The sequence below is a fragment of the Panthera tigris genome, chromosome B3 (genome assembly GCF_018350195.1).
Source record: "Panthera tigris isolate Pti1 chromosome B3, P.tigris_Pti1_mat1.1, whole genome shotgun sequence".
Taxonomy (NCBI): Eukaryota; Metazoa; Chordata; class Mammalia; order Carnivora; family Felidae; genus Panthera; species Panthera tigris.
This window is the reverse complement of record NC_056665.1, coordinates 15459856-15748213: the sequence shown is the minus strand read 5'-3', so window position 1 is coordinate 15748213 and position 288358 is coordinate 15459856. Positions and strand designations below refer to the sequence as shown.

At 41.4% G+C, this 288358-nt stretch overlaps 1 long non-coding RNA gene across 1 annotated transcript; it reads right to left on the bottom strand.

The window, feature by feature from the left end:
* Nucleotides 1-179566: 179566 nt before the first annotated feature.
* LOC122239191 lies at nucleotides 179567-190838 on the bottom strand. Its single transcript, XR_006218145.1, has 4 exons — nucleotides 190715-190838; nucleotides 188351-188434; nucleotides 185069-185135; nucleotides 179567-179764 (listed from the first exon to the last, which is right to left on the bottom strand). It is a non-coding gene; the product is annotated as an uncharacterized LOC122239191 (long non-coding RNA).
* Between the last annotated feature and the right edge of the window lie 97520 nt (nucleotides 190839-288358).

Below are 288358 nucleotides of genomic sequence, written 5' to 3'. Positions count from 1 at the left end.
AGTCGAATTGCTTGACACTCCATAGGTGAAAGGACAGTTTGGATCCCGGGTTGGGTTCTCCTGGGGGCATCCGAAGGTTGACTGAAGGACAGGCTTTGAGGGTTAGAGGGACAAGCAGGTAATGCAATACCTTGTTTTCATGCTTTTGCAACGTCTGCTTTGAATTTATTAAAATGTGTCTTGTGTCCAATCACTTAGAAACAATGTCTAAGGCAACAGTAAAAAAGTCACTCGGGGGCGGGGGGGGGGGGCACCAGGGTGGCTCAGTCGGTTAAGTGGCCAAATTCGGCTCACGTCATGATCTCGCGGTCTGTGAGTTCGAGCCCCGCGTCCGGCTCTGTGCTGACCGCTCAGAGCCTGGAGCCTGTTTCAGATTCTGTGTCTCCCTCTCTCTGACCCTCCCCCGTTCATGCTCTGTCTCTCTCTGTCTCAAAAATAAATAAACGTTAAAAAAAATTAAAAAAAAAAAAAGTAACTCAGGGACACCTGGCTGGCTCAGTTCCTTGAGCATCCAACTCCTGATGTCGCCTCAGGTCATGATCTCACAGTTTGTGACACTGAGCCCAACATCAGACTCTAAGCTGACAGCGCAGAACCTGCTTGGGATTCTCTCTCCCCTCTCTCTGCTCCTCCCCTGATTGCACAGGAGCACACACACTTTTTCTCTCTCACTCTCTCTCAAAATAAATAATAAATAAACACTTACAAAATAGGTAACTCTGGTTAAACTATCTCAGGGAATATTAAGTCCCTTGTCAAGTCAGCATAGTCCTTTCTCACGAGTCTACGTCCAATATGTAAATTTGATGAAGTTCTTTTTATACAACCAGTGTCCAAAAAGCAAAGATAAATTTGCCTCCCCACCATGACCACAATGATTCCCAACTATTTTTATCGATTTAAGAAGCAAACCATATTTCTTGTTTCTTAGTTGAATAAATAAATCTCCCCCAAAGGTGTGTATGGGAGCAATTGGAAAGCTCTTTTTTATTATTTCTTTTAAGGAGGACCAAAAGAAAAGAATCAAAAGAGATTAGTAAAAAGTTCCTTTACTTATGCCAAAGAAAGGAAAGGAAGGAAAGAATGGAGGCAGAGAACAAGAAATAGAGGGAGGAAGAATGGAAGAAAATGAGAGAGAAGGGAAGGATGGAGAATGAGTAACAGGGTTGGAGGGACGACGTTCCATAATACTCAGAGATACCACTAACACAAAGCCAAATATTCCTCACTGAACAAGCTGTGTTCTTCTAGAAAATGTTTTATTAGCCAGCCATGAATATCGTGAGTCTCCAGATATGTTCAAAATTCGTTCTTACTGCTACAAATAAATTCCCTTCCAGATTTAGTTATGTAATTCATTTTAATCGGTAAAATATGCTTAGCAGAGCGGGACTATGGGATTGATTAATAAATTACCTTCAACTGTCAGTATTCTAGGATTCCCTACTAGTAATATGTGAAACAGAATTGACCGTAATCAAATAATCATTTCAAACATCCAATAACAATTTAATATATCCAACAGAGTGGATCGCTTATGTAACATCAAAAATCCTATTCTTACAGTGTTACGTTGATTGATAGATGAACGAAGATGACAATTATAGACAATTTTCTTTTAAAGAAACTAGATTAAGATGGTTCTTTTTATTGTAAAACTATTAAAGATAGCCTTTTTTTTAACAAATGGAAAACTCTGCTGTCAATTTGACTTTCTGAAGCCAATAGTAACAATCACCTCCAAACTCAAATGGTTTGCATTTGGAAAATTGGCAACAAATATATTTTGGGGCATGCAAAATAAATGAAAGTCTCATAAATATGAAGACTTATATTTTTCACGTTGTAATCCATCTTACAACTGAGGAGGTGACTTAACTTAAAGGAGAGAAGATTTCTTTATTACGTGTATGTAAAATACCTATGCACGTTAAAATAGATGAGTCTAGATTTAATAAAATATGCTATGTTTGACATTATTTCTAATTTCGGAAAGTCACTTTAGATGTTTGCCTTAGATTGACTATCTTAATACTTAGATAAATTCTGACAACTTGAAACATTAATAATTTATGAGGATAAAAGAAACACAGTAAAACCTTGGATTACAAGTAACTTGTTCTGCGAGTGTTCCACAAGATGAGCAAACATTTCTAATAAATTTTAACTTGATAAATGAGCGATGTTTTGCAATACGAGTAGTACGTGACACTGAATGTCACATGATCACAACTGAGCCAATGGTTCTTCTCTCTCTCTCTCTCCTTCTCTCTCTCCTCTCTCTCTCTCTCTCTCTCTCTCTGCAGGATTGTGGGTGAACGTCTCCCATGCTTGGATGCTCAGTCTCAGGCTGAGGTGTTTGGCAGAATCAGTGATTTTTCAGAACCTTGGAAGGTGCCCACAACTGGCACTAGGGTATTTTCTGTCACTTCAAAGCCTGTATGGACAGTCCTTTGCTTTTCCATCCAAGAGTGAGCTTAAGAATGCTTTGCTTCGTTCTAGGTCAGGCTGCCTGCAGATATAGACCCTTTCCTCTACCACCTTATTACCAGTTATGTTAAATACAGTATATGACAAGAGTTTATTGATACTGTACTGTAGTCAACATCCATACGAGCATGTACAGTGGCCCCCATGCAGAAAAGGTTGAAAAGAAAGGCAGGAAGAAGAAGGGGATGATTACAGTGGAAGTTAAAAAGGAAATCATTGAGAAGTGCAAATGAGGTATGCAAGTGGCCAAAACTGCGGGATTGTATAAGAAGTCTGCATCTCGTCTGCAGTGGAAAAGGAGAAAAAGGCAGAGGAACCCCTCACTTCAGATGAGATTAGGGAGATGTGTAAAATGTCGGAGACAGTGCAAAGTTTTGTAGAAAAGCACCACCCGAATAAGGCTGTAGCAGTGCGAGGGATGAATCTGTTTAGCGACAACCAAAGTCACATTTCCGCCAAATCTTCAAAAGGAGGCAAAAGCAAGTGTCATCGGATAGGTTCCTGGTTAAAATTGCAGGAAAAGAAAAAGATTCCATTGAGCCAATAGATAGCAGCGATTCCGTTAGTGATAGTGAAAGTCTCCCTACACAATGACTCTCCTCTGTCTTGTCTCCCTCACACCAGCCACGAAGGTTTTCAAAGGTAAGGGCAGGGTAACTTATTTTCCTTCACATTCTGTATTTTCTTTATCATATTGTATTATATTGCAGGATTGTAATCATTTTTATATGACTGTTTTTGGGTTGTGGCACAAATCGTCTGAGTTTCCATTATTTCTCATGGGACAATTTGCTTTGATACACGAGTGCTTTGGATTACAGGCATGTTTCTGGAACGAATCGTGCTTGCAAACCAAGGTTTTACTGTGTGTCCGCTAACATATTCTATAGCTTCAACATTGCCACACACACTGAATTTCAGAATTTGTAAGGCAAAAGAGCAACTTCTCAGCTTAGAGTGAAGTAGCCATGTTATTTGGATCCACGTAAGTGATGTCATGAAATACGTATTAATATGCCATTCTATTTGATTACTGAATTCTATGTACCACATTTGGTTTACCCATTTACAAGATGATGGACAGGTGAATTATTTCCAGTTTGGAGCTATTGTATAGTTGTATGATGCTGCTATGAGCCTTCATGTACAAATCTTTGGGCAACTATATATTTTCTAAATTTTTTCCTGAGGAGAAATCTGTGAGTGGTATTGCTGATACACTGTCAATATTTACTTTTATAGGGAAATGATTAAACTGGGTTTCACCGTATCTGTACCATTTCACATTCCCAGTAGCAATATGTGAGGGTTTTGGTTTCTCTACATCCTCATCAGTATTTGGTATTGGCAGGCTATTTGATTGTAGCCATTATAGCAGAGGCGTAGAAGGATCAAATTGTAGTTTTAATTTTCATTTCTCTAGTTACTTATGACATTAGGCATGTTTTCATATGTTAACAAGCCATTTGTGTGTCTCCTTTGATGAAATACTTCTTTGGTGAAATACTTTACCTTTTCCTCTGAGGCTTTGTTTTTGTTAATTACTGAGTTGTAAAAGTGTCTTATATAGCATGGGGGAAAGTCTTTATCAAATATATAATTGGCAAATATTTGTCCTCACTCTGGCCTATTTTATTAATTTTTTAAAAATTATGTTTTTGAAGAGTGGCACTCTTATTCCCTGATGTTTGATTCATTCATATTTTTTTTCTTTTCAAGATTGCGCTTGGTTGCCATAGTTAAGAAAATTTGCCTAATATAAGGCCAAGATCCTATTCCCCTTTGTGCTAAAAGTGATTTATGAGGTTTGACACGTGGGTCTATGATCCATTTTGAATTAAAATTTGTATGTTATATGAGATACCAACCCTAGTTTTGTATTTTGTTTCTGGGGAGTTTTTTTGGTCAATTTTTCCCAGAACCATTAGTTAAAAAGACTATATCCTTTTCCCCAAGGAATCATCTTAGCAACGTTGTCAAAAATCAATCGACTGGGGCGCCTGAGTGGCTCAGTCGGTTAAGCGTCCGACTTCGGCTCAGGTCATGATCTCACACTCCGTGAGTTCGAGCCCCGCGTCGGGCTCTGTGCCGACAGCTCAGAGCCTGGAGCCTGTTTCAGATTCTGTGTCTCCCTCTCTCTGACCCTCCCCTGTTCATCCTCTGTCTCTCTCTGTCTCAAAAATAAATAAATGTTAAAAAAAAAATCAATCGACTATTCCAGGATTTATGTCTGTAATCTCAGTTCTGTTCCATTGATGTACATGTTTATCTCCTTATTGGTTTCACACCATCGTAAGTATTGTAGTTTAAGGCTGAAATCAGTTAGTGTACGATCAGTAAGTGTAAGATTTTTCTTTTTCATAATTACTTTAGTTACTTTGAGTCCTTTGAATTTTTATAAAATATTGGGTTCAGGTTGTCCATTTCTACAAAAAAGTCCTTTACGGGCTTTGATAGGAATAGCCATGGTGTCTATAGAATATGCTGGGGAGAAGCACCATATTAAAAATATTTTCAAAAACAGCTTTATTGTGGGGCACTTGGGTGGCTCAGTCAGTTGAGAGTCTGACTCTTGGCTGATCCCAGAGTAATGAGATTTTTTAAAAAATTTTTTTTAACGTTTTATTTATTTTTGAGACAGAGAGAGACAGAGCATGAACAGGGGAGGGTGAGAGAGAGAGGGAGACACAGAATCTGAAACAGGCTCCAGGCTCTGAGCCGTCAGCACAGAGCCCGACGCGGGGCTCGAACTCATGGACCGCGAGATCATGACCTGAGCTGAAGTCAGACGTTTAACCAACTGAGCCACCCAGGCGCCCCCAGAGTAATGAGATCTTGCCCCGCGTTGGACTCCATGCTGAGTGTGGAGTCTGCTTGGAATTCTCTCTCTCCCTCTGACCCTTTCCCCCGTTCATGCTCTCTCTCAAATATTACAATTAAAATAATTTAAAAAAACAGCTTTATTAAGATTTGAATGATATACCATAGGGCTCACCAATTTAAAGCGTACCATGAAATTAATTTTAGTATATAAACAGAGTTGTGCACCTTTCACAACAGTCTAACATTGGAACAGTTTCATCACCCAAAAGGAAACTCTTTGACCAACAGCAGCCACTCCTCTTTTCCCCCACTTCCCTCCCCTCACTTCCAGACAATTACTAACCTACTTTCTGTGTACAGATTTGCCGATTCAGGCCATTTCATGGTAGTAGCTGCAAACGATATACAGTCTTTTGTGGCTGGCTTCGTGAATGAACATAAAGTTTTCAAGATTCATTCATGTTATAGCCTGTATCACCACTGCATTCACTTTATTGCCTGCTAACATTCCACTGTATAAATAACAACTTATTCATCCTTTCACATTGAGAGATACGTAGGTTGTTCCATATTTGTTGCTATTATGAATAATAGTGCTATCAGCATTCATGTGCAATTTTCTGCGTGTGTGGACATATGCTTTCATTTTGCTTGGGTGTATAGCTAGAAGTGGAATTGCTGAGTCATAAAACAACAGTATGTTTAACGTTTTGAGGAACTTAGGAGCTGCCAAACTCTTTCCAAAGGGGACTGTATCATTTTATGTCCCTGCCAACGCTGTATGAAGCAGCCAAACAAACTCTTAATAGAAATATGGTATTGGGGCACTTGGGTGGCTCAGCCAGTTGAGCATTCGTCTCTTGATATCAGCTCAGGTCATGACCCCAGGATCATGGGGTCGAGCCCTGCGTCAGGCTCCATGCTCAGTGGAGATCCTTAAGATTCTCTTTCTCCCTCTGGCTATCCCCACCTCTCTTGCAAAAGAAAAGTAAAGAAAAAAACAAAGAACTACAGTACGAATGACTCTGCTAGTGAGGGCTGAACGGAAATAAGGACATGGTAGGGAAAGCCTATATCTCTTGAAAATGCCTAATTGTCTAAAAAGACTGTTGGTGGAAATATCAACATTAAAGGTGCTGCTGGTGGGGGAAATGGAAAGACATGGGGAACACGTTATTTGAAACCCGAGGGAAAGGAGCGCCAGAAAGCTTCGCTGAGTTGTGTTCTAGAGTTATGTGGAAAGCAGAGCTTGCAGGTGATGAACTTGGATATTTACCTGAGGAGATTCTCCAACAAAGTGTAGAAGGAACCTGATATAGTCCGGTTTCATTTCCTTTCTTCTTATCCTTGTACTTTTGGTGTCTTCGCTGAGAAACTAGTACCAAACCCGCCGAAATTTGTTCCTGTGCTTTCTTCTGAGAGTTGTGTAGTTTTGGCTTTGACGTTGATGTCTACGATCGATTTTGAGCTAGTTTTTGTGTATGGTGAGAGCAAGGTGTCCTTCTCATCCTTTTGTATGTGAATATCTGGTAGTTCTACCACCATTTTTTGAAAACAACTCTTCTTTCTTCATTTCATTGTCTCAGCACCTTTGTCAAAAAGTTGACCTTCAAGAGTAAGAGTTTATTTCTGCACTCTTTGGTTATTTGTTCGTTTGTTTTCATGAAGACTTCACTTTTCCAGAGAAGTTTTAGGTTCACAATAAGATTGAGGGGGAGGTAGAGAGCCTTCCCATGTATCCCCTGTCCTCATACATACATAATTTCGCCCGTTATCAACATCACTTACAAGAACGGTGTACTGTTTTACCAAGGATGACCCTATTTGGACACATTATAGACACTCTATAGTTTCCATTAGGATTCATTCTTGCTGTTGTACATTTTATGGGTTTGGACACATGTGTAATGACAGGTACCTATCATTATGGTAACAGACAGAGTATCTTCCCTGCCCTAAAATTCCCCTGTCTTCCACCTATTCCCATTTCTGCTCCTTCAGGTTTTCTGGCAGCCACTGATCTTTTTATTGTATCCATGGTTTGCCTTTTCTGGAGTGTCATGTGATTGGAATCATGCAGCATGTAGCTTTTTCATATTGGCTTCTTTCACTTAGTAATGCCCATTTAAAGTTTCTCTGTGTGTTTTCATGGCTTGACAGCCACCCCCCCTTTTTTAGTGTTAAATAATATTCCATTTTCTGGATGAAACACTCTTTGCTTATCTATTCACCTACGGAAGGACATCGTATTTGCTTCCAGGTTTGGGCAATTATGAATAAGGCTGAGATAAACATCCATGTACAGGTTTTTGTGTGAACAGAAGTTTTCAACTCCTCTGGGTAAATACCAAGGAGTGCGACTGCCGCCATATGGGAAGAGCGTGTTTTTGTAAGAAACCCCCAAACTGTCTTCCAGAGTGGCTGTACCATTTTACATTCCCACCAGCAATGAATGAGAACCGCTGCTGTTTTACGTCCTCAGTAGTACTTGCTGTTGTCAGTGTTCCAGATAAGGGTGATTCTAATAGGTCTGTCGTAGCATCCCATCGTTTTGATCTGTATTTTCCTAATGACATATGATGTGGAGCATCTTTTTCATTTACTTGTTTGTTATCTGTATATTTTAAGAAGGTATGTTAAGGTCCTTGGCTCGTTTTTTTGAGTCAGTTTTTCTTTTATCGGAGAGCGTTAAGAATTCTTTATGTATTTTAGAAAACGATAATCAGATGTGTCTTTTGCAAATATTTTCTCTTAGCCTGTGGTTTATCTTCTCATTTTCTTGACATTTTGTCTCTTCCAGAGCAGGAGTTTTTTTTATTTTAATGAATTCTAGCTTATCAACTCTTTCTTTCAGAGATCACACCTTTGTTGTATCTAAAAAGTCATTGCTATACCCAAGGTCATGTAGCTTTTCTCCTGTGTGATCTTTAAGGAGTCTTAGAGATTTGCCTTTTATAGTTAGGTCCCTGATTTCTTTTAAGTTAATATCTGTGAAGAATGTAAGGTCTGTGTCTAGACTCATTTTTTTTTTCGAATAGTGGATGTCCAGATGTTCCCACACTATTTGTTGAAGACTATTTTTGCTTGATTGTTTTGCCTTTGCTCCTCTGTTAAAGATCCATTGGCGTAATTTTGGGTGTCGATTTCTGAGCCATTTTGTTCCATTGTTGTATTTTTCCATTCTTTCACCAATATCACGCTGTCTCGATTAACGTAGCTTTATAGTAAGTCTTAAAATCGGGTAGTGTCAGTATTCCAGCTTTGTTCTTCTGTAATATTGTGTTGGCTTTTCTGGGCCTTTTCCCTCTCCATTTAAACTTCAGAATCAATTTGTCAAGTTATTCACAGAATAACTTGCCGGGATTTTGATTGGTATTGCATCTATGCATCAGGTTGACAATATTGACGCTTCCTATCATAAACATGGAATATCTCTTTATTTTATTTTATTTTTTTAGTTTTCTCTGATTTCCTTTGTCTGATTTGGTAATTTTCCTCATATAGATCTTGTAACTGTTTTATGACATGTATGTCTACATATATCATTTGGGAGGGGAGATGCTCACATAGATGTTATTGTGTTTTTAATTTCAAGTTTCACTTGTTGATTGCTGGTATATGGGAAAGCAACTGACTTTTGTGTATTAACCTTGTGTCCTGTAAATTTGCCATAATCACTTGGTAGTTCCAGGATTTTTTTGTCAATTCTTTTGTGTTTCTACATACACAATTATATCATCTGGAACAAAGATGGCTTTAGTTCCTCCTTCCCAATATGGATGACTTTTATTTCCTTTTCTTATCTTACAGAATTGGCTAGAACTTGTAATACGATGTTGAAAGGAGTGGTGAGAGAAGATACACTTGTCTTGTATCTGATCTTTTTTTTTTTTAATATGTAATTTATTGTCAAATTTGTTTCCATACAACACCCGGTGCTCATCCCAAAAGGTGCCCTCCTCAATACCCATCACCCACCCTCCCCTCCCTTCCACCCCACATCAACCCTCGGTTTGTTCTCAGTTTGTAAGAGTCTCTTATGCTTTGGCTTTCTCCCTCTCTAACCTCTTTTTTTTTTTCTTCCCCTCCCCCGTGGACTTCTGTCTGATCTTAGTAGGAAAGCTTTCAATTTCTCACCATTAAGCTCTAGGGTTTTGTTTTGTTTTCTTGTAGGTATTCTTTATCAAGTAGAGGAAATTTCCCTCTATTCCTAGTTTGCCGAAAGTTTTTAATCATGAAATGAATGTTGGCTTTTGTCAAATGATTTTTCTGCATCTTTTTTTTAAAATGTTTCATTTATTTTTGAGAAAGAGAGAGAGACAGAGAGACAGAGAATGAGCTGAGGAGGAGCAGAAAAAAGAGGGAGACACAGAATCTGAAGCAGGCTTCAGGCTCTGAGCTGTCAGCACAGAGCCTGACATGGGGCTTGTACCCACAGACGGCAAGATCATGACCTGAGCCGAAGTCAGATGCTCAAGAGACGCAGCCACCCAGGAGCCCTTTTCTGCATCCATTGCTGTGTTCATGTGATGTTTCTTTTTTAGTCTGTTTTGATGTGATAGACTTCATTAACTGATTTTCAAATGTTGAATCAGCTTTGCCTACCTGGAATAAATCCCACTTAGTCATGGTATATAATTATTTTTATAACATTGTTGGAATAAATTTTGCTAATAATATGTTGAAGAATTTTGCATCTATCTTCATGGTATTGCTCTGTAGTTTTCTTATCTCGTAGGGTGTGTGTCTGGTTTTGGTATTAAAGTAATGCTGGTCTCTTAACTCGGCTTTATTTATCAGTATGTTTATACCTACATCAGAATCATCCTTTACTGATTAATCTACCTTTGTAGTAAGTTTTAAAATCATAAGTGTGAGCTCACAACTTTATTTCATTTTTGAAAATTTTTCAAAATTTTTACTCTGCTAGGATTTCCATTGAATTTTCATATCAGCTTGTCAATTTCTGGAAAAAAGATAGTTGGGATTTTTATAAAGACTCCTTTGAATTTATAAATCAATGTGAGGAGTATTACCATTTAACAATGTGAGGATTTCTGATACATGAACATCCGATGCCTTCCGTTTATTTAGGTATTCTTTAATTTCTTTGAACAATGTTTTACAGCTAAAACGGCACACAAATCTTGCATTCTTCTGTTAAATATATTCTTAATGATTTTCTTCCTTTTGATATTGTTTTAAATGACATTGGTTCATTACAATTTTGGCATGTTGATTCCCAGAGTGTGGAATTAAAGTTGAATTTTGCATATCGATTTTGCATTTCACAATCTTGTTTTTTGTCAATTCCTAATATTTTCCACATACATGATCGTGCCATCTGCCAATGGAGATAATTTACTTCTTCCTGTCTTATCTGAATATCATTTTTTTTTCTTGCCCCATTGCCTTGGTTAGAACCTCCTCAATGATGTTGAATAAAAGTGTTTAGCATGGGCCTCCACATCTTTATGATCTTAAAGGAAAAGCTCTCAGTCTCTCATTATTAAGTCTGACCCTGACTGTATTTTTCACAGACGACTTTTTAGGGCGAGGACATTCTCTTCAATTCCCAGTTCATTCAGTGTTCTCACCATGCACGAATTGTTAGGTTTCGTCAAATGCTTTTCCTGCACCCATTGAAATGATCATGTGGCTTTTCACCTTTATTAATATGATGCGTTACATGGATTAACTTGATAAATTAATTTGATAAAAAAATTTGATAGTAAACTAATCATGAATTCCTGAGACAAATGCTACTTGCTCTTGGTTTTAATCTTTTTTCTTTTTGGTGTTTAGATTTGCTACATTTTCCACTAGTATTTTGTTCACGATTTCTACGTTGTTATTCATAGAAGGTATTGGTAGTAATTTTCTTTTCCTGCCATGTCTTCATCTGGCTGGGTACCAGAGTAATACTGTTCTCTCAGAATGACTTAGGAAATAATCCCCCTTCCTCTATTTTTTGAAACAATTTGTGAAGCATTGGTGTTAGTGCTTAAATGTTTGGAAGAATTTACTGGTGAATCCGTCTTTTGCTTGGCTTTTATTTGTGGGAAATCCTTAAGTGATCCATACCAACCCTTTTCTTGTTGTTTGTCTATTCATGTTATGTATTTCCTTTTGAGTAATTTTAGGTGGTTTGTGTATTGTGTATTTAATCTAATTCATTGGGCTTGTTGGCACATAATTTTCATAGTATTCCCTCTTAATACATATACATAGTATTCCCTTATAATACCTTACAGAAAATATTCTGTAAGGTCAGTAGGGATATCCCGTCTTTAATTACTGCTTTAGTACTTTGAATCTTCTCTGCTTTTCTTGCATAGTCTAGCTATAGGTTAGTCAATTGTCTTAATCTTTTAAAAGATTTCTTTTTTTTTTTTGATTTTTGGTTTTATTGATTTTTCTTTATTGATTTTCTATTCTCCATTTTATTAATTTGATTTTCATTCTAATCTTTATTATTTCCTTCTTTCTGCTTATTTTCCATAGACTTCACTAGCCTTTATTTATTTGTTTTATTATTTGTTTATTTATTTTGAGAGAAAAAGGTAGAAAGCACGTGGGGAAGGGGCAGAGAGAAGGGAAGACAGAGAATCCCAAGCAGGTTCCATTCTGCCAGTGCAGAGCCCGATGTGGGGCTTGAACTCATAAACTTCGAGATCATGACCTGAGCTGAAACCAAGAGTCAGCCGCTTAACCGACTGAGCCACCCAGGGGCCCCAAACTTACTAGCCTTTAAAAGCATGGCTATTGATAATGCGTAATCATTTCCAGTGGCTGCTATAACAAATTGGCAAATTTAACATCTTGAATAATACAAATTCATTATTTTACAGTACTGTAGTTTTAAGTCAAGCATATATCTAACCGAATTCAAATTAGGGTCTTAGCAGGGCTTCTGGAAGTTTTATGGGAGAATCCATTCCCTTGCCATGTCCAGCTTTCAGAGGCTGCCTGCATCCCTTTGCTTCTGGTCTCTCTCCATCTTCAAAACCAGTAGCAAAGAATCTTTGAATCTTTCTCTGACTCTCGAGTTCCCCTTTCTGGTTATCTCTTCCACTTTTAAAGATATGTGTGTTTACATTGGGTCAACCTGATAATCTAGAATCATCTCCCTCCACTAAGGTTGGCTAATGAGTAAATCCCATGATTCCATCTGCACATTTAATTCCCTCTTGCTACATAAGAGGTAATACACTTGTAGGTGTATATGGTTGTTGTATAAGAGGTAATACACTTAAAGGTGTGTGTGGACGTCTTTGGGGAGGGTCATTATTTTGCCTAGCACTCTGAAATCTTTTCTTTTTTTATTTTTAGACTATTTTCTTAAAGATGAATTTTTCAAGTTTTTTTAATTTATTTTGAGAGAGAGAGAGAGAGAGGCAAGGAGAAAGGAAGAGAGAGAGAATCCCAAGTACGTTTTGCACCATCAGGACAGAGCCTGACATGGGGCTTGAATTTGCAAATCATGAGATGGTGACCTGAGCTGAAATCAAGAGTCAGATACTTAACTGACTGAGCCACCCAGGCACCCATTAAACTATTTGTTTTTCAATTTATTTATTTAGGAAGAGAGAGAGCATGAGTGAGCGAGCAGGGGAGGGGTACAGAGAGAGAGGGAGAAAGAGAATCCCAAGCAGGCTCTGCACCGTCCGCGCAGAGCCCGACGTGGGGCTTGATTCCACAAAACGAGAGATCATGACCTAAGCCAAGATCAAGAGCTGCTTAACCAACCGGGACACTTAACAAGCCACCCAGGTGGCTCTCTTTTTTCTTTTTTTTTTTTTAAATTTTTTTTTTTTTAACGTTTATTTATTTTTGAGACAGAGAGAGACAGAGCACGAACGGGGGAGGGGCAGAGAGAGATGGAGACACAGAATCGGAAGCAGGCTCCAGGTTCTGAGCCATCAGCCCAGAGCCCGACGCGGGGCTCGAACTCATGGACTCACAGACCGTGAGATCGTGACCTGAGCTGAAGTCGGCCGCTTAACCGACTGAGCCACCCAGGCGCCCCAGCCTCTTTTTTCTTTTTAAATAAAGGTATTTACAAGCTTTATATTTTCCTGTAAGCGCTGGTCTGGGTACATCCCATAAATTTTGGTACGTTGTGTTTCTCTTTCTCTTTTTAAGATATTTTAGGCTTTCTCTCCTTGGACCCATTGGTATTTTAGAACTGTAATTTAGTTTCCGCGTCCTTGCAAATCTCTCGAAATTCCTTCTCACTGATTTCTAAAGGTATTCCCTTTTTGTTAACGAACACACTTGGTATGATTTTCATCCTTTCGCATTTTTTGATGTTCATTTTAGCGTCTCGGTTTTGGTCTATCCTAGTGAATGCTCCAAGTGCCCTAAATGTATGTTCTGCTATTGTAGGATGCGATGCTTTAAATAAAGATTTATGTTATGTCTAGGTGGTTTACAATGTCAAGTCTTCTAGCTCCATATGGATATTTTTTCTTGTTATTCCTTAAATAGGTAAACGTAAGTCTCCAACTGGGATTATTGTTGCATTTTCTATTTTCCCTTCAATTTTTAGAGTTTTTTTTTTTTTTCATCATGCATTTTGGAACTCTGTTGCTAAGTGGTCGCATGGTTGTCGTTCTTATATCTTTCTGACCCTAAAAATGTTCCCACATTATCTCTAGTGATGCTTTATGTTTTCTTCTTCATTTCAAGTCCATGCTTGTCCAGTATTGGTATACTTATTCCAACATGTTATGATTACTATTTTCGTGCTATGTCTTTCTGCATCCTTTGCTTTTAATCTATGTTGAATTGAATATGTGACTTCTGTAGATAGCACATAGTTGAGTTTTCTTGAATTGTTAGTATGGTTTCACTTATCTCCTGTTTTCTGATCGCCTGGGTACTAATCGCCTCATTTTTGTTGTCCTTCTTTGTCTCCTTTTGTACCAGATGGTTATTTTCTGCTGCATCGTTTTTAATTCACATAATGCTTTTTTCAAGTTTCAAGTTATTTTCTTAGTGGTTGCTATACCGCTTGCCATATACGTCTTAATATAGAATATAATTCAGATGTGTATTAATTTCCAGTGAGATACAGAAACTTCATCCCTAAACACCTCTAGTCTTGCCTTCCTCTTTTATTTTGCAATTATTTTTATATATGTTATTTCTATATTTGTGATTAACCCAACAGTATATAATTATCACCATCACTTTGTATAATTTTATGTTTTTTAAAGAAGCTAAGACAAGAAAGGAGAAGTATGTATTTGTAAGATTTGTCATAGAACTTCCTTATCTTTCCTTTCTGATTCTCTTCATTTATTTCTGCAAATTCACCTTACTATCTGGTTTTATTTCTTTTCTCCAATACAGGTTTACTCTCATTCAACTCCTTTGTGCTTTTATTGTCAAATATATTTATATATGTAATAGGTCTCCAAATATAATTATATGCATATTATTTATTAATTTGCCTTTTTAAAAGTTTATTTATTTATTTTAAGAGAGAGGGCGTGAGCAAGGGACAAGCAGAGAGAGAGAGGGAGAGAGAGAATCCCAAGTAGGCTCCGTGCGAGCCCGACATGGGGCTTGATCCCATGAACACTGAGATCATGACCCGAGCTGAGATCAAGAGTTGGGCTCTTAACCCATGGAGTCAACCCAGGTGCCCCTTCATTTCCTTTTCTAAGCCACTTATGAGAAAAAAGGAAAGGAAATTATGTTATTACACAGTCTTTTAAAAATGCTTACATAGTTATTGTTTCTAGTGTTCCTTTTTTAACATGGATTTAAATTACTCTCTGGTGTCACTTACTTTCAGTCTGCAAATTTCCTTTAATATACCTTATAAGTCAGGTATGTTATAAATTAATTCTCTCAGTTTTATTCAACTATGGATGTTTATTTCTGAAGGATAATTTGATAAAAAAATTATTTTTGGCCTTTTTTTGTTTCTACGCTTTGAATATGTCATCTTATTGCCTTCTGACTTGTATTATTTCTGAAAATGAATAACTTGCTAAACTTATAAGGGATCCTTTGTATGTGAGATATCATTTTTCTTTGCTGCTTTAAAATCACCACGCCTTTTCCCCCCTCTTTTGACATTTTGACTATGATGTCTTAGGGTTATGGATCTTTTTACATTTCCTCACTGAGGGTTTGTTAAACTTCTTGGATGAGTAAATTAATATTTGCCATCAGATTTGCAAAGTTTTCAGGCATTATTTCTTTGAAAAATCTTCTGTTCCTTCTTCTCTTTCCCCTCTCTCTGGTATTCCCATTTTGTACGTATTAGTGCATTTAATGGTGTCTTTGATGAGTTTTTGTTGATTTTCCACTTCCTTTCTCTGCTTTTCAGATTGAATAATCTCTATCAGTATGTTATTAAGTTTGCTGATTCCTTCCGTAGTACTATACAAATATACAAGCGTCAACATTGACCAGGACACTTGAACTTCCAGAAAACATGAAGTGGCAGGTAACAAATATCTAACTTTGTAGAGATTGACAGTCCTTAAAAAGATAAACATACATTTACCATATGATCTAGCCATTCCATCTCTAGATGTTTACCATAGACAAATGAAAGCATGAATCCTTGAAAAGACTTGTACACAAATATTCACAGTAGCTTAATTGGTTGATGTCAAAACTGAGAACGACCCATATGTCCTTCAACATTTGACTCAATAAGCAAACAATGTTATATGTCTAATACTTAGTAATGAAAATGAATGAATGAATTTTTATATATGACATATTCTATAGTAACATCAAGATAATCATGCTGAGCAAAACAGATAAAAATTAATACACTCTGCATTACTCTGTGTAAAATTCTGGAAAATATAAACCACCCTTCAGTGAAAGAAAGCAGATCAGTAATTATTAGGGCACGGGGTGGGGGAACACACGAGGAGAAGGAGGGATTATTGCATTGCAAAAGGGAACTTTTGGGATAATAGACATGCTCAATATCTCGATGGTCATGATGGTTTCCTAAGTATATATATATGACAAGCTTAAAAAATTGTACAGTTTAAATATGCATGTTTTACTATATGGTGATTATACCTCAATAAAACTGTTACAAAATGAAATAGAAGGGAGTCTAGAAATAGAATCATAGTTACATGAGCAATTGAGTTTACATGTCAGTACCAAAACAATACACTTGGGACAGAATATTGTTTTCAAAAAGATATCCTGAAACAACACACCTCATATTAAAAAAGGAAACATAACTGAAATTTTCTCACACTGTATAAGATTATTAATCTGCGATGGGTCCTAGACGTAAACATAAAAGTTAAAATGAGAACGTTTCTGGAAGAAAACATGGGAGAGCATTTCCCAACTTTAGGATAATCAACGATTTTCTAGAAATCTTTGGAAGGTCTTAAAGGAGTTGGTAATCACTAACCATGTATTATTGGTAATCAATAAAAAAAGTGACAAGGGGAATTTCATTCAAATTAAAAACAATTAATGAGACTACAGGCTACTTATATTTCACAAAAGATTTGTATCCATAAAGTATATAGACTTCTACAACTCAAAAATTAAAACTCATCTAACCCAATTAAAAAAAAAATAACACTTTAGAAACTTGAATGCACTACACAGAGTTACTTCAGATTTATTTATTCCACTCTATGCAACTTAAACCTTGATTTAAAAAAAAAAAAAGATACATCAGGGCACCTGGGTGGCTCAGTAAGTTGAGCGTCAGACTTCAGCTCAGGTCATGCTCTCATGATCTGTGAGTTCGAGCCCCACATCGCGCTCTGTGCTGACAGCTTGCTCAGAGCCTGAAGCCTGTTTTGGATTCTGTGTCTCCTTCTTTCTCTGCCCCTCCCCTGCCCTTGCTCTGTCTCTCTCTGTATCTCAAAAATAAATAAATGCTAAAAAAATTTTTTTTAAAGACACATCAATACCATGCTTATTCCCTGTAAAATCTCATGAAATATAATCACAACTTAGACTTAGAAAAACCAAAATAACTCAATATTATTATTTTATGTCCTATGCAATTCATGTTAAATCCATCATTTAACCCCGGATAAAATAACCCTGATGAACTGTTGGAGCTTGCCAATCTTGCTTGATAAAGCCACAAACATCTCTCAACAACAGAGAAAAATCTTATTATGTAGGATCAGTGTACATTATTCCATAAATTCCAAACCATTTTACTGTTTCCCATCTCCATTCATGTCCAATTGAACTAAAATTCCTCAGGAAATATATACTATTGGAGTGTGAACACTAAAGGAATTAATTATGATTGATTTTGTTAATTATCTCTAACATCTTTAGAGTAATGGGATATTTAAAACACTAAGTCAGTAGTGATTACTTCAATATAGCCCACAATTCATTGTTTCTTCTTCAAGAACAAAATGAGTATTTAATGCCATTCACATTTTTGAACTAAATATTTTGTTTTGAGATCATTACAGATTCACGTCGAGTTCTCAGAAATAAGACAAAGAAACCCTATGTACCCTTTAACCAGTTTTCCCCAATGGCACCATGTTATAAAACTCTATGACAATAGTACAACCAGGACGTTAACGTTGATACTATGAGGATATAGATCATTCCATTACCACAAAATCCCCAAGGTTCCCCATTTATAGGCACACCAGCTCTTGTCCCGCTTGTAACCCCTGCTTCACTCCCTGGTATCCACTTACGCCTCGGGTATAATTGTGTCATTTCAAAAATGTCATATAACGTGGAATCAAGCTGTTTGTACCCTTCAGGGATTGACAATTTTTTTCACTCAGCATACTTCCCTGGAGATTCATCCAGGTTGTCACGATTTAAATGTCAAATATAAAATAATTTGATCAATAATCTCTAAGTAGTATTTCCTGCTATAAATGTACCGAACTTTTTTTTTTTTTCATCATTCACCCATTAAACAAATCTGGGTTGTTTCTAGTTCATGGCAATTATGAAGTAAAGCTGTTGTTGTACAGGTTTTTAGTGAACATAGGTTTTTACGACTCTGGTGTAAATGCCCGGGAGTGCAATTGCTGGGCTGTATCATAGTTGCACCCTTAGTCTCATTGGAAAGTGCTGATGGGAAATAACTCCACAATTTTACGTTTCTCCCAGCAATACATGAGCAGTTCTCCTTGACTACATCCTTGCCAGCATTTGATGTTTGCATTATTTTTTATTTTAACCATTCTGACAAGTACATAGGAATATCTTCTGTGCTTTTAATGTGTATTGCCCTAACGGCGAATCGTGCCGGATATCTTTTCATGTGCTTAGTTTGCTATCTGTGTATACGCTTCCGTGAAATATCTCTTCATGTCTTTTGTCCGTTTTCAAATTAACCTGTCTTGTTTTACTCTCGAATTTTGACAATTCTTTATATACCCTACATGCTAGTTCTTTGCCAGATTTTTGGTTAGTATACATGTGCCTCGGACTCTACATTGTCTTCACATCCTATCAACAGAGTTTTTCATAGAGTGAAAGTGTTTCATTTTCAACACTTTTCAACATTTTCAACAAGGAAAAGTGTCCACTTTTCCTTTAATAGAGTATTCTTTTGGTGTGAAGTTTCGTAAGGAGTTATCGAGCCCAAGAACTCAAAGATTTGTCTATTTTTTCCTAATACTTTCAAATGTCTACATTTTATATTTAAGTCCATGATCCCTTTGGAGTTGATCCAGTTGAGTTAATTTTGTATAAAGTGTAAGTCCTGGATTAAAGTTCTTTTTGTTTGTTTGTTTGTTTTTTGTGTTTTTGTGTTTTTGTGTTTTTTGTTTGTTTTTGTTTGTTTGTTTAGTTTACAAAAGTATAATGACTCTGGCACCATTTGTCCCAGTGTCTTTTTCTTTTTCCTAATTGTTTTAGCTATTTTTTTTTTTTTGCCTTACCATAATATTGTTAAATAGTTTTCTCTGCATCTATAAAAAATCCTACTGGGATTTCAGTAGGAATTTCACAAAAAAACTGTGCGTCAATTCGAGAATAATTGAGATCTGTTCCATGTTGAGTTTTCAAAGAATGAACACGGTATGACTTTCTCTTCATTTTGATCTTTGATTTTTTTCATTACCATTGTATAGTTTTCAGCGTATAAATCTTATACATAGTTTGTTATATTCAAAGTAATTCGTATTTAATAACAAAAAATTTTGCAATAGTAAATAATACTTTTATTTTATTTTTTTAAGTTTATTGATTTAGAAATAGAGAGAGGGGCACCTGGGTGGCTCAGTCGGTTGTGCATCCGACTTCGGCTCGGGTCATGATCCCATGGTTACAGTGAGTTCGAGCCCCGTGTTGCGCTCTGTGCTGCTAGCTGGGAGCCTGGGGCCTGCTTCAGATTCTGTGTCTCCCTCTCTCTCTGCCCCTCCCCCGCTTGTGCTCTGTCTCTCTCTGTCTCTCAAAAATGAATAAATGTAAAAAAAATTAAAAAAGAAAAAAAGAAATAGAGAGCAGGGGAGGGGCAGGGAGAGAGGGAGAGAAGAATCCCAAGCACGCTCTGTTGCTGTCAGCACAGAGCCCGATGCAGAGCTCAGTCTCACAAAGCATGAGATCCTTACCTGAACCAAAATCTAGAGTCTGTGGCTGAACCAACGGACTAAGCCACCCAGGTGCCCCAACAGTATTGTTATTTAAAATTTTGGTATCCACATAGTCATTGACCATCTATCAGAATATCATTGCTTTTTGTGCGTTCATCTTATATTTTACAAACTTACTGAACTCGCGTATTCGTTCTAGGACTATTTCTTTGGTATAGTATTTAGGATTCTCTATAGACAATCGTAGGCAGCTTTACGATCAGTATGCATTGCGTTTCTTTTCCTTGTTTTATTACAATGGCCAAAATTTCCAGTAGTAGGTTGAATAAGAGTGGTGAGAGCAGACATCCTTGCCTTGTTACTTATATTAGAAGAGTAGCATTCAATCTTCCACTTTTTTTTTTTGAGAGAGAAGAGAATTTGGGGGGGTGCAGAGGGAGAGGGAGAAAGAGAATCTTTTTTTAATGTTTATTTATTGAGCGAAAGAGAGCGTGCGATTGCGGAGAGGGGCAGACGGAGGGGTAGGGAAAATCTTAAGCAGACTCCATGCTCAGTGCAGAGGCAGATGTGGGGCTTGATCCACAACCGTGAGATCATGACCTGAGCCCAAATCAAAAGTCGGTCACTTAACCATTTCAACCACCCATGCACCCCTCAATCTTAGACTATCAAATATAATGTTGCCTGTAGATATTTTGCAGATGCTCCTTATAAATTTGAGAAAATTCCCTCTTCTCTTCCTATTTTTCGGAGAGTTTTACCATGACTGAGTACCAAAGTGCCTTTTCTGAATTACTTAATAGCGTCGTGTGATTTTCTTCTTTTACTGTGTCAATATCGTGGTTTACAGCAATTGGTAACCAAATATTACATCAGCTTTGCATGCCAAGAATAGCTTCATGTGGTGTTTATACATTGCTCAATTCTTTGCAGCATTTTCTTAAGGATTTTTATGAGTGAATTCATGAAAAATGTTTGTCGTTTTTTGTTTGTTTTTGCTTGTTTGTTTGTTTTTTAATCAGGCTCCACACTCACCATGGAGCCCAAGGCGGGGCTTGAACTCACAACCCTGAGAACAAGACCTGAGCTGAGATTAAGACTTACTCACTTAACCGACTGAGCCACACTGGTGCCCTTGAAGTTTCCTTTTTCTAAGTTTTTTTTTTTTTCTTCTGTTTTGTCTGATTTTGGAATTAGGGTAATACTAACTTCATAAAATGAATCAGGAAGTATAACTTCTATTCTCTGGAAGAGATTTCTAGAATTAGGGTTAATTCTTTAAAGTTTATTAAATTTCTCCACTGAAACCATTGGGGCCAGAAAATAACCTTTGGGAGTTTTTAAATTATGAATTTAATTTCCTTAGTAATCATAAGAAAATTCAGATTATCTGTTTCATATTGTACATGTAGTTTGTTTTTTGAGGAATGGCTTCATTTCACCTAAACTGTCAAATTATGTGTAGAATTATTTGTAATATCCCCTTACTATATTTTATGTCTGCAGGGCCTGCATTGATAGCCCCTGTTATATTCTTGGTAATTTGTAAATTTGTATCTTTTCATATTTTTGTTTTTCAGTCCTTACTAGAGTTTTGTCGATTTTAAAAAAATACATTCTCTGTTCTATTGCCTTTTCTCTACTTTTTTTCTGTTTAATATTTTATTTGTGTTTTCTATTATCTTTATTATTTCTTTTTTTCCTGTTTGGGGGGTTATTTTGTTCTTTTTACACTAAATTATTGAGATGAGTACTGAGGCTATTTACCTTCTAATGCATTCATTTAATGCTTTAAATTTCCCTCTCAACACTGCTTGAGTCGTACCCCCCCCCCAAATTTAACATGTGTTATTTTCTTTTTTTTTTTTTTTTAATTTTTTTTAACATTTATTCATTTTTGAGAGTGAGAGAGACAGAGCATGAGCAGGGGAGGGGCAGAGAGAGAAGGAGACACAGAATCTGAAGCAGGCTCCAGGCTCTGAGCTGTCAGCACAGAGCCCGACGCGGGGCTCGAACTCACGGACCGTGAGATCGTGACCTGAGCTGAAGTCGGACGCCCAACCAACCGAGCCACCAGGCGCCCCAACATGTGTTATTTTCATCCTAAATTCAATGTGTCTTTTTTTCATTTCTGTGGAGACATCTTCTTTGACCTATGGATAATTCGAAATATGTTTTTGGTTTTTTTTTTAGTTTCAGTGTATTTGAAGAATGTCTTATTACCTTTCTTCTATTAATTTAGTTTGATTATATGAATTTAGGAATCGTATTCTGTGGAATGGCAATTCTTGAGTTTGTTTTTGCTTCGTTTTATTTGCCCAGAAAATGATATAACTTTAAACAGATTGTCCTTGATAATTTGAGCAAACGTAATCCAATTATATGAAAGACCTTAAAAGCAGAAGTGAAGAAGAAGAAATTCTACCTGGAAACTACAGCATCAGCCCTGGATGAGAGTTTCTGGAATGCCCTTCTCAATGGCCTGCCTGATGGATTTTGGAACTTGAGCACCAGATCCCATTTTGTAGTTATTTCTGTATTTCCAGAATACGTAACAGGCGTACTCTGAAACTTGCAGGATCCCCATAGGGGTTTCTTGACCCATGGAGGGAATACTATTATGGTAGCAAAGGCCACATGAAAGACATTAAAACTGCCTCTATTTAGAAAAGTAGCAAACTAAGATCAATACTGCGTTCGTGGATTACAGACATGAGTGCTTTCATCGCCGATTTAAAAGGTGCAGTGTGGTAATTCCCACCACATCCCCATTCAAACTCACCTATTTGGCTTATGCAGAAAACAAATGGATCTTGGAGAACGACGGTGGATTATTGTGAAAGTAACCAGGTAGTAAGTACATTTACAGCTGCTGTTTCTAGAGGCAATTTCGTTGTTTTAGCAAACGCATCCTTTGGTGCCTGGTATTCGGGGATTCATCTGGCAAATGCTTTTCTTCTCTCTACCTCTTGGAAAAGACCGCCAGGAGCAATTTTTTGTCAACTGGCAAGATCAACAATATACCTTCTCTTTCTTGTATTTCTCTACCCCTTCTCTCTCAGTGGTATATCAACCCTCCAGTCCTGTAACTTACTGTGCTCACCTTTCCCTCCTCTAACGCATCACACTGATCCATTACATTGATGAAATTATGCTAATTGGACATAGTGAGCCAGAAGCAACCACTGCTGTGGCTATATTGCTAGGACATTTGTGTATCAGGGATGGCAAATGGACCTCATAAAAATGCAGGGACCTTTTAACCTCACTGAAATCTCTAAGGCGTCTGTGGCCTGGACTATGTCAAGATACCGCTTCTAAAGTGAAAGCTGTTGAAGATGGTCCTTCCTACAACTGGAAAAGAAGCACCATATTTAGTGGGTAGTTTTGGATCTTGGAGGCAACGCGTGTTTCATTTGGGTATGTGTTCATTTGGGTATGCATTTTTCATTGGGTGTATCCTCCGGCCCATATACCAGCCGATTTCCAAATCTGTTAGTTTTGAGAGGGGCTTAGAACAAGAAAAGGCTCTGCAACTGGTCCAGGGTGTTGTCCATGCTACTCTGACACACGGGACCATGGGACCCAGCAGATCCGAAATGGCAGTGGCACAGAGAAATGCTGTTTGGAACTTTCATATGTTCTAGTAGGTGAATTGCAGGAAGTCCCTTAGGATTTGGATCAGAGCCCTGCCCGCCACTAAAGATAACTAATCTTCTTCTGCGAAACACCTTTTGACTCGCTACTGGTCCTTAGTATTAACTAAAAATTTAGCCACGGGCCACCAAATTACCATGTGATTTCCGCTGTTCCTCATGAACTGGTTGTTGTCTGATCCATCAGGCCATAAAATTTGGCATGCTCAATAGCACTCTGTTATGAATTGGAAGCAGTGTATATGAATTTGGACTCAACTAGCCCCTAAAGGCACAAGTAGGTTTCATGAGAAATTGGTCCACATAGCCAAGGAACCTACTTCTGCTATATTATCTTCTCTCCCCGACTCCATGAATGACTTTATGAGTCATTCCTTATGATCAGTGGGAGAGGAAGAGGAAAAGAAATTTGGGGCCTGGTTCACTGATAGTTCTGCACTAGAAATGAAGGAAGTTTCCCCGAAATTGGAAGCTATGGTGCTATCGCACTTTTCTGGGACATCGTTGAAGGACCGTAGTGAAGGACAATCCACCTTATTGTACCTGGTTGTTACATTTTGCTTGGAAAAAAAAGAAACGGCCAGAGGTATGAGCCTACACCGATTCATGATCTGATCAGTGGGTTGGCTGGATGGTCGGAGATTTTTAAAAAAGAACATGATTGTGAATGTTCACCAGAGAATGAGCTCCGTTGAACAATCAAGTATCTAAGGCCACCTACTCTGTGGATTTTAGTCAGCCTCTTTCCTCAGCCACTCTTAACGCTGTCCAGTGGGCTCAGGAACAAAATGGTTGGGGTGGCAAGGATAGAGGTTGTTCAAGGGATCGGCCACACGGACTTTATCTTGCCAAGTCCAACCTGGCTATGGTTACACTGAGCGCCCAATCTGCCAGCAGAGAAGCCAGTCCTGAGTACCTGATACGGCACCACTCCCTGGGATGTCCCACTAGCTACCTAGTAGCAGGTTGATTACATTGGAAAGGGCAGCATTTTGTTCTTCCCGGAATAGACACATACTCTGGATGCAGATTTCGTTTCCCTGCGTGCAGTGCTTCTGCCAAAACTACCATCTGTGGATTACAAAATGGCTTATTCCTCACGGCATTGCTTGATTGTGGGACTTGCTTCACAGCAAATAATATGCAACAGTAGGCCCGTGCTCATGGATTTCACTGGTCTTTCCGTATTTCCTCATCAGCCTGAAGCAGCCAGCTTGATGAAAGGGTGGAATGGCCTTTGGACAACTCAGTTATTGTTCCAGGTAAGTGGCACTACCTTTCAGGGCTGGAGAAACGTCTTCCATCGGGGTCTATTTACTTTAACTCATTGTTCAATGTATGGTGTTATTTCTCTCATAGCCAGGGTTCATGGCTTTAAGAATCAAGAGGAAACCCCCCTCCCCGCCCCCCGGTGGCTCGGTTAGTTAAGCATCCAATTTTTGGTTTGGGCTCAGAACATGATCTCAGTGTTCGTGAGTTTGACTCCCACGTTGGGCTCTGCACTAATGGTGCAGAACCTGCTTGCAATTCTCCCCTGCTCATACTCTCTCTCTCTCTCTCTCTCTCTCTCTCTCTCTCAAAATAAATAAATAAACTTTAAAAAGTAATCAAGGGGTAGAATATAGGAATGGAATCATTAGTAATCCACGGGAAAAAAATTTGCTTCTTGTCTCCATCACTTACACTCTGTTGGTCCAGTGACCCTTGTCCCAAAGGGGGAAATTCGTCTACCAGGAGCCATAATAATGTTTCCTTAAAGTGAAATTTAAGACTACCACTCGGAAACTTTGGGCTCCTCATACCTCTGAATCAACAGACAAAGAAGAGAGTGACTGTGCTAGCTGGGGTGATTTATTGTCATCATCTTGGGGACACTGGGCTTTCACTACACCATGGAGGTATGGTGGGGCATATATCTGAAATGCAGCAGATTTCTTACAACATCTACAGTGATTAAAATCAATGGAAAACTTTAACAACTCAATTCAGACAGCAATTCTACAGAATTCAGACAGAAATGGAGATTCGGATAACTCCACCAGGAAAAGCAAAAACAAAACCAAAAAAAAAAAACAAAACCCAAGGTACTTGCTGAGAGCAAAGGAAATATGGAATGAGTAGTGGAAGAACATAGTTATAAATACCAGTTACAACCGTGTGTTAAGTTACAGAAATGAAAACAGTAATGGTCTGAGGTTTTCTTCCTATTTAGTTATGAATACGTTTGTGTATGTATGTGTGTGTATAGTAAATCTTTCTTTTCTTCTTATCCTATTGTTACCTGACATAGGATGGCTTCATAGTAGTTAACTTTACATCGCGGTAATTAAGCTACACGATATCAAAGAGAAAAGTAAGCATCACCCAAGGATGCTGCCTCTTCTTCTGAGGAAGGCGTTAGTGCCTTTTCAGTTGTGCTCAGGATAGTCATGTCATGTTAGCTGGACGTATGACTTTGTTATGATCTCTATTTGTAGATTAAGAATGGTTTCAGGAGATGTGTATTTGTGCCAAATGAACAAGTCATGGACTGTGATGTTCAATTTTCTATGTCAACTTGGCTAGGCTCTAGTCCCTAGTTATTCAGACATGAATTTGGTTGTTGCTGTGAAGCTATCGTTGTAGATTTTATGAATGTCTCCAGTCAGTTGACTTTAAGGAAAGGGAGGTTATCCCTAATCATATGGGTGGGCCTTATCCAATTAGTTGAAAGGACTGAAGAATAGAATTGAGGTATTCCTTTTTTTTTTAATTTTTAAAATTATTTTTATTTTTGAGAGAGAGAGAGAGAGAGAGAGAGAGAGAGTACGAGCAGGGGAGAGGCAGAGAGAGGGAGACAGAATCCACGAAGCAGGCTCCAGGCTCTGAGCCATCAGCACAGAGCCCAACGCGGGGCTGGAACCCATGAACCAAGAGATCATGACCTGAGCCCAAGTCGGATGCTTAATCAACTGGGCAGCCAGGCACCCCGAATTTTCCTAAAGAAAAAGAAATTTTACCTGTGGACAGCAAGGTCAGCTCCTGCCTGAGAGTTTCCTGCCTTATGGATTTCAGACTAGCCTGGCCACCCTTCAAAACAGTGTAATCCAATTCCTAGAGATAGATCTATTGTATATATCCTACAGGTTCTATTTTCTTTGGTGGAAACCTGATACACTGATGTTCCAAGATTCTTTGAGGGTTTTATTTTTGTTTTTGTTTTTGTTTTTCTGTGTAACAAACTCTCTTTTGCCAATTCTTTTAGGGTAGGTCTGCTGACAACAATTTTTCTTAGTTTTCCTTCATCTGAGAATGTCTTGATTTCCCTTTCATTACTGAAGGATATTTTCTCTGGGCAGAGAATTATGAATGGACTGTTACTCACTTTCACCCCTTAAAAAATATTATGGCACTTCTTATTGTCTCCTGGTTTCTGATGAGAAGCTAAGTATTACCTGAATTATTTTTCCCCATAGAGAAGGGTTTGTTTCCTTATTCCCTCTTTTGAAATTTCTTCTTTGTCTTTAGTTTCCACAAATTTGACTCCTATCTGTTGTGTATTTCTTCACGTTTATTTTGTTTGACAATGCACTCAGCTTTTTCTTTCTTTTTTTTAAATAACAACATTATTGACACGTAATTCACACACCATAACATTCACCCATTTAAAGTAGTTTAGGGGGCGCCAAGGTGGCTCAGTCAGTAAACGTCTGACTCTTGGTTTCAGCTCGGCTCATGATCTCATGGTTCATGGGTTTGAGCCCCACGTTGGGCTCTGCACTGACAGCACGGAGACTGCTTGGGATTCTCTCTCTCCCTCTCTCTCTCTCTCTGCTCTTCCCTGCCTTGTTCTGTTTGTCTCTGTCTCTGTCTCTCTCTTTCAAAAAATAAATAAATAAAAACATAACAAAATTCAAACTAATTTAAGGATATTCACAGAGTTTTGCAACCACTATCTAACCATCACTATCTGATTTTAGAATACTTTTAGTCACCCCAATGAAAAGCTCCTTGCTTGGGAACCACCAAAGCCACCATAGGCTACCTACTCACCGGCAAATACTAACTTTTTAAAACATCTACATATGCAGGGGCATATGTTTTTAATTCTCTAGTTTATATACTCAGGAGTGGATTGCTAAAATTTGTGGTGACTCAATGTCAAACATTTTGAAGCACTGTCATATTGTTTTTAAGAGTGAATCCACATTTTTACGATCACACGAGCAACATGAGAGAGGTCTAGTTTCTCCCCATCCATGCCAACACTTGTCATTATATCTCTTAATGATAGCTATCTTAAAGGGTGTACAATATTATCTCGTTGCGGTTTTGATTAACATTCCCCTGGTCACACTGACGGTTAGCATTTTTTCATGCACTTGACCATTCGTATCACTTACTTGGAGAAATATTTGTTCAAACTCTTTGCCCACTTTTAAAGGTTCTTATTGGTCTTTTTATTGATGATTTGTAAGTTCTTTTTATTTTTAAAGTATAATTCCCTTATCAGATACATAATTTTCAAATATTTCTCCCATGACATTCATCATCTATTCACTTTCTTGATGTCTTTGAAGCACAGAGGTCTTTAACGTTGATGAGGTCAAATTATCTAATTTTGTTGTTCTTTTAAGGTCTTATCTATGAAACTGTTGCCCAGCCAGTGTTGCAAAGACTTACTCGTATGCTTTATTCTAAGAGTTTTACCATTTTAGGTCTCACATTTAGGTCTACAACCCATTTTGTATTAATTTTATATATGGTGTGAGATAGAAAGCCAACTTCATTTACGTGGATATCGAGCTGGAACGACATTGTCAATTGCAAACTATTCGCTTCTCCATTTAACTGTTATGGCACCTGTGTCTAAAATTAATCCACTATAAATGTTTATTTACTTCTCATTTCTATTCCATCCTTCTGCATGTCTACCTTTATTTTAGTACATTACTTTGATTACTGTAGCTCTGTAGTAAGTTTGTTTATTTATTTTGAGAAAGAGAAAGAGAGAGTGAGACAGCAGAGGAGGGGCAGAGAGAGAGAGAGAGAGAGTGAAAATCCCAAGCAGGCTCTGTGCTGTCAGCCCAGAACCCGATGTGCAGCTTGAGCTCATGAACTGTGAACTTGTAAATAGAGAAGCATAAGTCTTCCAACTTTGTCCTTATTAAAAAAAAAAAAAAAGGCAAAATGGGCCCCTGCAGTCTTAAGATCAGGTTGTCAATTTCTGCAAAACAGGCAGCTGAGATTTTGATAGGGATTGCTTATACTGAATTTGCAGAAATGTTTGTGGAGTATGGCCAACTCGACAATATGAAATATTCTGATTCATAGACATGAGATGTTTGTACACTTACAGTGGTTTTCTTTCATTTCTTTCAACAGTGTTTATCGTATTCAATAGGCAAGCCTTGCACTTTCTTTGTTAAATTGATTTCTAATTATTTTATTCTCTTTGATGTTAACAAATGGAATCGTTTTCAAAATCTAGTTTTTGCATTGTTCATTGTTAGCAAATCGATATGCAATTGACTTTTGCATACTGATTTGTATCATGCAAACTTTTGAACTCCTTGTTGATTCTAACTGTATTTTTGTGGGTGCCTTAGCAATTTCTGTATAAAAGATGACTTCTTCTGGAAGTGGAGACAATTTTACTTCTTTTCCAAACTGAAAGTCTTTTCTTTTTGGTTTGTTTCCTCATTCCCCTGGATAGAATCTCTAAGACAACATTGAATACATGTAATAAAATAGGCATCTTTGTCTTCTGTGTGAATTTAAGATGAAATTGTTCAAGGAACACCTGAGTGGTTCCGTTGGTTAAGCGTTTGTCTCTTGGTTTCAGCTCACGTCATGATCTCATGGTTCATGGGTCCGAGCCCCACATCAGGCTCTGCACTGACAGCGTGGAGCCTGCTTAAGATTCTCTCTCTCCTTCTCTCTCTCTCTCAGCCCCTCCCCTGCTTGTGCTCTTTCTCTTTCAAAATAAATAAACTTAAAAAGAAATGACGAGGGGCGCCTGGGTGGCTCAGTCGGTTAAATGTCCAACTCTCGACTTGGGCTCAGGTCATGATCTCATGGGTCATGAGTTTGAGCCCCACATCGGGCTCTGTGCTGATGGCACAGAGCCTGCTTGGGATTCTGTCTCCCCCCACCCCCGGCCCCTCCCCTGCTTGCCCTCCACCTCTCTCTCTCAACGTAAATAAATAAATATTTCAAAAAATAATAAAAAAATTTTTTAAAAAGATGAAATTGTTCAGCCTCCTAGCCTGCAGATGATGTTAGTTGTGAATTTTTCATGGACACACTTTCTCAAGTTGAGACAGTTCTCTCCCAATCCTAATTTGTTGAGTATTTTTGTCATGACAGGGTATTGGATTTTGTCCATTTTTTTTCCTGTATCTATTGAGATGATCATGTTGCTCTCGCTAGTTATTCTGTTATGACAGAAACCAGCTCTAAGTTTTATGGAAGATCCCCTGCACATGATGGGTCATTTTTCTTTTGCAGCTTTCAAGAGTCTCTCTTCAATATTTTCTCTATGGCCTGTCTGGGATCGGGATCCGACTAGGAATTTTATGAACTTCTTAGAGGTGTAGGCAAAGATATTTCACCAGATTTTGGAAGTTTTCAGCCCTTACTTTTTGCACACTTTTCTGCCTTCTTCTACTCCCCTCTTTTTCTGGGGCTCCCACGATGCTCAGGTTGATACGCTTCATGGTTTCTTACACTTCTCTGAGGCTCTGCTCATTTCTTGTCTGTTCTTTTGTCTCCCTGAGTTTTAAGTTGCATAATCTCTATTGGAGCCATGCTTACGTTTGCTGATTCTTTCTTATGCCAGTTCAGATTTCCACTGGAGCCCTTCCAGTGATGTTTTTAAAAATTACTTCAGTTACTGTGCTTTTCAGCTGCAGAATTTCTACTTGGTTCTCTTTATGGCTTTTATCCATTGGTATTCTCTACTTGGTAAAATGTTGCTCCCCTACTATCCTTTAATTATTCAGACTTGGTTTCCGTTAGTTCATTGAGCATATTTATAAGAGCTTATTTAAATTTTATGCCTAATGTAAATCTAACATCTGGACTCCCTCAGAGACAGCTTGTACTGACTTGCTTTCTTCTTATTTATGGGCCATACTTTCTTGATTTTTTTTTGTATGTCTCCTAATTATATGTTTAAAAGTTCACATTTTAAATAATAAAATGTGGCACTTACAAAATAAGTTTCTTGTTATTTTATTCCGTTCTTCTTATTTCTTCAATGACTCTTCTGAACAAGATTTCCTGTTTTTCTAGCACCCACCCTGAGATACAGGAGACAACAAAACAAACAAAACAACCCCCTCCCCCCCAAAAAAGACAAAAAAAAACAAACAAGGCATTCACCACCAAGTTGTTCTCTGGGTCCTGAGGCCCATTGCTATTCTGCACTTTCTTCTTTCCACCTTTCAGAGTTTTTGTTTTTGTTTTGTTTTGTTTTGTTTTGTTTTAAGTAGGTTCCACACTCAGTTGGAGCCCAGTGCAGGGCTTGCCCTCATGAGCCTGAGATCAAGACCGGAACTGAGATCGAGAGTCTGACGCTCATCCAACAGAGCTACACAGACGCCCCTCTGCCTTTCAGAGTCTTCATGCTTTGTTCTGTAGATAATATCAATGGATTTTTGCTGGTGTTGTTGTATTTAGGGAAGGAATAGAGAAATGTATTTTAGGTGTACTCTACCCGGAAATTGAAATCTCAGTGTCATCGACTTTTAACTATTTTGTATACGGGGAATATACTGAACATTCAGTGATGATTTCTAAGAAAAATGCAAGTTTACAAGTATCATTTGATTCCAAGGAAGAAAAGACTTCTCTCATGTGTTTTGTCGACCTTTGAAATACCTATTGAAAAACTGTCTTACCTGAGGAGACCTCATCACCAATACACTGGTGATTCCAACACCTTTACCCATTACTGGTTAACCAACAGTTTTGCAGTGTCTCAAAAAGAAGAGAAAATATAATTTTTAAAAATTTTTTATGTTTATTATTTTTGAGAGAGAGAGAGAGACATAGTGTGAGTAGGGGAGGAGCAGACGGAGAGGGAGACAAAGAATCTGAAGCAGGCTCCAGGCTCCGAGCTGTCAGCACAGAGCCCGACATGGTGCTTGAACTCCGGAACTGCAAGATGGCCACCTGAGCCGAAGTCAGACGCTCAACCCACTGGCCACCCAGGTGCCCCAAGAAAATATAATTTTTATAGAATTTTTTAAGTGTGTAAGGATTTCAAGATTCTTCTTGTATTAGCTACTTGAGCTTCCATAATATAATACTACAGACTCGGTGGATTAAGCGATAGAAATTCATTTTCTCATATTCTGGAGACTGGGAAGTTCAAGGTCTAGGTTTCTGTTGAGAGTTCTTTTCCTGGACTGTGGATGGGCCACCTTTTCACTAGATTCTCACATGGCTTTTTGCCAATGCATACACAGGGAAAGAAGAGAGAGAGAGTGAGAGTGAGAGAGAGAGTGAGAGTGAGAGTGAGAGAGAGAGAGAGAGAGAGAGAGAGGTTAACATTCCACCCTTATGATCCATTTTAACCGTAATAGCCTCCTAAAAACCATATATCCAAAAACAGTCACACTGGGGGTTTAGAGTTTCAAGATACGAATTTTGTGGGACACAAATCAGTTCACATCACTCTTCAATTTATTTTTATCCTGGGGTTAAACAGGGCCTGGCATACAATATTTACAATAAAATGTCCTTATTGGGTGAAAGTGTGTATATATGGACATACACATGAAAGAATGAATGAATACAACCAAATGCATCAATGACTAGAAGGATTATTTCGAATCTTCCCGAAAGGTCCTCACAATAATAGTCCTAAACATAATAATACTCTGTGCCAGGAAACATGCTGATTCTCTTACACTAAGTATCCTAACGAATCACATCAACTCCGCCAAGATATGTTACCCTCTTCTTATAGGTAAGAAATCTAAAGCTTAGAGAGGTTACACGGCTTACTCAAGGTCACACATATATCAGGTGTAGAACACCATGATTTAAATACAAATCTGAGTCTAAACCCCACGAAACCATTCTTATATGTTGGTTCCGAAGTCAACGCCTATGAGAGCTACAGCTGTGTCCCATATCAACGCAGAAACTAACTCATAAATATAAAGGTATAGGGAACTCTAATGCTAACACTTGGAGAAGCCTCCCGACTTACTTTCTTGACACAAATCTATAGCATGTGCGGTAATTTCAAGCTGGCATTTATTTTGTTTGGTTCAGAAGCTAACCATTAAATTCCAACCAACCAGTAGTTTAGGCCCCAGTGGATGATGGCACTTGATTTGTGAAGAAGCCTCCATGGAATTTTGGGAGCGTGAAGGATGAAGGGCAGAAAGTTAGGTCAGAAGGTGAAGGCACTGGGGAAAATGCCAAAGGGAATAAGTAAGGCAGGATATTGACTGCTTTCTTTTCAGAACTTTTTAAAAGCATTCAGGGATGGAAACATAAGCCCTGACTTGGACTTTATTCCCCAGCCTCAAGAAGACACTATCTCTTGCTGATTAACTTATCTCAGTTTAAGCGCATTAGAGACAAGATGTGTTATAACTTATTATTAATCTGGAAATTAACCATATCCCATGCAATCAATCAGTAACGGCTTTTCATGCCTACTATATAATGTTTAAAATTCACTACAGTTACTTTTTCCTTGCAGGTTGAATTTTCTAATTAGGAACTTTTTTTTTTAAGGGTAAGGGTATGCTCCAGATTAGTGTAGGAGGTGAGATGACACTCCAGTGTGGGTGGAGGAAGAGATGAGAAATCAACTGTGTTTTACTCGCAAGTGAGAGAGTCCACACACTTAGAAAAATACATACCGGGGGAAAAGGAAGTGTCCAGAATAGGGGTTCTTGTGGACCCTTGAGATCACATTGGGGCAACTCTTAGAAGACACACGCTTGCATGTTGAAAAGTCTTTCCCCGGGCGCCTGGGCGGCTCAGTCGTTCAGCCTCCAACTCTTGATTTCGGCTCAAGTTATGATCTCACTGCTTGTGAGTTCGAGCCCTGCATGGAGCTTCATGCTGACAGTGTGGAACCTGCCTGTGATTCTCTGTCTCTCCCTCTCTCCCCTTCTCCCACTCGTTTTCTCTCCATCTCTTCTCTCTCTCAATCAATAAATAAACTTAAAAAAATTTTTTTAGTCTTTCTAGCTGATGATAAGATAATACAGGAAAACAAAACAAAATACATGCTGTCTTCTGGGAACACAATGTCCAGCAGATACTGGTCTGAAGAATGGTTCCCAGCAGTATTTTAGGAAGAATGCATCTGAACCAAGATGGCCTCCCTGGACCTGCGACCTTTTATCATGTATGGCGGGGCTGGCTTCCCCAGGTACAGGACCAGTCACTCACTGCATCCAACAACCAGGGAAAGTTGAGATGAGCATCTGAAAGCGAAGAATGATTTTTTTCTGGTCCTGGGCTGGCTGCAAACTTATCCACTTTGGGCCAATTTTTAAAAATTGAGTACTTTCATTTCCTTCTACCTCTTCTCCAAGAAGAGGCTACAAATTGTAACCAGGACAGGTCAAATTATACCAACTAAAAATAAAGGTTTTTATACCAATAATCTGATGTGTAGAGCAACAGCTTCTTTATGCATCCTAGCAATGATCTGTTGGTGACTCCAATGGCTCTTCCCATGGAATTTCACAGGGTTGAACTCGACTTTCTTCCGGGGAACTGCCAACTCTATACCCAGGGGAAAAAAAAGAAACTTTTTTTTTTAAACTCTGTATAGCTTGTTTTATTTCCTGTGCATCCCATTACACTCCAGGGGTATGAATATGCCTTCTTCCTTCTATCCCATGGGGAGGGGAAATGAACACCACACACGCCAGCAGGATTTGACCACCCCTGTGAAGCAGGCAACTCGGTGCACAGGTTGATGTGAACCTGACCATGAGGAAAGGCAATACAGAAATAACAAAGTTCCTTGCTATTTTGTCGGCATTTTTTTTCTTAAATCACCTTTTCTAAACCTTAGCCTCAACAGTTACTCTCAATCGTTGCCTTTATCTTGTTTATCTAAAACCAATACTGAGCCCTGCTCACATCAATCAATGCTACTCCCAGAATGATGACAAAGGACTCCCAATTCTCTTGTTTAACAGCTTATTCAACACCTATTGCCTTCCGAGACCTTTCAAGATCTCCACTTCCTGACTTCATGGCTACCAATCTGCTAAGGTGAAAAAAGAGACAGTTTAGTTGAAAAATAGAGCTCGAGTTCCCCACTTTTTATAAATGGTAAGAGTAATGTTTATGGCAAGCAAGGCCACATTCATGAAGGAAATGGGGAGACATGGAAACAGAGATTCAAGATTTAAATCCTCCAATTATTGGACTAAAATCCCACAAAGTCTTAAGTAATTCGTACCTTGCTAATCTAGAATTTATAATAAATAAGACTGAGGTGGGGCTCAAGCAAGTCTTTGCATAAAATAATTTGCTGGACAAATTATCAATGTACACAAAATAGTAGGCAAGAATATTTATCTAGGGAGAAATTTCAAACACTTGAGAGACATGTATTTGCATATAATAATGGAATTATTTGTATATGCAAACTGAAAATCATGAAAGCTGCCCTCTTTCCAGAGAAGGCACTGTGCATGTCAGAAAATAGCACTCTCTTGCTTTTAAAATAAATTTTGTAACCCTGTTGTAATTATTAAAGTAGATAGGCTTTTCTTCCTAATTCATCCGAAATGGTCTAGTTTTACAATATTTTTGTATTGGTTATATAGTATTCCCTAAGCAAAACAATAGCATAAATCATTACACACACACACACACACACACACACACTCACAGTACACTTCCAGGACCAAATGCTTCCACTATAACCTGTTTTGTTAATGCCATCAATAAATCATCTTTTACAATACTGTGCCACACTGCAATGAAAACATAATCATGTGTTCTCAAATACGGAGAGGCAAGACCAACATAAGGTCAAATACTGATGCCTGTGAGTCTTTCCAGGGGCCTACAAACTCACTCAAACTTACTCATCAGTTTGCATAACACAACATATGCATAGACTCTTTTTAATAGATTACAAAATCCCAGTACTATATGCATGTTATGTAAACAATAGAACCAAGAGAGGACGACGAAGTAAAAAAAAAGCATTAGCCAAAGGATTTATTTTGTTTATTAACAGTCATAATAACTTTTTGCATTGACTAAAATTACTAATATGATATCTAAAACAGAAATAGTCTTCCTCTTTCAAAATCTGCGCGAATCTGAAGGTCTGTTTCTAAGTTCGGTTTATTCCAATTAACCAGTTACAATGGTTGTCAGAGTTGAAAAAAAAATAAAACCTCTCGGAAGTTTGCCACATTCTGTCGACAGCATCCACCAATTGCACAAAACTTGTTATCGGAATCCAACAAATGTAATCTCTGTTTTGTCTATCAGTTCATCGCACAAAATAATCAAAAGGTGTTACCTTTCTACGTGCTCAATAAATGGTGCTAAAACCCACGGAGGCTGTAAGTTGAATGTTTTAAAACAATTAGAAAAATGATGTCTCCAAGATTTTGTGTCTGTCTGTGAGGTGTGCACATGCAGAAATTTATACATGAGCACATATCATTTGATAAATATTTGACATACAATACATAACAGCGAAAACTTCTCTGAACGTTCCTTTTCAAAATACCATCTCATTCTGGGGCAACTGGGAGGCTCAATTGGTTAAGCGTCCGAGTCTTGATTTTGGCTCAGGTCATGATCTCAAGGTTTGTGTGTTTGAACCCCGCCTCGGGCTCTGTGCTGACAGTGTAGAGCCTGCTTGGGATTTTCTCTCTCCCTCTCCCTCTGCCTCTCCTCCACTCGCGTGTGCACATGTGCACACACTCTCTCTCTTTCAAAATAAAGAAATAAACATTAAAAAAAGAATGCATGAATTGCAGTATCTCATGATATACTAAAAATGAATACTAAGCCAGATTTCATCTTAGAGACCTACCTCACCTGGTGAGTGAATATCTGATATATTGATAAATGTAAGAACCCTCGTGCTAAGCCACATATAGAACAGTAGTAATGATTATTATTTTTTTTATTTTATTGAATTAAAAAGATCACACATGTTATTGTATTTCTCCCACATGTGAATAGACCTTCTTCGCACCCCTGATGCATTTGCACCCCTCTTTAAAGAACACGGATTTAAATAAATGTTCATGGTCAGCTCACATAGAAGAGTTTGCTTTGGGGGCACCTGGGTGGTTCAGTCGGTAAAGTGTCCAACTTCGGCTCAGGTCATGATCTTGCCATGCGTGAGTTCAAGTCCCGCATCAGGCTCTGTGCTGACAGTTCAGAGCCTGGAGCCTGCTTCCGATTGTCTCCCTCTCTCTCTGCCCCTCCCCTGCTCATGCTGTGTCTCTGTCTGTCTCTTAAAAATAAATAAACATTTATTTAATAAGAGTTTTATAAAATAATACTATTTTATAATATTATTATATTGTTTTTTCCATCCTAACTTCATGTAAAACAATACTTCAATATAGGTAAATAATGCAGATTTCCTAGAGGAATATAAAAATGTGAAGAATTAAAATAATAAAGTATGGAGAATTAAAAAAATAATAATATGTGGCAGTAATTAAGCAAAGCATGATTTCTCTACTTGTCCAAATGCATGTTTATTGCTGACATTTTTCTCCGGGCTTTGACAAATATCAAACATAGAATAAAAGCCTGAATGCAAACAAGATCACTGATTTTGCAGATACTTTTAAGAAGGTCTTTTCTTCCTCTTTAAAACATGTCCATTCTTTCTACTAGTCTCCAAAAACAACTAGGAATCCACGTTTAGAGACCTAACAACATGATTCGTTCTAAACAATTGATTTCTTCACTTTATTGGTAATATTTTCAACATGTTCAAAAAATCACATTGGAATGAAACACTTCCGTGTCCGTGTATTTTTTAGCACAGATAAGAATTTAAATAATGAAGACAATAATGTACGTTCCCAAAATGGTTTTAAGCTGGGTGATGGCTCTATTTGTCTTCTCTATCCCTGAATGCCGCCATCAATGAAACCGTTGTCTTATGAATAGTTTAACTCTTTTGCTTCCATTTCAATATAACTTTCTCCCAAGTCTCAGAAGTAAAAAGTTGCCATCCTCAGTCATAAGGTTGCCAATTATACCGAAATTATTATGATACTAGAAGAGATCAGAGCCCTGGTCAGATGTTAGCTACAATGTTTTTGCAAGTCAAGTCAAAACATGGTAAATTCTTCCCGTGACAGAATTTCAAGGCAGTGGAATTTCATCTCCTTTGGAGTTCCCAGCATGTGCAACAAAAGGGAAACAGAACAAATCTGTTCTCCGTCAACACAAGGTTAATCTTTTTTCTAATTGGTAGGGAAAAAAATCTCATTTGACTGCCCCCTGTTTCATTTCAAATTAAAGCATAACAGCCCAGCATCATCACTTCTGGCAAGCGATCTTTTATTGGGCATGCAATGAATAGGATTTCTCTTCCTAGTTATGTTTTCTTTACTTGCTTTTTTTTTTTAATTTTTTTTTTAATGTTTCTTTATTTTTGAGAGAGAGAGACAGAGTGTGAGCAGGGGAGGGGGGGAGAGAGCGGGAGACACAGAATCGGAAGCAGGCTCCAGGCTCCGAGCTGTCAGCGCGGAGCCCGACGCGGGGCTCGAACTCACAGACTGTGAGGTCATGACCTGAGCTGAAGTCGGACGCTTAACCGACTGAGCCACCCAGGCACCCCGAAGTTTTTACTTTCTTAATCACAGATACAAACACACATTTGAAGAAATGACATACAGTGTTGGCTTATGAATGAATGGACTGAGTTTCCAAAGCTTTTCATAGCTGTGTGTCCTCACCTGAGCATACATATTGATTTAAGTCAGAGAAAGATTGATTTCGTAGAAAACATACTATGAAACATGCATCGTGGGTGTCCGTGTTTACATTTAGAGTGATCGGTGACCACTGGAGTAAAAGAACATGCACGCAATAATCTGCTATGATAAGAAGTGTGTGCTATTCAGAGTTAAGTAGCCTGTGCTTAGGGTACTTTGCTAATTAGTAAATTTTGTAAAACCCAAACCAAACAGACAGCTAGCAGAGAAAAAAGGACATGATAGTAATGACATTTCCTTCATTGGGCTGTAGTGTGGATTATGCATACAGAAGTCTACACCTTACTCATTTATTCAATGGACTTATTATTATTATTTTACTTTTCAACATTTTTTTACAATGTAAATTCAGTGAACCTTTATTGATCACCTGCTATGCCCTAGATTTTCTGCTGGGTACAAGGGTAAACATTTGAACCTTATATAGTCCCTGCCGTTCAGGGACCGCTCGTCCATTTTTATCCCTAGAGTTGTAAATGGGGTGGTCATGGCAGTAGCCACCGTCAAGCAAGGAGAAGATGACACGGACTCCAGCAAAGACGGTGAGATAAGCATGTATTTGTTCATCAACGCATCCTGCTCCAACGGCTCCCGGATGACCGAGGCATAAAGATGATGTCACGGCTGCCGTCAAAGAGTTTGGTAGGGCAGAATGGCAGGTAGGAGAGTGGCCGTACCCTTAAATAATGGCTAAGGAGGTGCCACATCTTACGGAGCATTAAAGAACAGCACAGTAAATCTTGCCCGAGGCGGAGAGGCCTGGAACAGTCAGAAGCTTACCTGACTGAGCCACCCAGGCGCCCCACAGCTCCGTTTTCAGAGAGCTCCAAGTTTCCCCTGGTTCTTTCCATTCCTCAGACATCAAGACTCTCCCGGAGCTTTCTGAAGCGCAGAGAAGAGTAGGAGAGAGCTCTCACAGTGAGCCTACCCCCAGTAGGCTCTACACCTCAGGTTGTGCAATAAATGCTTAGGGAACGCTTTTCGCACGGCGGCGTCAGGGTAGGAAGTTAAAGCAGTGCTTCTCCAAGTATCCTTCTTGTGGAGGAGTCCTCTGCCATCTCGTGAAATGTGGTCTCTGATCCAGTAGGCTTGAGACACAGCCCAAGATTCTGTACTGACAAGTTCACAGCTGATGCTGAGCCTGCCAATCCAGGGACCACACTTCCAGAAGTTAAAACAGAAAAACAAAAAACAAAAAACAAAAAACGAAAAGAGTTTAACAGAAAAATGTATGGTCTTTGCCATTGTGGAGCTGATCACCTAAATGGTGCCAGAGATAATAATTACATTCGCAATGCATTGTGGGAGGTGTTATCATGCTGGGGGGCACAAATACCGTGTGAATGACACCAACAGTTGCCTACATGTAGCTGTCAGGAGACGCACTCCTATTTACGCTGTTTTTCTTTTTTTTAACTAGTGATGGTAGTGTGTGCGCTTCAAGGCTTGAAAGAAGAAAGAATATTCTCCTTCAGTTGAATTTCTGTAAGGATCGAAAAACAATTTGCAACATGAAACTTGATTAGAAGAAACACAATATGGTCCTGGGGTAAAAGACAGAAGCAAAGAAAAAAAGACTCTGAGAGTCAGAGTCAGAAAATAGGACTATATTTTTTTTCCTCTCCTTTCGCTGTGCATTTCTCCCTCCTCCGCCTTCTCCCAGCCCCCATTCACATTGATTTCTGCTGTAGGCGGATTTGGCTAACAACTTTTGAACCGAGAACTGTGGTTTATTACTTATGAGTCTTATTAGCAAAAAAAGAAACTCAAACTCCCTAGTCGCCTTCTCACAGACTAACCTATTTTGGGAAATCTGTAGGGTCAGGGCTATGAAAACTCTCCACCACACTATGGAAGGGGAGGATTTCTAATTGGGAGCTCTATTTTCTATTCAGAATGTGTTTGAGACAAAGCTATTCTATATTCTATCAGGAAGAGGGTCCCAAAGATAACTTTTCAAGAAAAATGTTTTTATAATAAACATCATTCTCTTTTCTCCAACAAGTAAAGTGTGTCTTTTTCTATATTCGTATATAAAGTAAGTATATAATGCCCGGAATCTGCTTCTGAGACAGTGTTTGAGACATACTTGGATATCAGTCTGGCTAGTTTCTGGTACCACTTTTTTTTTTTTGCCACAAAGCCCTATTAGCTGGTATATTAATTTTCTGGGGCTGCTGTAACAGAGTAGCACCAACTGAGTGACTTAAGTGATGAAGACTTACTGTTTCACAGTTCCGGAGGATAGACGTCCGAGGTCAAGGTGTTGGAAGGGTCGGCGGCTTCTGGGGGCTGTGAGGGAGAATCTGTTCCAAGTCTCTCCCCAACTGCTGATGGTTTGCGGGCCATCTTTGGTTCTGCTGACCTCTTGAAGCATCGCCCTAACCTCTGCCTTCATCCCGACATGGCATTCTCCCTGTGTGTTAGTCTATGTCCAAATTTCCTCTTTGTGTGAGACACAAGTCATATAGGGCTAGGGCCCCACCCCACTTCGGTATGACTTCATCCCAACTAAATTACATCAGCCATGACCCTATTTCCATATAAGGTCACTATTGGGATTACTGAAGGTTAAGACTTCAACGTGTGAATTCAGAGAGGTGAGGGGCACAATTCAACCCACAGCAGCTGGTGTGATCTCCAGCCATCTCCATCAAACTTGGTTACCAGTAACTTTTGGCCCTTTAAACACTGAAAGATCATGGGCGCTGGAACCGTCTAAAAACTGGATCCAAATCCCTGTTTAACAAGTGCCTATTGGTACAACTTTGGATAAGGAGATGAGACCATGTATCTGCATTTGTGGAGATCTTAAAATTTACCACACAGAGAAAATCAAAGGAGGTCATGCCATAAGGTCTCTAGCATCATTGGAATTTAGCAACTATTCCTTAAAGCATGAAGGCCATTGAACTCCGTGTTTAGTTGCATGTATCCCTATATCTGAAGACACTTAAGATTAATGTTTTCAAGTTTTAAGTATCAGAATTATATTCACAGGGGCTCTCCTCAACCTATGTCATCAATTTATAAGGAGGTAGAGAAAACGGAAGCCTCATTACACCCGGAACAAACCTAACTGATTAGCAGCCCTTGGAGCGATCAATCTCTAGTCATTACTTTTCATGGGATTACTCTTTCCTATGAACCAAAAGCAGCAAAGCACGGGCCACTGAATAAAGTTTTTTTTCTTTTCTTTTAAACCTTAATCACAAGGGACATTTTTTTTCTCACTGAATATTCCTCCCGACTGTACTTCTTGTTCTCACAGATACTGGAATAATTTGTCTGACATCTAGGTACCAATGACGCGTTGGAATAATTTTCTCACTTTTACTTATACCTCTCTTTGTTCTTTCTTCTTCCTTTGAGTGAAATGAGTACCAGCCAAACTAATATCTATCTTACACACTCATATGAGTGTTGGAAAGGGAGTATTTCACTCAGATTACAGAATTCAATTTAAATAATGATAAAGAGGCCAGTGCATAGTCCCAAGAATGGCAACCGAATGCCTTATTATTGCAAGGTATGGGCAAAGCTTAAACTTAGTCCCATATAGGAAAACTTGCTTAAATTTAACTCAAGGTCAGTCAGGCTGAGGATTTTGAGTACTAAACTGTAAAGAGCCATGAAGATAAAATGCACTGTTCCCAAACAGGTAAGATTTAGAAGTAACACAGCTATTATCTGCCCTTAGGTTTTGATTTCCTTTCTTTTCTTTTCTTTTTTCTTTTCTTTTCTTTTTTTCTTTTCCTTTCCTTTCCTTTCTTTTTTCTTTTTCTTTCTTTCTTTCTTTCTTTCTTTCTTTCTTTCTTTTCTTCCTTCCTTCCTTCCTTCCTTCCTTTCTTTCTTCCTTTCTTTCTCTTCCTTTCTTCCTTCCTTCCTCCCTTTCTTTCTTTCTTTCTTTCTCCCTTTCTTGCTTCCTCCCTTTCTTACTTTCTTTCCCTTTCTTTTTTTCTTTTTTTCCTTTCTCCTTTCTTCCTCCCCCTCTTTCTTTCTTTTTCTTTCTTTCTTTCCTTTTTTTTCATTTTTTCATTTGTTCCTTCCTTTCTTAATTTATAATAACAAATTTTTTTCAGAGTCACTCTGTCCATATGCCAAGGAAAGGATTCTAGGACCATGAGGACTGACTAGAGTTAGGGAGAGAAATAGTTCATAAAAATTTTCAGGTGAAAGTTAAGATCCATTGGAAGAAAGAAGCCATGCCACTGATAACCGTGGAGTGATGGCAAGGTCAAGGGAATCCACTGACTATCCCAAACATGAATTCTATGGTAGGTGAAGACGAATAGTATAGTTTCACTAACAGGCACTGCTCAAGGTGCTGGTGACACACACATGAATAGGACAGTCTTGCCTCTGGAGCCCATCACCCAGTGGACAAGCACAGCTACGTCAGACAGGACTAAGCTTACAAGACTGGTGGATGGATACCAGAAGGACATGCAGGGGTCAACATGGTTAGGTTTGCCCAGTAACAACTGGAGAGTCTTCCCAGGGGGGGACTGTAACTGCGATGGACTTTGAAAAAAGGAGGAAAGTTCGAACAATCAGAGAAGGGGAAACGGGACATTTCAGAAAGAGGGAGTAGCATGAACAGACTTCCAATTAGAAAATAGATAAGTCAGAGGGGTGAAAAGTATAGCATAGGGAATAGTCCATATAGAAAGAGGGAACAGAGTGAGCAAAGATTCAGAGGTACAAACTTCCAGTTGTAAAATAAAGGAGTCAGGGTGATGAAAAGTACAGCACAGGGAATATAGTCAGTAAAATAATAATGTTGCATGTTGACAGATGCTAGTAACTCCGTTTATCACCGTGAGCACTGGGTAACATACAGAAGTGTCAAGTCACTATAACTGATACGCAGGTAGCTGAGATCAGGGTGGAATGATAGGGCTTGGGGACAGATTGTGGTGATAGCAAGACAGTAGCTAAAAAGTGGTAAAGTGGGAGAATGGCAGTTTTTGTTGCTATTGTTGTTCTTTAATTTGAGTGAGAAAGAACATGAATGGGGGGGAGAGAGGCAGAGGGAGATAAAGACAGAAAGAGAGAGCGAGAGAGAGAAAGAGATCTTAAGCAGGCTACATGCTCAGCATTGAATCCGTTGCAGGGCTCAATCCCACGACCCGAGGATCATGACCTGAACCGAAATCGTGAGTTGGACGCTGATCCAACTGAGCCATGCAGGCACCGTGAGAATTGCAGTTTTAAGTGAATATTGGGACGAATATCTAATGATGGTGTTTACTTCTGGAAAGTTACACCATATAGTTTGACGTCATGACACATAACGTATATAGCTACTACTACTAAAAAGCTAAGGGACGATAATTTTCCTTGCAAATATGCATTTTATTTGATGCTATGACTACCAACAAACGATGCCCTGCCTCACCAGGGAGGAAAGGACAAGGAGCGAACGCTATTGAACACTTACTATGCGGAAGGTACGGGACATATATCACTGCCTATTCAGATGAATGAGACACAGTGCTTTTCTCCAAACAACTCCGAGTAGTGTAAAAACAGGCGAGAAGTAACCATCATGGAGTGTAATGAGCGCCCCAAAAGGGACACGTGCAGAGGGTGGAAGGAGCTCAGAGGAAGAACTGATAACCTGTTGGGAAGGGAAGAGGTAAACATCATGAAGGAGGTGCATGTGACATGAAGGACAGCGGGGCAGCCCCTGAGAATGTAAAGACGGCATGAGAAGGGTGGTGAGAGGAAACTGGGGTTGAGAAACTCCTTGGCATAATCTCTGTCGCAAGAGTAATGGGTGCATTGGGGGTGCTGGGGAGCAGGAAATATAAAGCTCGATAAGATCAGCAGAAGTCCAGGAAGGTCGGGCTGTGGACACTGGACTTTGTTCTGCAAGAGGCAAGTCTTTGCCGCAGAGTGTTAAGGGGACAGACTAAGCGCACTGGCTTTCATTCCTGTCATATGGCAGATGAGGGTGAAAACAGAGATTAAACTGAAAGGCTGCTGCTGGAGACCCAATGAACGGTGATTGCACTTGGACAGGGGTGTGGTGGAAATGGGGAGAGGTAAGTATTTTAGGAATAGGTTTTAGAATTTGAGCAACAACAAAAAGGACTTTCTGATGGACCAAAGATGAGAGACAGAGAAAAAAATATATGACTTCTGGAATTTGGACTTGAGCGATGGTGTAGATGTTGGTGACATTTACCGACGTGGGAGAGACCAGGAGATGTCAGCAAGTGAGTGGAGTATGAGATGAAAAGTTCCATGTTCACTGGTGAGTTTGGAAAGAACAGTTGGGTGAAATGGTGAAGGAAGCCGAGTTCAAATAGATTGAAGGTAGAATGCAGCGTGAGAAAGATTCTTCAAGGTCACATAAACAAGAACTCGTCTTTTGTCACAGGGCTAGTGTTGCATGTATGGAGCATGAATGTTGAAATATTTAGAAATTCACATAAATATATTTTTTACTGCTGTATCCCATTTTGGTGAAACAAACGCTAATTGATATTAATGTGTATGTCTTATTTGGCAAGTATTTATTCAATACCTCTTATGATTGAGCTACGATATTATAATTGAAGAGATATGCCCTCTCTCCTCTAAAAGCATAGGATGGAGAAAATTTTAATAATGTACTTCCTCATGCTTGAGTCTTTCTTCCAGACTGTAGTAAAATAATCACATAAATGGGGAACACATCAAAGGTTTCTCATGAGGGTGTGTCTTAGAATAAATAAACTCAAGGATGAAGGAATTACTTGGACAAAATGAAAGTGAATTTATGCTCATTGGTTCAACACAAATCTCGTGAAAACTTATCCATATGCAGCATGCTTCAGGTGGGGAAGTTGAGGCAAAGAACATTCTCCCGAATTCTTGGCAGTCTGGAGTCATGGAGTCATGGATACATGAAACACAGTGACAACTGCGAAAAGCAATATTTGGTGATTACTAAGTTATTAATAACTTAATAGGGTGAGTAAAAGCAAAAACATCAGAATGTAAGGGGAAGGAAAAATTACATTTAGCACTAATCAAATTTAGACTTAACCAAAGCTGAGGGCAGATCACCTATGGATTGGGTGACAATCAGTATCCCAAAAAGTAGTAATGAGCTAATTAGTAGGACAAAACGGTGTTGTTTGGATAACTTAGTTTGCAAAACTAAGAAAAAAAAATCATAGCGATTAATAGCTGATATTTATTGAATAATTTCTATGTGACAGGGAATATTCAAATGTTTATTCATTTTAACTGATTTGTTTCCAAATCATCCCGATGAAATGAGTATCATTATTATCTGTTATCATTGAGGAAACCTAGGACATATGTGACAATAAAAGTAAAGGCAGGATTAAAACCTAGGCATTCGGGCCTGAAAGCTTTACACGTGTGAAACACACATGACCATACTGTAATAGTCCTACTATGCTTCTATAGTATCCCACACCGTTGTTATTCTTTCAGAAACTTCTAGAATGGTGCCTTCAAATTCATTCATTCATTCATTCATTCATTAACACATCATGCCACATTCCAAAAAGGATATTTTAATATAATATTCAAAGCAAAAAAAAAAAGTTGGATGGATTTAGACAGTCTAGATCTTGTACGGAGAAATGAGACCCAGAGAGCCTTGATCATATTGTGTGTAAACTTGGGCTGTTACAATAAAAAAAAATACAGAAAACTGTTTGGTTTATAAGCAAAAACACTTACATCTCACATTTCTGGAGGCTGGGAAGTTCAAGATTATGGCACCGGCAGATTTCGTGTCTGGTGAGATCTGCTTCCTCATAGACTACCATATTCTTGCCCTGTCCTCCATGGCAGAAGGGGAGAGGAAGCTCTCTGGGGTCTCTTTTACGAGGACACTAATTCCACCCATGAGGGCTTTATCCTCAAAAGCTCAACTCCTAAGACCATCACCCTGGAAGTTAAGTTTCAGCATAAGAATATTGAGGGGACACAAACATTCAGACCATAGCAACTTTAAAGCCAAGAAAACATTTGTCATGGAGGAGAGAAGACTTTAGTGGTGTGGTATTTCCTTTAGAATGACAAAATAACTACTATTTCAGTAAACTCCGGGGTCCCCAGGTGAGAGATTCCAGTTCAATATAGTGCTTAAGTGACACCTAGGGTTCTTAGCTCTTAGCAAAGCACAGAGAACAGAAGTCAGGGGTGTTTTTGCAGAGAATGGTGAACGGATATGGAGCCTGGGAATATAGATATTCACTGGGAATTCCTGAAGCGGAAAGAAGGCACCGGATAGTTCTGGAAGGAGAAAGAATACTTCCTGGACGTTTCATAAACATGATGCCCAATCTGTTCACTCCATAAACCTTAATGTCTGGCTCCGGAGAAACCAAATTCTGCCATATAAGTTGGGCTCATTTTCTGTGCCCAGCCCTGGCGGACCCATTGCCTTTCCTCTCCTCTCACGTTACTGCAAAAACACTAGAAGGCAGAACTGTCTCCTTTCCCATGCTCTGATCTCCTTTCTTCTAGCGAAGCAATATCCAATGAACTAAAATAGCTGTCAACTTGCTAATAAATAAGAAGTATTAAACACAACTCACACTAAGGGAGCTGTGCAGGGGTGACGAGGTATTCAGAGCCAGTCAAGCGACCCAGCAGCTCGCTCCTGAGGGCATCGCTTCATAAACAGAGGCACTGATGGGTGTCCTGGAGTGCGGGGCTTCCCAATTCCCACATGCCATCAACAAGTGACAATGGATATTAATGGGAACAGTGCTTCATATCACTCTAGGAGTTAAACTCGTCATTAGCGTCGTGGGAGAGATTGTACAGTGTCTGGGCTATAAAAAACTCTGTTCCCTGCCGGGGTGTGTGTGTGTGTGTGTGTGTGTGCATGACTATAACACTCCATGAGGTTGTTTTAATTTTTGTTTAATCAGCTTGTGCACACAAGTCAAATGTCTGACAAAAGAGTGAGAAACAGTGTTTGGAATAAGTAAAATGATTCATTTACACATACCCCACCCCACCCCCCCGGATCCCTGCGAATATATCCTCCGGAAATATCTGAAGTATGGAAATCTAGAATGCCCACGTCATCTGGGGTGGTTGATATAACACACTAGTTCTGATCAACGTCACTCAAAGCACTCCAGAGGAAAGGCAGTGTTGGCCACTGGCCACTGAAGCTTCTTCTGCTAATACACGAAGGGCACAGAGATAGGAAGGCACCATGGGCTTGGTAATTTGCAACACCTAGTGCAAAATGCAAACGTCGGACCTCTTGTTAAAATAAGTAAGAATTTCAAAGGGCACCTGGGTGGTTCAGTCAGTTGAGCATCCAACTTGGGCTCAGGTCATGATCTCACAGTTTGTGGGCTCGAGCCTGGCGTTGGGTTCTGTGCTGACAGCTCAGAGCCTGGAGGCCCCTTTGGATTCTGTGTCTGCCTATCTCTCTGCCCCTCCCCTGCTCGCCCTCTGTCTCTCAAAAATGAATAAATGTTAAAAAAATATTTTTTAATTAAAAAAAGCAAACAATTTCAAGACGAGTACTGCAAAACACTGAAAAAACACGGTCCCCTTCCAAGGGACTACATAGGCCACACGCCTATGAAGCTGGCCCTGTAGAAAGGATTCAAGCACTGGAACTCCTATAAAGCAGCTGTATATGTTCTTATTTATTTGTTTGTTTATTTGTTTGTTTACTTTTGCATGATTTAGCACATCTGCACACATTATTTTACGTCCCACTGGGTACTCAATTCTTAAAAATTAGCCTCCCTTTCCAAAATGGCGTCTTGTGCAAATCAGGGGCCGCTCAGAAGGGTTTCACAAGTGGGCAAGATCCCTCTGAAGTCCGGGGAGCCTCCCCCACATCCCCCGGCCCTCCTCCCAATTCCTAACCTTTTGTAAGTCCCAGGTCGCCTGGGAAGAGCATTCTGGAAAGGCCTACGTGCATCTGTCCTTTACCAAATCCGTGTGTATTTCTCCTCCAGTTATCTTCCCTGTGAAACAGCACAAGTGTTTCACACTGAATCCTCTTTCAGATATTTCTTTTTCTGCCCTCAGCCTCAGGGAATGGCAAATGCTTAGCCAAAATGGCAACCCATGCCTAAAACCTCCTGATTGCTCACTGTGATCTGGACGGAGGCTGCCGCATCGGATTTCCATTGTCAGTCCTCCTGGACACCCAAAAGGCTCGTTGTAGATGCTGCTGCTCTAAAAATCATACATATGTGTTGGGGGGGGGGGGGAATAACCAAATTATACAAGGAACTGGTTAGCGGTAGCAATGTAAAACAGGAAAAAAAAATGTGTTTCTGTCATTTCCCTGGAAGGGTAGAGTTTGTCCTTGCTGGAGCAAGGTTATAAAGGTTTCAAAGAAAACAAAACTTTGGGCATTTGTCTCTGTGAATCAAAGATCATAGAAAAAAACAGCAACTCTCGTAATAAGATACCTGGACACCAAAGTCTATTTGGTGTCAAATGTTTACAACGAATAAGGCCACACCGTTAACTACCTCTTGCCTCATAAAGCGAGCCAAGCTTCAAATTGTAGTCAAATCTGCATTTTCTTTTTTTTTAAGTTTATTTATTTATTTTGAAAGAGATAGTGGGGGGGGGGCAGAAAGAGAGGGAGGGAGAGGGAGAATCCCAAGTAGGCTCCATACTGTCAGCGCAGAGCCCGATGCGGGGCTCAAACCCACGAACCGGGAGATCGTGACCTGAGCCAAAGTCAATGCCTAACCGACTGAGCACCCCCGCTAGGCGCCCCAAATCTGTATTTCCTTATGAATCCATTTTTTTCCATCAACATTAAGTAGGAAGAGATAGCATGAGAGCATCTGTGAGAAATTAAAAACGATATGCGTGACAAATAAAAGACACGTTTATAATTTTGGCCTTTTTCACTTTTTCTCCTAACCCGTCTACCCAGGACCTTGTCTCACTGTGTGGGTACAGCTGTCTGGCTTTTCAGCAATTTATTTCAAAAACTGGTTCTTGCCCAGCCCAGGGAATTGGAGCTAGGTGGGCAGGCCTGGCAAGAATTGAATGATTAATCATATCATTCGGGCATCTGTAATTAAACAAACCACCACCAACAAAAAATCCATTATCTAGAACTGTCCATTTAAAAATCTGTTTGATTTCTGAGGCGGGTAAAGTGCAGGGGTAAAGAAACCGGGGGCATAACACTTTTTTGCAGCAATCAGCAAGGAACACAGATGTATCTATAGGGTTAAGGCAGTTAAATAGAAAGATATATGTTTTAACGGAGTTGTGCTTTAAAATTACTTCTAATTTATCCACTTACCAGACATGTATTGAGGTAAAATGATCAGCAGTAATGTGCAGTAGAAAGATATATACTTTTTTAATTGTAGCCAAGAGGAAAAAAGCAGCATGGAATAACTTAATCGTTGCTAATTATAATATCACTGAGGTAATTACAATAGATTTTGATTGTCTCATTTTCACACCAGAGGAGGGCACAATGCTGGCGTTTCTCTTAATACATATTTGTTTTTAGAGAAGAGCTGACAATTACACTAATTGTAGTCACAGCATGAAACTTTGTTTTTCAAGAAAAACTCGTCTACATGTCACATGGAATAAATGCACCCTTTTCTGTTTGGTTAGGTGCAAATTAAAGGCACATTAATTGCTTTGTTTATTGTGGGAAAAGATCTCTGCATTGTTGCAAGCGTTACCAAGTTGACAGGGGCGAAATCCGGTTGAAAGTCCTCAATATCTCAAGAAAGTGTCCCGCTGCGGCTCTGGGTCACTTTTATGAAGGCTTGGGAAGGTAGTAGCCCCTTCGCTTTACCTGGAAAGCAGCTCATTCCTCAACTTTGCATCCTGCATTCAGGAAGGTGAGGGAAAATCCTGATAAGAAAATGCCAATGAAAGCAGGATTTCTAGGTGCCTCTTCTGTTGTCAAAACCCCTTTCGAGTACTGGCTATATCTGTGTGGACAGGGTGTGCAGGCAAGGAGCTGGCCACCAACTTCCCAAAGACGTGGGTGGCGGAAAGCCTGACCATCAGCAGAGGGGAGGAGGGGAAACGAAAGCGTCCAGATTTGCAGGTGTAATCAGAGTCGGCTTCCGATGGGTTGGCTCTTCTCCTTACCCCGACCTCCGTTGTCATCCTTTCCTGGGTAATAAGAAAGCAGACTCATCATGGTGCTTTTTCCTCTCTACTGTATGAGATGCCTGGACATACGCTCCTCCACTGACTTCTCCAAAAAAGCTGTGACTGGACGGCTGGCCATTTCTATTTCCCGGCTTTTATACGCATCTTGCCAGAATTAAAGGGCGAGGAGGGGCAGCTGGCCAGCTGCGACATGCAAGAAAGAAAAGAGCAGAACGTGGCCAGTTGCCAGGACTTCTAGAATGCAGTCGGTATTGCTGGGCTTGAGGCCACTTGATTGAGTCAAAACTATATATAAGGAATCCACACCCAACATCTTTTGAGTGACTCTTTTGAGTCAGAGGTAAACTAACCCAGGCAAAATGCTCCTATCTCCTTGGGCTTCAATGGAGCACACCAAGCAGATGGTCCAAATGGTGGTCCCATAAACAACCACAGCATCTGTGCTATACAAGTAGGGCAAAATTATACATTAGAGAGAGAAGGACACCCTAATCCATTACACAAGTAAACACTATATAACCTGGTGGATTTTGTTGTGGGCTTTTGTTATTGTTTAATTGAAATATACTCGATGTATCATACTGTTTACATTATTACTGCTTCGTAGTATAGTTTGAAGTCAGGCAAGGTGATGCCTCTGACTTTGATCTTTCTCACGATAGCTTTGGCTAGTTGGATCGTTTGTGGTTCCAGACAAGTTTTAAGAATCGCCTTTTCTAGGTCTGTGAAAGATGCCATTGGAATTTTGACACAGACTGCATTAAATCTATAGATGGCTTTGGGGAGATTGGACATGTTAACAATATTAATTCTTCTGATCCATGAAACCAGTATGTCTCTCCATTTGGTTGTGTCTTGTTTGTTTGTTTGTTTGTTTTCAACAAAACCTTGTAGTTTTCATTGTACAGATCTTTCTCTTCCTTGGCTACATTTATTTCTAGGTATTTTGTTGTTTTTGATGCTTGTGGATGGGACGGTTTTCTTTATTCCTTTTTCAGATGTCTCATTGTTAGAGTATGGAAATGCAACCAATTTTTGTATGTTGACTTTATATCCTGTAAATTTACTGAATTTGTTGATTAGTCCCAACAATTTCTTTGGGTAAGTCTGTGAGATTTTTCTACATATAACATCCTGTCATCTGCCAATAATGTCAATTTTTCTTTTTCCTTCCCAATTTGGATGTCGTTTATTTCTTTGTCTTCTCTAAAACTCTGGCTAGGACTCCTAGTACTGTAGTGAATAAGAGTGAAGAGCTGGGAATTCTTGCCTTCCTCCTGATCTTAGAGAAAAAGCTTTCAACTTTCCACCATTGAGTTAGCTGTGGGTTTATCATATATAGTTTTTATTATGTTAAGGTATGTTCCTTTTATATGCAACCTGTTGAGGTATAAAACACTGTTATAATATCTTGAGTTTTTTACTTGTTTTACTTCCTAAGCAATCATTGCACGTGAACGTTGTAGAAAATTGTTCTTTAATTGTGTTTACTAAGCCTAGCAAAGTGGACATTATAGACATTGACAGTTCACACAAGAGTGTTCAGGCCAGTGACCCTTCTGGACCCTTCTTAACGTGGCAAGTGCCATTACCAAACATCCCCAACCCTCTGCCCAGGCTCTAGGTCACTTTTACTACTTTATGGCACCCCAGACAGTCAAGCCCTCCAACTTCTCCACTGGCTTCATGCATCCGATTCCCTTATCTCTATTCCTGCTGTCACTATTCCAACTTTAAGCCTTGAGATTTCTCCATCGACCATGTAACACATTCTAATGGACCTTCTTATTTTCCATTATACCAACACCGATCTGCTAACGTACACATAGGCAGGTAATCCATGTTCATAACATTTCTCTGCTCAAGAACTTTTAGTGGCTACCCAATGCCTAATAAATAAAGCTTCCATTCCTGAGCATGGCCTACAAAGCCCTCTACTGTTCTTCCCCCAGGTGAGATTCCCAATGAAACCATGTTGTCTAGGCATCCTTTGCTTTATCCAGACAAGCTGGATGACTTGAAGAAGGACAGTAGTATCCAAGAGCAAGAAACATTGACACTAGGAAGATCTCAGTTTGAATCTCAACTTTCTTATCTATGTGTTTGCTTTCTAACTCTTGGTTTTATTATGTGAATAAATGATGAGAAAAATAATACCGACCAGGAATGATGTGAGACTGGAATCAGATATTGATATCTACTTACTCCCAGTGCCTGTGCATACAGCACATGTCTGGTTCTCCGTGCTGAGCACATGGCAACTGTTCAGTAAATAAGAGTCGTTATCACTTCACCACCACCACCACCACCATTATCGTCATCATCATCCATGAACATTTCTCTTATGTCCCATTTCCGTATGTTTTCTCTCTCAACTTAAAATGTCATGTCCTTATCCCCAAAAGATCCCCACCCTGCTAAAACATGGCTACTTCCAGAAAGTAAGCACCACTCCTCTGCATCATCCTTCCCTGTACTTTTCTAGAATGTTCACCAAATGCTGCCTTTTATTGCATCCTGCAGATCAGCAGGCCTTAAGCCACCCTCTACATAATCCAAAGCTAGTGAGCTCGAGTCCTTTATGCATTTGAAAAGCCAGAACTCTCGCTGAACTTGGACGAGAAACTAGAGAGCTCTCTCTCCCTTGAGTCCCAGATCCAGACCCCACTGGGTCTTGTTGAACTTCCCTCTAGATGTGCCATTTTATCCTGCCACCCCTCCAGCCCTGGGCCACCTTCTCAAATTAGGTCCTACAGCAATAAAACAAGAAAGTATGGCTACAGTCAACACATACTAAGAAATCTAGGAGACATAAAATATGCCCCCACCCCCAAATTCATTGGATAAGTTTTATAAAAATAGACTTGACTACATGCTGGCTTGGAGATCTGCAAAGTAATAAATAAAGTTCCTATTACCGTGAAAAGAAATGAAAATATTAACAAGAATATAAAATAGAGGCCCTACCCATCTGTTCCCATCACCATGTAACAGGGCTCTCAGAGCAAAAGATAAGCAACGAAGAAATAATAGAACAAAATACTCAGAGGACAGGAAAAAATATCCACTCCTCGATCAATAATCTACTTGGGGACATGGGTAAAATACATTAAAAGAATGACGAATAATTTAAGGCAGCATTTGACGAGCAATAAAAGCAAAAGGTGCAAGTTTACTGATATGGTGGACAAGGCCTTCCTAAGCATGTGGTAAACATCAAAAATCACAAAAAAAGACAGCTGATACCTTTGACCACTTCAAATGAACACCAAACAAGACTTCTCCAGAGCAAAATAAAATAAAACAGAAAGCGAAACACAAGCCACAAAATCAGAATGATGTGTACAATCAATAACAATAGGGGGAAAAAGAAAGGTCCAGAAGGAAGATGGGTAAAGAGGTTATCTTTGAATGAAGAGATACAAATGGCTGGTAAGCATGTAGTAGCAGTTGTCAAATTCATTGATATTCAAACCACACGACACTATTTTCTTTAATAATAGAGACAAAGATTTAGAGCATTAATAAAATTCCTTGTTTCGTAGGCGTGGAAACATGTATTCTCACTTGAAGTGTAGAGCACATCAATAGGACAATCTTTCTAGAGGGCAGTTTTACCACATTCATCCAATATCGTGTGCATGGATGCCCTGACCCTTCTATACCACCATAATATTTCAATTAAGATATAATCATACAAGCTGGAAAAGATGACTGTACGAGATTCATTAGGATGTTATTCAGAAGAAAAGATGGATGCTCTTCTATGAAGCATTTAGTCAAACATGGTTACATGCACAAATGCGGATCATACAGCAGTGCCGTGCAGCCATATTTGTTGGCATGGAGGGAATTCAGTTAAATATTGTTGAATGAAACGCCAAATTACCACACAACATGTAGAGTGTGATCTTCCTTATAGAAAGGACGTATGTGCCCATGGGTAGACACACTTAGAGAAATGTTTGAAAGGCTGTTCATCAAAGTGTTAATAATGCATTTATCATTATCATTACAAACATATCAATAATGTTTGTATCATTTTACCTTGTACAATTAGTATTAATCTGCCAAAAGAACCAAGTTAGTTTCAAAAGGAAGTAAAAAACAAACAAACATATTCTTGGTATTTGGTTCCTGAAAAGCCAGGTTTTCTGGGGTTGCTGGGGTTTGCCCCTGACCTTGGGAAACTATTGCCTTCTTCATTTTTACTGGCTAAGGCAAGCACTTGAAAAGATTGTGGTCATAGAATGATATCGTCACCACCACCATCATCACTATATATTCAGGCCTCCAAGTTGAATATCAGTTTCAAAATAATTGGAAAAGCGAAGCAACACTGTCTTACCCAGAGCGGGGTCAGAATGAACCTGAGTGCATTTGTGCAAGGTCAAGCCAGAGGCAGCCAGTGGCAGAAGAAAGAGTTTGGGTCCTTCCTGAAAACAAAGCTCCTGGTGGGACCCCAGGGTAGAGAGATGGACTCCAGGAGAGCCGGTCCCAGCCATCTTGTCCACGTTGAAGGGAAACGACCATGGAGAGGACACTCTGAAATAGGCTGCCTTAGCCTCCCAGATTAAGTGGAAATTAATTTATCTGAGTAACAAATGGACTGATTAACCAGCAGAATTACTGGACTCCTGGGGGGTTGTAGAGTTAACAGGAGGGTAAGGACCTCCGTGGGTTTCATACAGCGATTGCAGTATGCAGGGACATATTCGAAGCCATACGTGGAACTAAGAATCTATTCTGGTTCTTCATCTACAAAACCTGATGCTGGCTGTTCTTTAGTGCTCCTAAATGAAAATCAGAGGCAAGTATAAACATACTTTCTATTTAGAAAAGCTTCTATATAGCTATAGGTCTATTATTTGGAGACACTGGGCTGAAAACAATTGCATAATTTTCTTTAATAGTAATCCATGAAAAACAATGCTCTTGCTTGTTTCCGATATGGTGTGTAAGGAAAAATGTGGCTCTAAATCCTTAAAGATACTAATTCACCGGATTTAATGAATTCACTGTTTTCTGATCTCCTCCCAGTGAGTGCCCTGAAGTACAAGACGCCTGAGTGACCTTGAGGTTGTAGGATTCAAATATTTGAGCACATTGAAGTGATCGCATTTATTATGATCTTTTCCATGGCAGTCCATCTGTTCCCTAGATGGGTGCTGATTACAAACATAGGTCCAGTGTGTGAAAATTTGGCCATTTGTTCAATTAGAGTATGAGATTTTCCATATTTGTATATTTTCATATTTAAAAGGCAATGTGATGGGGCACCTGGTGGCTCAGTTGGTTGAGCTTCCCACTTTGGTTCAGGTCATGGTCTCTGGTTCGCGAGTTCCAGCCACATGTCAGTCTGGCTGCTGTCAGCACAGAGCCGGCTTCAGATCCTCTGCCCCCCTCTCTCTGTGCCCCTTCCCCACTTATGTTTTTTCTCAAAAATAAATAAACATTTTTTTTAAAAAAAAGGAAATGTGAGGGACGCCTGGGTGGCTTGGTCGGTTGGGCATCCGACTTCGGCTCAGGTCATGATCTCACGGTCCGTGAGTTCGAGCCCCGCGTCGGGCTCTGGGCTGACAGCTCAGAGCCTGGAGCCTGCTTCCTATTCTGTGTCTTCCTCTCTCTCTGCTCCTCCCCCGTTCATGCTCTGTCTCTCTCTGTCTCAAAAATAAATAAACGTTAAAAAAAATTTAAAAAAAAATAAAAAGGAAATGTGAGGGACGCCTGGGTGGCTCAGTCAGTTGGGCATCCGACTTCAGCTCAGGTCATGATCTTATGGTTCATTGGTTGGAGCCCCGCCTCTGGTTCTGTGCTGACAGATCAGAGCCTGGAGCCTGTTTTGGATTCTGTGTTTCCCTCTCTCTCTGCCCCTCCCTCACCCATACGTGTGTGCTCTCTCTCTCTCTGTCTCTCTTTCTCTCTTTCTCAAAAATAAACATTAAAAATTTTTTTAAATAAATAAAAAAGGAAATGCGAATTACTTGGGAATTTAAAAGAAATAATATATTATTACCTATAACCATAAATATAGCCTTTGACCTTTACAAAGATAATATATTTTCAAAACCAGAAAATGCTCAAAAGATGGATTGCATAAACCTCTAGAAAGAGGTTTCAAAAAGCTCCTGTGTTTTTCAACAAGCCAAAAGCCTTCTTAATATGCTTTAGAGACTCTAGATCAAGTTCTGGAAAAACCAAACTGTGAATAACAAAGCAAAGTACAAAAAAAGGTAACTAGAGTAAATATATGTATATATAGAAAGAGAGGAAATAAGAGTCCACCTATTTTCATTGTTTAGGAAAAAGTTATTTGTTTTTCTAAATGATTTTCAGTGCAGGAAAGGAGTATTTGTTTTCTATCTTAAAATGATTGAGTTAGAACAAGCCTATGCAAAAAAATAAAGTTGTCTGGTACCACATTATCCTTAAATGTGTTAAAGTATCTTTAAATTTATTAAGTATAATTCTACTTCCTAAGGTTATTAGTTTATGAATAGGAGGGTAGGGGGAAATAAGAAATATTTTTCGAAACCTTGAGACATTTGAACTGAGAATTAGGTGTATATTTACTTCTGTTTGGTCATTATCTTTTGATCTGGTTTAGTGTCTACAATTTGGTACTTCTCCATTTTCCAGTCCATTGTATTGATTTTTTTTTTTCTTCCAAGTCTGTGAAGTTTGGAAATTATATCTCCTTATGAAGATCTGTGAAACCTTTTATGGGAAAAAATAATCAAGTTCTGTCAACTGAATCGCTCCTGTCTGTTCCTGAAAGACGCACGGAATAAATTATGGCTGGCCAAATATGACCTTTTAAAAACCACAGTGGCTCTTTAAGGTCTGAGCATTATGTCCCCCCTCCTGCCAACAGGAATGGTTATATGAGGAGAGCTCAAGTCCTACTGTCAATGTTGTATGTAATATTTATGCAAGATAATCCCCTTAGCATGTAAATAATTCAGGATTTAAAAGTACTCAGTGAACGAACAAATGGTAAAAATTCAAAATGTTGCCACCCTCCCCCCCGAGTGGTGACTTATCCAATCTTGGTTATATTCCCTGGTCAAGGGAAGGCAAATCAATCAAAAAGTGAAAAAAAAATAATCTATTTGTAGTAATATACATTCTGGGAAGAGCTGGTTGCGTGCAAAAGAACAATTTTTTCTTGGCACAGTGCAATGCGTTACTGCAAGGAAAAGTATAATCTCAGAGAGATTATATTTGCTTCACTCAGATAATATCTATGGGATTTGAGCCGAGTCTCAAAGAGGTTTAAGAAAAACAAAACAAAAACAAAACAAAACAAAACAAAAAAAAAAAAACAAAAAAAAACAAAAGAAAGGGAAGTCCATCTGAATTGGGGACATCGTGGGGTAGAGAAATGAAACAGAAGATAAATGATAAATTAGCTTGACTGAAGCCAAGTCTTCTGGTCCAGGGGATGCTGGTGCTAGGCTAGGAGAGGGTCCTCATGATAAGTACCGCTATGGCATATTTTATTTGATCTTGGGGTAATAGAAGTTGCTATAAACGGAATGTGTTGGTATTAGGAGGCAGGGCCTCAGGAATGGGATTCCCCGACTTAGAAAAGAGACGTTGGGGGTGCTCTCTTACCCCATCCACCATGCAATGATGCAGTCAGAAGACACCCTTCTATGAACCAGGAAGCCTGCCCTCATCAGACCCTGAACCTTGAACCTTTCAGCCCCCAGAACTCTGAGGAATAAATATGTGCTGTTTAAGCCACCCGGTCCATGGAGGGTTTTTTTTTGTTTTGTTTTGTTTTCGTAACCCAGACAGACTAAGACAGACAGACATTAAAGAGGGATGAGGAAAAATTAGTAAAGGATGTCTTGAGAAACGATTTTGAGGGAATAAGCTTTTTAAGCCACCATCATCTTTATTAATTTTCATTTTGCCTCTCAGTTTGGGAGCATGTGATTGGTAAGCATCTCAGGAGGCCACCTGTTCTGTTCTCCACTCCAAGTAATACTGAGAAATTCTCGGCAGGTAGACATTTGTTGTAGTTTTAAATGATTCCGTGGAGGAGGGACCCCGACCTCGCAAGGTGATCCATTAGAGAGCACCTGCACCGTAAAGAAATTCATAGCTCAGGTACACTCTTCAATCGACATGGCATCTTTTCGCTGAAATCAGGATGAGTGGGGGCCAGTGTTTGCCCAACCACGGTACTGAAACTGTGCTCCCACATTACAACTCCTTAAAAATCGATAGCTGCTTTACCCTGAAGCACTTCTCTATCTAAATGACTAAAATAATGAAGACGACTGTACTTATATGATTTTAGAGCTGATATATACTTTTTTAAGATTTATTTATTTTGAGAGGGGAGGGAGAGAGAGAGAGAGATCACGAGCATGGGAGGGGCAGAGAGAAAAGAAGAGAGAGAATCCTAAGCAAGCTCTCCAATGGCAGTTCAGAGCCCAGTGAGGGTCTCGATCCCACAAACCATGAGCTCACGACCGGAGCCAAAACCAAGAGTCGGATGCTTAACCAATGAGCCACCCAGGCACCCCTGGAGCTGATCTACTTTGGATCAAACAACAATCTAGAATATTTTTGCATTGCTTTCTCATCTTCCCAGAAACACTTCCCTTGTGTTTTTTTGACAAAATCCAATGCAACTTTCAGGAGTCAATTCAGATGTCCACATTTCTTTCTACAATAAAGCCGTTCCTTACGTATCTCCTATAAATCCTTAAACCAACACCTGCCATAACATGAGCCACATTGCTGTCATGGTGTATTTGTTCTATCTGATTTTCTGGACTTTGAGCCCTGGTGCATTCCGTGTCTACCATGTAATAGATTTTAATAAAAGATCACTGTGTGGATGAGTGAGGTTAACCAATCCCCGCTTTACAGATGGGGAAACTGAGACTTTGTTAGAATTGCAAACAAATGTTTTGAGTCCTTGGTTCTTTCAACTGTTTCTTACTCCTTCCTCACTAATCCTAAGCAGGATTTATAAAACAAACGAATGAAAACCTTTAAAAATATAAAGGAAAAATATAATACGCAAAAGATGTGGTGGGTGGGTGCGTGAAATTCGTTATTAGAATTAAGGTATACAGTACAGAACAGCACATTTATGTTTTAATAAATCAGAACCCCTTAAATTGCCATGCAGAAAACTAGCGTAAATGGAATTTTCACTGTGGGCTGTGGATAAGCCCATGCTGGGGTAAAAATGCAAAGCGTTATTATTTTTAATTTCCTGATGCCTTGCAAACTTTAAAAAAAATATTAACTTATTTCAAAGAGAGAGAGAGAGAGAGAGCACAAGGAGGGGAGGGGCAGAGAGAGGGGGGGAGAGAGAGAACCCCAAGCAGGCTCTGAACTGTTAGTGTGCGAGTCTGATTCAGGACTCGAACTCACGAACCCCAAGATCATGACCCGAACCAAAATCGAGAGTCCGTTGCTTAACTAACTGAGCCACCCAGGCGCCCCACCTCCCAAACTTTCTTACCCAGCATCTGAAAAGTTCTGGAAACGAAAAATAGTAACTTTTGTCAAGAAGAATAAACAACTTCTTTCTAATTAATTTGGAAATTAATTCAGAACACTGTTCGGAATATCCTAAATATCACGGAGCTGACTGTTTTCATCTAACCTCTAAAAGAGGTCAAGAACCTGCACGTGTTTTCTCTCAGAAGGTGTCAGGATGATTCTTTCTCTCCAGGGCCCATCTCGGTGTCCAGACTACCATTTTTACTGTGGTTATCCGCAAGGTTCTCTCTCAAACTGTGCCTTTTCTGCCTGGGTCTCTTCAGACCCCATCCCCTACTTGGTTCCTTAGCATAACCCAAGGTTTACGTCTCTGTAAAACCTTCCAAATCCACTCCAGGCAACAGTGATCTCACTTTCCTGTGGACTTCCAGCATCATCATCTGAGACATCTTCTTAGTAACTAATCATTCTTTCTTTACCTTTCCCACTGTTGCTTTACGTGGTTATTTCAATAGCTTCAGCACACATGCCCAACCTCCACTGAGCAGCACTAAGGTCCTTAGGGAACCTCAAAGCATAGGGTGACCATGGAATTAATCCAATATTCTTGAAGGAGAGCTCTGAGTGCCAGGAAAATGCTAAAAACCATATATATTATACATTTGAATATTCGTGTGTTGGCAAAGATTGGCTTCACCATATTGATGGCTCTATAATACAGTCTTATTCAAAAACTATTTGAGGGGCCCCTGGGCGACTCAGTTGGTTAAGTGCCCAACTCTTGGTTTTGTGTCAGGCCATACTGTCAGGGTCCTGAGATCGAGCCCCAGGTGGAGCCCCACACTGCACTCAGTGCTGGGCAGGGAGCCTTCTTAAGATTCTCTCTGTCCCTTTCTCTCTGCCCCTTCCCTGCTCCCTCTCTGTCTAAAATAGAAGTTTTTGAAAAAATCTGTCTGAAATATGAAAACATCAAGTTGTATATTTTCTACAAATGTATTATGTTGGTTATACACACATTACAATAATAAACAATAATTATTCTTGTTACACAGGCAGTTTTTTTTTATTTTTTTAAGTTTTTTTTAAGTTTATTTATTTTTGAGAGAGAGAGAAAGACCGAGTGAAAGTGGGGGAGGGACAGAAAGAGAGGGAGACGCAGAATCCAAGGAGACACGGGAAGCAGGCTGGGAGCTGTCTGCACAGAGCCCAATGTGGGGCTTGAACTCACAAACTGCAAGAACATGACTTGAGCGGAAGTCGGAGGCTTGACCGGCTTAGCCACCCAGGTGCCCCTACACAGGTAGGTTTTTAGTCTTTTGTAAGCTGGCTCTAATATCATGCCACTGGCGTTTTATATATTATTTTATTATATCTAACTTTTTCAAAAAATTGCCTCCCGTCTTCTACAGAAATGAACTGTGCGTTAATAATTTTAATTGTTGACATGTTCTATCATTGGTACCGTGTAGAACATGTCATTTTTAATTAAGAAATATTTTATATTTTCTTACAGGTGCAGATGTACCTGGTAAAGTAAAAGCAAATTTTGTTAAAGGAAGGAAATTTTCATTTCTAATTTGTTTTGTATGAAAATATGTAAATCGTTAGGCTAAAATATTTTTACAGACGCTGTCATTTTGCTTCCCTTCTCAGTGTTAGAGCAACTATTTTTCAAAGACAACTCTCATCAAATAAATTGTCTCCATTTATGAGTCTTTTGAATGTTTTACCAAATTTAGATACGGCAAAATGATAGGCCTTTTCAATTCCATTCCATTCCGGCACAGAATAGAAATGGATTCAGTTGAATATAAGAACTGAATTTAAAACACTTTCCCCAAATGAAGATATTCCCAAGTACAGTTAGAGCTTTCAAAATTAAACCACGTACCTTTTCAGCTCTCACTGCTTTATTTTGCTCAGTTTCGCCCTTGATTTTGTGGGTAAATGTCATTTTCCTGCTTTCGCTTTGTTTTCAAAAAAGCTTTTGGAGGCCTATTTGTTGAAGTTTTTAAAGTTTATTTATTTATTTTGAAAGACACAGAGACAGTGTGAGAAGGGGAGAGGCAGAGAGAGAGAGAGAGAGAGAGAGAGACGGAGAGAGAATCCCAAGCAGATTCTGCACTGTCAGTGCAAAGCCTGACACGGGGCTCAAACTCACAAAACCGTGAGATGGTGACTTGAGCTGAAACCAAGAGTTTGGATGCTCAACCAGCTGAACCACCCAGGTGCCCCTATTTGTTGAATATTTTGATTACCATTTTCAACTGAGAGTAAACAAAATGCAACCGAGGCTTTTCCAAAAATGTTATCTTTGGTCATCACTTATATTTATTTACAACTAAATTGCTCTGAATCTCAAGCATGTTAAAATCCAAGTTATGGGGGCAGCAAGGAGAAAAGGCAAATACTACCATGCAAGGTGGAGTTTTTTTTTAATTCAGCACCAATTTCGACCCATACACAGAAATTGAAGTTAAGCTACTTTGTGTGTGTGTGTGTGTGTGTGTGTGTGTGTGTATGTATATATATTTGTTAGTTCTTTTTTATTTTTTTTACTTTTTAAATGTTTTTAATGTTTTTATTTATTTTTGAGAGAGACAGAGACAGAGACAGAGCACAAGCAGGGGGAGGGGCAGAGACAGATGAAAACACAGAATCGGAAGCAGGCTCCAGGCTCTGAGCTGTCAGCACAGAGCCCGATGCAGGGCTCAGTCCCACAGACCGCAAGGTCATGACCAGAGCCAAAGTCGGACACTGAACCGACTGAGCCACCTAGGCACCCCAAAATATTTGTTAATTCTAACAATAACTGCTTCTTTTTTTGGTACATTATGAGAGTGTGTTTTGATGAATCATGAACATTACAGGTTTCCTAAATAATTTGGTAAGTGTATTCCCTCACATACATGTATTTCATTAGTAAAACATTGCTTTACCCTATCATGTTGCCCCAAATTTTATTCATGTTTTCACCCCAAAACTAACAGAAAGTTTATCTCCTATATAGAATTTTTGGCCGAATTAGCTATAACCTTCATATTAATGTCACATGTTCCATCTGTGACCGAATCTATTTTAAAAGCTTCGTTTTGAGTCTAAACACTGGTTCAAAAAATAAACTACTATTGGAAGTAACTAAGTTCTACGTAAGGCATCTGATGACACTTACGTAAAACCGGTGTCTTCTCATTAATGGCAGTTTTTCTCTTTGGCTAATGGAGCTGACATATTAGCAGCTCTCTCTCGACTTTTTGTGAGTATACGAGTATCTTGGTTACACAGCTTGCAGTTGAAAATGAGCAAATGCAGGGGAGTGTAGTTACTTGATTCCAATGAAAGTCATATGCCACAGAATGATCTGTAAACCTATCTTCTGCAGATGCGTTTGTTAAACCATCCTCTTTGGCACCGTCTTCTTAACATCACTGCAAACTCTTCACGTTGATGCTTCGTGGGAGATTTGTGTCTTCCGGTTTTCACGTGGTCTGTCATATCTGTATGGCTCCCGTGGTGGATGACAATGTGGATATATTGTCAAATGAATCATTCATCAACGTACCACGGTTTCCAGTAGAAATTCAGAACCTGAGGGGTGCCTGGGTGGCTCACTTGGTTAAGAGTCCAACTTCAATTCAGGTCATGATCGCGTGGTTTGTGAGTTCAAGCCCTGCATCGGGCTCTGTGCTGTCGGCACAGAGCCTATCAGAGCCTCTGTTTCTCTAGCTCTGCCTCCCTCTGTCTTTCTCAAAAACAAATGAACGTTAAAAAAATTGATTAAAGGGGCGCCTGGGTGGCTCAGTCGGTTAAGCGGCCGACTTTGGCTCAGGTCTTTGATCTCACGGTCAGTGAGTTCGAGCCCCGTGTCGGGCTCTGTGCTGACAGCTCGGAGCCTGGAGCCTGCTTCGGATTCTGTGTCTCCCTCTCTCTCTGCCCCTTTCCCCGTTCGTGCTCTGTCTCTCTCTGCCTTTCAAAAATGAATAAATGTTAAAAAAAAATTTTTTTTAAATTATTAAAATAAAGAACTTGAACCTGATTTTTTAATCCAATATAGACTTCTTGGTTTTTTTTTTTTTAATTTTTTTAATGTTTATTTGTTTTTGAGAGAGAGAGAGACAAAGCGCAAGCAGGGGAGGGGCAGAGAGAGAGGGAGACACAGAATCCGAAGCAGGCTCCAGGCCCTGAGCTGTCAGCACAGAGCCCAACGTGGGGCTTGAACCCTCGACCTGCCAGATCATGATGGGAGCCAAAGTTGAATGCTTAACCTGCTTAGCCACCCAGGCACCCCTACACTTCCTGTTTTTAAATCCATTGGCTCTTGAAAGCGTTTATTGCCCCAAAAGAGGACAATATCAGTAATACAAAAGAGAAATAGTTATAAATGTACACCATATAATACATGACAAAACCACAATGTGAAGCGTTCAGATTACTCTCATTCTACACTTTATTACAATACTTCTTAGCCTCTCTTTCACACACATATTTCATATATAACTAATGCATAATTTTTCAAGTTTTCCAAAAAGCCTAACCACTAGAATTTTTGAGGCTACATGTATTGTCAAGGGCTGGCAGGGCCGGTAGTGTTGGATGCTTCTCCTTCCAGAACTTCAGGTTCCAAGGCCTCCGCTGTCCCCAGCCGCACATGCCCAGTGCACTTTGTTTTGTCCGGAAGCCTTCTGTATATTGTCCCTGAAAAGCAGGTGTTAGTGGTCAGTGTCGGAAGAGGGTTATCAAGCGTCTTTCACGTTTGACCAAGCATGAGAGCAAGAACTTCATTCAATGCAAGTGTATTTCACACAGCCCTGGGTAAGACCATGGCACCGCAGTTAAAAATAATACTTTAAAAATGAAAAGTCAGGGATGGACAAGTGCCAAACCGATTGGATGCTGGGACAAGGGGCCTAAAACTAGTGCTTAGCCCGGTACATCAGTTGTCATGGGTAAATGGAGATGTATGAACTGTCTTCCTCATGCTCTCCTTATTTAAAAAAAAAAATTTAAGTGTTTATTTTTGAGAGAGAGAGCAAGAAAATGAGTGCGAGTGGAGGAGGGGAAGAGAGTGAGGGGGACGGAGGGTCCAAGCAGGCTCTGTGCTGATAGCAGAGAGCCCGATGTGGGGCTCGAACTCACAAACCATGAGATCATGGCCCGAACTGAAGTCCATGCTCAACTGACTGAGCCAAACAGGTGCCCCCTTGCAACTTCATCTTGGGTTTGCTTAGTTCGTTTGTTTTTGCCTCTCATTCAGGAGATTGGGGGGGGGGGTCATGTAGCAAATAAAAGGAAGAAACCCTTCTGGGAGGGTCCCAGGTGATCTCAATGTGGAGGTAAATTCAGAAGATAGTGAGAAGACCCAAACCCTCAATTGTTCATTCTCTGGCTCTACAGATCACATCCTTATAGCAATAAATTTCACCGGAGAATTGTACCCATGTTCCCTACACTCTGCTCATGGGAACACAACCATAAATGACGCCATTATGCCTCACCCATTCTCCGTCCAGCCCATTTCTCTGACCAGCACCCTGTTAAGGATATTTCCCTTAGCCAAAATCCTCTAATGGGAGGCGAGAGGTCACAGGGTTTTGGCGGTACATACACATGACATACGGGAGATCAGGGCCCTGGGAAGGTAAGGCTGAAAAAAAATTAAACATTTTATGTAAAAGAAAAATCGGCGACAAAACCAAATAGTTTTAGAATTAGATCCTCAGATATAAACTTCCTAACTTTCTATGGTAGAAGATTTGGAAGATCAGAAAATAAGAATTTTTTTTAAGTTTATTTAATTTTGAGGGAGACAGAGAGAGAGAGACGAGAGAATGAGTGGGGGAGGGGCAGAGAGAGAGGAAGACACAGAATCCGAAGCAGGCTCCGGGCTCTGAGCTGTCAGCACAGACCCCGACACGGGGCTCGAACTCACAAACCGAGAGATCATGACCTGAGCCAAAGTCGGACACTTAACTGACTGAGCCACCCAGGTGCTCCAAAAAGAAGAAAATTTTAATCACCCAGAAATAATTATCGTTAAAGTGTTTTTTTCTATAGCCTTTATTTATGTAGATACATGTATTCTTTATAACTTGCTCTGTTTTGTTTTTAATCCTCATTTTTAAAGTATCTATTGTAATTATCAAACAATAATTTGATAAATTATTTTGAAACCTGGAACCTGCTTTGGATTCTTTGTCTCCCTCTCTCTCTCTGCCCCTCCTTCATGCTCACGCTCTCTCTCTCTCATTCTCAAAAATAAAAAGCCATTAAAATTTTTAAAAATAGAACAACGAAAGAGTGTAAAGGCATCACCTCTTACTCATGTCCAGTTTGTTTCAGTTAGTCTTTTTCTCTTTGTCATCATCTGGGTGTTTGTTTTCACTCTTTCTTATTGAATTTCCCAAGAATTATCTTCCCCCCCCCCCACCAAAGAGCGAGCTTTTGTACTAATACATTTTATTTCTTCCACTTTTGGATCCCTTGTCTTCTGCTTTAATATTTATTATGCCATGCCTCATATATCCTTAGGGCATATTTTAAATAATTATTTAAATTAAAAAAAGTAGTTCCATTTATTTCCTCACAGCATCCATGCTTCTTTCCAGAAGTACTCATCACCCCAAACTTTGTGTTAATCTTTTCTTACCTTATTTATCACATATGAATTATGCTTGAAAAATGTATTGATTTATTGGTTTTGATTGTTTATGGGATTTACTATAAAGGTATCATACTCTATGAAGTCTTCTGAGTGTTGCTATTGTCATTCAGTATTATATTTCCAGAGTTGTATTTCCAGAATTTGCCCATGTCGTAGTTATAGTTTATTCAATATTACTACTGAAGATGTATCGTTGTGTTTACTATCCCACAATTTATTTATTCAGTCTCCAATGGACGGATATTTGGTTTGTGTCCAGTATTTTATTCTTATGAGCCATGGCACTATGAAGATTCATGCACACATCTCCTGGGGCACATGTGCTGACTCTTAGGATATGTGAAGAGAATTCTACATTGTTTTCAAAGCAGTTGTACTAATTAGCTCTCCTGCCAGAAACATGTAAGTGTTTTATTTAGACTTCTTTGATTGTTGCCAATATAGTGGCATAAAATGATATCTCTTTGTGGTCTTGATTAACATTTACATGATTACTTATAGAGCGAAGAAGAATGTTTCACATGTTTAATACCAATATGCACTTTCTCTGCTCTAAAAGTCCTATTTGTATATTTTGTCTATTTATTAATTAGGTATATTCATCTTTTCCTTTTATTTATAGGGGTTCTTTTCATATTCTGAATTCTCATGCTTTCCTTTTATATGGGCCGTAAATGTCTTTTTCTAGGTTCTGGCTTATCCCTTTAATTTTTTAAGTGGTTCTTTAAGGGAGGAAATTTTGTAATTTTGTAATTTTTTTATTTTGGAGAGACAGAACGCGAGTGTGCGTGCACAAGCAGGGCTTGTGGGGCTCTATCCCACGATCCTGCGATCGTGACCAGAGCAGAAACCAAGAGTCAGCTGCTCAACTGACTGAGCCACCCTGGCACCTCATAATTTTCAAGATCAAATGTCTGAGGACTCATCAGTGGTACCTCATAATGGAGGGCTCCCTGTATCTCTAAATGCATTTTTGTTCCAACAATGTACACCTTACCCTTGACCCTGGTCTAGGCAGTCCTCACTTAACACCTTAACCCCTGCCCAAACACCTGTATGGCAGCCCTTGTCATAAAGTAATATAACAGCCTTACCTCTACTTGACTATGAACTCTAAGAATGAAAGTTTGCAAATTCCTCATCTGTAATCTTGGAATAAAAATAATTCCTCCCTCACTAGTTTGCCTTGAGGATCAAATGTGTAATTGGCTGTAAAGATATTGTGTCGGTTTGTTTTATAAAGTTGTATTAACGTGTTTTACCACATTTAGAATATAATATGGTAACAATTCCAGATTGGTCCAATCAGGACACAGGTACACAGAGACTATGGAATCTGTCCCTTGGCCGCTATCGTTATGGTTCAAACCACCTAAGAGTGTCTTCATAACTCTACTCCAGGCATAGCCTATATTTAGTTTCTGCCTAAGTAAGCCAAGTCTTTTTCTTCTACCCCCTGCTATGATATGCCCTTTCCATAAAAATCGGAGAAAAACGGGGCACCTGGGTGGCTCAGTTGGTTGAGTGTCCGACTTCGTCAAGTCATGATCTCACGGTTCATGAGTTCAAGCCCCATATCGGAGTCCGTGTGGACGGACGGCTCAGAGCCTGGAGCCTGCTTCCGATTCTGTGTCTCCCTCTCTCTCTGTCCCTCTGCTGCTTGCGCTCTGTCTCTCTTTCTCAAAAATAAATAACCATTTAAAAAAGTTTTTTAATTGGAAGAAAGCAAGAAATTTGATGGAAGAAAGAGAGTGCTGGGGTGCCAATAAAGCTGGGCGTTAGCGTGCAGGGCAGGCATTTCTGCACACATTCTCCCTTAGGGCCGTGATATCTTTATCCTGAGAGAATCACACGACTACTGATTCTCCCTGTGCTCTGAGGCCTGACAGGTGGGAATGGGGCAGGTTTATGAACTTAGGCCAGAGCCACACTAACAGTCCCCTCTGGTAACGGAAATCACAGGCTTCACCCCACTGCCCCAGACTCCAATCACCTGAGTGCCAGAATTGTTGCCTCTGGCATAAGGAACAAGGATATCAAGGATGAGCATATTCCCCATATATCAAGCAATGGGCAGCGTCGGCTTTTTCGGAAAGCCCTTGCACGACTAGGCACTGTGGCATGATATTCCCAACTGGAAATGGAGATTCAGAAAGCCTTTCCAGGTTGACTTTCTCTTGTCGTTTATTTCATTTCCTTTAGGTTTGATGAAATATCCCACTCTGTTACCCGAACAAAATTAATGATTCAAGTGTACAAGCAACCAAATTAATCTCTCTTGACCTTTCGAATATGAAGTATAATCTTTTGTGGCCGTAAAAAAGAGAACTTTGTATAAACTGAGGTGAAGCATGATTAAAGAATTCCTGTGTAACATGAGACTATCCCGCACACTATTTTCCTGGTTAAAGGTTTTTATAACTTCAGGAAACACTACCACAGACATTTGTTTTCATTCCACTGTAAAGGTGATTTTGGAACCATTAGGGTTTGGAAGAGAGAGAATTAACACACACACACACACACACACACACACACGGAAAAATGGAAGTTGCCCCGTTATTTTAGTTCCTTGTCATGTTTAAATTTTCACCCCAGGAGATATACTGTGAGCCATAGCAGCTACAGGTTTTACATACTTGGTTAATTAGCAATTCTTACCAAACCAAGTGTATCATTTCTCTTTAGAATCCTACATGGCCTCGATTAGACATATTTACGGGAAAAGTCAATGGGTAAGACATTAGAGGCCAACCTCAAAGTCAGAAGAGAGCAACCGTAGACCTTAGAGAAGTGCTTTATTAGCCAAGAATTGGTTGGTTATTGATCCTGGTCTGTGTCTCTGGTCACAGTAGCACTTACCCTAATTTTTCTAGTGTAAATATAAGTAAATGTGAATGGGTGTTGCTGAAAACAAATCTGTAAATCTACATTTTGTGGTTTGGGTTGTGATTGTAGTTACTGGAAGGTTCAATATCTGGGGCATGTCGAGGAGACAAGGCTGTGGCCTGGCACCCTGCTCTCTGCAAATACCTCCTGAAACACTTTCTCAAGGGCTATTAGCGTAGCTCTGCCTCTCTCTGCTCAGAAGAACAGAAACCACATGGGCACTCGGCCGAAAGGCAACTGGGGGCAGGGAATGAACATTGTCAGAAGAAATGTTGTGCATTTAACTTGGACTTCTCTCTCTCTCTCTCTCTCTCTCTCTCTCTCTCTCTCTCTCTTTCCCCTCCCTGGGGTCAACCAAGCAATTAAGGAAAAAAAGATAGTTTTCCTGTTTTCCTGAAGGGAAACCGTGATAGATTCACATCTGTTGCAGCGTTTTCATTGCCGTTGCCTTTTATGCGTCCTTTCCTTTCTCCATGCCTCCCCCATCTTAGATTTGTTACGATAGACTTTCCAACAAACACTGCGTCCTCAGCACTACCGAAAGCCTTGTCATCGTACTGGGAAACACCGCCCCTTAAAAGGAGATGCTGCTGGGTTAATGAGGGTTAATGGGTATTGTATTTCACCTGGATATTGCCAAGAAATTTTGAGTTGAAAGGGAGTGGGGTAGGGTGGGAAATGGCTTCACTGAGGATGAACCCAGCGGAAATTCTGCAGCAAAGAAATCCCCCCATTGGTATACTGTGTTGGAGGTATGAAGTTTGTGAGCTGACTCGGGTCCTAGTGCTATGGTGTCATCATGTTCATTCCTTCCTGAGAATTTCGTACCTTTAACTTCATGGAGAGGTTATAGAGAATTCTTTTTACAAAGGGAGAAAATAAACATGTGAAAAAGGAAGTGAATTGGAATGTGTGACCAACACCTGCGCGCGCACACACACACACACACACACACACACTACATTATGACAGAAATCTTCAGAAGAGTTAGAACTTGGTGGAGATGGGTCTTATAGATCCAAAATGGCAGCCAGTGATCTTCTTTCTGGTTGAAGAGTTGTTATCCACTTGGGTTAAGTAAGTTATTTGTGCTTACGGGGAGGGACAATCTATTTAACAGCAAGCAGTATTCTCTTCTAACTCACTTCTGTTTGAGGACTGTTCTCTCTAGCTTCAATTCCTCTCCGTTGTTCAGCTGCAGGCAGAGTGATTTCCTTAGAGGTTGCAGAACTTCCATTTCCTGTTCATGCCACAGTGCCTTCCCAGATGCTGTTTCTCCAACCTAGCACACCATTCCCTCTTCCTTCTCTACCTGGAAATTCTTTGTACTCTGGAGACTCTGACCAAATGTTGCTTCCTCTGGAAAGTACTTTGTGAACACCACCACCCCATTCTCTCCTCATTTTGGAACATGTGCTGAAAGGCAACTGAATAATAGCATCTCAATTAGTTCGCCTAAACTGGGAGCTTTCTGGAAACAGGGAGTGTGTGTTATTTCTTTGTCTTTAGAATGCAACTGTCATAGTGTGTGGCATGCAATCACTGTATTCAATGAGTAATGTTAGATGAACGAATGAGTGTGCAAAAGTGTCCTAGTAGGCAAATCTACCTGACTAGAGAAGAATTTGGAATTCATATACATATGTAAGCCCTGGGTGAATGACCTAAATCAGTAGCATTTAGACTCAGAAGTAGCATTTATCTTGCCAAAGCAAGATAACATATACAGGATATCATAAATGGGAACATATATCCGGTGTTCCTGGGCCTTCTACTTTTCAAGATAAACCAGAAATTTGTATTTTTATTTGCAATCAACCATTTTTGTGAAATGTTGGCAATTTATACTAATTTATGGGCCCGCATTCCCCCAGACTAAAAAAAAAAAACGAAAAAACAAAAAATAAAAAACCTTCACAAGAAAACCCCATAGTATGAAACACACCTATCTGTGTTCCTCTGTCAAAGTACAATCTTAAGGCCATCAGTAGACAATGATGCAGGCAAGACCCGGTGCCTTCAGGACCTGAGAACTAAATGCTCTTATAGAGTTGGTCAATTTCCCCTGCGTGGAGCCAGCCACTTGGCCTGGGAATTCATTTTTCCTAAGAGATAGTCCCTGGCATCAGGAAAGTATAATGCCCCATGTTCAGACAGCTTCTGTCAGCAGTCAGCATCTGGGAATCATTCTCGGTGACATCACAGTGCAGCAAAAAGAGATAGAAAGATCTGGGTCCAAAGCACAGACACCATTAGAAATTTGTGTCGGTGAGAGAGATTTATTTGAAGACTATGTTATTGTTTCTATGGAATCTACCAGAAACCTGCTAGAACTAATAAGCGCATCTGACAAAGGCACAACATGGAATCTTAATACATAAAAATCAGTTGTATGTCTACATACGAGCAACCCAAATTTGAAAATTGATATAAAAAATGTAATTTATAATCTCGTCAAGATATGAAGTACTTGGGAAGAAATCTGGGGAAAAAAAAGATATGTAAGACCTGAAAATCATAATACATCGCTAAGAGAAACTAAAGAAAACCTAAATAAAAGAAAATATACACAAAGTCCATGGACCAAAGACTCAAGATTGTTAAGATGTCAGTTCTCCTCAAATTGATCCTTCCAACAGAGTGTTTTATTGAGATATAATTCATGTGCATGCAATATTTGTGCAATTAAATATTATACAGTTAAATAGTTCTAGTATATTTATAGGGTTATGCCACCATCATCAGAATCGAATTTTAAAATCGCTCACTCCACCAAAAGAAACCCTATGCTCATTTCCAATTACTCCTTTTCTCCCTCCAATCACTCAGCCCTGAACAATCACTTTCTATGTCTATAGACTTGCTTATTCTGGACACTCCATATCCATCGAAGCCTTTCGAATGGCTTCTCGCATTTAGAATGTGTTCAAGGCTTACCCCCTTTATAGCATGACATAGTGCTTCATTCCCTTTTATAGCTAAATGATATTCCATTGTGTGAATACCCCACATTGTACTTATCTCCCTATACTATCTTGGTTTCCACACAATCTAAATGAAAATGCTTTTTTTTTTTTTGGTAGAAATTGACAAGCTGATGCTAAAATACACGTGTAGTTCAAAGGGCCTATACCAGCCAAGACTTTAAAAAAGAAGAAAGTTGAAAGACTATAGCTACCTGATTTCAAGACATTTTTTACAAAGGCCTAATTATCAAGACACTGTAATGTTGATGTCAAGATCGATAAATAGATCAGTGGAAAAGAATAGAGAGTCCAGATAAAGATCCACACATATATGAGCAACTAATTTTCGACTAACGTGCAAAGGCAATTCATTGGTGAAAAGATAATATTTTTTAAAACAAATTTCTTTTTTTAAAAAAGTTTTAATGTTTATTTATTTTTGAGAGAGAGAGAAAGAGAGACAGAGAGAGAGAGAGAGAGAGAGAGCACAAGTTGGGGAGGGGTGGAGAGAGAGAGAGGGAGACACAGAATTTGAAGCAGTCTCCAAAAATTCAACACATACCTGGCATATGATCCAGCCATTCTACTAGTTATTTGCCCAAGAGAAACAATGACTTATGTTCATACAAAGACTCATTCATGAATGCTCATAGCAAGTTTGGGTCATAGCCAAAGACTGTAAACAATACAAAATATCTCATGGACAGGTGAGTACATAAAGATATTGTGGTGCACAGCACAATGGAATACTGCTTTGCAATAAAAAGTATAGCTTATTGGCAGATGCAATGATAGGCACGAATCTCAAAATAATTATGTTGTGTAAGAGAAGGGTGGCCCAAAAAAAAGTACATGGTGTAGGATGCCATTTATAGAAGATTCTAGGAAAGGACAATGAATGCATAGTGACAGAAAGTAGATCAGTGGTTGCCTGAGGCAGGAGAGAGGGACTAGCGGGGATAAGAGGTAACTTTTGCAGGTAATGGATAGGTTGATTTTCTTCATTGTTGTAATAGTTTCATGATTGTGTGCATATGTTAAAATGTGTCAAATTTCACATTTAAAATACATGCAGTCTATTGTGTGTTAATTATACCTCAGTAAAGCTACTGAACAAAATAGGGAGAAGACTCCATCTGCTCGGTTGGCCCCTTAGGCTGAAAATGAGCAGAGCAGGTCAGCCCTGGTTCCAGAAGAGCTGGCTGTCCAGGAAGCTTCACACTGGAAGGACTTACTTAGGCCTGGGGAGAAGATGGGTGCATCCAAGCACCCACAGATCTGGGTAGAGGAGAGGGCAGGCAATCTCTTTGTTGCTAGAAGTAAGACACAAGGTCACATGCCCGAATGCTGGACTCCTGAATCAGGGCTTCCAGCGTTTCTCGTAAGGACAGGATTGTTCTCACAGCTAAGGGGAGATTTAATCCTGAGAAGATAGAGGGTCCCAGTCATGTGGGGGAGAAGCCTTGAGGAGACAGAGCACCAACTTTCTAGTCTAGTCTTCCGTTCACTACATTGGAACTCTAAATTGAATGTTTCCTCCTTCCAAAGAGGTGAGAGGAGGTTTCCCAGAAGGAAAGACATGGCAGCTGAGCCATGTATATATCCAAGCCACTCTACCCCCTCCATGATTGCTCCTCTCACTTCCACCCTAAGCCCCTGCTCATCTGGGTCAGGTGTCTCACGTCTTGTGTCTCCATCCCAGTAAGTTCACACTTGGCCCCACCCACACTGACCTTGATCGGTTACTCATCAGTCACCTGGACCTTCCACTCCACAGACATGCACATACACTCCTACTCATCGCGTCTGCACTGTGTGGTTCAAAATCAGTTTGTAAAAATCACTCACTGCCTGCACATGTTATAGTTGAGCTAGAAGATTCTTTACTGGCAGAAGCCATACCTTCTAATCTTACTTGTCCCTGAAGAGCTCTGTTCCCATAAATGATATCATCTGGAGGGGGGGCGGACCTAACGAAGCCACTCTGGTTTGAGAAACAGTCAGGGTTAAATAGAGCCCGTGTCCTCCAGAATTAACATTTCACCTCTTATACTACATTCCTGTCATTGAACCAGGGACCCCAAAACTTAAGCAGCTCCCTGTAAAAATATTGATTCTATGGAAGTAATCAGATTTACAAATACGTCAGCATAAAGTTGATAATCATATGGTTCCGAGCATCAAAAATTACTACAGTGGCTTAAATGTTCATCAACAGGAGAATGGTTAAAATCAATTATGCTATATCCATCCACTGGCATACCATTCAGACATTAAAACAATATGATCTTGATTTAATTTATTGGCAGAGAACAATCCCTGTAACACAAAGACAAGTACTTATACATAAGGATTGATTTTACTCTTGAACACACCTGGTGTATGTGTAATATACACACATTTGATTTTGGTATCTCTGGACGGTGGGATTATAGGTGATTTTTATTTTCTTTTATATACATGTTGTATTCTTTCTGAGTTGCTTGCAGAAAGCAGGCATTGCTTTTTATAATCAGAAATTATTCTTTCCACATGGGCAAAAATACACCATTCACATCTTAACATTGACTTTGGCTATAGGCCAGGAAGTCCGTTCTCAGGATGTGGGGAAAGGGAACGGATCTTCCCTGTGTAGCTGATGATTATGACCTCTGACCCCCTCTTTGATTAACAGTGAGAGCAGCTGATGAATTTCGCATGCGCCATTTCATGCACACGCCTAGAGCAGCCTTTAAAGTAATTCTAAAAGATGTTCAGATGTACCAAAATACTATTTAATGTCTCGAATGTGCCTTTGCCCCTATTTATTACCCACTTGTTTTTCAGAACTCACACTGAGTAAAAGGAAATTCATATTTAAAAACGCATAATGCAAATCAGTTAGGTGGTATGTTAGTTAGGTTGTATAATATGGGCAGACATTTTAAACCATAGCTGTCTTAGCTTCTTCCTACAGCCACCATAATAAATTCAAACAGACTAGATAGCTAAAAAAAAAAAAACACGAAATGTATCGTCTCACAATTCTCAGGCAAGTCTGAGATCAGGGTGTCGGTGGGTTGGTTCTTTCTGAGGGCTCTGTTCCATTCCTCACTCCAATTCTGGGCCTTCCTTGGCTTGGAAACGCATCAATCCAACCTCTCCTCAATCTTCACATACCTTTCCTATGTCTTTGGGTCTTCATATGGCTGTAATTAACCTTAGTAGACAGGAAGGAAAAGAAGAAAAAGGGATCTGAGAAACCACGAGGGTGATAATACATTATGATCAGACTCTTCCATTCACATTTGGTTCAGTAATGTTTTTTTTTTAATTTTTTTTAACATTTTATTTATTTTTGAGACAGGGAGAGACAGAGCATGAACAGGGGAGGGTCAGAGAGAGAGGGAGACACAGACTGAAACAGGCTCCAGGCTCTGAGCTGTCAGCACAGAGCCCGACGCGGGGCTCGAACTCACAGACTGTGAGATCATGACCTGAGCCGAAGTCGGACGCTCAACCGACTGAGCCACCCAGGCGCCCCGGTTCAGTAATGTTTTATATACAAATATGACTACCGTGTGTAACTTCTAGATAGTTTTACATCCCGTCAATATAGGGTAAGGGGGATCTGAAATCACACCATATGAATTTGTATCATGCCTTCGCCATTGCTAGTTTTATGTCCAAAGCAAGTTCTTTAAAATCTTAAGTAGCCCTTCCTTTTTTCTTAAAAAATATTAGAAATAATTATAATAGTGTCTTTTCCATAGGATAGTGTGACCATTAAATGGCACGTATACGGTGTGCCATGTACCCAACGCAATGACCACCAGAGCGTTTTCTCTCAGTAAGTGGAGAGAGAGAGAGAGAGAGACATAGATAAAGGGAGAGAGAAGTACGAAATTTCAAATTCAAAGAAATCTGCAAATAGGAGATTGTCTCAAAACATTATTAATACATCTATTGGCATACTAACATATGGTGCCAAATGGAATCAGATAAGAAAAATCCTACAGTTTTGAGTGAACTATATTGAAAAAGAAACTAACAACCCACCAAACTGGATTACAGGAAATTGTAGTAAAATGTAACACAATAGAGTTTTTAGGAGGAAACATGGCAAAAAATCTTCGGGATGAGTGCTGAGACTTCATATCAAAGCACCAGCCATAAAAGGGAAAACTGAAATTGGGCCTCATCACAATTAAACACTATTCCTCTGCAAAAGATTATTAAAAGAATTTGCCAGAACTGCAGCATCTTTCAATGAAATCTTGTTGCATGCACCTTTCCCAATAAAGCTAACGATCATTGTTACTATTATTGTCGCCTATGTTATACTTGTCTTCAGTCCCCGCCTCAAACGCCATCATCATCATAGCAAAGCATTTCATTTCCTACTAAACTTATCATTTGCCATTCTTTCCCCCTCTTCATGAAATTGATGCCCTCTCCCCTTGTCTGACGTTTTCTCACTTATCTCTGATGAACTGCCTGCTCAAGAGGCCTCCTTAGCAAAGACCTCCTGATTCCTCCCGGTCCATATCCCTCCCTTCTTTCTGATAGTTCCCAAATGCATATATACATATATACACACACACACATACATATACATATATATATATATATATACACATATATATATACACACATATATATATATACTAGTATATTATTATATAGTAAATAAAGTATACTATAAAGAATACTATATACTATATAGTATATAAAATATAGTATATTATTTTATATAACTATTATTTATATTTATATAAATTTATATATTTCTATAAAACATTGTATTATAATCGATGTTATATATTTTATATACATAAAATAGAATGTTAATTAGTATATAATTAAGTAGAGAGGCACCTGGGTGGCTCAGTCGGTTAAGCGTCGGACTCTTGATTTCAGCTCGGGACGTGATCTCAGGGTTTGTGAGATAGAGCCCCATGTGGGACTCCCTTCCTCCTCCCTCTGCCCCTGCCCCCTTCTCAAAATAAATAAATAAACATTTAAAGAAGAATATAATTAAGTGGAAGAATAGATAATAGAATGAAACATATATGTTTAAAATAAATATATATAAATATGCATTGCAAATATAAATATATAATATACACAATGTAATATATTTGCACATGGTTCTATATGAAATTTGAATTTAATATATATTAATTATGAATATATACATATTTCTATATAACGGTTGTATTCCGGCCTCCTTTTCTAAAAGAGGCTATCCCTTTTTAATATTTGCACTTGCAAATAATCATTAACCATTTGTCGAATGAGCTGACACATAGCTCCTCCTGGAATGATAGGACTCAGGTCTGCTTCTGGGTTATCTCCCAAAGTAGATAGCAGAATGCCTGGAAAATACCTGCCATGGGGAAAATATCTACTACACAAATAAATGAAAGGATTGCAGAACACCAGCGTCAGCCTAAATAAGATTAGAGGTCCATACTAAACCCCATAAAATACAAGAAAAATTATAACGATGGAAGAAAAGCTCACCAAACCTCCCCTTTTGAATACCCCATAATTCCCACCATATCTTTCAATGATATGAAATATATGATTTGGGGGAAATAAAATTCATGGTTTGGTTCAGTGTGAAGATGGTTCATGTTACTTTGTCTTCTTTTATACCAGTCACCGAAGTCCTTTCTAATTAACAGCTCTACCCAAATACTTGGGTTTCGGGTTCATATACATGCTTGATTTCAATGTGTGTGTGGGTGTGTGCGTGGGTGTGCAAGCATGTATGCTTTTGTGGATTTGTGGTTTTAAAAAAACCCTGTAACTTTAAAGAACTGGGGTTTAATATCCTCTGAGATTTCTCTAATTAGGTTCTACTCCTCTTCTTAGATGAGTTTAGTACCCAAGTAAATGAACTAATTAGTAGTCTGTTGTTGAATGAGGCTACAAGGTTTTATGAAATCCCCGGTCATCCTCGAGAGTTCCTGCACATGACTGCAATGAAATAGCTCACAAAAAAATAAAACCTGTTTTCTATCTCCTCACCTTATTCCATAACTACAGGACTGTTTGCAGGTGCTGTGCTCAGTTCCTGAACCGGTGTGGGGGCAAGGGCAACGTGGATGTTGTGGATGGTGAGGGCGGTTGGGGACAGCACACAACCCAAACCTGGGTAACAAAAGCCGATGCAGAGCTGCAAACATTAAGGAGATTCCCATAAGACCAGGGCTCTTTTGAATGACCCGAGTAGTCTCTGCAAGCCTTTGAATTTCACCTTGATGTTTAAATGAAGGCACAGAGGGAAAGTGGGGTCTAATTCTATTGATTAGTGTGACTCAGAAATCTAGCATAAAAGTAACATACTGATATAGAGAGGATGGGACATAAAAACAAATCTAGCCCCGCCCGACTAAATCATGCCCTGACCTTCTTACGTCCCCATGGATACTTGTAACACATTAAGCTAGAGTTTTGTTGGGGATTCATTTATTAATAAGCGAATATACCAAACCTTACATTAATTATATTTAGCCTCTTCTGAAAACATTTAGATGAGTGAAAATGAATTAATGACTCATTGTTTTGTACTGGTTTTGTGGACGAGATTTTGAGAACGAATCCTTAAAGTGTAAATTATATTTCACTGCTGTCATGGTTCTCTGCTACTCAAACCGCCACCCCCCACCAAGTAATTCTCAGTTCTCTCCTACGGGGGCGTATTGTTTTGGAGTTGCATGCAACTGCCGGTGGGAAGTCTGTCCCTAAGCCCTTCTGTGCCTCAGAGCGAGTACCCAATACCCAGGGCTGTGCAGGGAATGGAGAACATTAAACGCGTAATGCATATAAAGTCAGAGACCAGAAGCACAAGCACAAAAGAGCTCCACAAACTGGAGGTTTCTTCTTCTCAGTGTAGCCCTTCAGCCTGATGCTCAAGGCACTTCTCCTGCTCAATATATCCCTGACCAGCCTCGGACCCAGCCTCGCCTCCCTGTACTCGGAGTCCTGTCTCACTATAGCACCTTTTCTTCTCAGGCGTCACCCCTTACAGTGAGGATCCATTCCCAGCCTCTTTTATTTTTTTAAGTTTATTGATTGATTTTGAGAGGAAAAAAAACGAGAGAGCATAAGCAGGGTAGAGGCAGAGAGAGAGGGAGACCGAGAATCCCAAGCAGCCTCCTTGCTGCCAATGTAGAGCCCAATGCTGGGCTAAAACACGCAAACCATGAGATCATGAAGCCGAAATCAAGAGTTGGATGCCTAACTGATGGAGCCATGTAGGCACCCCAATCCCCAGCCTCTTTATTCTTGGCAATCCACTGAACACCAAAGCATCCCTCCTCCATTGGCATTTTCTTCAAGGCGGAGGAAGGGAGAACCCTGATCTCAGTGGCTGTAGGTATCACAGGGTGAGCGTGGGCCATCAGGGGGACACTGTTCTCATTGCTCAGGAAGAGGAAGCAGAGCTGGGTCTCTCTCACCTGACTTCCTGTTTCCTTTTCTAATGTAGCTAAAATAAATCTCTATTCCAATACAGATTTAGATCTCCATCTGTTCTGAGAAAGTAACATCTCTTCCATTCACTTAAGTGTGACTTTGTTGATGGAAAATAACACCCCGAGTTACTTAACAAGGCATCTTAGAGTATAATGGAGCGAGAGAGGGACCAGGCTAGCTCTCACTTTCCTCATCCCTGGGAGGAGGGAAATTTTTTTATCCCACTGCATTAGATCATAATAACTTACGGAGTCAAATTTTAATTAAAATAGGGATACCTGGTAGAGGTTTTATGTGTCTTCAAAGATATTGCACCCAGATCCAATATTAAAAGAAAAAGTAACTTGTCTACAGACAACTGTCTGTCAAAAGTAGGACAGCGCACCAGAAACCAACATTTGCCAAGTTGAGAGAGGCTGGTGGAAAGACTGAATTTTCCCGAAAGCGTTATTTCTGCCAAAAGAGCCCAACCAACCTTGATACAAAGCCAACAAACTTCCGAAGACATAGGTTAAGAGAGAAAATGAAACGGATTATTTACAAAATAGAGACCATTTAGATGAAATCCAGGTGTTTGCGATTTGCTAAAATATTACACTATCCAACTTAAAAACTTTTGTTCAAATAGCCAGAAGCATGAACACAGATCTTGAAACGCGGGAGGTCACCACAGGTCTTAGAGGACAAAGACATCATGGGGCACTCATTTAATGGTAGTGGAACAAAGGAATGAATGAAGGTCTACAAACTGCCACACACCCCAAATGCTTTGGGATGATAAACGATATGCCCCATGTGCTTCTGAAGATGCAGATATGATCCGATTTGCTGTTGATCAATTTGCTCAACTCTTCTGATTCTTACCTATCAAGCTTCGGAGAGAGATCCCATCATAATCCCCTTCCTACAGAAAGTTTAGGGGACTTGCCCACAACCAAACAGATCATGAGGCGAAAACACATTCTACCATGCATAATATCTTAGTTAGGTTCAAGGGAATGACATGAATAGGTCTTGCCAGCCAACACAGTTTTCTTATAAGGAACACCCTAAAACCAGTTTGGATGGATCCAGTCGATTGTCAAGGCTCAAGGGGAAAAGGCAGTCTTCACTAGTGTGTTTCCTATGGCCAGAAAGTCTCTCTGAGCCTCAATTTTCACAACTACAAACGGAAATGATAAAACTTAAACTTTGTGACTTTTCTGTAAGGATTGGCATGATATGTCTAAAGCACCCAGGAGAGTGCCTGGCCAATGGGAGGGTTCCTCAATGAGCATGAGGCATTTTTGCTATTAACTGCTATCCCAAATGTCTACCCTGTTCCCAAGCCTAACGATACAGTCTGAGGGATGCATTTCAGACTTCACCAGCCTTCGGGATGGCCCATACTCTGAGTCTGCGGTCAAAGCATTTAGAGTTGGTTTTAATGAGCTACCACCCATCTATTCACCCTTACAGATTCTTTTAATAATCCTGTTGGGTGAAGGTCTCCAGAGTACAGTGCCTGCCTCTTTGGTCTGGCAGCCTTACAGTAAGCGGTCTCTGGCATAATACCTACAGTTACACACAACTTCCCATCAAGCGGGCCCTTTAATAGCTCTAGTGAACAAAGCACCTCGTAAATAAGGTAGTGTTGGCATTTTCATGTTGGTTTCCATTAAGTAAGAGTCTATGATTGGCGTTAAGATGGTTTCAGAAAGGTTTCAAGTTAAGCTCAGCATTCCAACATCCCACTTAAGGACCACTGCTTTCTACCTTTCTCCACGCATTCTCCCATTCAGGAAATCTTTATTTAGCTCCTTTGATGTGCTAGGCACTGTGCTGGCCATGAGACGTGGAGGTGATGAAAGCAGGATTCTCACCCTCACATGGTCTCTAGGCCAAGGGGATCATGATCGTTCTATAGGCAGTGACAAAGAGTTGTGCTGGGCAAGGTACAGAGAAGGGGAGGGGCTGGGCGGGAGACCCACGCTCGTCTGGAATGGCCTTCTGAGCAGTGGATTTGTAAGCTGCAATATGAAGAATGGTAAGGCCTTAGTCAGGTGACATGGCGCACCTGGGAACCAGTATGGGCCCTGTGAAAAGCCTGAATGAAGATCCAGAAGAAAGGATGAACAGAGTACTTTCCAGGGAGTCTAAGGTGGGACACAGGAGCACTCTGTCTGGAGTATACGGGGTGTGGTTTAGAGTGTTGGGATCCGGAGCCAATGGCCAAAAAAAGAATTTGTGAGATGTCTTTGGTGCAAAAAGTTGCTCTTATGAAGTCATGGGGACAGGACCTAGGAGCAGAAAGAGCTGCACTGGGGTTGTGAAGGGTGACTGATTACAGAAGATCTTCCATCCTTTGGAAGGAAGGGTGGCACCAGGATCCCAGGAAATTGAATCTCTAGGTTTCTAGAAGTTTGGCTTATTGATAAAATCGCTTTTGTCCTTGCAAATCACGATGCCAGCTGGAAACGAATAGAGATTCCCGTCCTGCATGACGATCTCTATCAGTTAACCACCTATTTTCCCTCTAGCGAGGCATTAGCATTAAGACAATTGGAGGAAGCTCACTCTGCCGTCTCAGGGACTTGCCAATGGGCTGTGGGTTATAAGGAAATGTAGTTTTCCATTTGTCTTTGTTTCCCACATCATACATGACAAGGATCAAGGGGCATGTGAGAAAGCTTAAAGGTGGGCAGCGCTGAATTTAGAGGACCTTCTCATTCATGTGCAGCCTAGGAGGACAGCAACATCAACAACAACAGGTCAAGCATGCGTTTTCTTCCTTTGATTCACGTGAGCTCTGCTGAATACACCTAGGTTGCAATTAAAGCAAAATGACTTATGCTTAGATTTGTGTAATAAAGAGCTAAGTTATGGCTATGGCCCAGCTTAAAACCCACCTCCGTTATCAATCCACCCTTGATCAGCATAAAGTGATTTCACCGTGTTCAGATCTCCCAGTATTTATGGCTTTCATCACTTAATTATACTGGCTTGTTAAATTATCTTCTCATACACCCGTGGCTTAACTCTCTTACTAGACAGAAGGCTTCTAAAGAGATCAAATCCCCTTTGAAACTCCTCTGTATCCCCCACAGTACCTCACATCCACATGATTATCCACTTGACCACCAAATGTGATTCCATGCAGAAGAGGTACAGCAGGGAAGAAGCAGATACAGCAGAGAAGGACCCTGGTCTTGTGGGTCTTACGTTTTAATCAGAGAGACAGATGAAGAGATAATTTTAAAAATTTGCTATCCATGTGCACCTAATTTTGGATTTATACTTTCCAATAATGCTAAGAACAATGGTTAAAATAAAGGGAGATGTGTTAGGATTTGACTGGTTTAGAGGCACACTACTTTGTATTGTATGGAGAAATCCATACAAAATCCAAAAAGTTAGTATTTAAGTCAGGGCATAAATGATAAGAAGGAACAAGCCATGCGAAAATCTGGAGTGGTCCAGATAGATAAGAACTGAATGTAAACATCTACGATGGGAAATGAGCTATGTCAATTGTCACCAGCAGTAGCAGAAATGATAATTACGTAATGCAATGGAGATGTTAGCTAATGCTACAGTGGCCATTGGATTGCAATATAAATGTGTCATATCAACGACACATATCAATCATATCAACATATCAGTATGTTGTACACCTTAAACTTACATAAGGTTATATATCAATTCTATCTCAATTAAAAAACAAAGAAACAAAAATTAAACACCCCACCAGAGGAACAGAGTAGGAAAAGCAAGAGAGATGGTGTATATGATAAATTAAAGCAAAAAACAGAAAGTGTCAGATCTTGCAGAATCACCTAGAATATCAATCAAGTTTGGGTTTTATCCTAGGTATAATTAGAAATCTTTCAAAGGTTTTAAGTGCTTAGAAGATATTGGGGTCTTATTTTTTGTAAGTTTATTTATTTTGAGAGAGAGAGAGAGAGACAGAGTGCATGCATGCATGCTACAGCAGAGGAGGGGCAGAGAGAGAATCCCAAGCAGACTCCACGCTGATAGCACAGAGTCCAATGCAGGGCTTGATTCACAAACTGTGAAATCATGACCTGAGCTACAATCCGGAGTTGGACACTTAAAGGACGAGCCACCCAGGCACCCTGATATTGGAGTTTTACACTTATTGATTGCTTAGATGTTTGTGTGCATTAAACCTCAGAAAGACAGGTTTAAGAGAAGAAAGCTTACCAACAATTATGTACTTATTTGAGTTAAAGCCTCATGAGTAAGGCCCTAACATTGTGGAAAATTCCAGCAAAACCATGGAATTGGTTTAACGACACTTTTCAGAATTGTCCCTTACAGCAGATGTCACCGTCAATAGCACCTTCTCTCTACAGCTATGTCTTTCATGGAAACAATATCCACAAGTTTGCATGATGGGATGGACATAAAAGGCTGCTGGAAACCATTGGCAATTCTTGTGTCCATGCTTGAGTGAATGTCACAAAAAATAAACTTCATGACTTCAAGTCTGTAAAGAGAGGGTCGGTTAATCAGACGAACGGCAACCGAGCCAGGAAATACTCTTAAAGGCAAATCTTGTGTGTGTAAGCACCTATTTTGCAAATGAAGCATGTGAAGTCTTGTACAAAGAAGGTGGTCATTAAACATCTCGGGGGCAAAAGCAGTCCTGAGTCACCTCCATTTCCGTGTTAACGATTGCTTCAATTTGCATTTTGAGCATCAAATAACTGTGAGTAAAATAGCCTAAAAAGTCAATAACCAAAAAAAAAAAAATCAACAACAGTAATAATAACAGCTAACATTTATGGTGCTATTACTTGGTGCCAATTATTGTAAACATTCCGTAGATATTTGCTCATTTAATCACGACAGAAGTCCAAGTACCATCATCACGAATAAAACCCATTTCAATGGATGAGGAAAGCCAGACTCGGAGATGAAGCAACCTTCCAGGGTCACAGAGTGGATGATCTTCCAAGCCAGAGTTCCGGCTTCTCATTTTTAACCATTTCGTTGTCTCCCTCTGAGAGACCTGGTCAAAGCATCTTGCTTGCGGCTAAAACAGACTGTATCTATAAATGCTTGTTAAATATCGCCTGCTTCAGTTTGATGGCCAAGTGGTGCTATGTAAACACTTAACCTCAGCAAGGCACCCATTGACTCATTCAGAGAGAACACTTTTTTCAAAAAAAATTAAGTGTATATATTTGGAGGGAGGAGAGAGAAAGCACGTGTGAGAGGGGCAGAGAGAGACAGAGAATCCCAAGTAGGCTCCCACGTGGGGCTCGACGTGGGGCTCGAATTCACCAACCAAGTGATGATGACCTGATCTGAAGTCGGACCCTTAACTGGCTGAGCCACCCAGGCGCTCCCCAAAGAAAACCCTTCTTGAGTGTAACTAACGTCACAGGCAACAGGGCTACAACCAGGAACAAAAGGACTCAGTTTCTGACCTCCTTGGAGTCCTCCATTTCAATTGATTTTAGTTGGAAGGATAGGAGGGATAGATAGATAGATAGATAGATAGATAGATAGATAGATATGCTAGATAGATAGATGATAGACAGACAGATAGATAGAAATACCAGATAGATAGATAGATAGATAGATAATAGATAGATAGATAGATAGATAGATAGATAGACAGATATAAATACCAGATAGATAGATAGATAATAGATAGATAGATGATAGATAGAAATGCTAGATAGATAGATTATAGACAGATATATATATAAATACTAGATAGATAGATAGATAGATATAGATGATAAATAGATATAGATACTAGATAGATAATAGGTAGATAGACAGATGATAGATATATAGATACTAGATAGATAGATGACAGATAATAGGTAAATTAGAATTTCATACATAGATGGATATGAAAGAGAGGCATTTGTAAATGCATTAGGGCATTGTGGTGAACAATTAGGGTAGGAATCCTTAGATCTAGAATCTGAGTTTTCAGGTCTGCAGATTGGAAAGCAAGAGATATTTCACAGTACCTTCAATCCCTTCACTTTGCACATTGATTCCTCGTGGGGTTTCTTTGTATATTAAGCTCCCTTATTTGGATGCTAAGTCATTTATGGGCAGTCATTTCCCCAGAAGTCTTCGTGGGTACTATACCTCACATAGCATGGGTAGTAGGTTCGCGCTATATGTTTACAACACGATGTTGACATCAGCACTGGGAGGTGTCATCATTCCAGATGACCACCAGTCCACTCTCTCATTCTCTAGAATATAGGAGCAAAACAAGCATGCAAATATAAATATAAGATTGCAAAATCCAAAAAAACCCACCTCATTTTATTTAAAAGAATTGCTAACCGTCCTCTACCAAAGCTAGTTTGCTATTGTAATTTATTAAAGGTGCCTATTTCAAAATCAATAGTAAATGACTATGGGCTAAGTTTTGATTGATAAATCCCTCATTAAAATTAATGTCAACCTAAGCTTCCAAACTGTACCTATTAATAAAACTCTAATTGATATATGCAGCCAATGCCTTTCTATGGGTATAATCAATTTGGTACAGATTCTGCACTTTATTGACTTCTGGCTACCCAAGGGGGTTTTTCCCTCCTCCTTCTGGGAGGGCCCATCTCTGCGCAGAGAGCCAAAAGCAGACCTAAGACATGAGGGCACTTGCCATTTAATTTAGACTTCCTGTGACATTCCTAATACATACAGCACCAGCGTCAGGCAATGCTGTTAGTGGACAGGTCCCAAGGGTCGCCAGCTATGAAAAGGCAATTGCTGCACTTAAAAGCTAGACTGTCAGAAAGCTTGGTATTCTAGACACCCTGGCACCAGTTCCATCTACAAAACTTTAAGTGCCACTTGCTGCAAGTATGGAAAAACCATATCCTGTCTTTACCCATACAGAGCATCATTATGTGTTTTACAATATCACACCAGCCAAACAACAGGAACCAGGCAAGGAGCTAGTGTTCAACATTCAAATATTCTACGCCTTCGAAGAAAAGCATTTTACTGGAGTCCTAAAGAAAAGCAGCTCTCGTGGAAGAGGGACACACGATTATGGACTCATTTGAATCGAAAGGAGGACCTCACCTCCTAACTGATTCTCGAAAAACACCCCTAAGGTTCATTGACATGCCGCTGCTTTACCCTTAACATTTCTGAGTGTGTGCATTCACTCAGAAGAGCTCAGTGCACAGGAAAATAAATAAATAAATCAATGTCTACTGGGGAGCTAAAAGCCCAAAAGAAAATTCAATATCTGTATTTTGCGATTTTCAAACAAAATATGAAATGAAATTTACTCTAGCTATAAAACTCGAAACTAATCAAAGAGCAGCCCAATGGCTAAAGAGAAGAGTGGAGGCCTCTGACCCCTCCGCAGGGATAGGTGGTGGGGAACCCTTCGATTGAATCCAGTGCCGACAAATATCTCAAAGACCAGATTTGTATTTGAGCTTGAAGCAGCCCTTGAGTCTTCAGAGGGGCTCAGAAAATGTCAGGAGACAAGATTCTCCTTCAAGGCTACCAGCACTCTTGCCTCGTTTCTATTAAGCTTAGAAGCCAAGAGCTTTATGTTCTCTATGCAATTCCCAGCTAAGCTATAAAACTCACGTCAGTGAAGAACACTTAAGGAGAATTGTTTTATGCCCACCGTCTGTATCGGAGGTAACTTTGTGAATGAGCTTTGAGAGAATGATTCTAGAATGGAAGGGAGTGTATCCTACTTCACTTAACCTGAAAACAATGAAATCATTCCCTCTCTCTCTCTCTCTCTCCTCTTTCTCTCGCTGTCTCTCCTCTCCCCACTGCCGTGCATGTGTGTGTGTGTGTGTGTGTGTGTGTGTCCTCTCTCTCTCTCTCTCTTCACTCTGTCCCTGTCTCTCTTCTCTCTCTTTCTTTCTCTCTCTCTCTCTGTGTCTCTCCTCTCTCTGTCTCTCCTCTGTCCTCTCTCTCCTCTCTCTCTCTCCCTGGATTTCTTTTAGCTTTGGATGCCTACTTCTATTCCATTTTAAATCATGTGATTAGACCCGTTTTTGTCAAGGCTTGGGTAAAGATTGAGAAGTTTCCAAAGAAACTTGGCAAAATGCAGGCCCTGCTTTCAGTCCGGGTTTTTCCCCAGCCTGAACAGGACAACTCTGTCCCAGCACGCTGACTCTGTGATATAGTGCACTGGGTGTTTACCTAGACCCTCAAATCTAAGCCGGTAAAGATAAAATTTCTCTATTGGGAAAAAGTTCATTTAGTATAGACTATTCTTATTTTTTTTAGTTTATTTATTTATTTTGAGAGGGAGGGGAGGGACGGAGAGAGGGAGAGAGAATCCCAAGCAGGCTCCTTGCTGTCCGCACAGAGCCCGACTAAGGGCTTGAATTCATGAACTGTGAGAACATGACCTGAGCCAAAATCAAGAGTCCGACACTTAACCGACTGGGTCACCCAGGCGCCTCTTGAAGACTTTTTTTTTTAATGTTCATTTATTTTTGAGAGAGAGAGAGAGAGAGAGACAGAGCACAAGTGGGGGAGGGGTAGAGAGAGAAGGAGACACAGAATCCGAAGCAGGCTCCAGGCTCTGAGCCGTTCAGAGCCCGACGCAGGGCTCGAACCCACGAACCGTGGGATCGTGACCTGAGCTGAAGTCGGACGCTTAACCGACTGAGCCACCCAGGCGCCCCAAAGAATTTTTTAAGAGTAGTTTTAGGCTCACAGAAAAAATCGGGGGAAAGGTACTGAGATTTCTCATATACCCACCCCTGCTCTCACACATGCGTTCCCCTCCATGATCACCCTCCTCCACTAGAGTGGTGCATTTGTTACAATTGATAGGCCCACATTGACACATTATTAATATTTATTTTTATTGTCACCCAAAGTCCACAGTTTATATTAGGGTTCACTCTTGGTGTCATACAGTCTGTGGGTTTTGATGATGGTATGTATTCATCATTAGGGTATCATACAGAGTATTTTCACTGCCCTAAAAATCCTCTCTCCTAGGAATATTTATCCCTCTCCCTCTCTTAACCCTTAGCAACCACTGATCTTTTTATTGTCCCTGTAGTTTTGTCTTTTTCATGTAATGTAAACATAATGAGTCAGACAATATGTATCGTTTCCAGATGGGCTTCTCTCATTTAGTAACATACATTTAAGTTTCCTCTGTGTCTTTCCATGGCTTAATCACTCATTTCTTTTTAGTACTAAATAATATTCCATTGCCTGGATGGGCCACGGTTTATCCATTCAGTTACTGAAGTTTCTCTTGGTTACTTCCAGGTTTGGGTAAATATGTATAAAGCTGCTGTAAACATCTGGGTGCAGGTTTTTTTTTGTTTTTTGTGTTTTTTTTTTTTTTTTTGCGTGGACGTAAGTTTTTAACTTCCTTGGGGAAATGCCAAGGAGTGCGTTTCCCAGACCACGTGGTAGGGATAAGTCTGGTTTTGCAAGAAACTAGGAACCTGTCTTCCAAAGTGGCTGTGCCGTTTTGCAGCCCGCCAGCCACGAATGAACATTCCTGTCACTTCATATCTTTGCCAGCATTTGGGGCTGTCAGGGTTCCAAGTTTTGACCATTTCTAATAGGTGTGTTAGTCGTGTGTCGCTGTCGTTTTGCACTGAATTTCTCTGACGATGCGTGACACGGAGCATTTTTTCCTATGCTTACTTGCCATCTGTGTATCTTCTCTGGAGAGGTGTCTGTTAAGATCGTCAGATTATTTGTTTTCTCGTTGTTGAGAAAACAATGAGGATTGTTTGTATATTTTATTGTATTGTATTTATTTTAGTTTAGAGATAGAGAGTGCGCAAGGAGGGGAGAGGGGCAGAGAGATAGAGAGTTTCTTAAGCAGGCTCCACACTCAGAACGGAACCTGACATGGGGTTCCATCCCATGACCCTGGGATCATGACCTGAGCTGAAATCAAGATTTGGCTGCTCAACTGACTGAGCCACCCAGGCGCCCCTTGTTTGGGTTTTTTTTTTTTAATTTTTTTTAACGTTTATTTATTTTTGAGACAGAGAGAGACAGAGCATGAACGGGGGAGGGGCAGAGAGAGAGGGAGACACAGAATCCGAAGCAGGCTCCAGGCTCTGAGCCATCAGCCCAGAGCCTGACGAGGGGCTCGAAATCACGGATCGCGAGATCGATCGTGACCTGAGCTGAAGTCGGACGCTTAACCGACTGAGCCACCCAGGCGCCCCTTGGGTATTTTAAACAATAGTTTGTGATCAGACGTGTCTTTTGCAAATATTTTCTCCCAGTCTGTAACTTGTCTTCTCATTCTCTTGACATTGTCTTTGGAAGAGCAGAAGGGTTTTTTTTGTTTTGTTTTGTTTTGTGTTTTTCCACACTCTGTCACTACATCTCCTTCCTGCCTGCCGTGACCATCAGCTTCATGCTGCCCATTGCCTCTTCCACCTAATTCATAGAATCCCCCCAGCTCCTGACAGCTAGAAGCAGTAAGGCATCCCCAGCGCCCAGCACTGGGCCCAGGTAGAAGGCTTTATGCCACTGCTGGAGGAGTGGACAAGTGAACTGAGAATCAGCAAATAGACTCTGGGTCTAGAGGTAGGCAATTCACGTGAGAAGGATGCTGTCGGTGGCCCTCTGGCAGTTACAACTTAAACCAAACCTTATCACAAGTATTTAAAAGTAGAATACCATATGGGGCATCTGGGTGGCTCAGCTGATTCAGTGTCTGACTCCGGCTCAGGTCAGGATCTCACGGTTCGTGGGTTTGAACCCTGTGTTGAGCTCTGTGCAGACACTGTGGAGCCTAGGACCCGCTTCGGATTCTGTGTCTTCTTAGCTCTCTGCCCCTCCCCTACTCGCACTCTGTCTCTCTCTCAAACATAAACATTAAAAAAAATGGAGAATAGGGGCGCCTGGGTGGCTCAGTCAACTGAGCTTCTGACTTCGTGATCTCAGGTCGTGATCTCGCGGTTGGTGAGTTCAAGCCCCGCGTCGGGCTCTGTGCTGACAGCTTGGAGCCTGGAGCCTGCTTGGGGTTCTGTGTGTCCCTCTCTCTCTTCCCCTTCCTTGCTCAAACTCTGTGTCTCTCTGTCTCAAAATATAAATAAACATTATTTAAAAAAAAAAAAAAACAGATGTGATATACAGATACACAGGTTGACAGTTTACATTTAGGTCTACAATCTATTTTGAGTTATTTTATGTGAAGGATCACAATTATTACTTTACCCAATAGCTCCCTAAGGCAAAATTGATACAATAAAACTAAGAGATTTGGGACTCTATAGAATGATGATAGATAGATAGACACACACATACACAAATGGAGTATTACTCAGCCATAAAAAAGAATGAAGTCCTGATGTTTGCAACAACATGGATGAATCTGGAGCCTATAGTGCTAAGTGAAATAAGTCAGTCCATGAAAGACGATTTCCATATGATTTCACCCATATGTGGAATTCAAGAAACAAAACAAACAAATGAAGAAAAAAGAGGCAATGAAAAACAGACTCCTAAATATTGAGAACAAACTGGTGATTGCCAGAGGGGAGGGAGGTGGGGGGGGATGGGTGAAACAGGTGAAGACGATTAAGAGCACGCTTACCGTGATGAGCACTGCATAATGTATGGCTTGAATGACGAATCCCTACATGGTACACCTGGAGTTAATACAACACGGTATGTTAATTATACTGGAATTAAAAAAAAAAAGTTGTGGTAAGACATACATAACATAAAATTCAGCATTTCAATCATTTTGAAGGGTGCAGTTCAGTGCCTTTAACTAGATTGACATTGTGCATCAACACTACCCATCTCCGGATTTTCTTCCACGTTCGAAAACTGAAACTCCGCATCCACTAAACACTGACTCCTTATTCCCTCCTCCCACCTGTCCTTGGCCACCACCATCCTACTTTCCGACTCTGTGAATCTGATTAGTCTAAGTACCTCAGATGAATTGAATCGTACAGTGTTTGTCCTTGCGTGTCCAGCTTATTTGATCAAGCATAGCGTCTTCAAGGTTAATCTGTCGTAGCAGGTGTCAGGGAGGTAGCCAGTTTTTCATTTTAATTTTAATGCTTTCCCATTTTAAGGGAACTAACAAGAGGGGCAAGATAGATGGATCCGTCTTCCAAAATAATGGTTTCACGCCCTCTGACTTGTGCAATAATTTCAAAGTACTGGAGGAAAAGGTTGACTGGTGGGTCAGATACGCATAGGACTTATCTCCTCATCCCCAATGCTTGAGAGACTTCAGTAGGTGCTGGGTGAACCACACACGTATAGCCGATATTGTTGTTGGCGGAAACATCCGGGCTCACAGTAAGTAAAGCTGGGAGCCATAAGTAAGAAAAAGTAGAAACTGAAAAGTCATTGAGGGAGGGTAATTACCATGAGCAAAACCTGTGTCTAACACTGTGTCTGACACATCGTCATCCCATTTTCTCCTTACAACTACACTATGAAATCCATAGCGGCATTCCTGAGTCAAGGTTGAGAAACATGGGCTCAGAGATGCTACATAACCGGCTCCAGGTCATGCTGTGACTTGCCTCATACTGAAGTAGGTGCTATTTTTATCTCATGACCGCAACGGAAGGAGCACTGACCTTGCTCTCTAGATGCTCTCTAGATTGCTCTAATTAGAGGATTGTCCGAAAAACATGAACAAACTTTCAGATTGCACCATGGATCCATATACGATGACAAGCATTTCGAAGCAGCTTTTTCCTCATATTAAAACAAAACAAAAAGCTAAATACATCAGGAATTTTCTCTTTACTATGAATAGCATCCTTAATATTTTTGAGTTTATATATATATATATTATATATTTTTATATATAAACTAATCTATAATGCATATTATGTTTTATAGTATATTAGTTAATATACTACATAATATATTGTAATTAATATTAGCACTACATATTATAATAACTATATTATGTATAGATATAATATTAATTAGGATATATAAACTAATATATATTACATATAATATTATATTTTTACTATATATACCATGTACACTATGTAGTCAAAGTATATACATATATGTCTATAAAATGTATACTACATAGCCAAAAATGTGTGTGTGTGTGTGTGTGTGTATATATATATATATACACATATATATGTATACACACTTTTCCCACTGCCTACATTACAGCTCTGTACATGGCAAAACAACAAAGACCATGTGGTACTTGCTCCTATGAATTTCTTTTGACTACAACCTATTTATCTTCTTCAGAGTGCCATCTGCCAAATAATAGATTGTAGATTCTCTGACAGCTTGCCTCATACATATAGTTATCTATTAAAACTCCCAGTTAATGGAAGGGGATAGAGAAAGTTTTAAAATTGAGTTATAGACCAAAATAGTTAAACAACACAAAATGATGTTCAACATCACTAGCCATTGGGGAAATTCAAATTAAAGTCACCGTGAAATACCACCACAGCTCTATCAGAAGGACTAAAATTAAAAATAGTGACAACGCCCAAAGCTGGTGAGGATGTGGCAAAACCAGATCATTCGTATATTTCTGGTAAACCTGCAGAGCCACTCTGGAAAACATTTGGCATTTTCTTATAAAACTACGCATGCAATTATCGCATGGCTCAGTAATTGTACTCCTGGTATTCACCCTCGAGAAGTAAAAACACACGTTGATATTAAACCAACATATACATGTTCATAGCAGTTTAGTTCATATTAGCTAAAAACTGGAAACAATCAGGTGTCCTTCTGTGGGTGAATGGTTAAACAAACGTGGTCCATCCACAGCATAAAATACTACTCAGCAGTGAAAAAGAAGATATCATAAATACATTCAACAACTAGATGAATCCCACAAGAAGGAGGCTGCATGAACAGAGCCCATCTGAAAAGGTTACATGGGATGTGTCTCCCTTTATATAACACTCTTGAAATGGCAAAATTATAGCCATGGAAACCAGGTTCGAGGTTTCAAAGGGTTGAGGAAGGGTTAACAAGCAGGAGAAAAGTGGGGATGGTTGTAAAAAGGCAACAGGAGGGATCTCTGTGGGGATGGAGAACACTCTGTATCATGACTCTGATGTTGGTACATGACCTATACATGATATATGATATGATATGATATGATATGATATGATATGATATATGATACAATACAAATGGCTATGAATTAAATGCACAAGGCACACAAACATACACACTGTGAAACAGAGACACAGACTGGGTTGGGGGGACAGATGAAATAAAAAAACATGGAAAGCTGAAAAATCGGGATAACGATTGGTGGATTGTATCAGTATAAATTCTCTGGTTGTGACATGGTACTCAATTTTTGCAAGAGGTGACCATGGGATGTGGTGCGCAGGGTGCGGGGGGGGGGGGGGAGACTAGCCAATGAGTATACATGATCACATTGTAAGTTTGATTCCTTATGACTACGGGTGAACCTACCTATAATTATCTCAACATTTAAAGTTTCGTTGAAAAAAGAAAATTGAACAACCGAGTTGAACTCTTGTTTGTCTGGTTCTTGCAAATTTGCTACTCTTTCATTCTGCTCTTCCTGGGTGTGAAGGGTAATCACAGGCGATTGTGGCTAATGAAATGAGACGATGCTTAGCTCAGTGGCTTAGCACATAGTATATGTTCAATAAATGTCATTGATGATCGTTAAGAGAAACGTATTAATTCACAAACCTACGCTGCATCCCCAGAGCGGATGTGGTCTTTCGTCGTTTGGTTACTTAGTTCTGTTACTCAACGTAGGGCCTTCTGGATTGCCTGCAATTTGGAAATGGCTCCTTAGCTTGATTTCTATTGTGTTTTTGACACATGGCGGGAGATAGGGCGCAAACAAACCGACCTACCACACCAACTCAACACGGTGTTGTGGAGATTCTGTCTCAGCTAACTCTCCTCCTCTGAAGATGCTATTTGACATTTTTTTGGTAAGCAGGCAAGGTGCGGGGGGAGACACACGAGAAGGATGGAAACTCAGATTTCTCGGTATTGTATGCCTTATTTATGCTAAATTTCACTCTTCCAGTGGCCTTGATTCATTTTTCAAAGCTACCTCCCCTGCTGAGACACGTCCGTGGCCAAGGAGAGGGAGAGGACCCTGGGCCAGAGGGGAGAGAACGCCCCACTCAGACAGCATGCTCCTCAGTGTTTGTGACTCAACGCTACTGATACGCGAAGCCCACGCGTCCCTCTGTATCCAAATTCTGCTTGTGTGCTTTTTGAAAGCACAAAATTAGAGTCATCTCCCTCCTTTTGAGACGGCCCACTTCCCGAGAAGAATGAGAGAGGGGAAGCGAATAGAAAAATCTTAATGAAGCAGGAGCGGAGCCAGACACAAGGTGCAAGCTTGCCATTGTGGCGAAAATCTCCTGCGCGCGCCCACGGAAAGGCCTCGCTGGCTGCCAAGTCTTCTTTCTCTCCGAGCAGACCTCGTTGGAGCGCAGGGCAGGAAACATTGGCACCAGGAAGGGTCTGCTTCCGCTTCCTCCTGCTCTCCTGGGGAACATTTTCCCCAAGGTTTGGGGACCAGGGCTACGTGCCATGTTGAAATGAAAGGCACCAGGCTGAGCTGACGTTTTTATCAACCCAAATTCCTACATGAATTCTTTGGGAAGATAAGAGCCAAATAAAGCGTCCAGTCACCTTCGAAATGACACTCTCCATTACGCTGCTGGGGAACCAGTTGCGGAAAGCGGGTCCCGGATTTGCCAAGAAAGGGAAGATTGTTTTGGTATTTGCCCTGATCAAAAAAAAAAAAAAAAAAAAAAAAGTGTGTGGGGGGGTGTTAGTGTGTGGAAAGCACACTCCCAACGTGGTCCTCCACCTTTATTCATCCGGCAACCACCTTGTGGGTGCTTTTTCTCCTCTGTTGGGCACCTTGCTAGAAGCAGAAGGTACGTGGGTGCCAGACTCAGCTCCCGTCCTCAAAAGGACCAGAACTCCTTGGAACTTAGGTAGAAGGTCCTAAAAACTGATGTATGCTAGGTCTGGGGACACCTAAATCCTTCCAAGTCAAGGAGGACGTCCCAGAGGAGCTGCCTTCTCAGTTTAGACCTGAAAGACGAGAAGTATGAAGCTAGAAAAGGTGGTGTAATCTAGAAAGATGGAGACGAGGGGGAAGAGAGGAGGAATATGCCAAGCCAAGCCCAAAGAGGAAATATCCTGGAGCCGTGCTTCTCAACCCAGGACCGGTTTACTCCGCAGAGGACATCTGGTGATCTCTGGGGACACGTTTGGTGCTCTCAGTGGGAGTGGGGGGTGAGGCTTAGAAGGCAGAGGTGTTGCTGACTCCCCCACAGTGCACAGAACAGCCCTGTGATACGAATCACCCAGCACAAATGTTAGGAGTGCCCAGGCTGAGAAACTCTGGCCAATGAGTCAGGCTTTGGACAGGGTCTGTTCTCAGAACTCTGTTCTCAGTACCCATTTATTCTTGGGTTCTGAGAGCAATGGAGTCCCCTATGCCATTTCTGGGTATTGGGTTATTATTCTCACTCAGTCTTCAAAAGTTTTTTTTTTTTAAGTGGTTGAAAAGGAAGTAAAATGGAGAAGGGGGTACAACACACATATTGTACTGAAAATTTTGATTTTCTTTTAATGTTTATTTATTTTTGAGAGACAGAGACAGAGAACAAGTAGGAGTAGGGCAGAAGAGAGAGAGAGGGAGACACAGAATCGGAAGCAGGCTCGAGGCTCTGAGCGGTCCCCACAGAGCCCGATGTGGGGCTTGAACCCCCGAACCGTGAGATCATGACCTGAGCCTGTCAGAGGCTTAACCGACTGAGTCACCCAGGCGCCCCTGTACTGAACATTTTAAACGCCTTTGTTACAGCGATGTCTCCTCTCCATTGTTCTGCCCCAATATCTCCCGTGTCTTAAGCCAAGTGCTTTGCTTTCCATTTCTTCTACTCCAAGAAACATCAGCAAGGAAGACTGGACATACCATCCACATCTATCAACGGACATGTCACAGATTACCGAAGTAGATAAAAATAGGATTATCCAATAAGACAAGCAGGCCGAAAGCTCCTAAAATTTTGTTTGAATATTGAGATTATTTGGGTTATATCGTCTGCATTAAGACACTAATAAATAGTTCCTGGCTTATACCTCGGCTCTCATCAGCATTAACGTTAAGGATAAAAGTGTGTCATAGGATTCCAAGTCCACTAAGAAGGTTTCAACCAGCAGTGGAAAGTGGTGACATATCTGGTTTGGGCACTAAGATGTGACATAAAATCCCCCTTTCTCATTTCCTATCTTGACAATCCATACAACCCTTAAACAAAGGAGGTGAAATCACTTTTGGAAAATCTCCTTACAGAGTGTGAATATCTAATATCCCAGGCACATGGTCAGTTAATGTATTCTGGCGTACATGAAGGAATTTGCCGAACACTGACAGCACTGGGTAACACTTAATTTAACTGTTGCATATTTATGAAATTAATGATATAACACTCACCATCCCTCCTAACTTTAACTCTGGATGATGGCATTTGATCCTGCGGGAACACACCAGTCATTAAGCCAGGAATGAAAGGCAAGAGTGATCTGAAATTTTGAGGGGGGTGACAAAGAGACCTGACTATGAGAGACCAAGTTGTGTATTAAATACAGGAGCTTAATGAGAACCAAGTAAAACAAGCATGTTGGTATTTCTCCCCCGTCGTGCCAGCCGAGGCTTCATTGTTTTACAACAGTGACCCAGGCCCACTGTTATGACTGAGGGGTTATCAAATCCCAAATTCTGTAACTCTGAGTATGTGCTCCATTTCCAGATCTGTATATCTACCGTAGAATTCATGCATCACCATCAATATCAGAGATACAAAATGCAGGTATGAAAGAAAGAAAGAAAGAAAGAAAGAAAGAAAGAAAGAAAGAAAGAGGGAAGGAAGGGAGGGAGGGAGGAGGGAGGGGAGGAAGGGAGGGAGGAGGGAAGGGAAGAAGGGAGGGAGGAAGGAGGGAAGGGAGGGAGGGAGGGAGGAAGGAGGGAAGGGAGGGAGGAGGGAAGGAAAAAAGACGGGGGGGGGGGGGGGAGGGGGAGGGAGAAGGGAGGAAGGAAGGAAGACTCCTTTATAGCCTATCTGCAGTTTGTTAGCTAGAAAGGATTTTATTATACTATTATTAAAAATATTATAATTGGTTATGGATCACAGTTGTTCACTGTGGATATTTGTAACCGTGTCATTAACAACTGTAGATAGGAAGTGACTGTGGCAGCTGATTAGAAATGGTAATGCCTTTTTCTCATTTTCGAAGTCCAAATCCGGTTTTCAGGGCAAGCCTGCTTCTTGACGCTGGGAATGATCGGAAGGGTCTCCGCAGCGCCTGGCTGGCTCAGTCCATAGAGCATGAAACTCTTCAAGGGTCTCTACATGCCACAAACGAGGTTCTGAATATTCTCCAGGCGGAACGCCAAAGAGAATCACACATCTGTCCAAAATCTTTTGGGCTTGGAGCACACATAAAATCAATCTTCCTGGCGCACCCCGGGGGCTCAGCCGGTTAAGTGTCCGACTATTGCTTTTGCCCCAGGACCTGATCTCACGATTCATGAGTTTGAGCCCCACGTCGGGCTCCTCGCTGACAGTACAGAGCCTGATTGGGATTCGATCTCTCTCCCCTCTCTCTGCCCCTTCCCCATTTTCTCTCTCCCCCCCTCCCTCTCTCTCTCTCTCTCCCTCAAAATAAATAAATAAAACTTAAAAAAAAGTTTAAAAAATCAATCTTCTTTTTATAGAGGCCATTGAATAAAAACTTCCTAAATATTTAAGAACTAATGGTAAGGGACATATTTAGCAGTTCCAATCACAAAATATGCTTGTTAACCTGGATCAGCGGGAGCAAATCAAATTCATCTGATGGATAGGCCCTGAGCTCCCGGGAGGTGGGTTGGAGAGGCTATGGAGATCCAAGGAAACCAGAACAGGAAATGCAAAGGTATGAATGTCACATAATCACCATCTCAGCTCTGAATCATTTCTAGTGACTGAACGGCCAAGTTCTGGAAAGGTTAGCTGAATTACAGTACCTGTGAATTTATCTACCCGTTTCCAGGCATAATGCATGAAATGCATAGATCTTATATAATACGTTGTATAAGATCTGCTATTCGTTTGCTTCATTTAGTTACATTTAATGTAAAAAGAACTTATTCTTTTAATGTATTTATTTATTTTTGAGAGAGAGAGAGAGAGAGAGAGAGAGAGAAGGAAAGCGAGGGGCAGGGAATGAATCCCAAGCAGACTCCACACTGTCAGCACAGAGCCCGACACGGGGCTCGAACTCACCAACGGTGCGATCACGACCTGAGCCAAAATCAAGAGTCGGGATGCTTAACTGACTGAGCCACCCAGGCACCCCAAAAGAACTTATTTTGAATTTTAATGCAAAGCCCACATTGTGTTTTCCCAAACACGCCTCTCCAGTTGGGAATTTATGTGCTACCATGAGGCAAGATTTTAAGGGGACACTTCAGTTTTCATAGGCGGAGTATTACAGCAGATAATGAATACCAAAGAAACTTGCCTGGACCCTTCAAGATGTGACTAAAGCATACTCGTAACAACTGTGGCTGCGGGAAAGAAAGGCAGCGCGGCGCTGACCCTTTGGAAATGCAGGCTTGAAGGTCTAAGTGCAGATTTCGGAAGAACACAGTAAAAGGAATGCACAGTGAGTGAGTATTTAGCTCCACGGAGCAGTCTTTGATCAAAAGGGACTTGGCAGAACAGTTTTCCTCCAACAAAATTTCCACTGAAGCCGGTGCCTCTGGCTTTCATTGTAGCTAACTGTGTCTGCCTTAGGAGAGCCGAATGAAGCAAGAGGGAGAAGGAGCCAGAAGGCAGGAAGAAGCAATTGTACGGCCCCATGTAATTCTGCCAACAAGAGCAATCTTTACCTTGACACCCATTACAATCCCGAGCCTCTCTCTGTGGCTTATTTTGGAAATTACATGTTACACTGTATAGACATAAACACTCATCTATCCATATGCATATCTTGCGTAACACTTCCATGTAAAATGTATTTTACCCTGATGGTGAAAGTGTCTGAATCTCAATTATTTGGTAAACTTAAAACTGTTTTTGTTTTGTTTTGTTTTGTTTTGTTTTTTTAAGGCTTGGACACACACACACACACACACACACACACACACACAAAGTAGCACAGCTTGTAATTCCGCGGCCAAATTAACAGCGGTGTTTAATATTTACATTGTTCATTAAGTTGTAAAAAATAACAACAAGGATTACTAAGGATTCTGTAAAAACATGTTAAGTCATGTTAGCTTATGCCACTAGTAAAGGTCACCTGGGAGGGTGTGATGACCTTTCAGAACGTCTCTACCTGTATTTGTTGTTGTTGTTAAAGTTTTGCCTTTTAATTCCAGTGTAGGTAACAGTGATATATTAGTTCCAGGGGGACAATATAGTGATGCCACAGTTGTACACATTACTCAGTGCTGGTCACCCTAAGTGTACTCTCTATCCATCCGTGTGTGTGTGTGTATATATATATATTTTTTATTTATATATTTATATATATTTATATATTTATATATGCTTATATATGTTTATATATGCTTATATATATATTTATATATGCTTATATATTTATATAGATTTATATAGAGATTTATATAGAGATTTATAGAGATTTATATATTTATATAGAGATATATAGATTTATATAGAGATTTATAGAGATTTATATAGAGATATATAGATTTATATATATATTTATATATATTTATATATATGTATATTTATACATATTTATACATATTTATACATATATAGATTTATATATAGATTTATATAGATTCATATATAGATTTATATAGATTTATATATAGATTTATATATAGATTTATATATAGATTTTTATATATTTTATATATTTTTATATAGTTATATATATTTATATATTTATACATATTTATACATATATATTTATATATATTTATATATTTATATATATTTATACATATATAGATTTATATAGATTTATATAGATTTTTATGTATATTTATATATATACATATTTATACATATATAGATTTTTATATATTTATAAATATTTTATATATATTTATATATTTATATTTATATATATTTTTATATATATTTTAATATATTTATAATATTTATACATATATAGATTTATATATATTTATAAGTATATATATTTATATATATAAGCATATCTACTTATTTATATTTTATACTTATATATATACTTATAAGTGCATCTATATATTTATATATATATATATATATAAATGTTAGCTTTTAAAAGCTAACCCTTTTCCTTTAACTACCAATCCAGGTATGAACGGGACCCAGCCATCCTCGGCCTGGTGCAAGAACAATGTGGCAAATGATCGAGGTGGTGCCCGGCAGGCTGATGACTTTATACGCCGCGTCCCGGCTCGGTGACCCACAAATCTCCTTTGATATGCCAGGCAGCAGAGAGAGCTCGAAAGGATCAGGAGGCGAGGGCGGCCCCCCGCCCCCCTCGATGAAGCCATCATGTGACAAGCATCCTGAGCCGGCGGCGGGGCGCGCGGGGCTGATAGAGACGTCGGTCCGAGGCGCCCGAGCGACCCGCGCGGGGCCCAGCGGCCCGGGCGCCGCGACCGCAGAGGACGCGGCCGGCGCGCGCCGGGCGAGCCGGCAAGCAATCTTCGATAAATTAAAGAAATCTCCATGGAAATTAGCATGAAACATTTTCTAATCTGCCTCTTTTCACTGCCGACAAGGGTCACTGGTTGAGCGTCCCTCTTATTTTATTATTCCCCAGCCGCCGCCACCTCCCGGCTCCTTTCCACCCCTCCATTCCGCTCTGGGTTTTCAGCCCGTCCCTATTGTCGCCGTCCTCGGATTCTTAACCCTTTTGGACCATCTTCCCTGCGACAGGGTGTGATCCCTGCTGCTGCTCCCGCTGTTGTGACCGTCGCTGCCCGCGCGGCTGCTGAGGCCCCCACGACTGTTCTCCTGCTAATCTTACCCCCAGCAGCACCAGGGCAGGGGGCAACCCCACCCCTGTCCCCTCTCCCCCAAGCAGTCACCACCTTGCACCAGCTTTATTCACAAATGGGGCGGCCAGGGGGACAGAGGCCGCAGCTGCCTGCCCCTCCCCCTCCCCCAAACCGTGTCCGGAGAGTGTCCGGCTCTGGGTCGCTGTGCCTCTGGGTTGCTGTGACCCTCACCCCGGACGGCACCAGAGTGCGGGTGCAGGATGGTGGGGTGTGTGAGCGCGTTCCCTTGGCAAGGTCGCTGGACCTGTCTTGCAGGATGGGGCTGTTCCACCCTCCTCCCCTGTGGAGAGCACTCTGGGATCTAAGGGGAATGACACTGGGCCACAGGAGAGGCCCAGAAAACAAGTGGTGCCCTCCAACAGTTTAAAAAAAAAAAAAAAAAAAGGATGTAAAATTTTAAGATGTGAAAATTACTCATTCAGCTCTCTTATTCGTCGAACCTCTTGAAATCCCTTGAGGATCAAGACTCAACTTTCAGAAAATAAACTTAGAAAAAGGGGCCAAAAAGCGCCCCACGTGATGCGTTCACATGTGTTAGATGCCTTCACACACTATCTTATTTAATCTCTACGACAACTGGGTTTTGGAGAGTTGTTGGCCGTCAGAGGTTCTGCTGTTTATCCATCTGTGCATTGTTTGTTCTTCGAGTACTTCCTGGCGCCGGGTAGAGGCCGCTTGTTACCATCAAATGCCTCTGGGCTCCGTGTCCCTCTGGGTTCCACTGCACTACGAACCGTAAGCATCTCATTTAATCCTCTCGGAAACTCTGCAAGGTACACATCGCTCCCATTTTGTGGATGGGAAAACAACTGAGGAAGTAAAGTCACACCTTGATCGACGGTGGTCGTGAAACTTGCGGGGCCTGTCTGATCCCAGGGCATGTTCCGTCACCAAATATGTCCACCATGGGAAAGAGAAAAGGGAGGGCCACAGAGGAGAAGTGGTTTTTTCCAAAGACATCCGGGTAATACATGGCGGCCAAGATCGTGCCAGGTGGGTAAACCTCTGGGGCCTGGGCTGTCTCCACTGCAGAGCAGGGAGGCAACCAAGCTGTTGTTTGAAAGGTTGTCTTCCATGGGGCACCTGGGTGGCTCAGTCATCGAAGTGTCTGACTTTTGACTTCAACTAAGGTCCTGCTCTCAAGGTTGGTGGGATCCCACCAGGAGTCAGGCTCTGCCACGGGTGCGGTTGTGGAGTCTGCTTAAGATTCTCCCTCCCTGGGGCGCCTGGGTGGCTCAGTGGGTTAATCATCATCAGGCTCTTGATTTCAGCTGAGGTCATGATCTCAGGGTCATGAGATGGACCCCTGGGTCGGGCTGTGCACTGAGCATGGAGCCTGCTTGGGATTCTCTCTCTTCCTCTCTCTCTGCCCCTCCCCCCCCCCAAGATAAATAAATAAACTTTAAAAAATTGTCCTCATCCAATTTCACCCTTCAGTTCGACACCCTAGAGGAGCATCTCCAGCCTTACTCATCTTCACTGTTAGGTGACAAGGTCATATCTAGTCTTTGCCATTTTCGGGTATGTAGAAATTTAGAGATCTCTTTGAACCTTTTATAAAGTGATACCTCAAGATCATATTCCCAGACAGAGCAGGATGTGTTGAAACAATATCTCAAAAATATATCCTGTTGTGTTTTTTTTTCCTACAATATTGAGATAGTCAATGTTTGAATGATAACGGTTTCTAGAATAATTATTATGTTTGCTTTCAGCTTGTGGAAATTTGATTTTTTTTTTTTTTTTGGTGCGGAGCATTAATTCAATGAGCTCTTATTTTGCATATAAATAAAACTTTGTGAATAAAAGTATATTTCAGATGTATAAGGAAGTTCATTATTTAAAATGTGAATTATTTTGTACCAAATGGGTATTGTGAATTGAAATGATTATGTCTTTTAATCTCATTTTGGTATCCCCAATTTCGTGTGTGTGCACATACACTTATCTGTGATAAGGGGAGCTTGATAGCATAACCGACCGTGATAAGCAGGTAACAGGATAACAAGATATAGTAGAGGAAAGTCAGGGAGTTTGGAAGATATTTCCTGTCTATTGCAAATAAGGAATGAAATCGGATACTTCGCACTGTTGCTGATTGAGCCACGGTGTGGTTAAGGAATATCTACATGTTTTAGCTGCGGTCCAGAGTAAGGCTTCCCGCACTAATGATATTAAAGAGTCTGTGGCACATTGATATTTGTTCCACGGCTAAGAAGCTGTTCGAAAGTCCTAAAGCACATTTTGGGAACACTAATTCCTATTGATGCAAATGCCAACATTCTGAGTTTACCAGGGTGGTTCAATCTATATCCAAACATTCCTTTATCTGTGGCTGTTGCCAGCCTCGGCCAGGTAACTTTATTCCCAAACATCCCCTATGAACATTGGTCTCAGCTATTCCAAGGCAATGTATGGTGTGTGAAGGCAGGAGTTGTGCTAAGTATTCAATGCAATGGGACAACATAAAGAAAGCAAAGGCCAGAATGAAATGCATATGTATACATGACCAAAGCTAGCCTATAACTTGAAAAGTTATTTTATTTCATCTAAAGATTTAATGCAAGAATTTAAGTATACCTCTGTAGGTTTTAAAGCACATACTCAAAGGTATGTCTAGATTTTAAACAACTCTTAGTCAGAGATGCTTAATTGCAGGTGACAATTGAAGGCACAATTCTCAATAGGTAAGAAATAGACAAAAATATCCTAGTGGATAAAACATGAGTATGAGGTGGGCTATTACGAATAAGATTATTGAATGGATGTTGCATCCATATCTCCTAAAGGACGCTGAGGACTGCTTGAAGTGCTCATTGTTCATTATCCCAATTCTACTATGTAACGCCTCTTGAGTTTTAGTCAAATCCCAGCCCACACTTTTGCCTTAGAGAAGCTGAGTTTCACCTTCAAGAATAAGCTGCTTGCTCTGAGGATAATTTTTATTTCATTTCCAGATTGCTTAAAGATTGCACATTTGATCCAATTCTGGTTAATGAGAGGCTGGAAGTTGGGGACACATTCTTTCCTGTTCTTAAGAAGGAACGAGTTCCCAGAGGCAAGGGAAGCAAAAGCAAAAATGAACTATTGGGACCTTATCAAAATAAAAAGCTTCTGCACAGTGAAGGAAACAATCAGCAAAACTAAAAGGTAACTGACAGAATGGAAGAAGGTATTTGCAAATGACATATCAGATAAAGGGTAAGTGTCCAAAATCTATAAAGAACTGATCAAACTCAACTCCCAAAAAACAAATAACCCAGTGAAGAAATGGGCAAAAGACATGAATAGACACTTCTCCAAAGAAGACATCCAGATGGCTACTGACACATGAGAAAATGCTCAACATCACTCATCATCAGGGAAATACAAATCAAAACCACAATGAGATACCACCCCACACCTGTCAGAATGGCTAAAATTAACAACTTAGGTAACAACAGATATTGGCGAGGATGTGGAGAAAGAGGATCTCTTTTGCACCTTTGGTGGGAATGCAAACTGGTGTGGCCACTCTGGAAAATGGTACGGAGGTTCCTCAAAAAATTAAAAATAGAACTACCCTACCACCAAGCAATTGTGTTACTAGGTATTTATCCAAAGGATACAAAATTGTTGATTCGAAGGGCCACATGCACCCCTATGTTTATAGCAGCACTATCGACAATAGCCAAAGTATGGAAAAAGCCCAAGTGTCCATTGACTGACAAATGGATAAATAAGATGTGATATATATGTGTGTGTGTGTGTGTGTGTGTGTGTGTGTGTGTGTGTATACACATATATATAATGGAAGGGAACATGAGGGGAACATGAGGGGAACCTCTGGTGTATTAATGTGGTGTATTAAAGAAACTTCATTGTTTGATCTTGGATGGTGGCTGCATGGATGAAAATCCCTAGGTAGATACATAGATAGATAGATAGATAGATAGATAGATAAAGGAATAGTACTCAGCGATCAAAAAGACTGAAATCTTGCCATTTGCAACAACATGGATGGAACTAGGGAGTATTAGGCTAAGTGAAATAAATCAGTCAGAGAAAGACAAACATATGATTTCACTCACTGTGGAATTTAAGAAACAAAACAGATGAACATAGGGGAAGGGAAGGAAAAATAAAATAAGAACAGAAAGGGAGACAAACCATAAAAGACTCTTAAATGCAGAGAACAAACTGAGGGTTACTGGCAGGGGTTACTGGCAGGGTGTTGGATGGGGTGATGGGCTAAATGGGTAATGGGCTTTAGGGAGGGCACTTATTGGGATGAGCACTGAGTAATATGTCAGAATGTAAGTGAAGAGTCAGTAAATTCACTTACATTATATGTAAGTGAAGAGTCAGTAAATTCTATTCCTGAAATCACTATTACACTGTATGTTAACTAACTTGGATTTAAATTAAAAATATGTATAACCATTAAGGGAAAAAAAAAAAAAAGAAGAAGGAGTCCCTTCATTTCTCGCCATCACTAGACGCACACAAAAAATCATGAAACCTGCTAACTCCCGTTGCAAGCCACCACAGTATCTAGATTCGGGGTGAAATTAAACTCAGGGTAGAACAAAGCAGAGAGAAGAGATGCGTCTGGCTCTAGCTAACCCTAAGTCTCTTCACCATGAACCACCTCTTAGGGGAGCTTCAACTTAGGTGAGTTTCAACCAATGTAAGTTGTCTTTCTGTTATGTGTAACTAAAAGCATCATAATTGATGCATGTTGAACTTTTCTAGGAAAAAATAACATTATGCTTTTATCATTCAGGAAACTGACGCACTCCTCTAGGACAGTATCCCTGTATTTTTTTTGGGGGGGGGGGCATTCATATCTCTTTGTGACTTTTCATGTGCCAACACCTTTGTCAAACAATTTTCTGTTGAGATGATAGAAGGTTAATTTGTCTTTCTTCCTTTTTTAATTTTTTTAAAATTTATTTATTTTGAGAGAGAACGAGGAAGCATGAGCAGGGGAGGGACAGAAAGAGAGAGAGGCAGAGACAGAATCCCAAGCAGACTCCACACTGTCAGTGTAGAGCCTGACACGGGGCTTGAACCCACGACTGCAAGATCATGATCTGAGCCAAACCAAGAGTTGGATCCTCAACAGACTGAGCCACCCAAGCTCCCCTGTCTTTCTTCTGACATGGTTGATAGAAGTTTTCTTTTTGTTTCTTTTTTGTACTTACTGACAGTTTGGACAAGTATCTTTCAGCTTTATAACTTGCTATCATGTAATTTTTTTTTTAATTTTTTAACGTTTATTTATTTTTGAGACAGAGAGAGATAGAGCATGAACAGGGGAGGGGCAGAGAGAGAGGGAGACACAGAATCGGAAGCAGGCTCCAGGCTCTGAGCCATCAGCCCAGAGCCCGACGCGGGGCTCGAACTCACGGACTCACAGACCGTGAGATCGTGACCTGAGCTGAAGTCGGATGCTCAACCGACTGAGCCACCCAGGCGCCCCGCTATCATGTAATTTTTAAGTAAATCTTTTTATTGAAGAGCAGGCTACATAAAAGTAAGCAAATCATAGGATGCAATTCAATGGCTTTTCACAAACGAAGGGCACCCATGCAGCCACCATCCAGATCAAAAAACGAAGCTTCATTGATAAACCAGAGGTTCCCCTCATGTTCCCAGCCAGTTACTAACATACTCCCCCCCACCCAGTTGAAGATAACCAATATCCTAATGACTAACACCAGATTCATACTGCTGAGCTTTAAATTTTATATAAATGGAATTGTACTCAACGCACTCTTTTGCATACTATAAAATATATATTCTGATTTGTTTGGCTCCCATTAATTCAGTATTATGTTGGTGGTATTTTCTATAATAATTAATTTATTTCTAATGCTGTATAATATTCCATAGCATGAATATAGCACGACTACTATTTTTTTAAGTTTTTTTTTTTTAATTTGAGAGAGAGAGAGAGAGAGAGAGAGAGAGAGAGAGAGAGAGAGGAAGAAGCAGACAGAGAGGGAGACACAGAATCCAAAGCAGGCTCCAGGCTCTGAGCTGTCAGCACAGAGCCCAATGCGGGGCTCGAACTCACCAACTGCGAACCGAAGTCTGATGCTTAACCGACTGAGCTCCCCCAGGCGTCCCAGCCATGACTACTATTAATTTATTTTTTCTTACACTGTTTTGGTATCATGATTATGCTGGTCTTGTAAAATGAAAATTATTCCTCTTCTTGACTTTCTGTTCTTTGGAGGGGTTTGTGTTCAATGTTATTTCTTCCTTTAATGTTTGAAAAAATGAACACTGAAACCATCTGGTTCTAGAGTATTCTTTGGAGAAGAGCTTTCAATAATATATTTGATGTGTTCAATAAATATAGAAATAATCATTGCTTGCAACTCTTATATCAGAGTTGCAATGCGATGTTTTACTAGAAATTGGTCCATTTAATATAACTTTTCAAAATCTTTCGCATAAAGCTATTCATAATATCCTGTTATCACACTAGCATTGTTTCTCTTTTCTCTCCCCACATGCCTGATGTTAGTAATTTGTGCTTACTTTTTATTCTAGCAGTCTTTTGAAAAGTGAGCTTTTAACTTTGCTATTCTCTCTTTGGTGTATTTTTTAAATTTTGTGAATATAAACCTGCTGTTACTCATTGCCCTCGTTTTACTTTTTTGAAAGTTTAATTTGCACTTCTGTTTCTAAATTCTTCAGAAGACACTTAGGTCATTGATTTTTCAGCCATTTTCCTTTTCTAATATATATTTTCAAGACTATCACTTCCCTCTACACACTGCTTATGTTGCATCCCATGTGTCATGAAAAGTTGCATTTTCATTGTCACTCAGCAGACAATATTTTCTAATATCCATTATGAGTTCTTTAGAAATGTATTGATAAATTGCAAGTATCAGAGCTTTTCTGTTTTCTGTTTCCATTGATCGTTACTGTAATTACACTGTGTTAGAGAATATACTTTCTGTGATTTCAATCCTTAGAAATTTGTCACAACCATATGGCTCAGCATATGGTCTTAAGTTATTGAGTGCAGATTTCTATGTATGTAAATAAGGTCAAGTTTGATAATCATGTGATTGAAACCATCTATACTCTTACTACATTTTGTCTATTTCTTCTTTCAGGTGCTAAGCAGGGGGATTAAAATCACACACTAATGGTAAATTATCTGTTTCTCTTTTTGGTCTTATCAATCTCTCTTTCTCTTTCTATTAAGGCTATAGTTTTACGTGCATATACATTTAGAATTTTTATATCATCCTCTTAGATTGAACCACTCATCTTTATAAAACATTTTTGCCTTAAAGTCTACATTGTCTGCTATTCTAATTGCTATATTTGTATTCTTGTGTTTAGTTTTTATACAGCTTCGGTTTTCCATTTTAATTTCCTAAACTTTCTAATATATATATATATATATTACATCTTCTAAATATATGACATATAGCCATATACATCATCTATACTTTTATATCTATATGTATATATGTATATCTAATTTCCTACTTGTTTTATACAGTCTAATAATCTGCCAGAAATTCAACCAGCCTTTTAAGATTTATCCAGTCTTTTCATTAGAGCATCTAATCTGCTTATATTTAACGTAGTTCTTTACTATTGACATATTTGAATTTAAATTTCTTTTCTTATATATTTTTTAAGTTTATTTATTCTGAGAGAGAAAGAGGAAGAGAGGGGGAGGGTCAGAGAGAGAGGGAGAGAGAGAATCTCAAGCAGGCTCTGTGCTGACAGCAAGTGCAGGGCTCAAACCCACGAACCATGAGATCATGACCTGAGCTGAAATCAAGAGTCAGATGCTTAACCGACTGAGCCACCCAGGTGCCCCTATAATCTTGTTTTTTTCTTTCAACTTATTTTGTTTCTTTCTGTCTTTATTTGGATGGAGCAAACATTTTTATCATTCTATTATTCTTCTCTATTGGTTTGTTACATATTCTTCTCCTTTCATTTTTTACCATAGAGATAACTACATCCATCCTTGATTTTACTGTCTAATATAAGTTAATCCTCATCACTTCCTGGAGAGTTCAAGATCCTTGTCTACTTTAAAGAATGCATTGGGGCACCTGGGTGCCTCAGTCAGTTGGGCATCTGACTTTGGCTCAGGTCATGATCTCACGGTTCATGAGTTTGAGTCCCACGTAGGGCTCTGTGCTGACAGCTCGGAGCCTGGAGCCCGCTTCGGATTCTGTGTCTCCCTCTCTCTCTGCCCCTCCCCTGCTCATGCTCTGTCTCTGGCTCTGTCTCTCTCTCCCTCTCAAGAATAAATCAACATTAAAACATTTTTAAAGAATACATTATGATGATGATGATGATGTATTCAAGGTATATTTAAGGATATGTAGATATTTGTACTATTAATATCTTTTTTATTGCTCTTTATTCCTTTCTTCATTTTCTTGTCTTAATCTATTTTTTTAATGTAAATTACTCCCTTTAGTATTTTTTTCAGTGTGTGCGGCTGGAAATAAATTCTCTCTGGTGGGTGTGCGTGACAAGATATCTGTCACCTTCATTTATGAAGACTATTTTTGGTGGATGGAGTTCTAGGTTAATATTTTAAACCCTTTAAATATGCCATTCCATTTTCTTCTCTCTCCCATAATTTCTGTTGTAAAATCAATTGTCAACCTTACTGCTCGTATTCTGAAGTACTATGTCCCTGTTCTTCAGCTGCTTTTGAGACTTTCCTCCAAGTTTTTGACTGTTAGTATTTTACCTGTGAAGTGCTTACATGCAGCTTTGTTTTCATTTATCCTGATCTATGTATATAAATCTTAAAATCTGGAGCTTGATACTTCTCACCATTTCTAGAAAATTCTTGTTGGGATCAGCACTGGGAGTTGTATGAAGCAAATTTGACAATAAATTATATTTTAAAAAAAGAAGAAGAAAAAAAAAAAGAAAATTCTTGTCAATACCAGGTCAACTATCACACCTGGACATTCTCTGTCTCTTCTCTTTAACATATTTAAATTGTGTGAATTTCCTAACTTTTCATTTCATTACGAAGATGCTTATGTTCTTTCACATATTTTGCACTTTTTCTGTCTCTGCTTTAGTATGGATCTCTTCTAGGAAGTTTTCTGTCAGTTAACTGTTTTTATCTTTTTCTGCACTGGATATGCTCCTAAGCCCATTTATTCATTTCTTAATTTTGGTTATTTTATTTTCAAAGCTCTGCTTTCCCTTTGATATTTTCATTGTAGGTTGCTGGATGAAATTACCCATTTTGGCCCGTATTTTCCTGAACATAGTAATCAAATTTATTTTAAAGTATTAGAAAGAAAATAAAGTCTATGTCTGATAATGTCAATATCTGAACCCCCTATGTGTCTACATTTATTGTTGGTTTTTTTTTCATTTTCTGTTGCTTTGTAATTATTTAGTCTTACCTTCTAGTAGGCCTGATACTTGTTGATTGAGTGTCAAATTAAAAAATATATATATATATAAAACAGTTATCAAAGATCTTGGCTGTAGTCATCTCTCTCCAGAGAATATTTTCTTTTGTTTTCTGGTAGGCATCGAGTGAGGGTGGAGATTATCTTAAATCTGCCTGGCAGTAATTAAACTGAAACGTGACTTTCAGTAATGCGATATTTAACCTTCTTCTTTTTTGTAATCAGGTTACAATATTTGGTGTGTATTTTACATTTATAGTAGATCTGTATTTGGACTGGTTCACTTTACACGCCCCATCGTCACATTGCGGCTTGTGGTTACTGTAGTAGACAGTGACCCTCTTACTCCTAAGCTGCAGCCCTCTCGTGTTCCTAAGCAGAACTCTGGGGTATCTATCATGGCCCCTTTTCCCAAAGATTCCTAACTTGCCATTGTATCTTTTCCACTTAATGACACTTCCTTCATCTCTGTTTGGATTCCTAGACTGTTAACAGCTCCTTTTTACTGGACTTGTCCCTAGTTCGGCAAAATGCCTTCATGGGAAACGTGGAACAGAAGAAAACGCTCACCTAGCGGTACGTAGTTCTTTCCGCCATCTTGGTGTCTCGAGTCCTGGCCGCCTGGGTAGCACGGCACTTCAAGGTTCTCCCTCCCCTATCTTACACGACTACCAAATCTTCTCTCAGATCCCTTGCTGCTTCTTGCCACGGGCCACTTCATTTTGTAGTTTCTTGGACTACATTCTGAATCTTGTGCCACTTACCAGGTGTCATATGACCTAAGCGGAAAAGCAGGTTAAATTTTTGGTTGTATTTTGTTCGACTCTTCCAGTTACATTTGGTATCAGGTTTGGTGTGTATGAAGGTAAACCTCCACCACGTCCCGATTTTTTTCATCTATGCTGCTGAGTTGTTAAATGGTCACGGTTAGTAAAGCAAAAATTTTACACTGTGTTTTGGAAAGTCACAGGTACTGCTTACATCAGTTTTTACAGCTTGAAAAATTGTCATGCTCCTCATTTTTCTTTGAAAAACATGGATGCCTTGGTGGTAAAATATACCGATATCAGAGTACACGCCACAGAACCGTAATTTATCAACACACACCCTTACATTTAAGACAAAGATACCTCACTCAATAAATCAGCAGCCAAATGAAAATAAGAGAATTGAAAGGTTTGAATCATAGATGCTTTATATTAAGAATATAAATGCTAATATCCAGAACTCCTAAAGAAAATCTCAAGAAAAAAATAAAAATCCAAAATAATCTCTAAAATAAAAATACATTGTGTGTAGGAAATACCTCTAAATAAGAAAAGAATATTGGAGCCGTATTAAGACTTGATAGCTGAATGCTATAAAATGTGAAAAATTATCTTTGATCCATAAAAAAGTCAACACTTTTTTTTAATGTTTATTTATTTTTTGAGAAAGAGAGACAGAGAGACAGAGCATGAGTAGGGGAGGGGCAGAGAGAGAGGGAGACAGAATCTGAAGCAGGCTCCAGGCTCTGAGCTGTCAGCACAGAGCCCGACGTGGAGCTCGAACTCATGAACCTCGAGATCATGACCTGAGCCGAAGTAGGTCGTACAACCGGCTGAGCCACCCAGGCGCCCTAACACATTATTTTAATAAATAGGTCTATATTCAAATTCAATGAGGGCTCATCTGGCATAAAAATAAGTCAACATGATTAGTATAAGAAGGCATTTGAATGTTCTTATTGATGGTACTGATTCCAATCCCTAAGCCAAGCAATGGCTGCTTAGTATGGGTGTGAGTAGTTATTTAGACATTTTAATGGTCTTCAAGTGTGTTAAAAGCCTATACATTAGTATATTGCTCCCTTCTCAGATCAACTTTGCTTGTTCCATCTGGTCGTCTAGTCATTACCACGCGAAAAGCAGATGATGGGCACTCAATTGCCCAGAAAATATTTATCTAGACTATTCCTTTTCATTCCACTTTGATTTCTCCTGCCAAAATGGTGAACCTCATATGTAATGCCACCTAACACTGAAAGTGAAGGTCTTGAGAGTGCAGATTTCACAGAGATAGACAGGGTTATGTCCCAGACAGTAGTTGAATCATGGTTGGAGTAGAGCAGAAAGCAGGCAAGTCTGGAAAAATGAAAGCATGGATCCCCCCAACTTTGCCTTTTACACCCCAAATGACAATGACTACTGTCTTTGTGATGAAGTTACACAATCTTTAACAGTGTTCTAAGACTGGGTGCCTGCCTTCTTACCCAGCTTCACATTACACATCTCTCCCCACGGCCCCAACTCCATGGGGATCCCTTCTGTTTCTCAAATGTATTCAGCTTTCACTCTGCGTTGTACATTCTCCCATGCTGTTCCTGTCTCTAAATCCTCGGACCCCTCAAATGCATAAATCTTCCATATCCCCAGCTTCACATTCACCTCTCTGGGCATATATTCTCAGACTCCCTGGATTACAATGAATATTCATATTTGTAATTATTTTTAATGATTCTCTTCCATTGATCATTAAGGGCACGGATCACATCTAGTGTTTGATTACCAGTGCCTGTGCAGTGCCTGTGTCAAAGTACGTAACTTTTCATCTCCTAGAAAGGAAAATAAATCAGTGGGGAAAAAAGAAAAAAAAACCCAAAAAACCTCAGCCTTCCAAGGAACACTTTTATAAATTACTTCTTACGAGAAACATAATCTGATGTTCAAATAAATAAACATAGATAAACATTTAGAACTGGAAGGGATGTTTTAAGAAACGAAATTATATAATCACTTCACCTTGCTGATAAGAAAACTGAGGTCCAGGGAGCACCGGTGATTCTTACTAGAGCTTCTATTAATGACGATGATAATAATAATGACAATATCCAACCCATCTCCGTCCATGGCAGACTATACCACGACATGCAATTTCCCTTATCCATTCCAGCATGTTCTCCGTGATTCTCAGCAACGCTGTAACCACACACCAATAATAAAGTACTCAAGCTCGTGGAAGATTTGCTGTCCTAATAGAATCTAATCAATGCTATCCTTATAACCGTGTCACTCTAACTTGCATATACTCGAATAACAATTTTAGTCTTCTTCTGATAATAAAGGTATTTATTAAATCCGTTAGGATTCATTACTGGCAAGCAGAGACAACCTAACAGAAAGTGGTCTACACGATGATGACTTTCAAATGTCACATGATAATAAGCCCAAGGGTAGGGCAGTTGGAGCGATAATTCACTGGCTCAATAACGTAATCCATGAGCCAGGGTCTTTTTGTCTCCCTGCTTTGCAAACCTAGACACTGGCTTTTGAGACCCTCATGGCTTATTTTTGTTGGTTGTAAAAGGGTTGTAGCAGTTCCAGGCGCTGTGTTCTCACACAGATGCTTCCAAAGGTGGTAAAGGGGAGCGATTTCTTCCTATTTTAATGGCAAGAGAAACTTTCTTAGAATCTCTGCTTGAGTCTCACTGGCCGGAGCCGTGTCACAAGCTCATCTCTGAACTCATTGCTGACAGACAAAAGGGTCATTGGATCACCACGGGGAACCTAGGCTGATCAGCATTTTCTTCTTTGCTTTGGAGAAGGGTCCGGCTTCTTCCGAAGTAGATGGCTACTGGGAGGAAAGGCAAGTGTGAAGAAGTTAACGTCTGTGGGCAATGAAGCGGGTTTGCCACATTTACTTTAGGTATTTTTTTTTTTTTTTAGAAACATCAGGTAATTGCCTAACTGGCATTTGACAGACATAATATTAATTATTTTTTACTTTTTCAAATTTCAAATCCACTTTACAGAATTCAAATCCACAAAACTGGAGTGGTAATATTTCAACTTCCTTTGGAAGACTTAAATTGCTGGTACAATACATTCAATTGCTAAACATTTTCTAATACCCACCCAAACCATATCTGTTAAACAATGTGGGAATAAATGGAGTTTTTTGTCATCACTCGCCCAACAGCTATTTCTAGGATCACGTCTTAAAAGGAACAAAGACCAACTATTTCTATGAAACTGATCAATACAAAGACACATCCGGAGGATCTGACTGTATTGTGTCAGATAAAATTAGTATGCCAGGAGCTCAAATGTCATAAGAACAGGAGACTCAACTTCATGAGGGACTTATTAGCAGTCAGACATAGCACATTGTCCTGCACAGACATAGGCTGTCTATGCCAAGCATCCATGATGCTATCTTAATGAATAGAGGAAGAACTCATTTTGAATCTGGAAAGTTTACCACCAAGTTGAATAATTACACTGACTATTGGGCGGGGGGGGGGGGGGGCGTCCTCAAATTTTTCATGTTTCTTTCTCATATAAAAACATTATTTCTCTTCCAAAGCTTCCTCCTGACACCCAACCATTGTACTCCATATCAAAGAAATAGATAAAAATATTAATTTCCCCCATGTCTGTCCTGGTCTATGAATGTTCATGTTTATTTATAATCACACTGGTTCTCTTGGGCTGCGAGCTGCCTTGGGAAGGAGGTGCCCATGGCTGTCCATTCATTCTACATCGTACTTAACATGGTGTCACGTGTGGAAAGGTGCTTTGCGATCAGTATCAGGAATCTAATTGTAAAAGGTAAAATTAAAATGAGTTCTATACTCGTTTAAGTGAAATAAACAGCAGCTCCTCGTTCAGGGGAAGAATACTGTTACAGGACAAATATCTTTTTCCATTATCTTCTCATGAATATCAATAGTGGATGCCATGTTAACGAATGGAAAGAAAGATGAAAAAATATTATGCTGACTTAGCAATAACTTGATATTTTGTTATGTATATTATATATGTATGTACATATAACTATACATATATGTAACTACACATACACACAAACGCACACACACACATATAAAACTATACAAGTGCGGCACGTGGCTCATTCAGTAGAGCATGTGACCCTTGATCTCAGGGTGGTAGGTTCAAACCCCACGTTGAGTGTAGAAAATACTTCAAAGTAAAACCTTAAAGAAAACAGAAGAGAAACAAAAAATAAATAAATAAAATAAAGCCAAGCAAGTATTGACGAAATATAGGTAGCATTGTATTAGCTGGAGTCGGAAGTCACACACACCAATTCTATTGACTTGACCGCAAAGGACATCAGAGAGCTCGGGGTCTTGGTGTCATGCGAGGGCTGCTGGCAAGTGGGAACCATAAGCAAGGACCAGGCACAGGAAGGCTCTGAACAGGAACCCAAGCTAGCGCCACTGCCCCTCTCCGCTCTGACAGCTCAGCTTCTGGAGCTGCAACATCCCCGCCACGAGTCTCTACAGCTCGAAAGCCAAATTACATTATTTCTACAATACCCCTGTATCTTGGCATCCCTCCTTCGACTCAAAGTCCCAATGAGCTGAGCCTAGGACAGAAAATCTCATTCCAGCTCCTACGAAGGGAGAAGAGAGGAGGCATAGTCTTTCTCATTTCTGAAATGGAGTCCCACCAAAGCAACACAGCGGGGCCCTTGCCGAAACTACAAAAGGCATACAGATTCTGACAAGGCAAGACTACGGGAAAAGACCACCTCTGTTTGTCATCTGTGTAAATACTTCTTCCTCTGCTCACACCTCCAGAGGGGAAACAGGAAAGGGGCACTCATCACATCAGACAGCCATGCCACAATAAATACGTTTACTGTTTCCCCAGAGCGGGGTAACTAGAAGTCTTGTCAATGAATTGGAGCCTGTGCAAAGTCCAGAATTACTGGGTGATACTCATCCCTCATATACAGACACCATCCCATGTTGAAGTTCAGCTTTCCTGAAGAAAATGTTAAGTCGCACACCCCAAATACAATGCGGAAGGAAAAGGAAAATAAATCGGGAATTGAAGTGTATAAATGTTGTCATCACACAACAAAGACAGACATGCATGGGGGTTATTATTTCACTTGGACACCTGTGCATGAAAGCCGAGCTGCCATTTATGACTTTTCTCATTCATTGCTAATTCGGCATCTGCCTTCAACCAGCACCCCCGCTGACCAAGGAGGTTGTTGCTGTTTTGAACCTAACAGACCAACCTTGATTGTTGTTGGAGCCGTGCCCTTCACAGTCTTTTCAGCGTGTGGTTTTATTTTTTTCATCAAATTCTACTGTTATAAATAGTAAGATAAAAGGTGCCCCAAGAAACCACGTGGGTCCACCCATAATCTTCCTTCTCCGTTGTGAAGTGATGATCTTATTTTTCCTTTCCAGTCAGGATCAACCACACCAGCCAATGCTAAAATGTCTATTATTTCCGTTTGTCCCTAGAGTCCTAAGATGCTGAAAATGGCCGGGTGGCATTCTTAGCTTCCAATACAATGGAAACATTGTTGTATGTCCTGTTAGAACTATTCTTCCCTGACGGACAAATATCTCTAAACAACAGACCCCAAACTTACGGACACAAGAAGCCAAAGTTTTTTTTTTAAAGTAGCACTGTAACTGAGACTTCAGTAGACCATTCAAAGGTCTCATCATAACAGATCCTTCTGGGTTATGGCAAATATGGTCAGGCTAGTGAATCAAAACATCACAATCCTTTGCCTTTCTTACTTCCTCTCAAGTTTTTTTTCCCCCATTAGAAGTGATGTTATGTGGAAATCTATAACAATGTTAGAGCTATAAGCAAGTCCCTTTAAAATCCAAATTCGTATTAAATATGTATTCCAGTGAGGAACAGTGGCAACCTGTCTTGGAAAGTTTTGGTTTCAATGTTATTATCTTGTTAGAAAACATCTGGCTAATCCTTCTAAGATGTAATATATATCTGTATTTTACTGTCACTTACATGGATGACAAATTGGACTTCAATTAGTGACAGTAGCCTAAATGGTCTTGGTCTAGGAGAAGACACGCGGAGCATTTAACCTTGTCCATGGCCACTTGAAATCTGTAACTAGCACAAAGGAAAGATGCTTCAGGAAAATCATTACTGATTATTAAGAGCCTCACCCACAGTGGGCGTGATCCTTTGGTAAGCGTCCCTCGATAACCTCACAGTCTGTGGGTTTTTGGAAAGACACAGGCCTCCTCTGTAAATCTCTTTGTTACTGTTTTCCAAACTTGCCCCTCCAATCTCCCGACCACATGAACAAACAAATTACCAAATCAGTGGATCCCAATAAAATTCGCGGAGGTGGTAAGACCTTGTATTTTTATCGGTATTACCTCCCAGTCAAGGGCCTGCATGTGTCCTGCTAAGGCATTTAAGTGCCTGTTAATTCTTTTTAAAAATTTTTTTAATGTTTAATTTATTTTTGAGAGGAAGAGAGAGAGTTGGGGAGGGGCAGAGAAAGAGAGGGAGACACAGAATCCAAAACAGACTCCAGGCTCTGAGTTGTCAGAGCCTGATGTGGGGCTTGAACTCGGGAACAGGGAGATCATGACCTAGGCTGAAGTCGGGGGCTCAACCAACTGAGCCACAGAGGTGTCCCAAATGCCTGTTCATTCTTTCTCTCCTTGCACCATCAATATGGTATGATCCATGTAGCAGAGAAGCAAAATGTCTTTTGGAATGATGAGGGTCCTGGAAACGAATATGGATATGGCTGAAGCCATGAGACAAGACAGAGAGGGCATGTTGCTGTTCTTGTTTATTCAGGCAAACTTATGCTGATATTTTCTATTTATTAGGAGAGAGAGGAAAAACATCCCCAAATCTACATGCAGTCCAAGTGCCAGTGAGTGTGCTGAGTTTCGCTAGCAGAGAAATCACATCTCTCCCTCTGTCTCTCTGCCCCTCCCCTGCTCACACTCTGTCTCTGTCTCAAAAATAAATAAACATTAAAAAAATTTTTTTTAAATGAATCATCCTTTCTGTCTGTCTCAAGTCTTTGATGGCAGCAGCGATCCCTTTCTGGAGGAAAATATTCCCTTAGGGTTGGGATATTCCTTTAATTCACTATTTCATTTAGAGGAAGAAATTCCGAGTACATAACCATAATAACCTTTATTTATGGGTCACAAAAATTTGTGAGAGTTTTCTGTGTGTGTGTGTGTGTGTGTGTGTATGTGTGTGATATATTTCGAATATAGAATTTTTAGTGTCAAATATATGCTATATAACTAGGAAAGGGACACACAATGACTTTGGAGTCCTAAGCCAAATTTCTGCTTATCATCTGATATCCATAAGCACCACTCTAATGGAGCACAGTGGTATTTTAGGGTTTTGTGAGCAATAGTTCTAGCATTGACTTAGTATCCATAAAAAGTGTAGATATCTACCCCTTTCTTAGTGGTAAATAGCTCCACACCCTTTGAGAAAGACTTGGAGAAAGAATCGTGATACATACTTTGATATCATTACAAGGTCCAGTCGTAATGCTGTCTGCCTCCATTTCATTTGAGGGTAACTGGGTCTAGGTTGGGATTAGGTTTAGGATGGCATATTTATATCATGATTTCTCAGAACTGGCCTAAGTTTACCAGACATGAAGCTTTATCCTCTTCCAACATATACAACCTATTGTTATATTTAGAAATTTGGAAAACTTCTAATAACTCTGAGTCTGCTTTGTCTTAGAGGATCTCATAAATTTTTTAAAGTTTATTTTTATCTATTTTGAGAGAGAGAGAGCAAGAAGGGGAGGGCCAGAGAGAGAGGGAGAGAGACAGAATCCCAAGCACGCTCCACGCTGTCATTGCAGACCCCAATGTGGGGCTCAAACTCATGAACCATGAGATCATGACCCGAGCTGAAATCAAGAGTAGGACGTTTAACCAACTAAGCCCCCTGGGCATCCCTGGGATCTCATAATATTAACCATGGTCAAAGACTCTGGAAAGTCTGTCTCCCATGCTGGCCTTTCTGTTCTGGAGATTAAACGCAACCATATGGCTTCTGTTCCTCTACTATCCTCCTACTCACCAACACCAGAAACCTATTTCAAGTACAGTCTTTATAAGCATCTTGAATCTTAAGCAAATAACTAATAAGTATATTTCATAGATGTTGGTGTTCTTGTGACACAATATTTTTCTCAAAGTCTTAGAAAGAGAGTGTCTCGGGGCAACTTGGTGGCTCAGTCAGTTTAGTGTCCGACTTTGGCTCAGGTCATGATCTCACAGCTCGCGAGTTTGAGCCCCGCACCGGGCTCTGTGTTGACACTCACAGCCTAGAGCCTGCTTCAGATTCTGTATCTCCCTCTTTCTCTGCCCCTCTCTCACTCATGTTCTGTCTCTCTCTCAAAATAAATAAAACATTAAAAACATTTAAAAAAGGGAAGAAAGAGAGTGCCTTTTGGTATTTCTTGAGGAATAAAGCTAAGAAATGATCTGGAGTAACACACAACAAATGCATTGCAATATTCCTATCCCAAAGTCTTAGGGGCTTCCTCTATGTATTATGACAAGGCTTTTCTGCTTTTTCATCGCCTTTGATTGTCAGATTTCAGATTTTAGGCATCCATCCAAGAAAACAATTAAAATCACTTTCAGAGAATCTGACGAGCATACTAGAATCATATCAATTAATTTGATCAAATCAAAAGTAATGATCTCTCATTTGAAAAGCAAGCTCAGATCCATTCTTATACACATTTCCCGGATTTTGGTCAACATGAATTAGTAAAGGCATATATATTTTTTAATACAAAAGCACTCTTGTGAAGGTTTGATTTTTTAATTTTCTCCAGAAGTATTCTGGAATATAGTGCTTATTACACTTGGGGAGGTAATCAGGGTTTAGGAATGCTCAGAATAGATGGTCAAGAATGATCTGATTTTAGAGAAAATAGCTCAAGAAAGAATGTTACTTAAAACACTTTCATGCAACAGTGAGAGAGTCTTATCAACAAGGAAAGAGGGTCACTCTAGCTTCCAAGGGAATGATAAGACCTCTGAATTTCCCCTATACATCCTTCTTCAAACTCTATGGTTTCCTAATCATTGTCCTATTGATCTAAGATATGGTGAAGCTCTGAATTTAACTGATACTACCATTTGGTGGGCGTTCTTCCTACCCCCAAGAGAAGTTTAAGATCTCTGAATCTTCCAATATATCCTCAATCTAATTGTTAAGGTTCTAATGTTTCCCAATTACTTTTTATAACTTTGACATAAAAGATAGGGAGAAGTTTCGAATTCAATGGCTATCGTAATTTAAGTCAAACATTAAGCTCAGACTTTGGCTGCTTCCACTTCATTGAAACATAAACTGAGATCAAGAAAGTATTGGACTTTAATTAGTGCCTTGAACAATACTTCAGGATTTGAGGTTGTCCTTCTGTTTCAGCAACCTTCTTGATTTCCTCCTGTCTTTCATTCAGCAAAATGGTCGTTCAAAAACTTGCTTCAGAAAACACCTCATTCTAGGTAACTATAGGCGATCACTAGAGGTATTCCATTATATGCCATGGATTCCCATACACCCAACCTAAAAGACTATATTAATTCCTAAGATAAACCATTCCAAATACCTGTATTAACACTGAGTTCCATTGCTTACATGCCATTCACTATTTTCAATGTCTATACACTTCCAGTTTCTTGATCGCAAGCAACAGAAACCAACTCTGTCCAACTTAAGCAGAATAGGAATTTCTAGGACTGAGATTGTGGTAAAACTAGTAGTAGAAAGTGGCTAGAGACCAAAGCAGATTATGGAGCAGGAATACATACAGAGTTAAAGCACAAGAGTGATCTCTGTAACGAACCACTCCTGGATACTACTGCATCAGGGCATGTGATCCCATTACCACTTTCTTTTTTTTTTTTTTAAAGTTTATTTATTTTTGAGACAGAGAGAGACAGAGCATGGACGGGGGAGGGGCAGAGAGAGAGGGAGATACAGAATCGGAAGCAGGCTCCAGGCTCTGAGCCATCAGCCCAGAGCCCGACGCGGGGCTCGAACTCACGGACCGCGAGATCGTGACCTGAGCTGAAGTCCGACGCCCAACCAACTGAGCCACCCAGGCGCCCCTATTACCACTTACAATACCATTGCCTCTTGCCATGAATATTTTCTAAATGAGGTCTATGGTTTACGTTGTTTTTTTGTATTGGTTTTCTCTTGCTGTCGTAATAAATGATCACAAGCTCAGAAGTTTCAAACAACACAGATTAATTATGTCACAATCGGTAGGTCAGAAATCCAGGCACAGCATGGCTGAGCTGTGCTCTGGGTTTCACAAGATGGATTTCAAGATGTTGGTAGGGCCGAATTCATTTCTGGAGGTTTTATGGATGGATCTGCTTACAGGTTCATTCAGGTTGTTGGCAGAATTCAGTTCCATTTAATTATAGAACTAAAGTTCCCATTTTCGTGTTGGCCAGTGACATGGCTCATTCTCACTTTCTTAGAGACCACCCCCATTATCTAGTTCATGGCCCTCTTTTTCCATAGTTCAAGTCAATGATGGCAAGTAGAGCCCTTATGCTTAGAATCTCTCAGGATCTCACCTTCTATCTCACCTTTCCTCTGTCTCTTTTTTGAACCTCACCTCTCTAACTTTGCAGCCTTCTTCTGTTTTAAGGATTCATGTGATTACATGGATTTAATCTATAATCCAGGATAATCTCTGTCCTTCAAGGTCAGCTGACTAGTAACCTTAATTTCATCTGTGACATCTCTCACAGTAGTATCTAGATTGGTGTTTGATTAAATAATCATGGGATAGGAATCTTGAAGAACATCTTTGGAGCCCTGCCAACCACACTTCCGTTAAGGTACAAAACCCTCATCAGAGCATTGAACCTGGTAAAACAACACCTCACATGCCTTATTTAACATTATCTTCCACGATATGAACAGAAACAGAATCTAGCAGTGTGAAACTCTGTAGTCAGAGGTGAGGCCTTCTCTTTTATTTACTCTGATACAATCAATTTGTCAATCAAAGAAACAAGTGGGCTCAATACTGAGTGTCCCTTCCACCAATGAAATAATGCCCATCACTGAAAGCAAATTCCTTTTACTGTTTGAATTGTTATTTTAACATTTATTATTTTAACCGCATTATTGAAATTAAGCCATTACATTTATATCAAATATACTTCTATTAATGTTAACCAACTAATTAAGAAACAATCTGCAAAACTTTTCCTAATTAGCATATAGCCCCCCAAATATCCATTCACAATAAATAATTCATCACTTAAATGTATCCTAAAGAAAAATAAATGCCTGAAACAAACATTTAATGGTCCTTCTACATTTACTATTGACTTAACACTGCATAAACACATGATGAAATTGTAATGCTCTCTAGAAAATAATTATTAGAACACATTGTAATTTCTCTGGCAGAAAATTCTCATCAAGTGCACTGACTTAAACAGCTACTCGTAAGTTATTCAAAGTACAACAAATATAAAAACACTGTTTATTAGGGTAATTATACTTGGTTAATAAAAATCATATAGTTGATGTCTGTCTTTCCAGTGGAAAACAGAGACAGTTTGGAGGGCTTCTAAGCTTACTTCTGTGTGTTGTAGATTCCCTTTTTCTGTCAGGAACAGGCCTTGCCTACTTTATTCACTCCATGCCACTGGATCTTGTCAAATGTCTGATGCAAGCCTTTCTTATTTAAAAAATAACCCTGAAACAATTCTTTCACTCAGGCATTTTTTTTTTAAAACAGCCAAAAATTAACAAAGCATTCATTGAGATATCAGCAAAAAACAAAAACAAAAACAAAAAAACAGTTGAACAAGGAAGTGTAAAAGTGTATACCCCCACGAAAGCAACAAATAACCTGGTAACAACTGTCAGAATCCATTGGGGAGGGGAGGGCTTTGGAATCCAATCAAAAGCATAAAACAACCAAGGAAATATTTCATCAAGAGAAAGAAAGAAAGAAGGAAAGAAAGAAAGAAAGAAAGAAAGAAAGAAGAAAGAAAATCAGTCAAGTCTTGTTCTTAGAGCTTTTTGACATCTTCCTTTACCTCAGTACCAGCCTCCAGTACACAGTTCAGTGTCAGCATTGAAGACAATAATACACATGTTTAAAAATCTATTTATTTATTTTTGAGCGAGAGAAAGAGGAGCAGGGGTTAGGGGTGGGGGAGAGAATCCCAACTATGCTCCATGTTGTCAGCACAGAGCCCAATGTGGGGCTTAAACTCATGAACTGTGAGATCATGACCTGAGCTGAAGTCAAGAGGTAGACATTTAACCTACTGAGCCATGCCTCAATGGCATTGAGTATGCCTCAATTCAGAATTTCTTGATAGAGATTCCTAGTACGTGAGAAAGCAGTATTGATCTTATTCTCAAAGAATTGTGGCTGTTTTGACCTGTCTGTTTGCTCCCTGAAGAACCAGGTCAAAGGGCTTCCCTCTATTATGCCTACCTCAGAACTCTCTCAGAGCTAGGGCAATTATCCATGGATCATATGTTGAAGAAAAACTGAAGGCAAATACATTAACCACTACCACCTGGAAGAGGGACAACAGTTGGGCAAACAGTGGACAAACCAAAGGGATTGGGAAGGAAAACTAGGGAATGAGATGCTTTGGAGAATAATGACTTTGAAAAGCCTTCACATATTCCTAGCAATTCAAGTGGTTTTGTGCATACTTGAGGCTGTGTGCAGGTTCTGAAAAGATGTCAGGGGGCTCTAAACTCTCATTTCTGGCTGACCTTTGGACTTTCCGTGAGTAGGAAGTGAAGGCTGAGGTACACTCCCGGGCCGAGCACTGAAGGATACTCTAACACACACACAGATGAACTGCAGAGACTGAGAGCTTTTGTCTGTTTAGTTTTACTTGTAAGATTTTTTTAATTCCAGATGTTAACGAAATCTCTCAAATTACTAGCTTACCACTGAACAGAGGTATCAGTGGCACAAGAAGAAATATAGACTTCACAAAATTTTTTCAAAAAAATCACTAAACAAATAACAGCTAAACAAACAGCAACAACCAACCCTGGGAGGAGGAGAAAATCTACTTTCCAGAGTTGCCACAGTATAACTTTCCAAATGTCTAATTTTTTTTTAAGATTTATTTATTTATCTATTTATTTATTTATTTATGGCATGTGCAGGGCAGGGACAGAGAGAGAGGGAGAAAGAGAATCCCAATCAGTCTCTGCACGGCAAGCTCAGAGCCCAATGCAGGGCTCAAACTCACGAACCATGAGATTATGACCTGAGCCAAAACCAAGAGTTGGATACTTACCTGACTGAGTCACTCAGGAGCCCCTCCAAGTGTCTAATTTTCAACAACAAAAAATGATGAGGCACGGAAAGAAAGAGGAAAATATGGTTCATCCACATCAAGGAGAAAAGCAATTCCCATCCCTAAGAAAGCCCAGTCATTGGATTTACTGGACAAAGACTTCAACTCAACAATTTACAACATACTCAAAGTGCCAAAATAAATCATAAGTGAAGAATTAAAGGAAACCATGGGAATGAGGTTCTATCAAAATGGTGGAAGTAAGTTTTTCCTTATCTGTTTATTAAATGAAAGTGGATAAAACTTTTCAATTAAACAGCAGAGATTAGCAGAATAGAATTTTGGAACATAGTCTAACTATGTGTTGTCTTTAAGAAACTCACTTTGGATTCAACACCACAAAGACAAAAAGGCAGATGGACAGCAAAAGAGTAAAACAAGATATTCTGTACAAACAGATGAAAGAGAACTAGAGCAGCTGTACTAATATCAGAAAAATAATCTTCAAGATAAACACTGTTACAAGAGAAAAAGAAGGTCGTTACATAAAAGGATCAATCCATCAAGAATATACAACAATTACAAGTTTACGTGCACATAACAATAAAGTCCCAAATATATCAAGCAAAAAGTCATAATTGAAGGGAGATACAATTCAACAATAATGGCTGACGATTTTATTTACTGGTTTTCAATAATGGGTACAGCAACCCAATAGCAAATCAACAAGGCAATAGAAGAATTGGACAATCCTATAAACCAAGAAGACCTAACAGACATATACAGACATGTACAGAACAATCCACCCAATAACAACAGTATATAGATTCTTCTTAAGTGTGCATGGAATGATCTCCAAGATAGCCATATTTAGGCCACAAAATAAGTCCTGATTAACTTAAAATGATCGAAATAATACAAAGTATCTTCTCCAGCCATGATGGGATAAAGTTAGAAATCAATAACAAGAGGAAAACGAAAAACAAAAATTCACAAATGTGTGGACGTTAAATAACACACTCTTAAACAGGCAATGGGTCAGAAATAAATCACAAAGGAAATGAGAAAATACTTTGAGGTGAATAAAAAAGAAAGACAGCATATCAAAACTTAGAAGATGCCATGAAATCAGTGTTCAGAGGAAATTTTATACCTGTAAACACAGTAAAGAAAGCAAGTTATCATATCAATAACTAACCTTGCTTAAGAAATGAGCAAAATAATAGCAAATTAAATACAAATCAAGTTGAAGGAAGGAAATAATAAATATTAGAATGGAGAAAAATGAAGTAGAGAATCGAAAGATAATAGAGAGAATCAGTGAAACCAAAAACTGGTTCTTTGAAAAGATCAACAAATTGACAAATCTTTAGCTAGATTAACTGATAAAGGTAGAAGAGATTCAAATTATTAAAATAAGGAGTAAAAGTGGAGACATGACTAACAACCTTACAGAAATAGAAAGTATTGAAAGAAAGCACTATCAACAAATATACACCAAAAAAACTATATAAAATTTCCAAGTTCCTAAATATAATCTACCAAAACTGACTTTAAAGAAATAGAAAATCAGAATGGAATTACAAGCAAAAGCATTGAGCCAAAATCAAAATAACCAACAAAGAAAAGTCCAAAACCATATGTTTCCACTAGTGAATTCTACCATATATCTTAAAAATAATTTACATATTTACTCCCCAAACTCTTCTAAAACATACAAGAGAAGGAAATATTTCATAACTCATCCTATGAGGCGAATATTACTCTGATAATGAAGCCAAGAATATATACTGTAAGAAAAGAAATGGCATACCAACATCTCTTATCAATATAGATGCAAAAATTGTCAATTAAATACCAGCAAAATGTTATCTGTGAAAAACTGACAGCTAACATTATACTTTATGGAGACACAATGAAACATTTCCATCTAAAGTTTGGATCAAGACAAGAATGTCTGCTTTCACCACTTCTATTCAACATTGCACTGTAAGTTTTCCCTGAACAACTAGATGAGAAAAAAAAAATGTAAATGCCCATATTGGAAAGAAACTAAAACTGCCTTTATTTGCAGATGACATGATATTATATATAGATTATCTCAAAAAATACACAAACTTGAACAGATAAGTGAATTGAGCAATGTCTCAGGGTGCAAGATCAACACACAAAAATCAGTTGTGTTTCAATATAATGACAATGAATCACCTGAGAGGAATTAAAAAAATAATTTATAATAATATCAAGAAAATAAAATACTTGGGAATAAATTGAGCCGAGGGTATGGAAGCCTTTTACCTTAGAAACCTCAAAACATTTCTGAAAGAAGTAAAAGAAGGCCTAAATAAAAGAAAAGACATTCCATGTTCATAGGTTGAAAGACACAATATTGTTAAGGTAAGAGTACTCCCCAAAGTGATCTATAGATTCAAGGCAATTTCTACCAAATTTCCAAATGCCTTTCTAAAAAAATAAGTCTGTTGTTCCTAAACTTGATCTAGAATTTCACAGGACTCTAAAATACCTGACACCCTCTTGAAAAAGAGAAAAGTGGAGGACTCACACTTTCCAATTTCAAAAATTAGCATGAAGGCCACAGTAGTCAAGACAGTATAGTACTGATATAAGGATAAACATATTGATCCATAAAATAGAATTGAGAGTCCACAAATAAACTCCTACATCTGTTGTTAACTCATTTCCAACAAGGGTGTCTAAACTATTAAAACTGAATGGAGAAAAAAAAGCTTTTCACCAAATGGAGCTTAGATGTTAGACATCCTCATGCAAAAGAATGAAGTTGGTTCCTTACCTCACACCATATACAAAAATTAACTCAAAAGGAAAATAACAAGTGGTGGCGAGAATGTGGAAAAGTTGGAATCCTTGAATACTGTTAATGTGAATGTAAAAATGATGCAGCTGCCATAGTAAATAATTTGTCAGTGTCTCAAAGAGTCAAACGTGAAATCACCATATGGATCAGAAATTCTATTCCCAATCAATGACCAAAAAAGAATTGAAAACAGGTGTTCCTACAAAACATTTGCACATTGAAGCAACGTCATTCGTAATGGCCAAAGAGCAAGAACCCAAATGCTGACCAACAGATGAAGGGTTAAACAAAATGTAGTCTATCAATACAATGGAAAATTCTTCAGCCCTAAAAGGGAATGATGTACTGATACATGCTACAACATGGATGAATCTTGAAAACATTATATGAAGTGAAAGGAGGCACAGAAGGCCAAATAATGCCTGATTATATTTGTATGCATTTATACAAAATGACCGTAATAGGTAAATTCATAAAGACAGAAAAAAATGGACTAGTGATTGATGAGGGTTGGGGAGGAGGGGAAAAAGAGAAATGGCTGTTGAGCGGTACAGAATTTCTCTCCGAGTTGATGCAGATGTTGAGATTAGATAGTAACATGCTATTTGGAAATGTACTAAAAGCCACTGAACTGTTCACTTTAATGCGGTGGATTTCACGTATGTGAATTCTGTCTACTCTAATTTTAAAAACAAAGATTGTTGAGAGCAGCTTAACTATGGTTCCAACGCAACATAGTTCATCGTAATAATAGTAATGAATTTAAACAAAAATATACAAAAAGCCCCAGTGTAACTCCGGTGTGCATCTCCAGCCCCTCGTAGGCAGAGCATTCTTGGCCAGAATACTATAGCAGATAATAATTGTTAGGGACCCATTTTGTGCCAGATACCCCTCTTGCCACTTCACATAGATGCGTTCTCTTAAAGTTTATAACCAACTTATTATTGTCCTCATTATATTGACAAAACAGGGTCTTAGGTTAAATGAATTGACTGGTACATGCAATTGTCTGATAGTACATCATTCAACTCCAAGTCCAGATACACAAAATCCATTCCCGCCCTTTCAGCCATGTTTCTCTCTCTCCAACTAGTATGTGACCATGTAAACTAACTCTGCCAGCTCTCTTTTCCTTTTATCTCCAAATGTAGACTTTCTTATGTCACTTGACATTTTACCCAGCTCTAAGCGTCTACACAACCTGCAGATGAATTCTCTTTCGATGACAACTATTGAAATTTTAGACTTTCCAGTTCATCTGAGGAATGCATTGTACCGTACTGTTTAATTTTGACAATTCTGAGACCTAATGAAACAGTTTCTTCTTCTTAACTAAACTCTTTAAAATCTTTTCCTCCTCAAAAGACCAAAGGGAATCTTCCAGGTTGGGTACTACTCCTATTACTTTTGGGAAAAAAAATAAAACAAACAAACAAACAAACAAAAACACAGACTTCTGTTTTCATAAGGAATGGTATCAGTAGAAATGCAGATATAAATCACTCCTTACTTAAAAAAATCTATTACAGGCTTAATAAAATATTTTAAACTTAAAAAAAAAAATGATTGGATGTACCTAAAAGAAAGTATGGGAAATCTGAGGTCATGAGTGAAAAAGGAAGATAAGGCAAGGAAAAAAAAACTAGTAATAAAGCAGCTTGTTAACCAGAGGATATACAGAGATGTTGGAACACCAGTGGTAAGGGGTAACTGTAGATAATATCCTGAAATTACTGATTGAAAGATTCTACATAAAGGTGGAATTTCCAGCTAGGTCTCACCCTCAGAAAAGGATTAAAGCAGAGAAAACAACCATTTAGAACCATCCACAAAGCAATGTGTCTTGCCTCTGGTTGGAATATTAAAAAAACAGCAACATCAGCAACATGACTTGCCTTCATGTAGGATTGGAGACTGGGTTTACAATTTTTTTTCATGGCTTTAAAATTGCAAACAACGAGCTATAATTTAAAATGAACCACGTCTCCAGTGCCCTTGCATACATGGCAGAAATAAATATAAATCTTCCCTGGAAGAACTCATCTTCAAAGCAGGGGTCAAAAAATTTAGAGTGGGTTCAACTGAACACCAACTCATAATAAAATCCCAATATACAAAAGACTATAAGCTACAATTAGTGGGAGTCAGCAGAAACCACTAAGAACAAAATGAGATCTGTAATGACTTCAATTGTTGGAATTATCAGATCTAACACATTTGAAAAGCAAGGGGGAAAAATAAACTATACCGAAACATGAGTTTGGAGCAGATAACTATCAAAGCATGACCACGCAGGAAGAAAGGAAGAAAATTTCCAGAAGTGACAAATATAATTTTTGAAATTAGAAAATCAATGATTGGTTTGTGTTATTAGTTTAGATACAATAAAGGAGAGAATAAAGACTGAAAGGTTGATCTGAAGAAATTACCAGTAATGCTTCTCAAAGAGACAGAAAATATTAAAGTGATGCTAAAGGGCGATATTGGATAGAGTCCAAGCAAGTATGTGTCTAATATAGTTCTAGAAGGAGAAAGTATAGAGAACGAGCAGAGGAAATAATTGAAGATATTATGGATGTGGGTTTTCCACAACAGATTAAACATATGAATCCTCAGATTGTTGAATCTTGGTGAGTCCCACGCAAGATAAATAAAACTCCACACCCAGAGACATTGTACTGCAGAAGCCCTCAGAAAAAGGAGTGAATTAAATATCTGTCAGAGATTTAAAAAAAAAAAAAAAGGATTACTTTTAAGAGTGACATTTTTGCTGGCAACTTTCCAGCAGTAAAAATGAAGGACTGGAGAATGTAGAATTACATGTTAGAGAGTTGAGAGTAAATAATGGTAATTTGGAATTGTTCAATCTAGTGAAATAATCCTCCAAAAAGACAAAAAAACAAACAAAACCAGGAAGTGTTTGCCACCAAAGATGTGATTCCCGTACGCCCCAAAGGACATTCCGAGATGTAGAAGGGAGCAGCATAGCAAGTAAAATAAGATTACTTAACATGTGTGAATTTAAAAAATTGGTATTTAACTAATAATGGTAGTAATTCCCAACGTGTGTATTAAAAGAAACAACAAAACTTATGAATGGATATTATAAGAAGAGAGGTTTATTGAATTTAAAATATTCCCAGGCGTTTGTCAAGGAGGCTGATGATACTTACTTGGCCTTGTTAATGATATCTGCAGGTTAAAAATTAAAGTAGGACCAGTAAAAAAAAAAAAAAAAAAAAAAAAGCATTTATAGTATCTAAACCAGTGGAAGGAGGGATACAATAAGAGAATGTGTATTGATTCAGAAAATCATAAAAAGAAGAAAAAAGTGGAACTCTGAAAAGGTGAGACAAATATAAAGCATAAAATAAATGTAAATAATCAGCAACCATAGTAAATGTAAATTGTATCAATTTACAAATGCATCGTGTCAATGCCACTGGAGTTTGGGTCAGGTCCAGTAACTTTCCAATACCTCTCCTGATAACTGCACAGTTCATTATTCCAAATTCTTCACCACAAAGGAAGAAAAATCGTAAACTTGAACATAAAATATCACTTTAAGAAATGATGTTGATCAAGCCCTCCAACTGAGTAAGGGGTCTCGAATGATGCAACAAACGTGCATTGAGGACCTATTATCTGTCCCAGCTACTGGGAGAATACAAAGCTGAGTAGGAAACTAATTTCTCTCACAGCATTTACCTTGCAATGAGGGCACCACCAGCCAATAACTCAAACAGGAGGCAAAATAAAATTTGTCTCCAAAGAGATCACACGTCTCAACAGTGGAAGCAGAGTAAGGATTGTAACCCCAGCAGGAAGAAGGCTATAAACCAGAGAGACATTTGCATATGGGAATTCTATGAACACCGCGAGGACAGGCACGGAGTCATGAGTGTGCATGCTATTGAGTGGAAATAGAGTTAAGTGGTGCGCTTTGATAAAATTTGGTGGGAGATGCGGCCACGGAAGCCTGGGACTAGATTGCAGACGGGCTCAAATGTCATTTTAAAGCATTTCAACCTTATTCTTCAGGCGGCCAGCCCCTGTAGACTGTGATGAACAGGAGAAAGGTCAACTTACTTAGGTTTTAGAAAGATAACTAGGGCAGCCATGTGAATGACAGATTTGAAGATCTGGTTAATGAGGAATAGTTAATAAGATACTTAAGGAATCCAGGTTTATTCATGCGATCGATCGGATAAGGAGCTCCTCCTAGGAAGCTTTTAAATTGTTTTTTCTCATTTCATTTCACCAAGTTTTGCTCAGAAACCTATTCAAATTCAAACATCCATAGAGTTTTCTTCAGAAGTATAATGACATTTTCAGATACATAAAGACAACATTTCAACAAGAACTCTGAGGAAGATATTAAACTGATATAATCTGGTTTCCTAATATTGGATTTCGAGGGACTTAAAAATATGCTCCTTGTGATAAAAATTTACATTGTAATAAGTATTTGATTTTTTTTTATTGGGGTATAATTGACATAGAACATTATATTAGTTTGGGGGACACAACATAATGATTTGATATTTGTATACATGCAAGGTGATCTCTGCAATGAAGTCTAGTTTCCGACTATCACCATAGAAAGTTACAAATATTTTTTTGTTCTTCTACTGAGAACTTCTAGAATTTATTCTCCTGGCAAGTTTCAAGTATGTACTAGAATATTACTGATTATAGTCACCACGCTCTACGTTATGTTTCATAATTTATTTATTTTATGAATGGAAGTTTGCTTGCCGACCCCCTTCACCCATTTGTCCACACACACACCCCCAATCTTCCCCTGTCCTAGCAATCACTGTTCTCTGTACCTATGGTTTTTGAAGAGGGGAGAGGTGGTTACGGAGAGTGCGGACTGCAAGGAGGGGGTGAAAAATACCAAACAACAACAACACAAGACAAAGAGACACTTAAGGGGTTTAAGTAACGTGTGTATTGTTGATATTAGGCTTTGTCATTTTTACAATGTATTTAAGAGATTGGAAAGATCTAAAGAAATTGCCTGCATTTGAGTATAAGAAGTCATCACAAAGCCTTTTTATACCCAGAACCAGTGTTAATTAGATGTGACTTTGAGAAGTCTTTTAAAGTGCGTGCAGGTGAGCTGGGGTTCAGTGCCAGGACAGAAACCAGCCAGTCAGGAACAACCTATTGAGCACATCAGTAGGAAAAGTCTTTCCCCAGAGACTCGTTATTTGATGATTGAAAAAGAATGTCTAGACATCAAATGGGTTTTGGACAGTTTAAGGTACTAAAGTATTTTCCTGGGGAAAAAATTGATATTAGAGACAGATCATAGAGCTAGACAATGGTGGGACAGAATGAAAGATGAGCACTACCCTGCTCGTAAGATATTATTTGTCCCTGTAGCAATGTCTATTTGCATTTTCCCCCAATAGTCTTGTTAATGAAATATGGTGCTGTGTTTGTTAAAGATGTTTTCCAGGGAGTGGAATTATTCAGTGGGATTGACTCTTCTCACTTACCCATGCAGGGTAAGATTTTCTGCAATCCAATCCTTTTTCTTTTCTCTTTTCTTTTCTTTTCTTTTCTTTTCTTTTCTTTTCCTTTCTTTTCTTTTCCTTTTCCTTTTCCTTTTCTTTCCTTTTCCTTTTCTTTCATTTTTTAAAGTTTAAATCCACATCAGTTGGCATAGAGTGTAATAATGGTTTCGGGAATAGAATTTAGTGATTTGTCACCTACATATGCCACCCAGTGCTCATCCCAACAAGTGCCCTCCTGAATGCCCATCACCCGTTTAGCCCATCCCCCTTCCCAGCCCCCCCCCCAACAACCCTCAGTTTGTTCTCTGTGTTTAAGGGTCTTTTATGGTTTACCTCCCTCTCTGTTTTTATCTTATTTTTCCTTGCCTTCCCTTATGATCATTTGTTTGGTTTCTTAAATTCCACGAACGAGTGAAATCATATGATATGTGTCTTTCTCTGAATGACTTATTTCACCTAGCATAGTACACTCTAGTTCCATCCATGTTGTTGCAAATGGCAAGATTTCATTCTTTTTGATTGCCGAGTAATACTCCATTGTATACAGGTATACCACATCTTATTTACCCATTCATCAGTCGATGGACACTTTGGCTCTTTCCATACTTTGGTTATTGTTGATAGCCTTGCTGTAAACATGGGGGTGCATGTGCCCCTTCGAATCAGCATTTTTTATCCTTTGGATAAACACCTAGTAATGCAATCGCAGGGCCATGGGGGTAGACCGCAACATCATTCATCATCAGGGAAATATAATCAAAACCACAATGAGATATCACCTCACACCTGTCAGAGTGGCTAAAATTAACAACTCAGCCAACAACAGTTATTGGAGAGGATGTGAAGAAAGGGGAACACTTCTACCCTGCTGGTGGGAACACAAACTGGTACAGCCACTCTGGAAAACAGTATAGCGGTTCCTCAAATTTAACAGAACTCTTAAGAGAAACTTTCATTTGGCTATTGTAGATAACGCTGCTATAAACATCCGTGTTCTGAGACTGACGAACGGATACAGACGTGATACACACACACGTATCCATTATATTTTTGTATTTATGTTTGTATATATCCATCATATATTTATTCATATATATATAATAGATTACTCAGCCATAAAGAAGAATGAAATTTTGCCATTTGCAATGATATGGATGGAGCTAGGTAGTATTATGCTAAGCATAATAAGTTAGAGAGAAAACAAATACCACGTTCTCACATGTGTAATTTAAGAAACAAAACAAACGAACAAAGGGAAAAAAAATACACGGGGACAGAGGCAAACAGAAATAGGCTCTTAACTACAGAGAACAAACTTCTGGTTATCAGAGGGGAAGGTAGTGGGGTAATAGGTTAAATAGGTGATGGCTACTAAGTCATGCCCTTGGGATGAGCACCAGGTGAGGTATGGAAATGTTGAATCACTATATTGTACACCTGAAACTAATATTGCATTGAATGTTAACTAACTGGAATTTAAACAAAACCTTAAAATAAGAAAACCTTTAAATATTTGTATAAGAAAATACTTCATTAGAATGTTATAAAGATGAATATAACGAATATCTGGGTACGCACCTCTCAGATTTTAATTTAACACTTATTAACATTTTGCTGTATTTCTTTCTGATCATAAGTTATAAAATGTTGCAACTGTATGTATAAAGTTGAAACTGTATGTCCTCTTTCTAACCGCATTATCCTTTTATTCCTTACCTGGGTTGTTAGCTCCTATCCTGAATTGTGTATTTATAACCTTGGAAAAGTTCTTTTACCCTGCCTGCTTTACATATTTACATATGTAAATATAAGTGGTAGATATGTATATATACTTATATATAGTATATACTTCCAGAGAGATACCAACTATAATATATACATGTATATATACATATACATTACTTTATTGTGTGACAATTAACTTTTGTAGAGATGGCACATTAGTATCCAAACATTATATAATTTTTTTGGCTTAACATTATCGTTTCTTTAAAAAAACCTGTATTGATCAATGTAGTTCTAAATTACTAATTATAACTGCTATTGTATTCTCTCTTGCAGATATTCTCATCTACTTGCTTTTGAGGAACATTTAGGTACTTTGCAATTTTCCTTTGTACAACCATGTTGTAGGGAGCAATCTTATATATGTTTCCTTTGCGCATAAATACACAAATTTCCAGCAGAAATGGAAGCCGTGAATTAAAGTGTATATGGACATCTTCAAGTTCACTAGATATTGTAAGATTGCTCTCGAAAGGGGTGCTACCAATCCACTCACCTGCTGGAAATCTATGAGTTTACTTCCCCACATGCCCACCAATTCTTATTATCAGACTTTGAAATATTTCCAATCTGTGAAACAGTATCTAATGATTTTTCCTTGTATTTCCCTCCTTGTTAGTAGGTTTAAAAATCTATTCTGCTGATCATTGGTTACGTATGTGTCATTTTATGTGAATTGTATATTCGTGCCTTTTGATCAAGTGTCTGGTCAGTTGCTTATCTTTTCCTTGTTAAGCTTTAGAAGTTCTTCGTCAATTCTGGGTGCTAATGACTAAATGAGCCCTCCTGCGCTGTGAACTGTGCCTTTTTACTTTGTATAAAATGTTTTTGTCAACAGGTAGAGGATTTGGGGGCACTTGGGTGACTCAGTCAGTTAAGCACCTAACTCTTGATTTCAGCTCAGGTCATGATCTGGGCGGGGCCTAAGATGGAACTCAGTATCAGGCTCCACCCTGAGCCCCTAAGCCTGATGAGGCTTCTTTCTCTCCCCTCTTTCTGCTCCTCCCCCACTCACTCTCAGTTCTCTCTAAAACAAAACAAAACAAAACAAAACAACGCCCACACAGGTAGGAGGGTTTCTTGTATTTTATTATAGTCATATTTATGATTTGTATATTTTTACCGTATTAAAAAAATTCTCACATTCCAATATCATAAAGTGAGACTCTTTTTTCTAGCCTTTTAAAGTTTTTGCTTCTTACATTTGCTTTTGGAATCAACATACATGGATTATAAAGGGGATATGATATTTTATGGGTGTCCTGACATCCTAAAGTAATTGATTTGTTGCCATCATTTTACCATATGTCTATAATATCACCTGTATCATTGATTGCATTTCCATATAAGGGTGAATCTGTTTCTGTGTTCACTATTCTACTCCTTTATTCTGTGTACTATTTTTGTAATGATGTTTTATTTTTGAAATAATTATAATACGAGATAAAATCTTGTCAAGAAAGTTTCCTATTGGCTCTTAAAAATTGCCATAACTACTCCATGTAAACTTGAGAATCGGTTTGTTCAATCTGACCAAAAAAATCAAAAGGGACTCTTATGAGAAATACATTTGTTGATTAGTTGAGGAAACTGGAAATCTTTAGGATGTTGACATTCTATGTGGATATGTTATATGTCTCCATTTATTTTTTTTTCTTTTATATCCACACTAATATTTTATATTTTTTTCCAGAGAGATACCAATTATAAATGGGATGTTTTTGTATTGCATTATACAGGAAGGTATGTCTAGTGATGAGGAATTTATTATTTGTAATTACATTCTATCTAGTGAACTTAGTGAGATTTTATACTTATTCTAATAATTTGTAGAGACTGTTAGTTTTTCTATTAAGTCAATTTATGTATTTTAGAAATAAATGTAGTTTTATCTCTTTCTTTCTGATTTTCATCTCATTTTTTTCTTATCATTGGTTAAAGCATCCAATTTCCAGTTTTAATAGGCATATTGATAATGGACAGTCTTGTGTCATTACTGAATTTAATGGTAGTGCTTTGAAATTTCCACCACCAAATCTAATATTTTCTGTAAATTTCTGAACTATAACCTTTATCAGATGGAGGAAATTACCTTGTCTGTGAAATCTAGTGTCAGTTTTTTTATCATTAATGAGTGTTGAACTCTATCAAATGACTCTTCTTCGTTTATTGATTTGATCCCATGGAGATTCACATGCAAGCTGTTAATCCAGGATCATTGCTGCCATATTTGGCTATGCAAACCATGCTCTACTCAAATTTAACGTGGCATCATCCCCATAAGCAACATCCCCATAAACTACAGTGTGGATGGATTATCTTGAGTTGTGTCATTTGTCGTGTCTCATGGATGGGTATATTCACAGATTTTTATAAATGTCTACTTATTTATATTTATATTTATATAAATATAAAATATATAAATTTATATAAAAAATATATAAATATATAATTTTAATATACTAAATATATAATTTTAATATAATTTTTAATTTAATATAATTTTTAATGTAATAAATATATAATTTTCTATAAATATAAAATATATAAATTTATATAAAATATAAATATATTTATATTTATAAATGTCTACTTCATTTGAGATGAAGAGAGAGAGAGCACATGAGGCTAGACCTCAGGAACCAGGAGATCATGATCTGAGCTGAAATCAAGAGCCCGATGCTTAACAAACTGATCCATCTGGGCACCCCTAGATTGTCTAAGATGTAACCATCATTGAACTCCCGGGGTGGGGAGCAAACTTGGCTACTTTTCCAAGAAATCCTGTTTGCCCTTTCTTGTGTAGCAATAGGATGTAAGCTTATAAACACTATCACATTAGAAAATTCATTCCCCAGTCTCAGTTGCAGCTAGATACGTCTATGTAACTAAGTTCAGGGCAACCAAAGGGAAGCATAAGGGATATGTGCGACATGCAAATCATCTTAAAAGCCAAACCATTTTTTTTGGAAGTTCCTTTCTTATCCCTTTCAACAAGCAGGAACAAATCTCACTTTTGACCACGTTGCTGAGGGTAATGCCTTAGAATAGATTCAGTAAACTATGGTGAGGGACAAATTTGGCCCTCCAACTATTTTTGTGAATAAAAATGTATGTAGTGGAATACAACAATTTTCATTTGCACATGTCTATTTTCATTCTACAACGGCAGAGTTGAATAGCTGCGACAAAGAACGCCTATCTCACAAAGACCGAGATATTTACTATCTGGCTTGACCACAGTTTGAGAACACTAGCCTGCGGGATGGTTAAACAACAAGAAGGGAAGAACCTGGTTCCCTAAATGATGGATGGATTTTACCTAACTGACTAAAAAGATTGCTCCCACTTTTTCTTATAAGGCATGTAAACTTCCATCTTTGCAGATGGAGACAGAGAGACAGAGAGAGAGGGAGACAGTGCATGCAAGTAGGGGAGAGGGGCAGACAGAGAGAGAGAGAGGGAGGGAGAGAAAGAAACTCTTCAGCAGGCTCCATGGTCAGCACAGAGTCTGATGTGGGTCTCAGTCCCACAACCCTGGGATCATGACCTGAGTGGAAATCAAGAGTCAGAAGCTCAACTAACTGAACCACTCAGGTGCCCCTAAAGTTTAAGACCCTTATTTTGTTTTGTTTTTCCTTACAGTAGTTTAGAATTATGTTACCCAAATACCCTGATGATGTTTTGATAGATAGATAGATAGATGATAGATAGATAGATTTATATTTGTAAATATACACACAGATGAATTCCATTGGTTAGTCTTTAAAGTTTTTACTTCTATGATCATATAAGAGATTGGTTTATGATTTTTTTCTTATGCACTACTTGGGAAATTTCTTCTATTAGCTTCATAAAATAATTATTGTAGCTTCTCTACTTTATTCTTTTGGTGGTTTGTGCAGGCTAGAAATAACCCATAGTTTGGATGCCATGATAAAACGTTACTGATAAGGGCGATATCACCAAGATGGCGGAATAGGAGACCCCAGACTCGGTCTTCTCAGTAAAATCGGCAATTAGACCATTATCCACAAACACACACAGCTCTTGGGGAGCTCTGGGGTCCACTTCAAAACTTCAACAATGTAGTAGAACGAGGCACTTGAAAGGGGTGAACAGCTGCTTCCCCCATCGTTGGGGGGACAACACAAAGTTCTCACTTTTGGTTCCACAAAAAATCACAAAGCAGAGCCCCATAGAGATGGCTAGGAGCAATGAAGGAAATCAGGGGCCACCGTATCAGACGTGCAGTGAGAGTGACCGCAGTTCCCAGCGACCCCTGCCCCGCAGCTTTCACCACTGAAGAAACCAATGGCCAGGACAACTGTGATGGACCGTGCGTAGATTTCACTAGCTTGTATCCCACAGGTATTTGCTTTCCCTGAAACCAGCTGCCTGAGTCCTTCTCTCCTCTCTCCCTTCATCCCTGCAGGAACCTGTGACCTGTACCAGCAGCCAGCCCAGGCAGCTTTGCAACTAACTACAAGACACTAAGGCTCTCACAGCTGTTTATGGGCCCACATTTAACCCTGTCTCCTGTCGCTGGCCTGGACCCCTGGACTCACTTGGAACCAGCTTCTCCCAGCTATCCGATAGCATGCCCGCAGCCTGCCCACCAAAACTGGCCTCCGCTGCAATGCACACATAGGAGAGGAGACTCATGAGGAGCGTACCCTCAGAAGGCACAGGAGGGTACGCGGACAGCCAGGGCCCACACAACTGCTCCTGTGAGTGGATGCAGCCGTATTCGCTGCCATTGGTTTCTACCACTGGGATCGCCAGCAGCTACACCCCTCCGGTTGTGCACCTGCATGGCCCTCAACTTGACTGCCAGTACCAGTCTCCACTGCTGTGTGGCCATGGCGGGGAACACCCATCACAGCTGTGAGTACCAACAGGCAGGGACCTCACAGTTGCAGGGTGCTTGCCGTTAGCATCGGGCCTTATTGCTTCCTTTGGCCCCCGACACTGTGTGTGTTTGCAACTGACCCCTGCCATTACACAGACACTTTCAGCTGACCCCCCAGCCAAGCGTGTGCGCACCACTGATACCACGGCCTACCCTGCCTACCCTGGTCCTTAGCCACTAGACCTGGAGATGCCGCTGAGGATCCCAACAGTCTTTGCAGTCCCTGCAGAGCCCCCACAGGGCTCCCCAAGGGCCATGCAGTTGTTGGTGCTGTGTGCCTCTGTGGCATGAGCCAGTGAGTCACCGTACCCCCTGGATCTAGAGCTGCCACACCCCCATCAGCACCTGCACCACTGGACTTGAGGTGGCAGCATCCTTTACCACGCCCCTATGTGCAGTTGAAGACCCTGCCTTACTGAAGTCAATCCATAATGTCTGGAAGAGATGACAACTTCTTAACATGCACAGACACCCACAAAAGAAGCCTTCATGAAGACACCTAGAGAAGAGACCTTAATGAAGAAGCAGGGAGACATGGCATGACTCCACCAAAAGAACGCAGCAGACCTCCAGAAATGGACCCAAGAGAATGGAGAGATAGACACTGCTCAACAAAGAATTTCAAGTAAGTCTCAGAGAGCTAGGAAAGAACACATGAGACAATTTAATGGAAGCAGGAAAACAGCGCAAAAACAAAAGGAGAAGTTCAGCAAGAGAGAGAAAACACACAAAAGAACCAAACAAATTTTGCTGCTGCAGAATACAATGGCTATACTGAAGAATTCACTAGGGACCTTCAGAAGCTGGCTGAAGCAAGCAGAAGAAAGAATTAACAAGCTCAAAGGCAGATAATTTGAAATTATCCAGCGAGAAAAGCAAAAAAGAAAAAAAGAGAGAAGGAATGAAAAAGCTTACAGTACTCCTGAGACACCATTAAAAGAAACAATCTATATATCACTGAAGTTCCAGAAAGAGAAGGCAGGGAGAAGGGGGGAGTAGAAAGCTTATTTAAAGACATAATGGCTAAGAAATACCCAAATCTGGGGAGAGATTTGGCTATCCAAGTTCATGAAGCTAACAGGTTACTCCAAAATTTCAATCAAAAACAATCTTCTCCAAGACACATTAAAATAAGGTCGCCTAAAATAAAATAATAATAATTAAAAACCAGAGAATTTTAAATGCAGCAATTTTTTTTAAAAAGTGTGCCTCCTACAGGCAAACCCTCATAGGGCTATCAGCAGATTTCTTAGCAGAAACCTTGCAGAGCAGGAGAAAATAAGATATATTCAAAGTGTTGAGAGAAAAGACTGCCAACCAAGAATACTTTATCCAGCAACGTTGGCCTTCATCAATGAAGGGGAGATAAATTGAGGGAATTCATTAATTATGACTAGACAAATAAAGAAAACAATTCCATTTACAATACCTTCAAAAACAATAAAGTACTTAGGAATAAACTTAAACAAAGAAGTAAAAGATCTATCCACCCCAAACCTATGAGACATTGAGGAAAGAAATCGAAGACACAGATAACCAAATGGAAAGATACCCTATATTCATGGATTGGAAGAGTTATATGAGTTAATTGTTAAAATGCCCATACTATCCAAAGCCAACTATAGATTCAATGCAATCCCTACCAAAATACTGATGGAATTTTTTACCGATTTAGAAAAAAAAAATCTTAAAATCTCCATGGAACCACAAAAGACCCTGAATGGACAAGAGTCTGGAGAAAGAATAAAGCTGGAGGCATCGCACTTCCTAATTTCAAGCTACATTACAAAGCTATAGTTTTCAAAGCAGTATGGTATCGGGATAAAAACAGACACACGGGTCGGTGAAACAAAATCAAGCACTAATATTTGACAAGAGAGCTAAGAATACTAACAGGGAAAGGATGGCCTCTTTGGTAAATGGCGCTGGGAAAACTGGAAGACTAAAACCCATCTCCCATCTTACACCACTCACAAAAGTTAGCTCAAAATGGATCAGGGACTTAAAAGTACGATCTGAAACCATGAAACCCTTTGAAGAAAACACAGGGGGAAAGCTCCTGGACATTGCTGTGGGTAATGATTTTTTTTTTTCAAATCCAACACCAAAAGCACAAGCCACGAAAGCAGAGATCAACAAGTGGGACCACGTTGAACGTCAAAGCGTCTTCTGGAAAGCAGAGGAACTACCCACGTTCTGCTACACGCTATTAGTCATCCACCTTGCAAAAGGCACAAAGCACCATGATGAGAAACTCCAGAAATCATAACACCACAGTTTTACCCACAGGGTAAAAGCATTTAGCTGTAACACGCTGCTGTTTTTCAGCCCCCTTCCACTTCAAATGCTCCTCTCGGTACTTCAGAGAGTCTTTCAGAAGAAGGATGCCCTTCTTCTGTTTGACTCCCTCTGCCATGAGAAGAGGGATTTGGAGAAGAGACACCACACAGTCCACAACAACATCTGGCAACACTTTGAGATTTGAGGCCATTCTCATTTTCAGAATGCTTTTTTTTTAAAAAAAAATGCATTTGTTCCACATCTTTATCAAGCTTGTGTCTATCATCACAATGATATTAACAACAGAGTCTTGAATGAACATGAATAGTATTTCATATCCAACAGAGCCATCTGCCTATGGATGTCAAATACCACTAATATGATTCACCGGTACATTCCAGGAGTATAAAGAAAATAGATACATGAAGAAATGCAGACATGTGTATAGGATGTCAGCACCAAACATTCCCATGTCTACATGGACTTTAAAAATATAGACTTTTCCCAAAGTTGCATCCTGCAGCAAGGTTTTCTCTCTCCCTCCTTCTCTCTCTCTCTCTCTCTCTCTCTCTCTCTCTCTCTCTCTCTCTTTTGCCCCTGCTAAAAGGAAAGGCATAGTGGGCAGTGTCAGGAGATCTGACCTCTAGACTCAGCTTTATCTAATACTTGTTGTTTTACCCTGGCTCTGTGGCTTAATCTCTTGAACCCTCAGTTTCCCAAGAAAAATTAGGAGGTTATATGAGACCAGCCATTCTCATACTGTTATCAACAAAACCATATATATGGGTCTATCCCTGTCCTGCCAGGTTTGTCCAAAAGAAGGGAATGGGTCAAGAGGGAGCCTGAATAAGCGTGGGTTGAAAAATCCCTCGTTGACCTTTTCGTCAGTATCTATGTTGAGGTTCAGTGTCAGATTCCATTCGAAAACTGGATTCCGGCACTAAAAATAGGCGTTACCCTAAATTAGATGATATTTAAGGACAAAACCCCTATGGTCCCAATATTTTCAGGGTGTAGGCACAAGCCGTAGACATGATTATAAAAAATGAATCACAGTCCTGCTCTTCGAGAACAAAGTCAATTATCAAAAAGATCTGTGAGAAACAGAACCATGAGAGCGAGCACAGGCATCGAAACTACCTTTCGGTGTTGACAGATGTTAACCTGAAATGGAAGAGACCAAGGAATAAATGATGTAAGACGGCAAAGCTTTTTAAAGACTCAGGCTGTGAAGTAAGTGTTAAATATACTCAACAGGATATTCTTTCCTTATAATGACAATCATTGTAGCATTCCAATTTCTTATTTAAGTTTTTATGAGGCTGTGTCCTTCTTCCCAATGTCAAGATTCCTTTCCAAGTCAAAATGGATTTTCCCACACACTTCTCATTACATCCAATGCTCTCAAAAAATGCCATAATACCTACTTTAAGCTTCCTGGAAAATTGTTGGCTGTATCAGGCCAATGTAAATAGTCTAAGATAATAGCTGTGTTCAGAAATATTGTGGACCAATCATTTTACATTAATCATAGCTCTCAATTGTTCTCAGGAAAATATCAAGGATGCACTGGCTTTAACTCTGATTCTTCTCCAGCTGACTGGTGTTGAAGTAACTCTGTCAACCTATTTTCCCAACATAAGTACTTCCTAATCAAGGATTATTATTGAAAAGTAAGGAGAGTGTAAAACAAGAATTTAATGTAGAGAGGAGTGGTATAGGAGATCTGAGTGGGCTAAGAGACCATTGGAAACCTCAATGGTGATAGGAAGTGATGTTCTAGAAAATATAGGAAGACCTGAAAAGAAAACGGAGGCCTAAAGTTGGTGGATAGTAAAGTGAATAAAGGTCCTCGTGGCCAGGGACATAAGAGTAGGCTCCTAAGATGGTTGTAGGTCTTGGTTGGGAGGGGAGAGTGGGTAAGTCACCGCTGCTATGAATGTAGCACCTGTTCTCTGAAGATTGAGAAGTGAGAACATTGAAGTGTGTGCCTTCAGAACTGGCAGCCTAGGGCAGGAAGAAAAAGGGGTTAGACCACAGTTCAGATAAATAGTTTTCCTCATCTCTGAGATTCAATTTCTTTTGGAGTGAAAAGCCTAGAAGAAATCATAACTCTTGTCTCAGGTGCCTCAATGGCCAAAGGTGTGACAATAACTTCGGATAAAGATTAGGAAGGGGTGCCTGGGTGGCTTCGTCAGTTGAGTGTCTGGCTCTTGATTTCGGCCCAGGTCACGATCTCGCTGTTCGTAAGATTGAGCCCCATGTCTGACTATGCATGGATGGTGCAGAGCCTGCTTGGGAATCTCTCTCTCTCTCTCTGCCCCTCCCCTGCTCATGCTCTCTCTCTCTCAAAATAAATAAAAATAAACATAAAAAAAGGATAAGGAGTTTTGCAAACTGAATTCAAAATTGCTGATGTAATTTTGTTGTAAGAATGCATGTTCCATATTCAAGATGTGCTTAGATTTGTTGGAAAAGAGAAACAATCCCCTCAGTAATAGCCCATGAACTTAATTACATAGGAGGATTTATGCAAGATTGCATGGATTATGGTGCTACACGTAAATAAACATTTAAATGTACAATATGAACTCTTACTTATAGGAGGTCAGCAGCGAAGTGAATCCTGTTGTGAGATTATTTGAAAACAATCTGGAGAACACATAATGATGTGGGGAATACTTAAAATATATTGTCACATGGGAAAAACAAGTTATGAAACAACACCATAGCATGATCACAAATTTGCCAAAATGCAGGGAGTGGGGACACACACACACGCACTCACACACACACACACACAATTATATACAGTTATTGACATTTATTAGCTATAGATTCATGACAGGATAAACTTACTAGTGGTTGTTCTCTCTGTATGTAAGATTCTCTATCACAGATACATACTATTAGAATGAGAAAACATAATATGGCATTTCTATTTTATAGGTTCATTACCTGGCTATCCTCAGAAACAAGTGGTTTAAAAATAGTTTCCCACAGTGTCTGGTGACTCAGTCAAGTAAGTGTCTGACTCTTGATTTCAGCTCAGGTCAGGATCTCGTGGTTTGTGGGTTTGAGCCTCGTGTTAGGCTCTGCTCTGACAGCTCAGAGCCTGCTTGGGATTCTCTCCCTTCCCTCTCTGCCCCTTCCACTCTCTCTCTCTCTCTCTCTCTCTCTCTCTCTCTCTCTCAAAATAAATAAATACACATTAGGAAAAAAATAGTTCCTCCATTCACTTCTTGGAAGATTTTTCTGGATATTTGAAGTTCATTGATGCAAATATACCTTCAACCATATCATCCTTCCGCACAGGACTGGAGATAGAAAAAAAATGACCCACATGAGCATTAAAATCCCACCAATACACATCATCATTTATTAATAGCTATCGAAGAAAAAGAGTATACGAGAAATGGGCACAATCTATACTGGGGACCATTCTTGGTGATACTTCCCAAGTGAGAGCCATTGGGCTTAGTTTGGTAGCTATGTGAAAGGCCTCACTCTTTCTTTTTCTGTTCAGATAAATCATGTCTTCAGGTAGGTAGTCCAGGCCTGTTACTAGCCTCAAGTCCAAAGTTTGGCTAAAGAGTATATTGACACTTAAAATTCTCACCATCAGTTGGTAGGAGGTTCTTCGGTTCCTGGCTTTTTTCTTCTTGAGATCAATTCCCATGTTTTTCAGGAAAGTGTCCACCTTACTTAGAGACACCTTCACCCCTTAGGAAAGAAAGGGATGGGATACGAAAACATATTTGTAATGATGTAATGAGTGGGTTATTATAGCTCGTGCCTAGGCATCAATACTATATAGACAATGAAGAGCAAAGAACAATTAAACTATCCAAGTAAATGTGGTTTGTTGGTATCTAAGTCAGGAATTCCTAAACCCTGATCTATGGAATTCTGTTATTACTTTTAGGAAAACATTTAAGAGAAGAAAGTGAGCAATTAAAGGTATTTGGTAAGTCATGGCACAGACTAGAATCAACCTTTATACATGTGTTTGCACAGAAGAATGTGAAACTTGCTAAATTAATGGACAACTACAAATCCATCCATCCACCCATCTACCCACCCACCCACCCATCTATCCATTCAGCTAGCCATCCATTGAGCCAGACAGGTAGCCAATCCAAGGATTTACTCTATCATAATTCTCTGAGACGCTTTTTAAGAGTATACACTTCTAGAAACTATCCCTGGAAATTCAAGATCACTATGACTAGAAAGGGGCCTAATGACTTCAATGCTACATATTCCACCCTCCCTCTGGTAATTTTGATATACAACTATATTTGGGAACCACTGTCTTTGGGTTACTGTAATGTACCTAAAGCATATAAAGAATAAACACCGACTTAGCAAACCATTGGGACAGCTGGGTTAATAATCTGAAAATTGAAAAATAGGAAGAGTTTTTGAAAATAAGAGCAAAGCCAAAAATGAACCCCTGGGACCTCATCAAAATAAAAAGCTTCTGCACAGCGAAGGAAACAATCAGCAAAACTAAAAGGCAACCGACAGAATGGGAGAAGATATTTGCAAACGACATATCAGATAGAGGGTTAGTATCCAAAATCTATAAAGAACTTATCAAACTCAACACCCAAAAAACAAATAAACCAGTGAATAAGTGGGCAAAAGACATAAACAGACACTTCTCCAAAGAAGACATCCAGACAGGCCAACTGACACGTGAAAAAATGCTCAACATCACTCGTCATCTGGGAAATACAAATCAAAACCACGGTGAGATAACACGTGACACCTGTCAGAATGGCTAACATTCACAACTCAGGCAACAGATGTTGGCGAGGATGCAGAGAAAGAGGATCTCTTTTGCATCGTTGGTGGGAATGCAAACTGGTGCAGCCACTCTGGAAAACAGTATGGAGGTCCCTCAAAAAACTAAAAATAGAACTACCCTACGACCCAGCAATTGCACTACTAGGCATTTATCCACGGGATGCAGGTGTGCTGTTTCGAAGGGACACATGCACCCCCATGTTTATAGCAGCACTATCAACAATAGCCAAAGTATGGAAAGAGCCCACATGTCCATCGACGGATGAATGGATAAAGAATATATATACAATGGAGTATTACTCGGCCATCAAAAAGAGTGAAATCTTGCCATTTGCAACTATGTGGATGGAACTGGAGGGTATTATGCTAAGTGAAATTAGTCATTCAGAGAAAGACAAAAATCATATGACTTCACTCATATGAGGACTTTAAGAGATAAAACAGATAAACATAAGGGAAAGGAAACATAAATAATATAAAAACAGGGAGAGGGACAAAACATAAGAGACTCATAAGTATGGAGAACATACAGAGGGTTACAGGAGGTGGGTGTGTGGGGGGGGGGATGGGCTAAATGGGTAAGGTGAACTAAGGAATCTACTCCTGAAATCATTGTTGCACTATATGCTAACTAATTTGGATGTAAATTTAAAGAATAACAAATAAAATTAAAAATTAAAAAAAAAGAAATGAGCACAAAACTTAGACCTAGTTTTCTAACAGCCACAACAAATAGAGAAATGAGATGTGCTAGAAAACTCTTACCTTGTGTCAAGAAAAGTATGGATTCAAAGAAACGTGAATTGTTTCTTACCCTGACTTTACATGGAGAGGGTGGGGTGGGGGAGGGGAGACAATGTGAAAATGTGAATAAAACCTAGTGAATGAATGCAGGATATAGGGAATGAAGAGGATGTCAGGTGAACAGTTCTGGGAACATCATCTATTTGAATTGACCTCATGCCAATTCAACAAATTTCCTGGCAATTTACGGAATACATAGTTCTCTTTGCTAAGCATCTGCCATGAAAGTTCATCTCTGTGTCCCTGATAGAGTACCGTGCAGTGATTAAGCATCTGTCTTTAGATCAGACTCCCTGGGTTTGAATCCCACCACCGTCATTTACTCATTTGGTGACATTGAGTAAACTTATCCAACATCTCCAACTTGTATGCCCTCATTTATAACATAGCAATAGTCATAGACTCTATCACAAGTGGTGATGAGGTTGAAATCTGTGAGGGTTAATTTAATGTGTCAACTTGACTGGCCGTGGGGTGCCCAGATTAAACATTATTTGGGGGTATGTCCTTGAGAGTGTTTTCAGATGAGATTAGCATTTGAATTGGGAGGCTCCATAAAGTAGTTTGCCCTCCCCAGTGTGGGTGGACACCATCATATCTCTTGAGGGCTTGAGTAAAACAAAAGCAGAGGAAGGAGGGATTTGCCCCTTTTCGCTTCCTGCTGCATGCCTGAGCTGGGACATCTCATCTCATTTTCTCTGACCCTTTGGACTTCTGCTGAATTACACCACCAGCTGGGTCTTCAGCTTGCAGACGGTAACTCGTGGGACTTCTCTGCATCCATAATCACATGAGCCAATTCCGCATAATAAACCTCCTTTTATCTCCTACTGGTTCTTTTTCTCTGAAGTAGCCTGTCTAATACAAATTATAAAGTGCCCAGAACGTAACAAGCCCTGTATATCATCATCATCAACACCACCGTCACCAAACAGAGGTATGGAGAAACACCATAAGCATCAATATGTAAATTTGACTGCCAGGTGGTGACATTGTAGTGAAATTCATTTGTTTTCTGAATCATGAGGTCGCCTAGTCTTGCCAAAGCAGCCCCCACATGCACGAAGTTTCAGTCTTCCAATTGCTCTGGGGACTACACGTGACTTCAACTCAATCCTAACTTCCCAGGTATTTTGCCCAGGATCCCTATCTAAGACTGACCCTACACCAATTTAAGAAGTACAGTGAACTCTTGAACGAGGTGGGGGTTAGGCATGCCAAACCTCTGCGCAATTGAAAATTTACGTAAAACTTTTGACCCCCCAGAAACTTAACTGCTAATAGTCTACTGTTGACAAGAAGCCTTATCAATAACATAAACAGTTAACACATGTGTATACTGTATTCTTACAATAAAGTGAGCCAGAGAAAAGAAAATGGGATGAAGAAAAATCATAAGGGGGCGCCTGGGTGATTCAGTTGGTTAAGCGTCCGATTCTTGATTTCGGCTGAGGTCGTGATCTTGCGGTTGGTGAGTTCGAGCCCCACATCAGGCTCTGTGCTGACAGTGTGGAGCCTACTTGGGACGCTCTCTCTCTCCTTCTCTCTCTCTCTCTCTCTCTCTCTCATTCTCTCAAAATAAACAAATAAACTTAAAAAGCTTTTTAAAAATCATAAGAAAGAGAAAATACATTACAGTATTGTACTTATCTATTGAAAAACACCTGCATATAGGCAGCCCCAGGGAGTTCAAACCTGTGTTGTTCAGGGTTCAACTTTTCAAAAACAAAATTTTGTTAATGTTTATTTATTTTTGAGAGAGAGAGAGGCAGAGTGCGAGCAGGGGAGGGGTAGAGAGAGAAGGAGACACAGAATCCGAAGCAGGCTCCAGGCTCCGAGCTGTAGGCTCAGAGCCCCGTGTGGAGCTCAAACCCAGGAACCGTGAGATCATGACCTGAGCCAAAGTTGGATGCTTAACCTACTGACCCACCCAGGCGCCCCAAGGTTCAACTTTATTTTAAAAAGCTGCCTCAAACTACCCTTCATCTCCTCCCATTGTGTGCCGTCTCCTTGCTGACTCCTTTCTCAAGTCCCAGTAACCACCCAAGCCACCCTCCCCTCCCAAAATGCACCCACATTCGCTTGCACATGCATTCACATGCATGCGTCCCACACACACTGCTTGATTGTCTGGAGAGATTGTAGTATCTTGAGAATTCACCGAGGACAGTTCTGGGTCACTACAATTCAGGGGTTGAGTGGGGAAGTATAGGCTTTAATTTATTCCCAAGAGGAGACTGATCTTTAGGCCCCAAATTCTGGTCCCATTTCATGACACTTAAAATAGTTAACATGGCAGAAGGATTTCCCTGAGAAAGAATCTGTGTGCATGTGGGCGTGTGCATGTGCGTTTGTGTGTGTGTGGGTGTTTATTCATGGGAGAGGTGCTTCATAACTCTACAAAGGCATACTCTAGGATGATCATTGCCATGGTCAACCTCTATTCCCACCTCATATTCCCTACTGATGGATGAAAGAATCAATATATATCATAAATGATACCACGTGTATTTTCCTCTTGGTTTTTCGCCATTCATTCAATGGCCAGTAAAAATTTAAAGGCTTACTTTTAATATTTACAAATTGAAGACAGTGCGATTGGTTCCATTTTAGCAATGGTAAAAACTGAGGCTCGATGGCAAGTTGACTTTCTTTGCTCGCTGTAGCCCCTAAAATTGTACAGCCGCAGGCACTGTCTCTAGCAGGCTGTTGTGGGAACCAACCCAATCTGGGAATCCACAGATCTGGATCCGGGCCACTGATTTGGCATCAACTACCCATGAGAACTTGGGACCTTATTTCCTGGGTTTCAGCTTCCTCTGCTGTAACATTTATGGCAAAGATAGGACCGTATCATCACCCGGGTTTAGAACTTCAAAGTTATGAGTTTTTACTCCAGGAAATTCACAATTTTTTAAATTTGTTCTCTGATTTAGCAATTCTGACCTCAATCGTAGTTTTTGTAAATGCTCGTTTATATTCATACATTAACACCCTTTTCTATTCATTAATTTAATTCACTATTTGAAATAATGTGACTAGGAGAAACATTTCATTTAGGCTAAAAATATCGTGTTAATAAAAAAATTAACATCGTCCAATATGCCACCGTCCAAAAATGTCCCCACAATTATGTGGACATATTTCTAAAGGAAACTGCATTAAGGGGAATTTGAGTTCAAAATGCCTGGGTATTCAGTCAAGTTTAAAAGATAAACCTTTCGTTTGTTTGTTTGCTTGGGGTTTTGTTTTTGTTTTTATTTTTTGCCGAGTGATCCTACACGGGAGGCCTGCAGATGCCATATTTCAAATCATAGGAAATTAGAGTTTAGCCAGCGCTCTCTCCCCATGGGCTCAAATAAAATTTCCTAAAGACTCTAGATTGACTACACATGGGAAAGGAATTCTAAGTGCTCTGAAAAGGAGATCCATCCCTCTGTTATGCTAGGGTGGTATGCATGATCCTTTCCTCTTCCCCAAGTCTCCATGCCACATTTCATAATTGAGACCCTGGCCATGACATACGCACCGTCTGCCCAGGAGCTCTGAATCCCATCTGCTTGAGAACTACACAGAGTGCCTACCCGCAGAGTTGCAAACCAAGTTTCTTTCTGAAACTTCACCGGCCCGCTTTGAACTTCCCCCGTCTACAGTGCATAAGGGATATAGGGAAGGAACATATTTCTAGTGGAATGAAATTAACCCCCCTTTACCCCTAAATATTTTCAGTTTTAAACGTTTTGATATTTATCCCCTGCACTTACTAGATTTCAACTATTTTGGTCACTTCCCCCTCCCCCCTTTTTTCCTGGGCCAAATGACTCCATGGGAGTTTTCTTGTTTGTTTTTTTTTTTTTTTATTTTTCATACCTGTTCTGAAATTTCTTTTTCAGTATGATACACCAAAAAAAATCATCTCCCTGTTCTAAACTCAAGCACCATAATATTTTATCTAGCACATAAAATAAAGTCTTTTTTACCTTTCTGTCAAATATAATTTAGGCTCAATCAGCACTCAGAATCTATGTTACCAATTAACAACAGTAGGCTTTAAAACGCGAAAAAAAAATTCACAGGGACAGATAGACACCACATAGAATCTGTGAAATAAAAGAAACGTAATTGATGCACCTCTCAGTCTCCAGCATTGATTTCGATTTATTATTACAAACCGTTCAAAACACAAAGATTGGATGTCAACGTGTTATCCTGGAAGCATACAATTGAAGAAAGCATGACTTCCTTCATAAAATTTGTTTACCAGAATTGGAGTTCCACGTTCATTTCAAAGGGCTTTGAAGTAAGAGGGATAAAGATGATTTAAGCTCCCCACCCCCTTCACGCTTTACTTTTGAGATTTACCAGACTTCAGTTACGTAGATGCCTACTTGACAACCAGGAATCTCAGTAACATGAGCGAAGCTGTAAAGTTGGAGTTTGCCTAAACTTCCCTGTAGGCAGAGTGGGGCTCTGCACGGGGACACTTTTATCAAGCACAGCTAGCTGACTTTGAAAATTCCTCCTGAGGAACAATGATCAGCGGACCCTACTTACATTCATCTAATTTCCAAGCCTTGATGTGACATATGAAGTAAGAAGAAAGTGACAACAAAAATCAATGTGTCTAAATAGTCTTGCTTCGAAACATACCTGTCACTGGCTTAACTCAGAAATTGGGTGGGATATTAGATCTGATATCTCTCTCCCTTTTTTTTTTTTTTTTTTTTTGCTTTTACTACCCTCAGAGAGAAAAAGACAGAAAATCTCTCCTTAGCTTCCACAGAAAAGAGTGTGTCTTATTAAAAAGAATTCAAAATTGCAAGCACATAAAATGATCGGTGCCTGCCCATTTTGCATTGGGTTTTTATTCTTTTCTACATCAACGTGCTTCTGACTGAAATGAGCCTGGCCACGTTCTAGTAGGGATCAAGGGCTTTTTAAAAATAGTAACTAAAAATAAATATCTCGAAAATTAACTTATATATTTATTTTAAGTTATAAAAGTATAACATATTGGACATTATGTCTCAGTAACTCTGGTAGTGTTACCATCAGAATTTAGAAACACGGAAAACCTGACATTAGGCTGAATTTTGAACATATCTATCTTCTAGGAGAGTCCCTGTAGAAATATGGTATAAAATCACACATTTCTGTAAACCGGCTATCAATTTATGTCTCTATTTTACATAAGAGTGTCCTTGTCATTAAGTCTCTAAATAGAAAACTATTATGTAATGCAATATTTACTAGTCCTCAGAAAATAAAATACCTTGCTTCAGTCGAAAGAAAGAATTCAGGTTTACTTAATATATTATGAAGTTTAAAAACTACTTAAACACTTATCTAAATAAAATATATCCTTTTAATGAAACAATCAGCACATCAAGAAAAATTAGCATTCTTAGATATAAACATATCATGATCTTTTATGAGTCTTTTTTGAAAAATATACAACTTGCCAAAAAAAATTACAAAGATGATTGTCTCCTTTTAAACAAAGCAATAAAAGCCATTCAAGCTCCCATTCACACATAAATGCATTTTCTTTTCAAAGGATATTTACCCTTTAAGGAGACATTTTTAACCTTGTGACCCCATAAAATTCCATGCATGCAAAGTTATTTGTTTTTATTTTTCTGACATTAATTCTTGATCAGATATTTTCCACGGGCTTTCTCGTGTTATTCAACTTAAAGGCATAGTTTCAATAGTTCATTTGAATACCTTGATCAGTAGGAGACAATCTGTTTAAAAATATTAGTGTTGGCACTTGGTAATGAATTACAGAAGCTGAACAGACATGCTTTTTTTGCCTTTTCGAATTTCCTTTCAAAACCTGTTTGAGCAGTTATTTGTTCAAATCGACCCCAAGTTTTCACATTAGCTAAGCATTACATGAATTTTCAAGTCGGGGAAGGGTGTTCGCTTACAATGTGGCGATATGGGGAGGAAGAGTTCGGGTCAAGAGCGGAGAATTTCAGCCCCCTTGATTATAGGTGCTGGCAAATGAGGACGAAGCGCCCGCTGTCTGGGAGGCACGGGGCACGGCCAGGGCTTCTAACAGTCTCCAACCAGCTGATTTTAAAAGACCAAAGACGAGGCTCTCTCGAAAGTGGCAATAGTTACAGATTTGCTATCTACCTCGCAGGGGCCTTAGCCCAATAAAGAGGCACTGTCCTGAAACTGAGGATGAAATTTTCCTGTTCTAGCAGACCGGTGGGAGGCAAACAAAACGGGTTGTTGAAGATTTTTTTTTTCCTCCCAAACTAATAAGATACATGGCTGACCTATAAGATAAAATGTTTCCTTGGAAGAGAAAAATAAACAGAGGTATTCATACTCTATTTTCCTAAGTACTTTGTAAACCTATTAAAAAAAAAAAACAACTCTCAAATATGTTCACAATGTAGAATAACCCAACTCTAGAAGAAAAAGGATGCTAGGGGAGGTTTATCATGAGACTCGCACAATTCGTTTTATCATACGTTGTAAACAGCTAGACCAGCTAGCATCTCAGACCGGAGATAAAGAAGAAAAGGTGGACGTTTGGGGGGGATGGGGGAGAGGGACACCCTAAAACGGTGACATGGGGAGCCCCCCCAAGCCTTGAAAGACTACATTTCAACCATCAACGCTCAAACAATTAATACTCGTGAAATAATCGTCTTGAAAACAATCTCGCGCGTTGTTTATTTTGTGAAACGGACAGAATAACAGTCTAAATCGTGCTCTAAGTGGTGCTTCTGAAACTCACTGGGACGCGGCACTGTTTTTGACACATTGAGGGTCAATTGTGTGAAGAACCAAGGCAATGAGCCCATCAAACAGCAGTAAATGGAGGGCTTTGTCTTTAAGTTATGAAGAATGCGGATGTATTTGATCCTGACAGCCAGCAGCCCTGCAGATTTCTGAGTATAAGACAGATGGCAGTGCAACCAAGCTAGAATCCAGACCTTCCCTCTTTCCCTCTGGGTCTAACTCCTATTATCCACTTGTAAATTAACCTGTCAATTTATCAATCAACACCATCTTGATTCTCCCCTGTTCCGCAGCCCAGCCTTGCAGTGAATTTGCCTCGTAAATAACTGGGAGCCCCGTGTTTGTTAGTATTGTGAATGAGTTTATTATCACTTTGATGGCTGCTATGAATCACAAATGCTGCTGAGAGACTGATAAGAAAAAAGTACATGCACACATTAACAGGGTTGAAACTATTTTAGAGATAAAAGATGGACTAACTGTGATAGCAAATCATTTAAATTGAAAAAAATGACTAAAAATTGTATTTGTGCGTGCGCGTGCGCGTGCGCGCGCGCGCCCGCCCGCGCACACGCGTGTGTGTGTGTGTGTGTGTGTGTGTGTGTGTGGGACAACCCCCCTGCTTAAAGTAAAAGAGAGAAATGAATCGACTTTCATTTGGACCGTTGAAAAAAAGTATCTGCAAGACGACACTGGGGGACAGAGTGGTTCGCAGCTCTGCCAGGACAACTGCTTTATTTTGTGGTCTAGGTGCAAAGTTCGGAAAATTCCAGGCTCTATTCTAAATGATTAGCCCAGCCGGCCAGGTTTTTTGGTTGTTGTTGTTTTGTTTTTGTTTTTTTTTTTGGTTTTTGTTTTTTGTTTTTGTTTTTTAGATGTTGCAGGGGAACTTTAAAAAGAAGACAAACATCTAAAGTATGTGGGTGTGTGCGTTTATTTACACGCATACAAAAGTTTCTTTGATACGACACAAAATTATCTAGTTAAGTAAATGGGGCAGTTTGGAAAATGTAACACGTTAATAAACAATTAACCTCCAAGCGCTAGCCCTTTCCCTTTCCCCTGTTGCCACTGAAATGCTTACTTGATATGTAAAATTGCATTTAAGTCCTTTTGAGTTGGAAATTCTTCAACAAATGCTACCCATATTAAGGTATACATTTAATGACAAGGTTATATGTTGCCTACAATGTCTGAGTTCTTCTAAACATGATTATTCTATATTGTAAAATGTCCCGTGAATATAAATCAATGTTTTTATAGAATACACAGTATCCTCTTTTGACAATTAGGACCTATCTTATTATGTTGACTCCGATTATACTTGGAAGGACTATACCAAATAACTATAAGTTTAATCATGTACATAACTTTTCTTGATAGCAATTTTCAGAGTTTGTAGCAAGTAAGGATACATGTAAAACTAAACTTCTTAGGTTCATGCTTTCCTTAAAAATTACATTGGATAATTACATTATGTGCTTTCCTTAAAAATTACAGTGGATAATTTATTAAATGTATATTTCATTTTAAAACCAATCACAATATTTATTGCAATATTTCCAATGGTGCCCGGCTTTTGTTGGAAAAGTTTCCATACATGAATCCTAAATACAAACAACAATCACATTGTTTAAAACAAAACTAGAAAGTTGCGTGTAATATAATCACCCTGTTTTCATCATGCAACACTTGTATCATTTGTAGGTGACTTTAAAACATGAAGATTGCCTGGCAATGTTACTTAGGCAGAACATCATGAGAAATATTGTTAGTCATGACATGTGGTTCAAGTTCTCAAACTTGTAAGTCAGAAACAAACTATTAGTTGTCACATGGGAAATACTTTGGCCCAATTAAGGCACTGCATAAAAACGGAATATTCCCTGAACATCATTATACCCAATGTGTCATCGGTAGAAATGTGATAAAAAATGAAACTATTTGTTCGAATGCAATTTAGAGAACCCGATAGGTTGTCCATTTTATTCAGTTTATAATTAAGATAGTGTTTAAATCTGAAATGAATTCTATATATGCATGTTCAATAGGCGATAGCACAACAATAAGAATGGAATCACATCTCATTTTATCGTAAATTGTGTAATAAGCGATAAGGTAAAAACTAGGGCTAAAATCCTTCCAGCAAAAAATGAAACAGAGCGACCTCAATTGCCCTAATTCATTCTGCTTTTTTCCTTTTTTTTTTTCTTAAGTCTCTTCATTTTCCCTCTGTTCACATTATTAGCTTACACATGAGTGCATTATTAGAAAATAACAAAGCGAAACAGGGAGACTTGGAAGGAGCGGGAGATAGTTTCCTTCGACAGCTGAAAGGTATTCTCATTTCATTTGTTAGGAGTTGCAAAAATAGTTTTATAGCCAGGGAGGGACGATGACCTCTCTCTTTCAACAAGCTTGGTGGTTGGTCTTTTGATGGAAAAACTAGGGGATACAACATCTGGTAATTTGTGTTACTGAGCTTAGCTGAGGTCTTAACGATGTAAGCAGATTATTCTTGAAGAAGAACAAAAAAAATTCCGGAAGACTCAATGTACTATTTAAAGTTATTAGGCATTGCATTCTACACTTCAGAACTCTTTTCTGATTCATTTTCCCTTTAAAGCTATGTCTTTGGAGCAATTTTTTTTTTTTTTAAGGTCTACCTCCTTCCAATTCCAGTTGACTTTTTTGGTGGTCCACAGCTGTTTTGTCATTCACACTGACCTCCTTTTTTTTTTTTTTTTTTTCCTCTCTTTTCCATCACAGCAGAAATGATTACTTTGCTGATTACATTTTCTCCTTCGCAACTTTAGGAAGCTCTTCTCCACCCTCGGGAGTCCTGGCTGACCAGAAGGGTCGAGCCATACCAAAGAGCCACGGCCAAGCTTTGGCAATTTTAAAGAAAGGAAAAAAAGGTGAATGGGTGCAACCCGGGAAGAAACGGCCCAGCCCATCCAGGATCCCAGGCATAAATAAATAAATAAATACATACGTACATCAATACATAAATAAGAGATGGTCCTAAGGAGTCACGGTGGGACCTTGTTCCCACACGCATCATATTGAAATCGCTGCCAAAGTTTGTGTTTCTTACTCCGATAAAGACGGTCTGAGGTCCATGTAATATATTTGTGTTACCTCACGTAGGAAACAAAAAATACAGATGAGATCCATCGTATAAGGTTTGGAAGGATTCTTGGCACTCTTCAGAAAAAGAAATACTGTATATGCAATCAAGTCAGTGGAGAAACCTTCACATGAAAAGCTAGATTTTCTGATTTCACTCTGGCTGTAAAAATATTACTGTGACTTTCACCTTTTTCTCACAGTATTACCGAATCAAGGTATAGAGCATGACAGACTGACTCTTGGGCTGTTATCCACCTGGAAAGCAAGGGGATCTGGGACCCATCAGGCCTAGTACCTAGACCGGGAGCTCATGTGCACACACAGACTTGCTCGATTAGCATATGGCTTTGCAGTTATGAAATGAAAAAAGCATTAACATTACACACCAATTTCAATCTCTCTTATGCCCACAATCCTTCTGGATGGCAGAACCTTGTCTTAGATCACTATTGCTTCAAGTCAAAGGGCTTCATGCAGTGCAAGCTCAGTATTAAGAAAGAAAGAAAGAAAGAAAGAAAGAAAGAAAGAAAGAAAGAAAGAGAGAGAGAAAGAAAGAAAGAAAGAAAGAAAGAAAGAAAGAAAGAAAGAAAGAAAGAAAGAAAGAAAGAAAGAAAGAAAAAGAAAGAAAGAAAGAAAAAGAAAGAAAATCACTTTGGAAAAGAATACCAAACAATTTTTAATTTTAGAGTAACTACTCAATAAAAAATGATTTTTGTTAGTATTTAGGCAAACTGATGTGCACTGATTTGTAACATATTTAATTTAATACCAGCTATACTTTTCCACATTCTAATACATTTCCACATGTAGTCTGGACTTTCTGGAACTGAGAGGGATAAGAGAGGTCTGTGATACACTGAACAGGATTCCAGCTCAGATTACTTTTGAAGAATGGAATAGACTAGATACATTTGCACTTTATACTAGATTACATTACCTTCAGTTTTGCTTTTCTATATTCTAATCTGATCATATATGACCCATTCCTAATTATGGATCCATTATGTTAGAGAACAATCATCTTCTTTCAAACATGCTCTAAGGGTTTTTCTCCTTAAATAAGATGGACGCTTAGATAAATAGTTTTCAAATTGGGCTAAAAGCTATAATGGTCATTTCAACGTTTTCCATTTTTGCCCAACACTGGGTTTGAATTGACACTGTCGGTGGTAATAGAAAAGGTTGGCCACTTTATATTCTCAATTTACCTCTGTATTCAATAGTTTTTTTTTTAATTAATAGTAATTGATTTACCTCTCTATTCAGTAGATTTTTAAAATTAAAAGAAATTTACACCGTGGGTGAAAACAGTATACCTTTAACCAATGTAACATTGTACACAAACTATACTCAAATGTAAACATTTTAATTGGTGGTAATTTACTGACGTTTACCATGTTTTATTTCATTACTAAGATTTGTAACGTTTCAAATTAGCCATATCAGAGGTACATATGAGGTGTACCTTAAGCATTTACTACTTGTCTTTCCATCAGATCTCCCAGCTTCAAATTCAAAGCAGCATTTGTGAAATTCTACTGCAGAAAAAAAAAAAAAAAGTATCCATTTGTGGTTATAAGGGCAACTGTATAATCAGGGTATTGGCAGATAAGCAATTGCAAAGAGCCCATTAAAACAGAGAAACCGATGAGATCACACACACAAAAAGAATAGAATCTAGCTAAGTCCTTCACACAAAGTTAAGCTCAACTTACCAAACCAAAATATTCTCTGCATCTGAGCTAATTTGTTTTTGTTTTTGTTTTTTGGTATTAAAATTTGAAGCCTCACGCCATCTGAATAGCTGATACATTTCTGAATCAGCAACGTGTCTCTGCTTCAGTAATCCAGACGGGCCCAGAAAACTCTAGAGCCGGTTTGTGATCTGGTGAACTGTGCTACATGAACATAGATTCCATTGTAGGATCCTTGAACCATTCACACGGTTTCAACTACTCTCTGTCTATGTCAGCTTCTTCAACTAGGCCAGAGAGGATGGCCTAAGAAAGACCTCACTAGTGGTTTCTCTCCTTGGCTCTATCACTATGCAGCCACCCATGTTTCGCACTCCATTTCTGTTGGATTCCATTCTACCTTGCTACTTCTACCCTTAGAACACCTCGCCTAAATTGTATTCTCTTAGCCACATCCCTCCATCTCTGGCACAAACTACCACTCTGATTCTTTTACGGTCTTCGGCTGGTCACTGAATACAGTCCGGATCCTTGGGCTGATGTTTTACGTCTATTTAAAATGTGGGTGCTACCTGGCATTCCGGGTTTCTTTCCCCATGTTTCCAGCAGGAAGATCATATGGTGAAAAAAAACCCACCAGGCTTAGATTCAAGATACTGAAATTTGGATCCAAGCTTATTATATAGCCACCGTGTTTCATTGAGTGAGTTGCTTACCCTGTCTGAACTTCAGTTTCCACAAACCAAAAGCTGACCACAGCTCTATGGGCCAGATGTGAACCCAGACATGCATTTCCCTCTGGACAATGAACTTCACTCTTTTGGATTATCTGTATGGGTCTGCAGCCATCTACACGTGCACCCGTGAAGCATCTGCACAGGATGGGTAACGACACCCAATATCACACCATATTGATGGAGCTTTACACGAGGTAACATACGTGAAAGATTCAGGCTGGTGCTTGATAAGGAGATATTCTCAGTAAACCTTAGTTAAATCTGAGACTCAATTACTTGACTACACACCCATCCGCTGAATCTAGTTTTGTAGATAAATCCAAAAAACGTCTTGCCACTGTGCACCCTGGGATTTTTGCTCCTACATTTTCTAAGACCACCCTCCTTCTTTCTCTGCTCAGAGAAATCTTACTCACCTTTCAGGACCGGGCCAAGACGTGTTCACTCTATATAAATCATTCACCACATTCCTGAAGAGGCCATTGGTCTGAATGGCAGCAATAACCCTACTGAGCTTAGAATCCTCGGGCCCAACTGGGACCTTGAGATCTGAGAAACTAACATTCTCACACTCCAGGTGATGAAGATGAAGGCAAGGAAGGTCCAAAGACCAACCCACGGCCAGAAAACAAACAAGAGTCTAGAACTTAAGCCTGGTTCTCTGATCTCTCCCATCAGTGCCCTTTTCTCCTGCTTCTCAGTTTATTATATGGAGGTGTTTTTTGTTTGTTTGCTTGTTTGTTTGTTGTGGTTTTTTTTTAATTTCACTGTATTATATCCATGTCTTATCCTCCTTCATTCATTCTCAAGACACGAAACCCAGGGATGGCGTCTTATGCATAATGTGTTTACGTATCTCAGGGAAACTAGCCCGGTGCTTTGCAACGTTCAATAAATATTTTGAATAAACAGAGAAAGAAAGGCAACTTTGAATGATTCAAGTTCCCACGAGCAGGTGTCCAAGGGCTCAAGGCATAATTACTTCATCCTGTTTTTGCAAAGTTTTCAATGTTTCAAATGCACAAAATTTAAGCATTTGTTCTTTTCTGCTACGTGCTTTAAATGGATCATTTTATTCAAACTTCAGAATGCTTTGAGGGAGGTACCTTTATTGCCAACCCCATTTTAAAATTAGCAAACATGAAGCTGAGGAAGTTTAGGTATGAAAGCTGTCTTAAGCCACACAGCTAGAGAGGATCAGGGCCCAGATGAGATCTGTCCCAACCCACGGTCCTGCTGCTTAACTGGTGGGGTGAACCGATCTCTGAAGCCACATTTATCGCCTCGCTTAGCCTCATAATGTTCCACATCACACTTGTGACTGCCGTCATCACCCGGGATAGGAACGTTCATTAAACAACTTAAATCATCTTGTCCTTCTAACTGTCTCATATCAGAATTTCAAATTGGCATTGAAAGGCTGTTTGGTATTGACCTGGCCATTTTAACCTGCCAACCCCTACTCATACCCAGCCCAGCTATCATGGGGTCACACAATACACAGCTTTTTCTATAATGTTTCCGAAAATTGCTTTTAGAACTCTCTTCAGCTAGTTTAGCCCAGTTATTTCTCTTGGCTCATCCTTCTTACTCTGGATTCTTCATTTTGTTTTTGTTTCCTTCAGTCCTTTAACCAGTTATCCTCCTTCAGCCTACCAAATGCTACACACCGATGCAACGGTGTCCCAAAGGGCAAGTCAGGTAGAGGGAGGGAGGTATGGAAGCCAAGCGGTGCCATGAATCTTTGGGTGAGGGATGAGAAACATCTCTGCATTGCACAGGATGGGCACACAAAATGGGCAGTGGTCCCTTCAACTGCCTATGGAAGGAAGGGTCGGGGGAGACTTCTTGGAGAATGGGTCACTTGAGCTGAACGTTGACAGGTAGGCAGATCTCTCCCACCTTGACAAGAAAACAATCATAAAAACTATCTCCCTAAGAAACTTCTTGATTGAAGTTTACCCCCACTCCATACCACTACAACATCCCCCCTGATGGCTTCATTATTTGGATCTTGTGGAGTTTTCGCCCTATAGATAAGAATCTCTGCAGGACGAGTACAGGAAACAGAGCACTCACTGGAATAAAACAAAAATGCCCAGAATTTCAGTTACATGTTGGCATCTTGTTTACTTTCTATGTATCCGCTCCTTTATTTTTGGTATAACTTAAAATATTTAATAACATGAATAGGTAATTCAATGGATAGTGTATGGTCTCTCGTTCATACGAGTCAGGAAATTGGGGCTTGAGATCATATATTTAAATCTGGAAGAAATCCTGGAGGGAAGCAAAATAAGTGTAAGTAAGACAAATGAGTCCTGGGGCACAGGGGGGTCAGGGGAGGTACCTGACTCGGTATCTCAAATCCCAGTCGGAGAATCAGCTAGAAAACTGAAAGTCAATACTTTCCCACGATAACAGGTCTAATTATACTTTGGATTTCTACACTACAATATTTTTATAAAGGAGACTTTTTTTCACATACATTTTCTCCCTTGATTGACAGGATAACTCTCTTCTGTATCAGTATCTTCTAATACTCCAGTTTTATAGGTAAAAAGGATGAAGCCAAAGGTAGGTGTAAGTGATTTACTGACTCGAGATCACATCACTAGTAAGCAGCAAAGACAGAACCTCAACAATGGCTTCCAGACTACTTTTCTTTTCCACTGGTATAGACAGCTTCCCGTGTATAATCACCACCAGAAGCAAGGACACACATACAGGATTCAGTTCAACAAAGCCTTACTGAATTTTTCTGGCACAGATACTGTGGTGGATCATAGGGGCAGAACAAAACACTTGCTTCCTACCCTCCTAAAGCTTCCTATCTTCTGAGACGCTTTCCAAAACAAAGACGTTAGTTTCTCTGGGAGACATTGCAAAGCTACAGTGGTCTTTCAGTGGTAATAACAATGGTTTCCACATCAAACAAAGAAGTATTACACATCTAATTCGATGAGACCACAAATTTAAAGCTGCAAGGCTACAATGGTCCTTCAGTGTTAAGACCAATAGTTTTTACATAAAACAAAAGAGTATTACAAATCAAAATCAATTAGTCCAAAACTTTCAGACCACTAACTGCAAAACCTGAGGCAGTTCCACTCTCAGAAGAACAATTTGGCAGTGAGATACCACCCACCACGAACCAAGATAATTATCCATTTCCCTGGACTGGGAAAAAAGTACCAGTGGGCGCCAAAACTTATGAAGCAACCCTCATCAAGGCTATCTGAGCTTTTGCACGTCTATATTCTACCCCAGGGATTTCTATTACAAACATCAAGGCACAGAAGAAATTCTCATTCACTACGCCAACCGGCAGAACCAGGAATTGAGGCCATGACTCTGTACAGAGCTGGAGTCTTTCTTCCTCCTCTTTCTCCTGTTAACATATTCATCTCGGGGCAACAGGTCAACATTCAGAGGCCGGGAAGGATCATGAAATTGGCCTCCAATGGATGCTGTCCCTGCAGTCACTTTGGACTCTGACTCCTTAGCAAATGGAGATCTTGAATTTTCCAAAATTCCACAGAAACCAGGACTGTGTAAATGGTAAATGATTATAAAATGGCTATGAAAATTTATATTTATACACTTTTTGTATATTTTTAGAAAATCGAGATTCAGCTCTAAAACCTAGCTTTTATAATGTTGACCAGATCTTGTACAATACCTGCACAGTATAATTTATTGAACATTGTACTCCTCTCTCTCTCTGACCTTAAAGATGGAAGGTCTGTCGGGTTGAAAACTTACTGATTGGTTTTCATTTGTCCTGAATCAAAAGACATGTCGGTTCTTCTTTAAAAGGAAACTGCCAATTCAGGACGGGAACTAGATCACCTGTTCAGGGTATGGAAAGTATTTCTTAAATAATTCATGGCAAAACTTTGCCCTACTTTTTGTGATATGAAAATGCCTCGTTCCTTTTCTTGGCTTAGAAGTAGATTCATCTACTTGCCTGTTTTGGTTTCTTGATATTCGGAAGTAGGAAAACCTTCTGAAATTTGAATCATGCTTCAGCTCCCTCCTGAGTAGTTAAGTGCACGCCCACACACACAACTTTTCCCATAAACACCACATGCCTAAGCACACATTAAAATTAGATTTTTCCTACCAAGGGAGCGGGGGTGTAGAAATATGCATCACCAGAAAAAAGCACTCCTTTCTGCAAGATGTAGTATAACATGGGGCTTCTTCAGTAGGTGTTAGAAATATAACTCAGGCTCCCTTCACTGCATAATTTGTCTTTCTTCATTAATAGCTCCTCATTCTTCATTCCTTGGGAAATCTAACTTCTCCATTTTAGTTAGAAAATGCGGATCCTAAATTTCAATCTGACACTTGAATTGAACACTCACGAAGAACATGGCCATGATTTTTTTTCCCTCTCTAGCACTGGATGGTTTTTACGTTGGTTGATTCTGTTGATTGTCTTGAATGCCAATATGTGGGGTCTGGGGTTGGACTGGATATACTGCAGAGTGTATGTGAGCTGAGTTTCTTTCATTCAAAAAGTAAGTCATGGGGATGAAAAGTACAGCATAGAGAATATAGCCGATAATATTGTAACAACTTTGTATGGTGGCAGATGGTAACCACACTCGTCATGGTGGGCATTACGTAATGTACTGAATTGTCCAATCACCACATCGCACGCTGGAAAGTAATATAACATCGCCTGTCGACTATACTTAAAAAATCTCTTTCCTATGCAAACCAGAAAAAAATTCTAAAAGTGTCAAACAGACTATAGTCATATTTCTTTAAATATATTTTTGTAACTGTTTCAATAGTCTTACGATGAATACAGGTCCTCTTTTTCCGCATTTTCTATATTCGCTCTTAAAGAGACCCAAAGTTTGAGACCCTACAGCAACAATGGGGTAGGGGCTAGCTCAATTATCTTCAATAGCCTCTCTATTCTTTCTAACAACAAGACAATATAATTGGTTCTGCCAAGGAGACAAGGTATGCAAAAAGCCCATCATGAAATCATGGGTTTTCCCCGTGATAAAGATTAGCAGGGGAAATCCTTACAAGGGTGGGAAGTAGAAGTTCCTATGGAATCTTCACTAGACCCTAAGGCAGCTGTTTCTCATCAACAAATCATTTTACTGTTCGATTTGTGAGGCCTGTTAAGAACAGCTTCGGGGATTTCTATGCGAGGAGCAGCCAGTCCTCAAGTTTTAGTCCCTTCAGCTAAGTCTGCCAAAGCCATTCCCTACACTTACTGCCAGATCCTGCCTGTGAATAAGCAAGGCTCCTATCCGCAGAGCAGGGTAATGTGCAACTGCTTTAACAAACAACAACAAAAACAACTTGGCTTTGGTTGAAATAATTAAAAAAAAAAAAAAGACAATTCACTTCAAAATCAGGCATGTGCCTTACAATGAGTTTAGGGTAATGTTCTGTAAGTGATCACTTACTCAAGTTTGAGAAGAATGGTTCAGTGGAGAATAAGCAATGACATGAAGATTTACATTAATGGCTTAATTGCTAACTTGCAAACAGTTTTGGACAATAATGGGCCTGCAACCAAGAGGCTATGATTGCACTGTCATCATCATCACCAACTCTGTCATTTCTATGGTACTTTATACTTTTCAAAAGATTTTCACATATATTATCTCATTCTGTATTCCATGTTCCTACTCTTCATCTTCCAGCAACCAGCCACAAGTATGCAGGAAATGTAAGCTGTTGAAAAGAAGGAAAGAAAGAAAGAAAGAAAAAGAAAGAAAGAAAGAAAGAAAGAAAGAAAGAAAGAAAGAGGAAGGGAGGGAAAGGGAGAGGAAAGGAAGGGAAAGTAAGGGGAGGGGAGGGGTAGGGTGGGGAGGGGAGGGGAGGGGAGGGAAGTGGAAGGAAGGGGAGGGAAGGGGAGGGAAATGAAGGGAAGGGGAGGGAAGGGAAATGAAGGGAAGGGGAGGGAAATGAAGGGAAGGGAAAGGAAGGGAAAGAAGGAAGGGAGGGAGGATGGGAGGGAGGGAGGGAGGGAAATAATGGGCTTGCAAAAATTTTCTATTTGTCCCTTGAAACCGGATTAGTTCAATATCTTTTTCCTACTACAGACCTTAAATATGAAGTCCCAACCATTTCTGATGGAATCTTTTGACTAAGAGTGCGCTCACTTATTCAACAACCGCTTACGGAGAATCGACTGTGTGCTGTCTAGCGTGGGGGAGACGTAGGAAGGTCATCATTCCATGGAAGAGGACCCGAATCAGAAGTGCCTTCTGAGTGGGTCGGCAGATCTTAAGACTATAGGAACCCCTGGACACATTTCAGCAGCACAGAATGTAGTCCAAATCACCTTTAGATAAATCACTTCACTTCCAGCACAGGCCGTGGGTTTCCCGATCCCCAGGCTGGAGACAAGAGCCCTGTCAAAGACGATGGCGGGCACTGAGCATGCAGGATCTGTGACTTAAGTTGTGGACAGTGAAAAGGAAGGGAGGGGGCGGATTTGAGAAGAAGTGAGGAGGGAGGCTTAATGGTACAGTCAGAGATCCTCAGGGGGAGTAGGATGACTGGAACTCTTTCTCGGCTTCACACTCAGGCAGTTGGATGGAAGCCACCATTTATCATTTTAATAAAATAAAGAAGGATGTTTGGGGAAACGATTACAACCTCAAACCTGAGCCTGAGTAGAGACTCCTACCCATGTGCGTAGATAATAGGATTGTCCTTAGAACAATCCTAGGGAATGGCATAGATGGCTTGTCATCAGGACTGTTGAGGGACGGCTGAAGCCAGGGTGTGGATGATAAGCTCACCCAGGGATCCTATACAGAACATACTATGGATATGGGGGTAAGGGATATCGACTCAGCATCCGACAACCAAGGGTTTATGTTTACATATCTCCTCTGATGTTTGTTTGCTGCAGAACCGTAAGCAGTCATTTGACATTCCTGAGATTCAGTGTTCCTATCTACAGGATATATAATAATATCGTATACTAATAGGGTTCTGAGCGAAATACACAAATTGATCCATGTAACATATCAGCGCATAGTAAGTGGTCCACGGATGTTAACCGTTATTATTATTGTTGTTGTTATTGCCTTATTATTATAATCACGGTGATCAGAGAACAGAGTGGAGTCTATGACATCAATAGTTGAAGCACAAGTAGTGACCACACGTTGAAGTTCAATACCAACCTGGATTTTATTAAATGCAAACTAGCTAGAATATATAATCAATCCTTCTGACAGATTCTATTCTTTCTAGTTCTGTAAACGTGATTAACCTGGGTGTGCTCCAGTTTTCCTCATCTATAAATTTTGGACGATAACAGCTTTCCATTGGGGCAATCGTTAATAGTAAATTAAATAACGCACATAGGTGAGTATTAAATTAGATAACACATGTAGAGTGCGGAACTCAGAATGAACATTCAGAATTATTAGGTCCTCTTCTTTCCAATAGCTAAACTCCAAGCATTGATCAGAGCTGACACAGGACGCCTGGGTGGCTCCGTGGGTGAAGCGTCTGACTTTGAGTCAGGTCATGATCTCGTGGTTCGTCAGTTCGAGCCTGGCGTCGGGCTCTGTGCTGACAGCTCAGAACCTGGAACCCGCTCCAGATTCTGCGTCTCCCTCTCTCTCTGCATCCCTCCCCCTCCTCGCACTCTGTCTCTCTCTCTCTCTCTCTGTCTCAAAAATAAATTAAAAAAAAAATTTTACAAAGAAAAACAAAACCCGACACTGTGTGTGAAAGCATATTGTAACCTAGACATATGTGAGCGGGCTCTCTGGGCTGCAGAAAGACGATCAGACATTGTTAGGCAGATTTATACTTCTTTGGTTTAAAATTTCCCGGAGGTGTGAACTCCATTCTTCCAGGGGGAGTTAATTCAGCCACCCTCTTTCTGCCAACAAATGGTTGTTCTTCCAAGAAAAAGGAAACTTCTTTACTGTCTCCTTTTGGAAATGGCCAGAGGAGTCCCATATAATGCAAGATTTCAAATCTGGCATGAGGAGGTATTGGAAAGACTTGATGAAATATGCCGCGATTTGTCTCAACAAATGTTACCAGGTGAGTGGCAAAGGAGTTTGGCACACCTGTGCCAAGGGACCGCAGAAAAAGCAGCTGCCTTATTGAATATGTTGAGTAAGAGGAAGCAAGGCTGTATCCTGGGAAATAGATTGTTTGTGGAATAATAAAAGGTGTTTTTGTTGCGAAAGCAATTATATGAAACCCATTCCTTCAGAGAAATCCTCAACTTCTTTTCAACAACGCCAGAAAGTTGGAGTAAGTGGAACAAAAGGAAGACAACGGGAGGGGAAAAAAAAAAAGGCACTTCGAAAGCACGCAATCGTTCACTCAGAAATACGAAGCCCTCGGCAACGTCCGGAGTTCGAGTGATCTGACGGGCGCGTCTCGAAAATAGCCACGGGTGAATCGTCTCACTGCCCCACGGTCTGCATTTCCAATGAGCTGGGCCTGAAGACCGAGAGGTTTATGAAATGGTGGGTCTTCACAGAACAATCATTCAAAAAACTGCCCATGTGACCGACACATACTGATGGCAACTGTTTGCCAGCCGTGGCCACAGGTTACAGACGAGACGGCGTGCTTGTCTTCAAGGATCGCAATCTACCAGGAGAGACAGACGTGCAAACAGTCCTTAATTAAATAAAATTTAATTAAACATGCCTCCATGCTTATGTGGTTTATCTCAGTGTTTTCCTCCTGGCCCATACAGATCAGGCTCCCAACACAAGTCTATCTGATTAAGTCTTCAGCAAATGTTTCACGTTCTCCTGTGTGAAACGTATTAAAGGAGATCTTGGCAATGCCTTTTCTTTATTGTAGGGGTTAGCAAACACTCGCCGTAAAAAGGCCAGATAGTGCGTATTTTAGGATTTGGGGGCCAGATGGTCTCTGTTGCAACTCTTCAACTCCAAAGTGAACGCAGCCAGAGACTATATATATATACTTATGGGTGTGGCCACATTCCTGTGGTATTTTCCAAAAATAAATAGCAGCCCAGGTTTGGCGAATTGGCCACAGTCTCTTGACCTTGCTATGCTTAGGGATTGCCCTGAGGCTTACTGTGCTAAAACGGAGTCTTTTACAAGAAGGCATTGGCTAGCTTTCCGCCTCAGTATCATTATCCACATTCCCCTATTTTACAGGCTTTGGTCGGAGAGGGGGACGCCGGACAACAAGAGGTCACCAGTGTTGCTTCCCTCCTGCTCACTACTTGAGTGTAGAAGAAATTCGTACTGGCATTGCAATGATCACAAGACCTAACGAAGCACATCGTACCTCCTACAACATAAGGATGGTTAACAGAATAAAGTAACCTGTTGGAAACTTTTCTGCAGAACGACCTGGTGAGTAATGGAGAATCGAAGCAAGCCAAACAAGCAAATCACAACAAAAAGGGAAGCCTAAAGGAAGAACAGACAGAAAGAAAAGCAAAGAAATACTTCGGGTGAAAATCACTCTTACCTTGTATAGGTCGTAGATATGGCCCTTGATCAAAGGCAACAGTGCGGCCATCTTTCTTGGAAAATGAGGTCTAGGAGCTCTGGGATGAGCCTTGCTGCTTTAAAGATCCTTGGATATGCTTCCGTATCTTGGCTTGTGTAGGTAACGCTGCAATAAACATAAGGGTGCATATGTCTTTTTGAATTAGTGTTTGCATTTTCTTTAGGTAAATACCTGAAAGTGGAGTGCTTAGATCATACGATATTTCTATTTTTAATATTCTGCGGAACCTCCATAGTGTTTCCCATGGCGGCTTCATCCATCTACATTCCCACTAACAGTGCGCAAGAGTTCCTTCTTCTCCGCCTCTTGGCCAGTACTTGCTATTTTTTGTCTCTTGGATTCTAGCCGGTCTGACAGGTGTAAGGTGATATCTCACCGTGGTTTCGATTTACGTTTCCCCGATAATGACTGATGTTGAGCATCCCTTCATGTGTCTGTTGGCCATCTTCATGTCTTCTTTGGAAGAATGCTTATGTAACCCTCTACCCATTTTTAATCAGATTATTTGTTGAAGAAATCCAAGTGTCCATCCATAACAGATGGACAAAGGAGATGCGGTATATATACACAATGGACTATTACTCAGCCATGTGAAAGAATGAGATCTTGCCATTTGCAACAACATGGATGGACCCAGGGAGTACAGTGCTAAGTGAAATAAGTCAGACAGAGAAAGAAATATCATAAGCTTTCACTCATAGGTGGAATTTAAGGAACAAAATGAAGAAAAAGACAGACAACCCAAACAACAGACTTAAATAGAGAGAACAAACTGGTGGTCGCCGGAGGGGAGGAGGGTAGCGGAGTAGGTGAACTAGATAAAGAGGATTAAGTACACTGACCATGATGAGCACTGAGGAATGCATAGAATTGCCGAATCACTATACTGTACGTCTGAAACTAATATAACACTGTCAATTAATTAATTGCTTTAAAAATAATTTTTAAAGTACCTTGGATATGGACAGAACAACAAGGATGCATCCCCCGCTTCAAAAAATGTATCTTTCGTTGCTCTGGGTTCTACAGCCCTGGAGACTGAAGTATGGAATGCTTACTGCATAATGCCAGCCACGGCCAGCCCAATTAAAGGCTTGTCATGACAGGAAGGGGGAAAGCCTGGTGAGTTAGCCTCAGAAGTCCCAGAAGCCAGCTTGGACCAAATTATTTGGCAAGAGGTGGCAGGGACAATTCTCAGGGCCATCCCAACGCCGAGTTTGGGACCAGTAAAGACAACAGAAGAACGGAGCCATCTGGGGAAGGTTCCTTCAGCAGAATGAAGTTCATTCATTCAAAGGAAGTGCACACGTGATAAGAAAAACAGCCTAGAAGCCCACTCTTACATGTTTTATTAGAATAAAGTCCCATTTCCTCCTCCTCTTCAACTTCACTCTCCCCTTGGCTCTTTACAGGAAGGAAAGCGCTGAATTCTACAAGGAACCTCAGATCAAAAGGATCAGATTAAATGGCCCCCTTTTTGGAAGCAGAGGAACACAACTGCATTTAAACACACACACACACACACACACACACACACCCCATCCTGGACACTGGAAGACATGTTTCCATGTTACTCAGACCTCCTCCAGCATCAGGCCGCTGCTTTTGAAAGCGCGTGGAGAACAATAGGAGTCCAGGAACCCGGAATGTCTACTCCAAAGAAGATACCTTGAACCATCCTGACAAACCAACCCCCTGCCTCTACCATCACCTCGGTGGCTCTCTGACTGGATCGTATTTTATTAATAGGTCTCCCTCACGTGGACAGCCCCCCTCCCCTCAGAGTCAGAAGTATGGACAGCGAGAAATGTATTTCTCCAGGAACATTTCATTCATTTCGCAGGTGCTTGCCAGGCGTGGTTCCTCACCAAATCGATTGCTAATTGTGGGAAAGACTTGGGGTAGAAGGCACGGGGAGGCCTCCAAAAGAACCAAGTCGTCGGAAAAATCAATTTCCACAGCTGCACCTTTGCAACAGCTCTCCGGTGAATAAACATTCACCTCCATTGTATTCAAGGTGAGCATTCTTTTCTTGCGGAATATCTCCTTGTGAGTTTCTTTGGACTTCAAGGATAGAGCCTCTTAACTTTGAGAATTTGCACACACTGTAATTTTTTTTTTCAGCCTAAGGAAAAACCCGAACCCAAACCAGAGGGCTACTCAGTTTTGACAGGTGCACAAGTCTAGGTGTTTCTCATCCTGTCCCATCCGCGTCCCCCACCACGGCCCAACTCCCAGCGTTACACATGTCTACGTGAAGATCCTTTTTCTTGGGTAGGTCTGGTACCTCTTTATTTTTATCTTATGTCGAAAAAGAACGCAAGGAAAATTGCGCCTCTCATTTTCAAATAATGCTACAAGGTTTCTGTGCATGCTTCTAACGGGAGCCAATCACGGCCTGTTAACAACAAGAAAACCAGTGATCTGGGGATGTTTAATGCCGCATGGGCTCTGGAAAAAGGAGGACTCTCATTTCGCATACTTTGTCTCCGCCATGGAGCTGGCTGACATAATGGACTTTTACAAGGAGCTCTGAAGCAATTGGCAATTAAGTGGTTTGAAGGGGTGCTTCTGGGCTGCTGTGAAAGGCTTCAGGTGTGAAACGCTTGTTTTCAAGAGCCCTGAACAAAATGTATGGTTGCTTTCAGCGCCCCCTGTGTCCTTCCCTAGGAAGGGGGGGAGCCGGGGGAAGCAAGGACACTCAAGAGCAATTTGCTATTCAGCATCTGAATGCTGGACGCTTTCTTCCCCCCACAATCCTTGTGCGGCTGGTGAGGGGGGCAGATTGAGATGGCACAAACAGCTCTCGGCACAATGGTAGATCAAGAGAGAGGCAGGGAAAATGAGGCCAGGGAGAATGGATGCCTGAATGAAGGGAAGGCGGCTTGATTGTTAATTGTGGGTAAATGTGTTGCCAGAGTGAAAAGGGTTCATGGGCTACTTTAAAGCTATACCCAAGCAATAAGTATAGAGAGTGGGGAAATAAGGAGATGGTCTTGACCCTTTTAAGGACTATAGTCGTACATCTGGCCCACTTGAAAAAGTAAATTGAGAACTGTTCAAAACGGTAGGCAAATGCATATGTGTGTTCGAATCCCATTGCCTGCGAGGGGGAAAAAAAAAATCTGGGAAGCCCCGTTCACGTGCGAGGTGCATTTTCAAGTATAGCTGATTCTTTCTGAGGATGAGTCAATAGGACAAAGATAATATGCAATAAGGATGCTGTCAACTAGATAAATATTTAAAATATGACTTTTCCTCAAGAATACAGCCTTCTGTTGCAGGATAAAATACATTTGCACTGAAGCTAGCACAAGGGTAAAGGAAACTTCAAACAGTCCTCGTGAAGGATATTGTTCCCTTAGTTCTGTTTCATGTCACTTTTCCTAGTCTGACCTTTACTTCCAACATATTGATTTTTTCCTAACCCAGCCTTGCTTTGCAGAAAAAAGGGGTATTGAGTCTTTGAGCTGCTTACATATCACTATTGTACATGCATCCTTAAAGGTGAAGGAGCCCCTTTCAGCAGATGACGGGCTGCCTGACAATGTGATTAGGATTGTCTGAGTACTTTTCATTTTAAATGTAGGAGGCCACATGTATCAATCTGGGAAAAAGGACCGAAGCGGACTCGAATCGAGTTGTCTTTTAAATGTTTCTCAAAGAGTTCTGGTTTTCCTCTGAGCAACAGCTTCTCAAATAGAGTGTGTACTGTGTAAAACTTTGCCAACGGAGATTGGAGCTCTCCGATTTTCTGACGCTTTCTTTCCTAAACATACAGGTTTTATCTAAAACATAATTAATATCCAAGTTCTCCCGGAGAGGCTCTTTTTTTTTTTGCCCCCCAATGTCGTGGTTTCCAGTGGGGGCATTTGTAACATATAATGATCTAAACACGTGTCGTGCTATTGAGGCTGAGATTTTTCTCATCTCATTACGCCATATAATCAAAAAAACAAAAGGACGGTAAGCACTGAAATGTTGGTTCTCCCCGGCTCACCTCACCCCAAGAAGGCTTTCGAAATCATTTGCGATGTTGCAGAATTTTGGAAGTTACTTGGCAACGGCTACCCAGTCCTTTCTGTGACCAGATAAGAGCCATGCGAAGAGGAGGGAGATGATTCCTCTTTCCTTTGTCCCGTTCCATTCCGGAATGATGCTGTGAACATGTCAGTACCAGGGCCACCTTGTACAGCAAATGGATTATAAATGGCACCCTTAGGGTTGTGCAATGCACGTTCTTATCTGAGGCCTTGTAAAAAGCCCAAGTCGAGGATTCAACACAGCATCCTTTCATCCCAGGTATCATCCCTAAGAACTTAGATGAATTGCATGTTTGTGTCTAAATTGTCAAAACACGTCTTGCTCTCTACTTCTGCTGCTGTGCAGGGTCCCATCTAGTGTCAGAGAAGAAGAAAAAGCTAAAACCCTTCACACCAACTCCAGACTCCAGCACAGAAGATGGCTCATTGGAACCAAAAGTCTGTTAGCTCCCACCTACGCCATGGGTCCAATCCCTCGTGAGATTGTGGAGGTCTTGTGTATGTCTAGCTCCACAACCTCCAAAAATCTACAAAGAGGACGAACGCAAACTTGACTCCAATGTTCCTTTCCCAGCAGATGATGAGGCTTCTTCATTTTCTCTGAATTACTCAAGGTATCAATGTTCTGAAGGTACCTAATCTATTAGCGAGATGTCTCCTTGAGCCTATTTGCCTCACTGATTTAGCATATGTCGAAATGCTGCACAACATTTCTAGAATCAGCATGTTTTCAGGCTCATCCCTAAGGACCAATTTCTTCACCTACGAGTTGGCCTCATGGCAATTGTTAGCATTAGCTTTCCTTCAAGGAGATAAAGTGCATGCTATACGCTGAGGTTAGAGTGGCATCCCATTGCAAGCAGAGGTCTCCAGGGTGAACGAGATAAATTCACAATCACCATCCTCAGAACTCCCCAGTCCAATGCAAAGCAAGAGTTAGATTGGGTTCACTTCTGGCTCTCCCACAACAGTGCTGTTGGTCTTGAGCAAGCATTTTTTTTTTAAAGTTTATTTTATTTATCTTGAGAAAGAGAGAGATAGAGTGGTGGGAGGGGCAGAGAGAGAAAGAGAGGGAGAGAAAAAATGCCAAGCAGGCTCCACGCTGTCAGCACAGAGCCCGACGCGGGTTCCGAACTCATGAACCGCAAGATCACAACCTGTGCCAAAATCAAGAGTTGGTCGCCTCACAGACTGAGTCACCTAAGTGCCTCTTGAACTAGTATTTCCTCTCCTTAAGTCTCAATATTCTCCTTTATAAAATGGAAACAATAGAACCTGACACATAAAAAGAATAAAGATAAAATGAATTGTCAACTTACACAACAATGTCTCACACATACTAAAATCTCGAGAAAGGTCACCAATCAATAGTATTATTATCAAATCGAGCTATTAGTATCTATGCGGAAGCTTCTAATTGTCATCAGAAACACACAGCTGGAAGTCATCCACAAACTCCCCTCCTCCGGCAACACAAAGTGTCCTGAGGCATTGAATCAACAGAGCGCCAAGTTCAAAAGGCAGTGCTGTCTTGTACCTTTCATAAAACTGATAGATCGGGCTCCACCACTGGTGATGTCTCAGATTTCCCAAGGGGCGTCATCACTGTTGCTGGTTCACAGTGGGTAGGACTCCGTGCCTCTTTCTATCTTCTTGGCCACAGAAACTCTTAGAAGATTGAGAAACATCTTCATATTCCAAGGCCATCAGCTGTAGAGACACCTTATCATCACAAAACTGCTCTGTCATTTTGTAAGCAATACACTTTATGTTTAAGTCCTGCTATTTCTTTTGTGTACACATTTAGTATTGAATATGAATAACTCTCTATGGTATTTTACCCCACTCTCAATTCCTTCGACTCTAGCAGGAAAATAGTGCCCGCCTTCCCCCACATACCAGGTCTCCTTGTTTGGTCTGTTTTTCCCAAATGGGTGATTTCTCAACTCATCATTTGTTTCTTCTGTTGTAGGAAATAATTCTTAGTTTTTCTTCCCTAGGATATCTCAAAATGTGTTTCTGAAAATGGGTTGAGTAAGACTAGTCTCAATAGTCAATGCAGGGGGTTAAAAAATGTATCCCATTGTCTGATAAATTTGGAAAATAGGGATTAAGCAAAATGAGTAGATTTTTCTCCTTCAGTGACTTTCAGTCTTTAGTTTGCTCATCGTAAATGTGTTCTACAAGTATATAATACATTTGCAACATTTCCCAAATTATTTTAGCATGGAGTACCTTTATTCTCCTCGCTGTCCTAAAGGTCTAGTATTTAATTAACACACTTTCTAAAAATAGTTTTAATATCATCCAATACATGGCATCTGCCTTGTTCAGCCTCTTCTCTCCTTCCTCTTCTTGTTTTTAAAGTTTATTTATTTATTTTGGGGGAGGGGAGAAAGAGAGAGAGACAGAGAGAGCAGGAGAGAGAGAATCCCAAGCAGGCTCCACGCTGTCAGCACAGAGCCCAATGTAGGGCTTGAACTCAAGAACGACGAGACCGTGACTTGAGCTGAAATTAAGAGTTGGATGCTTAACCGACTGAGCCACCCAGGCACCTCTCTCCCCTCCTTCTTCTGAGAAAGGTCCACTCTTTCTCCATCCCAAATGCATATCTCTCTATACCTCTTTACACCTTTCATGAACTTGTTCTCTTTGTGATCTATGATAACATGATTTCTTCTTTTTCTTTTTTTGAGAGAGAGAGTACAAGAGCAGGGGAGGGTCAGAGAAAGAGAGGGAGAGAGAGAGAATCCTAAGCAGGCTCCATGCCTAGCATGGAGCCTGATGCAAGGCTTGATCCTACAACTATGAGATCATAACCTGAGCCAGAATCATGAGTCAGATGCTTAACTGACTGAGACACCCAGGTGTGCCTAATATGACTTCTTCTTCCTAAGAACATATGAACATCTGCAACACAACCAACACCTTTCTCACCAGTGTTGCTTTTGGTCAGATAATACAATTTACTTTGATGATTTTCATTAAAAATCTTTGATGATTTTATCCAAATCATTTTATTGATCAAAATATTGCAGGTTTCCTCTGGGCGAAAGTATTTCTAATTACATTAAATCATTTTTACTGTCACCTGGGGAACCACATTTTCATCATCTGAGAATCAATTTGAAATCTGGAAAAGATGGGAAAGCAATTTTGTATGCAAAAATAGTGAATACCCCAGGCGACACTGGACGTCAAAGAACCTCTAAGCAGGTTTCCTATGAATGGGTTTAGAACTCCATGAGTTCCTACAGTTGTGTGCAAAGTAGTGTGTGAGTGTGTGTGTGTGTGTGTGTGTGTGTGTGTGTGTTTACCTTGTTCATTTTCCTGAGTAGGGGATCAGTATCTTTCAATAGATTCCCAAAGACATCCATGACTCCAAGAGTTAAGTCATCTAATTCAAATCTCTTATTTTCCAGAGGAGGAAAAGTGTGTCCCAAAATACCTTCTCTGAGGACACGACAAGTGAGTTTTAGAAGTAGAATCTAGATCTATGTTGTTTCCTTAATTCCTCTGTATTGTAAGTCAGTGAATTAACAGAACACACAAAAAAAAGCATTAATGTTGGTGGGGCATAGGACCCACCTTGTTCCATGTGGGAAAGGCCAACCCACAAGGACTTCAACTCCAGGTGAAACCAAGAAGTCATAAGGCTGATGTTTTTCTTTCCTCCCTTTTAATTCGTCTTCTTTTTTTTTTTCTCTGCCAAAAACTTGTGGCAGATAGGTTTTAATCTACTTATGGTGAACAGCAGATGTTGTAGAAGCATCCTTGATGGTGCCTGGTTGTCAACAAGCTGTTGAAAGCACCATGTTTCTCTCATGGGATGTAAAGGATGGGCTGTATCGTCTTGGGAAACATTCTAAGTGTTGTGAGGACAAAATGCAATTTGAGTTTGCCTCAAGCAAACCCAAACCAGTTGAGAAATTATGAAAGACAAGTACTGACTTCATGAGGGAAAAGCAAAGTTCATTTTGGTCCTAAGTACGTTCCCAATGGTCAGCCCGGGGCTTGGCACATAAGTAGTTATTCTATGGATGAATGATGCTGCATGAATGTTGGCAATTCCTGCCTATTGGCAATTTCTGAATCCAGTTTCCTCCCCACACATTCTAGTGAGGAATCGTCCCATATCATCTTCCCCAAGGATAGGAAAGATGTGCCTGAGGTAGTTAAAATACAAAGTGAAGTTTGGCTTTGTGAGTTGTCGATGATTATTGAACACCAGTAAAAAGAATGCAAGAACGGAGAGTGTTAGCTTCAATCAGCTTTCGCTCATTCACTCCATTAGCCTGGACCCCCTCATTTTAAACAAGATTTAAGGGAGTTTGCTGACATGATTAGAAACCTGATTAGCCAGCACTTGAAATGTGTCGCTGGAGAGCTCTGAAGATGAAAGGAATCTTACAGGGAAAGCAAACAGAAGGCAATTTCATCCAGGGTGTTTCAGACCAAGGCCAGAGAGCAGTATGGGAAATCTGCATTCCGCCATGTCGTCAGGTAGAATGGATGACACTTTCCGTGTTGGTCCTACTTTAGACCCATTTATCCGCCTCTGCCTCCTCACGCTTTTCCGCTCTCCTTCACTCCTGTGCCACCTTCCACTCTAGACCTTGATCCCCTCTAACTTACCCTAGGGGAAACCAAAACTGTAAATCCATTCTGGAAATTCTATTTGTTTAGGAAAATTGCACAAAATGCCAAAGCTAAACCATTGCCCTGAGTTGAAGCAGAAACCTCTGTGCAGAGAATTCCTCCAAGGATGTTAAAGCACTTTCCAGGTAGATTCCTTATTTCAATGGCACACCTGTTTTTCTACCACAAAATAGCTCATGTGTCTTTTATTTGTCTTTGTGTAGGTAATCGCAAGCGTTTACAAACACCCCTTAAAATATAATTACTGTAGATTTGCTGAGAAGTTCCACAAGCTCTATGCAAAAATTTTTGAATTTCGCCAGGTACGCGGAGCTTTGTTCGTTTTCAATAATTATCGCTTGCCCCCACTGGAACTCGGTGACAAAACTGGAAATGTTAGAAATTACGTAAAAAAAAACCACAAAATCTTCTGAATTTACAGTGACTTTTTTCCACTTCCAACCCTCAACCCCAAATCTTTTTATCAGCGTTTCCTCATAGAAAGCTGGAGCCAACCATGGCCCAAAGAGATTCCAGAAATGCAGCCTAGGCCATTGCTACCCAGCTGATGGGTCTTGGTGTCCGTGTCAAGCTGCCGTTTACCCATCCTGTCAGCGACATCTCATTTCTCTCATTATGATCTTTGGAAGCTCTCTGTCAACACCTACCTATCAAATCAAAGTAGACAGTTATTTACCACTGGTTTCACACGCATCGTACAACAGGTAATGTATCTATGAGTCAGTCTCCTCACATGTTAAATGGGCATTATAAGAATATCTGCTACATAGGGTACCTGGCCGGGGGGAGGGGGGGTGGGGGGTGGGGCTTCCGGAAGTCATTCATATAAAGTGCTTAGCCCAAAAGTAGACACTCAATACCCGTAAGCTATTTATATTATTAAGGTCCCATCGTAGCTGACAATTTCAGCCTCTCCTCCACAGCATCCAGGACTCAGCAAAAGCAAGTCTCCCATTTTAATATTCATGCAAATAGAGTTTTCCATTTACATTCTGAATATGAGATTATGAAATGGAAAACCCATTCAGAAGACCGCATTACCAGAACCAACATTTTGAAACACCAACTCAACTATCAAAGTACTTTCACACTTGAGTTTCAGTCAAAAGGAGGAAGATGCCACCACTCCCCCAGGCCTTTGAGCTCCCGCATTAGGACTTTGAAGCCCAGTACAAAGGCTTGGCAGAGGGCGACCGCATATACCTTCACACATGTGGCCACACAGGAACAGACACTTTACATATCACTTACTGCTGCATATTCTTATCCCTCAAGGCCGTTAAATGTGTCAGGGAATTCTTTTTTATTATCCTTTTATTTAAATGCATAATCAGAATAGTTACCAGGGAAGAGCTGGTGAGAGAGAGAGAGAGAAAAAAAAAATAGTTCTAGAGAGTGGAGCCTTCTATTGATCTAAGAGCTGCTTCATAAGCTCTGAAAGTTTTATCCTCAGTGCAAAAGTGCCTGAGTCTATTATTTGCAAATTAATAAGCTGTGAAAAGCAATGCGACGCTGGGGGAAAAAAAATGTAGTGATACAGTTTCAAATCTGGTATCCAATTCCGAGAATTTAATTCAAGAAACTTGAGAGGTATGAAACAGTGTCCAAAGCTTCCTTCACGTGTTGTCCTTGACCCCCTGCCCTTTCTCTTCACCCTACTCTCCGATCTCCAACCTAATGACTCCCATTTCTATTATTTCAATCTCAATCTCTCCCCCAAACTCAGATTTATATCTCTATCTCTATCTCTATCTCAGACTTTTATCTGCCTCCCATGTGGAGGCCTTGAAATACCTCAACCTATTTCTCCACTTACATTTCCTTAAATGACCAAATGCACCCGATTTCCGATGCTAGAAAACTTGTTTGTCTTAGAGGTGTCCATTTTTCTTCCCTATGAATCCTACGCTGACCCAGCACTCACTTTCCCTAGCAACCTTTCTACCAGGCATAGCTGGAGGACACAATCTTTTGAATCCTAGGAAATTCCCTGTATTCTATCTATAGGCTTCTCTTTGTCCTTTCTCCTGCTAGAATGAAGATGTGATGGCTGGACTTGCAGCAACAAACTTGTGGTCGTGAGGCAATAAGCAAGAGCAGAAGGCCAATGGCACTGCAGTTATGCTGGGCTTGATATCATTTAGCCACTGAAACAACACCAAGGCCACCATCTAACTCTGGTCTTAATATGGGACAGGTTGACTTCTATTTGTTTAAGCTTCCCAGATCCTACATTTACATAGTTATAGGTAATCTTGGTTCTCCAACAGCAACAACATTTTTTTTCTGAGTTACTTTAGAAGGGTCCTAACACAGTTTTCCTTCCGTTTTCTCCCTTTTCTTTTCTTTCTTATTTTTTTTTTAACGTTTATTTATTTTTGAGACAGAGAGAGACAGAGCATGAACGGGGGAGGGACAGAGAGAGAGGGAGACACAGAACCGGAAGCAGGATCCAGGCTCTGAGCTGTCAGCCCAGAGCCCGACGCGGGGCTCGAACTCATGGACCGCGAGATTGTGACCTGAGCCCAAGTCGGACGCTCAACCGACTGAGCCACCCAGGCGCCCCCCTTTTCCTTCTATAGTTTTTCCAAAGCCCAACCTCCTCCACCCTATTGACTAACTGTTGCAATGTTTTCTTCTGCCCTCATAAACTCTTTGGCACAACTCCAAAGGAAAGTGAGTATCAAATATTAACAGAAAATGTGTAGAAAAAAACTGGATTATAACATACATTTTCAAAAAATGCTAATTGCAACTGGAAGCAGTGAGATGCCATATATCTGCCCACCAGATGTCCAGAAAAAAATGTTAAAGGTCAATAACAGCCACTGTTTCTAGGTAGACAGGAAATAAACACTTGCACACATAAGAGGTGACAACTCAAGAACCTAGAACTGGGCACGAGTACTTCACAGGCCATCGTCCCTCTGCCAGTACAACACCCCAGGTCTGGTCATCGAAAACACTATATGGACCTCTTCCTCTTCTTCTATCAAGTGATTTTCCCCACCACCAATAGTGCGAGGACAATGAGAACCATTGGATGAGTAGGGAATAGAAGGAAGGAGAATGAAAGCTATAGCAGAGGATAGGATGCTGGCCATAACTTTGGGGAACCGTCTTGCAAACCTGTCCTACTCTGTAAAATGTGACTCCTTTGCTTTTAGATTATGACAGGTTCTGGGGGTCCTGGGTGTGGGGTGTCCCAGGATGGCAGAGGCGAGAAAAATCATTTACTCAGGAAGTAAGTGTATTCAACCAACAAAAAAAATCTAACACAATATTTGAACAAGTGGTGTAACTGTATCAGCGACTAACAGTGAAACAGAACCTTGGTTTCCTCACCTTTTTTGGAATCTTTTATGTTCCTGCCCTTCCTCAGAATATACTGGCTCAAGTAAACGAGTCAAGGGATCATGAAGTCAAAAAAGGTAGGAAAAAAGAAAAACAATAATATTGACGTCAATTGTCCATCAATGCCCCAACCCCTACCATCGTCTTGGAGAACATGTCCTACGCACTTCCCTGATTTCCCAAAGGGACCTTGTGCACAACTGACCCAAGGAAGAACCAATCCCTAGGCCAAGTGAACCAATGACCTTTGCTCCATCAAGAGGTGAAGCTAAGCACACAGAGCCTACGTGAGTTGAATACAAGTGAGCACTTGCCACCAATGGCCAACCTTCGAATATCACTTGCTGCACGCCAGGTCTTTATAGAAATTTTCTCATTCAAACCTAGGAATTAGGTACTATTAACATCCCCCTTTTACAAGGAAGCAAAGCGAGGCTTATAGAAGTTAAGGAACTTCACTCAAGGTCACACAGCTGCTAAGTGACAGAAGGAAGCCTGAAACACAGGTGGCTTGCCTCTAGAGCCTAGGCTCTTAACCACTAAACCAGCCTGGACAGAAGCGGTGCTTGGATGGGAAAAAAAGATGTGGTCACCCAAAGCTCCATGCCAACCACTCTTAGGGGGAGCGGATGGGCCTGTCTATACAGAGAAACAAGAGAATGGAGCAGAGACTGGGGAACGTAGGCCCAAAAGGTGCTGCAGCACCTCAGGAGAGCATCGAGGGGCCCAGTGCACCACACTCCAGTCCTCATGGGGCCAAAATTGGAACTATTATTTACTCATAGATTGCTTAGAGAAATTCTGCAATCTCTTTCCCTCTGCTTAAGCCGGCATGGTTGGTTTCGTGTTCAAAGATGACACTAGATCCAAGACTGACCAGCTTCAGAAAGCGAATTTGATCCCGGATCTGCAGAACACTGCCTCTGGTGGATTTTGACAGAAGCCCCATCGTGCCTCCAACTTTTCCCAGGAAATCTGAAAGAACGTCTGACTCTCTCCATATACCGCCAGAGCGTCATCTTTCCCAGATGGCTTGAAACAAAATGAAAGAAAAGAAGTAAGGAAAAAGGCAGACTAGAGGGAGGATTGGAGGGCGAAATGGAGGAGGAAGAAAAGGAAGGAAGGAAGGAAGGAAGGAAGGAAGGAAGGAAGGAAGGAAGGCATCCGAAGTGCTTTACTTACTCTGATGCCAAATGTGAGATAAAAACAAAACCATTGCAACAGAGCTCCATTCCACTTCCTGGAGCCTTCTGCTGTTAGTTTCTAGAGAGGCTGCAAGATGCTGCTTTGCAGCCGTGTCCCGTGCTTAATTAGCATTTTTGGATCCATTGCAATTCAGCTGGACGGGCATCCCGTTACAACTGATAGTCGCCTGAAAATGGCTCTCACAGCTGGGCCACAGAGCCCTCACCCAGGGAGCCTGGAATTGGGCTGCTCAGCAGCCTTGTTCAGCCATAATTAATATTTCTGGAACTGCCACTTGGAGGCCCCTGTAACTGTGCCGCACCCGTGGCAAGCCGGTTGGAAGAGGTTTTATTGTTGGAAAATGAGTGACCCAGCTGTGCAGCCCCTGGGCCTGGGTGACAAGAGCCTTTAAAGGCACCGATCCTCCACGACCTGTAATGTGAGAGTGACGGAGAAGAGAAGGCTCAGAAAGGAGAGGAGGGGCCTTGCTTTCAGCTCCTGGCTCCAACCATCACGGCCTAAGGCTGCCGAAGGCGTGAGGGTAAGATGGCCGCTGGCATTTCCCCCGGGTCTTTGCCTTTCCTCCCTGGCCATATCCCCACACTGAGCACCAGCTTTCCCTCTCCTACGCTGGAGCTCCCGTCGAGAGAACACAGAATAGTGTACAAGTAGAAGGACCTTGCAAACTATTTTGCTTAGCAACCTTGACTTACAGAAAAACACAGAAGGAGGGCCAGAGAAGCCCAATAGTTGAGTTTAGGCTAGTGGGTGGCCATCCAGGTGGACTTGAAAGGGGAGGTTCTCTTAAACTTTAGTCCCTCACATAGTCTTCCGTCATGCAGTGTTGGGGTCACAGAGGAGACGGATGCATGTGACAGCTTTGCAGGGACTCAGGCTGGAGAGGGAATCCCTTCTGTACCATTTAGGAAATCTTTGGGGGAAGGGGACTAATATATATATAGATATAGTATATATATAGATATAGTATATATACTAATACTATATATATGTATATAGTATATATATAAGTATATAATATATTACTATAATATATTGTAATATATTATACTATACTAATTATAATATATATATTACACTATACTAATTATAATATATATTATACTATACTAATGATAATATGCAATATAATATATATATTATACATACATATATACGATATATATAATATACATATGATGTGTATATGTATGTATAATGTATATTATACATATATTTGATATATACATTATACAAACATATATATCCCATATATATAATATATGTGATATATATACGTACATGATATATATATGTATATATGAGAGAGAGAGAGAGAGAGAGAGAGAGATCCATATTTGAGAGCTGTCATAATTACTTGCTGCTATTCTTATATGCATCATTACTGTTACTACCTCCAGTGCTTGTGAGCTGTGTGACCTTGGCTGAATTATGAAACCTCTTCGGGCTTCAGTCCCACAACTGTAAAACAAATACAAGAGAGTCGCTATCCTCCCAAAGTTACTGTGCAGCAGGTATCCCTTACGCAACCCAAACGAGCCATAACAGTGCCGGACACAGAGCGAGCTCTCCGTAAATGTCTGCTACTTTGGTATCCTTATTAATATCGTTTCCGAAGCAAAGTTGCCTATAATAGAATTCTGACCTCATCACTTGCATATTTAAAATGTGTCAGGGGCGCCTGGGTGGCTCAGTCGGTTAAGCGTCCGACTTCGGCTCAGGTCATGATCTCGCGGTCCGTGGGTTCGAGCCCCGCGTCGGGCTCTGTGCTGACAGCTCAGAGCCTGGAGCCTGTTTCGGATTCTGTGTCTCCCTCTCTCTGACCCTCCCCCGTTCATGCTCTGTCTCTCTCTGTCTCAAAAATAAATAAAAACGTTAAAAAAAATAAAAAATAAATAAAAAATAAATAAAATGTGTCAAAACCCCCTTCCCTTCAGACTCAAGTCTGAGTGCCTGAAGGAGACACCTGTGGTTCTTCATGACTCGGTTTTCATGCCCATTGGCAGCCTCATATTTTGGCCGTCTTTTGGGGGACTCTTGGTGCCTCACTCACCTGCTGCTCGTAGCCAGTCTCTGCTTCACTCCAGTGCCCTCACATGTAGGTCCCTCTGTCCGAAATTCTTTTCCTCGCTTTCTTTCCTCAGTGAACACCGATTTGCCTGTTAAAACTGCTTGCTTGTCACCAGCTTCCAACCTGAGGATGCGTCCACACCCTTTCTAAGCTCTGCCCCCAAGATATGGCCCTGTCACAGCCCTTGTGTGCCATTGAGAACCCTGGCTTACCTGCCAGCCGCCTGCCTAAGCTAGGACTGGAATGTGACATTTATCTTTGCTTCCCCAGTCCCCAGCACAGCCTAGTTCTCAATAAACATCTGTAGACTGAGTAACTCAAATTGAAAAATAGAAATGAGAATATTATATTATGCGATAGCATATACATTGAGCACAAAGCCTTGTACAGTTAAGGACTTGACAAACGTATCTTAAATGACAGAGTGAATAAATACGTGACTAATGAGAGAATATTTAGTACCTGTAACAATGACATTTTCATCTTCTGCAAGCCAGCATTTCAAATTAAAAAAAAAAAATACTACCCAACTGCAAAATTAGAGTAGTGGTCAACAATGAAAATTTTTCAACTCTTGGGGCACCTCGGTGGCTCAGTCAGTTGATTGTCTAACTTTGGCTCAGGTCATGATCTCACGGTTCGTGGGTTCAAGCCCCGTGTCGGACTCTGTGCTGACGGCTGAGAGCCTGACGCTTGCTTTGGATTCTGTGTCTCCCTCTCTCTCTGTTCCTCCCTCCACTTACGCTCTGTCTCTAGATCTCTCAAAAAAAAAAAAAAAATTAAAAAGAAATCTTCAGCTCTTAGCCCAACAATGTCACTGGGGCAAGCTTGGTGAGTCCCTGAGCTAATGAAACAATGATTGAGTTAATTTAGTTTAAGGGAAAAAAGCAAGTGATTTGGTGCATTATAAAAGGGAAACAATATGGAATTTTTACTTCTAGTGGCCATTATAGTCGGTTTAAAGGAAATCAGTGATTTGGTTAATCCTATGTGTGGCAAAGACTGACTAGGAAGCTCATTTCTCTTTCCTGGGCAACAGGTTGAACTATATATTTCAGGCTCCCCTGGGGTTACGTGGAGACGATGCCAGAGTTCTGAGAATGAAATGAGAGCCGAAGTGATGTGCATCACTTCCAGGCCTGATTTCACTTACCTGAGATCCCCGATCATGAATTTCCCTCTTCCATGGGGTTCTTGGAAGCCACGAGTTAACAATGGCAGAATTACAAGGTGAAAGAGATTTGGGTTTCCAAATAACTTACATGAGGAAGATTTTTTTCCCCTCTCCACCAACAACATTGGACTCTGATATGAGAAAGCAATCATCATTTACTGTATATTAGTCTATGGAGCCTTCAAAAATATATTTTTTGGTACATGGTACTTTGAACTACAGAGCTTCCAAATTAAAAAAAAAAATCAATTTTATTTCATTGGTTAGGGGCGCCTGGGTGGCTCAGTCGGTTAAACGTCTGACTTCAGCTCAGGTCATGATCTCACGGTCTGTGAGTTCGAGCCCCGTGTCAGGCTCTGTGCTGACAGCTCGGAGGCTGGAGCCTGCCTCAGATTCTGTGTCTCCCTCTCTCTCTGCCCCTCCCCTGCTCATGCTCGCTCACTCTCTCTCTCTCTCAAAAATAAAAATGTAAAAAAAAAAATTATTTCATTGGTTAAACAGTAAGGGATATAACTGGCTAGATGGCTAGAAATCCACGTTAGGTGTGAAACTTTAGGCGCTGTAACTTGAAAGGCAGATCACGTTTTTACTGAGTTTATGATGCTAACAGAAGAAGCCAGAAAACACAATGTTAATGTTCTTTGCTGCTTGGTATGGCCACATTTGGCAAGGTAGTTGATGGAAAACGTGAATTCTGGAAAGTATTGATGCTTTGCAAGCGTAAGTGAAGAGGGGTAGAATCCAAATATAAGGCGACTTGTGGGGTCAGGAAGGCCAATTGTTTCCAGACCCTGAAGTCTAAATTCTGGGATTAAGAAAGGCTGACAGGGACGGGGTCCCAGTGAGATTTCCCAGGTGACAGTGTCTCAGCCATGAAGGACGTATCTGATGAAGAGTGTGTTCTTCCCAATCAGGGCAACCGCCAGTAAATTAAGAAAGACATTTGAAATCTAGTGTCAAGAAAGAAAACACTCGAGAGGCGCAATTTAGAAGGAACGTCAGATGTGGTTGCCGATGCATGGAACACATGCATCAGCACCTACTAAGCTTTTGCAGGAAATGTCTCACCAAGGAAACCCCAAGCCTGGCTTAGGAAAAACCGGTTTCAGATATGGCCGACGAGAACAGACCAGGAGAAAATTCTCATAGGGCAGATCAGGACCACAGAGATCAGTACATAAGGGAGTGCCTCACAGACAGCAGGGTCAGGCAGAGGCAAGGAAGCCCCCTGCCCCTGGGTAGGGGGTTCTCACAATGTCTTCCCAGTGGGATTTCAGAGGTGCTCTAGACTGGTGGTTTGTAACCATCCTTTCTCTGCTCTGTATTTTATAACGGATGCATGGGGGAAGGGAGCAGGTCACATTTCTTTTTAATGCCTATGTCTCTGGACCATGGGAGTCTTTTCCAGACCCGACGGAGAAGGCTGCGTACCACAGGTTTATCTTGAACTTTGAACAGGATGCACAACAGGGTGAGACTTGGGATTGTCGCTCCTGGCAGGAGGGTGAGCTTGATCTACGTAGGGAAGGAAGAGAAAACGTGGTCAACTGGGGATGCGTCGTCAAAGAGACGGGCTAGATGCTTACCCCAAAATGCAGGGGGGAGAGAGAGTGATGCTTCAAGACACTTTTTGTAAAACGATGTCACCTACCCCTCCCTGCTGATGTCCCGCATTTTCTTTACATGAACGCTGCACTCCTTAGCACTCTAGACAATCCGGACTCCTTAGTGACCCCTAGAAATGCACACCCGCCTCTGAGTAATGATCACGGCACCTCCTAAGAGTTATACCCCCAGGCATCTAGCTTCCCATGTGAATTCTATTCACCTTTCAAGGCCAATTCATCTGCAATGGTATCTTGGAAGCATTCCCAATGCCCCCTACCTTCTTTGCCTTCATTCAGGCTTCATAGCAAGACCCGTCTTTCTAAATTATTCCAGAAAACACTTTCTCCATTTTGTGTAATCTCCTTTGTTAGGTACTAATATCCTCACATTGGAGCGGTGTTACTTTTGGTTCTGTTACCCACGCCATGCCCGGCACAGTGCATTGCACAGGGAACGGTGTTCTGAAGGAAATCAATTCGTTGAATTGGCCCCATCAACACAGACGCAACGGGGATCACGCGTGCTCTCCCATGAACACACGGTCAGAGTTCTCCCCTCCCCGCCTTCTCCCCAAGCTCCACTCTTAAAACGTTTGCGCTTAGCCTTCCAGGACCATGTTTCGAAAAAAGTCAATTTCAGCCTCACAAACTCTCAGGAGCCAAAATGGCCTGGTAAGTGGGTGAGCAGATGATTAATTGTATCACAAAGGCTGCCCGATACCGAGAGTTCCACGCATTGGGTGAAATATCCCCGTCTCTAATGAACACAAAACTACTTTCAGGGGAGACCTCAGCCTCCTCCCTCACCACCCGAATCTTGCTTTTGTGCAATAGAGCCGTCGGCGCTGAACAGAGAGAATGAAAGGCGGATGACAGGGCCTTTTAAAACTTGCACCGCCTTGCTGGACACATCAAGGGTCTGAAGAGTGATGAAATGATGTGCGCAAAGAGCCTGCTTGAGGAAAGGGTCCAAAATTCTGAAAAATGACTTGTTGCCCGGTGGAAAGGTCCTATAATTCACGAACACATTTCAGCAGCTAATGCAGTCGGTGATACTCTATAATCCTTACACATTCCAGAGCCCCGGCTCTCTGGAGGTCACACCTAAGGGATACACTTCAGAAAAGTTACATAAACAACTGTGAACCTTAGGCAGGGGAAATGTACACTTTGAACATGTTGAAACTCTCCATATTAAGTCAGTTTAGCACTTTGATTAAAGAGTTTAATCAATCACCATCCTAAGCTGTTTATTAATCACTTTATCAAGGAGTTGATGCATTGCCGGTTTTAATAGAATCCATTTATTTTGATTTCTACCTACTTCATCTTTCCAAAGGGCTTTGCGAATCAGCTGTGATAAAAAAGGAGAGGGAGAGGGAGAAGGAGAGAAAAAAAGCTAGGGGGAGAGGGGGGTAGCATTGAAAACCTGGCAAGAAATCTCTAACTGCACCTCAACGTACTTTATTATCAACGCCCTACAAGGACTCGGCCAATTTATTACGGGTAAAAAAAACGCTCTGGGAAGTGAATGTTTGGGTGAGCCACACGGTTTAGCTCAGATAAACACAGGCCATTCGTTTGCTTTCACACCTGACACCCTCATGATATACGATCCTAATAAGATTAATCTCCACCCCCCCACCCCCCACCCCCCACCCCTTCCGGCCCCTCTTTGTTCCAACCTATTTGAGATCTTCCACTTTTCTTCGTGGACATTTTCCCCACCTTGGGTTACAATTTGTGGTTCGAGCTAAAGCCCTGGCTTCCTCACTACAAGGAAAACAAGATTTGTGGGAAGAAAACATTTGTTATGTGGCTTAAATTTTACTCGGAGGCTTTGCCGTCCCTTACGCCTTCAACATGAAAAGAGCGAGTCTCGGGAGACGTCTATGCAGCCAGACACATCAGGTCTGAGGCCTGGATCCTCCAGATGGAGTAGGCCTTACCAGGCGTGCAGTATTTCAAATAGCTCTTCTTCTCCACCAACGCCAGGAATTTAGGCGGGATCGTGGTGATCTGCATTGCTTTGTATTCTATTCTTCTTGGTTCATTTCACGGCAAACGCAGCACAGATGACCATCTTAACCATATATTTCCGTTTTCCCCAGTTTCCAAATCCCGTAGACAGCTTCCTTCTCAGTAATTTTTCACCAGGGGGAAAATAACGTCACGGGGGGAACATTACCTTTCAATATCGGTATCAGAGGCCGGGAGAAATGAGTTGACATTTAGGGCACCTTCGTGTGTTAGGTGCCTGTGTTTCGTATATACTGTCCCGTGCCGTTTTGGTAACAGCCCTAAGCATTATAATCCTTGCATGAGACACACTGGGAAAAGGGACGGGTTCAATTCGAGATGTGACGTAATAGAGGATAAAGGATGCTGATTTGATGGAAAATTCCACGCATCACTCTCTCATAGAGGCACTTATTAACTGTGGTGACCCTGTAGACTGTGTAAACATTTTTATTAAATTTTTTTAATGTTTATTATTTTTGAGAGAGAGAGAGAGAGACATAGACAGAGACCAAGCAGGAAAAGGGCAGAGAGAGAGGGAGGCACAGAATCGGAAGCAGGTTCCAGGCTCCGAGCTGTCAGCACCGAGCCAGATGCGGGGCTCGAACTCACAGACCGCGAGATCATGACCTGAGCCGTAGGCGGCCGCCCAATCAACTGAGCCACCCAGGCGCCCAAGTGTGTAAACACGTTTATACCATCTTTCACTGCCGTCGGAAACTATGGGAACGTTGTGTTCTCCTGACATTTATTGAGCAGATGTTAGGTGGCAGGGGTACACAGATGGGACAGCCGCTCTCCGGGGGCTACATTCCAGCTGCGGAGAAAGAGAAGGAGGGAGAAGGAGAGAGAGGCAGTGCCATGTGGCACGGAAAAGGAAAAAGCAATGCGCAGGGCATTATGGGGCCAGAGCATGGGAAGCCAAGCCTTCTGGAGGTTGAGAGCACAAAGCCGGAGAGAAATCAGGGGTTTTCTGATGGAGAGTATTGCCGAGGCAAGAAGTCAAATCCCCATCTTAAGAATTTGTTTGGGTTTTGTTTCGTTGGGTGTTGTTGTTGTTGTTGTTGTTGTTGTTGTTTTGGGTTTTTTTTTTGTGCACGTGTTTTTTTCTTTTCCTTTTTTTTTTTTTTTTTTTTTTTTTTTTTTTTTTTTTTTACCTTGTAGTCCTGGAGAGAGAGCTGGGAGCTGGATGGAGAGCAGTGTGGAAGGAGAGCCGCGCCGATTAGAAGCACAGCTCTGGGAGAGACGTGCAGGGAAGAAGGCGGCCTGGGGTGTACAGGGATTGTGAGCCTGGGGTAAAGGGAAGGGTAGGGAACAGAGCTCGAGGATCAGAAAGGCTTTCCTCTTGGCAAGTTCTGGGTCTGAATGCTATGTGTAGGATGTAGCCCTTTATCCTGTAGTCCAGGAGAAACTACTGACAGGTGGTAAACAAGGAGACGTGGTCAGACCTGCATTTAGGACCATCACTCTGACGAGGGGATAAAAGGCAGAAGAGCTGGAGGTGGACAGACCGGACAGAGAGACTCATAAAGCCTCTGGCAACAGTCCACGGGAGGAATGGCAAAGAATTACAAAGAGGCCCCAGATCCAAGGCAGAGCTGCAGAGTGAGATCAGCAGAAACCAACCGTGGATGGGATGCGGGAATCCACACAGGAACAGCTGGCTTGAACTCCTGAGGTCGCGGTGGGATGAGGGGAAAGGAGGCTTAGGAGAAAGAATATGAGCTCAGTTCTCCGCTGAGCGTGCGCTGTCTGTGGACGGACAGATTGGTTGAGCCAATTAGCGGAACGGATATTTCAGTCTCCAGACGGGGCGCCAGTCTTGGGTTGCAAGTGGAGGCCCAGTCACACGCTGGAGGTTTCTGAGGTCCTGAGATGAGAGGGCGTGTTGCCCCACGCAAGAAGGGGCCAAGAGCCACCCCTCAGAGGAGGCTGATTAACAGCGTCCAGGATGGCAGAGTTCTGGCCAGAGGACAACTAAGGTGAGTCTCCAGGTTTGGGCAGGAAAGAAGTCATTAGGTGTTAGAAGGCAAGCCATAGAGCATCGGGAGGTGGGTAGCAGAGAGCTTGAAGGAAGTTCATTGGAGAAGGGGGAGAAAAGAATTTGACAGCAGCTGAAAAGGGGCCCAGGGCCCACGGAGATCTAAAATGTACTTATTTTTGACCAGGCTAATGCTTAAGAGAGTCTTTGGGAAGAAGAGTAGGAGCCAGGAAGTGGTTTCCCACACACTTCGTCCTAGAAGAGACAGAAAGGGTCGAGGTCCAAGGCCCACGTTTGACCTTGGGTTTTAAAAGACCGGCTCCCTATGGCTGTCTCTGAGACAGAACAAAGGTGGATGAGGCTATAGATGTGTTTGTAGGCAGGACAGGAGTTCAAAAATGGTTGACACGGGAGGTCTGATTGTCCTCCGTGAAGCTGGGGACCCAGTGATACTAGGAAAGGTCTGTGCTGGTCGATATGGGGGAGGGGTCGTAATTGGTCCAAAACAAGTGGAAGAATTGGTGGAAAGTGCTGAGAGGCTGGCTGAGTGGTTGTTCACAACCTTAGGCATGTGGCTATAGGTGCAGCGAGGGCAGAACTTAGCACGACGTGAGGTCGGCAGTTGGCCGGGAGGCTTGGTTTGAAGGTCAGCGTTGCTGAAAAATGAAAGGGGCTGGTGAACGAATGATTTAGACAGCTATCATGGGGTCCTAGCTGGGCTGGGAAGGAAGAGAACCCAACAGTGGCTAACGGACCGAAGAAATTAGAAGGTTAGAGGGTCAGAGCATTCCACTGCTGATTTATTCCTTGAAATTCCCTGTGGTTGGTTGTGCCTACTCTGGTTTTCCAAAGGAGAAACTGAGCGACAATGAGCTACCTCTAAAAGAGCGTGGCATTAAGTTGTGACAATCCTGAGTTTAGGGATCACGGCATTTGCGTTTTCGTATGCCTCTTAAAACAAATAGGTGTTAAATATATATGAATGAGGCGAAACCTAGGCCCGTGTCTTTGGCAGCCTTGTCTGTGAGTTCACGCAGGTCACTATGGCAGATCGAGGCGAGGAGAAATCTACACTGAGGTATGAAAACGCTATGATAATTAATTGTATTACTGAAATGTCATGTGAATCAATTATTTTGTAGTAATACCTTAGATTTGACCTCTGCTTCTCTCTAGGACTCGGTGAGGCAATTTACCCTCGCGAGCCTTTCCAGAACCCACAGAAGGAAGGGGGAAAATGCGTTTTTGTGGTCCCACAGGGCACCAAGATGGCTACCACACCCCGCATTGCTTTGGTGCCCTGATTAGTGGGGATAGCAGTGATTGGGTCTCCTGATCTTTGTCTCCCAATAGCTCCCTCTGGCTACTCTGTGCACAGAGATGTTCAATAAGTCTTTCTCCAACAAATGAACCAAGGAGTATGAAATGAAATACATAAATCGGGTGATTTATGAGAGCCATTCTAGCTCAGGGGTCTAGCTCTGGCAGGCTGTCATGGAGTTCTCAAATGGCTCCGTAATGGATCACACAGGTCACATTGGTCCATCCTAACCTGTGGATCACCGAGAAATCCCAAACACCCTCAGGGGTGTCCCAGAACAGTGCGGTCAGGCTGCTTAATGGCTAGAGCCTGATGTCAAAACCAGAACGCGTAGGCTTGAACCCAAGTTCTGTCACTTAAAAGCTACATGACCTTGAACGTGGCCTTGGACAAGTAAGCGACATGGGCCTTAGTGTCCTCATTTTTAATTGTGGATGGTAAGGCTATCTGCTTCACAGAGTTGCTGTGATGGTTCGACGGCCGAAATCATGTAAATCTTTCAGAATCGGGCCTGGTAATCGTAAGCCGCCAATAAAGCCGACAACGACTCTCATTGCTATTTCCAGGGCAAGTCTGGAATTAGAAGGGCACTTTAGCAAACTTAAAATTGTGGGAGGCTCCAAAGACCATTTGGGGCGAGGAGGCACAGGACGCAGGCAAATCTGTTTGGAGACAGTCTCCAGAGACATACGGAAAGGACTTCTCTTTGGGGGCACCCGGAACTGACAGAGAGACAGATGGGAGAGAAGTCGGGGAAACAAGCAGAGAAGGACAAGAATAGTCAAGGATGACTCCTAACCGGTTGTTACTACGTTTTATGTTTCGGGATCCGGTGCTGTAAGGAGAACCTGCTCCAGCACACAGAACGTTTAAGCAGAAACCTTGCCAGTCTAGGTAAAGAGACTGTGACTTGACACACGACTTTGGGTCCCCCCCCCCCGCCCCGCCGACCACCACCTATTTGGAGCCAGTGTTCCAAAACCTGAGAAGTGGAGAAAAGAGAGACCCGAAGAGAAACCCTAGGGCACTGCCCCAGCTTAGGATGCAGGAAGAGGGTGACAATGGAGAACCAACAGGCAGATGGCACGTGTTTTTAATGTTTTATTTATTTATTTATTTATTTATTTATTTTTAATTTTTTTTAACGTTTTTTATTTATTTTTGAGACAGGGAGAGACAGAGCATGAACAGGGGAGGGTCAGAGAGAGGGAGACACAGAATCTGAAACAGGCTCCAGGCTCTGAGCTGTCAGCACAGAGCCCGACGCGGGGCTCGAACTCACAGACCGCAAGATCATGACCTGAGCCGAAGTCGGCCGCTTAACCGACTGAGCCACCCAGGCGCCCCTGTTTTATTTATTTTTGAGACAGAGAGAGACAGAGCATGAATGGGGGGAGGGTCCGAGAGAGAGGGAGACACAGAATCCAAAGCAGGCTCCGGGCTCCGAGCTGTCAGCACAGAGCCTGATGCGGGGCTCGAACCTACGGACCGTGAGATCGTGACCTGAGCTGAAGTCGGACGCTCAACCGACTGAGCCACCCAGGCACCCCCTGGGCAGGGATGTTTTGAAACGGAGGATCAGAGGGCACGAGTCAAATGCTGAAGTCGTTTTAAAAAGGGTAACACACTGGTCCTCAGTCATCCATTGTGTTATGAGTACTAACCAAATTCGACCTCGGCTAATGGTGATTTGATTCCCTCCAGGTACCACCCGATCCAAGCTTCATACCTACTACCCTAGGGCTAGGTGCAGGGGAGAACGCGAGGGCTTTTTCCTCTGATAGCTCAAAAACGCGGCTTCGTTTTCGTATTTTCACGTTTTCGTATTCACGAAAGAGAATATGAAATCTCTGTCAGAATTCAGCAGCAGACTTCGTGGAATGTTGTTTCCTTCACTCATAAACGCGGGGTCATCGCTTGCCAAGTGCCCCGCTCCTTGCCGGCCCCGTGGGAAGCTGGGGGGGGGGGGTGGGAAATACAGCAGCGAGGAGGGACACGGTCTCTGCAGTCAGGAAACTTAAAGCGGGGGGCAGGAGAGACCGTTGGGAAGCACATTATCTAATTAATTACATCCGGTGGATTCCACGCAGAAGCAGTGCTGGGTGTCAGAAGTAGAGAGGACAGGGGTCTAGCTCTGTCCGGAGGGCCCAGGCCACCTTTCCTGCGGCAGAGACGTTCAGGCCGAGATTTGAAAAATGCCATGAAGCAGCGCTGTAGGAAGAAGTCGAGGGGAAAAGGCCTTGGTACAAGGAGGAATGTTTCTCCTTCAAAAGTTGGAAATAAGGTCCACGCGGCTGTCGCTGCCACAGAGGAAGATAGAAAAGACAGACAAAGCGGAAGAGACCGGCAAAGGCCGCGCCAGGCAGAGTTTTGAGGCCCCGGTTAAGATGCAGCCTTCAGTGGGACAGCCGCAGGAAACCACTGGCAAATTTTAAACCTAGATGGCTTTTGACTGCAGGGTGAACGGTGAATTAAAAGGTTGTTACAGTTAGGCTGCTACAATGCTCCTGGTAAGAGATGGCGGTTGCTGGAGATACACAAATGTGAGAGGTGTTCAGTCCAATCAAACAGGAGTTGTGACGAGGCACGGAGGGCCAGCAAATGGAGAGAGCAAAGCGGAAGCTCAGAGTCCTGGTTTAAAGTGAAGTTTCTCCCCGCCCCCTCTTCCCTTTGGAAATATCTTCCATTACGCCTACAGGAAAATCTCGAATCCCTAGCATGGGCCTTCCACCCGTTCTGTGTGCCAGCCCCTGACAGAATCCTCAACCTGATTTTCTATCTTTCTCGTCTACTCTGCGTATCCACCGCTGTGGCCTCCTTGCTGTCCATGAAGCACAAGAAATAAGTTCCCGTCTCTGGTTCTTCGCCCCATTCCTGACGGGTCTCCAGCCATATCTTCCTCCTATGCATTCCCCTTCCGTCAGAACCCAGAACACAAATCTGGTCATGTTGTTTCCCGAATAAGCGCCAGAGATCTGCTGTAACCCTAACCCTAACCCTACAGTCAACAGTAATTCATTAGAAACTTTTTTTTTTTATTTTTTTTTAACGTTTATTTATTTTTGAGACAGAGAGAGACAGACCATGAACGGGGGAGGGGCAGAGAGAGAGAGGGAGACACAGAATCGGAAGCAGGCTCCAGGCTCCGAGCCGACAGCACAGAGCCCGACGCGGGGCTCGAACTCACAGACCGTGAGATCGTGACCTGAGCCGAAATCGGCCACTTAACCGACTGAGCCACCCAGGCACCCCTCATTAGAAACTTTTAAGAGGGTACAGCTCATGTTGTATCCTTCACATAATAAAATTAAATCTCTAAAAAGAGAACGAAAAGAAGTTTGGCGAGGAAGCGTGTGTCAAAATCTAACACAGAAACATGGATGAAAATAAAGATATTAAAACTCTTTGTAGAGATCCCTCATTGGTACCAAATTGACATGGGATGAAGTCCAAGCCCCCACTTAGGATTTCTCAAAGCTACTGACTGATAAAAACTATCAGTCGACAGGATTATATTAGTGCCTTTAAAGGTTTGGGGGACACACAGAGAGATGCTGGACAAGATTTCTCAGTATTTTCAAGGTTTGTGCTCTAAGTTGAAGCCAGGTTGTCATTTTATCACGTAATGTGTCCGTGTTTGTTTAAATAGGGGACATTAAAAAACATTTTTTTTTAGTGTTTATTTATTTTGAGAGAGAGCAAGCAGGGCAGGGTGCGGGGGAGAGAGAGGGAGACAGAGGATCCGAAGCAGGCTCCGCGAGGTCAGCGCAGAGCCTGACGTGGGGCTCAAACTCACAGACCTTTTCTGCACGTGCGGTTCGGGGGTGTTGAGTACATCTATCTCCGGAACGCTTTTCATCTTGCAAAGCAAACTCTGTCCCCGTTGAACCACGATTCCCCACCCCTCCCCCACAAGCCCTGGCGACCACGCCTCCCCTTTCTGTCTCCATGAATGTGACACCTCTAGGTACCTCAAATAAATGGAACTGTGCGGTATTCGTCGCTATCTTATTTCACTTGGCATAATGTCTTCAAGGTTCATCCAAGTTATAGTATGTGTTTGATTTTCCTTCCTTTTTAAAGCTGAATAGTATCTTATGATATGTATAAACTACATTCTGATGTTCCATCAGGCCATCGGCGGGCATTTGGATTGCTTCCACCTCGTGGCTCTGTAATTATGGCCGCGGTGAGCACGAGCGTATAAATGTCCGTTCAAGTCACTTCTTCCAATGCTTCTGGATGTGTATACGGAAATGAACTTGCTGGGTTATATTGTAATTCAATTTTTAATTAAAAAAAACAAAAACAAAAACAAAAAACAACCGCCATACTGTTTTTTGCAATGGCGCGCCATTTTACTTTCCCGCCAACGGTGCACCAGGATGCCGATTTAGGCACCTCCTCTCCAACGCTTGCTACTTTTTGTGGGCTTTGTTTATTTTTTACAGTAGTTGCCCTGATGAAGATGAGTTGATATCTCCTGGTGTGTTTGATTTTCAGTCCCTTGACGCTTGGTGACGGCGAGTGTCTTTTCACGTATGGGGACACTTTTATGTTGCCCATTGAAATGATGCTCTAAGAATTACCAGCATCCCCCCATTTTCTCTGAGATTGAGACGTATGGCCCTGAGCAGGCACGCCAAACTCTCCAGATTTGAGGGGTAACTTAACCTTTTCTGTTCCTTCACAGGTACCACGTTTCCTGGGATTCCAGATGGAGTTCCTTTCGTATTTCACACTTTCCACTTCCTCACCCGTTGCGCTTTGTACCCAGTTTTCTTGGCCTGGGATGCTTTTCTCTTTCTTTTCCACTGGTCGAAATCTTATCCTGTCTTCAGGGCTGATTGCAGATCCTCTCCACCCCCCCCCACCCGGTCCTGATCCAACTTCTTTAAATGACCCTCACTTCTATTTTCCATAGCATTTATTCTATTTGACTGAGATCGGGACTGAGTCGTGGTCCCCGGCAGATTGTGACCTCTTTGAAGACTGGCTTCATCGTGCTTGCAACCTCAGCAGTGAGCCCCGGGCCTGATGCGTATTTGGAGCTCCCAGATATGTCTTCCTCTGGTGACTAGAGGGAGAGAGCTCTGCTGCCAGGAAGAGCATAAGTCTGACTCTGTATTAGAAAGTCGAATTTACGTTTTCACAGAAGTAACGGGGCTTTGCAAAAGTTTAAGGAACCACACACAGCTGGGCCTTTGAATTTTTCAGAGGCTAGAAATCTCCCCCAATGGGACCCGGCTTCACATAAGAAATTTTCTTTAAAAAAAAATTTTTAATGTTTATTTATTTTTGGGAGAGAGAGAGAGAGAGAGAGAGAGCATGAGTGAGGGAGGGGCAGAGAAAGAGGGAGACACAGAATCCGAAGCAGTCTCCAGGCTTCAAGCTGTCGGCACAGAGCCCGACACGGGGCTCGAACTCACGAATGGTGAGATCATGACCTGAGCGGAAGTCCGACGCTCAACTGACTGAGCCACCCATGTGCACCCACATAAGAAATTTTCAATAGCTCGATCAAAGCTAGGGACTGAAGAGCAAAGGAACAGTGGCTTACAGAAAAAGAGCTTACAGCTTGCCTAGCAGTGTCTTAGTCGATCAAACTTTAAAATCAATATGCTGCTGAAGTGTCAGCTAGAAACCATTGCGGAACAGGCGGATGTTGTCAGAGGGATCTAAGAATAATGGCAGAGCACTGTCCCCGTCCTGTGCCTCATCACTGTCCCTAGGGATCTGTATGATACAAAATCTTTGGAAACTCGGCAGTTCAGCAGTTGTTTATGGGAAAAAAAAACCCAAATCCTGTTTTTTTTACAAGTTTTATTTAAAAGTAAAGGATAATTATGGGAAACACAAAGATGGCTGAGATATCAGAAACTATATGGAAGTGACCACAACAAACAGTTAAGGGTGATCCGTTTGTGTTCTGGGAATACCTTCTGACCTGATTGAGACAGTGGTCAATAAATATTTTCATATATTTCTTTATTAAGGAAACAACGTACTGTCTCCTGTTGATGAGCAGCTGCAAACCTCATTTTTAAGAGCTGCACAAGTTCCCTTACAGTTTATTAAACATTCTTCTGTTGTCGGACACGGGAATTGTTTCCAATATTGAACGAAACACCTTGTACGTGAATCCTCTAGAAATGGTTTCTGTTTTTTCCTTAAATACTGTGAAGTGAAGAGAATTAATGCCCACCCAACAGCACTATTTTGAGGATGATAAGATAGCATTTGTAAAAAGTAGCTGCCGTGCACTTTTGTGCATCCTGAAATTTGAGGATAAATAATATAATTTTGTTTTAATATTGATATACTAAGAGAAAAGTGAGTAATAATGGGTTGAAATAAGGGATCAAAGTGCATTACACCAAGTAGACATGACCAAATTGTCATAGATCTTGTTTCCTTCCTGCAAATGTTGGTTTACGTCCTTCTCTTTCTGAAATACTGGAAGGATATGAGAATCGTAACTCTACGAATTAAATTGGGCGTATGTAGATGCCCACACCTGTGTATTGTTGATTATATAAAACTATACTGTCGGTCTTTCGATTTAGACATTTCTAAACCATTCTCCATACTGCACACTAATAATGTGACATATTATTCACAATCTGAAGAAAACAAATCCAAGTGACGGTCAGCTGGTTTATGAAACGCAGAAAAAAATTGAACAATTCAAGTACTGTCCTTTAGTTAAATTAAAAAACGAGTTATCACAAATGTTCTGATGACTCAGATTTCATAAATTTAATAAGTTATCTTTACATCATGATTTTTAACAAATAATTCTATTGCTTCATAAAATTGCCTTATTCAAACCTCCGTCTGACTGTGGATGTGTCTTCCCGCCAGGGTCTGCAAATAGGGTGTGTGTGTGTGTGTGTGTGTTTTAAAGGTATTTCAGCCCTTTCATTCATGGTTCGGAGGACCGAATTTTTAAATTTCTCCCTTCTCCACGGACTCTATCAATCCACCATTATTTTCCTCTGTACCACACGGTGGATGAAACATGGAAATCAACCATCAGGCGGCTAGCACACCAGGGATAGGAAATGTCTAGTGGGAAGGAGTCTTGTCTGTTTAATTGAAATTTAACAACAACTGAAACACAACATCCGGGCGACCCTCAATGTTCGCTGCTGCTCCCCAACGCTAAGAGGTGAGGGGCAGTTCTGAAAATAGAGTCACTCAGAAATTGCTTAGCCAAAGAAAGTGCTTTGAGAGGCTTCTGCTTTCAGGTTGAGGTTATCAGAATGGGAATTACCTTTACTGGAACTAAATCACATTGTTTTCTTCACCGGGGCCTCCATTTAGCTGTTTAATCTGAGAGAAATGACAGATTTAAGAGCAGAGGGAAAAACTCTTGGTTCATCAGGTTCGGAGGAGTTTGAGAGATAGTTTGTCTCTGTTTCAGTGTTTCCATCTGATAATCGGTTGTGTAGACTATAATTTCAGAGTAATTTGAAGCATGGAAAATAGAAAGTCTTACAAATAGGTGTGCCTTGGAGGGGCATATAGATGCTAGTGGGCTAAGGTATTTGTTTAGAAATAATATGCTTTTTTTTTTCTGTCGGGTTTAATAACTTGCCCAAAATATACGTGTACATATTTTCTTAGACAGTTTTCCAAAGGAAAAGGTCATGCAATTTTGATGACTGGCCGCATAATGTACTCCATTTGGTCAAGACAGGAAACTAGCTGAGGTAGGAAAATAAATAGTTTAGAAAACCATGCATGCTTTCTACCTGAAAGTAATACGAACACAAATCTTCATTTTGCTGAACTTTATTATAGCTCTCTAAACTGCGAATGTAAATGGGACACACACAATTCAAAAAGAAATGGGACAACTCAAATATGCTGACTTTAATACAGAAATAGCCATAATGCTTAACCAACAGTGAATCCATGCCTATGCTTAGAAAATCTCATAACAGGGGCACCTGGGGGGCTCAGTCGGTTGAGCGTCCGACTTCAGCTCAGGTCATGATCTTGGAGTTCGTGGGTTCGAGCCCCGCGTTGGGCTCTGTGCAGACAGCTCAGAGCCTGAAGCCTGCTTCAGACTCTGTGTCTCCCTCGCTCTCTGCCCCTCCCCCACTTGTGTTCTCTCTCTCTCTCTCTCTCTCTCTCTCTCTTTCTCTCTCTGTCTCTCTCTCAAAAATAAATAAACATTAAAAAAAAAGAAAACCTGATGACATATTTTAAAAGCATACAATGCCAAAAAATTATCGTCACCTCCCAGAGTGACACGTTGTGGGTGCACACCTACTACGAATTGAGTTAGCGCAACACTAAAAAGCATATCGTTTTAACTGATGTCTCTGACTCTGGGACATAAAGTCTAGGAATTGACATACAGGAAAAGTCTAATGGGAGAAACGCACAGTTTGTAAGGACGGAACAGCCGGGAAATACCCGGAGAAAACATTACACTCAAGAAATAAATTTTTAGCGATGCCTGGATGGGTCGGTCAGCAGAGCGTGCAAGTCTTGATCTCAGGGTCCCGAGTTCGAGCCCCAAGTTGGGCATGGGGGCCACTTAATTAAAATAAATACATAAATAACATTTTTAAATCAGAGACAAAAAAGAAGAGTAAGGTTTAAAAAAAAGCTGTTCACAGTGCTTCTAATCCACGACACGAGGGTGAATCAGCATTAGATGAATTAGAACCTTCTGGCTGAATGGGCTCCAGAGCTATTTTACCTTTGCATTCAATTTCCATTTCATCGGACCTTCTGGGAGCTGAGGGACATGATGGCCACGGCTGTGCCCCAGCCCCCTCCCAATGTCTGTCGAGCACTTTCTACACTCCTTGAAAGAGGAGACGATGCTCACATGTGTCTCTGTGCTTTTCCTGCACAGGACTCCACAGCCTTTGTATGAAACAGGCCTTCGATAGACCGTTAGGCAAAGTGCCATTGATTTTTAACGTAGGCAGCACTGGAAAGCGACCGATCGGGGGCACAGCTTGGCAATGCCTAATTCTTTCTGTGCTGCCTGAGATAGGCATGCCAGAGACAGGGTGAGACGGCAAGGATAGGGCTGCAGAGGAATGTACGTACCCGTTTCACTCTCCTCGTCCACGGTGTTAACATTTGCTGTGTTGACTCCAACGCTGATCTAGGCACTTGGGGACGCACCGTTAACACAAAACTTACAAGAAAAGAGTGTGTGAGGGGTGGCTTGTGTAATCCAGTGGAGGCACAATAAACCCAATTAATTAATTAATTAAAAGATTATGCCTCTATTGGAAGAGGATAAGTGCTTTGAAGGTAAGAGGGAAGGGGAGAGATTGGTTAGTGGCGATTGAGGTAATACGTGTAAGAAGGGCTAAAGGTCATGAGGACGCCACGTCCAAAAAGCCTTGATGCAAGGGTTGGGTCTGGTGTCTTCAAGAAATAGTACAGGGGCACTTGGGTGGCTCAGTTGGCTGAGCGTCCGACTCTTGATTTCGGCCCAGGTCATGATCTCACAGTATGTGGGACGGAGTTGCTGATAGCATGGAGCCTGCTTGGGATTCTCTCTCTTCCTCTCTCTCTGCCCTTCCCTGCTCACGGGCTCTCTCTCTCTCTCTCTCTCTCTCTCAAAATAAATAAATCAACATTAAAAAAAAAGAAATATACATTGATGTTTCCCTTTAATTACTCAGATTAAAAGAAAGAGTATTGGGGCACCTGGGGGGGGGGCTCAGTCGGTTAAGCATCCAACTTCTGTTCGTGGTTGGGAGTTCAAGCCCCGCGTTGGGCTCTGTGCTGACAGCTCAGAGCCTGGAGCTTGTTTCGGATTCTGTGTCTCCCTCTCTCTACCCCTTCTCCGCTCATGCTCTGTTTCTCTCTCTCTGTCTCTCAAAGATGAATAAACATTAAAAAAAATTTTTTAAAGGGGCGCCTGGGTGGCTCAGTCTGTTGAACATCCAACTTCGGCTCAGGTCATGATCTCACAGTTTGTGGGTTCAAGCCCCACATAGGGCTCTGTGCTGACCACTTGCTCAGAACCTGGAGACTGCTTCAGATTCTGTGTCTCCTTCTCTGCCCCTCCCCTGCTCATGCTTTGTCTCACTCTGTTTCTCAAAAATAAATAAATGTAAAAAAATTTTTTTAATTTTTTTTTTAAAAAGAAAGAGTATTAGTCCTTTGTGGGTTTCCAGTTTTTTCTTAAGCAAAGCAAGAAAATACAATAGTAGCATTTATTGAGACATATCTGAATTATTCCACCAGATGAGAATCAAGAAGGACCCACCATCAGATAAGCTAAAATAAGGATGGAATCCGGATTCCTGTCCGCTGAAGGTGCAACAGCCCTACCTGTGGGGATTTTCCATGGAAGAGATGGAAAGTCTGAACAGACCGGCAAAAGGTTAACTCCAAGGTGGAAGGCTGCAGAAGAATTGTCCTAAAAGAATGGAGGAGGCAGAGCTAATGGAGAAATATTCATACATAAGATGTAGAGAAGGAAGTTCCTATACGTCAGGAAATTTTGCATGTGGTAAAGGCAAATGACATGGGAAGGACTTTATGGATAACCTCCCTGTCTCCCAATATGCCTGATGATATTTTTTAATCATTCCACTTTATGGAAAAATTAAACCGAGGAAAGACTTAAAGAATTGGACGCACTTCTATTCAGGCGGAAACTGCACTTTCCGATTGGCTCTTGTTTGGATCACTTTCCACCTCTTCCTTTGCATATAGATACAGTTTCCCTTTGACAGCATTGGGAATGTAGAGAAAGTGACAAAAATCCGGAGAAAGATGAGATAATCTTAGGATGCTTCTCTGAGGAACATCCCTGCCAGCCGCCATCTTGATAAGGAAAATGGGGGCTCACTGGAACTCCTCAGTGTTGATGACCTTGTTGGTTTGTCCACTGCCTGGCATAAAAGTAAGTGACAACCTTTCACTGAGTTAATGGATATTAATAGATTCAAACGGGTTAGGGTGCAATAGTCATTCCCACACAGAAAAGTATTACAGAAACAAACAAAAAAGACAGACCCCTTAGCAGTCATATAGTTTGGGATTATTCAATAGAATGTTTTGGGAATTAAAAACAACATTTAACCCATGCCCTTCTATACATGGATACACATTTATGTAAATATATCCTATTAGGTAGGAAGAGTTCATGTTTAGCGTGATTCTCTTCATCCTTCTTCTACAATAGTTGATCTTTGGAGAGAAAGTTATTAGCACACATCCAAACTCTGGGTACAGAAATGTAGATACTGTATATGCCCAGGGGTTTGTGAACCTTAAAACACTACAGGTTTGAGTTGCAATAATAGGATAGTTCGCATGGCCCTCTTCACCCACAGGAAAGGTGATTCAAAAAGTTTCTGAATTTTGTTGAGTCGGGTGGGTAAGTTCAGGGATTCCTGTAAGGCTCTCTGTCCCGGATCCCTCAGCAAGGTCAGGAGGCCCCCGAGTCCCCAGGGCAATGGACCAGACACTATGCATCAAAAAAAAAAAATATTAATGTAATTTTCTGGCCACCAAATAAATCTAGATGAGCTTTAGTAAAACATGACTCTTGTTTAGGTAGAAGTAAAATATACTGACGATGAGAATTCAGATATTTTAATTTCATACTACATTACTTGTATATAGCAGTTTGTCTTTACCTATGTTATATTATTTTCATAATATCACTATAAGGTAGGTAAATAAAGGTTTGCTCGCCAGAATAGAAGTATTGTTAGTGATTTTGCTTTTGTTTCTCTCCTCTCTTCCTCCCTCCCTCTCTTCCTTCTCCCTTTCTCCCTCTTTCCCTTCCTTCCTTCCTCCTTCTCTTCCTTCCTCCCTCTGTCCCTTCTTTCCTTCCTTCCTTTCCTTCCTTTCCTTCCTTTCCTTCCTCTCCTCCTTTTCTTTTTTTTTGTCTCTCACTACTCCAATACCTGTGTAGCCAATTTAGATCAGCTTTGTTAAGATAACATGGTATGGTCTCTCTTTTCTTGACAAGATGTTGTACTTGGGACTCCCAGAGGAGGTATTCTAGGATTGACTTGGCCATGCCTTTGGCTGGGAGCACAGAGCTGAGTTAATTGCCAATGCAACATGGAATCTGGTAACCCACATCACACGGGGACATCAAGATAATACAATTTATCAACTTCAGTTGTTTGGAATGAGGTAGCTTTCAAGGCAGGTGCTATGGAGAACTAAGTAGTTCATACACCTAGTGTTACTGAAATCACGATGACCCCAAGGATTGTGTGTTGATTTGGCCGCTTTCGAATGCACAGAACCGTTTGCAGAAAGCAACCTCGAGCTCCGCACAGTGAACTACCAACTCAGGTATGAGCCAATCAGCAGGGTTATTATAGTAACAATAACCAAGAGGAAACCCCTGGAATCCCTTTCTTCATCAGAATGGTAAAGCAAAAGTATCACCATCAACAGAATTCCAGGAGCCTGTATTATCATCAAAGATTGGGGAAAATGCAGGCAAATTCCTACCACGTCCCTTCCTAACTCCACCATTGGGCTGGTGCAAAAGGCAGTGGGTCTTGGAGAATAACCATAGGTTTTCATAAAATGTATAAGGTAATCCAATTACAGAGGCTGTTCTAGATATAAATTATTTACTGGAGCAAATCAACATGTCTCCTAGAGTCTGACATACAGCTATTTATCTAGCACATTTTTTTCCTGTCTATACTGATTTGCAAGGACAACTAGCTGTTTGTTTTCACGTGTCAGGAACCACAGCACTCCTTGTCCAGGTTCATCTGTCAGGAATCTTCACTGTCTTGCCCCAGGGGTATATCAGGTCCCATGCTCTCTGACACAACCTAGTTCACAGAGGTCGTGATTGTAAGCACATCCCACAAAATGTCACACTTCTCCTCTTCATTGGTGGCAGCATTGCTGATTGAATCTAATGAGCAGGTGGAAGCAAGTATTCTAGATAACTTATTCAGACACGTGCATACCAGAGAATACAAAAGACATATCTCGTGAACATTGGTGAGCCTGCCACCTTCGTGAAATTTCTGGACACCCAGTGATTTGGAGTACGATGGACTGTCCCTCCAGGCGAAAAACAGTTGCTATATTTCATGCTTACATGGCAGGTCTCTTTGGACTTTGGAGGCGAGGTAGGCCACCGTGAGTGTGCTAATAGGTTATTAAGTAACCTATAAAGTGGCCTGCTTTTAGAGAAAAATCTTTAAGGTGGCGAGTAGTCTATGAAAGTGAGAACAACCTACAAAGTGGCTGGTTTTAAGGAAAAAGTAACCACTTTGTCACCTACTCTATAATACAGTTCACCCTGTTAGTTCATCCTTGTGACTTACAAGAGTCTCCAGTAGTCTACGTATTTGAGGCAAATAGACATGTTTTATGGAGCATCTATAAGCCACAAGAGAGGAATCGCAGTGTAGACCCAGAGAGGTTAAAAAAAAATACAAACAAAGAAGAAGAAAAGAAAAGAAAAAAGCCATGCCTTCCTGGGAAGATAACTTTTTTTGGAGAAGTCCCACATTTTGTCCCTGGGTTCTGATAGTGTCGGAAAGCCTAATCATGAGACCTCATTGCTTATACAACCTGAGCTCTCTGTCATAAAATGGATGTTAGGGGCTTCACTAAACCATAAAGTTCGTTGTGCACAAGAGTTACTCCACCATCCAATGAGAATGGCACATAAGCGATCATCTTTGAGCAGATTTTGAAGTCACGTATACATATCTGAGACTCGTGTATCACCTACACGTGTTTCATTGTCTCCTCTTGCTCAATCTAGAGCATTCACTGTGATCTCACTGGACATTCAGCATTACTGAGGAGGAAGACAAACTTTGACCTTGATTACAAATGTTCCTCCACAATACATTGGTACGGACTACAAGTATTTTTAGTACCATTTTCCTCCCTTCCTTAGCCACAGCGACTAATTTCCAAGACCCCCGGTGGATATTTAAAACTCCAGATGGTGTGGAACCCTGTATGTACTGTCTTTTCCCAGACATCCACACCGATGATAAAGTTTAATTAACAAATTGGGCACAGTATAAGATCATCAATAATAACTGATAATAAAATGGAACTTCAATCATAACATACTGTAAAAAACATGTTATGTGAATATGGTTCCCTCTCTCTCCCTCTCAAAGCATCTATGGCCCTGTAGTCACTTTGTGCGATGATGTGAGATGACACAGTGCCTACATGAGGAGATGAAGGGAGGTGAATGATGGAGACATTGTGATGTAGCATTAGGCTATTATTGACCTTCTGACATATTGTCAGAAGGAAGATCATCTGCTGTGGACAGTGGCTGACTTCAGGGAATTGAAACCAGGGAAAGCAAAACCGTGGATAAGGGAGGGACGACTGTATGACAGCCACAAATAGGAAAGTTCCTGAAAGGTAGTAGTGAAGGAAAATCTTCACCATGCAGAGAATTTTAAGTTTATTTATTTTTGACAGAGATAGAGTGTGAGCATGAGCTGGGGAGGGCCAGAGACACAGGGAGACACAGAATCCGAAGCAAGCTCCAGGCTCCAAGCTGTCAGCACAGAGCCCGACGCAGGGCTTGAACCCACAAACTGTGAGATCATGACTTGGGCTGAAGTTGGACGCTCAACCGAGTGAGCGACCCAGGCGCCCCCGTGCAGAGAATTTTAAACAATGCATTTGGTGGTCCATTTTAGCTGGACTGAAAAATGGCCAAGGATATCGGTATACATTGATTCATCAACGTAACTAAACAAAGACTTGGAAGGAAAAAGACTGGCGATAAGGAGCTCTAGGAAAATGTTTACAGATGAAACTCTCCAGATAGACATAGAGACTGGATATTTTTGTCTTAGGTGAATGTTCGTCGAATAACATCCATTGTACTCTCTCACGTGTCCACTCATCAAACAGCAAAGATTACAAAGTCCATGGATTAGGGCCAACTTTTCACACCAGGAATGCGGATTAACTCTCAGGACATCCCACCTAGCATCGTTTCTGAGCAAGAAACACAGTTGTCAACAACAAAAATAGCTGTAGTGGATTTATGGACATAGAATTAACTAATTTTACCATATGTGTTAACCAACTAGAATTTAAATAAAAACTTGAAATAAAAAAAAAGAGTTAACTCCTCTTCCCATGTACCCCATGACTCAGAAACACCTGGCCTGATAAAAAGGTGGAGTAACCTACTGAAATTACAGGCTTATAATGTCAGTTGGGAGACAATATGATGAAAGATTGGGGATCTCATTTGTAAGATACAGTATGTTTTTTGGACAGTAAGCCATATAAGATGTGGTTTCTCCCAAAGCCTAAATCCATGAGTTACAAAAATCACCAAGAGGAAATGGAAATAATTTCTCCCTCTATTAGCACTAAATGATCCACTCACAGAAATTGTGTTTTGAATTTTGCTGGCTTAGAAGTATCCATTCCCCCAAAGAGGTATGCTTCCATTAGGAGATACAACATCATTTTCTTGCGTTGGAATTTACGGCTGCCACCTGGCCAGTGTGGATTTCTCACATCACTGCATCAATGGGCAACAAAGATTCTACTGGCTTCAGTAGACTGTCAGGGAGAAATTGGGTTGTTGTGAGGCAATGGGGGAAGGAAGTTATTGTCTGGACCCCAGGATATTCTGTGGTATGCCTCTTAGTACGTCCATGTCCAGCAGTAAAAGTTCACTGGTAACGACAGCAACCAATTAAATTCAGAACCACAGAGATTCAGTGCTGATGTAGGAGAAGCTGGACACGAAGTGGGTAGTGGAAAAAGGATACTACGAATGCCAGCTATAGCTTTGTGACCAATTACAGCAGCAAAGACTGTAGCAAACTGTTCCTTGCATGATTTTACATATACGTAAAATATATATAATATAAATATTAACAGTATCCATACAACATTAACATGGATCGACTAATTTTACCGTCCTCCACCCTCTTGTCCTTTTATGACTTTTGTCTCCCCATTTGTATTTAGTTTATAAATTATTCAAATGGGGGATTGAAAGCACCCCAGAAAAAGAATAAACATTTCTTCAGATATGAGTTCAGTAACTTCTTCCATGGGGTGGGTACCATGACTATTGGGAACTTGAGCCTCTGCTTTGAAGATAGAGGTTGGGAGTACCTTTGTTTGCATGAGGGACCAGACCAAGGCATGAAACCATTATTATTACATGGCAATACACACACCTGTAGGAGAGTGCACATGAATTCTGAGATTCCCAAAGGGTGAACATGCTAATTATCTGTCTCTGTCACTCGGCTACAAATCTGCTCTTTCGTATTCCACTTTGTGATTCTAGAGCTTCGACTGAGGATATGACATTTTATAGACTTTCCTGAAACTAACTGCCTCTGTTTCCGACAACCGGAATCTCTAGAAGGAGAATGGAAAGTGAGAGAAGAAGGAAAGAGACTTTTTCAGCAGAAGTAGGGTCATGAACCTTTCAGAGTTTTGAGCACCCTCTTCCTGGGTCAACTTCTAAGTTCTTTGGCTCTGCAGTTATCATTTCTGATATACTAAAGTATCACCTTTTTTTTCTCTTTCAACCCTCCAATACCTCCTGATATGAAACCAATCCCCTACATTAAATCACATCTGTTAGAATGCCTAGGGTGGTTTCTGTCTTTCTGATCCAATCCTGAGTCATAAAATAACCAATAAAACATGTTATTATTTGGATCTGGGGATTGCTTTTAGAAGTCTTCAATTTTTAAGTTACCTATAGAAGGTCTTTTCTCGACCCAGTCAATCACTCATAATAAATGCTTAAGTTCAAAGTCATAGACTCAAATTGGGTAGGTGATACAATTTAGAACACTTAAAGTAAGAAGATGTTCTTCCAATAGACCCAAATGGAACTTTTTATGGCATGTGGTTGGTTTTTAAGCTTTGGTCTGTGAACTCCCAGTAATCCCTAAGACATTTGCAAGGGGTCCATGGCTTCAAAACTATTTTCATGTTAGTAGTACAATATTATCTATTCTTTTCACAGTGTTAAGATTCAACCTGGTTGTGGAAAAGACACAGCAATAAAAGTGCTGATACCAGTGCTTGAAGCAAGACAAATGACGCTAGACTGTGTATATTGTGCTCTTTACCACCCCACACACTCCCTGGTAAAAAAGAAACATCAATTTCATTTAAGAAGGTCCTTGATAAGGCAGGAAAAATGACAGATGTTATTAAATTCTGCCCCTTGAGTACAGGTCTTTATGTTGCTTTTTAAATATTCTGTTTGACCAAATGGGAGCGTGTACAAAGTACTTCTTACGAATATCACACAGTTGTCTCCAAGAAAACCACTAGTGTTTGAGGTGTGACCTTAACTGGCCACTTCCCCCCCACCATGGAACGTTATTTTTAATTAAAAGAAATATGGATAGATAAAATATAGTTATTTAGTTTTAGATTATTTGGCAGAAAATACTTCAAAAATTAACTGGTTGAACGTATCCCTTCAAGAAAACCATTGACCATGTGTGTTAACAAAGGCCAACTCGAGCTCTCAAGCAAATATAAAAATCATGGAAACTTTGTGTCCACCTCTATAGCTATGGTAGCTTCCCAAAACTTAAAGACATTTCTGATATCAATGGTAATTTTAATGAGCATGTGTTTCTTTTTAAATATATATTGTATGATAAGTTGTGTCCACGTTTGGAATACCTACATAATGTAGCAAGGTAGCAGTTTACAAATGGCCAATACGTGATGATATAAAATCATGTGTGGCTGGGGCGCCTGGGTGGCTCAGTCAGTTCAGCCTCCGACTTCGGCTCAGGTCATGATCTCACAGTCCGTGAGTTCGAGCCCCGTGTCGGGCTCTGTGCTGACAGCTCAGAGCCTGGAGCCTGCTTCGGATTCTGTGTCTCCCTCTGTCTCTGCCCCTCCCCTGCTCATGCTCTGTCTCTCTCTCTGCCTCAAAAATAAATAAAAACATTAAAGAAAAATAAAATCATGTGTGGCTAAAACATCCAATCAACATACAAGGCATAACAAATCACTTTAATGTAACAGAGTTTTGATCTTTAAGATTCCACTTTCAATTAATATTTTTAAAACTACCATTTGTTGAGTTTGGGTGTAATGTCAAAGAAGAGTATTCACAATTGTCTTAAAGGTCTATTAAAACACTTCTTCCTCTTGCAACTAAAGGTCAATATGAAAGCTAATTTTTCTTTGTATACTTCAACCAAAAGAATATATTACAACAGATTGATTTCAAAAACAGATATGATATCCAGTTGTCTTTTATTAAGCCAGACATTAAAAAGATTAGCAAAAATGAAAATCACTCATACCCTTTTCACTATTTTTTTTTGTTTTGCCACCAAAAATTTTGTGTATGTTAGCAAGGCACCTGGGTGGCTCAGTTGGTTGAGCATCCAACTCTTGATTTCAGCTCAGGTTATGATCCCAGTGTCGTGGGATTGAGCCCCACATCAGGCTCTGCCTGAGCGTGGAGCCTGCTTACGATTCTCTCTCTCCCTCTCTCTGTCTCTCTGTCTCTCTGTCTCTCTGTCTCTCTCCTCTTTCTCTCACTCCTTTTGCCCCTCTTCCCCACTCTCAGCCTTTCTCTGTCTCTCAAATAAAAAATAAAGTAAAATGAATTTAAAAAAATGTTATGTAGGGGCGCCTGGGTGGCTCAGTCCATTAAGTGTCCAACTTCAGCTCAGGTCATGATCTTGTGGTTCACAGGTTCGAGCCCTGTGTCGGGCTCTGTGCTGGCAACTCAGAGCCTTGAGCCTGCTTCAGATTCCGTGTCTCCCTCTCTCTCTCTCTCTCTCTCTGCCCCTATCCCACGCACACTCTCTGTCTCCCTCTCCCCATCTCTCTCAAAGATAAATAAACATTAACAAAATGTCATGTATGTTACCATGTAATAGGTTTGTGATAGTCATTTTTAAAATATATACTAAGAACTGCAAAATAATATTGGGTTTTAATTTCTACTATGGTAGATGTGAATAAACACAATCCTTAGAAACAAAAGCCTTCTAGAAGCCTCAATAAATTTTAAGAAGGAAAGGGACAAGGAGACCCAAAGTTTGAGAATTGCTGAGATATGTCATTTTCCATGAAAATATAAATATAGATACTTCTTTAAATTGGGCAGTAGTACCACCAATCAACAGGAATCATTTTTTCGTTCATCCCCGTGCCTAGTTGAGAAGTCTATACCCTACTTGGGAGGCAGAGCCATATATAGGACTCAAGGGAAGTTTACGAATTGTGAGGATCTTGACGTTTCCTGACAAGATTTTATTACTCATTGGTATGCATTTTTAAGTGCATGTGCTTTCCTTTCTGGGATTCTTTTTAGAGCCTTCTGTTTTATTACCTGCTTTTTTGGCTCACATACCCACGTGCTTTCATCTGGGTGTCACCGCCACAAATGAGAAGATTGTCCATAGCGGCACTGGCTCTCCACTCCTCGATTTGCCTTTTGAGTTATTTAAAAATCAGGCTGATGGCAGTATAGACTTATTACAACCCTCTCTTTAAAAGATATCTACGCAACGGGAAATTTCCTTCCCAGTATCATGGAGTCACTCTACAGCCAAGAGTTCAAAAAAGTACTTCATCTATCTTTAAAGAAATCCGACTAATTATTGCAATCCAACCAAACTGTGAATTCACCTCTAAAAATAGCCTTTTTGGTGGCTATATTAGTTAAGATAAAACAATCCTTGCACATGTATATGTTCAAGGCTAACGAGAAGTGCCATCTGTAGAACTGGAATATTTTCACACTCCTCTCTATTATACAAAACAATAAACCCTCTCCAGCTGATTTCTCTCATTGTGAAATGCAAATTGCTTATAAAAGTCCTCAGGGTGCGAGAAGACACTTATCAAACAGACATTACACATGCATTCACAGAAACTCTGCAGCTCAGACTCCATTTTAGATGCATTAAGGACCAAAAAACATAGGTGCGAACCTGTTCTGGGAGCTATCATAATTATGGCCTGAAGTACATATATTGGTTAAGATGAGTAGATTGCCCCACTGCTCCCACTAACTTTTGATCTACTATGCACCTGCCTCCTACCCAGAGAAGTAAAATCTTCAGAAGAGAAGAAAATAAAACAAGACACATTACGTGCAAGGTTTAAAAGACTACTCCAAATTATTCATCTGGTCTTTACCAGTCAACTACGTTTGACTCAATATTACACACTCAATATTACACATAACTCATAACTCAATATTACACACTCTTCTTACTCCTTGCTAGAGTTTTGCGCATTTGCCTGTGAGACACATTGACCGTTGGTAACAGGTAAAGCAACTTCCATGGGGTTAGCGAACTTGGAGAATCCACATAAACTTTTATCCTGAAATTCACTCTTGCCCATGGCCCATGAAGACCCAAACAGGAAAAAATAAAATTCACAGAAAAGGGCTCAGGCCTCAGTTTGCATAGAAGTAGAGAAAAGAGGGCAAAGACATTAGAATCAAATTGAAATTGAAAATATGAGGAAGCTGTTAAGGTTCTGAAATAAAATTGACGATATTCTAAATAAAAAATCTTAGAAGCCAATAATGTAACATGTGACTATTTTTTTTTTATTTCCCATGATGCTTGGGTCTTAGATATTAAAATAAAAATATACACTTGGGTATATTTTTACTAAATAATGAAAGAATACCTTAAGATACATAAACAACTATCTTTAAAAAGAAACAAAATAGAAATAGTCTTCACATAAGCTGTAAAATAAGGGGGTTCACTGGTTTAGAGAAAACCTTTCAATTCTGCTTTCTGAGGGAAATATTATGCATAATTATATCTCATCATGAGATTTCATTTCTTTTCAAAGGACCATTTCTAAAATTTGAATTTGCATACCAGCAAGCTAAAATTTTACAAACCTTACACTGAAATTCCGGCCCCTTGTTCTACCAGAGAAGCAATTAAGGACCAATCATTTTTAATGCATCATAAATAATCTTCACATTTGCTGTTAAGTTAATTAATATAATCAGTAAAGCCAAATGCATCAAAATGAAGCTTATTTTGCAAACATGCAAAACGCTCTGCCTCATTGCCCCACCACCACGATTAAATGACATTTTCCTAACAACTTTTTCCAAGTTGAGTCCAAATTTCATCTTTTCAGAAAGATCTCCAGAAGCAACACAGTGTATGTTCCAAACGATTAACCATCGGAAGCGGTGGTGATGCGTCTCGTTACCTAGCTAGCTAATTCAGATGCACTGGTACCAACCCAAAGTAAGAGGATTTGGTTCTTAAAAGTATATTATAAATAATAACATAATTAAGACAGTACCATGCGTGTTCATTTATACCTCACTTCTGCCAGTAAGGATCTGAGCCTGTTTACAAACACTCAACTAGCAAAAAGAAAAATATAGATAGGTAGATAGATAGATAGATCTATCTAGATAGATATAGATATAGATGGAGATATAGATATAGATGATATAGATATAGATATAGATAGATAGATATAGATATAGATAGATAAAGATACGTTAGAAATCAGAACAAAATTGGAAAAAGTCTCACCACAGCCGGGCTTATTAAACATCCACCGACCAACCAACGCATTAGTGTTTGGAGCTTTAATGTAATGTCTCCCGACCTGGTAGAATTTGCACCAATCAGTCTTCCTAATAGTTGTGTCCTCTAAGCTTTTCACTTTGTAGTGCTTGCCCAACTGCTAGTGATTTCAGAGGGAGATAAACAACCGGAAACATTTTGGTCTCATAATTATCCCATCTTGCCCTTTAAAGTGCCTGCCTCCCCCTTCCCCATTCTCAGGTCTCCTTTCTGATGTCCCAGACCTGAATACTGGCCCCGGTGCTCATCAATCTCCAGCCTATTCATGGTAAGTCACGACGGTCTCTTGGGTGTTGAGTCTTTTCCCAGGGTATATTCTCTTCAGATCATTTTCCCAGAGAAGCCAGTATATTACCCCAGAACTGTTGGGCTAGTCTGTACTTCATTCTTTAGTTTTATCCATCCATTTGTGTGGTATCTGCAAATTACTAACCAAGGAACCATTTTACAGTAATCACAAATGCTTCTGTGGTCTCCAGCTCTGAGACATGTTGAAACACGCCCTCAATGAGATCGATTTCCTTTCCATAGAGTAAATACAGAGACAGAATTTCTAAGAACCGCTAGCAACATGAAGAGGGATGACTGTCTTTTTTTCCTCTTACTATCTAAAAATAATTATTATTACTATTATTATTATTTATCAAAAGCAACCAAACCAGGAATAGAACATATGTTGATATCAAAATCTCAAAAGGTGAAATGATGAAAAGGAGCACAAGATTCTAGCGCAATTTGAGCAAGATGGGTGTGGTGCCCACCTCCAACCTACCTCTTTTGCAATTTTGGACTCAGGTTAAAATCAGAGATTCTGCACTGTGGGCGTGTCCTTCCCCATCCATTCCATCTGCCTGCAGAAAGGAAACAGTTCTTGGAAGAAATGAGCAAATGGGAGCAAGAGAACAGCTGGGACCAATTCTGACGCATCCATAGATGTGGGGCACCACACTGCACTGAGGGAGGGTCCTGGGTCCTGACTGAACCCAGCCCACCTTGCCACATCCCCCTGGCACAGGAAAAGCAAGAAAATTCAGAGGGGGCTGCAGAGCGTCTTTCCAAAAGTAAAGCCAGGACTCCACTTTAGTTAAGGGGCGTAGCTTCTCCCTCTCCCTGAGCCCATAGTCCATTGGAATATTAGCTCAGAGAAAATAAACATGACTCAGAGAAGATTAGGTGTGACTCAAGGAGAAGTTCACCCACACCATGTCAGAGCAATCAGAAATCCAGTCATCCGAAAATATAAAAAGAAATGCCATGGAAAATGTGCAAGCTTCCTAGCTACAAAAAAGACAAGAAAAGTTATACTTACCAGACAAGTGAAGAACCTAATCTATAAAAAAAAGTTGGCAGGGGCGCCTGGGTGGCTCGGTCGGTTAAGCGTCCGACTTCGGCTCAGGTCACGATCTCACGGTCCGTGGGTTCAAGCCCCGAGACGGGCTCTGTGCTGACAGCTCAGACCCTGGAGCCTGTTTCAGATTCTGTGTCTTCCTCTCTCTGTGACCCTCCCCCGTTCATGCTCTGTCTCTCTCTGTCTAGAAAATAAATTAAAAAAACGTTAAAAAAATATTAAAAGAAAAAAAGTTGGCAAAAGGCACCATGGACAGGCCTCCATTACTGCTTAAGGCAGTAGAAGGATGACAATAATAAAAATTCAATCAAATTAGAGCTCAAATCTTAAATAATAATAATAATAATAAACATATTAACTGAAAGTCACTGAGGACTAAAATCACGACCTTAATTAATTAATAAATAAATATGAGAAATGGTGGAGCACAGACGATGCTGAATGACAGGCATAATGGAAAGGAGGAGGAAACAATAATGAAAGCAGAAGGTACAAAGATACAAAGAAAGAAGATAATAATTATGGAAGATGGGGAAAATGCAGTCTAGTATAGGTTGATCATGGTCCCCAACATTGGAAAAGAAAAACAATAAGATGGAACATACAAATTATACAGAGTCATAATCCAAGAATAACACACCGGGAGCATGTATCTTTTGACCCGTGCGTTCTCTTGTTTTAAAATTTTTATCTAGCTGTTTCAATACAGGGCATTCATGTTCTGGATCCCCCAGGGACACCATCACTCTTGAAGTTACCCAGCCTACTTTATGCATGCTTGTGATGCACCAGCCCTTTCTAAACCTTGAAGGGTATGACTCTTGACATAGAATAAGATTCTGTGAACCTAAGGGAAAACTTAGTCGCCCATTTGAATGGCACAAAATAATTAGCTTGGAGACGGAGCCTGGTTAAATATTGAACTTGAAGGATACAGAATGATATATTCAAACACCCGGGCAAATAAAGCAAATCACTTACAAAAGAAGAGCAAAAAAGATCAGAATGGCTTCATACATTTTATACACATACATTCCTCAACATATGTATACATGTATGTGAATTTATATGCATATATGACATATGTATACATACACATACATGTGGCTATAGGCATATACTCTATGCCAGCTGATAATGAGTCAATGTCTACAAAGTCTTGAAGGAGGGGGGCACCTGGGTGGCTCAGGTGGTGAAGGGTCTTCAGCTCAGGTTCCTGAGTTTGAACCACACATCGGCCTCTGTGCTGACGGTGCGGAGCCTGCTTGGGATTCTCTCTCTCTCCCTCTCTCTCTCTCTGCCCCTCCCCTGCTCGCTTGCTCTGTCTCTCAAAATAAACACATAAACAACAACAACAGAAAGTCTTGAGGGAGAGAAAGTTTGGCTGCCAGATTTTATACCCAAGAACGAATTTGGCTTTCAAATATAAAATGTGAATACAATTGTCCTTTAAAAGTAAAAGTATCAGTCAGGTGAACTAGCTACAGAAACATCACACCATTCACTCTTCTTTAAAAAGTTACTTGAAAACATAAGAGACTCTTAAAAACTGAGAACAAACTGAGGGTTGATGGGGGGTGGGAGGGAGGGGAAAGTGGGCGATGGGCACTGAGGAGGGCACCTGTTGGGATGAGCACTGGGTGTTGCATGGAAACCAATTTGACAATAAATTTCATATTTAAACAAAAAAAAAGATACTTGACAGTGAAAAACAAGGAACAAATGAAAAAGCCCTGGGAGTTGTGATCAAAGGGTCAATGCCACTCTCACCCCCAGAGATAAACAATGCTTAAACGGTGATGGAAGGAAAATTACCTTTAAAAAAGTGTATCCAGATGATTTGCCTTCTGAGCATAAGGACATGTGCAATTATGTAAAAGCTCAAGTAAGCAGCCCCCATGAGCTTTTAATAACACCAAAACCAAACCTACATGGTGGTAAAATCCAGGGAAGCACGACATGAAATTGGCGATCCTAAGTGGACTTGAACCCATTCGTGGATAGAATTAAGATTAAACAACTGTGAATAGCATGGCTAGGCTACAGAATCTAAATGGTATACATCCTGAAAAGAGAGGAACAATTCGATAGCTGGTCAAAGTGGGAGATGAACAATGAGGATTTCTCTTTAAATGTTAACAGTACATTTTTTTTTCCTTTTTTCAAAGCCAGGGGTCAGTTGCCTTCATCTAAAATTGAAACATGCCTTCAAAAGAGGGCTTCAACCTCTTTATGATTTCCTTTTTATTTTTTTCTCTACTTAGAGATGTCATATAGAAAGTAATGAAAAATGGAATACTTATATGCATACAAAGTCCAGCAATTTCTCAAGTTTTTTTTCTTTTTTTTAAGTTCTATTTATTATTTATTTTGACAAAGACAGAGAAGGGGAAGGGCACAGAGGGGGAGAAAGAGAGAATCCCAAGCATGTTCCCCGCTGTCTGCCCAGAGCCGGACGTGAGGCTCGATCCCACGAACTGTGAGATCATGACCTGAACCCAAATCAAGAGTCGGACGCTTAACTGACTGAGCCACCCAGGTGCCCCTCTAGTTTCCTTATTCTATTAAATATTTTATCATAATTTTGTATAAGTAACATGAATCCGTTTTTATAAAGTGATTTCTCTCTTTATGCTATTGTATTTGAGCACTGACACAATTATATGTGAAATAATATTCATCAAATTATGGCAATTTCTAACACGTGCTTTAAAGTAATTTTCTCCCTTTTCTTTTTTTTAACTTTTTTGTTACTTTGAAATATTACTTAAATCACTAAAATGAGCTTGCGTTGCACTTTTAAAAATGCAACAAAATAACATAAAATAAGAATCAAGGCAAAAGTTTTTGGGCTTTTGCATTATGCCTTTAGGCTGTTGGTATTTAGAGTTGTTGTTGTTTTTTTTAACCTGAATTTCAGATACAGCATATTCGAATATCCCAAGCTTCGAGTTCTTTTCATACAGCCTCAAAGGGATAATATTTGGTAGAGAAACTTTTAGGCAGCAACCACTGTTTTCTCAGACGTGATCACACAGCAAAAAAGGACAGATTTTAGCTGTCAAAATAAAACCCTGCCATTAGTTTCTCACGTGTGTGCTTCTTCCTTGTATTCAAATCCCCCCACCTCTTTGTTTTCCGGCATCTTGATATCGTTATCCCATGTCGGGCTCTGTGCTGTCAGGTCAGAGCCTGGAGCCTGCTTCAGATTCTGTGTCTCCCTCTCTCTCTCTGCCCCTCCCCATTCACACTTTGTCTCTCTCCCTCTTTCAAAAATAAATACTGAAAAATTAATAAAAATAAAAAAGAGAAAATGTATGTATTCTAAGGGGAATTATTTCACATATTTAGGAAAAACACATACAATGGGGAGCCATTCTAGTATCACAGAGAAAAATGTGACTTTTAATGTTCCAAGTGAGTTTCCTAGGACAATAATCTGATGCCTAAATGTCTGAAATGAGAAAACAAACTGGGAGAGGAGTGTCACTTGGTAGAATACCAGATTTACCGATACCAGGATTGCTTTGGGGCTTTGTCACTTACCAACCTGGAATTTCGGGCAAATCCCTTGCATGTGTTTGAGCCTGTTTTCCCATCTGTAAAGTGGAGACTGTAACCCCTATCCGTGAGAAACATCACTAGGGTTCCCGGTATCTGATTCTCGTTTTCATTCCAGAACCCATGGGACCTGTGTTTCTTTCTTTCTCTTCATAGTGAGATGGGCCATGTGACTGGTCTGGTTCATGGGCGCAGGTCACAACACGCCCCACCCGCAACCTTCTAAGTGTCTTTCTTTCACGTAAAGAACTCAAACCCTTATTGATGGGGCAAGACACGAGACGGGAGAAGCCAGTATCTCAGATTTACAACATGGGTTTTTGCCTAAACGGTGGTGGACTTCACGTGAGTGATAAATTTCCTTTCTAAGTCTCCAAAAGCTTGAAATCGTTTGTCACACAGCACAAGCCTAGCCTGGCCTGACTAATATAGGGCGAAGGAATTATGTTGGATGCCGGGAAAGTGAGGGTGGTGAGGAAACCAACGTGAACTGACTGTCCATGTTAGACAGCAGCCAAATAGACAGTAAACCAATGGATACCTGGAAAACAGACTCCTTGCCTAAGGATCTTGTCACTCTGGAAGAAATGGGAAGGCACACCTTACTTGTAGGTGTTAGTGGCAAATAGCTACGTCTGGCAAGATATTACAAGAAAGAGATGAGCTTAGAAACGAATTGGCAAGTTTGCTAGCAGTAATAAGAATAGAGAGATCCTAGAAATGTAGGGATTTTTCAGTATTGAAAAGTCATTTATATTTAGACACCAAAGAGTAAGAGATGAAATTTTAAAAGAATTTGAGGGACAAAGGCAGATGAAAAAGAAAAAAAAATTTACATCATGTCAAAATTTCCCAGTTGACTGTAATAACTCAGGACAGAGATGAGATCAAGGGTGTGGCTTTCCGACAGAAGCCCCGTGTAACATGGACGTGAGAGGCGATGGGGCGCAGCCACCAAGGGATTTTTTGGTGGGATCAGTAGTCTCTATGTCTGGGCAATAAAGGGGTACATTGTCAATACAGACTTTAAAAACAGTTCTGAAACCAACCCCCAATCAGTCTGCCTTTTTGTCATCTCCATGTACCTGCCATTCTGTGGTACAACAGGGATAGAATTCTCATCTGTCCTGAGACCAATCATGCCTCCCTTTTTATATCATTAGTGTGCGGGCAGGGTAAGAGTAAGAAAGCAGATCAATATGTCAAATTAGAGAACTTTGTAACCAAATAGACAAGAGCTACTTTTGAGTTGTGTTGCTTGAGAAGCTACAGGTCTGGAATCAAGGAGCCTGTGGCCGTTTGAGACTCAGTCCTGGGACAGGAATTCAGTAGCCAGGAACGAGACTTACAAAGGTGCTCAGTCCCCAAGAAGGAAATATTTCCTCACACCCACTTTAGAAGTGGCCAAGGGAAGGCGTAGACAAGGAAAAGCCACCCAGAGGGCACAATATCTACTACATAAAGAGAGGTAGGCTTACATTACCAAAATGAGAAATACGAGGTCATAGAATGTGCCTTGAAAAAGACAAGACCTTAGGTTTAATGTTCTATGTAGCTGTTGGATTCAATGGTTATGATTATATACCATATTGTACATATGTTATATTAATTCATAATAAATATGCAAGTTGGCTACGTTTGTTAACTGTACTTTAGATGTTCTATGGTTTTATGTGCTTTTTCTATCAGATATTGAAGTGTATGAAAGTCTACTATTACCATGGATTGGTCTATTTCTCATAATTGCCAAGTTTGTTTTGTGTACATTGAAGCTATGTGATTGTTTATACATGTAGTTTGAATTATTATATTTTTTGGCTCTGTTTTCATTTCAAAAACTTCCTCTTTTTTTCCTAGTAATGCTTCCTGCCTTAGAATCTACTTGATCCGGTGGTAGCATAACAATATTTTTCAATTAATGTGCGTATGGCATATCTTTTATCCATTCCTTGGCTTTCAACTTTTCTATGTCCTTATATTTCATATGATTTTCTTATAAGTTGCATTTATGTGGCCTTTGGTTTGTTATCTGTTTTGACTGGAGTATGTAATCCATTTATATTTAATGTAATTACTGTTGTACTTGGAGTTCTAGCTGTCAACCTACTGCTTATTTTTTATTTGACCTAGTTCTTTTCTCTGTCTTTTTTGGGGGGATTAATCACGTTATTATTATTATTCTCTTCCTTCACCTCTCTTAGCTTATTAACTATACATTATTTTATTGCCCTCTAGTAGTTACCCAAATATTCCCATATAAATCTTTGACTCATTTGATTCAAATAGAAATGATGTCTTTTATCACTTCTCTTGTGATTCTAGAACCGTAGAAAACTATAACTGGGAACCTGCAAAGACAATGGTAAGCCTACTGGGATTGGCACAGGAGCTTTGCCAGATAGAAATTGACCATCCCCAAACAGCTAAGGAGGGACGGACAAGAAGAAACAAGCATTTCCTTCTCCAGGACGAGCTGATTACATCCTCCCCTACTCAAAGTAAGAATGACTTGTGACTGGCCCCTCCCAGGCCACCGTGGTACCTCGGTACACACAGGGGCCTCTGAGCACCGCTGCCTGGGGAGGTAGTATGCAGCATTTAGCCCACGGAAGAGCAGCCACAAGAAAACTAATTGGGACCTACATTAGCAGGAATTTTCTTGAGAACTCCAGCAATGGAAGTCCATTGTCTTCGTGCTTTCGTGTTTGTGTAAATACTGCAGTACTGAACTTCCCACATGAAGGCTTATTGTTGCTTGAATGTATCGACTGCCAACTAAATTGCAAGTGGAAATAACAGATTAAGGTAAAAGGTTTCAAACTGTGTTTTCAAAATTGTATTCTGAGTGTGAAATTATCTTCGCGAAAAACTGCATCAAAATGGATCCGATTCTCAGTGCATCTTAAGTAAAACACTGTTTAAAATATTTTAAAGGTCCCAACCCAGTTCCAAAGAGACACCAAAGATATTCTTTCACAACGGGGGGAGTTCGGTGCCCTACAATGCGTTATCCTAATATGATCAGGCATGTTAGCTACTTTCTTATTCAGTCGAGAATAACAATACCGACGGGAGAAAATACTTCCGTTACCTGAACCACCTAACTTATCACTAGTCAAAGCCTTTTAAAACCTGTAACAGCATTTGTTAAGTCTGACCAGTAAAATTAGTGCATGACTAACTTCCTACCATATAGCCAAACTTTCTACCATACGGCAATATGATGCCATGAAAGACCTTAGTATTTATCTGTCTACATCTCTGCAAACTATTGATGCAAAGGGCCAAAACATAAATGTTTGGGGCTTTGTAGGCTTGGTCATGATCCCTAAACTCTACTGTTCTGGCACAAAAGCAACCGCCGACTTGCAAGAGAAGGAGCATGGCTATAGTCCAATAAAATTTAAAATCCAAAAAAAAAATCCAACAAAAACGAACATTGGGCAGCAGCATATGGGATGCGCCTCCTTGTTTGCCGATCCCTGATCTAGTTCAGACTCCTCACTGAACATACAACAAAGCTGAGCCCCAAAACCATCATGACTTGTCCAAGAACGCCTGATCACCAAGTTTCCCCCGTACCCACTCCTCATTAGAGGAATTTTTTCATGGTTGAACAATGTAACTAACTTCAGGAAGAGCTCTCTCATCTTCAATTTCTTCACCGAAAAAGGAAAATAAGGGTAATAATAGTACATAATTTGCCTCTCATACAGTATTTGGCCCGGCGGAAATTCTCAATGAGTGCACGGCAAGTGCTCTTGCCATAGAGTACTGATGTGGGATTTCCGTAGGGACAAACCAAACCCACGCGATTCTTATCCCAATCAAGGGATAGGAATGTACACGTATGAGTGTGCTTGTTCATGGAAACCTCAATCAGTGGTACTTGGACCCCCAGTGCCTTAATGAAAAGGGAAGAGAGATCCCGGGACAGTATTTGTATGTTTTGTTGACAGCTACTAGCTGCCATATCTTTACATATTTTAGCCAGAAAATAGCAAACGGAAGTTACATGAGAATAAAAGGACTAACATTCAGGGGGGCCATGCCACAGACAAATGTCAGAATTCAAAATTTGCTGGACAGGTTTGTTGACAAACCCAGTGGCTCCAGATGGAACCCCCTTGCATGACATCTTCATCCATGATGCCTGAGGTTTCTGAAGTCCTATTGTGTGCCAAGCACCATGGTAAGAACGTCATGCCCATAAGCTCACTTAATGCTCACAGCACAGCTGGAGGTCTCCATTCAGGCTTTCAGGCCGTAAACCCTCTCCTAAGCACCAGGTTGCAGCAGGGAAAAGTCACGACAAAGTCCCCACTCTTGGATATTACCTTCTTACACAACGCGTAGAATTCTGGGTGCTGATAAGTATTATTAAGAAAAATAAAGTAAGGTAAGAAGACAGAGAATGCTGGGAGGATCTTTGGGAGGATGACCAAGAAAGCTGCCTCCTTCGGAGCACCGGGGTGGCTCAGTCGGTTATGCGTCCGACTTCAGCTCAGGGCAAGACCTCGGGTTCACGAGTTCGAGCCCCATGTCAGACTCTGTGCTGACAGCTGGGAGCCTGGAGCCTGCTTCGGATTCTGTGTCTCCTTCTCTCTCTGCCCACCCCTCACCGCCCCACTCATGCTCTCTCTCTCTCTTAAAAATAAACATTAAAAAAAAAATAAAAAAAAAAAAAAAAAAAGAAAGCTGTCTCCTTCAAGCAGAAGTCTGAATGAAGTAGGCCAGCAAGCTGGCAGCACTCCTGGAGAAGCGCCTTCCAGGCAGTGGGAGGACCATGTGCAGAGACCCTAGGTTAGGGGATGCTTGGCATGTGTGAGGAATCACAGAAAGGGCAGGATGCTTGAGACCAGGGAGAGCAAACGAGGCTCAGACTCCGCCCACACTGGGACGGTGGAGTGTCCCCTGTCTGAGCTGCGCTTGGCTGCGGTCTCTCCCACTCCTGGCAGCAGTTTTCCTGGCCAGAGTCTCTCTCTCCACATTGGCTGTCATCTCTGCTTGGTGGCTCATCCGTCGCGGTAGAGTTTCCCTCCAAGGAATACAGCATTCCTGGGTTCTCATAGAAGACCACTCTCCCTCACCTTCAGAACCTCCTTCTCTGGATATTCGTCCATGGAGATATTTCTCCTCGTATCAGGAAGGGGGTTCTCCTGATCCGCTCGGCCGCCACAGCAAGTACCACAGAAGGTGGCTAAAACAAGATATCTATTTGCTTCCAGAAAGGGAAGTCCGAGGCCAAGGCGTTGGCAGGATTGGTTTCTCCTGAGGCCTCTTCCCTTGGCTTGCAGGTGGCCATTTTCTCACTGCGTCCCCACGTGGTCTTCCCACTGTACGTGCACACCCTTGGCCTCCCTCTGTGTGCCCAACTTTCCTCTTATAACACCAGTCAAAGTGAGTTAGAGCGCCGCCCCCACCCCAACAGCCACATTTTAACTCAATCACTTCTGTAAAGGCCTGACCTCCAAATACAGGCCCATTCTGAGACACTGGAGATTAGGGCTTCACCATATTAATTTTGAAAGGACTCAGTTAAGCCTGGTGCAGGGGCTTAATGGTCCAGGACGCAAAGTTTCCAGAGTAGAGCTTGGCTGCTCTTTTCTGATGATGGGATACACCGTGGCCGTGCGGAGGACGACCAGAACCCCTGATTTCCCACACACCTGGCACAGAATCCCATCGGCGGCATGTGGACCAAAGGGCATCCAGCCTCCTTCCAAGGAAGTCGATCAACCTACGCTTTTCCCAAAGGAAATGACCAAGGGGATCCGCTGACCAGAGCCATTTGCTGCATTGTACACTCCCAGAGGAATTCGTGTTCTCCTGGCTCTTTACTCTGTCCTGAATGCATCGCCGGACTCCTAGCCGGTCCTCAGTGCCTCTGTGTCAAATGAAAGGAAGCTCTCAACTCTATCCAGAGAGGAAACTGGGAAAGTCGGTGCTCCTAATTTGTTTCGGCAACCTAAAAGAACATGTATTTTGTCCCACGGGTGGGAGGGACACGGTTAAGGTTGAGTCAGCGCGCAGGCTTTGACCTCCAGTGCTACCTGACAACTGGTTACGTTCTGAGACTCACTTGCCTCAGTTACAAGGAGGGTGACAGTGATTTGTCAGATTGAAGGAGGAAGGTGTGGTGGATTATATGCTGGAGTGTGGTCTCGTTGACTGTTGGTTCTGGGATGGATGGTTTGAAAGGAAACTGTGGTGTGGCCTTTCAAAAAAAAAAAAGGAAAATCAGAGCCCATCTGACACCCTGGGGGTAGTCTTACTCCTCCTCATGAGGAAAGCCACAGTTACCTGAGCAGAAAATAACAAATGATCACAAAGCAGGGGGAAATGAATATTTTAGAGAGAAATTTTTAATGAAGGCATGGCGTCCATTTTACAGAATTTAATTCAAACGGCAGGCTCTACATCTCCCAACTGGAACATTAGTTCTGTGTCCCCGCTGCCTTATCGTCATGTCTCTATTATGCCTCATCCTCAAGTTGCTTCCATCACATCGGAAATAATTTACCCCTGGCCAGGTTTTAAATCGAGGATATCCATCAACGCACGCTGGTTTTCCAACGACGATGTTATTTTAAATACAGGGGACTGCAAAGAAATGAGTTGAAAATGTTACACGTGGTTCAAGTTCTTGTCACACCACAAGGAAAACATATCCCACACCGAATTAATTTAGGAAGCGAGACATTCTGAAGCCTCCTCCAATCAACGGCAGGTTGACGTATTGCGATGGTCTGGATGAATAATGCCGCGGGATGTCAGCTTCTCTGCCACGTTCTCCAGCGAATAGGAAACGAAGAGAAGGGGAGGTTCGAAACCCACAGCTCTTCAGACTTTGCCCCAAAGGGATACTGTTTGCCACAAGGTCCCAAAGGGACGGCAAGGCTGAGCGAGGCCATGGAGGGACTCTTGCCGGTCATTCCACGTCTAACATAAATTCGACTCTACTGATGTTGGCAGCCGGAGGCCAGCCCCTGACTGGAATTCTTCTGTTTTTCAGTCCTCCCTTTGTTCCGATGGCCGTTCTCCCAACAGTGCTTGACAATGAGTGATGCTCTAAAACCCTGCTCTTTCACACCCTGTGGGTGACCTATAACTTTTCATGGGTAACCTTTGACCTGGGAACTGACAGTTTGATTTATTGTCCGGTGTTATGATTTATGAGTATCTTCTCAGAATAATTAACAGACAACAGGTGGCGGCATAATAATTTTGATTACCCAGCGGTTCATGAAGCCACCACAAAGGTGACTTCATTTTCTGAATAAGAGAAGGACAACAATTAGAAATTAAACAAAGAAATGCTTTTATGCCACAGTTTTTCAGCCCTTTGTCCGACACACAGAAGACTTATTTAGGGGGCCCTGCATTCCTCTTAGACACCAGGAAAAAATAAGGAACTTCTACTTTGTGAATGTAAGAAGACACTTTTCATCGCCGTATGGGTAGAGTTATTTTTCTTTCTTCCGTGAAGTCTTGATTAATTGAGCTATGTCAAACCTGTCAGCTAGATCATCTCTTAACATCCCGTTTTTGACAATGGCCATAGCCCAGGGAAAAATCAGTGGTCAAAGAGAGTTTGGGAAAGCGTTTAACTTTTGGTGAGGCATTCTAGCATAATTCTACCAACTGTCCTTCTAAATATCTCTTGCTAGGTAGGCAAGCAACACCCAAGAACACCTTCCCGTGCAAAGCTTGTGTTTTATTTTAAAGCATGCAAATACGGATCTGTTTAAAAAAAAAAAAAAAACACTTTTATTACGGTCTACATTAGCTTGAACTTCCTTCCCCATCTTCGTATTTCTGTGCTATTTTTCTCCGGCAGACCTCACCTCACTTTTATTCAAGTCAAGGCATCCTCGTTAGAGATTTTACATTACAGCCACCTCACTCTCCTAGAAATTGACATTTATTTCCGAGTGAATCGGCCATGCATTTAGGTGAGCACCTACCTTTAAGAATGCCCAATGCCGTTTTTGTAATACCAAATAAAAATCAAGTCAGGTAAGATTTATCCCCCATAGCTCTCCATTTAATCTCTGCCGAAAATGGACCTAAGTGTTACTAATGTAATTGAAGTACACAGACCTCTGAATATGGAACAGTCCTGCCTCCCACCCAAATGCTAGGGGGTTGAGGACCTCCCGTGCATATGAAATGCCGTTTTGTAGGGCACCACAATAGTGATATTACAGGCTTATCATTTTAATTGACTTTTTGACATATAAAAATATTCCTACAATCCTGCTTTACATTATAGTTTAATAACAGCTTAACACACATCTATGAAATATTCATTCCCGTTACATTCAAATTTTAAAATATCTGATGGAGAGCCTGGTTAATAGATAAAGGAGAGCCCCTAGAATATTAAAGACACTTAGGTGTGCGGGTAGCGTCCTCGACTGAGAAGTAAATCGCAATGGCCACGCGGAGAGCAGATTTTTATTTATGTTTTTCATTCCTAAAGATTCCCTCGACCCAGAGTTGCGGGGAAGGTAAGGACGATTTGGGGGAGGGTTTTTTGTTTTGTTATGTTTTGTTTTGTTTTGTTTTGTGTTTTAATTTTTCCTTCTGCTGGAGGCACAAGCTGCGTGTGTCTGTTTCATGAGCTTCACCGAACACAGCCACGTTGCTGAAGAAACATGGCAAAAATACCAGATGTGTGCATTGGTGTTCAAAGGGACGGCAGCGATGACGCCCGCCCGGGGAAGCAAGTTGATTGCCGCACAAATGCCCGGTTTGGTGGCCCTGTGTCTCAGCTCGCCACCCACCCCTCAGCTTCCAAGAGCGGGTGGGGAGAGAGTTTACTTTGAAAACATGATACATGTGTGAATCATGAGGTAATGTTGGTACTTTGTTTCCCCATCAATTCTTAAATTAATTATCTGGAAGCGAGCAGCGGTTAATTTTGGCCATAGACTTTTTGATTAGAAGCTCTGACCCCTTTTGCCTTTTTGGCGTCTCCTATACAATCCCAATGACACGCAGGCTAACCCTTGACTTCTGATCCAACTGCAAAGTCACACCGTGGCCGGCCGATCTTCCATATTCAGCAATCCTTTTGTGACAACGGGACACTTTCACCCACTTGCATCGGCCTCTGAGAAACCATCCAAGCCAGCCCTGCCTCTGCATGAAACTTTACTTCCCCGGGAAAAGAACCCGCGCCCCCCCCCCGCCCCCGCCCCCCACTCTGCGCCATTACTTCTGTTTTACAAACTTTACACCACAGCCCCGTCCCATATGTTTGTGCAGAGCACAAGAAGGTTTCTTTAGAAAGCGCTGATGCTAATTATAAATTTAATTTGCATTTTAATTAGAATGGTAGCAAATTAAAAGCGTGGCAGCTGGAGAATTTTGAACGCTTTGCAGAGAGATTTGGTGTCAGTATCTCCCCGTTTTTGACTCTGCAGCCTTTTTCTTTTTCTCCCTCACTATCTTTCATTCGCACAACCGTATTGGCAACGTTTCTCCCCTCATTCCTCACGGTTATGTATTTTCCTCTTCCTCCATTCACCACCCCCCTCCCGCCCCGAGGATCGAGTTGTGAATTATTTCCTCTCTGGGCTGAGAAACGGGGTGCGCTTGTCCGGCACCGGCCAGCACAGGAGTGACAGAGGGGCTATTTGGAGGGCTTCTGGAAGCCCCCCTCTTGCATCACTCCCTCTTGCTCTCTGTGCCTGTCATACAGGTAAGCATCTGCTATTTGCCCTCCTTGAATAAGGGGGCTGTCTGTCCCCTGTTGGCCCCTGTTTACCCGAAATTTGGGGCTGCATAATAGCGTCTTTAAATTACTCGAAATCTTGGCCACAGGTCTTTGGCACGTTAATAAAATATTCATCAGGCGTGGCGCCCGGCTCCTCCACGTCTAAGGAAAGGCATTGTTCCGGGTATACCTCTGGGCAAAAGCCCTGTGCTGTCAGCCCTTCCGCCTTTGGAGCGGCACAGACCACAGTCACCGTGCTCTCAGAGCTGTCTCTCACTTGGGATGTGAGCATGTCTGTTTCCAGCGCTCACGTGAACACATTTAGTCAATTCTGTCGTTTTCCCTATGTTGTGTCTCCATGGTCCTTTTCCTTCCTTCTGTTCGCTTCCCCCACAGTGTCCTTGCTCAATAATTTTCATTAATTGATTGACAGCTCTGAGAGACCCAACTAACCTCTATCTCACTCTCATGTCTGTTTTTAAATAAGTACTTGTACGTCCAATGACCTTGTCGCCTCATCAGCTATCAGAAAATGAGCATGCAGATATGGAAGGAGCTGATTAGCAAAATAAGCAATAGATCTCGTTTCTGGCTGAAGTCCACGGTGAGCGGTGACAGCGAAACTTTGCCACTGTACATTTCTGGGAGCAGCTGAAAATAAAGAATAAGCAATAAACAGGCGATGCCGAATCTCACGAGCATCCGCTCAGATGTCTGAGAAACAAGCCGTTGCCCATCCTTCTGCCACCCTGGAGGAAGAGGAAGAGGAGGGTGTGGGGTGTGTCCCTCAACACCTCGGGAGAGGAAGATGCTTTCTCCTCCACATCGCTGGCCTCATTAAACCTTGAAAGCCAGCAGTTACATTCAGGGAAATTATTCATCCTAATAGGAAGACACGGCAGCTTGATTCTACCATACTCGATGTGTGTGTGTGTGTGTTTACTCTCCCCCCTAAATATTCTTCATTTTGAGTCATGCTAGATACATCAGCTTTTAAGACCTACTGTTATCGTGTAACTGGCCCTACCACTCATCCACATAATCAGGAAAATGTTCTCCAACGTCATGTAAGTCCAACACGTCACTAAGTAGTAACTAAGATAAGATAAAGGAAAGCAGTCCGTGTCTGCTATTTGTAAAATACCTGTCTTGGTCTGTTTTAAACATGCTGCTTTCTACCTAAACCAATAATCACACCCTAAGAATGAGACTGAACTGGAGAGTTACTAATTACGTAGTCATAAGAAATCGCATTTTGCACACTGTAAAACAAACAAACAAAAAAAGACACATAAAAATAATCAAATTCATACGTTAATTCCGAATAACGTTCAGTTGCTGTTACAACTCACCTTACTTGACTCGGCAACCATTTATTTTACACATTTCATTTCAAGGGTTTTGATTATGATTTAAAAGTGACTTACGTCAGGGGTGTGGATGAGAGGTAGAATGTCCTGAAGGAGGAAATGTTATATAAATACTGCCGATATCTTATGCCAAGTTTGGGGAGCTGGAGCGAACTACATCAACCAAAGAACCTATTTTATCCATTTATAAGTTTGATCAAGATAATTTCAGAGATGAGAAAGGGCTTCCCCAAAGTAAGAACTTTAAATTCGGATCCCCAGAGAGCCGAAGAGAAGAAGAGAGAATTAACACTTTCTTTAAACAAAAGGGGAATTGACAAGGTGTGCCACAAGTAACACCGTAATGATGGCAAAGGTGTCTGAGATTTTCACAGTTTGGTTTTCCGATAATTTAAACCTCATTGTAAAGAATGTACTGTATCCCTAAGTTAAACAGCTTTCATTCAAAGTAAATTTGCTTCTTTAGTTTGTAATTCTCATTTGTCTGAGAATTCAATCCCAAACTTTAGAAAGCAGGAGTGTCTGTGCGATACTGGCATTTAAAAAATGTTAATAAGCATATTGCCGTCAAAGAGTAATTGTTTAAAATAGTAGATAATGGTATGCAAAACGTTGGCCGTGACTTACCCTAATTAAGCAACACGATTACAAGGCAAAGAAGTGAAAATAAAAGTTCTAATTTCCTTGCCACTGTAGCACCCACCGCTTGCCTTAGTCTAAGCCCAAACGTACCCACTGTGGCTGGAAACCCTCCATGTCAATTCCATTGGCTTTCCAAGGAAACACGCTTTTGCGGTGGCATTTCGAAAGGGACACTACGCTTTTCCCAGAGAAATCTTTTTCATTGCCACTTTGGAAAGGTTTAGTTTTTCTTCGTGTAATTTTTTGCAGCTGTACAAAACACTTTCATTAACCCAAGAATGGATTATTTGGAGTGCTAATTAATTGATTCTTCAAAATGCCAATTGACACACTCCCAGGGAAAACCTGATCTAAGCAACTATGTTAATCAAGCTATTGTACTTATGGTTCTGTCTGAATATCAGACCATCTGAAATGAGGAGAACTTTGCCATTCCTCGCCTGGCCCTCTCGTGGGCAGCTAATTAATATGAGCTGAATTTGACAGTTATGCTTGTACGTTCACCGTACCGCCTGACAAGAACTCTATAAAATTACATTTCAGCGAAAGAATGGAAACAGTGTTAAATACCATTATTTGCCTTCCTTTGATGTCTCAGAGTCATTATGAAAGCAATTACAGCAGTTTCTCTGTCTGTATGTCTACGGGGTATTTATTATCTGTATCTGTCTGAATCCTTTGCCAGGTGGAGAATATATGGCATATTAAAGACAAGGGAATTCAGCCACAATTATCAGGATGGGAACAGAGAAAGAAACAAAATCAGAGTTTTGCAGATGATCCTGCCAGAAAACAGTAATTTAATATTAAAGCCTGGTGATCTGGGGAAAACTTGCAGCCTCTTTTTATTTATTTAAATTAAAAAAAAAAATCTCCAGGTTCACAAAGCTCATGAATCTAGGGCAGAATTAATTAAAACCAATAGGGAAATGAAAAACACAAAAACAAAAGGAAAGGGGGGAAAAAAAACCCAACAACAACTCAAGGCAGCGGCAGAAAACATATTTTGCTTCTTAATTATAAGTAGATATTCTCCTTTTCAACCAGCCCTTTCCTAACCAACTGGCACAGCCCACAAGATGGATATTCCCCCTCCCCCAGAAAAAATTACCTATGGTGTTTTTCACACATGGAGTGGCAGACACCAAGAAAGCCCCAGGTTGCGGGTCCTCCCCTCCCCCCAAGACTTTCCCCACGCTGTTGGAATCTGGTATGATGGAGACGCATCCGTGCGTATTGGCAGAATTCTAACTCCTCTCTATCAAAGGTGCCTCTGGACTTCAAAGGACACTTCTGATTGACAAGCAAGGTATGGATGCTAACTGCCCCGTGGAGGAGTTTTTCTCCAGGGCAGTGTCTGTGGACTGGCCCCTATATGATTCAATTTAAAGACTATTGATCGTGCACTCCCTATGTGATCAGCATTCTGTGGATGTTGGGGGAAAGGAGAGATGAAAAAGGCGTGTAGGGTGAGGTCTCTGTCTCCATGGGACTGTGGGAAGGGGGGAGAGACCCCCACTGTTTTTGAGTCGGGCTTCGGGCTTCACGGGGCTTCTCTGTGTAACAACCATCCAAGGTAGCCTCTATTATCTCCGTTTGTAGACGAAGCCGCCACAGTATGGGAGGGTGAAACGCTTTGTCCAAAGCCACACAGTTGAGTGGCAGACCAGGGCTTTCAACTCAGCTTCCGTCTGGCTCCCGAGTCTGTCTCTTTCCGCTAGCTCGCACTCTTCCAAATGCCCCAACGCGTGTGGGGGGGGGGTTGGCAGCAATGGGTGAAAAAGATACCAAACGCTGCAAGCTGGGAGTAGCAAAAGCGTAATTTAAAGGAAGAAGCCGGAGAGAGGATTCTGGGGGCTGGGTCTTGCAGATGGGAAAGCGCTTTGGTGAGAGAGCCGCAGGGGATCCCAAAGTTCCTATCCTCCGTGATTCTTAACTAAGATGCCAAAATGATCTCTTGCATGATGAGGAGGAAAGACAGACTCTTCGATCTGGAAGATACTGCAAAGAGACACGTGCTCGTGACTATTACCGATCTGAGAAAGAATAATGTGAGACAGGTTGAGACAGAATTAACCAAGATGTACTGGAAGGACGTTGAAGAGATTGGTTGCTTGGAACTAAGGTCACTTAGAAGGAAGGGCTGGTAGGCTTGATGGGCCATGCCTGTCCTGCAGAGCACAGGCATGGTGGGGGGTGGGGGGGTGGGAGGGAGACAGCAGGTGCAAACTTGCTTGGCAAAGAGAACCAAAAACAATCCATGTGGTGCAACAAAGAGTTTTCCTCACTTTGCTACAACGAATGATTCTCATTTTCTCCTTCTCCTCCCTCTGCTTCTTCGTTGGCCACAAATACGTTGGAGGACCACGGTTCATCCACACTGTTCAGAGAGGGTGGGACGCTCTAACCGTGCTGCTACCAAGAGCCCATGCAGGCTGGTATCCCGCCACAGGCTTGTGAATAGAACATTGTTTCGACTGTTGCAAAGACAGTCAGCCCCTGAGACCTTTAACAGAGGGCTTCACTGGACAAGGGGCTGAATATCAACTTGAGATGCTATCACCTGGAGTCAGAGAAAATACAGATGTTTATTGACAGGGAAGACCCTCGGAAGCATTTTATTTTTGGGCCATGTAATTTAGTCTCAGAAGAGCTCGTGGTGTTGGCAATCCGAATACACACAGAGACTCGAGGTCTGAATTGAACCAGGTTTCTCTTTTGTTTCCAGAACAACAAAAAGGTTTATGGGTTGTTCAAGTACGTGAGTAATGGACTATTTTATATATTTGTATGAATACATACGCAATCAGAGCAGAGAACCATTTGCAAGGAGGGAAAATGGCAAAGAACAGCAGGTTGAGAACAACGTGGGTTCAAAGTCAAATCTTCGATCTCTGCACGTCTCAGTTTTCCTCCCTTAAATAGAAATATCATTCGCCTCCCACGGTTACTATGATGCCCTAAGTAAAATAAAATTACCTACCACTGTATCTGGCACGTACCAGGAACCCAATATGCGTTATCACTCTTTCTCTCTCACTCTTTAATTGGCGTACCAAACTTTATTTTGAGTAGAGGGAGAGCTAGGCATACAAGCTGCTAGAAACAATCAAAAACTGGGAACCGCTTTATCCATTTCAGCTCTTAAAGATGCCTTTCATGTGTCTTTCATCAAAAATTCAATTCCCCCTGTGATCAATGATGATTTTTATTTCATAAGGTTTATAGCCCTCATTAAATGAAATCCTTCAACATGTATCAGTCAGGAGGGGCTAGGTGATGCTACAGTAACAAACCATTATTGGAAAGAATTACTCAAAAATCTCAGTGTCTCAAAGCAATACGAGTTGATTTCTGATCTCTGCCGCATGTCAGATTAGGGCTCTCTGCATCTCTGCCCCGCGTAGTTTCTCCCGTGGGTGCCGGCAGTGTTTCTTGTCCCTGGGGCAGAGAGGAGGAAAGCTGGAGGGTCACTCCCAGACAATTAGATGCTCCAGCCTGGAGGTGATTCGTGTCACTTTTTCTCACAAGGAAAGGGCCAGAAGTAGTCACATAGCCCCACCCAACCCCAAGGCCCCACGCTCAATCCGGCGTTTTCCAAGGAGAACTGGGTAAATGTGCTGGATCGCATGATTGGTCACTACAGGGGTCTGAGAGGATGTTATGTTTCCAATAGGCGCCCCCAAATGTCATTTGTTGAACTTAAAAATGTAACAGAAGCGCAGAAGGACTGCAAAATCAATCCACTCCTTTATGACCACAAACGTGTCTTGTAATACTTCCCTTTAATTCATCAGGTACCGGGTTGTCTTGATTTTCCAGCTGAGTTCTGTTTTCTTTGAGATCAGGTTTGCCACAGGCCCCTTCCACCCCGACTGTGAGCTCAGGTAAAATACCTCTCCTGGCCGCTGCCAGCACTCCCTTCTGCTCTCCTGATCAATACCTCTAGCTACAAAAAAGCATCAAACATCTCAAAGGCATCCCAAAGGCACAGGTCGCCAAAGGGAATAAAAAGCAAAGGCCGCATATATTAATGTTCTCCTTAGGCTGTCCAGACTTCCTTGTAGGCCTGAGGCCTACAAGGGGCCGGCGGTGATTGGGATGCTTAAAATTATAGAGCTTGAACAACGTTTCTTTAGGAAATAGCTTTTTGAGCCTCTAGAGAAAGGAAGTCTAGTTCAAAGAGGGACAGTTCCCAGTTTCACAACCTGTATTTTCTCATCCAAGTAGGTGAGAAAGAACAAAAAAGAGAGAGAGAGAGAATGATATGAGGGATACTGAAAAATGTATCATAATAACAAAACCCTCTTATTAAGATTGAAAATAATGCAAATACTTGGTGTTGACAAGGGTGTAGAGGGAGTTGGCATCTTCGTCCATTGCTGGTGATGGCGCAAATTGGAAAAATCTTTCTTGAGGGCAATTTGGAAATAGGTAGTAAAATCATATATATATATATATATATATATATATATATATACACATACACACACACACACACACACACACATACATACCCCTTCACTCCGCAACTTCACTTTTAGGACTCTATCTTGAGGAAATAATCAGAGATGTGTCTAAAGGTATATTTACACAGATCATCATTGTATCATTACTTGTAACAGTGAAATTAACTGGCTATGTAATAGGGCTTCAATGAAGTAAATTTGAGATGCAAAATATAAACCATTGAAAACCACACCTCTGAGTATATTTCCATATGACTGGAGGCAAAAAATTTCTAAAGATATGTGATGTAAGACAAGACAGAAGATTAAGATACGACTAATTTGCATTTTAGCTCATTTTTTCTTGATTCTCTGCGTTTTGCACATGTACGGTATTTGGGGGAAAAAAGCAATACAAACAAAACACATAGAAATAAACCTTTAATATGGCCCCTTAGAGTTAAGCAAGGTAGCTCTAAGTACACATGTTTTCCCATGTGCTGTGTCCAAAAACATACATCAGGTAGATAAGGAAGTAAAGTTATCTTCGTTTTCCCAAAGATAGAAGATTTTACACAATGTCTTGAACTAGTTTTATAACCACAACTGGTCTGTGTCTGATGATACAATCTATGTAAACTAGGTCTGTAAACTAATGAGAACGTACATCTAAAAGTCAACTGAAGCAGTAAAATACTTCCATTATTTTGTATTAGGTTATATGTACTTTAATTTAAAGACATCAAATTTTAGTTAGCATAAATCATGTGAAGATGTAAAATATGTCTTTTTTTTTTTCCTGAAGGGTTAAGATGTTGTTAGACCCAGGAGATGGGAACAAATTGTTAATATATCACTTTTTTTAGAAGAAACACATTCTGACATTTGTTAATTAAACTTTTCTTAAGGTTTAATGCATTGTCAAGATAGGACATATTTTCAGGAAAGCCTTGTGATCTTACCAAGCATTAAAATAATCCAAAAGCTAGTTTTGACATTCTACCTAATGTGGATAAAAGAGTATTTTAAGCTCATGCAAATCTAAAGAAACAGGGAAATTTGATTCATCCTATTATTTAGGAGGTAACAACATAAGGAGAACAAATTTTTGCTTCTTTTCTTCTTTAAATTTATACCATACCATATAGTTTATTTGGTGTAGATGGGGTCAAATTCGCGATGGTTAGCGAAGGTTGCCTTTTGCACTTTTCCAATTTTGAATAAACATGGCAATTATAAATTATAAATGTTACAACGTTTAAGAGGTTCCTTGCGTCTTTTAATTTTGTCTTAAGAATTTCTCCCTAGAGATCACTCATTTTCTTGGGGTCGTCGTTCTGTTCCATGAACTGAATTGAGACCAAAGTCAGGATAAAACCCATGCACTGGACATTATCGGATTACAGTAAAGGTGTTATCAGAACAAAAGCTTCCCACAGTATGTGTAAATGTAATTAATGTGCGTGGTTCAGTGGGGAAGTGGACAAAGCACTATTTTCTCAGGCTTACAAAGAATCTGGGAAGCCTACTCCTGTGGTCATTTTCCAGAAGGCAGCATGGCGGAGTGGACAGAGGGAGCAGTGGAAAGCAGCATGGCTTCTCACCCTGTCATTTTCAGCCAATGTCCCAATCTCCCTGTTTCGCTTTCTTCGTCTATAAGACAGGCAATGGCTCAGGCTGCACCAGATCTTTGCAATGAATAATGTAAAGGGGGGGGGGAGTTGGCACATGAAAGGCGTTTCATAAATGTTCATTTCCTTCCCTCTCCCTGCCCCCTTAGCAAAGTATTAGACTATCAAGATTCTGACGTCAAATAGTGGATATATCCATCCGAAGATGAAGTACATCTTAAAACCGCCTTGTATGAAATATTGGTCTGAATTGATCACCGTAAATAGGTGTGGAGCAAAGGTTACAAAATATCTAGACATGTTGTATAATGATGACTTATTTTTTACAGACGAGGATGGAAGCGGGGTGGGGGGGGAGAACAAACTGATGATGAATATCTATGCAAATCATCAATTAGAGATCTGGTGTAGGGTCGGTACCTTTGAAAAGTTATGGAAACAAAACATGGTTCATTATAGCTCTCGATTCACATCTGATTCTACAACAACAGAAAACTTGTAAAAAGTAGTACTGACCTCTGAATCCTAAGTGAACTTAAAATATTCAGTTGGAATCTTCGTTTTTTGATTAGGTAAATGCTGCACAGTACGGTCCACATCACCGAAGGACATGAATTCTTTAATTTTTTTTAATGCTTATTTTTGAGAGAGAAAGAGAGAGAGAGCGAGACAGAGCATGAGCAGGGGAGGGGCAGAGAGAGGGGGAGACACAGAATCCAAAACAGGCTCCAGGCTCTGAGCTGTGGGCACAGAGTCTGATGCGGGGCTTGAACTCACGGACCGCGAGAGCATGACCTGAGCTGAAGTCTACGCTTAACCGACTGAGTCACCCAGGCGCCCCTGAAGGATGTGAATTCTAATCCTGGAGTCTGTTGTGGGAAATTTTCTTGCTGTCAGATTCATATGAGAGTCTAATCATTCAGCCACCAAAGCGACTTCAGCACTGAAGAGAAAGTGACGGAGGAAACTTGGACCTTGCCTTCAACTCTCCACATAAAAACTAAAACGGTAGCTGCTTTAGACACTACTCGTGGAACAGTAGTGTCTAAAACACTTGCGTGAGTTTTCTGTTTGTTACCGATCCTGTACAACAGTTATGGAGTGTCATCAATTCCCATTTTTAAAGACGTGGGACTAGGGGTGTTCAAGAACTAAAAAATCAAGACACAGGCAATTTACAATCCTGGATTGGAATCTGGATCTCAAGTGCAAAGGAAACACGCTGAGAAGAAAGTGACAACGGAGAGAGTTTCACTGCTGATGGATTGTGAGTTCCAGAGGCAGAACGGAAGGGTTCAGGCCATTGGAAATGGCCAGAGAAGGGGCAGAGGAGGGGATGTGAGGGGATTCATGACCGTCAGAGTGGGTGACCCAAGGGCCGGGGGCTTCTGGATAGAAGGGCAGCACCGAGGATACAGGGCAGAGTAAGACAAGTCCGCGTAGACTCAAGTCAGACATGATGGACAGGCTGCAAACACCAAATAATGACATTATTGGGACATTTGGGGGCATGAGAGCAGGGACTACATAGTAGATTTTATGTAGAAACAGAGAACCACACAAATCAAGTAAAACATTAATAATCCATAAATCTCAGTGAAGCCTGTATAGCGTTTTGTTGTTCTATTTTATTACTTGTTTGTAAGCTTGAATTTTTTAAAATAATTTTTAAAGTTCATTTATTTATTTTGAGAGAGAGAGAGAGAGAGAGAGAGAGAATCCCAAGCAGGCCCTGTGCTGTCAGTGCAGAGCCCGATGAGGGACACGAACTCACGGAACTGGGAGATCATGACCTGAGCCTAAATCGTGAGCTGGTCACTTAACTGAATTGAGCTACCCAGGCGCTCCTGAAATGTTTTAAAAATAAGAACTCAGAAAAAAAAAAAAAAAAAAAGAACTCAGGGGCCAAAGGGAGAATTTTTACAGAACGAAGCAAGAGGTCAGCTTGGCAGAAAGCGGAACCTGTATTCAACCCCAGAACTGCCCAGCAGTAAACCTCTCTAAGCTCCTTTACTTACCCAAGCCTCTTCTTTCCCTCGTTGGATGCAATAAGAAAACAACACGGTCTTGCCTGCAGGCAGGGCTGCTCTGACTTCAGGCCCTCCCTCGGACAATCCTGTCCAGGAGAGATGTCTGTGGAGCTTGGCACCTTCAGCCTAAGCCTGAAGCTGTTCTCAACATTCCTGGATCTTACCCTGTTGGCATCTGGTGAAGGCCACCTTTCTCTGTGTGATTTTCTAAGTACAAAAAAATAAATAAATAAAATAAAATAAAATAAAATAATAAACTAAAATTAATATAATAATATAATATAATATAATATAATATAATATAATATATGAGAAAATAGAGGAAACTAATTACATCCAAATATAGTTGCAAAAGTCTAATTCTAAAGTGTGGCTGATGTGGTGCCTGGGTGGCTCAGTCAGTTAAGCGTTAGACCTCGGCTCGGGTCATGATCTCACCATTCATGGGTTCCAGCCCCACGTCGGGCTCTGTGCCGACAGCTCGGAGCCTGGAGCCTGCTTCGGATTCTGTGTCTCCCCCTCTCTCTGCCCCTCCCCCGCTCGTGCTCTGTCTCTCTCTGTCTCTCACTAACAAATAAATGTCTAAAAAAATTTTTTTTAACGTGTGGTTGAGCAAATATGCGTTCCTTGCCTGATGCGTTAAATAAGGGCTAACACTGGGTTCAAAAACGGCCATGATTTGAAATAATGATGAACATGACCTGTAGTTTGAGATATCGACCTCTATGTAGTGATGCAAAAAATATCAATGGTCCCTATTGACGACAAAGTACAGCTGGTTCTAATATTATCCTGGTTTATTCCAATCATTCAGAATTGAAAGAGATGCTGTATTTCAGTTAGCCATTAGGGCCTAAAATGACAGAGAGACCTCAGGCTAAGAATCCCGGGAAGAAGTTACACCACGCCAAGCTCTGTGTGGGAGGTACTAGGACCCCCCTATAATTATTTTCTGTGACTCTGAGAATTTCACTAACTGTAAACCCCAAATCAAGTGGTTGCTACGGTCCCCTAGTGCCCTGTGTCCACCACTGAAGACTATTATGGAATATCATGGCGTATTTTCGCGACCTTCTCCAAAAGCTCTAAGAGTCAGGCTGGCTGTGTAATTATTCATCTTGAGATCATCTATTGTCTGGCCCTTCATTTATCGTTTGTACGTTTTTGAAGACGAAGGCTATCTTTTTAAATCTTGTCCGTATTTCATGTTCAAATTAACAGTCCAGCTATTGTCTGGTCTCCAAAACCTGTCTCGACCAAACCAACTAAACAAATCCGACCTAACTTAGAACCCGCTTTGAAGATTTTTTCCCCAAAATATTATAAATTAATTTGTAAAAAGTCTTTCTGCTAAGACATCTCATTTATAAAAAGAATAGATAAAATATAGAACATTCAGGGGTCTTATTCCATGACAGGAATTCAATTCTATCATGTGTCGACCAGTTCAAGCCTTGAGATCCAAGGCTGCCTAAATTCTGCCCTGTCTGTCCAGATTCCATCTCGTGTAGGTGACTTCCAATAAGAACACACAGAATGACGTAGCTAGGGAAATAAATAAATAAATAAATAAATAAATAAATAAATAAAATGTGTAGGAAAAAAGTAAGGAAACAAATATATATATATATATATATATATATATGAGATCGTTATTACAGGTAAGTCTCCAGGAGATCATTTGAGAAAGGATTGGCCATCGTTAATATTAGAAGAAAAATTAAAACTTCCAGTTCACACCGAAGTCAGGTTTTTCCAAGAAGCAAATGTCGAAGTAGTTGCTCCATAGAACCTTAGGAAGGAGCACCGAACGGTGACAAAGACAATATTTTCGGTAACTTCCTTGCATGCCCCTTGAGTGTGGACAGGACCTGCGACTTGTTTCTCACCAAGAGAATACAGTGCAGGCAGTGAGATATCTACTTCCTGGTAATGCTACGTAGGATTACAACTTCCGTCTTGCTTGCAGACTACTGACTCTCTCCCTTGCGGGTTTTTATGGAGTCAGTCTTCTCATGGAGAGGCCCACGGGGCAGAGAGATGAGGACAGACTCCAGCCAACAGCCCTGAGCAAGGAACTGAATCCTCCCCATGAGCTTGGAGGTAAACCTGGTTGTTTTAAATGTTTATTTTGAAAGAGAGCGAGCATGAGTGGGAGAGCGGCAGAGAAAGAGAGAGAATCCCAAGCAGGCTCTGCACTGTCAGCCCAGCACCGGACGTGGGGCTCAATCCCACAAACTGTGAGATCATGACCCGAGCCAAGATCAAGAGCTCAATGGACTGAGCCAGCCAGGCGCCACTAGGTGGATCTGTTTAGAGGAGAACCTCAAAAGGTCTCCCAGCTCTGGCCAGCATCTTGACGGTAACCCTGCCGTGGCCAACACCATCACCGTAGTCCTGTGAGATCCCCGGCCACGCTCAGATTCCTGACCCACAGAGACTGAGATAACAGATGTGTGTCACCTCAATCTGCTCAGGTTGTAGTAACTCGTTATGTGGCAGCAGATAACACACAACACATGGTAAATAAGACGCGTCTTCAGAATCTCTAAAGCAGATTCTGCGCTTAGGCTAAGCTGAATGTGCCACTCAGACAGTGCTTTGGAATACTGGGTGGTGTTTTGCTATGTCGCCGGTCACCTTCCAAGCTTTTGATCCCGGCATCTCAGGCTCTCACTGGTACAGATGCCAAATCACAAGCAGAAAAGCACATGGTTTATGTGTGAGTAACTTTTCCACGGAATCAGAATGATGGAAAATGTGTGTGTTCAGGTAATTAGAAAGTCATAAAAACATAAAAACGAAAGAGAAGCATGTGTATGGTTGGGCTCGTGACAGGTGGTGTGGGAAAATTCCACTAGCTGCTTCAAGCCCCTGCATGTAGTTTATCGCACGATCCAGTGTGTTTAACACGTACGTATTCACAGGGGAGCCGGGGCTCTAGGTGAGGACGTTCGATACGGGGAATGATCGAAGTTTTGGAATGACAGATCTAGAGATTGGGAAGGGGGAGAAATACACTCTTCATTTGGTTTTTCACTCAACAAGTAACTTTTGATTTACCTTCCAAGAACCAGGACCTTCTGGATGGCAGAGGAAAAAGAGGGGGAGACCCAGTTTTACCACCAAACTCACAATCTAGTGTAGGCGTTAGCTCCGATACTGTATTGAAGAAATAGGTACTAGCACATACCCAGAATTTTTACATGCATTGGCTTCTTTGATTCAGAAAACAAAACTTTGAGGGGGGTGGAGGAGTCATTGACCAAGCCAACTGCAAAGCTGGAATTTGAGCCAGAGTCTTCTGACTTTAGAAATTGCTCTTGGCTGTGTTATCTTCTTCTGGCTTAATAAGAGTCTCTCCCTTTATAAAGGTATCGTGTTATCATAAAATATTTAGAAAATACGAGCACACAAATGGGCAAAAACATTCACTTGATGTCATTGCCATTTTTGTACAGCTATCGTTCTGGAAAGTTAGAGACGTTACAGCGGGCAGATGGATGGATAATCATCCGTGTGAGCATAGTTTATTAAGCAAGTCGTGTTTGATTTTGCAGACCCTTTGAGGCTTCTTGCTATAGGGATTCTTGCCGGAAGCTGCTTAAAATCCGCAGCCCTTCTGACTCTCTTAAAAGCCTGACCTCATAGAAAAGATGCTATTTCCTTGTCCTATCGAAAGAAAGAGACGGGTTATCTTAACTGATCAAAAGGAGAAAGAGGCTCTTTCTAGACGGTTAAGAGATAAAAAGCGATGGGTCCCACTTAGGGGGGTGAGACACGGTGGTGTAAGTGGGGAGCCCTCAGGGAGGGGAAGCTATGGGGTTCACAGTGAGGCTGAACCCCAGACACAAGACCAACCCAAGTATGGCCAAAAAACACCAGTGCCTTTGCGTCCAAGCGACCGTGAGGCCACGTGAGCTGGGTTACAGGCATGGAAAAAAGCATTTGCCTGAACCAATGACCTCTGACACATGACCTGAGGGGTCCTCCCAACAACTGGGGGCTCCCTAAGACCCAGGGCTTCCTGCACAACTCTGAAAAGGAGAAAACCCCTATTACAAAGAAGAAAAAACATTCTTTAAAAAAAATCTGCATTCTAACAGCAGAGGCTCTGGGAGGCAGATGGAAAGAAAACAGCATGAGACTTCTGGCACCCCTGTCTTTATGGATTAAGAGCCACCAAATCCACCCTAGCTCTGCCATGTCGGCAAACAGCGATCTAGAGAGTACAATCTAGCGGACACCTTTAAGGGATGCTAAGACAGATAAGGCAGGATCTCTTGTAGTCGGTGGAAAAAATAATTAAAATAAATTGAAATCATTAAAGATAAAAAGGCCTCTTAAGACTTACATATATATATATATATATCATATCTATATCATATCTATATATCTAGATATAGATATATCATATCTAGATATAGATATATCATATCTATCTATATCTATATCTATATCTATATCTATATCTATATATATCATATATCATGATATATATATATCTGTGTGTGTCTGTCTATATATATATATATATATATATATATATATATATATCTATATCTCCAGGGAATCCAACTGATGTTTTTCTCAACATTGCAAATGACAGTCAATCAGTTAGGCTTCTCTAGGGGAATAGAACCAGTAGTATATTAGATAAGATAAGTATTTAGGTAGGTAAATGACAGATAGATGATAGGTAGATAGATAGATAGAGATAGAGATAGGTGATAAATAGAAGATAGATGATAGATAGATAGATAGATAGATAGATAGATAGATATAGATAGGTGATATATAGATGATAGATGGATGGATAGATAGATAGATAGATAGATAAGAGATGATAGATAGATGAATAGTTAGATATTAGATAGATGGATAGATAGATGTCAGACAGATAGATATTAGATAGATATATATCAGATAGATACATAAGTAGATAGATGTCAGATATCAGATAGATAGTTATCAGATAGATATCAGATAGATAGATAGATGTCAGATGATAGATAGATAGATAGATATCAGATATCAGATAGATATCAGACAGATAGATAGACACCAGATAGATGATAGATAGATAGATAGATAGATAGATATCAGATACATACATACGTACATACATAAAGATAGAGATGAAAAATTATTTCAGGGAATTGGCTTATGTGATTGTGGATTCTAGCTAGGCAAATCCTAAATTTTCGAGCGTGTCTTCAGGCTGGAAACTCTCAAGCAGGAGTAGATGCTGCAGACTTGAGGCAGAATTTCTCCTTCTTCCACAAGACCTCAGTCTTCCTCCTAAGGCCGCTCACCTGATTGGGCAAGGTACCTCCAGATCCTCAAAGATAACCTTTATTTAAAGCCAACTGATGGCACCTGTTGACCACATCTCCAAAATGCCATCAGAGAAGTGCCTAGATTAGTGTTTAATTGAGTAAGTGGCTACTGTATCTTAGCCAAGTTGAAACAGAAACCTAACACGGGAACGGGGAGGCTAAAAGTAGACCTGGAGGCTGACTGAAAGCTCACCGGGTAGAGGAGGAGGAAGGGCAGAGTGCACGTCGAGGCAGAAAAACACAAGGTGTGCTTGAGGCTCCTACATGGTTGGGATCAAGGAGGAAGGATGGGGCGACGGGCAGAGAGCAAGCGGGGATTTGCAGGCCAAAGAGCGGGGTGGGGGGTGGGGGGGTGGGGCTTGTGGCTCATGAGTAACTCAATCATATTCAAGTTCTAGAAAGATCATTCTGGGGACAGTATGGACAATGGTGGTAGTAGGGAGGGTAGGTTTAATAGGTTCAGAGGACAGATGATGGTCTGAATTCCAGCACAGGCAGTGAGGAAAGAGAAGAGGGACACGACTGGGGAGCTACAGAGGAGGTGAGTCCACAGGTCTCGTGGACCCACAGGTAGGTCACCACCCATCCATCACTGTGCGCTTTCCCTCTCTGCTTAGACATACTAGTCTCCTCTTTGCCAACACCCTACTCTGTTGAGTCACAACAACACAGGAGACCCCCGGGCAAGGTCTGGTAGCGGAGGCAATGGATGCAAGAACAGTGTGGCTCTAGTCGTCTAGAGAACATTGAACCCAACACACAGGCACATGCCAACGAAAACCATACACGGCCACGTGCACATGCACACACAGGAACGTTCACTGCAGACACAATTTCCCCCACATTTTAATCTCACCTGCAAACTTCCGCCTTGGGGAGGCCCAGAAACAGTTTAAGATTCTAGCTTTTATTTTTTTTATTTTATTTATTAAAATTTTTTTTAATGTTTTACTCATTCTTGAAAGAGACAGACAAAGCATGAGTGGGGGAACAGCAGAGAGAGAGAGGGAGACACAGAATCTAAAGCAGGCTCCAGGTTCTGAGCAGTCAGCACAGAGCTCGAGGCAGGGCTTGAACTCACGAACCTGTGAGATCATGACCTGAGCCGGTCGGACACTTAACCAACCGAGCCACCCAGGTGCCCCAATATTTTAAAAATGTTTAATGTTTATTTACTTTCTGAGAGAGACAGAGACAGAGACAGAGAGACAGAGCGTGAACAGGAGAAGGGCACAGAGAGAGAGAGAGAGAGAGAGAGACAGAATCCAAAGCAGGCTCCGGGCTCTGAGCCGTCAGCACAGAACCCAACACAGGGCTCGAACTCATGTACCTGTGAGATGATGACCTGAGCTGAAGTTGGACACTTAACTGACCAAGCCCCCCAGAGCACCCCAATTAAAAAAATTATTTACTTTTTGAGAGAGAGAGAGAGACATATAGACAGAGAGACAGAGCATAAGCAGGAAAGGGGCAGAGAAGGAGACAAAGAATCCAAAGCAGGCTCCAGGCTCAAACTGTCAGCACAGGGCCCGGCGTGGGGCTCGAACTCACAGACTGAGAGATCGTGACCTGAGCCGAAGTCAGACACTTAACCCAGTCACCCAAGTGTCCCGAGATTCTAGCTTTTAAAGCCATAACTAGAAACCCAGCCTAGTTATGATCTCTTCACCAAATGGAGTAGTATAGCAAGAGCGTGCATAGAGAAAGCGGGTTGATAAATATTTTAAATCCCAGTTGTGTTTCCGCTGCAATTCCTAGAGCCTTACCTCGGCAGCCAAAAATTCCTGTTTGATCAGAGTCTGATGGGATGGACCTTCTTCCGGTGATTTAGCAAAAACTGTTACTCGCAGTAAGCACATTGCTTCAGGATCTATACAATAGACCCTGAATCTGAAATCTATGAAGTGCCTTCAAGATCAGCCTCATATGTCGCTGAGTTTCAACAATGCCACACCAGTAGGCAAACTGGGTCCCTCAACCCTGACCTAAATGCACCACGTCTGTCCTACTCTCTCCTCGCCCCATTCATCTTTCTCCTGAGCACATCAGATTATCTCAAGCTCAAGCTCTCTTCTGCCTCTCTCACCTCTAATTTCAGAGAAGACATTTAACACTTGTAGACGCCATTTTGAAATAATTTTATTCAAAAAAAGGATGTGCTGGGCACGCATACCAAGCGCTAAACTAATCTCCAGGGATCCAGAAATGCATGAGAAACAGTGTCTTGCCCTCTAGGAGCACACGAGGAAGAGGTATCGAGACAACGACGAGAATGCAGCCTTAGCCTGGGATTGAAAAGCAGGTCAATATGGAATGGGGTCGGCCATGAGCACGCGTCATGGCATCACACACCAAGAGTCTGGTGAAGGAGGGGCTCTCTTGGGACTAGCTCAAAAGTGGGTGAAGAGGCTGTGTGACTTCGGCAGGACTGAAACCTCCTCCAGGAGACCAGGTGATGGCGTCTGACCTGGAAGCTTCTTGTCGTTTCCAACTGAGGCCTGGGTGACAAAGGGGAAAGGAAATGGGCAGTGGTGAGCCATACCGTTAGCCTCCTTTGTGGTGACCAATGGGGGAAACTTTGGTGTCAGGTCGGAGATTCCTGACACTCAGGGACAGTAGCAGGGGCGAAGCAAGGTGTTTGCCTTCAGAGTCTGTGGGCTATGCACCTGTGGGGTATTGGATGGTGCCTCCCCTTTGAGTTTTTTTGCCTCCTTCCTTGAGCTGGGGTCCAATCTTTCTCTGTGGACAAAAGAAAGAGAGGGTGATAAGAATCGAAAAAGTACACAAAGACGCCTGGATGTTGGAGGGGGAAAACATACGTTGGTGGGGCAGTACTTTCTAAACCTTGTGATTTCACATCACCCATGGAAAAGATGACGGGAAGGGCACATTTGGGTACAAGAGATGCTTGGCCAAGGCCCACCCTGCTGTCCTGGGGACAACATACACCGTTATCTTCCCACACCTGTGACCCATAGTGATTGAAAAGCCGTGGAGAGATTGGCTTCCACCAAAAGGGTCGAAGGAACAGGGGCAGTGGTATCGAGAGGCAGAAATAGAAACAGAAGGGGACCACTGAGGACAAGTTGGGGGGCCAGGGCAAGCTTCCAGAAGGCAGAGGCTGGAGAGATGGAGAAGGTCAAGCAGGAAGCAGCCTACCATACCCTGTGGCCTCATCCAAAAAGTCCCTTCTGGTTTTCAGGTCCTAAAAGCAGCAGGGAAAGGGAGGGATGAGTGAATCCGTTCCTGTGTCCCCACTCTGTCCAGGCCCCGCTCTGGACTTCCTAACCAGTGATGGCCTCTGTCCCGCCCACCGCCCCACACCGAAGCCTTCCAGATTCAGGAAATGAAGAGGAAAGAGAGGAAAGAAGCTCAGGGTTGGATGTGGGGGTGCTGCCCCAGCTCCGCCACCTACCTTTTCGTCCGCACGTAACGCTGGACCCCGGAGGCCTCTTCGGCCCTCCCTGGAAGGCCTCCGGCTGCAGGGACATGTCATGGCTTCTGGTAACTGTTTCTTGGAGGGTCTGTGGGGGAAAGAACAGGGGCCATCAGGAGATCCCTCCAGGATCAGAAACCTGCCTGGATCCCGAGCCCTGCGGGCCGTCCTCTGGCACCGGGACTCCCACCATCTGAAAAGGCTATTTGCCAGCCTGAGGAGACGCCACCTGGGGGCTGGGGTCCCTCCAAGCCCATTTAGCAAAATCTGGGCTGTGTTTCAGATGCTTCCTCCCGCCCTTCCGGCCTGCTCAGTGCACCGAGCGTGGCCTTTGGCCTTCACCACCCCCTTCCGGCTTTACCCCAGAGGAGGTCCTGACAACTTGCGGTAAAGGACAAACAGCTGGCAGCGTGACATGCGTCCTCGCTACAAGGAAATGGTAGTTCGAGAGAGGCCGGCCCTTCACCCAGGGAAGGAACCTTTCGTGGTGGGCCGGCGTGTATTTGAGAGAGGGGAGGAAGCGCCTGGAAGGAGAGGAGAGTTTCTTGGCAAAGGCGGGAGCCTTCCGAGCCCCCTGAAATCCCGGCCAAGGCAACTCCTCATGCCCCCCTTTCCATGATCCCCTCCATCTGTCACGGGGAGCCATCAAGTCCGTGAGTTTCAGACGCGGCTGCCTGGCCTCCGACCGCTGGGGGCAGAGCAGCCCGGCCTGAGCGGGAGGTCTGGGTTGAGCCGTTTAGAAGCCCCTGCTTCCGGAGCGTTCTGCACCCAGGAACTGCACGGGAGACGGGGATGTTCCGCAGGCCAACTGCCAAAGCACATTCAGAGCCTTGCACGGCCGCCCTGGAAACCCCAACCACAGCCAACTGCCACTGGAGGGTGGGGGAGGGGCCGGAAGCCCGCGAGGCCACTGGTCCCCTCCGCCGTCTCACTCACTGTCCTTGCCCTCCTGAGGGGAGCAGAGGCTCTTTGACCTGAAGGGAGGGACCTCACGGTTCCCACCTTTCCTGGGGGGGGGGGGGGGAACCAGGGTTCAGAGAGACCCCTGGGTAGCTGGGGAGCCAGCAAAAACCCACCTTCTCAATTATTACGTCCTTAAAAACACCGCACCTATACACGTGTATATAAGGCTAAAGAGAAACGCTGTACAGGGTGGCCGTCATCTACCAGAAACGGGTTTCTGGCACTCGGAGGTGCCCCTGGCCCACTGAGATGCCCCTCAGCTGAACACTGAGCTCGGGCCTTGGACCTAAAGAAGCTTAAAGGAAGCAGGCCTGGGGCATTAAGGCCATCTGGGCTGTGTCGACCAAGTCCTCCTCCCCACCCTCCACTGACCCCACCACCCCCGACCCGCCTGAGCCCCAGTCCTTGTGAAAGAGAGCCTTCGAGAGATGAATAACCCCGGAGGAGGGGAAAAGTCTCGAAGGCGAAGTATCCAGGGTGGATGGAGGCACAGAAAGTCAGAGCTAAAACGGGAACCCATGGCGAGAGGGGTCAGGGACTCTAAGAGGGAGGGGAGGGGAGGTGGAGAAAGGGTGGGTGAGGGAGGAAGAGGGAGGGAGAAAGGTGGGGCCTGGGAGAGGCCAAGGGTAGGGGGGCAGCACGGGGTAGGGGGGAGTAGGGAGGGCTGAAGGGCAGAAGCCGCACGCTGGCCGGGGCTGGGAGCACGGCCCTGGAAGCTTCCAGGTGGCCTCTTCCTTCCTAGGTCATGGCTGAGAGAGAGGCACAGGGGCCAGCTGGGGCAGGACCGGGGAGGATGGAAAGCCCAGAAGTGTCCTCTCATCTCTGTCCCTGTGTCCGCTCTTCCCTACCCTCCCTCTCAGAAGCCCAGCCCCGGAAACAAGAGAAAGGAAGGGAAACAGGGTAAGGTGGGGTGGAAGGATGGGAAGTGAGAATCCTTCCCAGAAAGAAATTACAGCTTACCAGTAATCGGTTCAGTGACGAGGAAACACCCCTCTAATGGTGGACAGTGAAGCATCCAGGATGGAGCCCTGGGGGGGAGGGGGCGGGCCTGCAGGCCTTCCGAGCCTCTCGAACCCCAGCCGGGGTGACCCGTCCAGGGAGGGCAAGGGGAAGCCAGGTCGGAGAGAGACCAGCAAATGATTCCTAGCCTGAGGAGGAGGTCGAGCTGCCTCCTCCAGGAAGGCTGCCAGGAAAATTGTGGGTCCGGGCCATGTCAGGGACAGGCGAGAGAGAGAGAGGGGCGTCAAGTCACGGCCCCCTCCCTCAAAAACCCCTACCGGGCCGCTCCAGGAAACCCCCGCAAGAGAGAGCAACTACCACTTTTCCCTCCCTTCACCCTGGTGGTGTAACAGCTCTTTCTGGGCCCCTCACGTGGTGCTCCTGTCCCCCCAGCTCTGCTGGCCCCAAGGCCCCGTGCCCCGGGTGGAGACGGGCGGTGAACAGGAATGGAAACTGGAATCAGAAGGCTGGAGAAGGGTCGTGGTCTGAAGGACGACAAATGGCTCCCCACATAGGTCAGCCAGTGGCAGGCACGCAGGACAATTCGGAAGCAGATTTCTCTCTGGGCGAGGGCACAGGGTCTTTGAATTCTGGCTTTGCTCTTGGAGCACACTCGCACGTCTTCACCCAGCAGACCAGGACCGGGGATTGTGTGGGAAAGTCCCTTCAGAAGACTTTCCCAGTAAAGCAACTCCCAGCAGCCCATCTGCCAGGCATCCTGGCAGGGGACGGAGTCCTGGCCAGGGGTGTCTCTCCCTCCCCTTTTGATCTTGCTGTGGCTGGTAGCTTCTGGCATTTGTCCAGGGTTTCACCCATGCATAAGGTCATTGTTTTATCAAATATTTGTTGAGCTCTACTAGGCAGTAGGGATACAAAGATAAATGAGACCGAGTTCCTGCAGTCGAGCACCGTCGTCCGTAGTGAGAGAGGGCACACGGATGTGCTGAGAAGGGAAACAGAAGCCCAAGGTCCGGACTTGATGGCTCAGGCGTGCATTCCCTGTCGTTGTGGCCTACACACATACACGGCAGCCAGAGAAAATTAGCGCTTGGCAGTTGCTCTGGGGGAATCCTATCAATCAGGAAATACTGAGTGTTCACTGCGACCCGCCAGGAAGTTGGAAGCTGTCATGCGCTTTGCTCAATCAGGACTTGAGTCTAAAAAAAGAAAAGAAACAAATACGAAAAACCTCCCACAGGTTCACGCATGTTATCGGGGTCCTGATCTTGAGCAGCACCGAGGTTGGGGGAAAGGAAACCACTCCAAGGAAGCCATTGAACATGCCCCAAATGGTGTCAAAAGGCAGAAGCCAGGGGTTGGTCCCAGGAAGGTGGTGACAGCCCAGGTGATGGCCAATGGGGAGTCTTGGAGACTCAGGGAAGGGACCAGGGAAAGGGGCGGTGACATTGGCGTACCACCAAGATGGCACGTCCTTGCAATCAGAAACAAGGCCTGGTAGGAAAGGAGGTTGTCCCTTCCCCAGCTGGGAGTTTGAGAGGGAAGACCAGAGTCAGGTGACCCCACTCCCTCCCCACCACTCCTGCCCTTATCCATCCCTCCTGGGAAAGAGGTCCCAACAGAGGGCTATTTGACAAGTCTCAAACCCTGGAGAACTTGGGACTTTGGATAGACGTGGGCAGGAAAAAGGAGCTAGAATCTGCAGAAAGAGATGGAGGGAGGGAGAGCACAGCCAGGAGAGGCACCAGAGAGAAAAGTATCGTACTTGAAATATCATCACATACAAAAGAGGGGATCAGAGAGGGCAAAAAGCATGTTGGACTTAGGGGAACCAGAGTCAGAGGGAAATCAGGGCAAGGAGAGAAGTGCCCAAGGAACCAACTGGCTGGGCCTTGCCTGGGGAAGACAGCCGTTGTGGAGCACAGACTTCAAGGGAGAGGCAGAGGCTCAGAGGAGGCTGGGGGAGCTGAGTGGACCAGACGCTGAGTTGGCAAGAAAAGCTTTCCTACTGGGAGTAGAAATGTAACATGTTCTATGCTGTGTGTGCAGACATGTGGTCTACCCCCTCTGCTCCTAACCCAGGACCAGCCTCTCTTGAAGTAAACACCAATGAAGAAAAGCAGAGGAGGCTGGAGCGAGCAGTCTATAAGCCAAAGGTGGCATTGTGCAGGCATTCCTTGGGGAAACGCTCATCTCCAGCCAGTTGGCAGGACCTCTGGGACCTGCTGGGACCCCGGTTCTGGGCTGCCCTGAGGAAAGCACAAGCGTCTTTCCTGAGAGCCTCCCTCCCTCCCAACCTTGTCCAGGTGTCCTTGGTGGGAATATCTGATCTTCCCACATCCCACAGTCAGAGACCCCCAGCCTCCCAGCCTGAGGCATGGTGGCCAGATCTTCTCAGACCCAACTCTGGCAACCCAATGACTTTTTGTTTAGACCCAGAAATATCACACCTTAGCGATAGCCTGTTTCCCACTGAGGGGTACACAACTGGATAGTCCAGTTAGAGAGGCAGGTTTGGGGCTGAGCAAAGGGGGACATACGGTGATTTCCACAGAAGCAGGATCTTCGATCCCTCCACCCTTCTGGAAGTTTCCCTCTCTCCTCCCCTTAAACGCAGGCTGCCATGAGAATCTAAAACCTGAGGGGGCTCAAACGGAGGTTGGCACAGCCTGGGGCAAACAGTTGGGAAAGAGAAGCTACACTTCCTTGGGGGAGACGTTGGAGATTGTGTGCCCAGGAACTTTATGGAATAAGGAGTTGTGATGTATGTGCTCGACACTGGTTCCCAGGAGCCCCAGGAGCCCCAGGAGCCCCTGCCCGGCATCCTTGCCCTAGCCCAACCCTGTCTGCTTTCCAGTCCACTCGCCCTAGGAGGAGACCTGTTGTAGGCTCAGAAGACCCTTCAAGTGGCACTGAGCTCCCCAGATCCTCATCCCACAGAGATTTCTGACTCCCAAGGCTCTCAGTAGAGACCAGAGCTGGGAGAAGGCTCAAGCTTCCCTGTGGCATGGTGCCTGAGAAGGGTTGGAGGCTTGGAAAATGGTGAAATTACCATTCAGGTCAAGAAGCGAGCAACAGCTGGGATCGGGGCTTGGGTTTAAGATTTCTCTTCAACAAGGTTCCCAAGGTGATTTTCTCTGGATCAGCTGCTTTGACTATTTGAGCGGTTGGATATGTGCCATGTTGGGGTCTCCACTATTTCTATTTCTATTGAACTTGGTGTCACGGATTCAGCAGTGAGTGGGACACACAGTCCCTGTTCTCAAGTGGCTCACCACCTCCCAGGGAAGACCATGGTCCTAGCTATTGGGGGGAAATGGTGACGGCCACAAGTGCTCACCACAGCCTTTGTTAGTCCTCAGATGTCAATTCGCCATAGCCTTTCTTCTAGAGCACACCTCACAGAGAACTTAAATCACTTTAGATGATGAAGATAGTTAAAAGGTCACCAGAAAACCACTTTCACTTTGGGAGTGGCAAGCAGTAAGCTTAGCCTCTGCTCGTCGAGATCTCATAGTCTTGAAGGAGCTGCTGTTTGGGTGTCCAAATTCCCATAAACTCCCTTTATGCTCTACTAACATTTTAAGGAACAGGAAACAGTCTTGTTGGGGGCTGCATGTCCAATGTGGGAAACCTTTAAAATACTAGAGACTCCAGGCTTGTGAAGGGTTCTGAGGGTCAGATGCTCCCTGAAGCCAGCACAGGACTGGGGAAGGGAGAGCAGGGAGTCCCAAGATCCAGACTCAAGGGTGCTCACAAGGGCTGAGATTGTGCCTGGAAGCTCCCTTCTTGGCAGCCCCAGTTGAAGGGCAGAGGACCAGGGGCTGGTCCCAAGAAGATGGTGACAACGCAGATCATGGTCAATGAGGAAGTCTGGGGAGCTCGTAGAGTGGGTCAGGAAGAGGTGGGCTTATGTTAGAGTATCACCAAGATGGTGATTCCTCAAAATCAGAAACAGGGCCCGGGAAATGGTTTAATGGAAAAACCTATGTATATTTGAATGTAATTTAAAAAAGAAAGAAAGAAAGAAAAAGAAATAGGGCACTGAGAGGAAAGAAGAAAGATGTCCCCACACCAGGTTGGGGAATGGACAGGAGTGAAGTGTCCCTGCCCTTATTGCAACCTCTGACTTCACTGGCTTCCAGTGACTTCTTCTGGTCATGACTGAGAAGAAGGGCATAAGGAAGGGGACTGGATCCAACTCAAATACCCAGAGGACACAAGACACCGGAGAGATAGAGAAATTCTGTGATTACATCTGCAGACAGAGACAAAAAGCAACATCTCTGTACATCCAGAGACGTACAGAGAGAGGAGACAGAAGAAACAAAGACAGGGTGACAGATCTGATCAGAGTCAAGGGTCAAGAACGTGCAGGTGTGACCATGGTCCCCCAACTGCCAGAGCTTCCCGGTCCCAGAGGGAGGAGGGGCAGGGACAGACACGCAGATAGGAAGCAGCTGTCCATGTCCTGCCCCCAGGCCACCAACTCTCCAGGAGAATAATCAAAATTCTTTTGGATTTTATGGTTCAAAAAGATATGCAATGAGAAATCAGAAGTTTTCAGAGACGCAGAGAAAAATGCTGGGGGAAACGTTCCCAGGACGGAATTGGCAAGATGCTAAATGATTCAGAAATGTGTAAGGCACTTGCCTTCCAGGCAGGGATTTATCTCATCGCTACCAGTTGCCCTGCTACCTCCTGGTGGTCGAGGGCCCCTCAGTAAGAAGGTTGAAGAGGAGAGAAGGAAAGCAACGCGGGGCTGGCTGGGGAGGAAACTACCAGTTCCCTTTCTGAGTCAAGCTATGCATCAGTCTGTGGATGGGCTGGCCCTCTTGCACCCACCTGCAGGGGTCCAGGGATGTGTGCCGAGGGAGGCGGCAGGCAGAGTACCTGAGAGGTGCCCTTTGGCATTAGGAAGCCCAGGCCTTGCTGTGGCTCTCAGATGCTGCCCCTCAGCGGCCAGAAACCCACAGCCCTGAGCCCAGGCTCTGCATGGCCTTTAGCAAAGCTCATTTCCAGCTTGGACATGCCTACGGGCCCCTCCGGGCCCTGCCGACATCTGTGGCCCAGGCTGCCCCGATGTCCTTTGTCCTGATGGACTGTCCTGTCCAAAGGGTTTTCTTTCTCCCTTCCACAGACTCCTATCTCAGTATTTCCTGCACAAACAGTGTGATGCGCTCTCTTTCTCAGAAGCAGAAAAAAAATCATACTACTTGGATACATGTCTTCCCCGGAGACATTTATTAGCTTACCACAAAATGGGAGAGTACAAGGTCAGGGACTGGCAAGCGTCTGGTTGTTACACAAGAGTCAGCTGCCCTTCTGGCTCCCATGAGAGCTCAGCCCAGGAACTTTATTTTACCCCCGCTTGAAACCCAGGCAGCCCTGAGAGGCCAAGAGCCAGCAAAGCCTTCAAAGTGTTGCTGGCGCACTTTCCTAGACGGAAGCTGTAGAGTGTTCAGGAAATGACCAAAACTACAGTGTAGTTAAATAAGCAAGGTATCCTGACCAGAGGTCTTGGAACTGCTTTGGGCACTGATTCCAATGGGCTTTTTCTTAATCTGTGGCTCTTGAACACAGCTAATGTCGAGACATGTTCTTCTACAATATTCTATAGACCCCGTCAATATATCTGCTGCACACGAGAAACAGAGCCAAGTCCCTGCCTTATGAGACCTTCCTGCCTTCAGTTGGCTCACAGTTGGAGTAGGGGAGGGAGACAGTCAAGTGTGTAATCTTACGACCATATGTTAAGTGCAAAATAGTGCCCGAGGGCTCTAACACCCAGAGGACCCCCAAATCATTGAGTCAGCCATAGTGAAAGGTTGCATGGCCTGGCAATTCCTTCAATGGAAATGATTTTTGGAGGTCATTGGCCTGTCTTCAGACTAGCACAGGGACAATCAGGCAGGCTCTTACTTCATGGAGTGGGAGAGGTTTTCCTAGGGTCAGGGCTTATGGGATTGAGGTACAGTGTTTAGATCAGAAACTCTTTGCTATTTCCAGTTGAAGCAGGCAATGGAGGGGATTGGGTAAGGGGCTTGTCCCTTATGGCCTGCCCGTCTCCAGACAGTGGAGAATTGAGGCATCCAAGAAAGAAGGAAAGGGGAAATGCAAACTGCCCAGCTCATAAATCTCTGTACTCAAGAAGGACACCAGGAGAGGAAGGTGGTTCTGTCCCCCTCGGGGTGTCCATGACCTTTTCTTGCCTCGTAGTCCTTAAATTTTGTCACCCTAGAAACAGCTCTCTTATTTTAGTACTTAACTAAAGTCTACTTAAGACCAATACAGATACAGAATTATACACTGTGAAATGAGACAAAATACGAAAAGAAATAGCAAAGAAGAGCAGCAGAAAGGGTGGAAACATAGATCTTCAGAGTCAAGAAGCAGAGCAGAGCCCTGGAGAGAGAACCCAGGAGGTGATGGCTAGACATGGAGGCACAAAGCGAGGGTGCCCGGCCAGAGAAGGCAGAGCCGGCTGGGTACTGGGGGCAAGGGGAAGCCAAGGTTCTTCCTACAGTGAACACATAACGTGTCCCAATCATACTTTGGAAAGAACTCTGATGGCAGTAAGAGGTGGTGATGGCCGGGCACTCGGGAGCAAATTGCTGTCCGACTTGCCCGTTCCTCCTTCTGACCCTCTACATAAATTTCTGAGGAAAAGGGAGTCCATAAAGCATGAGCCTTGTAAGTTTGCCAGAGAGAGAAAAAACTGAAACAAGGAATTTCATGAAATGATGGAGCTGGGGGCCAACTGCTGCCTGGCCCTTACCCTGCCCACACTGTGGACAGAGTGTAGGTTGGAGGGCAGGGTGTGGGTCAGAGAGGGGGGACTATATAGTCAGGGAGAAGTTAATGGAGTACTTCAAGTCCTTGTGAATCCCCCTACTAGGCCTCCTTCCTCTGGACTGTGTCCCCGGAGTCCTTCATCCTGACTTGGTTCCCAGCCAGGCCATAGTTCGGACAGGGTATTGAAGAGAATTAAGCTGACTGAGACCACAGATTCTCCCTTCAAAATAGGCATTCGCGAAACAAGTGGACTTGGCCTGGGGCTCTGTCACCAAGAGAAAGAACTATAGTAATTAGGGCCAGCCTTGATTTCCCTTTACTCCTGGAAGGGACATATATCCAGCCAGGAAGTAGGGTGAGCTGCCTGCTCCAGGTGGGACAAAGAATGGCTTTCCACGTGTGGTTTGGGCATCCTATTTGCACGCGGTAGATTGGTATAGCTCCTTTCAGAAAGAGAAGGCAAGAATGCATTGCCCTGACCCTTCTTTCACCTCATCCTTCTCTCTGCTCGGGATTGCTTCCCCCCGTCCTTGGCTTCTGCCATTCCTGGATGACTCTTTTGGACTGGGTCTTCTGGCAGGACTTTGCTCCCACCGAGCCTTGGGGCATCATCCCGCCGCTCCGTGGGCCTCTGGGAATCTCGTATCCGTGCCGGACGTCACCTCGTACAGTGAAGGCAAGAGGATGTCTATTTTGAAGGGAGCATTTGTGGACTCTGTTCTTTTCCACAGTCATTTGTGAAGCCTTTGAATGCAATGCATACATTTTTTTAGACCAAGGGCACAAGGGGTTTGTCTTGATCTGTAGTTCTGGCTACTTTTGCGTGGGAAAACAAGACCTTCTGGGGACTCCTGCCATCTCTAAGTCACTGACTGACTTAAAGTTGCCTGGAATCTATTAGGATCCTTCAGTTTCAAGTACTCTGACACAGAGAAGCTGTGTCTTACCCGGCAAGCTGACATCCAATCCTGTTTAAAATTCACGGGTTCCTATTGCCACCTTCTCCCCCTGGCTCCTTTGCTATTTCTGCTTCCTACACTCCTGCATACTTATCTCTGATATACATCAAACACATTGGAAATTAGACATTAATATTCTAATGTCATTCAAAACACATCATGAAAGTTCAAGTATTAGTCATATACTCGAGCAAGTCTTGGGGATACAACAATGAATGAGAAACAGTGTCTTTTCCTCTAAAAGTACTTAATCTTGTAAAATAACCTCCAAACCTTCCAGGACACTAAAGGTGAAGTTGAATTTGTAAGTTAACACAGGGACTCAGTCTCTTTGGATGACAAATGAAAGACACCCTTGAAGACTCTAATCCATGAATGGCTGGGTTGGGTTTAAGGAGCCCCTGGGAAGTAGCTTGCGGACAAAGTAGAGAATGTCCAAATTCATAGGAATCACAGAAGTCTCAAAGGACTTAGCCTTTCTGGAGGTGGGATCTATAGTTGAAGCAGGAAGCTGCCGCATCAGAATTCTTACCTGGAAGGCAGAGAACCAGGTAGGGAGAAAGTCAGATGTGGTTTCATGAAGATGTCATTTCACCAAATGATAGCTGTTGGAGCAAAGAAGAACGATCATAGAAAAGGCAAGGCCAGAAGGGAATAGGAGAGATAGAACCCCTCCTGAAGGCAAGAAGTTATTCCTCACTCTTCTAGTTTATAAGCTGGTTTGCGGCCGCACACCCCAGGAATAGTCAGGTGGCATCTAACTCCACCTCTGCTTTCCAATCCCGCCTCTGTCATCCCTGTGTCCTGTATTCCTGTGGGAAAAAAGAAAGTACAAATGAATAACCTAGAATGTCCCCATCAGAGAAGGAGAATCTCAGAGGTACAGAGCTAGCTATCCAGGATGATACACAGAGACGCAGAAAAAGAACAAAATGCAGAAATAAAATCACAAGAGTTTTAACAGAAGAAATACGGCAGAAAAATTGGAAGCATCCCCTGGGAGAAAATCCAGGGCAAAGAGCGGTGAGTCAATAAATAAATAAATAAATAAATAAATAAATAACTGATAAAGAATGTCAGCAGAAGGCAGCAGTAAAGGTATCTCTCTCAGAGACCAGACAAGGTTCAGGGAGGGCAAAACAGAAGCTGAGCTCTCATCTATAATACCCTGTCCCACCGAGGCCAGTACCCCTAGTACCCTAGACCTCTCTCACGTATTCAGAGCTTCAAAGGCCTACAAGCAGAGAAAAGCCCTGAGAAGGAGAAGAGGGAATGGAAATAAAGGGCAGATGCGGGAAGTGTTTGAAGACACGGGGGAGGGAGAAAATATTCTGGCCATTGGTGCTAAGCACAAGATACCTGAAAGGCTGGAAACATACCCCACAATCATCACACTCCCCCACAAGCCCCTGGTAGCTGCCAGATGGAAGCAAAGGGGGGGAAATGTGGTAGGATGAGGGCCAGATAGTTTGGGGCCACCAGAAACTCCCTAGCTCGTTTATCTCTTCTACTTTTCAATTAAATTATTCAAACTCAGGCCTGATGCTTTATCCGATGTGTTTAGATGCTACCCAAGATCCAGGCCCTCTTTGCCCTATGTGAGGGCAAGAGGAAGTGCCCTGTGATGTGTGTGCTCTTGTGTGGGTAGTCAGGGGACTTGTCCCACTTTGGTATGGTGAGGGAAGGATATGGCATCATTTGCAATCTCTGGCCTTGACCTCACGTGGGCTCCCAATCCCGTGTTCTGGTTGGTACCGAGAACCAGACCTCTGAGCTCACTCCATCCGATCAGCCTCTGATGCCAGTAGGAGAGAGGGGAGTCAGTTGAAGCTGGTAGATGCCTTTGAGTTTTAATGAAGTCTTTGAAACAACAGCACTGAAATGTTAGGGACCATTTCTTCTCTATTTTTCAACCCATTTCAACCCATTGCAGTAAACATCCATTTTACACTTAGTAAATCACACTAGGATGTCTGCTTTCTTAAGAAGTTTACCAAAACGTTGTTTGAGGCCAAACCCAATTCCAGAAACTTTCAACTGCAGCCTGATCCAGATTTCCTTGTGGCAAGCTATGGGCACGGGAAGGGGGAGGCACAAAAGGTCTCACATTGCTTGAAAAATGGTCCCATTGCATTTGAGGTCAACAGTCAAAAGCCCAACCTAAAAGCTGGACTCAGAATCTCCATCAGCTGGGATTTGGGATCAGGCTTGATCCTTTACTGCAGGAGACATGCACCCTGGTGGGGGTCCTCTTGGTGCAGATGTAGAGTTGTCAAGAATCCACAGCGGTCTCAGACTGTTCAGAGAAATTGTTCTTGTTTTAGGGTTCATACAACCCTCTTTTTCCTCTTTCCCCTCAAATCTTCTCCTGCCTTTGTACTTTGGTTGGCCATTCCCTCTGACTTAATAGATACATCAAAAACCCTTTAGAAGCCCTCATCTAATATCACTGAAGATTCTCGCTTTGGTTAACAAGCATTTATTGAGCGTTAATCAGGCTTCCAGTGGTGTTGGGAATCCAGAGTCAACTGAGAGTTGGTTTTTCCCCACTGAGAAAGTCCCCATTGAGAAAGGGACGGGTGGACTGCAGAAAGGGAGGCTGGGCCAGGTGGGCAGGGTACCCTTTGAGGATCTTTCCTACGGGACTTCACAAACAATGCTGGCTCTCACACACACACACACACAAAAGACAGTGGGTGATTTCCTGCTGGAGATCTCCTAACTGGAGAATAAAGAGTCAGATGGTGAGGATGACGAACCAGGAGCTTGATCTCTTCAGCTGTTATTTTTCTCATAGTTAATCATTGCAAGGGAGGGGGAGAGAAAGGCCGGGCAGCTAATAAAGAGTGTGGGAATGGGATATGCAGACAGTTTTCCGGGGCGGGGTGATCTGGCTGCACCAACTGCTCCTTGGGTAGTAACATGGTCACCTGTCTGTTTCCCTCCATACCCTTATTCTTCTGGTGGCCAATTCAGGCCCCAGCCATCCCTGCTTGTCTGAGGAAATATTAGACGAGCAAGATAAAAGAGGCACACTCACGTCCTGACTTTGGCAGACTAGAAAGAAAGAAATGGAGAAACAAATTTTTTAAAACAGCAATGCAGGGATATAATGGCAGAAACATCGAGACGTGGAGGAAGGCAACTAAATATGGAGCAGGGGAGAAAATGCATTACAGGGAAATCTGAGCAGCTGGGGACGCATAAGAAGGGGGAATCGCAGGGAGGTGGAAGAGGAAGGACAGAGAGTAGACACAGACATAGTAGACATAGGAGCTACCGGGGCGCTCTCTTCCCCCGCTGGGCTGTGGCCTGGGCGACCTCATTTTTTGGTTCCTGAAAAGATAAAAGAGCTGTGGAAGAGACACCACGAGAGACCATGTAGGGAGCAGCCGAGGAAGCTGTGTCGAGAATATGGAAGAGTCTCAGGGTCCAAAAAGCGTCCATTCCTCCCTAACTTACCCACCGTATTCACCGACTCACCCCGACTATGGGTCAGGCGTCTGATCCAGTTTAGCCTGAGGGAATAAAGAAAATAAAGAAATTAGATTGAGTGGAGGATGCAGGCTCTGGGCGTTCCGAGTGGCAGTCTCCACCTGCCTGCGTTATCGGAGTCTAATGTGAATCAGACGGCACCACTCCTGACGCTTGGGCAGCCTTTGAGGAATCTGACAACTGGAAACCATCCCTCCTTTTAATCTTTTACGTACGAGTGATTGCCGGGCAGGACTGTGGAGTGGGGAGAACTGGATGACATCACGAAATGCCTTTCGGAGGTCAAGGTTCATGTTACCACGCTTAGCGCTGTTGACCAGATTTAAGGATCCCCGCTTTACCAAGATAGAGCAAAAACTCTTTTATGTAAATACAAATGTGGTGTGTAACAAGACGGCAAAACAGGGCTCCTGTTTTCATCCAGATTCCAAAAGGTCGAGAAAAAAATCGGTGGAAAAGTTTGGCTGTGTTTTAAAATAAAGAACCAAGGGTTACAAAGAAGGTGGTCAAAAATCGATGCCAAGCCTTAGTCCCGCGTGCAGAGTATGACATGGCTGAGGCCTGGGAAAGGAAAGGAGAAAGTTCCTGAAGCGACATGGCGTTGTACCTCCCCTCCCCTCACTAGGAAAAGAAAACCGAAGGGGGATCACCCAGGGCCCTTGATGTGCATTCCTTGGATTTTGCAGATCACGGCACACTGACCCACAGAAGGCAGCTCGGAAGGAAAGGGCTGAGGCAACAGGGCAGAGACTCAGCCTTCACTGGGAAGTGGCTCCGTGACCAAGGATAGGACGTGGAGAGGGATGGTTCACTGTGTTTCATTGACCGGATGGGTTGCTCCAGGACGAAACATGGCCAGGAGCCCATCGTGCCCGGGATGGTTTCCAGAAGGGATAGGGTAGTGGTGAGGAGGAGTATGTGACTGAAAAGGAAGAAGAAATTGCTGACTTGAAGACACGCTTTGCCCATGGCTGGGAAGTACAGTCAAATGTGCTCAGTGAGGTTTCTAAGGGACACTCAATCATCCCCTACAGAAGTGTCAGCCCTGAACATGCACCAAGCCCAGAGCACGCACAACCAGATCCTGTGAAAACCAACTCACTACCCCATTCCTGAACGCTGGGACGGAAACCAAGGCCAGGAAGGGTGTGCAGAAGCAAAGCTCAAGCCTCGTGGAGAAGCCAACCACACCCACTGCTTACCGAAAGAGCGAGAAGGCTTTAACGGAAGTTCTCTGTTTTGACTGTTACACAGGCCTGGGTATTTCAGTTACCGAAATGGATCTGCCTTGTGACTAAAATTGACTGAAGATAGTTACCTGAGAGTTTCTGGAAAAATTATGCAACCAGCCGGCGCTTTCGCTCAAACAAAGGAGGGAAGGAATAGCTTCACAGAACAGATTTTCAGAGGACACTTGTTCTTGAATTGTGGGTGGGGGGCAAGGCGTCAGAGGAACTTTCCTCACTCCTTCCCCAGTCCTTTGGTTTCACAGGCTTCCTTTCAAACATGCCCCACCTTGCAGGACATGTTTCAGCCAGAGAGAAGCACTTTGAGTTTTGGGGAAGGATAGGATACTTTTTTCTCTAATTCCTTGATCCTGCCACATATCCCTGACTCTGCTGGAACACAGCCCTCCCGCCATACCTCTCACTGTGTGATCCTTCTGGCGCACCTCAGACTTGGCTTCTTTCTGAAAGTCTCTGGAATTTCTCCCGGGGAAAAAAAGTGCTCCCCCCTGTGACCCCACCGTCACCCCTCCACCCCCTGCTTATCTCTGTGACTCGGAAGTCAGTGCTCTCATTGCCAGTTAATTTGTCCTCCGTCTCTCCCAAAACACTGTAAATTCCTTGAGGGCAAGGATTCCGTCTTATTGACTCATTTATTTCACAGGTTGGAGAACTTCTTGGCACATTGTAGATGCTCAGTTAATGTTTGTTGAATCAATGCATGAACACACTCACACCCATACTCCCCCACCTTTTACTTTGACATGTTGAATGTATGCATATTTAATTTCTGGGCAACCGCAAGAATTCCACTTTTAGTGCATGTGACTTGAAAGTCACTTTATCTTGAGGGAACAAGACGTAGAAAATTAAAAATGGAGACAAAGGATACAGAGAAGAAATAGATTTGTTGCTGAGGGTGTGGTAAAGATAAAGCAGAGGGAAATTAGACACCAAGGAGTGGTGGCCTGGGGGCTAAGAAAGGCCGGGTTGCTCAGTCGTAGGTCTGAAGGCAGCTGGCATACTGTGCCATGAAATTGTTTGGGGTAGGGCTATTATACAAGATTTATGTAAAAAAAACAACAACGACAAAAAAAAAGCAAAAAAAAAAAAAAAGTAGACACTGTTTTAGCATGTGTTTCCAATTTCTTCCAGAATGTGAGGCAACACTAAGTATCTAAAGATCCATTGGGGTTAGGTGAAGTGGGTTATTTGTGAAAGGAAAAGGGGCTGAAAAGATGCTAGGGCAGAAGCCAGCTTGTGTGGTCTTCCCCAGATTTGGAAATAATTCATATAAAACCTCAGGGTCTTAGTCCATCCCTTAACAGTGCCCCAGGGTAGTATCTGGACCTCATGGGATGGCTTCTGGATGTACCTTAAGGAAGCTACTCCCAGGGGCTCAAGCTCCCAGCCCCTGTGCCTCAGTGGGACTAAGCCTGTAAAAGCTGTTAGGATATCTGCTTACACTGTGACCCAAAGACCGAAGTTTGTAAGAATCGTCCCTGGGACACTCATATAAGGTGCAAAGGAAAAAAGACAGAGCCCCAAAATAAATGACGAACATCGTGTCTAAGTTAAAGAGATGGGAACTCGAAGGCAGCTTTCATTAAAACAAGAAAAAAAAGAAGAAGTCAATGAGGTAGCATTACTTGAAACTAAATAATTATATAGAGCAAAAAAAATTTTAACTGCTGGAACCATCATACCTGTAATATCTGTAATTAGTAATTGCACTGTGGATTTTCGAAATGGTTGTAGAAAATGCCTTTTTAGCTCTACTGGGGAGATGAAACACAAATCAAAGCTCTGTCCAACTCAGGGATGTTGAAAATCCTCTGTGCCTGGTTAGTGAGTCAGAACCATGGAGGAACATTGAGTAGGAGGAAAGCAAATCAGAGATGCAACCACACAGGCTATGAAAATGTGGAGGGGGCAACTGACACAGTATAAAAAGATGGCTTCAGTAGGTGTATTATCTGGGGGGGGGGGAATGCAGTCCAGTGGTTCGCGAGCATCCCCTTGAAGTTGAAATGTAGTAGGCTCAGAAAAAGTTTCAAGTAAGCCAAATATGGCTCACGGATGACACGCGAAGGAAACAATAACAATTATGGCCATTATTGGACTTCCAAACTATGAGGCGCTAAGTGAACTCAACGTAAGCCAAAGCCCCGTAAGGCACTAGGAGCAATAAAGGGTCTCCATAGAATCTTCCAAAGGATTGCAAAGCCAAGAGTGCGGCCCCATATATGCAAGGCCTGAAATAAGGGTGGTGACAAACATATTCGAGGGGAAGTGAGCCAAGAGCGTTGGACAGTGTTGAGATGATCCCTCTTCATCTGCTTTGGAATGGCTTTCCAAAGCTGTAGCCTAGCCAGTTGGGAGGCTGCATTTGATCAGAAGTAATTATACCCTTTTGATGAAATATTTTAGCTCTCTTTCATGGCATTGCAGTTTCCAGGGTGTTCCTCCTATGAACCTATGAACCCAGAAGACAGGCCAGGAGCACAGCATGTGGCACAAAGCTCCCTTCTCGCTGTCCGGTGGAGGGCTTTTTACACTACGTTGCTGAAATGCAAAAGAGAACCAAATTAAAATCCAACATTTGTATCTTTCAAATTCTCATCACCGTACTTAAAACTGCCTGAGATAATCAATTCTCTGAAGTTTCATAAATTTTTGGACAAAGTTTTATTCTTTACCAAACCCTTAAATCACATATATTTTTTTTAAAAAAAATAGGAAATAAATTGATAGGAGTTATGGTTTACATGAGTGATTTAAAATTTGATACATATACCTCACAAATAAACGCAATAAAAAACCATACGGATGCTGAGTGCAGCCAATATGAATGGTCAACTTATCTTCTGGAAAATTTAAACGATAGAAAGACTAACAGTCTAAATAAAACTCCAAGGGAATGATTGAATTTTGAATTTGTCAGATTCTTTTAATTCTCCAAAATCTTGTTCAAATTTCACTTCCCATTTTCTCAGGAACATATAGACACCCAAGCTTAGATGAGATTATCACTCCATCCTTTAATTAATGATAAATGTTGTCTTAAGTGGTACAAGGTGGATGAATTTCACAGAATAATACAGTTCCCTAGTTCAAAATAGTCTAAGTATTTCTCTGCCTTAAGTGAACACTGAGAGGGTTCATTTTTTTCCAGAAATGCTCAAACCCTTGCTCCCTGTGTTGCAAGAAAGCTCCTCAAGTGTAGATTTGTGTCTGATGAATATCTCTCTCCAGCACCCAGCAAAGGGCCAGGAACAGAGTCAATCGCCAGAACTGATGTCTCCTCTTGCCAAGTCCAGAGGGTCTGAATGTGGGTCCGTGCCAGTAGCTTCTAATTGCTTCAGCTATTGCAAATGTATCATGATCAGTGATGAAGACTTCGTATCTCTTGAGCTCTTCTTTTTGGAAACACGTTTGGGCCGGGGCAAGAACCGAAATACCCTTCGCTCATCTTAGTGTTCGCCCTGGCCTTCATTAACACGGTACTGGACCACGCAGGAGACAGTTGACAGTCACTAAGCTAGACTACTTAGAGACTGCATGCACTCAAGCTGTCCCCAGGCGCCGGGAAAGCCTGGAGATACTCGGGTCGGCCGTTTCATTGGAACGCCAACCTTGAGAAGAGATATACGGCAAGACATTTAGAAAACCCAGTGGCCCACTGCAGAATTCTGAGATGTTGCGCCTCTGGATTGACACTATAATGCTTTGAAGAGAAGAAACGAGGATGTCCAGTTTTGACATCCTTCCTAACAGCACAATGAATGTGATGTTTAGGTTATACCCCCATGAAAATAACTGAAGATAAGAGAATTTAGATCTGACTTTAATTACAAACTTTGGGTCCCCAAAGAACTTTGGATACCGTCGAAGTTTTGGGTTTGTTTTTTTTTTTTTTCATTATCTGTTATATATCTAGCTTCCTCGCTAGATAGTGAATGTCTTAAGAGTAAGCGCTGTGTTTCATTTACCTTTGCCGGTTCTGCATCACTTAATAAGTTTAGTTTTCAGGATAGCCACCCAGCAGGAACTTAAGTAGGTTTGTATTGAATTAACATATAGTCAAATCTGAGCTTGCCACAGTGTCAGATATTGACCTGTTATTTGCATATCCAATAATCTTTGCCGGCATCCTCATTGACAGCAGCATGTCAATTGCACAGGCAGATCAATTAAGACCCAGGTCAACCACAGATGTCGGCATCAATGCCTGAAATCGCGAAAGTTGCCGCTAATAAAGTTTGGATCATTGTTGTGGTGCAACCGTCAGCCAGAATAGTTTTTAAAAGGAAAACTTCCAGTATCTAATTGGATGGAATATTTAAGGAGCATTCGGTGTTCATTTTTTTTTTTTAATGGAATACAAAGAAAATAGAGATAGCTATATGGCCCCAGCGTGGTGGAGTCTTTTCCGCGCGTGAAGCAATTAAAGACATCATAAGGAAAATTCTTGGCAAATTTGATTACACAAAAATATTAGTACTTCTAAAAACTAAGTTAATATTTTTTTAAAAAATAACAAAAATCTGCCTATTCCCGATACTGTCCTGTGGAGGGAATTGGAACAAAGGTGATTTAAAAAAAAAAAAAAAAAAAAAAGTAAGCAATTTATAAGAGCTTAAAATCTTAAATTGATGAACTAAGAATGGATTTGAAAGAGAAATTTAAATCCCTGATCCTATCTTAGAATGAGCCTGTAAATGACCTCTGGCATGTACATTTCCTAATGACGAATCTCCCCGAGGTTTAGGAGAGTGAAATAATAATCTTTAATTAAAACTCGTATTTAATGCTCTGGTGCATTCAAGAAAACCCGTTGCTAGACTTTTTTTTTTTTTTTAACATTATTTGTATTTGTAACCAAGTTAAAATAACTAGATGCCTGGCTTTCTTACTGACCATGAAGGTAAGGCCTTGTATGAACAGAAAAGTCTTTGGGGTTTCAGTTTAGAAAATTTGAAAAAGTAGTTTCTGATGCGACTCTGCCTATAAAATTTATTTTCTCAGTACAGTTACAAAGCCCAGGCTCTTACATACGGTCAGGGTAATCACCTTTCAAAATAACTACTAGCTCCGCCCAAAATACCCGCCGTGAGACATTGATTGTGCTTGAGAGGGAGGCTCTACAGTTGCACTGAATGGTACACTCACTCGCTGTACTATGGTCTTTGTTTTCTTATGGAGGCACAAGACCACGTACTTTGAAAATCATCCCCGTTAAATGTTTGGTTCATACCACAGCCTTATCCGAAAGCAAGACACTCCTTTTTGCTGTTTTAATTTTAAGTCTATTTATTTATTTTGAGAGAGAGAGAGAGCACAAGCAGGGGAGGGGCAGAGAGAGGGAGAGACCGAATCCCAAACAGGCTCTGCACCATCAGCACAGAGCCCGATGTGGGGCTCGAACTCACAAACTGTGAGATCACGACCTGGGCCGAGATCAAGAGTCTGACGCTGAACTGACTGCATCACCCAGGCGCCCCATGACGCTCCTGGTGAGAACACCAAATGATAAAAAATGAAAGGGGGGAAAAAAAACAATCATTTCAACTCGTTTCATTTTTGCTTCTTACTTGGCCATCTAGGCCTGCCAGGGGTAGCAGGAAGGAAGGAGACTTTGTTCTTCCCGGACAGTCAAGGTGGGAAAGCCTGTGGAGATCATGAAACACAATCCCTTTATTCTGCAAAGAAACTGAGGCTAAGAGTAACTGTCCTGACACAAAGAAACTGATTGAAAGTTTTAGTTTCATTCAGCTTGTTTGCCATGAGGTTGTTTTCAAAACAAACATCATATTTTACTTCAATCACTCTGGATTTTAGACATGACAAACCCATCTGTGTCTTGGGGGGTAGTGGGGAGAGCTTACTTAAAATACGGCAGGTGCCGGTATTAGGATAGTCCAAAAGAAAGCTTGTTAATGCTAACCAGTATGTATTGCATGGCTTCTGCCCAACACTAAGTTCATCGGCGAGTTATAGAAAAAAAAGAACACAAGCTTTGAAGCCAGACAAATGAGAATGTAAAGCTTCGTTCTATAGCTTACTAGTCTCAACAATTACCTTGGACGTTATTGAACCTCTCTGGACCTCAATTTCCTCATCTGTAAAACATACAGAGAGAATATTTTCGAAATTATGGCAAGAATAGGACGATACAACCCCTGAAAAACAATTTCGGTAATCGATACTCAATAGATATTGGCTGTCCTCTGTGGTGAAGGGGTTCACAGAACCCTTGCTCATTCTCTACAGGCACATTTGTCACTAGATTAACTTTCTATCTCTGTTCTGCTGGGATATCTGATAAAAGGCAGGGAGTCAGTTGTGTTTCTAGGCAACACTGTTTATGGTTAAAGTGACCGCTAACTGGGGAATCGCATTCCCACAAAGGGGAAGTATAAATGAAGAAGGTGTTATGACTCGTCTATCAGGGCATGGCCCTTGCAGGGAACCTGGCAGCTAACCTAGAGACCGTTCCAGAAGATGCCGGTTCCTTGTGGGAACCTGAGGCTTCTAAGCTGGGACAGCTCCAGCACTTGCCTGGGTGGGGCTAACTACTTCCCTCGCTCAGCATCTCTCACTGGAGGGACCAAAAGAGATTTCCCTTGGACACATGTGTGGATTCTGGAAGGACTATTCTCACTGCAGAGAAATGCCTGGTGCTGCTTAATGGGCACTCTATGCCCTTTCTGCACCCCTCTGAGAGCCAGGTCTAGTCTGTGGTAGTCACAGAGGTCTGTTCCCGTGGGGCCAAAAGGACCTAAGTTGGGTGTTGCGTCTTCCCACGGCCATGTGTTGCGTCTCCCGGCGGGTGGGAGATACTAAGGACACTAAGGATACTAAGGACAAGAAGACGCAGAACAAACCTAAATGTTTATTGCCCAGGGGTAAAACCATGGCCTGCACGCAGCCAACTGTATGACGAACCAGAAGGTGTCATTAGAGAGTGAAAACAAACCAGAAAAGGGCTATGGGGACACAACAAGGGAGAGAAATGGCATCGGCTTAAGAGATGATATCTTTCACAGGATAGCCCGTCAGCCAGGTGAGAGTGAGACACTTATGGGGGGTGGGGGGGGGGCAAAACATTCCAAACGCAGGTGGCGCAGGCAAGAAGACCAATGAACTGGAGCCATGGGGAGGAAGTGAGGGAGTAAGGGATACGGGATGAGACAGCAGAACGTAGTCAGCGGGGTTCTCAAGCTACTCACAGGGCTTGTGTTGTATTCGTAACGTAAAGCTGTGTTCTCCAAAATACACAGGGAGAAAGAAAGTGCCAGTAAATCATGAGACAGACAGGAAAGTAGTGGCAGTATCTTAATAAGAGAAGGGCTCCATGCTAGGTGTAAGAGGGCCAAACATGACTTGACGCAAACAGAGAAGGCGAGGACCAGCTGGTCAAGGGCTACGTAAAAAAAAAGGACGTTCAGTGAAAAAGCCATGCTGTCACCTATGGTGGGACCCATAATCTTAGTCACAAGGACTTTCTACGGCAGTTCCTTTTATTTTTTTTTATTCTATTTTTTTGGGGAGAGAGAGAAAGACAGGGAGAGGGAGGGGAACCGGGAGAGAAAAAGAGAATCTTCAGCAGGCTCCGTGCTCAGCATGGAGCCCGACGTGGGGCTCGATCCCACAACCCTGGGATCGTGACCTGAGCTGAAATCGAGTTGGTGGCTCCACGGACTGAGCTACCCGGGTGACCCTACAGCAGTTTCTTTTTAAATGTATTTTCAACCCATAAACACATAAATACATTTTATTTACTTTGTAAATTAGTTTTTTGATTAAAAACAATTTTTTTTAACGTTTATTCATTTTGAGAGACAGAGACAGAGCACGAGCTGCGGAAGGGGTGGAGAGGGAGGGGCAGAGAGAGAGGGAGACACAGAAGCCGAAGCAGGCTCCAGGCTCTGGGCTGTAGCACACAGCCCGATGGGGGGCTCGAACTCACAAACAGAGAGATCATGACCTGAGCCAAAGTCGGACGCTTAACCAACTGAGCCAGTCAGGTGCCCCTGTAAATTATTTTTAATTCAAGTATAGCCTGCATACAGTATTACATTCATTTCAGGTGTACAACTTAGTGATCCAACGTTATGAAATACTCATCAGGTTAAGTGTAGTTACCATACGAACTTACTTGTGTATTTGTACCATACAAACTTATTACAATATTAATGACTATACTTCCTATATTTCCAATATTTCCTGACTATATCTCATCCCTGTGACTTAATTCATTTTATAATTGGAAGCTTGTACCTCTTAATCCCTTTCATCTATTTCACCCCCCACCCCCCTGCCCCCCTGACAACTACCAGTTTGTTCTCTGTATGTGTGAGTCTATTCCTGTTTTTGTTTGTTCACTCATTTGTTTTGTTTTTCAGATTCCTGACATAAGTGAAGTCACGTGATATTTGTTTTTCTGTTTCATTTCACTTAGCGTAATGTCCTCAAGATCCATCCATTTTGTCACCATGGCAAGATTTAATTCTTTTTTATGATGGAGTAATATTCCATTACGCATATATACCACATCTTCATTTATCTATTTTTTTTTAATTTTTATTATTGTTTTAGACAGAGAGCATGAGTCAGGGAGAGGGAGAGAAGGAAAGAGACAGAATCTTAAACAGGCTCCACACTCGGTGCGGAGCCCAAGGCATGGCTCGATCCAACAACTGAAATCAAGAGTTGGTTGTTAAACCACCTGAGCCACCCAAGATCCCCTCTTCATTTACCGATTGATGGAAGATTGCTTCCATATCTTTCTGGCTATTGTAAACAATACTGCAATAAACAAACAATAAACAAAGGATCCCTTTGTAAACAATGCTGCAATAAACAAAAGGATCCCTATTTGTTTTCACTCGGTAAATGTCCAGATTATATGGATCATATGGTATTTCTATTTTTAAGTTTGTGAGGAACCTCCATATTGTTTTCCACAGTGGATGCACCATTTACATTTCCACCAACAGTGATTAAGGATTCCCCTTCCTTCACCACCTCACCCATACTTGTTACTGTCTTTTTGATGGTAACCATTCTGACTGGTGGAAGGTGGTATCTCATTTTATATCACCACCCTGTCATACATCTGTTTCCCAAATGTAGAACAAAAATTAAGTAAAACAAAAATCTCCCAAAAGAACATTCAGCCCTATCTACTAGACGCAGCGGAAGCTACGTTCATTGATATTTTGGATGTATTTGCCAAGGCAGTAGACTGGCTTACAACCAGAGTCTTGAAATGCAATCTGTAAATCACCATTCTACAGCGACGTTTACCAGTTGCAAGTGGAGAAATCAGCAATCGGTCTTATTCAGAAATGAAGGTGAACGCAGGGTAGACATCGGAAAGTCCAAGAAAGAAGGAACTCAGCAGTGCCAGCAAGAATGTAACTGAGGCTCCTGACCGTAGGGAAGGAGGCACATAAAAAAGAAATGGGAGTGTGCGTTAAGAGGGTGTGAGGCATTAAAACCGTGATAAAAGATTTGCATTTGGAGTTACAGAAACCGGGCGTAAATCCCAGCTCTGTCCGTGTCTGAATGGGGCAGGAGAGGGTTGTTGGATGGTGCATTAGATAGTTTGCAAAGAGCTTCGACCAGTCCCTGGCATATAGGAAGCACTGATTAATTAAATGCTAGTGGCTGTTAAGCTGCGATATCAGAAAAGAAGAGTAGCCTGCATTGGTAGAAGACAATAGGAAGAGTAACCTACCAAGATGTCAGAAAGGGAAAGTGGTGGATTTCAGCTCTAGAAGCTGGACATTCTTGGAAGCTTGAAAGCTGGGTCTAACCAGTCACAGATGCGATAGAGAGCAGTTGAAGGTCAATAGGGTTAAGAAAGTTGAGGCTCCGGGATGAAGCCTGGCAAACGGCACGGATGTGACACAAACCCTCAAGGGAGGCACCACGTGGAGGGGTAGCTGGGAGCCAGTCCTCAAGTAGCCAAAGAAAAAGTAGAAGAATGTCCTGGAGAGAGGTCAATGATGGCAAGGAGCTTAGGAGGAGAATGGATTTAAAAAAAAAAAAACAAAAAAAACAAAAAAAAAACCCCTGTAATAAACCTGTTATTTGGGACTAAAAATAGGCTTCCAAATTAGCTTAAGTAAATTACTGGCTCCAAATCACATGTTCTTCCTACCAATGCATGCAGTGGGATAAAATACTTTGACACATAATTAAATGCATAGAATTTGGTAGATAGAAACCTTCATGACACAGGACCACAATACATCCTAGCGTCCAAATAGCCATACTCCTAGCGCTAGGCATTCAAAAATATTTATGGAATAAATGAAAATGCCCAGCTTCGCCACTTCGCCACACAAACCAAAGGAGCCTCAGACATGTCATTACTAAGATAGATATGGTAACACCCACCTCATGAAACGACATAATGTCTATAAGGTACCTGGCACATATAAGGCACTCAGTACCTGGGAACTATTATTTTTAGTGTGTGTCAAGCACGGATTTTTAAATGCTTCTTCAGCATCGGTCTAAAATTATAGAGTATAAAACATTTTCTATTTCACGTGGGAAATATGTCCCATTTTTTGAAAGAGAAAAAATGTGTTTAAAACTGAAGTATCTAATGTAGAAGTCATTCTATTGTATATTAATTAACTATTCTATAATTATTAATTAATGATTACATAACTAATTAATATATTAGTTATCCCCAAGACGAATGCATGAGACGGTGATTCCCTGGCAGCTGGTCCGCACAAATGCACGGGTCTAGGGTAATGCCAGAAATGTTGGGCACATAGGAGATTCGGACCCTATTTTTTCCTCTAAGAGTGAAAAAAATGTATGAGCTAAGAAACGAGTAAGAAATATAGTTTTCTCTTTGATAAGCTCTCAAACACGTTGCGACCATGTCAGTCTCTCCTTTCAAACTGGAAGGGTGACAGGGGCAGGGCTTCAGAAATCAGAAATAGAGCAACTCTCAACTCTACCTTTTGGAGACTGCGCGATATTGACATGTGTTGATTTGGGGGACTTCCGTTTCGTCATTCGTAGAACGGGAAGAGTGCTACACCCTTCTGGCTAAAATTAAAATACTAAAATACATCTGAAAGTAGGAGGGACGCTCACTGATGTTAATTCCCACTCTTTTTCCTCTTCATTCTTGTCTGGCTTCTTTGAAGGAAAGGGGGTGAAATAGAACGAACATCAGGGAAAACGGATGTACATTTTGGATGCTGCGAAAACGTCACGTACTCACAATCTGGTAAAGATACAAACTTCATCTTTACTGTGGCAAATCTTGCTCAAGATATTTCACGCAAATGTACGTAGAGAGGCAATGAGTAGTCTAATCTCACAAAACCCGTGACGATGTTGACATTTTCAAATTGTTCCGTTTCAAAACTCACTCACTATAAATCATAAATACACTGACTGGCGATGACTCCACTTGGGAGGCCCAGGTGGGGACAGCACCTGTCCAGGGTGCAACACTTGTGGTCCAAAGACCTCCAGAAAGGTAGTGACCTGGGTACGTATCCTGAAGGTTGTATCACACTCTGCTAATATGCTTATATTTACCGTGGCACTGGGTGAGCACTAAATTGCAAGGTCAGGTTGTGCCTTTGTTAATCAGAAGTACAACATTGCTGTTCCCATTTCCATGCTTGGTGCATTCCTAAACACAGGGTCAGGTTTACATATGTTGGTGCCACATAGGGTGAAAGCAACATTAGCACCAAAATAGAAAAATCTAATAAAACCTGTAAAGCATAAGGAGCCCAATCATCCTTAACAAAATACTAAATAATTTTGTGGAAACCTCCTGTTATTCCTTAAGTACAGGAATACGCAGGCTCATAATGAGATTTCCCCTCGTGATTTTATTTTGGGGATGTTGAATTGATAAGATTGACTCCTTTTTTTTTCTAATTTAGAGAAAGAGCCGGCCGGGGGGGGGGGGGGGAGGGGGGTGGATCCCAAGCAGGCTCCACTCTCAGCCCAGAGCCTGACAAGGGGCTCGATCTCACAACCCTGGGATCATGACCTGAACATGAGTCGGACCCTCAACTGACTGAGCCACTTAGGGGCCCCTGAACTCTTTATCACACGTAGATAGTAGATCTAAAGCTTAAGAAACTCTGTATACATAAGTTTCATTTGCAATCAGTAGCTATAATTTTTTCCATTAATTGAAATATGAACATTTATAGTTCTCTATTTTTGTAAAAAGAAAAAAATTTTCCTTAAAGACAAGGAAGCCTTAAATTAGGAATTTTGGAGGCATCTTTCATTTGAGAATCTGAATCGGAAACAATGATGAATTGTTTTCCCCTCACAGTCAAAATATTTGTGCTAAATTTTGTCTGTGTCAAGAATTAGAAGGCGGATTTTCATTTGCTGGATCTTCTTTTTTTTTTAATGTTTATTTTTGTGAGAGAGAGGGAGAGAGCACAAGTGGGGCCGGGGCAAAGAGAGGGGGACAGAGGATCCAAAGCGGGCTCAGCGCTGAAAGCAGCAAACCCAACGTGGGGTTCGAACTCACAAACTGCAAGATCATGACCTGAGCCGAAGTCAGACGCTCAAGCGACTGAGCCACCCAGATCCCCCGCGCGGGATCTTTTTAGTATATGTATCTATGGGTTAAAAAGGAGGTCCAAGAATATTTTTAAAAAAGATAAAGCTATAGCTGAGCCAGCATTTATCCTTATGGATATGCATACCCCTTCTAAAGAAAATAAAAGTTTGACAATTACGGAGTCAGGCCACTTGCTAAGAATATTCATTGCCTATTTTTCCTTGTGATAAAACTGTTTTCCTCTTTTCCTTATTTCGTGCATAGAATGAGCCAAAAACGCTGAATTGTCACATGGAAATGGTGTGAGTCCACAAAGGAAGCAAGAGTTAGGATTAGATCCACGACCTTGGTGCTTAGAGGATTGGTAACAACACAAGGGCTCTTTCAAGCACCCTCCAACCCAGTCAAGTATCGTTCATGAACAGACTGCCTAATATATTTAATAGATCACCTTCCATACCTCCTTTATTGTATTTACATTCTTGAGGAAAAGATATATTGCTTGCTTGTAAAATCAAATGAATAGACTTTCGGTGTCTATTTTGTTCTATTTCCTACTTTTTCACGCAATTACATTTTTGAAATCTATCCACGTTGCTAACGTGTGTCAATATCCTTTCCGCAGTATACGATTTCCTCATATGCATATCCCACATTTTACTTATCTGTTATTAATGAACACTGGGATTACTTCTAACTCTTCTCCTTATAAATAAACAAATACTAGGAAGATCTCCCCATACACATCACTCTGTGCACACTTGAGAGTTCCCTAGCAATATATAACCAAAATGACAAGTGAATCATAAAATATAGCCACATTCCATTTCACTAAATATTGCTGATTGTTCTTTAAAATGACTATATCAATTTATATTCCTATCAGCATCATTGTTTAGCCACACACACCCCCACCAACATCGAAGAATATCCAGCTTTTAACAATATCTACCCTTTTTTAAGTTTATTTATCTTGAGAGAAAGAGAGCATAGGCAGGGAAGGGACAGAGAGAAAGGGAGAGGGAGAATCCCAAGCAGGCTCCGTGCTGTCAGCGCAAAGCCCGATGCAGGGCTCCGTCCCAAGAACCGTGAGATCACGACTTGAACCGAGACCAAAAGTTGGACGCTTGACCAACTGAGCCACAAAGGCACCCCAACAATATCCACTTTTAACAAGCGGTATCTCAAAGTAGCCTTGACTCTGTTTGTCTAGTTATTAGTGAGTTTACGCGCATGCCTCACACACTCATCATCGGGATTTCCATTTTTGTAAATTGTCCATTTGTATCTGTGACTCCACTTCCCTTTGTGGTACAGCATGTGTGCTTACATATGATAGATATTCATCATTTAACAAATGTAAAAATGAAGAGTGTCATTCCTAGTCATTTATTTGTTACTTGTGTCTGCGATGGCCTTCACTGAATTAAAGTCGTGATATAGTGAAATCCATTAACGTATCTTTTACAGTTTTATCCTTTGATTCTTGGTGAAAAGCTGGAGTCATAAAATATTTTCCTATGTTTCTCTCGATCACATAGTCTTCACGTTCACTTTTTAGGCCTTTAATCCATCTGGATTCATTCTTTTACATGATGCAGAGTAGTTACCTACAATAAACTGATCTTCCCAGCACCATTTATAAATGTTTATTTATTTTTAGGAGAGAGAGAAAGGGAGGGGCGGAGAGAGGGCGGGGGGAGACAGAGAATCCCAAGCAGGATCCATGCTGAAAGCACAGAGCCCGACATAGGGCTCGAACTCACGAACCGTGGGATCGTCACCCGAGCCGAAAGCCAGAGTCAAAGGCTTAATCGACTGAGCCACCCCGGCGTCCCTTCCTTCCCAGCATCATTTATAAAGTACTTCATTTCCTCACTGATTCCACAGATTTGTCAAATCTGACAAAACTCTCATATATCAAATTCCCATGTGCATGGATTAGTTTCTACTCTAAATTATTCCACTAAATTTTATATATCTGCATTCTTTTCACGTTTTCTTTATTCCTATGGCTTTGTTCTATGGTAGAATATCCAGTATAGCTGCCTGCATCCCACATACCAGCACTCCTATCCTTGCTTTTCTGTTTCCACATTTGTTTTGTATGTTGACAATTTTTAAAATTTGTTTAAATCCTATGTATAAGGATCAAGGTTTTCTAAAAAAATTCCTTTCTGGGCTGTAATGAATTTATAAGTTAACTTTAGACAAATTAATACCTTTATAACACTCTCATCTCTCCCAGAACATAATAATATCTCCATTTATGTATATGCATGTGTATGTATACATATATACGTGTGTGTGTTGTTCCCAAAGCCCTCTGATACAGTTTTAAATTTCTCTCTGCGAAAGTTTTGTGCATGCCTCATAAAATTAATCCCTAAGTCATCTGTGAATTTTTTGCCACTTAAAATGGTATCTTATTTACTATTATGTCTTCTAGTCTATTATTTCTGGGATAATGGACAAATGTCGGCAACTGTATATAGACCTTGAATCAAGCTATCTGGTCAAATGCCCACTCGTTTCGATACTCTTATCAGTTGATTCTTTCAGATTTTACATGTGATGTACACGGTAAAAATAAATGTTTTGTTTCTTGCCTTTTGTCTCTGATATAGCTTCATCTCTGTTTTTATTTCCCTGTTTAGAACCTCTAGGACTAAGGTAAAAAGTAATGAGGACAGGACGCCTGGGTCGCTCAGTCGGTTGAGCGTTCGACTTCGGCTCAGGTCATGATCTCACTGTGAATTCGAGACCCGCGTCGGCCTCTGTGCTGACAGCTCAGGAGCCTGGAGCCTGCTTCGGAGTCTGCATCCCCCCACCCCCACCCCCCCACTCGCGCTCTGGCTCACTGTGTCTCTCAAAAATAAATGTTTAAAAAACAAATTTTTTTTTAAACTAATGAGGAGGTTGGGAACCCAGGGACCATTTCTCAGGTTTCCCAAATAACAAAGTTTTCTATTAAGTTTTTGTGAAATAGATCTTAGGACAGACATTTGTCCTGCATCTTTTTGAGTTAATCACAGGCTTTGTCTTCTTTTGGCCATTAATAATGAGTTACACTGTGAGATTATCTTATGTTCAACAACCCTCAAGCATCTGGGGTAAATCCTACTGTTCAAGTGCATGGAGATAGCTCTCCACTGGGCCTGTAACGTCCTTTTCTCAGACTGACCTTATCCAGTTTTAGCTCTACTGGCTTCACAATAATGAGCTAGACAGATATTTCACTTTTCTCTTAAGGACATGTATGAGATAAGGTTATCTATTCCCTGAAAATGTCTAAGCCTACTTTTAAATGGTCCTTTATTCTTCTGTTACTTATCCTTAAGATATTGAAACCCACACTGACACTTCTCCCTTATCAATTTTTAAAATCTTATCAATAGGTTTTCCTCCATTAACTGAAAAGGAAAAAAAGCAGGGGGGGGGTTGAGGGGGGGAGGGCAGTCTTCTTCTATTTTCGTCTTCCTTCAACCCTCCACTCAACCCTCATCTTCCAGGCTGCTAATTTCTGGAGTTTTGGTTCCGTATCGCGAAGGAAGAATTGCTCTGTCTGTTATTTAGGCAACAGGATAATGTAGCACATTCCTTACTCTGCGTTCCCAGTCAGTGCTGCTTTCTGAATCTGTTGTCACTGGCTACATCGGCAAGAATTCTTACAAAGAAAGTTACCGTGCGACAAACTTTATGAAACCTTTTATTTCTAAAGACCTTCGTTTCACCCTCACGTGTCAATGTCACACATGGACACGAAAATTGAATTTCAAGATTGGAGTTCAGTCTTTTGATAATTGTTCTCTTACGCTTCTTGCCTCCGAGATGTCTGTGGAGGTGTCAGTAACAACCCATTCTTTATTCCCTTGCTGGCATTCCATTTTCTGTCTTTGAAGGATCTTGCGATTTTCTCTGTCTTTGAAGTCATTAACCTTCCTTCTAATATCTGTAAATCTGGACATGTGTAATCTGAGATCTCTGTCTCTAGTTAAATCTGATTTATTATTTCTAAACATTTCCTCTTCTCATCTTCTCGTTGGTGATATTTTTACTTCTCTCCTCCTTTTCTCTAAACATTTCTTTTTCTGTACACTTATCTCCATCCTGTGCACTTGGGAAGAGGTCCTTGACCAACCCATTCAGATCTTGCATCGGTTTTTGACTCAAACTATTAATGTGTATCTACAAAATTATTTTTTATAACCAATATTCCCGCCTGGTTCTTGGATGTTGTTATCTTTCGGGGATCCTGTTTCTAATAACACACTCCCTTATGCCTCTTAGGTGTTTATCATGGCTGTGAGGGCGAAGCAAGAGGGAGTCCAGTCCAGATTGCAGTGACAGAATTTTTCTGCCTTGATGAAGGCCTGATTTCCTCCACTCCTGGTCACGCATGGTCCTCGGGGAATAAAAATGAGTTTATAGGAAACAATTATGGGACACGGGAACAGCGAAAAATTCCAGGAAATAAAGAAAGAAATAGATTCCAAGAAATGCAGATATAAAGGCAGATCTCTCTCTGCCGCCATAGCACTTGGGTACCAGTTGTGAATAAACAATCTTTCGTATATGCAGAGGTGTTGGGGGTTTAAGCCCAGGGCAGAACTGCCTGTGTAAAATGAACACATGGGTGGTCTTGGCCAACCAGGCTGTACTGTATTCTTTACATATTCTTTACATGTACTCCGGATGGAAAAAAAAAAAGTATTTTGTCAAAGAATGACATTTTAGTCCACACAGACCTATGTGTTTTTTAACTGAATAATGCTAGACTTTAAAATTTATTTTGTTTCAGACTTTAAAATAATCTTCTGCCTTCTCCCCGCTCATTGCTGGTTGGATCAAATGTATTCCCTTGCCAGTAATTCTAATAGCATGTCCTAATTAACTCATTTTATCTTTTGGTATAAATCAATTACAATTAAAATAGAGTTTGTTGAATCTCAGTGGAGTATTGTTTCATGTTAAAAACATTTTTACTCAAGAGATAAGTGTGATTAACTTCAGTGAGGGGTTAAGAGTTCAAATTATTCTGAGTACATTTCATTGCATTTCTGAACGCAGGATGATAAATCTCCATCGGTCTTATTAATTTACCCCAATGTCAGTTCCAAGCATTTTTCTCAGATCGGTTGCATGGGGCTTACACCGGGCCTATCAAACAGGACTCCCACAACACACTCTCCTAAAGAGGCATGAACGATACACTCCTATGACTGCCACTTGGCCTTCCCGGTCTGATTCTTACCTAAGCTACTGTGTTTGAGACCGCTCCGTATAAATACATGGACCAGTCACCTCTTCCTCTCTTATCAATGAATAGTATTCCACTGTATGTATATATATGTATGCGCCACGATTTTTCGCTCATTCACAGGTATCGGGGCTGTTTCTAGATTTGGCGACCACGAATACATTCGCTACAGCCATGGTTAGCTGCAGGATACGTGCTCAAATCCCATGAGCGGCATTGCTAATCAGGTATTTAACTTTCTGCGGAATTGACTTTTCCACCATCATTACCGGTAGAAAGCAAGGCTAGTGGAAAAGGCGTTCTCTTACAAAGCCGCATCGCACATAGAGCAGAAATGAACTATTTCCTAGCGTTTCATTATTCAGCTCCTTGTCAGCACTTGGTGTTGTCAGGATTTTTGTTGTTGTTTCAATGTTAGTCGTTGTAACAGATGTGTAGTAGTGTTAGCTTCTCATGGTTTCAACTTGCCTTTCAGAGACTAATGGTGTTGAACAACTTTTGATATGTTTGTATGCCATCCATAACTCTTCTTTGGTGAAGAAAAGACATCAATGACAGGTCCATTCAAATCTTCCTTTTTAAAAAAAAATTTTTAATGTGTATTTATTTTTGAGACAGAGATTGACAGAGTGTGAGCAAGGGAGGGGCAGAGACAGAAAGAGACACAGAATCCGAAGCAAGCTCCAGGCTCTGGGCTGTCAGCACAGGGCCCGATGCGGGGCTCGAACTCAGAACTGTGAGATCATGACCCGAGCCGAAGTCGGACGCTCAACCAGCTAGCTACCCAGGCGCCACTCCATTCAAATCTTTAATCCAATTTTAATTAGAGATTTTGTTCTTATTGTTGAATTTTAAGTTTTTTGTCGTTTGTTTTTTTATATATAGTCTGGATAGAAGTCTTTTATCAGATAGGTGGTTTGCAAATCCATTTTCCCACCAGGTGGCTTGCCTTTCCATTTTCATCACAGAGTATTTCAAAGAACAAAATTGTCAATGTGATCAAATGCAACTTAGCCTTTTCTTCTTTTATGATTTGTGCTTTTGGTGTTACACGTAAGAATGCTGCCCAATGGATTACAAAGATTTCATTCCATATTTGTGCCTCGGGTTTTATAGTTTTTTTTTTTTTTTTATTTTACAGTTGAGGACGTGATCCATTTAGAGCTAATGGGGGGGGCAATGTGAAGCATGAGTTAAAGTTTGTATATTTACACACAAGTGTCCAGTTTTCCAGCACCTTTTTGAAAAGACTGTCCTTTCTCCATTAAATTATCTTAGTACCTTGGCTGAAAGGCATACGTATTTCTACTACTGGATTCTCCATTCTGTTCCATTGGTGGTTACATCAATCCCTTCAGTAACACCCGCACTGTCTTCATTATTATAACTTTCTAGGAAAGCTTGAAATCAGGCAGTGGGAGCTCCCCAACTTTATTCTCCTCTTTCAAGAATACCTTGATGCTCTAAGTATGCCTTTGTTTCCCATATAAATTTTTAGAATAAACTTCCTAATTACTACAGAAATGCTTTCTGGGGTTTTGATGAAGATATCCTTCATCATGCTGAAGGAGTCCCCTTTCTTTCTTTTCTTTTTTTTTTTTTGAAGATTTTGTTTTTAAATTTTTAAAAATTTACATCCAAATGAGTTAGCATCTAGTGCAACAATGATTTCAGGAGTAGATTCCTTAGTGCCCCTTCCCCATGTAGCCCATCCCCCCTCCCACACCCCCTCCGGTAACCCTCAGTTTGTTCTCCATATTTAGGAGGCTCTTCTGTTTGGTCCCCCTCCCTGTTTTGATATTCTTTTTGTTTCCCTTCCCTTATGTTCATCTGTTTTGTCTCTTAAAGTCCTCATATAAGTGAAGTCATATGATTTTTGTCTTTCTCTGACTAATTTCACTGAGCATAATACCCTCCAGTTCCATCCACGTAGATGCAAATGGCAAGATTTCATTCCTTTTGATTGCCGAGTAATACTCCATTGTGTGTGTGTGTGTGTGTGTGTGTGTGTGTGTGTGTGTGTGTGTATACCACATCTTCTTTATCCATTCATCCATCGGTGGACATTTGGGCTCTTTCCATACTTTGGCTGTTGTTGATAGTGCTGCTAGAAACATGGGGGTGCATGTGTCCCTTCAAAACGGCACACCTGTATCCCTTGAATAGATACCCAGTAGTGCAATTGCTGGGTCATAGTTCTATTTTTAATTTTTTGAGGAACCTTCATACTGTTTGCCAGAGTGGCTGCACCAGCTTGCATTCCCACCAACAATGCAAAAGAGATCCTCTTTCTCCGCATCCTCGCCAACATCTGTTGTTGCCTGGGTTGTTAACCTTAGCCATTCTGACAGGTGTAAGGTGGTATCTCATTGTGGTTTTGATTTGTATTTCCCTGATGATGTGATGTGATGTGGAGCAGTTTTTCATGTGTCAGTTGGCCATCTAGATGTCTTCTTTGGAGAAGTGTCTACTCATGTCTTTTGCCCATTTCTTCACTGGATGATTTGTGTTTTGGGTGTTGAGCTGGTAAGTTCTTTATAGATTTTGGATACTGACCCTTTATCTGATATGTCGTTGCAAATACCTTCCCCCATTCTGCCGGTTGCCTTTCAGTGTTGCTGACTGTTTCCTTTGCTGTGCAGAAGCTTTTTATTTTGATGAGGTCCCAGTAGTTCACTTTGCTTTTGTTTCCCTTGCCTCTGGAGACGTGTTGAGTAAGAAGTTGCTGCGGCCAGGATCAAAGAGGGTTTTGCCTGCTTTCTCCTCAAGGATATTGATGACTTCCTGTCTTATATTTAGGTCTTTCATCCGTTTTGAGTTTATTTTTGTGTCTGGTGTGAGAAGGTGGTCCAGGTTCATTCTTCCGCATGTCGCTGTACAGTTTTCCCAGCACCACCTGCTGAAGAGACTGTCTTTATTGCATTGGATATTGTTTCCTGCTTTGTCAAAGAGTAGCTGGCCATACATTTGTGGGTCCATTTCTGGGTTCTCTATTCTGTTCCATTGATCTGAGTGTCTGTTCTTGTGCCATTACCATACTGTCTTGATGATTACAGCTTTGTAGGATAGCTTGAAGTCTCGGATTGTGATGCCTCCTGCTTTGGTTTTCTTTTTTAAGATCTCTTTGGCTATTTGGGGTCTTTTTCTGGTTCCATACAAATTTTAGGATTATTTGTTCTAGCTCTGTAAAGAATGCTGGTGTTACTTTGATAAGGATTGCATTGAATATGTAGATTGCTTTGGGTAGTATCGACATTTTAACAAAATTTGTTCTTCCTATCTAGGAGAATGGAATCTTTTCCCATTTCTTTGTGTCTTCTTCAATTTCTTTCATAAGCTTTCTATAGTTTTCAGTGTATAGATTTTTCACCTCTTTGGTTAGATTTATTCCTAGGTATTTTATGGTTTTTTGTACAACTGTAAATGGGATTGATTCCTTGATTTCTTTTTCCGTTGCTTCATTGTTGGTGAATAGGAATGCAACCGACTTCTGTGCATTGATTTTATATCCTGCAACTTGCTGAATTCATGGGTCAGTTCTAGCAGTTTTGGGGTAGAATCTTTTGGGTTTCCCATATAGAGTATCATGTCATCTGCGAAGAGTGAAAGTTTGACCTCCTCCTGGCCGATTTGGATGCCTTTTATGTCTATGTGTTGTCTGATTGCAGAGTCTAAGATTTCCAATATGATGTTCAATAATAGTGGTGAGAGTGGAGGGAATCCCCTTTCTAATAATAGTTTGCTAAGAGATTTTATGATGAGAGAATGCGGAACTTTGTCAAATGCTTTTTTTTTTTTTTGCTTGTATTAAAATGATTATCTGGTTGGGGCGCCTGGGTGGCTCAGTGGGTTAAGCACGCGGTCATGCTCTCGCAGTTGTTGAGTTCAAGGCCCACACAGGGCTCTGTGCTGACAGCTCAGAGCCTGGAGCCTGCTTCAGATTCTGTGTCTCCCTCTCTCTGTTCCTTCCTTGTTCCTGCTCTGTCTCTCTCTCTCTCTCTCAAAGATAAATAAAGATTAAAAAAATTTAATGATTATATGCTTGTCTTTTTTTTTAAGTTTATTTTTGAGACAGAGACAGTGTGAGTCGGGGAGGGGCAGGGAGAGAGGGAGACAGAATTCCAAGCAGGCCCTGTGTCAGCATAGAGCCCAATGGGGGGCTTAAACCCAGGAAACCTCGAGATCATGACCTGAACTGAAACCAAGAGTTGGACACTTAACCCACTGAGCCACCCAGGCGCCCCGATATGGTTCTCTTTTAATCTACTGATATAGTGAATTACATGAGTCTATTTTTGAATGCCAAGTAGACCATGCATCGTTGGCGTAGGTCTGGTTTGGTTGCAATGCATTATACTTTTTATATGTTGCTGGATTCTGTATGCTAATAATTGCAAAATCGCCTCTACTTTTCTAGCTAAAACAAAAGCTTAGACTATTGATTTGAATTCTCGCTTTCTAATATAAACATTCAATTCTATAAATCTACCTGCAAGAATTTATTTCATTGCATACCACACTTTTTTTAAGAATAAAACCTAAATTGTATTTAAAACCTACGATGTGTAGGGGCGCCTGGGTGGCTCAGTCGGTTGAGCATCCGACTTCGGCTCAGGTCACGATCTCACGGTCTGTGAGTTTGAGCCCCACGTCGGGCTCTGTGCTGACAGCTCAGAGCCTGGAGCCTGCTTCAGATTCTGTGTCTCCTTCTCTCTCTGACCCTCCCCCATTCATGCTCTGTCTCTCTCTGTCTCAAAAATAAACATTAAAAAAAATTTAAAAAAAAAAACCTACGATGTATAATGCCATGAAAAATGTCAAACAGAAAAATAAAGTCTAAGGTCCTGAGCTGGTTCTGGAGCAGAGTCAGGTGCTGGCTGTCCCTGCAGGGGTGCTGGGTCCTTAGGTGGCTTCAGGCCATCTTCAGGTGCAGGTATAGACATGGGCTTTGCCTACAAATGTGCTGGGTTCTGAGCTGGCTCCCGGTCTCCTGGAGGAATAGGAGTCGGGGATAGCTCTCCCTGCAGGGCTGTGCTGTCCTGAGCTGGCTCTGGGACTCCTGCAGATATGTGAGCTGGTGGCGGGTCTCTCTGCAGGGGTGATAGGTCCCAAGGAGGCTCCAGGTCTCTTGAAGGAGTAGGAGCAGGCGTTCGGTCTCCCTGCAGCAGGGCTGAGTCCTGAGTTGGCTCTAGGCTTTGTGCAGGTGTGGGTACAGGTACAGGTGGTATGGATCCCCCAGCAGGGGTGCTGGGTCCTGATCTAGCTCCAGGAGGGCATGAGATCTGATGTCTGGGGAATTGGCAATTCTGTTCTGGAACAGGATGAACCCTGTGGGCCCTTTTGCCTCCCCCCCGCCCCAGCAAAGGTCCCTGTTTGCGGTCCCAACTATCTGTACACGTCCCTGATCCTAGGACAAGTCCAGAGAACGTGGCTGTGAGGTCGGGGGGGGGGGTCCCACTTTTACACACATTGCTTCCTGTGAACCTCCTGCCCTCTGATTTCAGAGACCCCTAGGCCTGTGTGCGTATGGCCTGTCCCGGACCCGGGAATGGATTCCAGAACACCCGGACACTGAGTTACAGCAGATCCCGCTACCATACTTTTATAAATTGGTAAACAATTTTTTAGCAATACGGGGTTTACAGAAAGATGAGAGGAAAGCAACAGAGTTTTTATATATCCTCACTCCCTCCCCTCAGTTTCCCCTGTTTTTAAAATCTTGCATAAGCGAGGTTCATTTGTTATAGTTGAGAAGCCAGTAGTAATACATTATCATGAGTTAAAGTTCGTACATTCTATGGGTTTGGACAATAGTGTGATGGCGTTGTATCCATCATTATAATATCATACAGAGTAGTCTCACTGCCCTAAAACTGCCCTCTGCTCCATTTATTCATCCCTTCCGCTCCCACCCCCAGCCTTAACCTTTGACAACCACTGATCATTGTGCTGGCTCCATAGTTTTGTCTTCCAGAATGTCCTATAGTTGGAATCATACAATATACAGACTTTCCGATTGGCTTCTTTACCTTAGAAATATGCATTTAAGGGGGCACCTGGGTGGCTCAGTCAGTTCAGTCTCTGACTTCGGCTCAGGTTACGATCTCGTGGTTTACAGGTTCGAGCCCCGCGTCGGGCTCTGTGCTGACAGCTCGGAGCCTAGATCCTGCTTCGGATTCTGTATCTCCCTCTCTCTCTGTCCCTCCCCACTCATGCTCTGTCTCTCTCTCTCCTTCAAAAATAAATGAACATCCAAAAAAAAATTTTTAAATGGAATTATAAAAAAATATGCATTTAGGTTTCCATGTGTTTTCAAGACTTGATGGTTCATTTCTTACCACCACCAAATAACATCCCGCGGCCTGGATGTATTAGAGATTATATTTACCCATCCATCTACGAAGGACATCTAGGTGGCTTCCAAGTTTTGGCAGTTATAAACATCTGCATGCAGACTTTTGTGTGGACATGAGGTTTCAACTCATGTGGGCACGATTGCTGGATCCTATGGTAAAAGAATGTTTAAAATTCTATAAGAAGCTACCGGAATGTCTGTAGCATTTTGCATTCCCACTAGCAATGAATGAGGGTTCCTGTCACCCCACATCCTTGCCAACATTTGGTATTGCCTGTGTTTTGAGCTGTAGCCATTCTAACAGGTGTATATGGTAGGTATCTCATAGGTTTCATTTTTAATTTGTAATTCCTTAATGATCTATGATGTTGGGCATCACTTCCTAAGCTCATTTTTCATCTGTATATTTTCCTTAGTGTCTGTTCAGATATTTTGTCCATCTTAAACTGGAATGCTTTCTTATTGTTGAACCTGTGCTTTCATTTTCAGGCACAGTATTTTCTGTTTTTTCCTTCTTACTTTCTCTTTGACCTGTGCATTATTTATAAGCATGTTGTTTAATTTCCTAGCATTTGAAGCTTTTCCTGACATCATTCTATTATTTTTTTTATTTTTTTTAAATGTTTATTTTTGAGAGAGAGAGAGAGAGAGCATGAGTGGGAGAGGGGCAGAGAAAGAGGGAGACACAGAATCCAAAGCAGGCTCCAGGCTCTGAGCTGTCAGCACAGAGACTGACGTGGGGCTCGAACTCACCAGCCATGAGATCATGACCTAAGCCGAAGCTGGGTGCTTAACCGACAGAGCCACGCAG